Below are 225,231 nucleotides of genomic sequence, written 5' to 3'. Positions count from 1 at the left end.
GGGATGAAGTCAATCTTCTCTCTGGTGGCTTTTAGCGCAGAAAAAATAAAAATAAAAAAATCGGATTTCGATTCTCAGCCATGAAGGGTGCTTCTTGCAGCACCCACTTAACCTAGTGGCTTAGGGAAGAATGATTTAAAATGACGGATTTCCCCTCCAAGTGACTCTATCCTTTTTAATAAGAGTCTAAGATGCTTCACACAGGCAAAAAGATTGACAAATGAACAGCTGTACGGTGTTATTTGTGTTAAATCACAGACATGCTTTATTAAATAAGCCATTCACCATTAACTTGATGGAATAAAAATGACCGTTTCTGAAGTCTTTTTTTTTTTGCCAATTAGAAACATATGCCCGAATAATTTAGAATAATCAAGAGATATTTGAAACCCACTCCTACGTTGTCCCTTAAACGTAAAAATTGCCAGAACTGAGCTATTTTGATTTATAGACATAAAAAGTATTATTACCATGAGGCTTTTCAAAGACCTATTGTGCAAGCAAAATTGCCCTAATCAAGAAGTAAAACACACCAATGTATACAGATTTTCAGCGTCACACCCAGAACAATCTTTTCTCATTTAAACTCCAAGGAGAAAAAATGGACTGAACTTCCCTTTTGGGTTTCCACATAGGCTCACAGCCTCTGATGACAAGTCGACAGGAAGCCCACCCAGAGCTGGGCTTTCCACAGGACTCCCAAACTCCTGCGTTATGATCATCTGTCTCCTCCTCTAGTAACTAGGACAAGAAGTCCTTCAAACCAGTCAAGGTTTTTAAGCTATCCACTGGAAGGGTGCTACTGGAATTTTTGTCCTGGTCCTGAGAAAGAAATGCAAGTGACCCTGCTTCATGCTATCAGTTTTCATCAAATAAGCACATACTGGATGGAGTTAAGACTGGGCAAGATCTGATTAGGAACTGACAGGCAGAAGGAATTTGGGGGGAATGGATGCTACCAAATGGCAGAGAAGGCCAAGTGGCCATTAAACAGGCAATAGGTGTGGAGGAGGGGTGAGTGGCATTTCTGCCTAAATGTTGGAAAGAGTCAAACCCAGCACCGTAGTTCTCTGCCTTCGACCCAGTGAAGGTCACCACCTGTCAGTAGACAAGTCCACAAAGTCAATCTCGGAAAGGCCTAACAAACTTCTGTGACACTTCCAGGTGTCCAGATGGCGCTAAGCAAACAGCCAACTGGCTTCATTAGCAGAGGATTCCTCTGGAAAATAGACGTTACAGGAAACCTCTTGTGCAAGCACTGAGGTTGTGAGCTTTTATTGCCTCTAGTCCCCACCTGGTGAGTAGCTGCCAGGTCTTCTCACCAGCACTTTGTCCAAATATTTTGAAGACAGCGGTGCTCCTGGAGGAGCTCGCTGCAGTTTTGTCAGAAGCCCTGTTTAGATGCTACTTTTGCTATCAACCAACATCAACAAAACATTTGGATCACAGGTTAGATAGGAACAAAAAAGGGATGATTAATACCTTCTCTCATTTATATAGTTCATGACCTCACTCATTGCTTTATACATATATATTTTAAAGTATTTTTAATTTAAACCCCATGAAAAAACTAGAGGCAGATATAAAGTGCTTCATGATCTAAAGATGCTCAACTTCGTTCCATATTTAAATTGATATTATTTGTGGGCTTCCTGCCCCATAAATCGTGGTCATGTGGAAAACTGCAAGTGGATACGCTTTCTTTCCCCTTTTAATCAGATGTTTGTTCTCCACCCAACTCATTCCATCTACACCCCTACACCAAGTGACCCATTTCTCTTGCAGTAGCTCTCAAATCCCTCCACATCTATCAAGTTTTGGCCCCCTCATTTTGCCTCTCCAGGACACTACATCATCATCTCCTCCAAGGCAGGGAGCAGAATCTCCGGAACAAAATGTGCACTCAACTGCTGGCTCTTTTCTTAGTTTATATTACTGACCACTGAGAAGGTACTTTTGAGTTCTTTGGAGAAGATACTGAGAAGTACTTAACAGTTAGTTTTTAGCAGCTGTTTAAAACCTTTAGGAACTCTCCAAAGGTTTTGCCCAAGCTCCTCAGGGTGGCATACCAGGCCCTCCGTCCACTATCAGGCCTTCCTTTCCTGAGTCCAGCCTTGGCTCTTGCTACCTGTCTCTCCACTCTTGTTGCATTAAGCACCACGCAGTTATCCTAGTAAGGGCTTGCAGCTTCTCGTTTCCATGTCCGTGCTGGGGGCTTGATATCAACACAGCCCGCATCCTCACGCCAGCATCTATTATTTATAGCAGCTACCACACTTAAGACACTCACCTATTATGTCTGCCCTACCCTACTGGCACGTAACCTACAGCAGACTTTTCATGTATCACTGTCTGTACCCTTCACTCCCTTCAAGTCCAAGTCCCATCTTGGTGGCTTAGAATGAACCACTAAGAATAACCATAACATGGGCCCAGTAAAATGAATTACATCAACTTCTCCCTACAAGCATCTCCTCCATTTTTTTTTAGAAACTCCTATCACCTTAACAATTTAAACCTTTGAAAATAATTTTAAATATGTGTGTAGAATACATTACTATTGACACCACATATCCCGATGTAGACTTATTCCCCTTTCCTAATAAACTACAGATTAGCAGTTTAATACAAGTCCTCACATTGAAATCTAGGAGCTGGCTATACATTAACAGGTTCCCTTATTCCCTTAGTTTTCCAACCAGACAAAGACTGGTCACTAAAGAGATCAAAAGTAATCCAAATTTGTACCAACAAGCTAGCAACAGGAATTGTCAAGTACAGGTGTTGACTAGGGCAGCTGATAAAATCAGGGGGAGAAAAGAACCAAAGAGGTTGATGAAGATTTAAATAACTAGTTAAAACTGGAGATGGAAAAAGTACGAACAGCTCAGGAGAAATTAACCCCCGACTGTGATGTAGCACAATAAAAAGAATCCCTTCCGTCGGTGCGGAAGAGCCATTTCCAGTGTGACCCCTGTGTGTATTACCTGCTGCACAGGTTGGAGAGATGACATGCCCACTTTAGTTACAGCAACAGGACCCTAACCCCGACGGCTGCTGGGCTAAAAGTATGAAACACTTTCATGGCTTCTGTAAAATGTAAGTCTACCCTATCAGTTTCTCAGGACGGTTCTGAGAAAACACCTGAAACTCCTTTAAAAATTAAGTACTAGACAAGAGCAATCTATTTTCCATCAAGATAGTACCAGGCATGGGCTAGTGTGGGGTTTAAGTGTAGGATAAGAGCTTGTATGGGAAAAATGTCCAAAAATGATCATGAAAAATCATTAAAAAAAAAAAAAGACAACCCTTATTTGTTATAACATTCTTTCAACTTTCTATACACTTTTTTTTCCCCAAAATACAAAGTTGGGGGGGGGTAATAAAATCTTAAATTTTAAATCCTTCAATTCAGGCGCCAGCAAACCACGGCCCGCTGTGGTTGCTGTGATACTGGAACACGCCGTTCAGCCATCTCACCAGTTAGGTGCTGTGTCCTGAGTGCTGCAGCAGTCACACAGTCGCGGCAGAGGCCGTATGGTGTTCAAAGCCTCCGTATTTCCTACGTGGCCCTTTACAGAGAAAGCTTTGCTGACCCCTGCTCTATTAAAGTGTGGAGAGCTATCAGTAGTCTCTTCACACGCATGCCCGTAGTAATGGGTTATCCCTTACTCTTGGCTCACCTGTTTCGAAAAGGAAAGAAAGGAAGGATTCAAGGGGAGTACATTTAACTTTTTATTACTTTTTAGAAATCCACCTTCAGTTAAACAGACTAAATTAGAACCTCAAATGTATTTGATACATTATAAACTGGACTCTATTACTAAAAAGCCAGTTGGAATATGACCTACACAAACCAAGGGTGTGTACAAAATGGAAGTAATTACTGCCAGTAACTATTTCCTTCCAGCTCTGTCACTAATTACCTGTGCTCTGTGGGGATTTATAGATTCAACTTTGACAAGAGTTGAAAAGCCCAAGTGAAACTGCTTTTTCCGAGTATGCTCTGTTGGCAAACAGAATTCCATGTTACTTCCTCCTTGCCCTAAGCTCTAAGACTTCAAATGACTTAAACTGATAAATTGAGGTAAATGCACAGAATGCTGCTTTATCGGTAATTAGCAATCCTCGTTCACCAATACTTCGATATAAGCAGCTATCACAACAGTTCTTTATTCCACTTCCTAACACAGTGAAATAACTTAATTTTTACTTTTGTCTTTTCACCATTTCTGCCTACAGCTCCAATAAGAATGTCAATCAGGTAGCGTTTAGAAAATGCTCACAGGAGGGCCCAGGCATTCCTCACGTTCAATTTACATCTCACAAAATTCCTGAAGCTGTATGTTAACTTTCCGATCTACCCTACCTCTCAATCTAGTCTATTTCTGCATATACTTCCAAAGAATCTTAAAATTGCCACTGCTCTTATCTCTTTAACATCTTGATTGCTAAACTATAGCTTCACAGCTGAAATTTTATGAAGATATAAAACATTAATACTTGTGTTTTCATACATTATTCCTATTTATTATGTGTTCCAATAAATCAATAAATGAAGCACAAAGACACATGAAAATCTAAACTTAATACCCAGATGGAACCACAGTATACAGATGACAGAAGGCTTTTCTTTCCTGGACTTCATATACAGAAAGAAGCCCTTAAGTATATGGTTTTTCCTGAACCAATTACATTAATGCATCTTTCTTGTTTACATTTTGTAAAAATTCAGGAAACTTTAAAATAACATTTATTTGCAAGACATTTGGCATAAGGTAGATAGATAGTACACATTTAAGAAATAAAAGCTTTATCAAAATGAATACAGTTGGTGAATGAACCCTAAATAAAGTGGATTTTGGAAGAACTGGATTTTGTGGCAACCACCTTTACAAAAAGGCCCATCCACTCCCAATGGAAAACACCCAAACATACCATTCACTTGGAGAATATACCATTCACCATTCAGATATCACCACAGAATAATGAGTTCTAAGAGTATGGGGCCTGGTTTATGGGCAAATCCAGTACAATCTAGGAGCCCAACATGATCTACTAAAGGACACTTTACCATCCCTCCAGCCATTACATTTCCATATAATCTACTCTTGTACAAGGAGATGTGTGTGTGTGTGTGTACATATAAATATAACTCCACGTCAATTACTAATGTTGCTAAATTTTAGGAGAAATATGCTTATAGGTACAAGAGGAAAGTTTATCTTTAGTTTTTTACAGTGTTCACAAAGCATCAGTTGGGAAATTGCGCAAATAATGTTAACAAATGAAAGACAGGTACTCGCCATTAACGAAGTGGAAAAAACCCACCCTTTAATTAACTTTAAATAATATTTTATTTTACTAGTCTACAACTGAGAACTACGGAGCTAAACCATTTGGGAATTACATCTTCAAGACACACCACATCCAGCCACCCTACTAAGCCATAAATCAACAAATATCTTCTAAAGGACTTTTCAAGGTGACTTATATTCATTTTAATGGAGCTTTTTATGTGGAAATTAGAAAGTTATTTTTCACTGAAGATTCCGGGATTTCAAACAGAGCTCAATTTAACAGAAAAAAACGGTGTACCTGAAAGCAGCTAAACCGCTCCTTCTCTGAAAACCCTACATCTTACCTGCAAGACTCATGAAAACCAAATTTCATTTTATTACAACAGAAGTTTGCTGTCTAACTTACACTCCATCAGACAGACTATATACTGTTATGTATACTTTACATGTAGTTAGAAATGTAAGCCATTCAATACTGACTTTTAGTTTTCCTTGGAAGATCTTAAAGGCAGGTAAGAAGAAGAGAAAATGGAAGAACCAGTGTATTACATTTAATATAACATTTTGGCATGAAGATTTACCTACAGTTTCTGATCGAATTTGTCGGCCACACATAAGTGGTTAAGAAATCAAACTTTTCACTCGTCATAGTCCTCACATACCACATGATCGGATGCAGAGTCTACTAATTTATAAACACATTTTGTAATGAAAACATCTTATGTAACTATCAATGGCATGAGTTTCACAACAAGGTTTAAATATAGCTGTTTTGACTCTCTAAAAATACCAATATACAGTATTATTTTAGGTGGTCATTTGCATAGCAAACTATTAAACTAGAAACTCAATGGTTCTAGGAAAACTTCACATTATGAATAGTTCCAGAAAGATGCATTCAAAATTAAAATCACTTCTCTTAGAAAAACTGTGACCTTTATTTGCCCACCCAATAGTAAGCTAATCACTCTTACCCTTTCCCACAGTACACCAACCTGGACAGATCTGTGTGCCACAATTTCATTCAAAGGGTTTGTCATTCAGTTTGTGACGGTACTGGATAACCTATTAATAGGTGTAAGCAAGTTTGAGGATTTTAAAGTGTGGGTTCCCTGTATTAGAAAAGCATAATTTATAATATATTTTAAAAATGTATTCAGTAATATTGCCTTTTGAAAAGATAGCTTTAAATTGCAAACACATCTATTTTCACAAAACAATTTGGTCAGGAAATTTTATTTTAACACGCTAAAGCAGTAATGCTTTAGATGTTACTTAAGTGCCCCAGACAGGATTAACAAAATTAAATGTTTCTAAATTACAAATTTAGCTCCTGTAGGAGTCTCAGAAAAGAAACGGAAGAAAACAATCCCCCCTCCCAAAAGAAGTAAGACACACACACATTTTGAAGAAACCCCCATGTTTCATGCAGTGGTAGGCAAGATGTAAAAAGCCACCCAAATTCACAAATTTCTACACCAATCATCATCAGAAAAAAGTACTCCGAAGTCAATCTGTACATCCAAATGCTTTGGGAATCTACACCTACATTACATTATTTAATGTTATATACATTTGTTAAACAACCCCCTTGTTTTTATAATTTCTTATGTAAAACCTTCATTCAACCCCAAAAAAGATGTAAGACTAACTTGGGGGGCAGGGAGAAAAAAAATAATCATTTTAGACATTCAGTTAAAATGTAGTTTATCTAAATCTCAAAATGTTTAATAAAAACAAATATCTTCTCCATTTAACACTTTGCTTTCTAACTGTACAGTAAATTGCATCGTAGAGAGTACACCTCTATCTTCAGACTGTATCTTCTTTGGATGGAATTAAGATGTAACTGGTTAGTTTTAAGATAAATAAATGGGAAGTTGGTCCAACTATGATGACAGTAGATATATTACATGCAAAATTTAATATTTTTAATTCTCTCTTTTAAAAAAAGGATGCAGTTGAATAAAAAAAAAAAAACAGGTCAAAAGCAAACCCAGATTCAGTATATAAAAGTGTCCCACAATAGGTTGATGATAGGAGTAAAAATAAGAGACAAAAGTAATCTTTCTGGAACATCATTTTTCAATAACGTAGAAATACTAAGTGCCAGGAAGATTTCTATTTATGTAATTTTAGCATCCAAGTTTCCCTCTATTTAATTTTATTGGAACAAATGCTTTAAATAAACTATTTGTCCTCTTCACTGAAGAGAGCTGGTCTATCATCTTTAATGAGCTAGTTTTGGGGAAGATCAGCCATGTACTGTAGTAATGCCTACTGCATAAAATCCAAGCATTTGCTGTGAACAGTTGGAGAAAGCAGTCAGTAAGAACCTAGGATCAATGGAAACAGATGTTACTTTACGCCGTCCATGAAAGATAGACCCACAAAGTACCCAGTGTTAACGCCCAAATCTCTTCTTGCGCTTTTTTTGCTGTGCAAGTTCCACCCCTATTAAAGAGAAACTGATCCAAAGTTCCAGGTTTTCTTGTGTTGCTAGTCAATTTTCACATTAGTATAGATTTTTCGGACAAAGGCACTTGTTCCCATGTAACCAATTGCTCCTGTAAAGATAAAACGAGATGTTTTGAAATAAATACATGTAGTACAGTATCTATCATTTCTAAACACTAACTGCCCTCTGCTCTGGAAAGTGATTCATTTTTCAAGATAATGTCTTTAAGGTTAATATTCTCTCTGAACTTATTAAAATGGTATCATTTGTTTTGCAAATTGCCTGTTAACATCATATACCAAGTTTGACCTGATATATTTTTAGAGTTGAGTATCAATTATTACATATGTAATCAATAAGTATATAGATTGTTATATCTCTTATAAAACAAGAATACTTTGATATTGACAAAAACCTGTTACTAAAAATACACGTCTTTTTTTAAAGTTGGGCATATATTATTCTAGGTCATTAAACCAATACTAACATGTTCCCTAAACCATAGAAACCTTAGAGATAAGAAGTGACTGCAAATTCTCTTAGGAAGGACTGGAGACCATGGCTCAGTGGCATTTGCAGCTCTAGAGAACACATATATTCTTGACGGTTTCTTTTTTATGTTAAAATTGTAGACGCTGTGTAGTTTGTAGAATGGAAGACATATTTGAGCAAATGGGCAAGAGAGACATGTAAGTAGGTGGGAAGTTTTGAAATGTTTTTGAAAATTTAGCCTCAGATTGGGGCTCAAAACACCAGGAAGCAGGGGTACCATTTCTGTTTTGTTAAATGAAGTACATATTTCCAATGCTGCAGTGCTTGATACATAAGGTACCCGCAAAATATTTGTTGAATGAATAAGTGAACTGAATAGTTCTTTACTGCAAATACCAAGGGATCTTTATATTTATTTATTTATTTATTTTAACAATAGAGTCATTTTTTAAAGGATTTTATTTTATTTTTAGAGAGATGGGAAGGGAGGGAGAAAGAGAGGGAGAGAACCATCAGTGTGTGGTTGACTCTCAAGTAGCCCCCTCCGGGGACCTGGCCCACAACCCAAGCATGGGCCCTGACCGGGAATTGAACTGGTGACCCTTTGGTTCGCAGCCCACACTCAATCCACTGAGCCACACCAGCCAGGGCAGGATCTTTATCTTTAGTATAAGATAGCTGGTCATTTAAGTCATAGAGAAGATTCTCCTTGGATTTAGGAATTTAGCATCTAGTCCAATATTATTGAAAGTTTAAAAGTAAGTATTCCATGAGTTAATAATGATACACACACACACACACACACCCATATACCTAAATGGTTGCCTTTGAACTAACTTTTACACCAAATGTATACGCAAGGAAAGAAACAAGTCTATTCTGCTTTCCTATACATAACCGGACCTCAAGGTAACCAAACGGTTGATGGAAGAAGTTTCTCCTCACAGAATTATCCCAGATAATAAATACAAGAAGAACAACGAAATTAAAATATTATAACCACTAATGAGTTACTCGAGCTAGCAATAGTTACCAATGCTGCTAACACCTCACAAAGAGAGACAGCTAGACATTAAGTGCCTCGAAAGTTTAAAAACCACCTGTGCAATACTCTTAGGTAAGTATTCTTCAGTACGATCAAGCCAACAAATCTAACTACCACTTTAAAGGAAATATGAGGGGAATCACAGGGAGAAACATTAAATGACACCTCAGGGCTATCACCAGCAAAACCCAGAGTGTGGAAAACTCTATAGGAATTAAAGCAAACAAACCCAAAAAACCCAAGTTTCTTAAATAAATTGGAAGGGAAAAGAGAAGGAACATCAATAGATTAAAAGAGCCTTAAGACATGTTAACCAAGCACTGCGTGGGCCGTAACTTGATCTTGACCACAACAATCTGAATGAGAAGGAAAACGGGGACAGGTCAGGTAAATTCGAATACTGAGTATCTGAGCATATTAAGGAATTACATTTATATGTACATACTGAAATATTACTCTATATAATATATAAGTATACTTCAAGTATAGTTTATTTATGTATCAACATAATAGAATTATGTTCTAGAATTACACATAATATATTCTTATACAGAAATGTTTACAGTTGAAATGACATGACGTTCAGGATTCGTGTCAGAACAAAAGGGGGGTGGGTAGTGGGGAATATAAACACGACAGGATGGGCTGTGAGGTGTCACTGATACTAGGTGTGTTCGGCATATACGGACTCACTCTAGATATGCAGGTAACACAGACAGATAAATTGTCCCTCGTTTTGCATATATTTGAAAATTTCCCACAATTAAATATTAAAATTTCAAAAAGAAGCCCTCACCAAAACAAAGCAAACCTCCTTCTAGCTACTTCTGCAGCAGACGTTTATTTAATATGAATCAATTATATTACACTTCAAAATACTGATAATTCACTTTGAAATAGTTACTGGATATAAATTGTTACATGGTTAGGAAGATAATCTTCAAATTTTTAAAAAATGAACATGAATTCTTAGAGCATAAAAATATCTATAAAATTCTAACGAATCAAAAATCTAACTGGCATAATACTAGTCCAATAATCAAATCTAATTTCCCAGACTTATAAAACATTTTTCTCCTTTGAGAGGATATGCTTAAAAGCAAAACAGTATCAAATTAAGAGAATCATTTTGCCTAATCTTATGGGAGTACTTCAAGAATACGCTTATAAAAATATGACTTTATAAGAAAAAAATACTGAATATGCTCTGTAGAGAAGTAAATGTCTTGGGAATAATAGAGATACACTTTTAAAGTTGATTTTTTTTAACGCTAAAATGCTGTGCTCAAAATACAAAGACTGCAACAATCCATTTCCCACCTCGACATATCTATTTCCTTTTTCTACATTAAAAAAATCGACAAGTATTTTGCTTTCAATTACTTGTACATAACCTGACAAGTATGTATAATTCTGTATTGTGATGACATGTGAATCAGCCACAGCCTGAACTCTTCCTCCTCTGCCCTAAACTGATTAGCACCGAAGGCAAACACACTCATTAAAGAATAAAGACGGAGACACGGCCAGAACAACAGCGAGCTGTAAGTGTGCCGCGAGTTTCAGGCAGCCAAATGACATTTCAAAAGGAAAAGCAAGAAAACATTTTGGCTAAACTCATTCTATTTTCTTCATAAATGTCAAGATATTACCTCTGTAGTTCAAAGATCACATATCAAGAAAAAAATTCAACCCTCTAATCCCTTATTTCTATACCTCACTGAATGGTGGTGATAATCAAGAAACATCTACAATTGCACCAAGAGGCACTTAATGAGCAACTTCTGAAGGAAGGATGGCCGATAATACTAAAGGAACCTTCTGAGTGCCTAAAGATACACAAGGTGTTCCCCCACGACACAAATCTAGTTTCAACCTTCAAGTCCTACTCATCTTTCCCCCAAAGCTGGCTAGCTAATTAATTACCACAGAAAAAGGTTATCACAACAGCTATAAATAAAACATGTCATTGTAACACAGAGAGCTGTCTTCCCTTATAGCCTATGTATGGAATGAGTTTTACTACTTGACAGTAAAGCACATGTTTACTGATTTTAGAGAGAGGAAGGGAGAGAGAGAGAGAAACACCAATGTGACGGAGAAACAGCCACTGGTTTCCTCCCATATGCACCCTGACAGTAAGGGGATTGAACCTGTAACCTAGGCATGTGCCCTGACCGGGGATGGAATCCCCAACTTTTCGGTGTACAGGACGATGCTCCAACCAACTGAGCCACAGAGGCCAGGGCACAACAGATTCTTTTTGTTAACTGACACAAAACCTAATAGTTTCAGGTGTGCGACAGTTACATGATATATGTATATACTGTGAAATGATAACCACAATTCAAGTTACTATGCATCACCATACAGTTACAAATTTGGCTTTCTTATGAGAACTTTTAAGATCTAATCTCTTAGCAGCTTTCAAACACACAATACAGTATTACTAACTAGAGTCACCACACCGTACATTACATTCCCAGGACTTATTCATCATATTACTGCAAGTGTGTACCTTTTGACCACCTTCACCCACTTTGCCCACAGCCACACCTCAAATCTCTGAAAACCACCAATCTGCAGAAGAGATTCTTCTGACGAAGGAACAACAGCAATCCTGGTATACTAACAGGGTCCACAAATGTCATTACCAGGACCTAGCTTTTCACAAGATGATCACATCTGCCTTATTCTATTACCCACCCCGTAGCTAAAGGTGGAACTCTCAAACAAAACAAAACAAAACAAAAAAATGCCCTGACTGGTGTGGCTCAGTGGATTGAGTGCTGGCCTATGAACCAAAGGGTCACAGGTTCAATTCCCAGTCAGGGAACATAACTGGGTTGTGGGCCAGATCCCCAGTATGGGGCATGCAAGAGGCAACCAACACTGATGTTTCTCTCCCTCTCTCCCTCTAAAAATAAATAAATAAAATGTTTAAAAAAATGTCAATCATTTTTATTTTGACTCTGGAATTTATTTTGGTGTCCCTGATCAAACAACAGAGTGTCGTTTCTTAATTCCCCATTACTGTGTTTTTCTGATTCTGAAATACTCAAAGATTTACTCATGATATTCCAAGAATTTCAGAACTTACCACACATTATCCCCAAGGCTGTGCTAAATACCGCCATATATCCAAAGTAAAATGATGTTTGAAATAAGCCATACATCCTGAAATAAAACAAAATAACTACATATAGTATATTGATTTTTACTTTCAACCATAAAGCCTTAAATTCTAGTATTTAAATGACAAGTATAGTTTCCTAAATACAAAACAAGAAAATGTGTCAACTTACTTTGTTTTGAAAAAATAGTAGTAAAAGGAATACATGTAAACATAGATTGCAGTTGATGCAGCAGAGAGAAAACTTGTCCATTGCCTGGGGGGAAAAAATATCGCTCTTTTGAATGAATGGCACTGAAATGAGGGTTTTAAAATGCAAAGAATTTTATTTTAAACAATCCTTTAAAATTTTGTATCTTTAAAAACGAATGCATGTACTTTGCATTTAAATATGTCAATAAGGAGAGAGCCTAAGAACTGGAAGAAGAGATCCTGAATTTTGTCAGATTCCCTAGTATAAGTGACTTTAAATAACCACTTCCTTTTTCAGACCAGTCTCCTTGTGTTCAACATAGAGCAATGCTTCCTCATAAAGCTCTTTTCTTTCCACATCGAACACTTTGTAAAAATATTTCTAACATAGTAACCCTCATTAATACAAAAGAAATTGATACTATTTTTCATCATTTTATAACAGAAAATCATCATCTTTATCTTCATTTTCGTAACTGAAAAAATTCCCTATTCTATACCTTAAGTAACAAAGCGTTTATAGGTATCTTTTACTTCACTCGATATACTTCAAATGGAAACTTATTTTAAAATATTATGGTCCCGAGGTTCCTGCCGGAAACAAGCACTCACCACCTATAGTCCTCTGCATTTAGTAGGAAGTACGTGCACACGATGGTCACACAGACGGTCACGATGCACAGGATGACCAGCACCAGCATCATGAAGCCATAGACGTAATAGATCTTATATGCCCAGAAAGATGTGAAGATGAAATACCTAAATGAAATGCAAAAAAGACACAGTTTTCTCATCTTTACCGTGAAGCTCACCTTGCTCTTGCTAAGTTTCACATCTTAGTTCTCACTTAAATTTCAATATTTTTCTTTCGAGTAACTTCGAACAATTTCCCTTACCTTTTTTCATCCATTAAATACTCTAAAATGCTCTAAACATATTCTTGGATAATCTTTCAAGAACAATTTCTTTAGTGGGGTATGTATGTCTAAGGAAACTGAATAAATTAGAAGCTTGAAGTAAAATATGGAAAAACAAATGAAAATAGCAAGAAATTCGTATTTGTAAAATAAAGTCAATTCCCTCATTCTTTCATTTTTTCTCTAGATACAACACTACTCAAGCAATGTACTTTGTATTTTATACAATATCCTATTAAATAAAAAACGAGGTTTGATAGGGTAATGACGTACATACAGTTAGGGGGACCAAACCAAGACAAGAAAGTCTGAAGAAGCTTCACACCCACTTCAGAGGGCAGGAAGGGAAAGGGCGCTGGGGCTGCACACGGAGGTCCGGAGTGAGAAGAGAACACTGTCACCACCCAGCAACTCTGTAATGGCCGCGACCTTTACACGGAGTGGTCCATACTTTGCCCCCTAAGCCTACAGCCCTCAACACTATAGTTCTGCCTGTGTTTTGTATTTATATTAATTACACAACAGAAATGTTAAAAAAAGATTTTACACTAAGAAAAAGGCCCTTCATTCTAACGCTATTACCCAAATCATCATTCAATTAGAAAGGGTTTTCTAGCCTTTCTCTCGTTCTCTAGATGTTTGTTAGTTGATTTGTTCATCGTGCATTCTTTCAGGATACTTACAGAGTCCCTTCCACATATGAGGGAAGTGGTGAGAATACAATGGTGAAGGTGACATGGTCTCTACCCTCAAGGATATTACTGTTTAGCAGGGAACACCAGTAAAGGGGCCATCGCCATGCACCGTGACATGTGCTCTACCATTGCATCTAAGAGGGGCATCTTACCGCTCTGGCTGGGTGGGGCTTGGGGGGGAGGGTGAGAATAATCGAGTAAGGCATGTGGGGGACAGCCTGTGAGGGACAGGGGATAGAGGGAGCTAGAAGAATGCTCCAGGCATAGAAACAGCAAAGGCAAAGTCTCACAAATAAGAGAATTCACTGTATTTTGAAAAACTCAAAGGTCAGTATGGTTAGAACTTCAAATGAAGGGGTGAGTGCCAAGAGATGAGTTTGGAGAAGTGAACAGGACCATGTTACGGAGTGTGGACTTACCTCAATGAAAACGAGAAGTCTTTAGCAAAGAAGTGATATGATCAGATTGATACCTTAAAAAGATCACTTTGACTACCAAAAGGAGATTGGGTGTGAAGGAGGTCAGAACAGGGAAAGTTAAAGATAGCAGAACGGCTGCTAACGGGACCGGGACCGCGGAAGCAGGGAGAGTTGTGAATCGCAGGAAGGAAGAGATGTGAATCGGAAGGAACCGAGGACGGGAGAATGGAAGATAGTAGGGGGTCAAGTCAGGGCGAGGACACACAGCAGTACCAGGACGAAAGGACAGAAGCTGTTCCTGAACTGGCTTTCTTAAACCAGGAGCTGAAGTGACACACGCTCCAACCCAATCCCTCTGCAAGGTACTAACACCCACAGCTGGGAGGTGGCCACCAGCAGCTTGCCCAAACCTATGTCAGCTGTACTTGTTAGTGTAATTAGACAAGTTAATTACATTTCACGGAAACCAAGAAACAAACAGAAGAGTAAAAAGGATGTGTTATTTCTATAAAAATTATTGTGAATGCTTTGGAAAACTTCAATAAGGTGAATTACTAAAAAAATGAAAGTTCCAAAACTAGGTGTGGGTGAGATGGCTATAAAAGACTGAAGGGTAAGTGTTCAAATCTAGAAGGACTTCAGACAGGTCTTTATGTTCTTGCTCCACCTTAAAAAGACTAGAAAACACCGAAGATGTATTGTCAATGTCAAAGGAAAAATGATGGAAACAGCAACTAGACACAAATCAAAGACCTTGGCTTTAAATATTTTTAAAAATCAGTGAAGAATGTACCTTTAGTTGTTTTGTTAAAATAAAATGTTAAAAATAAAATGTTGTGTATGTATCTGTTTTAGTAATTGCCTTATACGAGCCAACTTTTTCAATTAACCAACTATCAGATCCAATCATGTCTGTTAAGGAGGCATCCACTGTACAGGGGAGAATCAGCAGTGGGGCACCTGGAAGGAAATGTGTTGAGGAATTCTGAGCAGTTACAATGACTGGCATTTCATGGGCAGGGGCCAGAGATGTATGACTGCAGTTCTTGACAAACTCCCACGCAAAGAACTGTCTTGCCTAAGACGTCAGAGAATTCCCATCAAGAAGCACTGGAACACAGGCTGAGAAAAGAAAGGCTGACATCTGCGGTGGTAACCAAGGATGCAGTTGTGAAGCACGGTAACTGGCACAGGGTGGCACACCTCCCTCCCCCAAACACATACACATTTCCCAGCACTCCTGCAGGTCTGTATGGAGGGAAACTAGGAATGGTTATGCATCCAAAGACATCAGGATAAAATGCATGCTTTGATTTCTACGAATTCCTGTAAAATGAGAGAGATCTAGAACATAATGCAAAAAAGTGTAAAATTCACCTGAATATTTAAGAACAGAGCAGCAAACTACTTTTAGAAAGACATACAGACCCCCTTTCTGGAAGCCATGGAACTAGCAGACTAACTGTTAGATGCTTTCCCATCCTACTCTAATTCCTAAATTCTCTAATTACAATTAAATCCCTCAAAGCATAAATACATTGCCAAAACTTACATTTCAATGAAGATTGAGCCAAAAGGTAAAATCCCTCCCAGGCAAACAATAACTGCTGGCTCCATAAACCTGGAAAACATTAAAATTAACAGTAAAGTTCTAGCATGATTTGATTTTGTTTTATCATATAAATCCTGACATAGAAAGCAGATGCTTGATACTTAAAAACAATTTAAAGGATAGAAACAAATCAGTAAAAGAAATTAAAATCCAAGGAGGCACAACACAGAGGTGGGACTTCAAATTAATCCTAGAATATAGTCAAAAATTCATTCCAGCATTAAAAGCTGAGGTAAGAATTTGGGGAATACAAATTCTTGCCAGTGGCAGAACTCAAAAAAGACTGAGTGTCTGCTTGTTTCTACATCTCTCCATAACTTCTAAGAACTTTACAGGCCTTTATACTTACAGAAAACAAGAGAGAAATAAAATGTCTTGAGACCCCTATCTGAATAATGTCTCCCAAACTGTGGCCTTGCCCTTTCTGTGCTCACTCTCTCATTGGTTCAGGAATTCCTTTTGCTATGGATTACACAGTTAGGATAGTATGAGTTCTGAGTTACAATGGAGCAAAAGAATGAAAAAAAAAAATAGATTTCAAACTTTATTCATTCAACAAACACGTACTAACTGCAACTGGTAATTCTCTACCTGGAATGCCTTACCTTGTCTCATACTTCTCTGCAAGTGCCGGCTCAAGTGTCTCCCTGTAAAGCCTTCTCTAAATCTCCCAGGAAGAGGTGGGTCGTTCCCCCATTCTTCCATTACCTCTGAACGTTACTCCATCACGACACTTACCACACTACACTGTCACTGTCTAATTACATACATATCACACTTCACTGGATCACAAACGCTGGCAGGCAGAGCTATTCATCTATCTCCATCCAGGGCCCAGCACTGTGTCCGGCACAGAGAAGGAAGGCACTAAACTACTATCTCTGGAATGAACAAACTGAAGAACCGAGAGAAAAAAATCAAAGAATTTAAGAGCTGGGGGAAAAAACCTTAAAAATCATTTTAGTCTTCTTTCCTCATTTTATAGAAAGTCAAGACCTACAGAGGTTAAAAATGCATGCCCAATGTGACACAGTGAGAGCCAGATCCAGGACTCAGACGCTGGCTCCCACGTGTCCCTATAAAGCAAATGAAGACACAAGCCTTCCTACACCTAACTGTGACACATGTTGTTGCGCCTCCCTCTCCCTCTCCGGCGCTGGTGACCTAGAGGGACTGTGGTTATTTCTGACTATGCTTTTCCCATCAACTTATTCTCCTCAGTAGTAGGTGAAGATGAGGATAGCAACAGGCCGTAACAATCACATTTGAAAAATATAGTTGAATTTAAAAAACAGACTACAAAATTCTCATAAGACCAATCTAAGAAAAGAATATGAACAATTTCTAAGACTAGGACAGATCGTTCTCCTTTCTATAGGGGCTATTTTATTCAGCCTCAATTTCTATACGTGTCTACATACCTCCAAGTCTACAAAAGACTATATAAGTATCTGAACATAAGTTACATTTATAATGTCGTTACATATCTGGGAACAGAGGCCTTGATATATATCCCTTATTATGAACATGTAGAATCTAATGGGTAGCTACTCTTATGAGATGAGGAATGTAAGAAATGTACAGCAAGACTGTTCTGTTTCTGTCTGCAGGTAAGGGCTAGGAAAAAATGCAGAAGAGAATGAATCAATTTAATAAATATTAAATTTAGTAGTTATTAAATATTCAACTTACTAATTTTAAGACAGTATATATATATATATACATACACATATATATACATACACACCTTGAGTTCCCATTCTGCTCAAATTTGAATTACAAGAATTAGAAATATAAACCTATTAATGACATCTCCTTTTATTTCCAAAATTTGAAAAAATACAAATCATCTCAAATTAAAAATCCATCAGGAATCAAAAATTAAAAGCTGAATGGCCAAATAAACTGTAAACTATATTTACATGGTGGCAATAAGAGTCTCTTCACCTGTTAAACAGAAATACTTGTCATCTTTTGTCAGGATTCATCTTGAGTTACAGCAGGTCCTCAAGAACGTATTTCGTGCACAAAATGTGACTATTTATTCTATACTATCCCGGAAGTGAAGATAAAGATGGCAAGTCAGTAAATAACAACTGGTCTCAACCCTAATTAATCTCTAAAATGGCAGGATGTATATGGCTATAAATGTGTGTCAGCATTGTTTAGACTAATAAAATTTCTGGAAAGGAAAATCAAATTATAAAAAATGAGGAACTGACAAACTTTTTTTGTAAAGGTTCAGTAGTAACTACTTGAGACTTTGCAGGCGATATGGTCTCAGACATAACTACTCAACTCTAATGCTGCATTGTAGAAGCAATCACAGAAAATATGTGAACAGGCATGTTCCCACAAAACCTCTTTAAATAAGAACAGCAGCAGGTCAAACTTGGCCTATACGCTGCAGTTAAAAATGGATGCGGCTTTAGTTCTCACCCACCTCTACATACAAGTGTACTTATCAAAGCATTTGACTTATCTGTAAATGGCACCAATATTCAGAAAGTGAAGTCAGGATAAAATTTATTACTACTTCTAACAATACAAGTTGAAAAAAACCACAAAGAAAAATTCTTACGTTAAAACTTAAGAGAGTCATTCTTATAAATGTATGACGATTCTAAAAGTTACGTATATATAACAGCCTTAAGAAAGTCTATGTTGTGAGAAACAGTCACGTGAGATTCGCGTTCTTTACCATTTTTTCTCCGGTATGGGACGAGGCACAGCATTGACACGACAAGGGAAGTTGGGCTGACCTGACAGATTTCGGCCAAGTATTGTACCAACGAGGTTTAGAGGAAGAATAACAAAAAAACAGATGCAACAAACGGCCACCTGTAAATTAAATTAAAATGTGTGTGATTACGCAGAACGATAACATTAATAAAAATAAATAAAAGGGACACTTAAAAATTTAAACACAATTGGATCACAAAAGAAAACGTTTAGGTTCAATATGGGTTAAAATTGTACAAGATATACACTAATAAAAATAGGAAAAGAATGTGCTTTAAAATATTAGTATTGAACTAAACATAAGTTGAAGTGTTCCTACTTCCTCGTTTTCCCTATTCTTCCATACTGGTTCTGCTACAGTCCTTCTCTCTCATCCTTCACTTTTCAGCTGTCATTCTTTTAACTTTAGCTTTCCTCATTATAATCAATTTATTTACTTAGCCACACTTTATTGAGCTCCTAGTATGCACAAAGAGCTTTATATATGTTATTTCACGATTTTACAAAGGAAGAAAATGAGACTTAGAGAGACTAAGTAACAGCCATGATCTCACAGGCTAGCAGGCAGCCAGACTAAAAAAATTTCAGTTCAGATCTGCCTGTCTCAAAGACCATGCTCATTTCTGTTCTGGACTGCCTTAGATTTTTAACAACAGAAGTGCAGCTCTATGTCTTACATATGTGTCATTACTAAAATAATGTGAATATTTTTCTATTAGTAATTCCAAGTCTAAAGTTATAAGGAAGGCCATGTCAAGATTCTAGAACCAAAGTAGTCAGTTGGGAAAATACTTATTTTTGTGGCATTTTTTTCTCTACATAAATCTGGGTACAGAAGGAATCAAACTCAAATGCTTTGCAAGCCAGCATCTGGTTAAGATCATTTCACTCTGAACTTCTGAAAAATGAAGTAGGATTCTATCACCTCTAAGATCTCTTTCAATTATACATTTTGGAGTTCTAATAAACAGAAAGTAAAAGTGAGAAAAAAAGGGTAATGAAAACTGATGAAATAAGAGAAATGAAGAACAGTTAATAAAGGAACCTATAAACAGCCTCTTCGAGACATTGTTAACTGCTTATCATTTGTTTTTTTCCTTTTCTTTGTCTGACTTTTTAAATATAAGATTAAAAAATGTGAGCAGTTTGTTAGAAACTATTAGTGACTACACTGTGAAAGCAATTTTCTATTCCTTTATGCTCAAGTTCTGGATGAGTTTTCTTGAAGAATACTCTGAAATTGCAAGGGAAGCTGTTTAAAAAAAAAGTCACAGGGAACTAAATCATCCGTGAAGTCAGAATTTTTCTCAATACTGATATTCAACCAAATAAACTGGTTACTGACGAAGATAGGACTGAACCATTATACCCCTTGATATTAGATTTGTATTCATCACAACTTTATTGCTCTCACAGATTTAAAATGTTAAAATATTGAATTTACAAAATTTATTTATACTAATAGAATCACGCTCGTATCTCTTTTCTGTATTTTGCTTCCATATCAAGATTTTATTTTAAAATTACATTTAGCAGCTAAGAGTTCAAAAACCATTAGTCCAATGCACTGGTGAAAACTCTGGAAAGCAAACCAATATGGGTCCTCCCCCAGCCTGCAGTTCATGGACCAATGGAGAGTGAAAACAGGCAGTGGGGAGAGGGAAGACTGACTCCCACATCTGCACAAGACCCACTTACAAACAAGCACTGCCCATCAGTACTTAAAAACCCACAGAGGTACCAACTGGTCAACTCGTCTCAGTCTCGGTCACAAACCAACAATGCGGCTATTACTCACTCTAGCTTTGCTTCCAGACTGGCCTTTTGGGAAATCTGTAGTGGGCATAGGGCAGAAAGGGGAAAAGCAGCCTGAAATAGACTATTTTTGAATGCTAAAGGATATAAATTTTATTTAGGGTTATAGGCAGTAACTGCTCATAGGTAAGGTGACTCTCAGGAAATACACCTTGTCAGCCATCATGCTTACACACTTCTTCAACACCTGCTCAGAGCAGACAATTTTATCATCCACTTCTAGCTCATACATTTTTATGACTTTATATAAAAATGATTTAGCTTCAACTTAACTGACAATAGTATCTAATAATCATGGCACCGCCAACTCAAGACACAAATACCTGTAAGAAGTGTACTTCATCAGATATTTTCCACATGTTAATAAATAACTCGAATTCTGTTTCTTGGATCATTTCAGTACTTTAATAGAAGAAACACTGGATCTGAAGTTAAAAACTTATTCTATGTTTTCATTTTCTTTGAATAGATACTCAGGAGAATTGCTGGATCATATGTTAGTGTTATTTTTAATTTCCTGAGGAACCTCCATACTGTTTTCCACAGTGGGTGAAGCTAGCATTATCCTGATATCAAAACCAACAATAAAGATACTACAAGAAAAATATAGTCTCTCATAAATATTGTCTCTCATAAATATAGATGCAACCCCCCCCACAAATTTTAACAAATAAAATCCAAAAATATATAAAATGGATAATACATCATAACAAAGTGAGGATTATCAAAGGAATGAATGCAAGATTGGGTTAAGATTCAAAAATCAATCAATGCAATTCACATTACCAGAACTCCCTGCCCCCAAATCATAGATCACCTCAAAGGATGCAGGAAAAGCCATTCACAATGTTAAAAACCTCAGCACACTAGGATTAGAAGGGAACTTTCATGAAGGGCATCTAAGAAACAAAACCACCTTTTACTTGAGGACACAAGCCTGAATACCGCTCTAAGTCAATATTAGCAGGGACTAAGTCAAGGATGTGTGCTCTCTCTGCTTCTATGCAACACTGTGTGGAAGGAGGTTCCAGCCAGCACAACTAAGTAAGAAAAAGAAGCAAAAGGCATACACAGGTGGGGAGAGGAGAGTGGGGGGTGGGGGGGGGGAGGTAAAAATGGAGAGAGTGTACTTGAACGACAATTGAAAAAATAATAATACAAAAAAAATTTTTACAAAAGGCTATTAATATTAAAAAAGATTAAAAGGCAGAAGAAGTAACTTTTTTATTCACAGGTAACAATTTATATTAAAAAATCTTTAGGAAATCTACAAAAAATTAGAACTAATAAGTGAGTTTAGTAAAGCTGTAGGATGCAAAGCCAATATACAAAAATCAATTGTTTTTCTATACACTAGCAACAATCAATTAGAATTTGAAATGAAAAAAATACCACTTACAAAAGCCATAAAAACATGAAATTCTTAAAGTTGACAGAAGATATATAAAACCTAAACACTAAAATCTATAAAATGTTGCAGAGAAGTTGTGTTCATTAATCAAAAGACTTTCAGTATTACTAAGATGTCAATTCTTCCCAAACTGACCTATAGACTCAATACAATCCCAATCAAAATCCCAGCAGGCTTTTTGTAGAAATTAACAATTTGATTCTAAACTCTATATGGACATGCAAAGAACCTAAAAAAAATCCAAACAACTCTGCAAAAGAAGAATGAGTTCAAGACTTACAACTGTAAACAGGACAGTGTGGTACCGGCATAAAAACAGAACAAATCATTCAACAAAACAGAACAGAATCCAGAAATAGATCCACACTTACGGTCAACTGATTATCAACAAAAGTGCTAAGGCAACTCAGTGGAGAAAAGGTAATCTTTTTAACAAATGGTGCTGGAACAGCTGAACAGCCATAAACAAAATAAAACCCTTGATCCTTCACTCACACTATATACAAAATTAACCAAAAATGGATCAGAGACCTATAACCATAAAATTTCTAACAGAAAACATACAAAGAAAGCTTACTGATCTTTGGTTTAGCAAAAGATTTCTTAAATAGCACAGAAAAGTATGAACTATAAGAGAATCAATAAATCAGACCTCAAAGTTAGTAATTTGGTCTTCAAAGGACAGTCAATAGAATAAAAGAACAAGCCACACAATGGGAGAATACACTTGCAAAGTATGTATAAGACAAAAGGACTTACAACTACAATATATTGAAAACTCTTATCACTCAATAAGATAATCTATTAAAATATTGGCAAAAGTTTTGAACATTCAGTAAATATATGGATGGCAAAAAAACACACAAAAATATGTTCAATATGATTAGTCATAAGAGGAATGCAAATTAAAACCACAATGAGACACCACTACATATCCACCAGAATGGCTCAAATTAAAAAGACTGACCATATCAAGTGCTAGAGAGAACATGGAGCAACTAGAACTCTTCCATAGTGCTAGTGGAAATGTAAAATAATAAAACCACTTCAGAAAAATATGGCAGTTTCTTGAAAAGTTAAACTATCATATGACCCAGCCATTCCACTGCAGTTATTTATCCAAAAGAACTCAAACATATGTCTACACAAAGACCTGTCCATGAGTACGCACAGCAGGATATAATAGCCCCAAAACTGGAAACCCCCCAAACGTGCATTATTGTGTTATATCCACACAACAGAATCCTAATGAGCAATACAAATTAACAAACTACTAATATACGCAATATCAGGACATCTTAAAATAATTATGAGTGAAAAAGACAAAAAAAAGAACTTATTGCGCGTTTCTATTTATATGAAATTCTAGGTAATGCCAACTAATCTATAGTGACAGAGAGCAGACTGGTGGTTACCAGAGAATGGGGAGGGGAAGGTCAGAGGAGGAAAAAAGGGACCATTTCATGGCAAAGGTACCCAATGAAACTGCTGGATTTGATAAATACCTTCTTTTTTATTGTGATGATGGTTTCCCATCTTAAAACTCATCAAATTGTATACTTTAAACAATTTGCCGTATGTTAATTATACCTCAAACTTTAATACATACAAACAAAACATATAGACCAAAAAAAAAAAGGGCACAAAACATTCTCCAAAGGCTGCGTGTCACTCTCAGAATAAAGCTAGAAGTACTTTTGGCACAAGGGAAAGAAAAAAGATTAAAAAACAAAGTCCATCATCACTACCACCAGCACCACAACAAAGAAAATGTGATTTTTCTCAATTACTACTGAGTCCTGGTTTTTTCCTCTATAAAACAGGGATGATGCATTTATCACTAACTCTGCCTATTGCTTTGGGTTTTGTAAACTACGAAGTGCTGTGCAAACATATCCGTCCTTCTAATTCACCTTGTTGGATCTGGCACATCACTTTGGTCAGCTAAGTCTGTTTTAGATGCTGTCTCCATCATCCCATATTACTAGCTTCCTCCCCAGTCCCCTGTCCTTTCAATTTAATCATCAGATCATTATGCCTTTACTCATTAACTATTATTTGAATAGGTCCAAGTCAAGAATATCTGTCTCATTCTACTAAAAAATAGTATGTGACATATTATGGGTAACATCATCCCAATATTTTAATTCTGTAATTATTTAGTTACAGTCCAACAAGATGTAATACTCTATCTATAACCCTTCATTCTTCCAGCCTACCAAAGCCTACCAAAAAGGAGAAATTAAGTTGTCCTAGCATTTTTACTTTACCAAATCTGTAATGCCTGTGTATAATGCACACATTTTTTTGCCTAAATTTTTGAGAGAAAAATAAGGGTGTGCTTTATACATGGGTAGTACCTGAAATAATTTGTGTCTGTTCCTGTGTTTTGTAATTATTTGTTACATAAAATTTCTCGTATCATAGTATGTGCAAAAATAAATGCTAAAATTCCTTTATAATACAAAAAACAAGTATCTAAATATACATGGATAAAAAAATTGAGTTAAAAAATTTAAACAAAATTTTTTCCTTCCTGAAAGTTTGGGCCAAAAATCTGGGTGTGCTTTATACACAGAAAATAGAGTAATTTTCAAAAACATTCCTTACTGAAAAGTTATTAAAGACTCAGTAAAAATGTATACGCAGGTGTCTACGGAAAACCTGGCCTAGACTATAAAACAACCAAAATCATCTGGAATTTCTGTGAACTATTCAGTAACTCCCACATAATATAGAAAGAAAACCAAAGCAAGATTAAAATTCAGAAAGAGATAGGGGTCCCAGCTGCAGTTCTGCTATTAACCATCTGGAAGACCCTGACCAAGTTCTTTAGCCTGTCTGAGCAGCAGTAACCACCCTGAGACCTGTATACGTATGGGGGTGCGTGTGCACATGTGTACAAGTGGACATTAAGGCTAACGTGTACACCAGGACTAAAATTCTGTTTCTTGTAAAAAGGTTAACAACCTTTATACAGAAGAATATGGAGACTGTGGATTAACTCCATAAAGCACCAGTACATCTGTGTTTTAGTTTTAATATATTTAAATAATTCAAAAAATTTCAGTCTGTGACTACAGATATGTGAAAAGATTTTAATATCTATAGCAACATATATTAGCAATATCAACATATAAACGCTTAATGAGGTTCTAAAAGTAATACACAGTTCCTGAAAAAAAAAGTGCTATGGAGAAACTTCACTTCCTACTTCCCTCACCTATCACTTTAAAACATCCATGTTTCTTAATATGTCATTATTCTTTCTCTAAAATATACTCATCAAGTTCATTCATCTCTTTAAAAAATTATAGTGTTCTCTTCTGTCATACTTAAAAGACGGACTTTTTTCACTTTCCTGGCTCACAGAATCAAGGAAAAAAAGGCGCAACTGTAGACTTGTGAAGACTAACAAGAACTTTGTCCTTCACCTGACTTTCTAGTACTGGGTGAGGACTGGCTGCAACTATCAAAACTCAGTAAGAAGTATACCCTGGATGGTGTGGCTCAGTGGACTGAGTGCTGGCCTGCAAACCAAAGGGTCACCAGTTTGATTCCCAATAAGGGCACATGCCTGGGTTGAGGGCCAGGTCCCCAGTTGGGGGCGTGCAAGAGGCAATCACACATTGATGTTTCTCCCCTTCTCTTTCTCCCTCCCTCCTCCTCTCTCTAAAATAAATAAAATCTTAAAAAAAAAAACCTCAGTAAGAAGTAGTTTGGAGAGACAGCAGGCCTTGTATTAGAATTCTTATACTTTTTCAGCTTAAAAGTATGACTCGAGCAACTTACCATTGTACCAAAAGGAATGGCTCTTGAAGCATGGTAATAAATGGCTATAAAATTGATGAAGAAGGCAGTGCCACACACCATAGCTGGGATAAGGAATGCCCCAATGAACATCTGCTTTATCCATCTCCTTCCTAGAAAAGAAGGAAAACAATGAAAATCAGAGAAATAGACAGACAGGCATATATTAATGTTTAAAGGCTAATTATTTTAGTGCCAAATTATTTATTTAAAATTTTAATGTAAAAAACTTGAAATCTGACCTCCTAATAACTATTACAAAATGACAGCTAGTCAAGACTAGTCCAGCTGGTAAAGCATGTCTAATGGGAACATAGTTTCTGAAGTGGGTGTACCGAAAAAGAGCAACGAACTGTAGTAAAATATTCTAATGATTTGTCCTGGTTCTGCCACCGAACTGCTGTGAACTTGGGTAAGCCTCTCAATCTTTCTGGGCTACAAGTTAATTGGAGTTCTGGATCTTCTTGGAGGTGCCCATGGAGTTACTGGTGAAGGAAGAGCCCAAGTCCCCAAGCAGAGTTTCAACTAGGACAAGCCCATTTTCAACAGTTTTACACATTGGGGTTTCAGGAAAGCTTCACTGGAAGAGAGGTTTCACCACTTAACAAAAAAAAAGTTTAAAACCCTCTGGGTAAAATGGTCCCTATATTTACTGTTTGCTCTCTGATTATGATTATAAATAAATGTTTAAATTTATTTCTATGTCTTAAAAGGAAAAGGCAATGACATGTGTTTCCTGAGCTCTCTCAGCAATAAGAACTACAGATTTGTAAGTTTCATTATTTCTTTATACCTCTTTGGAATGCCAAAATTCTATGTGGTGAGATGAGCACCTGTTATTTAAGTAATAAAGGGAAGGCATTTTTAAATTATGCAGTCAAAAATTTTCAGTCCTGTTCAGTGACTAAGGAAGCACCAAGGAGCTCTTTCTAGTGCGGCGGAGCACACAAGCAAGTGCTCTGTGCAGAAGCGCCTTCACACCGCTCAAGAGCACGCTGTGAAGACTGACCAGTGGGTCGCTATTCCAATTCAGCCCACAACCATAAGAAGCAGGGGCCCAAACAGACCATGCTATAGGAAAAACAAGTGATAAAACCTAACTTTTTTAATATAGAAAGCTCTTTTTAAATATGTCTCATAGAGTTACTGTTCCAAGTCTTGACATTTCTCCAGAAAAACTCCTTGATTCTGAACTTTTTCCTTTACTTAATTTCTTTCTCAGGTAAGTTTTAAGAACCCCTCTTTTCCAAACTAGTACCCAGAATTTGAATACCACCAAAAGGGTGGCAACTGATTAATGTTATGTATTATTTCTCCTATTTAATCCCAAGCCTTTCCTACCATTCTCTCCTCCTGTACTTTCTATTATTTTCTCAGATTCAAGCAAGTATAAATAATTTCCATATTCACCTCTATCTCTTTCCCTCCAATGGTCAAAGAGAATCCCACCTACGTTCCACTGGGTATAATCAGTGGCCCAGGAATCTGCACTGTAGTGCTTCCTACTACTCCCCACAACTTTGGAGACTCTGCTCAAGTAGCCTCTGCTCGAGGCTACCTGGGCTTCAACTTGGGTCTAGAGCATTACCCAGTGACTGAGGACGGTGTGAAGACCCTGGGCCTTGTTGTAGTTCAAATCCTGAGATAACTCTGAAAATTCTTGCTTCTCTGGGGTGACCTCCACAATAACCTGGTTTTTAGGGACAGTTCAGATCAAATATTAGGACATGATCAGACCTCCTCAGGGCACTGTCAATCAGACAGGGACCTTCAGATTATTCCTGGTAAGATGTGATTCCCCGAGGGGCTTTAGTCTGAACTCTGTCAGCTTTTAAACGTAAGTACAGCCAAGTTTGACTGTGTGCTCTTAATTTGTGATCAGATTAAAAGAAAATTTATGTCCAAGTAGGAATAAATTCCGTTTTAAATAAACCTGTTTCTGCTGTGGAGATTTTTCTGGGGCTCATAAACTGTAAACTTCTCAGCCTAACTAGTTTTCACGTCAAATTAAAAGTAGAAGCTGCCTTAGGCATCCTTATTTCCTTAGGATGGTAGTCCTGTAGGATAAGACTCTCGTTTCTCCCTATCTGAAATGCAGAATGTAGAGGCTGAACGCCTCACTAAAATACTCAGAATTCATAATGATACTGCCTCAGGCAAGCCGAAGAATTACCTATACTGAAGGTACGGACCACATTAAGTCTAGTAGGAGCAATAAAAAGAAAATGGTAAACCAGGATACCCTGGAGGAACTTTAAATGATCCTGTGCTCTGAGCTCCTGTAACCGGTAAGTCTGGTGTACTAAAAGAAGACAGGATGCCCCAATGCTGACATCGCTGAGGATGGGCTGGGAAAATCACATTAGGAAGTCACTTAGGAATGTGAATTTAAGGTCTTATAACAACCCTTCATTCCTAACCTGAAATATGCAAATCTACTACTTTCAGCATTTTTCTGATGCTGGAGAATTACAGGGAAAACAAAGAATTCAAGAATAACTTCAATGCCATCTATCACAGAAAAAAACAGCTCACAGAAAAAAATAGCAAGAAACGAGTACTCTGGAATCATCCATGTACCCTCCATCATTCCAGGTCCCATTAGTAGAGAAGGAAGGGAATATTTAAGATGAAGAGCTCTTAACAAAAGACTGTGACACAGAATAAAAGAAATCTTTCTGCAGAGTCCTTTGATAAATATTTAAGAGTTAACAGAAATAAAGAGCTCTCCTTCCTACTCTCCTTCCACTGTTCAGACATTTTACCCATAAACCATAAACATGCCTTTATATTCAACTCTAAAGCTACACACTCTATAAGGAGTTCTCCCATGGAGCACATGGGGGGAGCTAGGTACCTCAAAGCAAAATATTATCAACAACTTAAATACATTCTCTCCTACATGTTCCTCAGGCCTCAATGCACAGTGGACAATGGAGATAATCTATTAATTGTTTACAGTTTTAGGAAATAAAATGCAAAGGTTCCATAAAAGCAAGATAAAACACATAATAGGTTTGGTGGAGATTATGTGAAATGAGATGGCAAAGGATTTTACAATGCCTGTACCACCCATTTTAAATTCCAAATACCTCACCGCAAAATATTAGCATCTATAATTAAAAATACGAGTGATAACTCGTAAGTTACCTCCTTGTCTAGCATACAGACTTCCTCCGAAGTAACCATTCACTGGAGACGTGGCAGCATAGACAAATATGGCCGTACTGAGCATTGACCCCCTCCTGAAAAAGGCAAAAAGACGTGTAAGATAAATTAAAACCAACAACTTAAAAGAACATATATCATATAGTCTATCATATTAACATTAGTTCAACTTCAAAGATAAATTTAACAGGAACACACACATAAAAAATATTCTTTTAAAGACAAGTTACAAGAACAACACCCTAATGTGTGTGCACTGGGAGGATATACAATTTTCATAAACTAACCACCTTCTGGGTAATAACTATTATTATATTCCACTGTCCACCTATGGAGGATACAAAGACGTCATGTAGACTTGAAATATATAGCACTCCTCTGCCCAAACACCCATACTTAATTTCTTAAAAGTGGATGTGTAATAGCTGCATTGCAACATTTAATTTCCATCAATATATAGCTAAATATAAATGTGGTAGTAAGTAAGAATGTGCCACTCCCATGTTTAAAAGATCATGGGTGTCAGAGTCAGTTTAAAAACCAAATCCATTTTTTCAAGAACCCAGTGAAGCAATGCAAGTGTTCACTTATTCCTTCCAGACTATCATTAACAGTTTCAACCCATTTGCTATTTATAACTGGGAGTGTGAGGCTGACTTAGGGCCTACCCATGCTGAAAACTGAAAGGCTGCGTTAGTCTAAGGCCAGTCCCATACCAGCCAGAAGTCTTGGTTTTAGCAGAGGGTTCAGAAAGGCTGCTCATGTGACTGAGAGTCCAAAACGACCATCAGGAATTTAAGTCTACAGTCCCCAGAGACATTTCCACTAAAGGGGAGTTTATCAGTCACAGTCAGTGACAGTTTTAAAAAATCAGATATACTCTCAACCTCTTCATTCATAAACATTCTATGGGCACTTCCTACCCAAAACAGACCATTTTCTTCTACACTGAAAAACCTGCTGAGGTCTGTCCTGCTTGTTCATCTCTCCAAGACTAGAGGGAGAAGCATGTGAGGAGGTGCTTTACCCCCACTTGGCACCTCACCGCTCCACAGAAACTTTCCAAACAGTGGAGGTGGTGGAATTTTTCCGACTTCCCCACACCTTCCCACACACTATGCCTTCTTAAGAGTTAGTATAATACTAATCGGCCTCACACTGATTGCTGATCCTCTACCTAACTAAGTATTTTTTTGTTCTCTGATTGCTACGGTCATCACTGAGGCCAAGTAATTTTCACATGTTACATGATCTACTCTTAATCCTTCAGAATCAATCCTACATTTTATATGCAAGTGTTTCATGTTCTCACCACTTTGTATTCTCATGACTACCTCTATTTTCATTTCCATAGCATAGCGAACTCAGACAAATTCTAGAGTAAGAATACCTAGAGTCAAACACGCCTTACAAATAGCTGTGTAACCTCAGTCAAATTATTTAACCTTCATGGTATTTACTTTTCTCATCTGCAGAATAGAGACAACAGTCTCGTCACAGGGCTCAGGCGAAGACTAAAGGAACTTACGTGTATAAAGCACTTGACATGGAGCCCCAATAATGTTAGTTACTTTTATAGCACACTAATACTCACAGCTTTAGTACTTATCATGTAAGTAACCGAGTACGTTCACATCAAATAAGCACAATATAGAAGAGCCATCAATAGTAACAACAGGCTAAAATACCAATGCATGTCTTTTCTGCTAATTCCATCTATCAGAAGCAGTTTCTTATTTTTCTATAAGCAGAAGAGCTGCTGTATTAAAAAATGAATTGCCAAAATTGTAACACTAACATCTGAGAAGAAACAAAGCAAAACCTTGGTTTCTGGGAAAGGTTACCCACGAGTAGGTGCTAAGATTGTGACTGTACAGTCAATGGCAATTCGGCAGTGACGAATTCAACCCAGTGTTTAATGTAAAGCGTGACTTCTTGGTAGATCTGAAATGCCTTTCTTGTATTTGGGATTTAGTTCATCTGAAATATTATACTCTAAAATATGAACTAACTAGAACACTGAAGTTTAGGTTTTGGTCAATTATTTAAAATAAATATGCTTCTATGGTAAATAAACTACAAAGGTTAAAGAAATACAAGAGCAACTACTACAGAGGAATAGCTTTGTTAATTAATACATGTTCACTTTAGTTCAGTAAGCACTGATTGAGTATTTTCCACATGTGAAGTTCTTCAAGGAGGTACTTTGAGAATTCAATGATAAGTTAAAACCTAGTCATTGCTCCCAGAGAGCTTATTGTCTAGTGGGAAAAAAACGGCTATTTAGTTAAATAATTATTATAGAACCACAGAGCCATTCTTGGGACAACGATTTATTATTTGTCTACCAAATGCCAGGCATACGTAAGAAAGAACGCATTATGAACTGAAACAGAGGTATAAAATAGAACCGGAGGCGAGTGTCATCCTGACTGATGTCTTCCGGGGAAGCGCCCGCAGGCAACCTCTGCCGCCCAGGCTCAGGGAGCGTCTGCCTCAGGGGGGCCGTGGCGCTCTGAGCCCAGCGTTCCAGGACAACTCTACAGGGACCTGAGATCTTTGTAAATGTACTTTTTCTTATAATCCAAAAACCTCAGATCAAGAGTTTCTTGCAACTTGTTTTGTTCACAAATGAAAAATGTACCAGAAACCATGTAAAGGCAGGATAAGAAATTATCCAATTATTCTTCTAACCTCATGTGCCTTCTCCAACATTTTTTTAACTATTACTTATGATGCTTTCTTCTGTTCTATAGAGTCTCCAGTTTTGGAGGTAAACGTGAAGAACTCAGTTAACCGTGAAAGCCTTGTGCTTCTTATGAAGATCTAATTGGATCTTCAACTTTCAAAAAATACCTACTCACTCTGTCACACAGTTCTGGACTACAAGCAACTCTGCTCCTACCTCTAATGGGACATAACCTTTATAACTAACCAAAATGTTCACTAAGGCTACTAAGTTTTAGCATATTATAAAAATATACTTAAACCTGAAGATTATGGTTCATTATTTAATTTGTCTGCCATAATGACATTTATGCTCTTTAAATTCTAACAATTGAAATAAGCAAATATTCAATTATGACTGGCTTAAAAGGTTCAAATGATTGAAACTATTCAAAAACATAAAAATATAATAAAATACCAGGCACTTACTCTGTATATAAGTCTTCTATCATTGCAACAACAATAACAATGAGAGACACAGCAAATATCTGACATCCAGAACCAATGAGGGAGGAAAATATCAGGGGGTGACTTGACGGTCTAAACACATCTCCGTGCACCTGCTTCCATCCATATTCATCTCCTAGGTCTCTATCCTATATACATAAATACGTAATGAGATGAGAAAATCATTCAGAAAAAAAATTAAAGTACAGAAAATAGGTGAACAATTGTAATTACAATTTTACATTTCCTCTCTCCAAACTTATAGCTATTTCAAAGGCTTCAAAATGTCGAGAAAAGAAATTTAAAATTTAATATAATCACTGCCTTAGTAACTGTTACTGAGGCCCAGGAAGTGGTTCCCAGTTGTGGTCAGCCAATCTCAAAGAACGAAAAAAGAAAATGATCTACAAACGAAAGGAAATGGTCAAACTAGGAGAACAGAGCACTGACACTCTGAGCATCCTTTCAGACCCTGCTCTTGCCGTTTGACTACATCATGCCTGTGGCTCACACAGGACCAGGGGCCGGGTGGGCGAGAAAATGGGTATCAACAGCAGTCCCAGATGCCCTAACAATACAGAAATGTCCTTTAGAGCCTAAAACCTAAGAAAACATATGGGAAAAATACCAGGAAAATGATAGTATTTTTAAATAAATGGTATTTTTAAAAAAGGATGCAGTTTTTCCTTTCCTTTTTTAAAAAAGATTTTATTTATTTGTATTTTAGATTGGGGAAAGTAGGGAGAAAGAGGGAGAGAAACATCAATGTGTGGCTGTCTCTTACGTACCCCCCCCCCACACACACAACACTGGGGACCAGGCAGCAACCCAGGCATGTGCTCTAGACTAGGAATCAAACCCATGACCCTTTGCTTTGCAGGCCAGCGCTCAATCCACTGAGCCATACCAGTCAGGGCAAGTTTTTCCTTTTCAAACTGAGTAAGCAAGTACCTAAATCAGTGTTTTTAAAGAATTATCAGTCCCTCAGGATGATGTATTTTTGCGGGAGAGATCCTGGTCAGACATGTTTGAGAAGCACCAAACAGTTTATCTACCCTCTGATACTTCACAATGCACATCAGCATACTAAAATTCAAATCCGTTTAACTGGTTCCCAGCTTATCTAATGGCAGAGCATATGTACATGGAATAGCCATTAACAATCTACAAAGCACTTTTTCTCACTCACGCCATTGTTCTATAATTTTGTAAAAGAACTTAAAAAACAAGCCCCCATCTAAAACTATTAAACGAACTGTAAACTAACCCTTCTGCCCACTCCCTGAATTTTATGCAATATTTAACAATATTAGAAAGATGCCAACACAGGCCTACAACCTCCCAGCTGAAATTTGGAAATCAAAAGCTCTGAAACTGAAAGTCTGTTTCGTAAGTTTGACATATCCTTATTTTGTGGCAAACCTTGGACTGAACTAACAAAGCTTATTTATTATCTGTTTATCCCACTTGGGATGAACATTCTTATGTTTTCCTGAAAAAATTAAGATTTGATTAGAGACCCCTCCAAGAGTTTTATACCTTTTTAAAACCTGAAAATTCTGAAACTCATCTAACCTCAAGACTGTGGACCTGTTATTCCAACATTCAAAATAATGCTGACTTAAATTGTTTTTATAAATAAAATATAAATGTTTGCTCACCATGTCATCCATTTCTTCTTCTTTACTGTACCGGGCATAATCTTTTCTTAAAGTTCTCATTAAAATCATTGAAACTAAGCCCACCAAAAAGATAACCATCATGAAGGAGTTGAAAATTGAAAACCAATGAATCTAAAATAACAGAAAATAAAATATTACCTATATAAAATATCAGTCACAAAAACACAAGATGTTAACACACAAAAAAATCTTTTAAAATTCTGCCATAAAATCGAAACTTCAGACACACTGGGGATGAGTATTCACTATACAAAGGGATAGGCTTTCTTTACAGTAAGCTTCAGGTGCCTGAAAAACATGCTGTTTATAGATATTACAGGGAGAGAACATGGTGCTTTAAAGTCTTTAAAAGTCAAACAGGCCTGGGTAGCACAGGCTCTGCCAATTTCTAGCTACATAACCCGAACTTTCCTACATCAAAAAACAAAGGAAATAATACTATGTTGTGATATGTATGGTTTAATAACATAGATAAAAAGTATAGCACCATGCTTGGCACAGAGCAATAAATAATTAAGTGTTAGTTCCCTTCCCTCTAACTGAGCAACAACCTGAAAATCTCCCTAGACTAAACCATCACAGTTGGCTGCCATGACGTAGGCCACCTTCTGGAATGATCTGCCTCACTTCCAGTTTGTCCTTCTCCACTCTGTTGCCATCACTGTTCACTCCTTTCCAAACTAGCCACCCATGTGCAGGGAACACTGAGGTACCCCCCAGTTTCGTAATGTTCCCAAGGCTCCTCACTTTGATTTCACCCACACACGTCACAAAATTATGTCCAGATTCTGGCTGACATAATCACAAGGTACTACTGTATCCAAGGTGCATCTCAGAACTGAGTGCATCTGGCCTCAACTGAGTCTGCAACACTGGCTAGTAATTCCTTCACATGTTAATTCCCAAAAGTTCCTTAGGAATAGATCCAAACTTAATCTTCTCTCCTCGAGGCACCCCGTTCACTTAGTTTTCTGTATTTAAGAAAACTAAGTATTTAGTTTTCTAAAATACTTAGAAATATTTAGGAGGCTAGCCTTTTATTCCTCCTGTCTATCTCCTAGAAGTTGTTTTTCCTCTTAAATCAATCCTCCTACTAGCCTCTAATCTCTTCCACTCCTCGAGGCGTCTTCCCCCTCATTTTACACCCCTGAACTCATACCCTTCTCCAGCGTCAGCAACCTCCAAAGGTCCGTACCTAAACAGTACCTACTCCCTGGGGCTGTTAAATGGTTTAAGCAAGATAATGAATCTAAAGCATATAACATAGTGCCTGACATATAATAAAACACTAAAAAAAATGAAAACTTACTAGCTTTTAAAGTGTTTGCTTGATCTTTTGTCCAGTCACTCTTTCAATCTTCTTACCTCCCTCCTTTCAATGCCAACATTTTTCAAATGAGGAGACTACAGGTTCGACTTCCTTCACTTTCCCCTAAACACAATACCATCTCACCTGTCCCCCACAAAATTTCTCTCAAAGGCCTGCCATGCACTTCTAAATGGATTCCGAGGTCAACTGGCTGCCCTCACTCTCCGCTCTCCCTGTCACGTTTGACCTTTGCTGACACTACGCCATCCTACTTCACTGACTGCTGCTGCTCCTCTTTCATCCTGGCTGCTGCTCCTCCCCCCCTTTGTGACTTTCCCAAAAGCTTCAGTCTTGGTACTCTGCAGAGACTTCCTCTGGCTCTCAGAACTTTTAACTAGCATTCCAGTGATGATGGCAACACCCTCTGCCACCTATCCCCACCCTGCCCCAAATCTCTGTCCTTCTCTCTCACTCATGTGTCACCATGATCACTGCCACCTAAATGGCCTTCTGGAATTTCAGACTGCCCCAGAGTAAACTATTACTCTTCTGCCTCACATACAACAACTCGCTTCTAATTTCTAACTTCTGTTAATGGTTCTAAGTTTAGGCTTTGAAAATTTGAAATTACCTCTGGTTCTTTCTACTCCTTAATCCTACCTTGGTAATAATTATTAGGCTTTTATTTTCCCTTGAAATGTCTCCTATATTATCCCTTCCACTCCATTCCCTTGCCATCACCACACAGCCTGGTAATTCTAATGGCCTCCCAGTTGGCCTTTATTTGTGGTCTCTCCCCTTCCTTCAATCTGTCCCATAAAAGGTTAGCCAGCGAATCTTTCTGAAGCATCATGTTCATATGTCACTACTCTAAAACTAGTGACATTCCCCGTTTTCTCACATGTCAAATGTAAACGATCTTCCCTAATAGTCTGTACCCTTTGTAATACGGCCACCTCACTTCACCTAGCCAGCCTTTCTTTCCATTGCCCCCTACATTCCATTCCGGCCCATTCTTCCTCCGGGACCCACAAGTACAGCATACCCACTTCCACCTACGTGTCCTTCTCATGATTCTGTCTCACGTGGGACCTATTTCTTTCCGCCTTCGCCAATTCTATCTACTGTTAAAAACCCAACTCAAAAACCCTCTCTTCCATAACACCTCCCACTGACATATTCCAGTTATTCACAGACATAATCCTGCTCTACCTTTCTGTAAGCACACACAGAATTTTTAACATGAAGGACGTCTTGTACAATTAGGACAGGTTTTAACTTGGGCTAGCATGCCGAGTTGTGCACTAGGGTGAAGGACAGTCCTGGCTGTTACCCACTCTGAGGATTTGGGCAAGTGACAAAAGCTATGGCCCTTCCTGAGAAACAGGAGACAGTTGCCTCTGCCTCTTCATAAGATCATTTCTTTCTTCTGTCAACAATTTGCTGCTTACTGATATTACAAAGAAAATAATAAATGCATTCTGTTTCGAAAATTTTGCAAAAAAGCTATATAAATTTAAGTTTATCACTCAAGTATTATTCAAAATTCAAAATCATTCGAAAGCAGTCTATCATTGCATGTTTTTCCCAAGATTTGATTTTGTTCCCACCCTGGAACATTAATTGGACCATTAATTAAAAGGATGAGAGAAAAAATTATTTATGACTCATATCTGCTTTCAGTTAATTTATCAAATTTTTGAAGAGATAAAATGTTTTATATAGTTACTATTTATTAATAAGGAACATTTTATTATGTTAAAATTTTTAACAAAACTAGAGACTCTTTTCTAATCAAAGATATGAACTTTAAACCAATACCTATTATAATGTACTACTAAATAACCTGACATTTTATAATATCACTTTATTCAAAAAATTATAAACTGTGTGATTTTTGAAATTAAAGCAAGGAAAATATGTCTTTTTTTTTTTTTTAAGATGCTAACTCATTCTTTTTTCTTTTTTAAGGATTTTATTTACTTATTTTCAGAGAGAGGGGAACGAAGAGAGAGGGGGAGACAAACATCTATGCCTTAAAGATATATTGATCAGTTGTCTCCCGCAAGCCCCAACTGGGGACCTGGCCCACAATCCAGGCATGTGGCCTGACTGGGAATCAAACCAGCAACCCTTCAGTTCACAAGCCAGCACCCAATCCACTGAGCCACGCCAGCCAGGGCCAAAGAAAATATTTCTTAAAAATAATAAAGAAATCAGATGTCGCAACGGGTTTATTAACCCCGCAAACTGCTGACTCCAGCACCCCTCTAGTGTTACTAATCCTAAAGCAGTACCCTAGGTTTGTCATGAATTTTAGAACGCCGGAGGTAAACGGTGAACTACAGCACCAGTGCTGCCTCCCGCTGAGCACCTACTGTGTGTCAAACGCTGAACTAGGTGCTCTGAACACACTATCAAATGGAATTTCACAGCAGCTCTGCAAGGCATTATAATCCTTGCTTCACTACTAAGGAGACAGAAGCTAAAGAACTAGTAATTTGACGAAGGTTATAGTTAAATGGCAGAGACACAATGTATTCAGCTAGAGCTCCTAAACCTGTACTTGTAGTCATTGTATTAGAAATAATCGCTGCACTTGTGTAATAGATCCCACCCCCTCCTGCATACTTAAGGAAAATCTGTAGTAATTCTCCCCCTCTTCTCCTTCATTGTCCATTTTGGACTCTCTACTGAACCCCATGCAACATTTAAACATGTTTTTCTTACCTCTCAAAAAAAAAAAATCTCCTGACTCCATCTTTTCCACTAGCTACTTTGCTCCGTTAGTAGCTAAGCTTGCTGTCTCTAATTGCTCTCCTCCCATTCCCTTACACTGGCTCTGTTCAGATTCTGCCCCACCACCACACCAAAAGCACTTTGTCAAGTTCACCAATGACTCTAGACGAATTCAACAGTCACTTTCAGAGCACATCTTACTTGACCCATCAGCAACAATTCAGAACTAATCTCTCTCTCCCTCCTTCATTACACACTTTCTTCTCTTGACTTCCAGAACCATATAATCTTTCCCCCCTACTTTACTGGTATCTTCTCAGAGCCCTTAGCTGGTATCTCTTTCCTCCATTTCCCCCAAACTTTTATTACTGCCCCCATGGATCAGTCCTTGGTCCTCTTCTATTTCTACATACTCTTCCCTGGAAACCGCACCCAGTCTCGTAGCTCTCAATACCATCTGCATGCCAATGGCTGCAAAATTCGTATCTCTAGCCCAGATCTCTCTCCTGAACTCCAGATTGGTATGTCCAACTAGCTAGTTAGTAACACTATTTGGATTTCTTATACACACTGCAAAACTCACACACCCTCAGCTGTACTCTGACCTTCCCCTCCAAAGGTCCTCTCATCATCCTCATGGTACTGAGGTCATCAGTTACACCTCTGAAATCCACAGCCCTAACACAGTGCCCTACACATGGCAGATGCTCGTTAATGTTTGCTAAACTGATTGGAGCACATACTGAATATCTTAACATACACAATTTACCTACCCTATGTTGGAAAAAGGATGGATCAAGATATTTGTCGAATCGATCTTCAAATTTCACATCTGACTTTTTCCATTTTACCTGAAAAAAAGTTTTCACTTGAAAATCAAGGCCAGTAAGCATATTAATAATCTTCCAACAAAATCTGAGCAAAATTTGAAAAGACTGACACATAGAATAAGAAATTAGAGAAATGGTGGAAAATTACTATCAACTTCAGAAGTTGAAACACGTGTGATAAACTAACCAACTTTCCTCTCTGCAATAACAAAACTTACAACTTTACTAAGAGGGACCATTTCAGTTTGCAAGAATTATTAACTATTGCTGACTTATATACTCTATAAATGTGATAAGAACTCAATTAGACCAATTAAAATAAGAATCTATAGTCTTTATCTTTAGATTACAATAGTTTTATTACAATTATCAAATTTCTTCATTAATTCAGTTGTACAAATATTATTTGCACTGGGTACATATGTACAAAGCTTGAAAAACTTTCAAAATTGTCTATTAGCAACTGACTCATTCCAAGTACCGGGGAAAAAACTGGCAGAGAGAGAAGCTACCTACATTGGATTTCTCTTCTTTCCACTATTTTTAATCTTAATGGAACCGAATTAACTTGACAGTTGCAAAGGACTCTGACAAGCTCTTACTCTGCAGAAGTATCTTATTCCAACTGATAAAGCAAAATATGGTGAACTATACCCATCCAGTACTTTTCAATACAACATCAGCTCTATCTGCAACAGTAAAAAGGAAAGAGAACAACACGGAACGCTGCGATCTAAAAACGTAACCATGTTCAGGACCGGGGGTGGGGTGGAGGTGGGAGAGGGTGTAAGGGGGATAAAAGGTAATAGAAAGAATACAATAAAAATAAACTATTAAAAAAATATATTACCACCTGGTCTTCAACCCAGACTATTAGATCAGAAGCTACGGGGCTGGAGCCCACTAGGCACTGATAGTTTTTAAAAGCTCCCCAAGTGATTCTAATGTGTAGGCGGGACTGAAAACTAATGCCCATATCATAAAACTTATCAAGAGTGGTATCAGAACAAGCACGGTCTCCTGTGTCCCACAGAGAGATCACGCTGGCACATCAGGTTGATGCCCGGGAGATGGTGTCAGTGACAGCAAACAGTGACACCCAATGGGAGTAAGTATGAGGCCCAGCTGCTTGGGTAGGAAGTATGAGGCATCTTTGTCTAGTGCAGGCGTGTCAAACTCATTTTCACTGGGGGCCGCAATCAGCCTCGAGGTTGCCTTCAAAGGGCTGAAATAATTTTAGGACAATATAAATGTAACTACTCCTTAACTGTTAAGGAGTTGAAATCACATTTGGCCCTTTGGAGGCAACCACGAGGCTGATGCAGCCCCCGGTGAAAATGAGTTTGACACCCCTGGTCTAGTGGCTCTGTCATTCTGTCTTATGCAGAACACAACCTAGTTTTTTGGCATTTCTTGCCTGACAACCAACCACTCCTGGTCTCAGAGCCCCATTCTTAAAACTAGTCGAAATGTTCACGTTTACCGATGTAACAAAAGCTCCTTTCATCAAGAAGTGACTGTGAATTCAGGAGTCATTCCAAGACAAGAGGTAGAGACAGTTTCTGTGTTAAATTTTAAGAGGCTTTTAAATATTTTAATAAAGAAACTCACTGGGGTAGTTCCTTAAAAAAAAAAAAAAGTAACCATGTTAACTAGTTACAGTGGTACATGGTAGCGAATGGAAGGTCCTGCAAATGCATGACTTGTATCTAACACTACGGACCTGAAGCCAATCTTCTCCCTGCTTTTAAGAAGCTTACTTACATACATTGAGGAAATACAGTTTTAATAATATTACTTGTCATCCCATTTCAAACTATTTTCATTTACTAAAGCTATAAAACACAATTAATTTTTGATATTAGGTCACAAACACTTCTCCCAGTACACAGTTATTTTAATACTTACTGAATATGACATCTGGATTTTAGTATTGGGAACCAATTTCACCTTTCCTTCACTAGTTAGATTAACATCAACAATTCGATTTCCATTAAACCCTATTTCAAGTTTTTTGTAGGTCCAAAGATAGTAATCTTCTCCATTTTCATCTGCTTCACCAACAATACCTACAAAAGAAATAACACTTTATACAAGGTAATTTCATTTAATGTTTAAAATACATTAGAACCAAAACGTCATGAAGTGTTTTTATAAAGAAGTAAACTTATCATTACTCTGCATGGTCAGAAAACAGCAGAAGTGCAGGCTGGGCTTCTACTCTTTGTTAACTACTTGGCAAACATAAATCATGGTCACACCATGGTTAAAAAAAAAAGTGATGACATAATCTCATCCTCAAAGTTTATGCTTTATCATTAGTATCACCTTCACTGTAGTATTTATCACCTTATCTGTGTATACTCCCTAATAATTCAAAATTTCAGGCAAGTGCTATCTGACCATCTGGCAAGGCTATCCATCGATTCAGCGGTGGTAAACTAAAATTCAAACTAAGGTCTCCAGAGGCCCACTCCGGTACTTTCTCTAATTACCTACGATTTACCATTCCTAGTAAGCTGCACATGTGTGCGTGAGTACCAAAACCTAAAACGCCTCCTCCTCTACACCTGAAGTTCTGGGTCTATCCCTAGGAACTCATAAAATGAAAGGAGACCTGAAACCATAAAAATCCTAGAAGAAAACATAGACGGTAAGCTTTTTTGACATCACTGTTAGCAATATCTTTTTGGATATGTCTCCTCAGACAAGGGCAACAAAAGCAAAAATAAACGGGAATATACAAAATTAAAAAGCTTATGAAGAGCAAAGAAAACCATCAATAAAACGAAAAGGCGACCTGCTGACCTGGAGAAGATATGTATGTACAAATGATTTATCCAGTAAGGGGTTACTACCCAAAGTATATGAAGAACCCATACAACCAGATATCTCAAAACCCAAACAATCCAATTAAAAAACGGGCAGCGGACCTGAACAGACATTTTTCCAAAGACACACAGATAACCAACAGACACATGAAAAGATGCTCAACATCACTAAGCATCAGAGAAACGCAAACCAAAACCACGAGATACCACCTCACACCTGTCAGAATGACCACTATCAAAAAGATAGGAAATAGTAAGTGTTGATGAGGACTTAGACAAAAAGGAATCCTCATACACTGTTGGAGGGAATGTGAACTGGTGCAGCCACTATAAAAAACAGCACGAAGTTTCCTCAAAAAATTAAAAATAGAACTACCACAAAACCTAGCAATTCCACTTCTGGTATTTATTCAAAGAAAACAAAAACACTAATTGAAAGACATGCCCTCCTGTGTTCATCGCAGCATTATTTACAATGGCCAAGACATGGACACATCTGAAGTGTCCACTGATGAATGACTGGATAAAGAAGTGGTGGAAATCTACAATGGTATACTACTCAGCCATATAAAAGAATGAAATCTTACCATTTGCAATAATATAAATGGACCTGGAGAGTATTATGCTAAGTGAAATAAGTCAGACTGAGAAGATTTTACTTATATGTGGAATCTAAAAAACAAGATAAATGAACAAATAACACAGAAACAGACTCACAGATTCACAGAACAAACTGGCAGTTGCCAGAGGGACAAGGGGTGGGAACGTGGGCAAAATAGGGGCAGGAAATTAAGGAGTACAAACTTCGCCCAGTTATAAAATAGTAAGTCATGGGAAATACATAGCATAGAGATCCAGTCAATAATACTGTAATAACTCTGCATGGTGACAGAAGCTAACTGGACTTATTACGGTGATCACTGCATAATGTATGTAAATATTGAATCACTGCATTGTACACCGGAAATGAATATAACACTGTAAGTCAATTATACCTCAATGAAAAAAGTGTTGAAGACAAATGGTACTGAGGCAAAGCTTAAAATAGTCATTTTGATCATGACCTGCCATGATGGAAGGGGAAGACCCAAGCAGTGTGAGGGCAATAAGTGGTAGCTGAGGACCTATCTCTTATGCTCATATACTGTCAACTATTTATACCACGTTTCCTACCCACACCTGTATGTGTCCCAAAAGCCTTATGCTCTAAAAGTTCATCCTTAAGGCCTTCGCTCTATGATCAATGCATTTTGTTTAAGTATTACAGGAGAAAAAAAGATTATTTCTTATTAAGGATTGTTTATTAACTAAACTTGTTCTCTCTAATTGGTATAAGTTTAAGGAAAATTGTTTTGTTTGGGGTTGTAAAGATAATGAAAGAATCCTTCTATAAATTAATTTCATCAAGGTTTATTTAGCTACCTACCCTGAAAATTCTGGGGGTGGAGAGACAATTACAGCAAGTAAGAAGCTATTCTCAAAGGGGCTCTCAAGCCCTGGCCAGGTAGCTCAGTGGGTCAGAGCATCATCCTGCTATGCCAAGGTTGTGGGTTTGATCCCCAGTCAGGGCACAAACAGGAAGCAACCAATGAGTGCATTAGTGAGTGGAACAACAAATCAATGTTTCTCTCTCAAATAAATAAATCTTAAAAAAAATTAAAAGCACACTTTAAAAAATGATAAAAATATAAAGTAAAATAAGAGATTCTCAAACCTTACCCCAAGAAAAACCAAAGATTTTTTCTGACAAGGATTCCTATGGTTCAGACATTCTAGAACACCCACAAGAACCTTCCCTTAAGCACTGCAAACCCTGTAATCCCAGAGCTAAAAAAGATGTAAGACAAGAAAGGACAATTGCCACATTTAAGGAGACCCACAGAAATGACTGAAAGAAACCTAAGGTCCCAGACAAGAAACCCATAAGCAATTGAAAACACCAGAAGAGACTGTTCTCTCATCAAAAACAACAATAAAAATCCCCCCAAAACAGAAACCCAGACTGATGGGTTCTCCTCAGAAATCACCAGCAAATGTTGAGCATATGTTCCTGCTACCCTCAGAGCTGATCACAGAAATGTCTGTTAATGTAGTACTAATTATAGTCATTTATATGAAATGCTTACTATTTATACCTACTTAACATAAAACACAGTAACAACAATGCATACAATTATATCTTGAGATGAACTTTCTTGTAAATTTCATCTTCGCAGCGCACTGAACTCTGATCTCATGAGTTCAGTCTTTTAGTTTGCTGCTTATGAATATAGTAGTCTGCTAACAATTTTAAGAATCAGAGTGTTAATTTTACATAAGAACAGGTGCCCAACCCTCCCCCCCAACCAAAAAAAAAAAAAGGGCTAGTATAGAAACCACTAAGAAAAATGTGATCGAATATGCTGGGTATGATAGCTGGCTGTGCCTTGCACTTTGAATAACTTCAGTCTAACACAAATAATGTTTGGATTATGAATAAGGCTGTATTAACTATGCCATAGCTCTTCTCCATTAAAAGGGATAAACAAACTAAACATAAAAAGTTAAACATAAAGAACAGAAAATATTTTAAACATACAGGGTTCTGTAAAATAACACAGAAAGTAGCAAAACAAGTCATTTAAAACCTACCATATCAAAAACCCACCAACCACAGTTTCACATGAGAGAAAACCAGAATAAAACTTCAAAGTCCTATTTTGTTCCTTTGATTGCATTTGATAATACAAGTCAAAATAAGATGTGAGAAAAATGGGGGCAGGGGGAATACTTCAGATTGTTCAAAGCACCTTTTAATCCCTCAAATATAAAAATTTATACTACATAAAAGTTCTATTTTGAGGGAGTTTCATGTAAGGTTTGGCTACGTCAAAAACCTTTCAAGTAACAAGGGACCATAAAACTGGTATTAAAGTCATTCTATGGAAAGTAATGAAAATACATTTACTGATTCAGTGTAAGATCACCTTTAGAGTCACCTTTATGTAGAGTCATTACATAAATCCTGCTTATTATGCAAATATTCCCCACCTTGAAATACAACGTACAACACTTACCCCATATTGGTAAGTCATCTATGTACATCTGGTACCAGTAGTGGTTTTTGATAGCGTACACGAAAGCATCTCTCTTTTCTTTATCTAAGTCAACTTCACAGTAAGTGGCTGGCATCACATCATCTGCATAAAATAAAAATTGCAAATTAACACACTGGTTTACAAAATAGTTACAGGAAAAATAGTAAGAAAAAAAGTCAACATTTCCGAAGCTAACATTTCTGTGTATGGTAGTTGAATATGGTGATAAACAGTGGACGTTCAGTACACAGTTCTTTCTTTTAGGTGTGTATGTTTAAGACTGTCAGGAGGGGCAAAGGGGGGAAATTGGGACAACTGTAATAGCATTATCAATAAAATATTTTTAAAAAAGACTTTTTACAATAAAATACTTTTAGTCATTTTTATTTTCAAAGATTATCTTACTAAGTGAAATCATTCCTTACATAGAGAAAATTATATAACATTTACAAAGCAACTTTAAAATGAATAAGTTGGTTTAAAGAACAAAAATTTAAAAGCTTAAACACACAGGGAAATTTTCATTTACATATACAACAACCTAAGAACATGATCTTATAGAGCGCTAATGATTTCTAGCTATAAGAACTCTGACATAAATATTCATTTGAACATTCTTGGAAATGAAAGTCACTGGAAGCCACAAATTCTATGAGGAATCCCAGTGATTCTTCATAATTAGCAAGATTAAAAGGCAAACCTCTATGTAGCAGGCAGCACTGTTTATAAATTACCCGAAAGTTCCCTAGAGATGAGTCACTTCCACTCCCCAGTGCTTTAAAAAATACTACCATGATACTGCTCATATGGTCTCAAACATAAACCTTTCAAAAATGTTCTTATGATTGTTAGTTTCTAAACAAAACAAAACCTGAAAAAACCTCAAATACCCTGGATATCAAAAGGACTGAACTGGTTTTGTATATTACTTAAGCAATTAGGAAAAAAATAAATATTAACAACAACGAAAAAGCAGTTGTTTGTTGTTAAGTTTTCCTGTACTATAATATTGGTTACTCAGAACTTGAAATGCAATTTCCATAAGAAACTCTGCTAAATTTCCTTCTCTCTCTCTCTCTCTCTCTCTCTCTCTCTCTCTCTCTCTCTCTAATATCTTTTCAGAGACAAGGGAAAGGAGGGAGAAAGAGAGGGAGGAAAGAACCGATGTGCAAGAGAAACACCAATCAATCAGCCGCCTCTCACACACCCCAACTGGGGACCTGGCCTGCAACCCAGGCATGTGCCCTGACAGAGAGTTGAACCAGTGACCTTTCAGTTCACAGGCTGGTGCTCAATCCACTGAGCCACACCAGCTAGGGTGACAGTTAAATTTCTTAAATGTTGACTAAAACTTCTTAAACATAATGTGCAGCTGAACCATGATTAATAGCCATCTATAACAATATTTCTAAAAGAAATAGCAATCTGCATTGTAACTCCAGACACCAGCAACATGTCCCAGATCCTCAAGAGGATAGCTCCGCCTTATTACAGCGCAGCCCAGAGGGGCACGCCAAGACCGCAATACAGAAGACAGCAGGAAACACTGAAGTCCCACGAAAGACAAACATGAAGATACTCTCATTCTCAAAGTGGGGCAAGAAAACTGCTTTGTCTCCAACAAGAATGGGTCCCACGGATTTTCTTCCTACCCCGGCCCTCTTAGGCAGCAAGGAATTTAGGATTTTCATAACAGCAAAAACTGAGGGCAAGCAGAGAAGGAAGGGAGGGTGAGGACACAGACTGCTCCAGAGGGTTCCTACAGCAGGAGCTAGGAAAACTGGCAGCCGGAGGACCCCAAAGGGGATCTCCGTGGACTGTGAAAAGGTGCGAAGGGCAGCAGACGACAATGACTGCAGTGGGGAGAGTGCAAACCAAAGGAAGGTCCAAGTTTGAGCAGTAACAAATGCCCACAGTGGCCGCGGGAAACTTCATAGCCACCTCTCTGCAAAGCCACCGAATTCCTTGCAGTTACAACCAGACATTCGCTGATAATTGTCATTAACAATGACAATATGCAGTTTCACATGTGAAGTTCTGAGATCCACAATATGACATTTACCTATAAAGCCTTTAAAAGATTCCTCCCTCACAGTGTGAATTTAAGTTCAACTCTCTCTTTTCCCAAATTTCTATCATCCCCTCTCCCCATACACTGTAGCCAAACTCAACTGCCTCAAGTGCTCACACACCTTGTGCTCTCTTGGCCTCTCCACTTTTTTGCTTATGCTGTAAACTCCACCACAAATGTCCAATCTTAAGACCTTTCCCATTCCCCCTACTCTACCCTCCAGAGTAATCCCAGACTCCCCATCCCTCATACCTCCCCAACCCCACAGCCTGCCCCCTTCTCTGAAGTCCCATGGCTCTTTCTCCACACCTCCCCACAGCAACTAGGCCTGCAGCACTTAGCACCTCTTCCAGCATCTCTGCTCCTCAAAACCATCACCAGGTAGTGAGAGCTATGTTTACAGCTGATCATATCCTTTTTACCCCCAGCCACGCCTGTTTCAGTACCCTTCACAAAGCAGATACTAAAACAAAAAATTTAACAAATTTTAAGAGCATGACTTTCTATATATTTGGCAAAGGAAATCACTAAGTATATTAAAGTATGCACATCACATGCAACTGTGTGTGAATGGCGTCTGTGTGTATAAGGAGAAAATGAGCAGAGTTATCGCAACAGGACTGACAAAGACGTCTCGAAGAGTCTCTCTCACTGATGTAAAACCTAGAAATGTGGTGAAAGGAAAACCTATCATGAGGCCAGGCTGTACAAAGGGCCTTGGTCAGTCATGTTTTAATGAAATTCCTCTTGCAGGCATGTAGGCAAATACAAACACCAGAAATAATTGAAGAGGCTGGCTGCTCGAGGGCGACAGCACTTCCCTCAGGGGGGAGTCACTTACAGATAAGGAAGGTAGCGCACCATGTGCCAAATCATTATCCAGCATTCTACATAACCGAAAACAATCTGAAACACCTATCACCACAAATCAGTGCTTTAACATTGTAACAGGCTATACCTTTCTCAGATGAGATACACACCTATGAGCTTCGAAGAGATGCAATTAAGATTTTACCAAAGTAAATACTTTTTATGCGGAAAATAACAAAACCAAAGTTATAAAGTGGAAAATGTTACTACTGATTTTTCAAACAGAGAGGAAGGGTAGATTATGGAAGCCACATACCAGTAAGTCTACCACCAATTCCCAGCAACACTCCAGACTAACAGTTGAATAGACAGTGAAAACATTGAGAAAAGAATGTGATGATTATTTATGAGTTCTCTAAGAACACATCATGCCTTACTTTGCTTGCTCCTCTCGATGTCATTACTAAATTGGAAAGTCACAAATACTCTACCTCAAATTTAGCAAAGTTTCTGCAGAAGTCATTTTAGAGAAATTTACTAGTTATGTGATTAAAAACAAGTCATTTTAACCTCAAAACAGAGATAACGTCTATATCTCTCTCCCACAGCAGTACTAAGAATTAAAAGTACCAATGTATTCAGTGTTAAGTTTCTTAGGGCACACATTTCTTTAAGAATCCAATGAAAGCACTATCTCCCTTCCTCCCACCCCAAAATTCACACAAAACTATGTGTACAATTTCAGAGGGCCCATGGACCCCTGAAGCCAGAGCTTCTGATTCAACTTTATCTACCCAGAGCCTTCTTCCATGGTGCTGAAATGCAGTAAGCACTCAAAAACTGCTAAATGGATTTTTTTTTAAGGGAGGAGGGGCCTTGGCCAGGGGCTCAGTTGGTTGGAGCATAGTCCTGTACACCAAGAAGGTTATGAGTTCGATTCCTGGTCAGGGCACATACCTAAGTTTGCGGGTTCAATCCCTGGTTGGGGCATGTACTGAAAGCAACTGATAGATGTTTCTCTCTCACATGGATGTTTCTGTCTGTCTCTGTGTCTGTCTGTCTCTCTCCCCCGCTAAAATAATTAGTAACATATCCCCAAGTGAGGATTTAAAATAAAAAGGCGGGGAGGGACTAGAAAAACTGGCATATTCACAGTTAATTGACCAACCATATATAGACTATTAATTAGGTAACTGACCAACCTGACTGGCTGTACAATTTTTTCTAACTGGCTATTCGGCAACATGTATCAAGAACTGCCTTCCGGGGCTGTCCAACCCATGGCCCGTGGGCCGCATGTGGCCCAGGATGGCTATGAATGCGGACCAACACAAAATTGTAAATTTACTTAAAACATTATAAGATATTGTTTGTGATTACATGTTACAATATAGTTAGTGTGTGGCCCAGAGACACCAAAAGGTTGGACACTCCTGGTACCCTATGACTCACTAATTCCACACCTAAGAATTCATCCAGCAAAAGATTCGAGACGCATTAAAATACTTATGTGCTAGGACAGCCAAAAGGATTGTTATTTCTAATAGCAAAAAAGAAAAAAACAAGAAAAGCAAGGAAGGACATAAATAAATCAGAATATCTTATAATTAGAAAATGAGGGAAATTACAATACCCAAGTTATAGAATACTACATAAACACATTTTTAAAACAGTAATTAGCCCTGGCTGGTGTGGCTTAGCAGATTGAGTGCCAGCCTGCAAACCAAAGGGTCGCAGGTTCGCTTCGCAGTCAGGGGACATGCCTGGGTTGAAGACCAGTCAGGAGCGCACAAGAGGCAACCACACACTGATGTTTCTCTCCCTCTCTTTCACCCTCCCGCCTCTTCAAAAATAAAATAAATAAAATCTTAAAAAAAGAGTAATTAACAATATGAGGACAAGCGCATAAGATGTTGAGAAAAGAGTAGAAACTAATTTATATAGAACTTAAGTGAGTTAGTACAATGCTTAGATCAATATATAATCATATAATAAACACTACATAAGTGCTAAACAAATTTGTCAGAAACTATATATATAAAAAACGTAAACCCAATTTTTAAAGATTTTAAATAATGTGATGAATATAAAGAAAGATGGATGAAAGAAATGTTAATGGTAATTATATCCAGGTGACTTTTATTTTCTTCTTTGTATTTCTCAGTAATTTCTAAATTTTGTACACTGATCCCTACATCATTGTTAAACTAAGAAAACATATATACACATACATTCCTTTGAACACAAACAAAAAAGACTGACCTCAGTCTGGAACAGAATCATGTTTTCCATGGTTTAAATATGAACTTATACAAAGCCATGCTACATAAATTTGCAGTTAGCACAAAGTTTAAGGAACTGCTAACACCAAAAAATACCTAGACTCAAGATTCAATATAATATTCAAATTATATGGTGTGGCTAAAACACTTTGGTTGAAACCGACAGGACAAAATATTGCTTTAAGTTCCCAGACTTCCAATTAAACAAGGAAGATTAACCACAAATGTCTTTTCCATCCTGAAGCTCTATTAAAATGTCAATAAAGGAATAAAAAGAAGAGAGTGAGAAAAGAGTTCAACAAATTTTTGAAAAATGGAAAACAAACAGAGGATGGCAAATGACAAAGCAGAGGAAACCATACAGAAGGGAGGCAACTGTCACAGAACACAAGAGACATTCAGGACTTGGAGGCACCACAGATGTCAAAAGGTAGAGGACAGATGTAGGAATGAACACATGGGGGAATTGTATGAAAGTATGTTTATGGCAGGATTGGATGCCCGGGTCCCCTTCTCTGCCATCACACAGGTAAATGATCTGCCTGCAGTAGACCAGAGGCACTTTCTAGAGGAAAAATCTTTTGATACCAGAGTGGCTCCAGAATCAGGGAAAGAATCTAGGGACTGAAAACAGGGTGGGGGGATTACCTAAAGTAAAAATCTTCAGGCTGAATAAAAGGACCTGCCACCCTCCCAAGTCCTTTCCCCACCCTTCAGCAACTAGGCCTTTCCACCCAGGCAAAGAGCTGGAGGGAAATACCACACTGTGGTTAAAAGCTCAAACTCCAATGTTGAGCTGCCTGGGTTCAAATCCTCAGTCTGCCACTTTCCCCTTCTGAGAATCCTTGGATACCTTACTTCACCTCTGGGCCTCAACTTACTCATCTAAAAAATAGGGATAAAATACCTCATACACTTATTTTGAGAATGAAAACAGTCAAGATTGAGAATCACTGAACTAGAAACATATAAGACTCTAAGGAGCCCTTGGCATTTCTCTGTATCTGCAGTCCTCTCAACTTAGCCATTCCACTCTAGAGAAACAGAAGAAATACTTGTAAAATAATGTCATCCTTCTGTTAAGTTGGGTTATTCACAGAAAATTCAAGGGAAGGGCAATAAAAAAAAATGGAAGGAAGGAATCCTCTGGAAGTCATAATTTATTATACAGCAAGAATTCTCAAATGAGGGAGAAGGGAAGTGGGTAGTGATCTGCCTTTGTACAAACTGGTATTTCAGAAAACTAATAATCATAATGAACCACTTATCATAAAAAAAGGAAGTAGGCACAAACTGCCTAGGCGCTAGACAATTTATTGGGGGCTTACCATGCCTTAACAGCTAAGGACGCAACAGTGATCCCAAATGCCACTGCCCCGCCCTAGCAGAACTAACTGAAGCACCCAGAGAGCTGCTGCAGCAGCTCAGGGATACATCAAATCCTACAGCCAACGAACTAATTTAACATAATTGCTTATAGAATATCAAACTGGAACTACAGACCCACAGTACGCGCTGTTAGTATTCATATCAATTACCATTTTTTTAATGTAAACTATGTGCCAGGAACTTTCATAAATGTTCTACATACATTACCTCGTGTAAATCTGATGGTTCTATCAAGTGGTTCTATTTCCCTCATGTCACAGATGGGGAAAATGACACCAAAGAGTTGAATGCTTTGCTCAGGACTACACAAGGCAGAGGCAGAGCTTAGAGGCACCACGCCTCTCTGGCTCCAAAGCACATGTTCTTTCCACTCCACAACGGCAAGGTTCCAACAGGTGCCCTCGAAAAACAGGGTCATGAATTCAGGCCTGGTTCAAAGACACCAATTTAAGTCTACCCTTCTCTTTTTAATTATCTCTAAAGGTTCCGAATTTAACATTTTGTCTAATGACAGTATATAAGACTATTAGGAAGAAAAAAACAAAGTTGTGCATAAAATTTCAAGTGGGAGGCATCCTACATTACATTTAAAACTATCATTAAGTCCCTAAAATAGTCTATTTAGTGACTGTAATTTTATGAAATAATGCCAATCCACTTAGCCTGACAAAATCTACTAGGTTAAAGAAACTGTGGGTATATATGTGTGGGTGCACCCTGAAATGTGTATAGATGCTACATATGTGTATAGAGAGAGTTTTTTCTAGTTTCTCAATATTTCCAAAATTTTTTCTTACTTGAAAATACTTTAAGAACCTTTAAAAATCAAATACTTGAGGGATAAAGGATTAACAATAATGTAAATATTTCTACAGTTCATACAGGGAAAGTTCATGTTTCCATGACTTTATTAGTATGCTGTGATACACCCTGGACAAATCATTTCATCTCTGGGCCTCCCTAAGAGGAAATCGGATGACATAATCCCTAAGGTTCAGCCTTAAATAATCAGGAAATTTTATAAAACATTTTTCAAAGAAGGATCAACTTTATCTTTGAATGAGGCAAGCAAGGGGCTACAGTAGAAAGAGAAATCTAATCAACATTTACTACTTCAGCTGGACCACTTAACTGAGCAGCTCCCTCACTGCACATCCATGCTGGAGGCACAGTTGACAAGACTCCAAGGAACCGCCAACTCTCAGGCAACAACGCCTGGCCAATTCTTGTTCTTTTAATCTAAAGGTGCTTAGTCTGAAAGGAAAATAAATCCCACTTTGACAGCCCATGAAAACAGGTCCCATCTTTCTAAATAATCTTTCCATCTCAGTCTCAAGGAACTAATGAAAGAAAGGTTAAGACAGTTGAATGAGTACTCTTCTTTAGTAAATAAGGGTAAGGATATCAAAAAGTGATGAAATTTGTCCATCATAGCAAAGTAGGACTTGGGGTTTTTGCCTATTCTCTCTCTGGTTCCTCTTTAATAAACTATAAATATGTGCCAAAATGGAAAAGGAGAAAGTATGTGAATAAATGCAGAATTGAGTTTCTCAAAGATCACACATTCTAGTCTGTTTTCTCCTTATTTGTGATCAGATATTTAAGTTACTGATTAAATTAAAACACAAGCCTCAGGGGATGCTGTAATTCATGAAGTTTCAGGATAGGTGACTGTGGTTTCAATTTACAACTTAATTTTATAATTAAGCCCCAAGGAATACAATGGGGGAATGCAAATATGTATACCTGTTTTCAACAATAACAGTAAGTATTCTAAAAACAAAAATAAAATTTATCAAAGTTAAACATTATCTTCAAATAATTTCCTTAAAATATATCTCACTTCCTACCATCCTTCTAAAAGTGCTAAAAATACTAGAAGTCAGTTACTATTCATTTTACAAATTAGGCAATAAAGTCAAAATTGGAGTACAACTTTACTGAGATTAATACAGTAAAAGAAACAGGATTAAAATTCAGAGCTCCTGATTACAAGATCTATGCTCTATCCAAAAATCAAGACACCTGATCAAATATCCTGCGAAAATTCAATTATTCAAGCTTCTGCCCACTGGATTAAAAATGTCTGTGCTGAACATATATTCTCTGACAGACTTCATGGAGAAAAATAAAAAGTATAAACACACTCAAAGAACCTGACAAAATAAATACCTGCATAGTAAATAAGGAGGATCTTTTTCAATTTCTATGTACCTTTGACTTATTTAAAACCACACTATCCTAGGCCCCGGCCAGGTAGCTCAGTTGGTTAGAGCATCATTCTGCTATGCCAAAGTTTAGAGTTTAATCCTCGGTCAAGGCACACACAAGAAGCAACCAATGAATGCATAAATAAGGGCAACAACGAATCTATGTTTCCCTCTCCCTCTCTCTCTCAAATTAGTAAGTTTTTAAAAAGCACACTATCCTGTAAGTATTGAGAGTAAATTTATACAACACTTTTCAATACATTTTAAGCCAATGGTACAAGTTTGAAACTGAGGATTTACACAAATATTTACGTATCCGTACACCCCGTTACATCCCCATACCTCCAGAAATTACTCCATTATGAATCTGTGAAGGCCATCCCCAACCACCTATGTCCCATCACTAGAGAGGGTTTACTAGAAAACACTTTTGAGGCAGAAATATTCTAGGAAAATATAATTTTATTAACAATTACTTATTTTATTATTTTATAAATATTCAAAATAAATCTGTTAGTTACTAACATACTTTTCTAAATGCAATACACTTAAGTTATAGATTAAAACATTTCTTAGAACTAGAGCAATAGTACTCAATGAAGGGCGATGAGCAACACACGAAGACTTTCTGGTTGTCACACCTGGAGAGTGCTACTGGCATCTCGTGGGTACCAGCAGCCAGGGACTCTGGTGACATTCCACAACGTACAGGGCAGCCCCCACAAAAAGAACGATCCAGCCCCAATGTCAACAGTTCCAAAAGTTGAGAACCCTGGTCTGCTATCTAACTTGCATTAGAAGGACCACCAAGGTTTACTTACCTTTGAATTTAATATCCAGCCCACTAAATTCCAATTCCACTCCTTGAAGTGCTTCTCCCAGAGTTTCGTGGTAATGACTGATGCTTTTTTTTGACCCCACACAAAATGGAAGTGAAAAGTATTTATACGTCTCTTGGCGATTATGGTAGGGCCCAACAGTATTCATCCATAGAACAACTTCCTCTTTATCTTGATACTGAAACAAAAAAAAGCAAGGAAGAAAAAATTCTTTAAAATGTAATTCAAATTAAGGGAATATTTTTTATTTGTTCTAAACAAAAATGTACTGTCTCTGTTTAGGAAGCTTTAAAATAAAATACTGGAAGTTTATTTTAATCTGATGATTAATGACCATACCTTAAAAGTGAAACTTGGTGAATTTTAAAATTATATCCTTTGATTGTGGTCTCAGGCAGATCCACCTTTTCCAAACTTTGTTTTGCAGGTGGTATTGTTTAAACAGAGTCCACTAACGCATACAAATATGTTTATAATTATTACTTATACTTTCAAATAATGGTAAACCTATGACCAACATGATTCACCATGCTAACACTGACAAGGAAAGAGGAAACAAAATCAACAGCTTATCCAAACCTCATGTTAATCATTAGAAACTCCAAAAACTGTTACCAGCAAATAAAGTTTCATCTCCTTTCTAATCTTTTCTGTGCCACTGGTCAAAGTACTGGATGGGAGAGAAATGACTAAACAAGAGAAAGAGAGAACCATACTATGAAATCACCAGTCCATTCAAACCATCACTCTATCTTCCTCTTTATCAGCCTGGAAGACTTTGTATGATATTTATATTTCTTTGATTAAATAACTATGGCTCTACCCATCAGTGAGTGATGAAGCGTGGTCTAGTAACTCTGGGTAGATGACCTCGCCTTTCCCAGGTTCAACTGGGGGATTTGCCAAAGATTTTTAGGATCTCCCGTTTAAATGTCCAATGATTCTATGAAAAGCAATTAACCAAGTACTTGAAAAACTAGTAACCCTAATTAGCAATATAAAGACAACATAGGATATAATTTAAGTCAGCTAATAGCGCACAAATTAAATCACTGAACAATTACTCACCAAGTACCCACCATCGGTCAAACAGTAACTGTGTTTGTAATTGATACAGCTTTGAACAAGCAAGTTCCCTGCCCTATTGGAGCTTAGAGCCTAAAGGGAAAGATGGACATTGAACAAGCCATTATAATCAGGTAAGGTGCTATGAAGCATGTAACAGAGGAAGTTCTCCAACTAGTCCAACTACCAAATCCTTAGCTCTGATCCTCCATCTGAAACTAATAAACAAACTTTCAATCAAAACCCAACATCTCCAAAACTGAACTCACCCCACCCAAATCTACCCACCTTTGTTTTTCTAATGGTACCACCAATCTCTCGGACATGGAGCTCAAACACCAAGTCCCTCTGCTTTCCAAAAAACACTGACCTGTCTACTCTTAAGTCCAAATCATTTGCCTCTTCCTTTTAATTTACAGCATCATCATCCTAGAACTTAAATCTAATCCCTCATCTTCAAAAATAATAAATGTCTCATTGCTCATATAAGACATCATCCACATCATCAAGGAAATAACGAACCATCTCACTTTTTGGCTACACAAGACATGTACCAACACCGTGTTAGGTGTTAAGGATATACTGTCCCTACTGTCCTAAGATGAATTAAATAAGGATATAATCAAGTAAATGATTAACAATGAAAAAATAACTGCTATAATTAAGATAATAAAGGGCTGATGTAGCAATAATAAAGGAATGATTAACTCTTCTGTGACAGAGAAGGGTCAGGAAGAACAGTACGGAAAATCATCAACTGTTTCAAGTGAATTCAGAAAAACAGCTGATTGTCTTCATGTATGAAGAAAGGAATCCCCATTCAGCTGACAAATACATGTATGCCACCACTCTTCCATCGATGCTTATGGTCACACAGCACCAATCAATGAAGGTAATCCTTTCTGCTAAACATAGGCACAGGCACTGCATGGATACAGTGTCAAAATTCTCACAACAGGGCTCTAAACCAATCACTATCAACCCGCTCAGTTGGTATTAGAACTGAAACCTGTTCAGTAGGCAGGACGCTCTCTCCACAATACAATGTCTATACAAAAAGTATTTAATAAATGTGATGGAAAAATGCTGAAATGTGAAGTTCCTTAACAACTCAGTGAAGGAAGTTTGAAGAGTGTCCACTGACCGACATGTGCAATGGCTGCAACAGTACCTTACAGAGAAATAACAAAGGGGAGGCGACAAAATACACCCACTTAAGATTGGAATGCTGAACGAGGAACACCTATTAATGAGGACCTTGCCATTCATTAACCCTGCTGAGAGTCTGCAGAAAGGTTTAAATGTAACTCATAAGAATCAGCACAAAACATTTTCCATATAAATCCTAATAGTCATGTTCTTTAAAAAGACAAATATTTGAGTAAAGAAATGATTGCTAAAGCAGGGTGTCTAATTATGTTATTCAAACTGAAACACAGGACTGAAATAATTTAAGGGTTGCAGTGTGCGTTTACACTCTGAGATCACTCATTTTAAACATTCATAAAACCTGTTCAGAGAGGAGAGCTGTGATGACATGATGCAAACTGTAGGAGCATACATCCCACTTTGTCATCTAGGGTTCCATCTAGGAAGAGGACTGGAAATAGTTATTGAAAATATGCATGCAGCATATATAAAACAGCGGGCCCTAATAAAACAGGAGTTTATAAAAAACTGTGTATTTGTTCTTACATGTTTAAACTTCAGTCAACCTCAAAGCACTCTCCATTTCATGCAACACACCTAATGAAGATGTTTTTTCCACTGCTCACAACAGTTTTTGAACTCATAGACTTCGATGTAAAGTGTTTCTGCCGTTTTTTGTTTCACCTCTTCCACATCAGGAAAATGTTTCCCTTTGGGGACATTTTTCATCCAGGAAAACAAAAAAAAAGTCGCTTGGGTGCAAGAGCAGGTAATTAGGGAGACTGGGGCACGGGGGGAGGGGGTGGTCATGCCATTTTTTGGTCAAAAACCGCTGAATCCTCAGTGCTTATAAATCACCCATCATGAAATGGGCAAACTCTTTAAAAGTCTTCAAAAAAAAAAAATTCACTGAAGCCAAATGCAGTCTCTCACAACAATGCCAGCTGGTACACTGATAAAGTTGGGTTCCTAGAACACTCACCTAGTGGGGAAAGCCTGTACTACAATGGGTCCACCCTCCAGAAGATACTTCTGGTTTTTGGGGGGGTCCCTCCTCATATATGTAATATATTCACACATTCTCACACATATAATACACATGTACACACACACACACAGGTTAGGGTAGATATTAAAGCAAAAGTGTTTCTTTTACAACACTCCTTATGCAGACCATGATCAGATATGAACTTAAAATGTTTACTTTTCTTTGCAGTTCTTGATTGTCCCTAAGAATAATCTCTCTCAAGAAAAGGTCAAAACAAGAATTCTTTTTCAAGAGAAAAAATGTATCTTAAAGTATCCTGAAATCAGAAAATACCACCCTGACTGCTGAGGCTCAGTTGGTTGGACGTCATTCCGTAAGGCGAAAGATGCCCGGTTTGATTCCATCAAGGAACATGCCTGGTTGCAGGTTTGGTCCCTGGAGGCAACCAATAGGTGTTCTCTCTCACGTCAATGTTTTTCTCCCTCTCTAAAAATAAATAAATAAAATCTAAAAAAAAGAGAAAATACCAAAAAGAAGACTTCACACAAATGTTTAAGGAGGAAAAAACCTTTCCTTCCCCCAGAACTGCTGAGGAAGCCCCTGGGCCCTGCAATTCCATGGGAAGAAAGCCATAGGTAGGACTCTTCCCTCCACCCTGAGGGGTGTAACCAGAAGAAGGGGAGGAAAAAAGTCAAGGAAGCACAGCGATGGGATCACGGGGTCCCTAAGCACATCTGTAATTCCTTCCAGGAGGCCTCCCTGGGAGTAGCCATGAGAGGCCAGTTCAGACCACCTGCATTCTTCATCTCACTGTTCTATTCATTTTCATCCCTCAGAAGAGTTTCATTGTTACACCCCACTTTTGAGCTGTCCACTCCAACCACAAGGGTCTCTAATGCTGTCTCTCCTTCCTTTCCTGCTCTACCTACCTTTTTTCTCATATTGTTCCCCCAAATCTATTATAATGCTCTCCCCTTCTCTCCACCTAGCCAACTTCTACTTATCCTTCAGAATTGCTCAAATCCTTTCTCCAATCCTCCAAACCTCAAGCCAATCCCTAATTTGCATATATCATATTTTCATAATACTCATCATATTTTCTAATACTATCATTCATTAACACTTAATAAGCACATACCATGTGCTAGACATAGTTCTAAGGGTTTCACATGAACATGTAATCCTCTCAAAACTTTAAGATAGGTCCTATTATTTTTCCCATTTTACAGATGAAAATAAACCAAAGAACAGAGATGTTAAGTAATTTGTCCAAGATCATATAACTAGTACCCAGTTTATAACTTTAGGGCTATACTTTTGCTAACCCCCGGTCAGCTTCATTAACTGAAGAGCAAAACCTAAATGAAGGGAATATGAACAACGTACAGGTGTACAAAGCAACTGAAGACACACTAAATACTGAACAACTTTTTTATCTGAGCCTTTAATCTGCCCTAAAGAAAAAAAAATCTTCCTAAGAAGCTACTTGCGCTCTCATCTCCAAAGGAATGACTGTTCTCCAGGCGTCACCAATGTTGGGCCTTATTTAGATACTGTTTATGTGCTGGGAAAGGAGAGGTATTGGTTACCCTACTTGAAAGAGATCATGAATTAATTTTTCTCAAAAAGAACACTTTAAGAGATGTTACTGATGTACCTATGGAAAATCTGAACGATGATGTCAGAATGTAGACAGGCAGAGAACTGAGGGCTCCGAACAAGCACCCATCCGCCATCATTTTCATGGGGTGAGTGTTTGCTTTAAAATAGATTTCCGAGGAAGCAAAATCCAGTTCTGAAAATGTCCCTGAAATCATAATTTCAACGCTTTTTAATTATTTGTTTAAAACACATACATCGGAATTCAAATACAAATAAATCAGAGGGGTATTTTTAGATAGCCTTGAGATCAACTGCTCTCTCTCTCCCTCCCCAACAGCTTTGTACCTAAATAAACTTTTAGTCTCTCATAGACTACAGCTGAAAATAGGACAACGAATTATGGCATTCCCTAAAATTAGATCTATACTAGAGCACTCACAAATTCACTTGTAGTAAACAGTTTATTCTCTTTATAAAATCTTAACATAAGTTTTAAGAGATGTCATATTCCCAAAAGAGACAAAAACAAAAGGCTGCCATTTGCCAAAGTAAAGCAAACAAATCATTTCTGGAAACACTCAATAGTATAGTAAGCGTTTATGGCAGAGGCTAAGGACAGGCTATCCTAGACACAGATCAGGTCCTTCCAACCTCACCTACCAGGAGTATAATGAATGGGCCACAAAGAAATGGGATTTTAGGCTAGGTAAGGCCCCAAAGCACAACAGGCATCTTCGAGGCTACGCGTCTTAAGTGAACAACGGTCTGGGTTTGTTCACTGTGCTTTAAGCAACAGGATTCCATGCTTCCAACATTGCATATTCTTGTCCTTAGTAGCTCCCTAATTACTTGGGTCACTCAATAAGCACTAATTAAATACCATTTCTTTTGCCAAGCACAGAACCTCGATATGTAAGACAAAAATTTTAAAAATTAACTTTATGGTCATGAGAAACAGAACCCATAAAAACTCAAGACTACAGTACAAATCATAAAATGCTTTAATATTTCTATGCCCTTGATTTTTTTTGTGTGTGTGCTGACATTTTTACATAGCATTACTATAAAAATTACACACACCAGTAGAAAAAGCAAGGACAACAGAGATCAGGAGGCTCAGGTTCTTTCTGTGCCCTTGAGCCAGGTGCTGGGCCTCCATGCCATTAGGAAAATGAGTGTGTTGGATGCAGTGGTCTCAAGTCTTTCCAGTACTAAAATGCTGATTCTCGATTTGAAATATTTTTCATAGAGTACTCTGGAATCCTAGGAGACGTGATAATCTAACTACATGTTTCCAAGTGCCCCGAGTTTCATAAAACCAAATAAGCATAAACCACATCCTATATAGCTTTCCCTCATTCTAAAGAGCCCTTTTTATGACCCTTCAATCACGTATTAAGAACCTGTCTTTTTCATCAAAGTGTTCTTTAATTTTTATTTCAAAAAATGTCCTGTAATTCACGATTCAACTTTCAAAAGCTGAAGGGAACACATCTTTATATATTCTAGATGTATGCATACTCTAGAAGTCAACGCACATTTTCCTCTCATTACTCTTATGAAACTATTAAAAGGGCTTTGGATAAATAAGCACATAAAAATACCACATAAATCTCAATGGTCATATAAGTCAAATCCTAATTCAGTAGGTAAAGCAAGAGAAACGAGGGGCTTTGTGGAACTGAATACAATAGGTGTTCCTTCTGAGGACCAGCTTCGTAATTTGTAGAGGCCAATACAAACAAAAAGGCAGGACTCTGTGCTCAAATATTATCACGAATTCCAACACAGTGACAGCACAGCATTAAACCAAGCAGTCCTTATGTGCTTGCATGTATCTTATGACCGCCCGAATGACATGCCCATTAAGTTGGCACTATCCCTCTTCAAGGCTAACCCAAATATGGATCTAACATTATCCAAACATTTCTTTAAGCACTTAAAAATACTATCAATACAGAAAAGTACTCAATTTAACACCAAATGTTTTACTGTCCTGTTTTTAGCATAAAGGACTGTAGAAGCACATCCTTTGAGAGTGCAGAAGACTATTAATTCAAATTGCCTGAGTTCAAATCCAACCCTCTACCCCTACTGCCTGTCTGGCTTTGGGCAAGTAACAACCTCTCTGGCATCGGTTTCCTCGTCAATAAAAAGGGACTATCACCCTTTTTAAAATGTGTATTAATGTGTGTTTAAGGCTATTAATATATGTTTAAAATACGAGTTAGTATATATAAAGTACTTAGAACAATGCCTAGCACATACTGCTTACAAAAGCCCTTTTAGTTATTATTCTAACTGGAAACTGAACAGAAAGTTAATCTGAAGGGTAAACTTAAACTTTTGAAAACTGTTCTTTATTAATAATTCAATTCCACAAGAAATTTTAAACACCTACTCAGCAACCTTCCCTTGGCAATTTTTCTCCTCCTTCGGTATCATTCTTTCTTCAATGGCTACTTCTGCCTTCCTGACGGGAAAAAATTCACCGGACCACAGCCTTCCCAGCACTGTGACCCGGCAAGAATGAGCAACCCCGTTTCCAAAAACTATTTTCAAGAAGTTTGGAAGAAGTAAAATATTTTGACTGTTAGACAAAAAAAAAATATATATATATATACATGAATGACACTTAAATTTTATACTTACATCTTAATGCCATTCTTCCTATGACTGTTTTTGCTTTTTTTAAATAATAAGTAACAGGTAATCAAATGAGAGCAGTCCAATGGAGACATGAATGAAATGTATTCCAAATGTTTTGTCTAGCAATTACCTCATACATACATTCTCTCAAAAATCTTTCATCAGCCCTCACCGGTGTGGCTCAGTGGACTGAGTGCGGCCTGAGAGCCAAAGGGTCACGGGTTTGATTCCCAGTCAGGGCACATGTCTGGGTTTCAGGCCAGGTCCCCAGCTGGGAGCACAGGAAAAGCAAGCACACATTGATGTTTCTCCCCCTCTTTTTCCCTCCCTTCCCCTCTCTCTAAAAATAAATAAACAAAATCTTTGGGGGGGGTCTTTTATCAAGTATTTTATATTAAAAATTAAAAATGTTCCTGGCAATAAAATTTCAGTAAAATTAGCATTTATATTTTAATTATGTAAATTACAAAATAATCTAAGGCCATTTTTATACCTCCAATTTTTGAAATTTTACTGAACAGTTTTCCCTATTTACAGCAGTTCATTATAAGACACAAGATAAAAAAAGCATACTACTACTTTTAAGCTTATAAGCCTGTATGATGGAACTATAGTTAAGAGTTCTTAGTTTTACATGGTAGCTTTCCTTAAGTGTTCAAAAAATTAGAAAAATATTAGTAACCGGACCAATGACTAAAGGAATGACCATTGGAAAGGAACAATTCTTACACTTCGAAACAAGTTACCTGTCAGAACAACAGGAAATCGTTTTTCATTTAACTGTTGAACCTATGAACAAAGTTATCTTAAGGTAAAAAGTCACAAATATAGCACAAAACCACGTCACTGATATGATTTGTCTCTTAAAAAAACATAGAGATAAAAAGTTTCTGACTGTGATTCAAGGTAAAGTAGACAAAAGTTTAGAGCTTTTATTAGCTAAAATAAGAGTCCAGCTAACCCAGGGAGTGGAGAAACGAAATCTGGTTATTGTAAAGAAAACCTAAAGTAGGATGCATTGAATAAGTAAGGAGATTGCTTCATCCCCTCGCTTATCAGGACTGAAGACTCTGCCAAATCTTTCAGATTTCATACACAACGTTCATGCATAATCATACCAGTAATGAGTTAAGGTATAAAAAACAATTATTCGCCAAGCAACCTGTCCATTTATGACTTTCCTGCCTTGCTCACGTCTACCATCCTGAAAACCTCCGAGTTATAGCCCAAAGTGAGTCACCTGAAAGTTGTTAAGATCTATGACAACTAAACAGCCAATGAACTTTAGTATAAATGCAAAGGGTCTGCTCCCAACAGACACGGCTGGGAAACTCAAGATCCCTTAATCAAGACCGCTGGGATGGGGCTTCATCGTGGGGGCTGGCTGGAAAGAGTAGGGAGAAAGTTACCAAGAAAAGACTCGGAAGTGAGTGCGGGTAGGCTGACAGCATGTACACCTGTAAAGCGCTCTTCACCCCAGGCTCGCCAATGCTGTCGCCACGCCAGCGTTTTCCTCCGGTTTGGGGGAGGGGGAAAGTAGGAATATAGGCCGGTGCGGACCGTATAGTGGTGGATATTTCCTGGTTGGGTATGACGGGTAATCGTGCCGCATCCATCTTCCGCTGCGTCGTAGCCCCCAGGAGCCAGAGCGCAGCTCCCTTCCCACGGGCCACTAACCCCGAACTAGGCTTGCCTACAGCCCCCACCCCCTCGGCGAAGTGAGCCACGTCCCGGGCCACACTTCCCCGGCCCCGAGGGCCCCCAGACCCAGGGGTGGGGCGCCATTATGTCCGCCTCAGGGAAAGAGGCCCAGGCACTCGGGGCGCGCAGTCCTGTCCCAGGAGCGCAAGGAAATGCCTCCTCCCAGTTCCCGGGGTTCCTGCTCCGCCAGGCCCAACCGGAAGGCGCCTCCCGTGGCCGCGCGGCTCGACAGGGCCGCCGGGCTCTCCAGGCCGCGCCGGGCTTGCCAGAGCCGTGAGCCGGGGAGCGGGCCCGGGACAGCCGCGTCGGGCCGGAACGCCCCTCACCGTGTGCTCGTGCTCGTCCGCCCGGGCCCGAGGCAGCAGTAGCAGCAACAGCGCGGCGGCCGCCGCCACGCCGGGAACGCCCGGCAGCGGCCTCATCCTCCGCGCTCCCACCAACGCCTCCTCCGCCGCCGCAGCCGATTCGCATCCACCGGGCGCGGACAGACGCACGGAGCCCGGACCCAGCCGCTGGCTCCTCGGCGCCGCCGCCGACACCGCCCGCTCCGTAGCCTCCCCCGCCCCCCGGCGCCTCCTCGGCCTCTTCCTCTGACTCAGCCACGTCATCCGGCCACCCCGGCACACGCCGGAAGTGCCTCGCGACGCGGGCCCGCAACCGCCGCCGGGCGCCCCGCCCGGGACGCGCGAGTCTACGCCGCGGAGGGTCGGGCTCGGCAGGCTACGCTCCGCAGCTTCGCGGGCGAGTTCTGCCGGCAGCCCGTGGTCCCGGAGGCGCTGGCGCACAGACACGGCGCGACCACGGCGTGGGTGACTTAGCCTGATCCTCAAGGCCGACGCCGCCTCCCGGCGGAGCTCGGAGCTGTGTGACCTTGGCCAGAAAGCTTAACTTTTCCTGACCTCATTTTCGTAGGCTGTGAAATGGGGTCTGATCTGCCGCCTCTCGAGCTTGGGAGATCAGATCAAATAACCCTTTCCACGCATCTGTCGCTGTGAACGAATCACGAGATCGTATAATCATTATGGGAGATTGTTAAATTTGTGCAGGGTTGAATAAGTGTTTTAAAATAACCAACTAATTGGACCGCTAGTACTCAAGCTTGTTCAAATTCGTGTTCCTTTATTTGTTTATTATGTGCTGGTCTCCTGTCCACAGACATAAATACCTCCTGGAATCTAAGCTCCTCCCCTAAGCAGCAGTCCTGACTTCTGCCGTATTTCCTGTGCCTAGAGCAGGGCCAGTCTCAGAGTAGGAACTCAAAAAATTGTCAAGTAAATACATTAATATGGCACCTCCATCTACATCATCCTCTAAGCCAAAAATCTGGAACTTGTAGACGGATTGCCAGTACCTCTCAGGCATCAGCAGTCAACAGTTCCAGCACTAGGTCTCTTAGAAACATTTCAAGAGTTTAGTTCTCCTCTCTTTCTGCCAAGAACAGCCAGTCTCTACCTTCCTATATATTTGTAACGGTCTCCGGCAAGATCCCTGCCACCCTCTCCCTGATTATTCTCTCCAACATGTGCCAGAGTGATTTACTAAAAAGAAACCTGATGATAACACTCTTGCTTAAAACGCCCCATGAATATTGTTTGAGTGTCATAGAGTCACAACTAAGATTGTCATCTTCCAGGCACTGTTCTGAGCCCTTTACGTGTATTGACTCATTTAATCCTCACAAAAACCTCAGGGGATAGTACTATCAGTATGTTCGTTTTACAGCTATGATAACTGAATCACAGAGTGGGTAGGTGGCATGCTCATAGACAAAACCCAAGCTGTCAGTTTCCAGAATCCATCTTACTACTAATGGATTATCATCCATACAGCCGTTTTAAAAAATGAAATAGCCCTGTATGTCATGGCATGGAATGATACCTGATACTTTTAAATGGAAAAAGTTGAAAAAATAGAGCATAACTCCATTTTAGTCTACCCATAGAAAACAATCCGAAAAATTGACTCAACTCTCAACTTTGTATATGCTTATAAATATTTGGATGGTTTTTACAGTGAGCATGTGCTACATATGCAATGTGAAAAAAAATCCCTGCTAAAGGACAGTCCTGTTAGCATGCAGCTGCACAAGCAGATCCTGATTTAGCTCCGCAACTTTATGTCCCACTGGTCTCCATCCTATATTCTCCAAATACACCATATTCTTTTGTACCTCTGTGCCTTTGCGCTCAATGTTCCCTCTGCCTAGAATGCAAATAAATGGACAGCCATTAGATGGTCTCTTTCCAGGCCTAACTGAATTACCACCTCTCCGTGAAACCTTCCATGACATCCTCAGGAAGTTGAGCTTGGAATCTCTTCTTCAGGATTCTAATAACATTTGGCATGTTATGTTATAATTACCATCTAGTCCCATTTCCTCTTCTGTACTACATCCTGACCTTTTCTGAGGGCATGCATGTACCATCATTTGTTTATATCTGTCCCAGCTGCAGGGATAGTGCTTGTCACATCATAAACATTCCATAACGATTTGGAGAATGAATGAAAACAGTAAGTGAAAGTCAAATAGCATACAAGTATTTAATGCTTTCTAGCTAGTCTAAGAGATATTACAAGGCAGTACATGATCAAATGCTGAATGAATCATACACCAGTAATTGCTATAGAAATCAGAGGAGGCTTCTTATACATCTTTGTATATCCCCCTGAGCACCTCACGTGGTGACTTGCTCGTGGTGGAAGTTCAGTAAATGCTCTGTGAATGAATAATCACTGCTTTTGAATCGAGTGATGATGGGCATTTGGAGAACAAGCGATGTAAGTGTTGATTAAGATAGATGAGTTGTTTCTTGCTTAAAATCCATCACCAGCCCCACATATTCAAGTCAGTAAGCTTTGTTAGGTGTGGGAAGCACTGGATTGGTAATTGCTTGGGGACGGGGAGGACACAAGAAAAGCTATGTTCATTTAACTTAAAGCCAGGAAACGTTACATATACAACAGAAAATAGGCATAACAGTATACCAAATAAATAAATAAATAACCGAACTGTACAATATGTGACCTTCTGTGCAAACGTTCCACTGAGAAAAGAGCAATGGGCAAGAAGAGAAGAGGAAACCCTGTTTTGGTGGAATAGATGGGAAAGTTTAAAGGTAGGAAGAGCATGTAGGGCCATTAATTCAATGACTATTTAATAAGCATCTACTATATGCCAAGTATCTACTATATACTTGGAACTCTGGTAGGTACCAGGAAATGATCATGATAAATGGATTTAAGTGATAAAAGTCTGATAACGGTAGGTGTGAAAAAGGAGATAACATAATTGATTAGAGAAAAAGGAGTGTAGCTTCAAAGATCCTTGGTATTTGACGATCATATAGCTCAAAAAACAGGACTCAGGAGCACCTGAGCACAAAATCAGAGCTGTTCCTTTAAACTGAGGAGTGAAAAACATTGATATATCTTATTTCACCAGTTTCTTCATCTAACAAGGTCATTCCCTAATACCAAAAAGGGTGGGGGGAAATGCCAATGAAACCCACACCCCAGCTGTACAGCCTCTTTTTTATGGTAGTTATGAAATAGAGCCTATTACCAGCAAATGATCCAAAAACCCACAGTTTTAGTCTGTTCTTCTCATTCTTGATAAACATGATCATCAAAATCTTGGTCTGTAGATGACAATATAGCTTCTGATTTCCATCCTCCACTACATTTTCTTGGAAATTCTATTCCTTCTTCTTACTTTGTTATGTTCATCTTGCTGGTTACTTACCTCTGGGGTGAGCGGTCCTTCTATTGCTATTACCACCTTTCACCTCTACCTTTTCTGCTCTAGCTGAAATGTCGTAGGCACCAAAGAACGTTGTCATTGGTCTGAGCTCTTTTCTTTAGGAAGCAACCACTTAAAACATCAGATTCTTAGACTAAAGAGCAACTAAAGCTATGAATTTCTTTGTACAGTTCCCAGTTCACTGTTTCTCACACATTTTTAAAAACTGATCTTTTCTAACAATTATACAGGGCAAGGAACAGCAGCTGCCTCCCACATAATAAGATCCCTTGCCAATTAGGTGCTGACTCCATAAGGCTGCCTCCCCTGCTTCTTGCGGTTGAGGGATTCCCCACCCCTTGCCTTAGATTTCAACTTAACGAGTTGAAGGGACCTGGAATATTACCAAACACAAAACTCTTCATAGATGTTGAAGTGGACCAGGGTAGTCCATTTATGAGAACTCCACGTTTCCTGAATTCCAAGCCAAATGCTCTCTTGCTACACCATGCGAATTCTTACTGCATAGCTAGCTAAGACATTTTCTCCTACATTTTGTGTGTGTGTGCTTGTGTGTGTGTGGGGGGGGGTGTTAAATGGGCTTTGGCGGGCTAGCCTGGGAACCTACTATTTATTACAGTGTCTCTGAGAAAACAAATTCCGAGTTGTGCCTCAGAATTCAGAACACATCTTCCAACCTCCTACTCTTCTTTTCGCCACCCTGGTGAACACAGCGTCTGGCCGTTAGGGATACGTGAGGAAGGCCATGTTATATTCTTAACTCACTTGGAAATGAACAGAACCCAATTTAGTTATAAAACTGAAGAAAATATTTATACAGGCAGATTCCTCAACATTGAGGTTTGATTGATTGTTAGGACGAATCTTTTAGAGTTGTCCAAATTAGTCACTTGTCTTTCTCAGAGAGAAATCTGTTACTAATGCTTCCTCAGCCAACCAGCTGCAAAACCACACATTATTCTTTGAAAGAGAAGCACAGAGAACCAACTTCCCAGGGCCTATGGGAGAGGAATCGAAAAATCCCAGCTATTGCGGTGATACAGGACAGACCAGGACCTCTCAATATCAATAACAAAGCAAGATAAAGGGGTGGGGGCAAGGGTGGATAATTTAGATTGACTTGGGAACATACTCATTGATGTCATTTATACTTTGCCTAATTATGGCAAAGCTTTGAGGATTACTCACATCATTAAACATGTCAAGTGAAATTATTTGATTGCAACACCAACCTCCTGTTCATAGTCTCTCGGTCTTCACACTTTGTTGTTTGTATAGTTAGGTTATGTGCTCACAGGTTTTAATGTAAGATAAGGGAACAGTGCTCGCCAAGAAACTGGAGGACAATGGGCTTCGTTCGTGCAGTTAGAGGCAAAGGCGATGGCAGTGCACGTGACTAATAATTTACTTCCTATCAAGCGAGCTTGTGAAATCTTGGGGAAAGATGGTGATAGCAGAGCTGTCTCCCAAAGCATCATATAGAAAACTTTTTAGTGGCCTCTTTGGACACCTTGTTACAATTTAGTTTCTGAGCCTCACTGTATTAACAGCCATGGTTTTGTTCATAATGTATTCCTTAAAATGTATATAAAAGTTAGGTATGTGGAAGTTGAATAAATTTGTTATAATGGGGGGTTCTGTATCTGCAAAATGAATTTTTTTTTACCTCATCATTAGAGACATTTGATAACACAGTACCAGTGTTGCATCCAAACTTTTTCATTTTGTTCTTTTACTTTTACACATGACCAACCATTTGGGATGTTCAATGAGTACCTATTGAGGGTTTGAGACTTGTCACCTTTGACTTGACATTCTGGGTCGTCTCCATCCATGTCTCAAGTGTATCACACTAATGAGTCCCAGGTTTTTCACCACTTTCAACTTTATGTTTTCCACATATTTGCACACGTGAATAAAATGCAGTGAGATATTCCAATATGGCACAAACACTGACGTTCATGCAAAGACGCTGACACTATTGACTGGCAGTAGGTTTCAATCAGGGAATGGACAAAAATATAAATCTGGCATCCAAAATGGGGATAGAGGTACTGAATATTTTAAAAGTGTAGCTGTTATCAAAATCAAGTGTGCTGAATATGGGGACTGTCTATTAAGAACAGGAAGGACAGCCATATCAGCATTATAATTTCCTGTTCTCTTTCATCTCACATTGTTCCATGTCTTCCAAGTGAAGGACAAGGAGAATACGGGGGCCATTGCAGAATGGCTACTATGTGTCAGGCATTGTGGCAGGTAATTTGCATAAACACTCCCATGTCGGCCATGGCCAATAGTGTATTTTATGTCAAAAAAAGACCCAATATCTCAGAAGCTATTAACTTCAATAAGAGTCCTAGTTCACTGGACTAGGGAATGAGATTGCAAAAGCACTTTTAATCATTAGGAAAGGACCCAATAAAACTGTACTTACATGATCATTAGTAGCATGGCTTTTACATACCTGTGTGGGAGGGAGAGTGATTTCCTGGAAAACCGTAAGATTTCTGATGTTTTTTTTAAGAAATAGGTCCAATACTAATTTTATCATGTGTTTATTTTTTAAATTATTTATTTATTTAGAGAGAGGAGAAAGGAGGGAGAGAAACATCGATGTGAGAGAGAAACACAGATTCATTGCCTCTCGCACACACCCTAATGGGGGACCAGGCCCGCAACCCAGGCATGTACCCCAACCAGGAATCGAACCAGCGACCTTTAGCTTCACGGGACAAAGCCCAACCAACTGAGCCACGTGGGCCAGAGCTTAGTATACATTTAAATATCAAATTAAGGACTTACGTTTTGAAGGTAGATTTATATGCCAGGGAGTCAAAATTAATGGCATATGTTAGGCTCTATGTTCTCTGCACAAACAGATTTCCCAAGCTCAGTGGTAGTAATAGGTATATAAGGAAAGAGATAAATATTTCTATTCTAGTTTTTTTTCTTCCTTTCCTGAGCCCTTAACAGAGAAAATATCAAGGATTCTCCTCTCTTTCTATAGCTAGAACTAAAAATCTATGAACACTGCTGAGCAATAAATAGGGTCCCTGGCATCCCAAGCTTCCGGTTCCAACCATTTATAGATGTACCTTGGCAGCATCACTGTTTTGAGAGCAATCTAAAGTATTGATGCCCAGATTGAGAAAAAACCAACCAAACAAACAAACCCCAACATGGTACTGTAGTTCCATATCTGGGAGATAATGGAAGAAGGAAATTTCCAGAAGGCCAGTGGTTAGTCACTGACTGAATTTCTACACCTGGGCATTTCTTGAAGGGGAGAGCTTGGCTACTTGTAGTTGGAAAGTGTGGAATCAGCAGGCCCAGATTCTATACCCACCTCTTCCTCTAACCAACCAAATACTCTCAGTTCCAGACTTCCATGGAACCTCAGATATGACTTCCTTATAAGGGGAGTTAGAACTAATCCCTTTTAAAAGTCTTTTTCAGATTGTTGTCTGAGACCAGCCCTGGCATTTAAACAAGCCCCTGCATTTGATTGCAACACTAATGTCCTGTTCACAGTCTCTCAGTCTTCACACTTTGTTACTTACATACTTGTGTTGTCTGCTCACAGGTTTTAATATAAGATGGAGGAACAGTGCTGGCCCACTCAACAGAAAAGTTGAAGAATCATTTAAAAATTAGGATTTGTCTTCTTACTTGAATATTGTAAGTACTAAATCATAACCACTTGTAGAAATTAGTCTGGACGAACAAATAAGTAAGGCCTAGTACAAGTGCATTTTAGTAAAATCTCTTGTATAGTACATTTCTAATCAATCTTTCAGGCTTCTGACATGTCAAATTAGAGGTAAGTTATTTCAACTAAGTCTTCGCCTTTTTGGCAAAGACGGATAGGGATCAATATCCTCGGCGATGGGGAATAAAGTCCTTGGTGTTTCACTTCTTCATGCCTTAGTAATCTCTTCTTCAAGGAAAGCCCAGACCAGCAGGGCCACAACACCTGCAGTAAGAGTAGGTCTTAATGCAGCATCCTTGCCCTCACACGCTCCATGAAGACATCACCGACAGGCTGAAAGTCGCTAGTCTCTAAGTCCTGTAGTACGCAGCGTTTAGGAGGTGGCATCAACGACCCCTGCGTGGAACAGGTGGAGGAGGAGGGAAGGTCTCCCTGGTCGGAGGCCTGAAATGGAAGACAAAGCAAGAACATGACCTTACAGATCAACATGCCGACAGGCTTTCCTGTGTCAAACACTGTGAACGGGGAAGCACTTGTCTTTCCAATTTGAAAATGCTCTGCATTTCCTGGGATATTTATGGGAGTCATTCTTACAAGGTACTCTGTTATGTGAGTGATTATAACCACTATTTTTCTTTGAGATGGAAGAGTCTTTAATCTTTTTAGTTACTGCATAATAAATATTTTAAAAAGAAAGGTAAAGCAACTATTTTATAATGAAGCTGATTAACTAGTCCTCAGTCATCCGTGATTTGTAGCAAATGGTCTACTATACAAAGGATATGTCCCTCAGTTAATGAAACTGGCCACACATAGGGACGTCTGAGTGACAGCCATGCTAGCTGTGGCTCACAACCCTCCCTGAACATTAGAATCGCCAATCGAGCTTTGAAAAATACCAGTCCCGAGGCTCTATCCCAGACACATTCCATCATAACTTCTAGACGATGGGGCTCAAGCATCACAACTTTGTAACAGTATCCGTCCTCCAACCAGTTGTATTAACCAAGTCTTTTCTTTTCTGATGCTTTGACATCCGGAGCCTTGCTGATCTTGGCTGGAGAGGCTGCCCCTTCCAGGGTAAGCTAACTCCTAGGGATAGCAAACCACACGCCTGCGAGCGCACCTTCCATATGCAAACCAACCAACCCAGAGCCCACGTCCCAACCACCTCCTTTATGGGGCACACACACACACACACACACACACACACACACACACACAGAGGAATGTGGGGGAGGGGCATTATCCGTGGGCTCTAATTGCCTCAGGGCCACGTGCCAAACAAGTAGAGCCCGCCCCTTTGCTCCTGGCCTGCTGACATTATTCAAAACAGTCTCTTCTAAATCTGCTGCCCCTGCCTCACTTGTTCCTTCCTGTGGAAACCCCTGCAAAGGCTCTTCTTGCTCACATTTTCTCCTCCCCTTTCTCCTGACTACACCCGAGTGCCCCGTCCTCTTGGGATCTAAGAGTATATAACACACCGTCTTTGCAATGGCAGTCATCTCCTGTTCTGGGTACCTCGCTGTGCCTGAATAATGATGAAACCTGTATCTTAAAACAGCCAGGATTCAAACGTGCAGCCAGGCAGGAGACAGACGTACTGCAGCAGGAAGGCCCCTTGAGAGAAGAACTGCGACTCTCTGGTCTGCTTCTCACAACTGCTTCCTCATGGGGTCACCAAGTGCGCTATTCCCAACTCCACGTTTGCTTTCCTAAGAAGCCCCCCCTCCACGTTATCTGGACGGTTTTTGAATTGTCCTGAATGACATCCAGACAGACTTGGGTGAGTCTGTTTAAAGACAGGTTCAACGACTGCAGGTGGTAGTTCCACATGTGCGCTGTAAAACCAGTACTGATTCTCTCGGCAGCAGGTCAGTACGTCAAGAAAGGGAGCTTTGTCAGGTGCTGTAATCTAACTGTGTTATGCTGGCATTGCATGCTTGAGGATTAAATGAATCAGTGAACAAATATTTACCAAATGTCTCTTGAATACACGTTTTGTATAGGTCAAGGAAATGACAATGGTAAAGGAGGGGCTGTCTCAGGAACAAGAGAGGGAGGCAGAAGTAGGAAAGAATAACCACAGGAATCCTCAGGAGGCCCCGCTGTGGCCCCTGGAGGAGATGGTTTTATGTGGTTGTCTCTCTATCCAGAAAAACAAGTGGACAGTCTCCTTCACCTCCTCAGTCTGCCCTGTGAACTGTGGCCTTACAGGAGAAAGCCAGAGGTCAGTCAGATGATACCACTTCCTTCCTACCTCCCTCCCTCTGTCCCTCTATTCCTTCCTTCCTTCCTTCCTTCCTTCCTTCCTTCCTCCCTCCCTCCCTCCCTCCCTCCCTCTCTCCCTTCCTTCCTTCCTTCCTTCCATCCTCCTTCCTTGCCTCCCTCCCTCCCTCCCTCCCTTTCTTCCTTCCTTCCTCCCTTCCTCTGATAGATAAAACAAACACTTATCTATTATCCAGCTATTCCTGGATGTAGGATGAAATAACAGCAAGTAAAATGGGCAGAGACCACACCTCAAGATGCTGAGGATATAATGGATGAGACAGACAATAGGGAAAATCAGTCAACAGAACTGAGTGTTTTCACCAGAGAAGTCATAACCCATGGGGACATACAGTACAGACATTTATGCACATGTCTGAAGGACAAGTTCAACTTCTCTGAACCTACCGAACAGAGGTAATGATACCCACATTTTGTGAGGCTTGGAGATGACTGTTGGAGAGTGGCTAGCACAGTTTCTGACTTGGAGTAGGCACTCCAGAAGTAAAGGTAATAATTTCATCAATATAATTAAAGATCTATCCTTAGACCTTTTTCCTACGTATGCCCCATGAGCCTCCCATTTTATCGTCCACCACAAAGATCATCACGATTCCCCCCGGGCCCCTCTTCCTCCCTCTGCTGCCCCACACCACAGCTGGGGTGGGTCTACAAACAAACCATCTCTAATTTCATTCTGAGGAACAGCCCCAGCTAAGGATTGGAAGTCCCACCTCAGGAAATGGATTTGTGACTATAGACATCTCAGAGCCATGGGAGTAAAGGGTAATAAACCAGAGCCAAAGGGTGCCCTGTGGGAGACTGCCTCTGCTGGGCACTGGAGAGCAGGGGCTGGAGACACGATTGTCCAGAGACATCTGGACGCTGGCTGCTTTCTCCTCCCTGTTGAGGGTGAGGTCTTGCTGAGGATGAGTTTAGTTCAAGAACCTAGCAGTTGGATGTTGGTTAATGGTCTTTTAAAACAGGACTGTTGTTTGGCTGGTACGCTTTTGTATGGTCACAACACTGGTTAAAAAAATCTCATTAAGCTTCTCTGTTAGTTAGTAAATAGCCTCAGTCCCAAGTGCCCTCACTCCTGGCCACTCCAGCCCCTCCTAGAAATGCCACAGACTTCTTTACTAGTCAGAAGCTGAAGGGTTAACCCTGGTACTGCAGGAGGCTTCCGGAAGCCTGTTCGGATTAGGCCATGTCTAGGCTATGACTTCAAGGGGAGTGCATAGATTGTTAGTGATTGGCAGATCACTAGTAAGTGGCAAAATAAGTTCAAAAACAAAGGGGCGATGGCTCGGCAAGAATCGGCTTTTTTTCCCTCTCAACCCGCAGGACCTTACCTATGAAGAGGATGGCATTGCCAGGTGCCACCCTCTAGGGACTAAGGGACAAGAGAAATGCTGTGCAATGACAGAGTGCATCTGCTCCTGTTCTTGTCACCACCTGCCTTCCCTGGGAACCTACAACAGGAGGGAGGGTGAAGCCCCTTTCCTAATCTATAACCCACCTGCACTGCAGCAGATGACTCGATAGCTAACTGTTTAACAGGTAGGTAGTCCAAACCAAGCAGTAGCAATCCATCCATCCATCCATTTACATGGTATATATAAATATTTGCTAAATTGCTAATATGTTCCAGGTATAGTGCTAAGCACTGGGGATACGAACAAAAAATATTTTTTCTTAATTTCATTTATTTATTTTTAGAGAGGGGAAGGGAGAGAGAAAGAGAGGGAGAAAATCATCAATGTGTGGTTGCCTCTCACATGCCCCCTACTGGAGACCTGGCCCACAACCCAGGCATGTGCCCTGACTGGGAATCAAACCTGCGACCTTTTGGTTCACAGGCCAGCACTCAATCCACTGAGCCACAGCAGTCAGGGCAAATAAAATTTTTAAAATCAAAACCAGTTTCTATTCTCTTGAGGTTCACCATCCACTTGAGGAGATAGATATATAAACAAGAGCCACAATGTGAAATGGATTGTAATAGAGGTGTCTGGGAAATCAAAAGAAGATTCACCCAAGAACATCAGGGAAGGCTTCACAGAGGAAGTGATATTTGGACCGAGTCCTAAAGATTGTATAGGAGTTTTCTAAGCAGAGATTGAAAGGGAATAGGAAGACAGCATTTCATGCAAAAAGAACAGATTGAGCAAAGACACAGTACAAACTGGCACAGCTCCCTGGGAATTCTTAAGGGGTAGAGCATTGGTACATACAGGAGAAGGGTGGGACCTGAGGCTAGATGGGGCCAGAGCATGCTAAAAATACAGAATTAAATTTGAAGGCCTTTATTTCAGGAAGTGACATCATCAGATATTTCTGCACTCTGGTTGCAGCGTGGAGGAGGGACCGAGGGGAGGCAGGAAGTAAATATGGGCCTATGTGGATGAACTTGGGTACTGGCAGATGAAGGGGGGGTGCATTTGAGAGCTGAAAGGGCAGCAGGGTGGACAGGGCCTGGAGACACACTGGATGTGGGAGCTGTGAGGAAGGCAGGGGCGGAGTTAAACTCAGCTGAGGCATATGAATGTTAAATAATTCATCCGCGTTCACAAGTGACTGCCAGTGACTTGTCCCCAGGTAGTGTGGCCCAGAGCCATGGTCCTCACTCACCGCCATACCATGCTGCCTCTCACCTTAACTTTCATTCCCAATTCCTTCTTGTCTCCTGGTCCCCAAAGGCACTGTCCCCACAACACAGCCAGGGGAATTAGTTAGTAGGGAGCCAGGTTCTAACCAAATAGATAAAAATTATTCAAAAAGTTGATGTTTGCCAATGTATTTCACTGATGAAATATTTCGTTTTGCTATGAAGAGTGTATGCAACTGAATAAAATCACTTAAATGAATGAAGAGTCCCCACTGAAACATGCCAAAAGTAGGCATTTCAGTTAGCGCTGCACGCGTTCTTAGGTCATCTTAGATGTCCCCAAATGCCACTCCTCCTGAAATTTAGAGAGTGAGGAAAAACTTTCCAGTCAGCAGCGATGTTACCTCTGTGAGGCAGCTCGGGGAGGCACCCTGGGGGGCCTCTCGATGGGCAGCGGGGGTGCAGCCTCCACTTGTGGGGGGGCTGGACTCCGACTTCGGATAACCTCAGGGACTTCGTTATCCTACAGGAACACACACGAGAAAGACAGGTGAAAATTACATTGAGCAGCCAGCACAGATGGGCACCACCTTCCCCAAAGCCCCTCAGCCCTCCTCAGGCTTGGGCTGAGGATTTTATTCACAAACTGATCATCAACCAAGGAAAACCAGGGCAGCTCTCCATTGGCCCCCGGAGCCGCGAAGGAGACAATCAGGCCCACGTTATCTTTAATCGTCCTTGCTACTCAGAGCGAGGTCTGTGCGCGGTTGGGGTCAGCGTTACTTGGGAGCTTGTGAAAAACACAGGCTCAGGCTCTCAGGTTCCTCCTCAGACCTGCTTGATCAGAACCTGCATTTTAACAAGATCCTAGGTAATTCTGATGCATATTAAAGTTTGAGAAGTACTGCTCTATGTAACTAGATAGAGCTGGAGAAATTTTAGTTTTAAACAAAAGTCCCTTTTGGGGACATCAGAACTGTGAGTGGTCATCAGTCATAGGGCGATATAAAGTGTGCACTGCCAGGGCGGCCCACTCCTAGGACCCTGTCTCAGGGAGTCTCCTGGGTGATCCCCTCCCATGTGACCCCTCCCACTCCTCCCTGCCCCTGGTCTCTGGGTCAGGATAGAACCATAACCCAAATTGGGCCTCAGCCTAAGGCAGCAGCCACTCTCTACTGGGAGGCCTTGTGGCTCTCAGGGGACTGTTTGCCACAATACACGTGGAGAGGCAGAAAGGGCCGGGGTCGTTTGAGAACAGAGAGCAGATGTGCACGGAGAAGCTCAGACAAAAGAGCTTGTGGCCCCAAGACTGGAGCATCGGCTCTGGCATGCCTCCCCACTCCTGATCCAGGCCCCAAACTGTGATTGCTGTCCCTGGACTCCCTGAGACTCATCCAGCTCTTTTTCATAGATGCCCCTTTGGCTAAAACTAGCCTGAGTGGATTTCTATTCCCCCCTCCCCCTCCCCGTTCCTCCTTCCCTAACTCCCTCCCTCTTTTTATTGAGATAAAATTCATATGACATCAATTTAACCATTATAAAGCTGACAGCTCAGTGGCACTTAGTACATTCACAGTATTATACAACCACTAAGTACCTCTGTCTAGCCCCAAATCATCTTCATCACCCCAAAAAGAAACACTACCCGTTGAGGCATTTCTCCTCATTTCCTCCTCTCCCCACCCAGCCCCTGGCAACCACCAATTTCCTTTCTGTCTCCATGGATCTACGTATTCTGGACATTTCATATAAGTGGAATTCCACAGTGTGTGACCCTTTGTGTCTGGCTTCTTTCACCTGGATTTCTGTTTCTTGCAATGAAATGAGCTCTAGGACAAGACAGATGGGGGCAGGGGCCCGGCTCTCACCTCATTGTCCCCCTCCATCCCGCTGCTCACACTGAGGAGGCTCCGGGTGCTGGACCGGTTACTCGTGCTGCCTGAAGAGTACAAGCAAAATCAGAAAGACCGGAGATTCTCTCAGGCTAAAACACAGTGCACAACTCTAGCTCTTATTTTTACCAATAGAACCAACACATAAGCTGTGAGTCTGGGAGTCTTCAAAATGCTGCCGTCTTATACCATTTCATTAGAGGCCAGTTTTTCTTTTCATAAAACAAAGTGGTTCACCTTTTATTATATATTTTGCTGTATAGCTACTGTCTACTGAGGGCTTCCCACACACTATGTGCTTTAAAAACATGATCATCCAACCCCTTTGAAAACTCTGTCTGACACTAGTGCTCTGCCTTGACAGACAGGCAAGAAGGGACGCTTGTTTCTCACTTGTTCAGGGCTGATTCTAAGAGCTGCAAACAAGGTCCCTTGTTAGGGAGCCCACCAGTCTCAAAAAAGCTTCAAACAAATTTTGAGGCGGAAGTTGTTTACTTATTTAGAAATTATATCAATATGTGCATGTATCACACATGTATATACACCTTCTAATAAGGGGCCAGTTTGACACAAGACAAAATACAAAGCCCAAGTTCAAAAATATAATTGACGCTCATGGTAGAAACTGTGGCTGTGTGTTTAGGTGACGAAGGCTTTTGAGCTCGGGATTTATCACCTATATTGTCAGAGCAACACAATCCGATGGAACTTGCTGGAAATGTTCCATTGTATGCTGTCCAATACGGGAGCTAGTGTGAAGTATGGCTAGTGCAACCGAGGAACTAAATTTGACCTCTTCCTTCTTTTTAGTTAACGGAAATATAAATAACCACACATGGCCAGCGGCTACCATACTGGGCAGCACAGCACAGCACAAGCTTAAGCACATGGCGATCTAGCAGTGAAGAGGAAGGAATGGCAGCTAACCAAATAACGCAAGGACACTTTAACAGTAATTCACCAATATTGACATTAACATTCCTGCCAGGTCTCAGGTTTGCTAAATTTCCACTTAAACAGCTCCTCGTCAAATTGGTTTATAGGTAAATAGTCTTCATTTTGACTTCAATATGGTATCAACTTTGACATAATTAATTTAGATGTTCACTTAAATAGAGCACATTAAGATTATAATTTTGGATTATTTCTCAGGGGCAGACTTGACAAGTTAAAATAATATGTGAAAATATTTCTAGAAACCAGGGGATTCAGAGTTTGTCTATTAAGGAGCATGTGACCCTGTTCCTTCCTATTCAGTTACCCACATATAATACTGTCCACACTGCCAGAAGGTCCCCCAGCCCACCCCCATCCACAAGTCAAAAACCTCCTCAGTCTCCAGGACTCAGGACAGATGCTATTGAAACCTTTCCAGATTCCCCCAGACGGAGGTAACCCCGCCTGCCATGGGCTCCCATCCCTGCGTGGCCAAGCCTCCCATGTCATTCGTCATTGTTCATCCCACTGCCTCACCATGAGCCAGCCTTGTGCTGAAGGTTACCCACTAGGAAGAAGCAAAAAGCTGTCCAGGCACTGGCTCCAGACCCTGGAAATTCACACCCCCCAGCTCCCATCGTCCCTCCCCTTGGTGTTCTTAAATCTTTACCCCCCAGTGTTTGGTGTTGAACCTTGGTTCTCTGCATTGGCTGCCCTGGCCTCTCCCCTCTCCAGGCCGACCACTTGCACCCCCTCTGGACTGCACAGTTGGTAGAGGCCTCAGCCTCCTTCATCTTCAGTCTTGCCAGTGGGGAAAAGGGCAATATGCCCACCCTTACCAGGCTTCTGTCACCAGGGAAGAAGGATCAGATAAGCATCTAACTCGTGCTGTTCTTGTACTTTCTCTCCTCCATTACTATCGCCCTGAAGACAGGACCCATTTCTTCTTCATTGTTATGTCTCCAGTATACAGTATACAGCTCAGTACACACAGGGTGGTCCTCAATATTTAGTGGAGGAATGAATGACAGCAGAAAATGACCAAATATATGGTCCTTAAGAAGCTTGGGTAAGTCCCAGCTAGTGTAGCTCAGTGGATTGAGTGCCGGCCTGTGAACCAAAGGGTCACCAGCTCGATTCCCGGTCAGGGTACATGCCTGGGTTTCAGGCCAGGTCCCCTGAAGGGGATGTGTGAGAGACAACCACATATTGATGTTTCCCTCTCTCCTTCCCTTCTCCTCTCTCTAAAAATACATAAATAAAATGTGTTTTAAAAAAGAAACTCGGATCAAACAATCTAGGAAAAAGTCAACAGTCTTTCTGTAATGCAACTTTTGTTCTCTTAAACATAACGTTACTATTCTGGAGCTTAAAATTTTAGCTATCACCAGATTTAGCCTACAACTGTTTTTCTGTGGTTCCCAAGAGATGACAGCTGTATTATAGTAGAAATAGGGCTGTTTTCAGGGTGACTTTGAGGGTTAAAAGGCAGTTGGGTATCGGAGCTAGGCCATTCTCACTCTCCCTCCTTGCTCGATAAGCACTTGTACATTGGGGCTTGTCTTTCTGGAATGTTCCCTTTATGGATCTGGCTGCTATATAAGAAGTTTAGGCTACTGATAGAGGCCATATAGATAGAGAGAGAGGCTCTGAAGGGTGGCAGGCCATCTTGGATGTTCCAGCCCAAGCCAAGCTTATTGCTGAACGCAGTATCTTGAGTGACCCCGGCTAACCCGCGTGGAGTGGAGAAAAACCATCCCCAGTATGTTTACAGTCAGGCACAGATGATTGGTGGTTTCAAGCCTCTGCATTTGGGATGGTTTGTAGACAGCAACAGGTAACTGAAACTGTGTAACAGGGACCGGATGCAGTCTGCAGCCGCAGGGCAGGGTAAAACCCACCAGTCTGCCATTTAGTAACATTTTCTAACCAGATGAGCTGGGCATCCCTAGGCAATAAACCACTGCACAAGGTGAGAAGCACAGTTCATGCTTTCCATTCAGTCCCCACCCCAAGTAAAACATGTGCACAAAGCCTTTGAAATCAGTCCGCTCTGAAACGAGGACTCTGCATTTGCCTCGTTAAAACCCCCTCCTCCAAACCTGGAACGCACCGCCCCCACCCTCAGAGGGTGTGTGCCACTCCTGTCCTCCACACAACATCCGAGAGACCGCCCCGCGTCCCTTGCCTCCTCAGTCACTTGGGATCACTGGGAAAACCTCTCTCATTTTTGAACATGTCAGAATTCTCTAAACTGCCTCAAGGAGATTTTTAGATATACATTACCACCCCCATCATGTAAGGGGAAGTTTTCTCCTCTGTCCAGTCTAGACTTCCCACGTGGCCATGTGGCATGCTTTGGGCCTGTTTTGACAGGTAATAGTGGCTGGAATGTTATGACATGAGAGGCGCTGGATTCTACTCCCATTTTGCCACTCACTGGCTGTGTGACCTTGGGCAAAGCTCCTTCCCTTTCCGGGTTACAAATACTCTCTGTATAAAGTGAGGAGGAAGACTAGTTCAGAGGTTCTTGGCCTAAGTCCACGGATGAGCCAAAGTGTGTGTGTGCCTGTGTACACACACGTGCATTTGCATTTTTTCAGGAAAGTGCATGCAGCACACATGGCAGATTCTCAAAGGCTGGTCTGTGGTGCAGAAAAGACTAAGAATCCTTGGGTTGGATGCCCTCCCTGTTCCAACATCCAAAGCCTGACATTTAAGGAGACGAGTGCTGAAATTCAGCTTGTCTCTTGCTCTTTTCTGGCACTCCGAGCTGTTTCAATAACACTAAAATGTATGAAAGAGAGGAAGCTCAATCTGCGTGGGTGGTGCAGCCAGCTACCACCGCCTTGGATGCGGAAACAAAGTCCCCAGCTCCGGCCTGCACATCAGCGCGTATTGTCTGCTGCAATCAGACTCCCATTCAAGCTTTCCAGCCGAAAGGAAGACATTTCCCACTTAAATCCTCAACCTATATTGTTGGAATTCTCGAATTTGAGTCCATTGTTTTCTAAGGTTTCTGACTTTGTGCCCTTTCCCTCTCCTTAACACAGCTGAGGAAGCAAAAAGAATAATGGTCAAAGTCTTGGCCCTGGATCCAGTCTGCTTGAGTTCAAATCCCAGGCCTACCACTTACAAGCTATGTAATGAGGGCAAAGCACTTAGTCTCCAGTCTCCTCCTATAGGGTCACTGTGACAATTAAATCAGAGGGTCTATAGGAGAGACTTCACATGTAGTAAATGCTCAATAAATGTTAACCAGTATTATGACTAGGTTTTTCTACTTAAAAAAGGGATAGAGTAATAATTATCAAGCAATCTGCCTTCGAGGGATATTTGTGTAATGGAGCTTTGGTCCCTGAAAAAAGGCAAAACTCACAGGTTAAAGGTTCCCCATTTCCCCATCACCTCCCAAACCCAAATCAGGCTCCAACTGAGATGTGCTTGACTCATAACAGCATGTTTCCAAGGCCCAAAGGCTCAGCCAGCTGGAGTCCAGCTGGGATGGCGCCGCAGGCTCCGGCCTGTCAGCCTGCTCACTTGCTGTGCTGGAGGTGCTGTCTGTTTTCCAGTCTCCTCGTCTTAGCTCGGTCCTTGCGGGGAAGACGCTTTTCCTGGGGCCACTCTCATAGACTCCAAACTCCACTTTCCCGGGCAGGTGCTGTGAGTGCCGAATTGGCACGGTGATCTCCAAGGCTGGAATTAGATGAAAAAGAAATAAGCTTCAAGGCACTAGAGACTGCCATCTACCAAACTGCTTCGCTGCTCCCTCTCCACCTGCCTCCCTCACCAGAACCTGGAGGGCACCTGGAAGAAAGAGAAGAACAAGAGAGGGGAGAGGAGAGAGAACAGAGGAGGGAAAGCGGAGAGGGAAAGAGTGGGGGCCTGCCCAATTCAGCACTGGAACTCCCCAGGATCCTGTGAGACAAGTGCTGGGGGACAGAAGCGAGGGATGGGGGAGGTCAGAGAGAGCAGAGACATGTTTCCCTACCAGGTGGTGGAAAGAATGTTGGGCTAGGGAAAGGTGTGGGGCTCCAGCTGCCGCACACGAGGCATTCAGTCCACCTCTCTGAATTACTTCCCTTTCTGAGCAGGAGGTGTGAGCATCACTGATCCTAATAGGTTATCTGGTGAAGCAGGCAGAATTCTAAGAGCAGCCATATTTTCAGCTCCCTGAAAGCTCCCAACATCATGAAACAAATACTATTGTCATCATTCCCAACAGAAATTAAGGTGCAGAGTAGTGACGCAGCATGCCTTTATTATACGGCTGGTAAGCGGTACACCTGGGATTCGAACCAGGCCCCAACATCCAGGCTCTTCACCACCACTCACACTACCTCTCAGTCCCTTAATAGATGATGGATGGTGGGTGGGTGGTCCACAACTGATAACAAGGACCCAGAGAGTCATGAAAGGATGATGGGCCTGAGAAAGATTTTCTGACTTGCGAAACTGACGGGCGGCTTTAGACCCCACAGATTCAGAAAGACAGATTATTTCTTTGCCTTGCAAAGCACTGACCTGATCTCTTTGTTGACTTAGCCCTGCCCAGTGGTTGCTCTTTTCCCTCCCCAGATTTCCACCCTTGGGTTCTATGCCCAGAAAACTGCTGCTATAAGAACAGAATAACATATCTGTGGGGGGCACATAGCTTCCTCCCCAGGGAAGTGTGAAAGCCAGGTAAGCTCCCCTAGCTGCCCCGAGACAGAGCCTCTGGGAGGAAGTGTCAGCTCTGGTATATGTGGCCCTTATCTTCAAGGTACCACTTTCTCCTCCACCCCCCTCTTCCAAGGGATGGGCATAGCAGGAAGTTCGGGGAGCCCAGGGGTAGAGGTAGCTCTACTTATGGAAGCCAGGAGTCTGCCAATAGGGGTAACTGTAAAAGCTAGAAGGGTATGAAGGGGCAAGGCCGAGGACAGCATACACCAGGTGTATGGCAAACATCTGCGCAGAGAATGATAAAAGGGTGCATCTCTGGCTTGTGCAGGCACAAACTCTCCTCATTCTAGAGATTCCAGTTCCAAGTGCAGCATATGGTCCTAGTGCTAAACCAGCTTTCCAGGCCTCTTTGTAACACAGGTGTTTTTCCCGTCCTTGGCTCTCTCAGTTACAACTAAGCGGTGGGAGCACCTACTCGCTCTTGCAGCTACAAGGACAGAGACTAGCAAGTGTACCTGCACAGAGCCCCAAAAGCTGTCATACTTTTTTACTCCTCAGCTTTGACCTAGCATGTTTTTTAAACAACAACTTTTTAAAGAGAAGTTCCTGTCTGCTTCACTCCCTTCAGTGGGGCAATAGTCTACTCTCAACCAGTTCGAGGAGGAAGAAAGTGAAATACAAAGGGAAAAAAGGGAGTCAAAAGTTCAAGAAAGTCAAGTAGAGCCAGTCTAAATGTCTACAAATCCTGATAGTCTTTGAATAAAGGAACAATTCCAGGCATAATAGTTATAGTTGTTGGATTGCGTAGGACGGTTCCCAAAGTGTGTTCATATGCGTTGTTATATCTCCTTTGAACTTCACTACTTCTGCATTAAAAAGTCAGGTACAACCATGGGTGAGGAAACTGAGGCACAGAGTGGCTCAGGAATTGTCCCGCATTACAAAGTGATTCAAAGACAAAGCAGGAGATCGGAAATGAGGTTTCCTGGGACCCAGCCTGCTGCTCTTGATCCTGCCCTGAACTGGCCACGGACACACCCGGAACACAAATATTGGTCGTGTTCTCTGTGGGGCCGACATGGTCCACAAGGCAGGAGCCGCGCCAGCCCTCCTCTGACTTCCTCTGCCATCGACACTCTGCACCATCCCAGTAAGAGCAAAACAGCTCCCTGCGCCTGAAGACAGACTGGCAAGTTATGTGAATAGATTTTTATTTTTTAATTATCCTTAGCGTGCGAACCCAAATTAAAGAAAAAGAATCATTGTTTTTCTTTTCTAAAGCAAAGGAGGCTTCTAAACGAATAGAGGCAATCCTTGTGTTAGAGTGAGTTCCATTTCTCAAAAATGTCCTTTAAAGAGAAATGCCATTCATCAACTCTAATTTTCCCATAGATCGATATTATCCTATGCCAACAGCTTTCAAATGTTTTATTTTCTTGTGAAGCAGAAAACAGAAGCTCAGTGCACAAAACAGATTCTCTCAAAGGAGCTGTTTTGGCTGACACAGAGTAAACGGCCTCAAACCCTGTCCCAATCCTAATCCACTCCCCCGTGCCCCACCCATCCCCGTTCCAACCCCCTACCCCCACAAGCACGCTCACAGCAGTTCTGCTGCACCCCAGTGTGAAAATCCCCAGAATGGGCAATTACAAGTTACTATGTCACTAAGGATATATATAATTAAGTTTTGTAGAGTTAACTAATAGATCATATTTATTCATTGATACATAATGCCTTCTCCTTGGCAGGTGCTCTGAAGCCCTTGGGCCATGCCGTCTAGTGCAGGTCCAACGTCCAGCTGCTGAGGCTTTCTCCCAGAGCCAGATGACAAGCAGCCCTCCCCGGCAGGCTCAGCCAAAGACCTGGGAGTTGGGGTCTAAGTGCCCAGCTCTCTTATCCCTCCTGCATCACCACGTGCATCACCAAACTGCAGCTTTCTGGAAGCTGCCTATATTGAAAAGCTTGAATGCTCTATTTCATTAAGGTTTCTTTCTTTGGGTCCACGTGCTCTAGTGTTAAAAAGCACCTCCGTCCTTTCACTACCTACAGCCCTATTGTCTAATCCAAGGATGACTTGACGATCTTGAACCCGATTTTCCGCCTTCCTCCTCTCTCTTCCTCTCAACTAGGAGGGCAGACAAGTGTGAACTTGATTAAAAGCAGCACACATTTAAAATCTAGTCACTCATGCAAACATCTAAGGATGCCCTCTCTGACCTGCTGGCTCTTTACCCCTCTTCTCCCAAACAGTCAAAATCATTAATATTCACTAGGCTACTACTATATGCAAAACTTTGTGCTAGGCATTGTGGGATAAGCTCTAGTAGGGGAACACGGACCTTCACAAATAAAAGACTAACTCGTAAGCTACCAGATGGTGAAGATTGCATCTTAGTGATCTCTGTGTTTGGCAGGGTGCCTGGTGCTTAATACGTATTTGTGGAATGAATAAATGATGTTGCCAAACATTTCTCTGACATCATTCCCACAAAGATTTCTTGAAACAATGTCCTGTGCTTCACACATGGGATTCAGCTGCCTGCAGTCTGTGATGTGTGAAAAGAGGGGCAAGCAAGTGGCACAGGAGGCTACTCTGGAGGAGGCTTCTCTGAGGAGGAGGGAGAACTTACAGCAAGCACTGCAGGATGAAAGGAGCCAGCCAGTGAAGATGTGGGAAAAGATGCAGAGGGAGGACAGGGAGTGCAAAGGCCCTGGGGCTTTTTGGTAGAGCAACGAAAAAGAGTCCATTGCAACTAGAGAGCACAGGGTGGAGGGAAAAGTGGGGGAAAGCTCAGGGGTCAGACCATGTGGGACCTTGCAGGCCACAGTGAGGAGTATGATTTTCCTCTGGGTGGGACAAGAGCCCCTGGAGGGTTCGAGCAAGGGAGTGGCATGATCTGAAAGTTTATTTTTTAAAGGGCTTTGGCTATATTGTATAGAATTAACTGTAGAAGAGTATGAATGGACATGGGGAGGTGACTGAAGAGGGTCCTAATCCAGGGAAAGGTGATGTCAGGTTGGCTGCAGCTGCAGTGTGAGAAATGTTCAGAAATGAGCAGATTTAAATTGTATTTGGGAGCTGCTGATGGTTTGAATGAAGGAAAGAAGTAACAGCAATCAGAGGCAGCAAGAAAAAGAAGTATCAGATGAATGGAAAGACAGTAGTTCTTTAGATGCTCAAAGGAGGAACACAATGGCCTGGAGTGGTCCAGGAAGGCTCCACTGGGAAGGGGCTGCCAGGCTGGGTTTGCAGCCCAGTCGTTTTCATACAGGTGAGAAGGGAGAGGCATGAGCAAGATGTGTGGCAGGAAGATGTCCTGTTTGAAGACTGGGGTGTTACCAGCCTGACCAGGTTCACGGGAAGTTGGGCCGTTGATGGCAGTTGGAGACAGACTACAGAACTTACACACGAACTTAACTCTTTATGTAATGAGGCTCCATTCCAGATCTGAAAGCCTTTTTTTCCAGCTCCTCTTGGTATAAGGCTGGCCAGCACAAATCACAGACACCCACCGTGCCACAGCTTCTCACTGGGAATATGCAGGGAGAGCAAATGCCCCCTCCTCGCTTAGGGATGACAGTGCCACATGGGTAGCACCTGAGGGTGGATGGGTCAAGGGGGACGGAGGGGCACAACTGGAATTCACAGCCCTGCTACTGAACCCCCATGACACAAGGCAGGAGCCCTGCTAGGCCGAGGTCCCGGGCTTCTGAAGTAGTGTGTGGTGTGGATGCTGATGACACAACTCCCTGCTTGAATCAAAACAGATACTCTGCACATGGGATTTTCTCCTTTCTCTGCTCAGAAAACATATCTTCCTAAATGCCCCGGGAGAGCTGGTGCCTGGGGAGACAGCATCACCCGTGCTCTTCGAGTGGGAGGGGAGAGGGGTGCAGAGTTCAAGCCATTCATTCATTCACTTGCTGATATGTCTTATGTTCCAGGTACAAGACCTACAGAATTAACAAGACAAAGCCGTGGCCCAAAAGGACCTCAGAGTCTGGTGAGGGACCCGGGTATGTAAACAGGGTAACAGGTGCTGGACAAGCACTCTGCCCACTCAGGCCCCAGCAGCAAGGAGAGTCAAGCACAACAGATTATAGCACGGTCCCTCACAATGGGCCCCCCCTCCCCCCAGGAAGCCACATACCTGTCTGCTTTCCTGATTTTTGCTTCTCTCTCTGTCTTCGGGTAATGCTATCTCTTAGCCGCTTAAGATTTTCCTGGAAAAAAAATTAGTTTGTTTTTAAAGTATGCATCAGAATTATACCCTCTAGGCACTAGAGCTTCTTTCTGGTTTTATGCTGTTTGTAAGACACATCACAATGTAAACACCTCCAACATGCAAATGAGGCTGAGTACATTTGCATGCGACTCTCAGAGAAATCCAGATACTTTTAGAATTTGTGCCTGGAGAAAAGATAGAGACACCTTGTCCACAACAAAGTGCCTCTCCTCCCCGCTGTGTCCCAGCTCCTTCCCAGCCTTCTCCTCACTGCCTCCTCCTTGTATGCCCCTTAGCCAAGCTAGTCTGCTACCTGCTCACAAACACTCCTTGCCCATTCCTGCCTTTGAGATTGTGTTCTCACAAAATTTCCCTGACCTTGAAGGACATTGATTGCGCTTCATGAATCTGTTGCAGGCCTGGGTCAAGGTTGATCTTCTCCCTAAAGCCTCCCCACAATGCCCCAGTCCTTAGTGACTGCCCATGCCTTCTGGCGCTGGGCTATGCTGCCTCTCTCTCTCTCTCTCTCTCTCTCTTTCTGTGTGTTTGCGTGAGCGCTCTTCAGAGGTACCGTGAACCCTTGAAGGGCAAGAGACCAGGTGCTGCATCCGTCTGTAATCCTGCAGTCTCATCCATTATAGTCATTCGATAAATATTGAATAGACATGTGAGGGTTGAAATTTGTTGCATTTTAGCCCATAAACAACAACCACCTGCAAGTGAAGCGTCTGAGCATTCTAAGGAAAATGCCCCTGGAACTCACACCCAGACGTGCAGAGGGTTCGCCTGAGAGAGTCCAGACTGGGGAGGCTGATGGGGTTGGGACTGTAACCGAGAGACTGAGCTCAGGCCAGGAAGCAGTAGGGAAACACTGGAAGCACTGTATGTGTTTTTTAAGTTGGGTGGTTTTATATCTATGACTTGTTTTGTTCATTTAATCATATTTCTTGGGAGCTTTCCAAGTTCTCTTGGAGTTCTGAAGTATGATAGTTCTGTGGACGTCTTGCCACTAGGAGTACAGAGAGGGACTCTGAAAAGAAAAAAGCTAGAAAGCGAAAGTATACAGCCGCAGAATTTGGGTTTACAGTTGAGTCTTTGTTCCTGACCTCCAGCCCTGCAATACCCAGCAAAGCCGTCAGCTCTCAGCCTGAGAGCCATGGTGGTTACAGACTGCAGGTGACAGACACACATGGGCATTGCCTCACAATGACACTCAAATTAGCGTTCACAGTCCCAGTCACCGCCCAGGTACAGCCATACAGAAAACAGCTGTGGACCCAGCTCTCCACTCCTGTCTAGGAGAAACAGACGTGAAACAAATCCATCCCCAGCCAGTTACCTGCTGGAAGCGAAAGGATTCAGACCGCCTCTTCTGGTTGAGCTGCCACTCTTTGAAGTGGAGCACAGCTTCGTCCACGTTGACAATGCCCAGCTTCACCTGCTCCTGGAGAGTAATAAGCTGCCGCTGGCCTGGCGTTTTCATCCCAGCGAAAGGGTCGTATATACTTGACTGGGGCCTGTCTCTCCACGGTCTGACGGGAGGCTCTGGAAAAAATGACAAAATTCATCTTGACAGCGCTCCCCGGGGGACAACTGGATGAGTGCAGTTGACAGGGTGGCCGTGGGCTCAAGAGGACGTGTTCCAATTACATGGGAACCAAGAACAGGGGCAGATGACATGGAACCAGCTAATAGTTTAGGGAAGCAGCTAATAGTTTCAAGGCGTATTACACTAAAATAGACAAGGCCACAACACTTTAGGGAGGTCAGAAATCTGCTGATGAGTAAATGAAATCTGTGAAGCCTGAATCACAGAGAGGCCTTTAGACCAGCATCTCTCAGCCTAGGTCTACTGACATTTAGGACTGGATAATTCTTTGTCGCTGGGGGGCTGTCTTGTGCACTGCAAGACATTTAGCATCGTCCCCTGGCTCCTACCTACTAGATGCCAGTAACACCCCCTTCCTCAGCTGTGACAACCAGAAGTGTCCCAGATATTGCCCAATGTCCTGGGTGGGTCGGGGAGCAGAAGTCACCCCTAGCTGAGACCCACTGGTTTGGGCTGAAAGCCACTCCCAGGAGAAACTATACAGGAAAGTCTCCCCAGGATGCTTTTCCCACATGCCCAGCTCTCCCCACCCTTGCTGCCTCCGAGCAGCATGGAGCACCACGATGGTGGACCCGTGGGCATGAAATGACTGAGGACACTAGAATGCCAATGGAATTATGACCCAGGCCCAACATCACCAGGTGTAAATTAGGCACTGGGTCCCAACTGGCTCTCCTTGGATTGTGCCAAGCTCTCCTCCACATTACAAATTCATAGTTCTCTGCTTTGGAGGTTGGAGGGAAATAGGAAGCCCATCCCTCTCTCTCCCCAGGCTGTGACTCTACTAAATTCCATGGGGAACAAGCTACTTGCAGAGCTGATGGGCCCCTGGAACATGGGAAAGCAACTCGACATTTCACTGCTCAAAATCACGCAGGGCTATACTTTAGTCTTTATTTCTCCAGTAGGACCCAACTTGGGCATTATGATTCAGGGAGATGGCAAGAGGGAAAAATAGATGGCAAGGGTATTGAAAAAGACTCAGAGAAGCTTATCTATCCGTCTATCCACTTGGCTGTCTGCACTTACTCGCGTGCCTTTCCCCCAGGTTTGCCCTCTTGAAATGTATTGGGAGATGAAGTGTAGGGAGAAAATAAAATGTCCAAGCCAACCAATTCCTACCTACAACTAAAGTCTTTAGGGAAGCCTCCCAACACTTAGATGGTGGTATCATTCTCTTTGCAAAAGAATCATCAATGGCATGATACTGAATGCCACCGTTTAGCACAAGGCAATTAACCAAGAAGCCAAGAGCACTTCCCTAAAAAGCCTTTTGGAAATAAAAGAAAAATGTGACCCAATGGCAAGCAAAGTGTGTTTTAAAGAAGAGTTGAATTCATGTACAGTTTAACGAGAAAAGGGAGGGTAAGTAGGAAGCACGGAGGGACTGTGTCATTGGGTGAAGCCTGGGTGCTGGGCCGCCCACGTTCATCCTGCTCAGTGTTCAGACTGTCCTTCTGTCTGGGGTGACTGACATTTTCAGGTGTATTAATACCCTTGCTGTGATCAACTTGTACAGTAGTCGTGGGCACCCCGATCTCTTCTCCTCTTCCTTTCCCGTCAGCACAGGATTCTCAGACAGCTCCACCCAAGGCACCTCTCGGACCTCTCTGTTTCTCTGTGCCAACTAAGGAGTTGTTGGAACACCTGGAAATCACTGAAACGTGAGCACTGCCACCGCCCAAAAGTTCAGGTCCTACAAAGGGAAGCCGAGGACATCTGGCTTACCTTTCCTGATGCTCTCAGAGGAAACATAGAAATTCCCAGGTCGCTCTTGGCTTTTTTCTGCAAAAACTGTGAGATAAAGAGTATTTTAGGTAAAAGCCAAATCAGATGTCTTTCTAAAGGCTTTAAAATATCCTACACATTTACCCCAAATCATCAAAACCTTGCACAAAAATAATAATCATAATGAATGCACACCTTGGAGCACTGTATGCAAACTCTCATAGGGGCAACTAACGAGCAGAAGCTGCAGGCGTTATAAAATGAAGACAGGCCGAACAGACAAAGCCGGCCGGAGGACATGCCGGCACTTTTTAGACCATCATGGAGAAGGGTGATGTGAACAATGATGTATACTGGATCCCGAACGCCTGAAGCTAGTTAGCTGTGGAATACCTTAAAGCTTGAAAATAAAAGCAAGTGCCACTTAACATGTCAACAAGCACCATGAGACAGAACTCGGAGGGGTGGGACAGCTACAATGTGTGCACAGCTCTGAAGGAATTTAGAGAAAGTCGCTCATGAGTGGCAGGCCCATAAAGGCTAATAGGGAAAACTGAGAAGTGACCAGTGTCCAGTTAGTGGTAGGACGGAATAGAGGTTAAAGCTCCCTGGGCTCTGCACAAGACTCCCTGGACTCAAATTCCGGCTCTGCCACTTAGGAGCAAGAGGCTTGGCCTCTCCTGGACTCAGTTTTCCTAACTGTGCAGTGAGGATGACAATAGTAGCTTCCTCATCGAGTTGGTGTGGGGGTTGCCTGAGTTAATAAGTGGAAATTACTTAGAAAAGTGTCTGGCATGTGTGAGCTCGCAATTGTACATTTGATCATCACTATTGACACCTAAACCAATAGGACAATGGCATGCTAGTTACCACAAGCCTTGTCAGTGCAGTGCTTTATGAAGTAGCTCCCCACGTATTATTTCAGCTGGCTCTCACAGTGAGGCTATGGGAGAGCATTATTATGTATCATTCTGATGCAGGCGTCAATGCATACATATATTATTGTGATACCCATTTTATAGATGAGGAAGCCAAAGAGGAGGAGATGACTTACCCAATGTTCCGTGCTGTACAGCCGGAAAGCGCAAAAGCTAGGATGTGAACCCAGGTTTTTGGGCCTCCGAACCACTGCCCTTTTAGTCATCTCCTGCCTCTCTCCCTTCCTTTGCTTCCCATAGTTTCTTAGCAAGTCCCTCAGGCTCTTTAGCAGTCACGTGTCCCAAGTGCCTCCTCACAGTGAGCTGTGCCATCAACACCCCCTCCTTCACCTCTCTGCCATTTAGTCATATTTGCATGCCTCTTCACTGGGATTCCCTTAGAAGCATCCCAGGCACAAGGACCCAAGTGCAGGTAGTGTACGTGGGAGATGATGGAGGTGAGACAGGGAAGCAGATAAAGCAGTAAATGGTAAATCACCATGGTGGGCAAGATGGGGGGTTCTGGAAAGCAATGTTGAGGACGCACCTTGGAGTTCTCCCAGGACACGGGCAAGTAAGTTGGGGTACTCACCCATCAACCTGCATCAAGCATTGGTTGAGGGCTATGTCTAGGGCTGTTAAACCCCCCAACTCTTCCAGCCTGTTCTGCAAGGGGGCAGGAGATTGTGGCTGCCAAAGAAAGCCATCAAGCTAAGAGACACAGGTCTTGACAGGCAGGGTCCAGCCAGTGGGCACAGAAATGTAAAGAGCTCGGAGGATGTGGGAAGGACACCAACAGTGTCCGCTGTCCACGCCAAAGAAGGTGTGTCCCAAGGGGCTGGCAAACCAGGAGCACTGGCAGCGCTCGGCAATGCAGAGTATCTCTCAGCTGCGTTTCTACCCAGTTAGCATTGCCTGATGAATAAACCAAAACCAAAGCACAAAATGAGAGCAATATTTGGGACATCCTTACAGTGAAAATTATTTGCTGTTTGTCTAAAGTTTATACTTAACTGGGCATCCTGTACTTTATCCACCCTAGCCGATGACTTACGGTGGAGGGCTAGCTCCCCCAGTATGTGATCTCCTTCCGGCACACCTTCTACATCCTGCTTATACTATTAAAAATGGAATGAAGACCAGGGGCATAGATCCGGTCATTCTTGTATTCTTACGATACTTGTAACCATATTAATACTATCAAGCCCTGAAAGACAGTGAAACTGACAATGCTATCAGCATCTGATGTCACAGGGACCATTTTGAAGAAGTCAAAGCCCAACTCTCACCAATTTTTATTAATGTAGGTAGGTAGACAGCCTAGCATAATGGCTGAAAGTCTGTGAAGACAGCCTTCTTGTGTTCAAATCCTGGCTCTGCCAAATGGTAATCAAGTGACCTCTGTAAGCCTCTATTTTCCTCATCCATAAAATGGGGATGATAATGGTCCTTACCTAATAGGTTATTGTAAAGATTAAATGACATGTTCTGGATAGGGCACTCTTGGTGTATTGCAATAAGTGTTAGCTATTAAAAATTAAAAATAATACAAGAAGAAGAGTTTTAGGAGGTAAAAATTTAGCAGCATTCCTACAATGTGGATTAGAGGTAATCTTGTCTCCCCCTGTCTTCATAATCTGTATGAATGCCTCCAGAAAGGTGAGAACTGAATCTGATCATGGCCCCTAGCCTAGTGCTCGAATCTGCCCGAGCTCTGACCCTGTCTCCTGGGGCTGGCTGGAGACCACTCAGATCATTCTCAATGATGATGGTTCAGAAGCTGAAGGATCCAGGGAATTCCTGCTGAGAAGTTCTGAACACCCACTAGGCATCATTCGCTGCCACACTCGCCTTTAGAAATGTACGGTTCGTTGTCAGGCAGATGGTGAGCACCAGAAGCACTGGCCTCTGGCCTGGGCACTGGGACGGGGGGCCTATTGGCCGGGTCCATGGAAAAGGCCTCGTCATCATCCACTGTGTGATAAACATCTTCTGGACCATGATGGTACAGCTCCCTGTCCAAACTGGCCATTCCCACGTTGTTGCCTAGAAACACAGGAAAAGGTAACTGAAAGCAGTGGCTGAGAACCCCATGCAAAGCAACTGAGGAAACACGATGTCACCTTCATTTGTCCCCACCAGTGCAGCCAAAGGAAGTGTTAGGTTCTATCTTCTCAGTTTTACTGCTGAGATTCAGTTATTCATCCCTTTAGAACTAGGGGAAAGAGGGTACAGCCCCCAAAGCCCAGGGACACTTAGAACCTACCCCTGGGCCTGGGCAGCACCGTGAGGGTGGCCCAGAGTCCTTACCACCAATAGCTCCAGCACCCTCATCCTCAGCATCAAAAGAACTACAGCAAACCCTTCCTGAGGACTCCCTCTGTGCCCAGCGCTGTTCCAAGTGTTTTACCTGCAGTATTTCCTTTGATTGTGTAATGACACCATGGAGTGACTACAATCATTATTCTCATTATTCTCATTACAATCATTAATCTCAGCAGACCTATGCCATCCGCCTCTCACACATAAAAGCTGTGTGACCTTGAACATGCTATATAACCTCTCTGAGCCTAATTTCCCTCTGAGAACTCACAGGAACACTGTGAGGACAAAAATGAGATAACAAAGGGGAAGCACCCAGCCCAGTGTATACACATAGTAGGTGCTTTCCTCTACCTTCCCTCTTCTCCCTAGCACCATTCAGCCGACAAATCTTTATTAAATTCCTGCCTGAGATACAGGAAAGAGTAAAGCTTAGGCCTTCCTTCTATGGGATTTCTAATCCAGTACTTATTAGGAATTTTTCATTGCATCTTCTAAGCTGGGGGAGGACTGCTCTCGGTGCCCCTGTGATTTGTCTACTACTGCTTACAACTTTTCTTTGCTCTTTACCGTCAAAACTGCTTTTCCCATCCTGAGTCATATCCTCTTAGCACCCCTCTTTCTAACCTATTTGCTCAATAGACCCCACCATAAATTATAAATGATCAAACAGAGGTAAAAAACTACTCATATAATTTAACACCTTTTACCTTTGATACTTCCAATAATGACGAGAAGAAGAACAATAGCAATAATTATAAACCTCTATTGCTTGTTCTATGTCTGGCTCTGCTCTGAGGCCTAATGGACAATAACTCATTTAATTCTCATACCATTTATCTCACTTTGCAACTGGGGAAACTGAGACCCAGCAGAGCTGACTAACTTGCCCGAGGCTTTCCAGCCAACTGAAGGAGGAATTGAGCCTGCACCCTTAGCCACTACGCGTACAGCCTCGACTTAACAACAGCAGTGTGCACTCCCCTACGCTCTCCTCCTTCCCCAGAAAGTAGAGTCTCTTGAAGCACTAATCAGATCTCAGTTTTCTTTGTATCCCCCAGCCCAACATCCACAAGAGTGCTTTGCTCATCGCAGGCACTCAGTGAATCTTAGTTAAAAAAAAATAAACATGTGCATTTCAAAAAAAGGCCTTGCCGAAGGCAACTCATCCACCCAAATGAGTGGCTACAGTGTTGGGAACTTCTGGCCCCTCTGTCACATGCTGCTGGGGGAGCTCGTGGGGATGAGTGCCTCCAGTCACCCACACGTCATGTATGTGGCAGCCCACTCCCTGCATGGAGCAGCCTTCATGTGGACCCGGCAAAGTCTTACATTTGTTTCTCTTCCTCTCTTTTGCTTCCCTGCTCACAGCTGCAACTTACCTTCTAAAAACTTGCGGATCATAGAGTCCTTAGTGGCCTGGGCGAAACCCTGTCCAGAGATTGGGTTAGATGTGCTGGCCTGAAGCATTTCAACATCTAGAAGGAAAAGGAGACTGAGAGGTTAAAAGTTGTTCTTCCACACAAGCAAGGAGATTTTTCAGATGGCTATATAAGGCTTAGCAAATCAAGAGATCTTGAACCAAGCAATTCAAGAATTCATCCATCCATCCATCCATCCATCCATCCGTCCATCCATCCATCCGTCCATCTGTCCATCTATCCTTCTATCCATCCATCCATCCATTTGTTTATCCATCCACCCACTCAATAAGAACACAGAGTAAGTGTGGAGTATAAAGGAAACCACCATTCACAAGGCCCTTTCCTGGACCACAGGAATCAAAAGGTGTGAATGTAGTTTGAAGTTGAAGAGTATACAATCTGACGAATTTGTGTTCTTGGGAAATGTGATAGAAAAAGTTGCAAAGAATTCCTCTTACAAATTCACTAGATTGTATTTAACTGGTCCCCAAAGATCAAAACAGTAAGGAAATAGTATGCCTGTGTATAATAATTAAATTCAAACCATTTTTTCTCAAAGTATACTATTCAACTTCAAACTACGTATTTTGCTTAAGTGAGTCCCTGGTAATTGTGTGATATGACATAGTGAGTACAACCTCTTGATAATATCAAAGCTCTACTTTCAACACAAGGCTAAAATTCTGCTCCCAAAACACTCACTTCAGAGTCAAAAAACACACACACACTTGAGACTCCTAAGTAAGAGGGCACCGCTGGGTACTTGGGTCTCGGGTCTGAGCAGAATCCGCCGTGGTGCCTGAATGGTTTTTGTACACAGTTTTAACTTCCACTGGTTTATGCTTAACAGTAAAAGCCAGAGGTCAACGTGCTCCCTCCTAATAAATGACCAATTACATGGGTAACCTAAAAGTCAAGTTCTTGTTGCGTTTTTAAGGTGGCACTATGATTTTGAGGTGGTACTACTTTGGCAGAAGTGGCTCTAACACATTCTTTCTGACTGTTGCATAATGTTCTATTGTTTAAATAAACCACAATTTCTCTACTCTTTGTTGTTCCTGATTTGGGAACATTTTTTTACTGTTCCATGTTTTTACTGTTAAAACAATGCCATGGTTATATGTTTTAAAATAAGCCCATTGTTTCAAATGCAAATGCCTTTTGAGTCTTGTGGTCCAGGAAAGGGCCTGAGGGTTGTGAATGAGGCATGGACTTGGGTATCCTGGAGACTGCGGCTCAAGCCCTGGCTCTGACTCCTATTAGCTCTGCATCCTTGGTCAAGTTACTTGGTATCACTGAGCTTCTATATCTCCATCTGTAAAGTGGGGATAAATAACGGTACCTACCTCATAGGAAGACTATGTGTGCCAATTGAGACAATGCCTATAGATGCTTAGCAACAGTGCCAGGCACTAAATATGAGTGGTTACCATGATCATTATACTGAGATAACCTTGATAGTGTTTTGGTTTCTTGCTACTTTAACAAACTAGCCCAAACAGAGTGGCTTAAAACAACATTATAAGTATATTATTTTATAGTTCTGTAGTACAGAAGTCTGAAATGGGTCTCACTGGGCTAAAATCAAGGTCAGGCTACACTTCTTTGTAGGAAGGCTAGCATCTGTCTCCTTGACCTTCCCAGCTTCGAGAGGCTGCCTTCCTTCCTTGGCACCAGGCCCTCTTCCTCCATCTCTAAAGGCAGCAGTGTTGGGAGGAAAGCTCAGCTGAACCGAGTCCCTCTCGTGGTGCCATCTCTGACTTCTTCTACTTTTCAGGACCCTTGCAATTACATTGGGCCCACTCGATAATCCAGGATATTTCCTTTATCTTCAGGCCAGCTGATTAGCCAACTCAATTCCACCTGCAATTTCATGTTTTATTTTTATCCTCACCCAAGGACACTTTTTCATTGCTTTTAGAGGGAGACAAAGGGGGAAGGAGGGAGAGAGAGAGAGCAGGAGAGAGAGAGAGATCAGTGTGAGAGAGAAACATCTACTGGTTACCTCCCATATGCTCCCTGACCAGAGATTGAACCTGCAGCCTAGGTATTTGCCCTGACTGAGAATTGAACCAGCAACCTTTCAGTGTACAGGACGATGGTCCAAGCAAGCAAACCACACCAGCCAGGGCTCCACCTGCAACTTTAATTCCCTATTTGCCATGGAATCGAGCATGTTCACAGATTCAGGGACACTATTCTACTTGCCACACATGGGGCCAGTATCAGCAGAGTCAGCCTGGGAGCAGGGCACAGGCTGAGGGCACACTCAAGTCAAGCGAGACCCCTGTGTCCAAGCAGGACTCAGCCGCCCTGGCCGGCCATGGGCGCTGGCCTCTCCTGAGTCTCTGGATGCGCACTGCTTCAAATGGAGTTGCCTAAAAGTGATTTCATTTACATTTGTATTTTAAACAAAAATGATTCTTCTTATGCTGAACTGAACATCAATATCTTTGAAGTGGACCAAGAACAGCAAACACGTACATTGGCCTCCACCTCCCTATTCAATACTCAAGGCAAACATTACTAATCAATCAAAGCATTGTTCCTGGCCTTGGAATTCTCCTCAGCACAGCTCCCCAGGCACTGGATGCCAGCTGACATGACATTATTTAAAAAAAAATTTTTTTAGTCCTCAACCCAGGATAGGTTTATTAATTTTAGAGGGAGAGGATGGGAGGGAGGGATGGAGTGGGGAGAGAGACGGGGAGAGAGAGGGAGGGAGAGGTGGGGGGGGGAGAGAGAGAGAGACTAATATTGATGTGAAATAAAAACATCGATCAGTTGCTTCTTGTAAACACCCCAACTGGGGTTTGAACCTGCAACCTTTTGCTGTACGGGATGATGCTCCCAACAACTGAGCCACCCAGCCAGGGCTGAAATGATTTTTAAAACACCATTGCTATACTTGTCTCAGTCAGTAAGTCCTAATAGTGGCAGATCCTACCTTTGTACAAACGTGGCAGCCCCTCATGCACATGCGGCCGAGGCACACAGTGAGCAACACGAGTGACCAAAACACAGAAAATTCCAGAGGTGAAGGAACAAAGGATATTTTGTAAAGGAAAGCAGAATAACAAATCCCTGCGTTCCTGGATGCTCAGGGTTTGTACTTCAGGTTCCAAGCACTTAACCTTCACCACTAGTCAGTTAAAACTGAACTGAAATGCGCTGAAACCTGCTATCAGTCCAGGGAGAAAGTGCAAAGTCTTTTTACTTAGGCGGAGAGAAGAAAACCAGAGAGACTCTGGGAGCACAGTCTCCTCTGGGAAGAGGCAGCCGCAGAGTCATATTATACTTTTTTTTAGGGAGTCAATCAGAAATAACCCATTCCTGGGAAGAAAGAAGCTTGAACAGAGGAGAGGAGGCTGGGCAGGCACTTACTTAGGGAATCAGTCAAGAGCGATAATGAATTTGCAAAGAAGTCCATATGATACTCCTCATGGGACATAAATCTAGATTACTTAGGGGTGGTAGAAACTCCATCCAGATTACGTGTCGTTAATTTAATATAAAACCTAATCTGAGTACATAATACAGTAAAATGTCAGATACTGAGAAACTAGTCTTCTGGAAAGGCTCTCAAACCCTGGAAGCAGGCCAAAAGAATTTTTTTCCCCACTAAGTATTTTTGTGGCCCAAAAAAAGAGCCTCGGAGCTGGGAGCAGCATGCTCACGCCTTTGAAGGCAACCTGAAACCTGACGGGTTCCACTTGCATCCAGGTGGGATCGACGCTTTGACTGACCATGTCAATGAGAAAGTCCAACCTTCCCACACCCCAGTGGAGAAGTGATGAGAAGGAGACAGAGAGGGAGAGAGTCACGCACATTCAGAAGAGAGAAAGTGGCCGGGGGTGGGGGGGGTGGCGGAGGGGAGAGTTGGAGTAGGAAGACACAGAGGCAAAGACAGACAGACAGAAACAGAGACACAGAGAGAAAGGAGAATGGCAGTCTGAACTTAGAGGGGATAAGGAGTGAATGGCAATGAAAAAGAAGGGGCTAAGAATGAGAGGGCTAGGAGAAGCAACAAGTTAAGATCTCTTATGCAAACGAGTGCTTCAATACAACCCTCCTGGGAAGCACACAGACTCTCTGCCGTGCAGGGACCAGCCTAGGGAATGAGTTCATGGTGGGGTGCAGTGGGTACCCTGACTTATTAAATCACCGTCTCATTCTCCACCTCCAAAGCTGGCCTGTCGGGGTACTGTGTCACAGTTTGTAGTTACGCGTTCAGTTACGTGGTATTTTTGTTTAACATCCAGCCCTCCCACTGCAAGGGAAGCTGTGGAAGGCAGGGATCACTCGGCCTGTGCACTGCCTCATCACCTGGCCAGGGCTGAAACACAGGAAGGGTTCAATAAGTGCTGTTGAACGAATGGGTGTGTGAATGCACAAACTGATGAGTAAACAAACAAGTACATGCATAGGCAGGTGTTCGGGTTTTGTGAAGGAATCTGGGCACCTCCAAGCTGAGAAAAGAGAAGGGCAAGTTAGGCAGCAGGAACAGCACAAGCAAAAGTGCAGAGACATGAAAGAGAAGGCCGCCTGGAGCGGCCGAGGAGTTGCTGCCACCCTGAGACGTCCCACACTCAGGGATGTCTCACAGACGTCTCACTACCACCTTTTGGGAAAGTGAAGTCTTTGCACTGGAATGTCTACAAACTACTCCACACCACAAAGTCTAGGATTACTTCTCATTTGCTGGTACTCTCAAATTCAAGAAACAGCTGAGCACCTACTGTATGTGGCACTGTGGATAATACTCCACGTGCTCATGAGGTAGGAGCAGGTGACCAGAGAAGCGTGCACAGAAGCTGAGCGCATGGTGATTAGCATGCAGTGCCCCGAGGAAGCAAGACCCGCAGCTGTGCAGGTCCAGAGGGGAGCAAGTTCCCCTCTGGTGGTGGGGATTTTATCGTATTAACTTTAAAACGTGCACTCCAGTATGCTTTCATGTCCCTATGTCTCCAGCCCAATTCTTTGTACATTTGGAGGATCAAAAAGCAATAGAAGTCAGGAAGTGCCCTGAGCCTCCCTTTGCCCCGCTGGGTCAGTTTCTGCCCTGGACAGGGACAGGAACAGAATGAGTTCCTTGCTGGTAAAACCTCAAGCCTTTCACCCAATCCCACTGCCCATGAAGCATTTCTTGGCTCTACTAGCCAGAGTCTTCCCAAGATGGGAAGCAGGAGGATGACAGAGGCTCAGCGGCCGACGGAAGGAAGACTCCTGGGAGAAAAGGGTGCAGACAGGGAAGGCGGCAATTAGTTAACAATGTTGCTTATAAATGCTCCTTCAGCTGGGTTTAGCCCTGACATGGCTGGGCCGGGAAGCCCTTTCTGTGCTCAACTGTGCCCCCAGGTCCCAGGGGCCCCGGCTCGCAGAGAGGGGCTGTAATCAGAGAGCTCAGGTAAAGAAAACGCTGCTGGAGATGATCTATTACAAAGATGCCAGTTACCAAGGAGGTTGTTAAGGGCCAAGTCAGCTCTCTGCCACACACAAATTTGAGCCACAGAACTGGGCGGAGGGAGCAAGGATACAAAAATAAAAGTTCAAGGTGAGTGGAAGAAAGGAAGGAAGGAAGAAAGGAAGGAAAGAAGGAAGTTAGTTCAAGGCAGGAGTCACATGAAGCAGAACAGCCTTGGGGATGGGTTAGACTGGTTCCTGTGAGGTTACCGTTTCTAGTAGCGGATATTACAGGTTTCACCCTCTGCTCCTTTCTCCTTTGGGAGGAAGACAAGCCTCTGAGATATTTAAGCAAAGCTAAACCCACAAGCAGATTACCTTGGAAGCAGCTGGACAGGGCCTCCCAGAAATGCTTCCCAAGGCCTTAGTACCCAGAACCTCAGGGAAGGTACCATTGGGTGAGACTTTCCACACGAAATGTGCTACCTAAGTCACCAGGACCAGCGTGTTTTTCACTGAAGGCAAGGGCAGGGGCACAAGAACTAAACTGAGAAAAAAATCTAGAGATAGTGAAAACACCCAAAGAGATGTGTGCCTTGATTTTTATTAGTGTTTGCACAAGCCTAACCTTAATAAAGACATTTATTTCTTATATAGTAAAGTGAGGACATTGACAATTTAAATCTGTGGGAAAATTCTCAAGGGAATTGGGAGCAAAGATGAAGGTTTGATAACAGAGACCTGTAGTTGCCACCTGGTGGCAGCATGTCTAAACTAAAGACCCTGAGTGTGAAGGTGTGTGTGTGTGCGCTTGTGTGTGCATGTGTGTGTGTGTGTTTGCATGCACCCACACAAGTTCAGGGGGAAGGAAAGATTAGAGTGGAATCATAAAATCTCACGGTCAGAACCCAACCTTGCTCCCCAGCCCCCCTTCACTCAACAGGGTGAGTTTCCCTGACAACCTTCCTACTTAGTGGTTGTTTTGAATTCCCTTTGGAGAAGAGGGCCTCATTACTATCCCCTTTCTAAGCCAATACTACATTCCTTACTCTTACTTTCAGTCCCTGGGGGTTGAATGCTAACAAAGGTGGCACTGATAAACTCGGCTACTTAGACATTTAGAAATAGCTCCGGCCTAAGTGTTTACCCCAGAGCTGGCAAATGCAGACCCCAGAAGGACAGGCCAGGAGGGTCCTCTGTCCCCATAGGGGAACAGACAGATTTGTCCTCTGGGAGTCTGCAGACCCTGATTCCCAGCCCAGTTCTCCCGCAATGGGATGTAAGTGAGTTACTGAATCTGGGCCCCTTTGTTTTCTCCCTGGTAAAAATTAAGATGATTCTATCCGCCAAGCCCAAGGACAGTCAGGTGAGATAACAGAGATGAAAACTGTCTGTTGACTTGACAGCTGGCCGGTATTTCAAACTATTAATACGTTGGGTCGTGCTGAAAATATGGATCTTATGTTTATCAGTTTGTCCTCTTCACTTATGAACTGAACTACCTTCTCCCTTGGAGAGTCACTCGTAGTAAAATGAATGTTATCCCTCTCTGGGTTACAAGTTGCTGTTTCCTATGGGCCAGTGGATGAGTGGTCATTCTCAAGGTTAAACCACAGAGACAGAACACAAACCAAATCATGTCAAGAATCAGAAAATCCAGAGTTTATCTGATCAGGCAATGAGGGATGCAGCGTGTTTCCTGTCCCCATCCCCAAAGCCGCCAAATTCTACAGCCTGCCCATGAGTGGCCTCCTTCTAGTTCCATGGCAACCAGAATTGCCCTGACCCTAGGCAACTTTACAAACTGCCAACTGGGCACAAACCAGGCCAGCTCCGTGGCACTCTGCCACCTTGGGAAGCACAGGAGAGACTCACTGTTCCCGCGGCGAGGAGTAATGGAATGGCTGCCCTTAGCACTCCCCGCAGTTTCCACTCACGTGGTCAGGGAATTTCCCGTGGTGGCACACCCGGGGGATCACAGCTGTGAAGTCTCTCTGTCCACACTAAACTGCCGTAAAGTGGGGAATTCTTTCACTGTTCAAGTGCCTCCCAGTAAGGACACAGGGCAGAGTTATATCTGGGCATGGTCTCTGGCTTCCCAAGTGGGTAGCACTTGTTCTCCAAATGTTCTTTTGTGAAGGGGCCCCTGTCCCAGATTGGGAAAGACTTGGCCCCCTTGTCTCCAGTGCTTGCCGGGTAACGGAGCTGGGTGGACGTTCAAGGGCAGGGGCGCCAGAGGCTGTTATGTGAGCTCGGGTCTGGGCCGCAGAAAGAGTGAGCAGGGCTGCAGCGACGACATGGGTTTTCTAAGAGAAACCAGCACTAAAATTCGAGGTGTTAGATGGAAATTTCTGGCACAGAATAAAAAATATGGCCCTAGAGACAGAGAGACCTGGGTTCAAATCTGAGCTCTATCATCTATTAACCGTGAGACTTTGGGAAATTTGTGTAACCTCTCTGTGCACCAGTTTCCTCGTTTGTAAGCTACAGATTCACAAAAGCATCTTTGTACAGCTGCTTTAAAGATTTGGTGGGGTAGAGGATTTGGACAGCGGGGATGCCGCACCCTCTCCTCACCTCCCTGCCAGGTCACGGCTCTTTCGGAAACAGTGCCCACCAGACCTCCTAGTCAGGTGCTGGAAGGGAGCCCCTACCGGCCTTCCCCTCTTTCCCCTCACTCCCTCAGAGGAGCAGCCAATATCCAACTAGCAAGCCTCTAGCAACCAGCAGACCATACCTCGCAGGTGCGGGGCTGGCAAGGCTGAAGGGCTGCTAGTGTCAGGGTCTGCCTCTGGCCCCCTTACCGCCCACACCTCTGTTCCAAGGCACTCTCCTGGTGGCTGCCTTCCCATTCATGGATGGGAAACCAGGCCCACCGCCCTGCGGGCCCAGGGTCCTACTGTCTTCTCAGGCTGCAAGTTGGTAATACATGACCTAGCCCATTCAGAAAATTTCTCATCAATACAGCTGATGTGTTCACGGGTATTTTATCTTATCTTAGTTAAATCTATTAAGCAGACCAGAGGGAAGGAGAACAGTGGTAACACAATGAGAGGGCCCTTAGCCAGCGGGCAGCACGGCCCTGCTGCTTCAGCCCTGGCAGCACAAGATCTACCTGACTTAGCCCAGCGTGTCTCAAGGGGAGCAGCACTGCCCTCTAGAGGGGGTTTGGAAAAATCCGTAAGAGTGTTTGGGTTGTCATCAGGGTTGAGGGACACTACTGGCATCTTCTAGCAGCACAAGGGACAAAGATACCAGACACCTTGCGATGTGCGGGACAGCCCCGCACAAGGAAGTGTTTCACATCCCTCATGGCTTTTAAATATTTCCCCAGACATGCAGATAGGTTAAAAACTGCTTATGATATGTATTTATATACACGTATGTGTTTGTACATATCTCTGTGTATATATGTGTAACTTTGTATTTAATATTAGGAGGCATAAGGAAAAGCATGGAAAAATATGGACAAATATACACCAAATTATTACGAGCGTTGTACTGGTTGGGTGGGTGCAGTCACGTGGACTTTCAATAACAACTCGGTTATGTATTTCTATTTTGTTTCCAGTTTTTGCAAGGATGCATTACTTTTACTAGGGGAGGAAAACAAATAATACAACAAAAAATGGGCAAAATCTGTTAAGCAGTTTACCAAAAAAAAAGTCATGTCCTGGAGATGTGATATTTTGAAAATAAGTTTATTATATATTAAGCCAATAAAATCAGGTTACCATAAAAAACACCTGCTCATAATTTTCTGAGTCCTGAAACCAAACTACTTTGTATAAATATGACTTGCGTTTTTGCAGGATATTAACATGCACTGAATTTTCTAGGAGTTTAATTATATGACAATGGAGAGAAGAGAGTGAAGAATCATCACCATTTAGGAAAATTCAGGCTCTGAGGCCAACGTCACTGCTGGCACCTGAGTCCCCGATACAACAGACGTGTGTCGGTCAGCATTTGTGACCATGACATTGGCAGTGATTCTGAGCACAGGTGTCTAGGTCTAACAATTTCATTACATCCTCCTGTGCAGGCACGCCTGGAAATTTCCTCTTCTTTTTTATATTAGTTCTATCTTATATTCACAGTTCTCTCTTATTTTTCAATTAGGGTATATATTTGATTTCTACAAGTTTCATATGTACGTAGGCTACATTCTAGAGGAAGCTCACGTCAGAGCAGAACAGGGACACTCATTGCCAATTGTTTGCTATAAAAAGGGCCCGTGGGCACAGTCGGGGGTGAAAACCACTGATCTCGCTTCTTGAGTCACAAGGCAATGCCTGCCTCAGCTCCGACTTCCAGGCCCTTGCTTAAACTTTCCAGTCACACAGCAGTCACAGCAGAGGAAGTCTGGAGAAGGATCCTGCTTGTCTCAACACATGGTGACAGCTCTAACTCTGTGTAAAACAGGATCTTCATGTCTCTGGGGTAAGGTGGTGGTAAGCAGGGACTTCCCCCTCCACCCCCCACCGTCAGAATGAAGAAAGCCTCTGGTCAGCATAACGATGGAAGCAGAAGTGGGCTGTGCTACTTACAGAGATCTTCAGTGGCAGCTGGGACAAAGGCCGCCATGGACTCGTACAGATCCTCGTCGCAGCCGGGGTTGAGGGAGCACTTCATGAGCAGGTCTGTGGAAAGGTGGGCCATGGACTCATACACGGCGTCGGCCTCCTCCCCTTGCATCAGTTCCTCTTTAATGTGGCTCTTCAGCATGTCCACAGTTTCCTGAAAGAGAACATGGGACCCACAGGCACACTGAGACACCCTGAGTGGGCTTGTGCCCTGCAAAGGAAAGGTTCCCATGGGTAAGGTGGCCGCTGTGTGTGTGCCTCTCTACTTCCCATCAGACTCAAAGCTCCTTGACGCCAGGCTGCAAATCTATTTTTGTGTGTGTTTTGTTTTAATCTTTGTTTCTTCCCCCAGTACTAAGCACAGAGTCACACACACAGGAGACACTCATTAAATGTCCAATGACCAGACGATGCAAATTCACAACTTTCTCATGAGTACCTCCTATGTGTCAGGTATGACGCTAGGCATCTGACTGTACATTATATGTCATTTTTTTCACCACTGCTTGAGAAAGATGTACCATCCCCCTAGTTCACAGATGAGAAAACCAAAGCTCAGAAAAATCCAACACCTTACCTTATACAAGGGCCTGGAAACCTGGCTTCTGACCTTTCCCCTACACCCTAGTGGATCCTCAGAAGGGAACCAATGACACGCAAGGACGTAACCCTTACTGACCAGCCACAAGGCAGTTCAAATGAGATCAGCAGGGCTGTGGCTACGGTGTGCTTGCACCTGTGTGCAAGCAGAGGCCCCTCAGGAACCTCAGTCGCTAGCCCCCGTCCCTTCCAGCAGGCTGCTGCAGGGTCCTGACAGCACACTTCTCCACAGTGCGCCCCCCAGCTTCATATCCCCTGTGCCAAAGAGAAGAGACCGTCTTGGATGAAGTGCCCCGATGTCAGGCCGGCTGCCCTCCGTCATTCTGTCTGCAGGTGATTGTGAAGCCTGGGAGCTGGCTTCTCTGAAACCTCTGCACAACTTTCCTGGTAAGAAACTTTGGTGTTTCACAATCCTTATTTCATCATTAACCCACAAAAAATACTCATTTTCATCATCACTGCCCCAAGAGAGCTAATCTGCTATCGACGCTCCTGTTGGTTTCCTTATGAGACCCAAGGAGGAGACCAGGTGGCAGGTGAAGAGCTGGAGACTCAAGGTCTGGCATTTGGTTTTGAGGTGGTGGAAAGAGGAAATGGGACATTTCTTAGAGGTCCTCGACAACACAATAACATGTAGGGACGATGCACTGGTTGAAGGGGATTACTGTCAGAGAACAAAGATGGTATGAGAAATGTGAGCCAGGTTAACTTCAGGGCAAGCTGGCAACGCACCTTTAAACCTCCCTGTTACATACAGTGAGCAGGATAACAAGCCCCAGCTTTAGCAGCAAACTGGATTCAAATCCCATGTCCACCCTTACTAGTGTGTGACTCCAGGCACAGTTACTCCGCCTTTCTAAGCCTTTTTCCTCATCTGTTAAAGGGAGATAACAATACCATCAACTTGAAAGGATTATGGTCAGGATCAAATGAGATGATGCATTTGGCAATCAAACAAATTCAATAGATAGTAGTGATTGCTATGAACACAGTATTGTCCTTAGTAAAAACTCCTGGCATGGAAATGAAACACTGCGTAGTATACATTTGTGACTTCGAAGTAAAGCTGAGTAAATACTCCCAGACTAGAAGTACCTTGAGCCTCATTTATGTCAATGATGCCCAAAACAGGCACTCAAGCTATTCTATTTATTAAACATACTGAACCACCCCCCAAAACGTTGGGAAGGCCCCCTCTATATGCAACAGCGAGTCAAATACAGAACAGAGTTAAGTTGCTGGGCCAGTGTCAGGCTCACTCCTTTCTGGACATAAGAGAGCAAGACAGGATTGCATTTATTGTTCCTTTTGAGGTCAGTGCCCTGTTCCAGAGGCTGAGCTATTCCCACGTCCCCACTGTGAATCATGAAGATGGAGGAAAACCAGAAACAGGTAGGGCAGAGTCTGAAAGAGCTGCTGCCTCCAAGACAATGGAAGCAATACTAGGGCAAGTAATAAAGCCTGGCCAGGGGTCAGATCACACTCAAAGAAGAACCAGAAGTCATGATGCAATAGAGTGTGCAGTCCAGAACCAGATGAGCAGATAAACTCCTATCTACAGATGAGCAGATAAACTGTGGATATCTACTTTAAGACAGGCAAAGTCTCTGAAAGAGACAGGCTGTCAGCAGGTGGGACTTCACAGTCGGGCTTCCTGAAACCTCAGGTGCAGAGCTTTTTGGTGTTCTCTGCTAAGGGAGGAACCAGTCCTAACACAGTTCACCTGGGCCTGATGGTGGGTAAGGCAGCTGGGAGTACCCCACTGAGGTGCCTTGGAAGTGCGTGGGAAGGTGACTGGGGAAGAGGAATCAGCATCAAACCTGCAGCAGATTCATTCCATAAACACCTCTTTAAATTCTTTGCAGGTGGACCTCAGTGTTTTATCTACACTGTTTCCTTTCATCCTCAAAAGAGCATATGGGTAGAACTATTATCATCTGCCTTCTGCATATTAGGAAACAGAGAGTGGACACACCACTTGCCCAAAGTCATGTGGCTGGCAGGCATTGGTGCAGGGCCTTGGACCCAGGTCCCTGTGACTCCAGGGCTCATTCTTTAGCCCACACATCCAGGCGCCACTGGAAGAGGCAGACAAGGACATGCCAGAGATGAGATCCGCCCACATCTTTGGTGAAAAGTCCGCCCTAGGACCACACAACGCATTTCCAGCCCTGGGGCCTCTCCCGCCTTGGCCTTACCACGTATTCATCGATGAACTGCCGCAGGTCCCTGAAGCCATGCTTCTCAGCGATGGTGTTGGGGTAGTGGCCATGCTTGTTGGCCACACTGTATGCTTGTAGGGCTCCCGGGCAGGTGAGCAACAAGGCAGTGAGGTTCTTCAGTCCATACTTCGCAGCAAAATGCAACAAGGTGGGCAGCTCTTCATTCCTCTGATCTGAAAAATCATCAAGGAAGACTTAATGGACAGATAACAGTGAAGGCAGAGGGCAGTCTTGTCCCGGGAGACGAAGCTGGCAAGCCTCCCACAGCATCCAGCAGGCACTCAATCATCACCTCTTGGTCGATTGACCCAACATCTGACAGCTTCCTTCAGGGCATCACTGAAAATTATGCCCTCAGATGACAGAAGAAATGATATGTTAATTAATTAGCAAATCTAGTAATTAATATCCTACCTTCTTTCTCTAAAAGGATCGGAGATTCCTGAGAAATAATACTAATTCAAAATGTGCTGATTTTTCTAAAGACTTAAATAGCAGCCACGAAGTACAATGTGTTTTGACCTTCTCTGCAAATTTCAGTGCACTTCAAAGCAATTGCTTTGTGCTGATTAAAAGAAAGAAGTTCATCTTCATAGCTCTTATTCCCAATTTCATAAAGTATGTCAGGTAATCCTGAGTATGTTACTTAGCCTTTCCCCAGGTCTTAGTTTTGAACCAAAAAGTATTTCTAGACAATCTCAAAGGGACTTGGGGAGATTAACATGATGCTATACAGTAAGTGCCTTGTTTAAAACAGGCTTTAACGTTTGTGTTAGTGCATGGGAACCCTAGGAGGTACGTTAACCTCTGATTTGTGAAAGACAAAGTACTCTTGAGAATCACTGGTTCCCCATGACCTCCTCTACCCTCTAACATCTGAATGCAGCAAGTTAAATTTGACTGAGACAATAGATGTGTCTGGTGTACAGTGAAGGCAAATATTTTTTGTCTTGTTCTCATAAAAGTTGATTTCTCAACCCAAGAGTGATACATATATACATATAGAAAGATAAATACATATATGTATCTATATATACATGTATAAGTTTCTATACAAACATTTTATGTGTATGTGTGTGTGTGTGTAATGTTTTTTTTTTAAATAAGCCAAACCTAGCTCCTTGGGAAGAAGGGCCTGAAAATATCCCCAGGGCCCCACTTTGTGGGGCTATGACAGACTCTCTCCTGAATCCCAAGTTTAAGAACAGAGAATATTAACGCCTGCTGAAAGTGATGCAAGAACATTCCACAGCAGGAAAATGGGGAGAGGCAACAGGAGATTGGCCCCAGGAGAAGGATGTAAAGGTAGTATAACCTCACCCTATGGTTCTCTTAGCCTATGGAAGGATGGGAAACAGGCAAAGGGAGGCGGGAAGCGGTCCCACCATGCAGTGTAACTATGGCACAAGGGAAGAGTGGTGTCCACGGAAGCAAATAACAGGCATCCTGTCCAGCGTGCCAAGCACCATCCCCATGCAAATGGTTGGTTCTCCTAGTTCCAGCCATGTCGCATGCGCACACGAGTGTGCTCCTCCCTCATCAAGCAAATATTTGTTTCAAGCCTATAGTGAACCAACCACTCAGCTACAGTCTCAGCTCTCACTGCGCTATCAAAGAAGACAGACATGGCTGAGGAGCAGTAGGGCAGTGGATACCCAGCACGCTAGGGGAGCCTGCAGCACGCAGGCAGAACCGACTGAAGGTCTGAGATGGTCTTCCAGAGAAAGTGCAACCGAAGCCGCTGCAGGGGGTCCAAGAGAAGTTAGCCGGGTATATGGCAACCAAGAAGGGGAGGCAGAACTCTACTCCCAAGAGTCCGGGTAGCAAGAGGCAGGGCGGAATTTTCATTAGACGAAAGGAGTCCACACCTGCTATAGAGCAGAGCCCAGAAGCTTAGGGAGAGAGTGGGGAGAGATGAGAGCAGAGATGCAGCGGGAGCCCTTGGGAAGAACTCTGTAAACAGGTTAAGGAGTTTGGACTTCACAAAAGGTTTGTAAGTAAGGTGGTGAGATACTCAGATTTACGATTGAGAAAAATCTCTGGCTAGCCAGTGAAGAATGAACCCTTCTCGGAGCAAGGGCTATAGAGCAGGGACCAGGAGCAGGATGCACGGGCTGACTGGACGGTCTCCTGAGGTTGGGCTGCTGACTTACTTGTCATCATGTCTTCCTCTTCCAGCTGGTTGACTCCGAAGAGGTGCAGTCCGCTCGCAGGGATGTTGTTCTTCAGGGACTCAGTCAGCAGTTTATCAAGGGTTTCTGTGTTGTAGGGCACAATTTTAAAGGCCTGAACACAAAAGTGAAGACAGTCAGATTTTAAAACCAAGCCATCTCCCACCCAGCAGATCAACCACGAGCAGAAATTACATGCCCAGAACACCCAGGCTTCCTTTCCACACCCTCACCTGACACATGAACTCCACAGGATTCGCGGCACTGGACAATAGATTCCCGATTTCTTCCATGTCGGTGTAGTAGCTCACAGTGGTTTCACACACCACTAAATCCCCGGAATATATTTTCAGAAAGACATTCCCGGAGGAAAGGTCTGGAAAAACAAGTGTCCATGAAAAAGTGTTTATGGGCTCATCTTTTTTTTTTTAAGTTTATTTTTATTTATTTATGTATTTTAAAGAGTTTATTTATTTTTAGAGAGAGGGGAAGGGAGGGAGAAAGAGAGGGAGAGAAACATCAGTGTGGGGATGTCTCTCACATGTCCCCAACTGGGGACCCGGCCCGCAACCCAGGCGTGTGCCCTGACTGGGAACCGAACCAGCGACCCTTTGGTCTGCAGGCTGGAGCTCAATCCACTGAGCCACACCAGCCAGGGCTATGGGCTCATATTAATGGGGAAGAAATTAATTGAGGGCTGGAAGAAAGACCTTGAAGGTGAGCTGGGGATAGGGAAGTGAGAGAAAGGGCAGAAATAGAAGACGAGCAGACTGAGCAGCATGGGGCAGAGCTCTGAGTCAGAGGAATTGTTCTCATTGGGTCTAAAATTTAATTTTCGAATAATTTTCATGTTTTGTTTGGGACTATAGGCCCAGGGCTGCCATACATGGGAAGTAGAGTTGAATTTAAAGCACTTTATGCAGAGGCCAGTGGCTGCCAGAAGGTGGGCCCTGGCAGGCGCACCCCACAACTGGCTAGTAGAACTGATTCACTGCTCTGCTGTTACTACGACGCGCTCTCCCTGCATGCTCTCTTCTGCACCACAGGAAGGGGTTTTGAGGGGAAAAGAAAAAATTAAAAATATACCAACCACAAAGATTCGATTCACAAAAGAGGAAATGCAACAAGTAGAGAACATGGAAAAATATTCAACCTCACTAGTAATCAAAGAAATGCAAATTAAAACAATGGGTTACTTTTAAAAACATCAACTGAGCACAGATATTTAAAATGCTAACACCTAGTGTTGGCCTAGTGTTGGTTGACAGTAGCAATATTTCAGAAAGCAGTTAAGCACTATTTTCCAGGATCCTTAAAAATACCCCTTGTTTTAGGGATTCCATCTTGGGGAAATAATCCTAAATACAAAAGGGGAAAAAAAAAAAAACCCTGCTAGCATAAGGATGCTCAATATATCATGATTTAAAATTATAAGAAGACAATAAGAAATCAGAAATTACATAAATATACAACAATGAGAAAATTGAGAATTAAAAGATGAGACTTCTTTTCAACTGAGTATCATGCAGCTTTAAAGATTATAGTTATAAGACACAAGTCCAACACAAGGAACTGGTTTTATGAACTGCGGTACATCTATACAATGGATTACCTTGCAACCATTAAGCATCACGTTGTAAAAGAATATTTAGTAATGTGAGAAAACACTCCGAGGTATTTTCTAGGCAATGAAAGCGGGCTATGAGGCAGTACGAAGCCATGTACACAGATGTGGAAAAATACAGAAACCAGTGATTTCCCGTGGGGTGGGCATATGGGTAACTTTCATTTATGGTTATTCTATTCTTTAAATGTTCTGTACTGAACATACATTATTTTGTAACAGAAAAAAGTGTTATAAAAAAATGAAAAGAAAAAATGTGTTATAAAATGAAAAGCTACAAAGCCCATGTAATACCATGCGGGTAAAGGGGTGGAGAGAGAATAAATATAAGATTACATAAAGAGAAACAGACTATCAGGTCATAGATACTATTGAAAGAACTACGTTTTAAAAAATCGTGAGCAAAGGCCCAAAAGACTGAATGGTAGTCTGATGACTTTTTTCTGGCTTTCCTCTAATTTCCAAAATTTTTAAATATATGAACTTTATAATAATATAGCCATTTCCCCCATCACGCATAGATGCTTCTGCCATTCCTTTCCAAATCCAAATCGCAGCTGTCACTTTGCTCATTGCTGAGTGAAGGCAGGACAAGTAAAAGAAAGCAAGAGGGGCCCCCACCCTAACACGATGCCTAATTTCTGGAGGTACCTGGGGCTACTTACTGGGAGCCTTCATGGACACGGTGTACTCATTCTCCAGCTTGGCTTCCACCCTTATCGAGGGAGAATCCTCTGGAAAAAACTCTGCTTCCGTCGTCACTCTCTCATCCAGCTTACATCTTACAATGACGTAGACCGTGGTTTCTACCTGGAAGGGAGACCAGCCATCATCCCCGCCCCCTGCTGGGTCCCCTACTAGGCTGCTGAGCCAGAGAGTCTCCCTCGGCCCCAGCCTTATTTAGGGAGGCTGTTCTAGAATGGGACCCGGGACTGGGGGGGACAGGACTCTTCAGTCCAGGGCTGGGAAGCCACTGTTTGCTGCAGGTCCCAATGACACAAGTTACAAAAACCAAGAGTAAAACCTTTATAATAATTTGATGGAGTAATCTTATATATGTTGAACCTAATAGTAGTAATTTTTAAAACTAGGTCTTATATTTTACATGTCTTATTATTTCATTTTTATAGCATTTCTTTTTTATTGTATTTGATAAAAGTACCAATCCATCAGGCCCCACCTGGACCCACTGACCCAGAATCTGCATTTTACTGAGACCCCGGGTGACCCATGCACCTCACACCTCTGGTGTGAGAGGCACCAGCCTAGAGAAGCCCTCTCGTTATGTAGCTGAATGCTGTTCTCAGAAGGATGAAAATAACTTTCTGGAGGGTTAATTTTCCAAAGGCACTGAGCAACCTGCATAGCTCTTTTGCCTTGCTTTAAGATCTCTTGCCAAGCTGGCCAAATGGAATTATCTTGTTTTACTGTGCTGGGGAATGGTCCTCCAAGACAATGCACTGGTAAAGATGTAAGCCTCTTCAAAACACATGAAAAGGAGATGTTTCTGGCCAAAGCTAATCCCCATATGTTCATCCTAAGATTCTGCTATAAAGTCCTCATACTGCCCTTCACGACAAGGGCTGTGATTTCACAGCAGGTGAGGGAGGGGCGTGGTCCTGGTTCCTGGGGGCCTCTGAGGCTGGATGTGAATGTGTTTGTGGCTAACCTGACTCTTGCCTCAGGCCCAGCCCTGTCCCACCTGCTCCTTCTCACAGGGAGCTCGGGGAGCCAGACTGAATAAGTTTGTCTCCTCGATGGACAGTCAGGATCCAATCCCAGCCCCACTGCCCCAGGACCCGGAGACCTCAAGTAGACAACACAGAGTATCCTGGATGAGTAGAAGCAAGGATGGGAGAAGGAACGAAAGCCTCAAGAATCAGGGAGGCATGTGAAGGCATCGTTCTTTAGTCCAATCCCTCCTCCCCACCCCGACAGGCACCCACCAGCCCCATCTCAGGATGAGAGGCAGGAAGGAGTATGGAGCGGACTGGGAGATGCATGCTCTGTCTAAAGGGCTGCTCAGCCCAGCCAGCATCTCAGGCTAAGCCAGCATCTCAGGCTTGGCATTACCAGATTCTGATTCAAAGAAAGTTGGAAACACAGATTCTCAGGCCTAACTTTTAAAACACTGAGCAGTCCAAATCAAACATGTTTGGGTTCAATCCAGCCCAAAGCAGTGGTGTGTAGCCCTCACATAGGGAGTCCTTGCCTTGACTTCGGGCTGCACGGAAAGCCACTCAATAGGTCAGAGAAACTAGTCATTCCCATTGCCACAGCTCTCCTACCCTCTCGCCTCAAGGGGCCCGGAGTGGCAAACTTAGCAAAGGGCTTGTATCCGCAGGGAAGCATTTTGCTGCTCTGAACTAGTATCACACATTGCTCCTCAGGAAAGGAAAGATCATGAGAAACTACAGTAGAATTCAAATGACAGGGGCCCTCCACAGGCAAGTCTCCTGTTAACTTAAGTCTCACCACTGAAACTGATATTCATATTATGCTTAGGCATTAATCTTACTCCTTCAGCAAGCAATGTTTGCCAGCAAGTTGAAGCCATCAAGCTCCATAGCATCCTTTGGGCCATGCCAGTGGCCAGTTGGCAGAAAAGCAAGCTCTCAAAATGCCTCACGTTTCTTTCCTCCCAGCACTACACAGGAACAGAGCTGGGCCTCTAACCTCATGTCATGGGTGGCACGACCATTGAACAGCAATGCTCGTGTCTGCTGGTCCCCCACGTGTTCTAAGTTTTGGATCCATGACCTAACAGTCTTACATTGATGGCACATACATTCCTGGGCTCATCGCTCTTTGAGGAAAAAGAGTGAGGTGTACCCGAGACCCAGATACTGGGGTTCCCAGGGCAGCTGCCGTACAGGGGAAACCCGACAGGAAGGCTGGGATTACACTGAGGTGCCGCAGGAGAACCCAGCTCCTTTTACTCCGACAATTGCATCTGCCGAGAAGCCTGAAAGCCCTTGTTCTGGCATCAGCCCACCAGCCCCAGAAGTGCCTACCCCACAGCGAATGCGGTCTGGCTGCACCACCATCAGGTTCCCAGGTGAAGTCTCCAGTGGCAGGCTCTGCTGCTTCGAGTAGGGCAGGACCTTCTCGTCCTCAGTCTCAGTGTCGGTGACCGAGTCGCAGCCAGAATCTATGAAACAGAGAGCGCCGTTGAATGGGACAGAAGGAAGGAGAGCTGCTGGGTATGTTCCACACCATGAAAACCCCAAATATTACCAAATAGGAAATGGCTGTGAATGTTAAACAAATACAAACTGACGGGAGTGACTCAGGAAATCATGAAAGAGGACCTAATGGGGAAAAGCCAACCACCATGTAGGCCACAGGGTAGGGTGACAGTAAGAGGGTGATGTGGAGGAAAGTCTGAGGCAGGCTGCTGTCTGAGGCTGGCACATCTAGTCTCAGCCAATAGGCTTCTGGCAGCCTCACCTCTGCACTTCTTGCAGGGCTGGCTTTGGCAGTTGTGAGAAAAGGAGGTGCCTTCTTCCTAGGCAGGGCCAAGAACGGGCTGTCCACGTAAAGGTCATCTTTTGAACATCAAGTAAAACCTGTGCTGTCCTGGAAGCCATGATTCCTCAGGGTCATGGCTAGCCAATGTACCCCCTCCAGAGCAACAGTGAAAAGCAATCATTTTCAGCAAATCTGAGGTCACTGTAACCGAGTTCCAGATCAGTACCGTAGCCAACACCTCTATTGTGGAAAGGTTAGAGCGTGCAGAGATTCAGAACAGGTGAGCAGGGTGTGTAGCTGTGCGGGCCATGGCACACACGAGGTGATGCGGAGATGGAGTAAATGGAAACTGCCAGAACTGTAAGGCAGAGGCTCTTCGCCAGGATCCACCCATTGATAGGCTGCGTGTGTGCAAGACTCTGTGTGCATGTGTGTGTTTGCCTAGGCTTCTCTGCGGGTAGTTCAAAGATTTAATCAGCTCCTCAGAGAGAGACAAATGGTAAAGAATGGTTAAGAGGAGAGGGGAGGTTCATCACCCCTTTCTTGCGCTTGCTCTTCTGCATTCCTAAACCACTTAGAGAGCCAGCCAAGTGTGTTGGTCACCCAGAGGATACGAGGCTGAAGCAGATATCACTCCTGCCTTTATAGAGCCCGCAATCTTAAAGGGTGGCTGGGTGAGAGGTCAGGGTTGGCTTGGCTAATTCCTACAGGGTGGCCTCCCAGGGAAGGTGATGGCTTCCTGCAGAGCTCATGGGGATTAGTCCTGGTAGAAGGCTAGAACAGGTGGTGGATCAGGCCACCGAAATGTCCCCCCAGAAAGCTGTAACCACAGGCTGTGCTCCCAAAATCTAGAAGGCTGAGGTGGCGGAGAGCAGAGCTAGGGACAAGGTCCTAGGCAAGGACCCCCAAGACCTGCTCAGGCTGGGGGAGGGGTCGAGGCTTCCCATTCCTGTCCTACAGCCTGACATCTGTGCTGACAGATGTCTACTCAGACCCCAGAGCGTGATGGGCACTGAGACACACAGTCCTGCTGCTCCTCCCCCTCTGTGTCTTCTCCCAAGATGCATTATTCCAGAAGGCCAGGCTGAGTGAGTCCAGGTCTCTGATCTTATTTGTGCAACAAGAATCCAGGCAGAATTCAGGGCTAAGAGATGGGGCAAAGGACCCTGGGAGTTCCAAGGAGGGTGATACTGTTTTTTTGCTAGGCATCAGAGCCATCGTTCTCCTCTACCTCTCCTTTCCTTCCCATTCCTACTGACTCCCCTCCCGCAGTGCTAACAGCCCCCTGCAAAGGCTAAATGCAGTCTTCTCCCACCTCCCTGCTCTCCAAGTCAAGTTAACTGAAGGCTGCCATTCTCTCTGCTGGATCTGCCCTTTCCCACACCCTTCTCTCCTTGATTGGTTACTTTTAAAAAGTTTAGGGCCCATCCCCAGGGACTGAGCTACACACGCTACCCAAGAGACTCCCACCCACCATGGAGCCTGTGAATGAAAGAGCCAAAAGATCAGGGATAATGAATATCCTTCTTCGTAATAACTACATACTATCACATCAAGCTTCAATCTGTTATTATTAGATGCTTGAACATCCCATTTTTTCCTTTCTGAGGTTCTTCCTGAATGAGAAAACAACCCCACTGATTTAAAACATTCCACTAGTTACTTTAAAACTGCAAAAAACCTGCCCAAAATTATTTATTGGTCCAGAATTATTAACTCATCTCTTGCCAATTACCTACTCTAATTTATTATATAGGCATAATCTCCTTGGGATAGACCCACGGAACAATCTACCATTGCTTCAAAAAAGAAAAACCTCTTAATGTCTTCCAAAGTGCTGACCCATTCATCTGCTGGCCACAGAGTGAAAGCTCTAGGAAATATAATTAATAAAAGAATAGAGAAAACATAAGCCAAATGAGAAAAAGATGAAAACAACAGATATGGTGAATTTTTAGAAACACAGTGAGGTGAAACCTCTATGCTAAGAATTTTGAAAATTTCAATATAATTTTTATAGATAAATATAAATTACCAATATTATCTCAAAATACATAGAAAAACCTAACTAAATCAACACAATCATGGAAAAAACTTTCTCATTTTTCAAACAAAAGTGACACATCCCTCCTTGCATTGTTTTTTTTTTTAAATCGTCATTGCAAACACATTCTTCTTTATAATATTCAATTTTCCTATCTAAGGAAATTCTATTTATATAGATATTATGTCTCCAACTAAAGTTTAAAAGACAATCAAGGTAGTCCTATTTTATACTGAAGTCATAAAGACTTAAATAGAGCAGTTAAATACAATGGACAGCCCATAAACCAAGCTTCATTCTCATAAAAACATAGTATGTGATAAAGAAAGTGTTAAAAACCAGTACAGAGTAAAGAAGACGTTTGGTGAGAAGGACAACTCAGCCGACGGTGCTAGAGAAACTTAGCTACTTGGGTTGGGGGTGGAGGGGGTGGGGGGACTATTTAGATTCTTCCTAAATCTCATAAACCCCCAAATTAAATTGACATGAATTATAGATTAACATAAAAATAAAATAAAACAAATTTTAAAAATTAAAAAGATGAAAATATAGATGAAACTTTTATCATTGGTTTGGGAAAAGATTTGTTAATCTTAAACAAATGAAGAAATACAACCCAAACAGGCAATAGAGTTGATGACATGAATTTAAAACTTCAGTAAATAAAAACTTAAAAACATAAAAACTAAATGATAATGCTTATGGACAATCAAAGGTGGGAACAACCCAGATGTCCATTGACTGATGAAATATATTACTCAGCCATAAAAAGGAAGAAAATATTGAAACATGCTACAACATAGGTGAACACTGTGCTGAGTGAAAGAAGCCAATCACAAAAAAACACGTATGATATGATCCCAAATACATGAACTGTCTAGAACAGGAGAATCTATAGGGACAGAAAGCAGGCTCGCTGTTGCTGAGGCCTGGGGGACGTGGTGGGTGGGGTGAGGTCAGGAAGTGACAGCTGAAGGATATGGAGTTTCTCTTTGAGGTGATGAAAATATTTAGACTTAATTGTAGCAATAGTTGCACAAGCCTGTGACTATACAAAAAAAATCATTGAACTGTATACTTTAAATGGGTAAATTGTATGTTATGTAAATTATACCTCAATAAAGCTGTTACCAAAAAAAATCCAATGGCAAATCAGAAACTGGATAACATTTGAGATAAATATACCAAGGGGCTAATCTCCTTTATATATATTAAGGGGTCAGAGAAATCTCTTTAAAAACACCCAAAGCCCAATAAGTAGATAATTCACAAAGGAAGAAATACAATCACCTCCTCATCAAAGAAAATATACATAAATCATTCATTACCACCAACCACCATGTAATCACAAGAACATAAAAACGACATATTGTTATTTTACCTTTTCAAATAGGAAGTGTTCGAAGGTGAGGAGGGACACATACTCTCATTTGATTCTGACAAAGTACAAATTCGTACGACCTTTCCGGAAAGCCATGCGTCCGTGTACTGAGAGAGAGAAAGCCTTCAAAACGTTTACACCTTTGGCCACGTAATTCAACTTGTGAAAATCTCTCTTAAGGAGGAAAATAAATGTTCAAAATGTAGACAAATAAAATGAACCAGGATGTTTGCTAAATCATTTTTTGCATCAGTGAAAATCAGAAAATAACCTGATGAGAAAGTATTAAAAATATTATTTTCAAAGAGTTTTAGGTAAAAGCTTATGACACTAATGTACAGCAAAAAACTAGGATTTATATCCCACATCTTAGAGCATAGGATCTCGATTATGTAAAGAAAACTTGCATTTTAAAAGGCCAGAAGAAAACGTGCAGTGGGATTGTGCATGGCCCTTCCCTCCCTTCCTCTCTTCTCCCTTCCTTCCAATCTTTCATGTATTTTCATGTTTCCCCTAGTGAGAAAGCACTTTGATAATGAGGGTGGGGTGAGGAGAAAGAGAGTAGCTGACTGCTGGTTAATTATTTCACCAGCTTGGCGTAAATGAGATCGATCCTAATAGCACAGCCCATGAAGGATATTCCCCAGAGCTCGGATGGGCCGTATAAACACTGCCTTGTAGCAGGTCTATTCTTTCAGTCCCCTAGATGGCCACCAGCAGCTAATGCATTTCAGAAAGCGGGGCAGAATGCCACTCACTCTGCGGGGTGGCTCTGGCGGTGCTGATTGACAGCACCATCACTTCCTCCCAGCCACGTGGGCCTCTTCGACAGCACACCGCAGGCTGGGCTGGGGTCCAACCACTTCAGCAGATTCAGTTTCCTCTGAAGGAAACGCCAGCCCAGACACACATACGTGAAACCCACCTGACAGAGTGAGGTGGCCCCAAACTTTCTTCCTTAAACATGTAGGCCCCTCTTGACCCCTCGTCACCTTGAAGATAATACCCCCTTTGCTGTCCTGAGACTCAGAAAGTAAAAGTTTGAGTGAAGGTACTCTGAAAACCCCAGAGATTCTCCCTAAATATCAAGTATTATTAGGATACCAAGAGTGTCACTGCTTTAAAATTTATCAATTACACCCTTGGCCTTAATGAGATCTAGAGATACTGTGAAGAAATTATAGAAAAAGACTTTCTTTGTGCATTCAGCTCCCCAAAGTGTCATCTATAAAGGACCCCTAGAATTCAATGGCAGGAAAAGTTTGTTTCTTCAGAGAACTTGCCTGCTTTCTCTTGACAGTAAGTTAACATGGTGTTTCGCCTTTTGCCCCTGCTGCCAGGCAGCTCAGTGACAATTTCGGTTCTTAACTGCTATTACGCTCTCATCCAGGTCCTTGGTCTTGCTTATTTCTTTCTTTCTTTCTTTCTTTTTCACATTGTATTTAATATTGGAGCCTGGTGAAAATACTTTGGGGATCTACGCAGGATGTGATCAATGTTTCTCAAGCTGGCCAAAAGCCCTCAGAGATAGTCCTTATGAGAATCTGGGCTTGGGCTTTTCACTTAGATAATAACACCTTTAAAGTGGGATGCAAGGGCAAAGATAGTCCAGATTGTCTGGGTGACCACGTTACAACTGGGTCCTGCCCCAGGACTGCGGTGCCTGTGTGTGTGCGATCATTTTGCAGCTAAGGCCATGCTGCACTCGATGTCAGGGACTAATGAGGAAAGAAGAGGGGGCAGGACGATTTCTGGATGAGGCACTCGTGACAAGTGAATCCAAGGTTTCCCCACACACTACTTCACATAGGGAAATGCGGGGGGAGAGCCAAGCCCCAAAACTCAACCCCTGAACCCTCACCCGAAGGCGTGAGCACTGCAGCCTGTGCCACGTCCAGATGCTGCTTGGATAAGCCAGCATGGTCTACGACATGAATGTGATCAGTTTGCCTTTGATTTGATGCCTGTATTTGAATCTTGTCTGTTTTGCTTTCAGAGTTGGGAAAGAACAATAAGCATAAGGAGTTGAATGTGTTTATACATATTAAACGACATTAAAATAATCTGTCAACAACTAAAGGATATTTTGTTTTCCTTTACAAAGGAGTCTACGTTATTTGTATCTAAAAAAACTATGAATTTTAAATAAAATGAGTTGTGTATGCACTCTATTCACGACCAGCCACATGAAGCCAGCATACTAGGTAAGGGGGCTGGCAACAAACTCTTTATATTACTAATAATGATAACAATAAAAGTTACCACTTATTGAATATTGTGATGACTGCTTAATAGTCTTTATCTCATTTAATCCTCGAAACATCCCTGTGAGATAGAAATCAACGTCCTATTCCCATTTCATAGAAAGAAACACTGTGCCTGAAGGATCGAAGTAACCTGGCCAAGGTCACGTACCAAGTAAGCAAGGGGCAGAGCAGGAACTTGCCCCACGTGTCTGTGACCAGCCTCTTTGGTGGATGTGGTCCAGGGCAGGAAGCAGCGTCACTTGCTATTCCTGGTCTGGGGTTATGACTGCAGTTCATGAGACATGTATGTTTTCACTAACCAACGCCTGGTGCTGCTGCCTTGTTCTGAGCAAAGCCACCTTGGTTAGGAACACTGGGACCTGCCACCAGGGCCAACGGGCACATCCCAACAATGGGGTTTAAGTCAAGAGACACTAAATGCCAACTGGTCCAGCTAGGGTCCCACACCTGGAGGGGCCTCTGACCCAAGGCCACGCTCTCTTACTTTCTGGTTAACTTGGCAGACTACAGTGCTTCCTGTCTCTGTCCCAAAGTCCGAACTATGGTTTTTTGACAGCCTGTGGGAGGGGTAGGGCAAGAAGAACAACAGAATGGCGTGTGCCGATTTTGGACAGCTTTTTTCAGAGTACACAAACTAACTTCTCTTTTAAGGTAACGCTAAGCTTTGGAGGAAGTATAAACAAGGAACGTCCTTAAAAACAACCACAATTGACATTTGTTGAGCAAACACTAAATCCTTAACATATATGATTCCATGTTATCACAACTAAGAGACTAGTAATTCTGCCCATTTCGCAGATGAGAAAAGTATGGCACTGAGATTTAGGTAAGTTATCTAAATCATAGAGTACACACTGGATGGAAATTTCACCCCCAAATCCATGCTCTCGTGAACTCTGACAGTGTTTCCCACACTGTGGGCCAAGCACTGTCGTGGTACAGGAAGTGATTCGAAAGTGTGCTGCAAACATTCAGTGACACTGAGCCACACTGTGAAAAAGCAGTCCCCTTTCGTTTCTTTTGATCCCACTTATATTAAGAAAAAAGACTTCACTTGAGGAGGGTGCCTTTAACACCTCTTTACCGAGCACACCTCCCTTCGCAGCACAGAGAGAACAAGGGCAGCAAGCCCACAGGCTTCTGCAGGCATGAGTATCTAATGAAAATTAGAATAATACACTGTTTGGTTTCCACTGTTTGGTTTTTGTAGTTACCTTCTTTTTACATCAAGAGATGCTGGTGTTTCATTTATAGTGCCGAAGTTTCCTTTTACAATAAATTTACTTAAATAAAAAAACACAAGTTGACTTAATGGAAACATTGTAAATAGTGTAATGGAAAAATTATAGAAATAGAGAGTGGTGATGGTTGTACGACATTGTGAATGTAATTAATGTCACTGAGTAGTATAGTTAAATTGGTTACAATGGCAAATATTATATTCTGCCATAATTTTAAAAAATTGATAATGTAATACACTCCCCCCAAATCCATTGACCTATATACTTTAAATGGGTAAATTGCATGGCATATAAATTATATTTCAATAAAGCTGTTTAAAAATATAAGCCAAAACCCATGTTGGTGATTTTCACATGACTGAAGTTTGAGAAAGGCTGAACTATGCTATACTGCTTTGTTCTGATGAGCTAAATTTATTACTGATTTTTAAAAATAGGGTAAAGTAAAGGTGGAAAGGGGGAAGAAAGCCTGTATCATAAACTCGTTAATTTATTTTCTCTGAACTTTGAATGCCAAGGAAAAAGAAAGTGAACAGAGAAGAAAATTAAGGAGGTAAATGTCAACTGAGAATTAAGAATTTTTCAACAATTTAGCCCAAAATGGAATGAAACAAAAATGCTCATTGGGACCAGACAGGAAAACACGGTGTCTCTGGGCTGGAATGAAGTAGGAGGGGGTCACTATTTTGTGTCCAGAATTTCCAGGGGGGCCGATAAAAGAGAGAGTAAAGAAGAGTCAAGATCTCCTGGAAGAATGCAGAAATGAACTGACAAGCAACTTAGGTAGTGAGGTCCACAGGAAAAAGGGGCCGTGTTCCCTCCTCATTTGCATCCTGGGTCCAGGACCCAGACTTAACATTTAATAGCTGGGACAGGAATATAGAGAGTTCTGAGGTCTGAGAACCTTCCACAGGCTGATCCACTCAAGATAAAATTTCTCATCTACTGATTCTCACCATTTACCTAAGCCACAAGGATGAAATCATAAAACACTTTCTCAAAGCCCAACATATAATGTGCTGAAACCTGAGCTTCCTCATCGCCTAGCAAGTGTCTACTGAACAAGATGGATCCCACGAAGGATCCCAAGAGTGCGTCCGCTTTAGTCTTGGCCTTACGGAGGTTACAAATGAACCGGGAAGATGAGGCCCCACTTTAAAAACTGAGAACTATGGCACTGGCCTGAGTGGCTCAGTGGTTGGAGCATCGCCTAGTAACCAGAAGGTTGTGGGTCCTTTTCCTGGTCCCAGCGCAGATCCCTAGTCTAGGTGTGTGCGAAGGCAACCAGTTGATGCTTCTCTTGCATCATTGTTTCTCTCTCCCTCTTCCTCTCTCTCTCTAAAAAATCAAATGAAGATGTCCTCAGGTGAGTATAAGAAAAATAAAATAAAATAAAATTTAAAAACTGGGAACTATGTGGTACCTTCCCCACAAGCACTAACCTGTGTGATGAGACCATAAATATCACTATTGATGGAGTAAGTTGTGTTTTAAGTGTTTAGAAAGTGCTGGCATAGAAGTTTTGAGGAATTGAGAAAGACTTCCTGAAGGATAAAGAAGACAAGTTAACTTTAATTAAGTCAAACAGCATCTGGGTACTGAGGTTACCCTTTTGTGAAAAAGGTATCTTTTTTCATTTAAATTAATAAAACAACCCATAATTCATTTCTTTTGTTTTTTAAATTTTTTCCATCACCATTTACCCCCCCATACCCTCTTCTACCTCCATCCAATCTCCTCCCTCCTACACATTTCTTTATTCCTTCAACAAATATTTATTGCCTATCAATAAATAACAAATATCCTAGGGCCCCCCTCCCCCAAGAAATGTTAGGATAAGAAAATTTCTGGTCCCACTAATTTTGGGGGACTACACAAGAGAGAAATAGCTTCTTTCCAACTTCCAGAAGCAAATAAGGACAGAATTAAGTTTAAAACAAAACGTGATGGGAAATCAGCAGAGATTTATAAAACACAGTTTATGGCCACCAGAAAATCAAAGAAAGAAGGACATCCCACAGCAGCGACAAGCGGGATCTGGAACGGCACAGGCAACACTGACTTGGGATCAGGAAGGCTGTGCCAGCAGAGGCGATGGCATGATGAAGGGCACGGGGTACGAAGGCAAATGACACACTTGGGCTACTGGCAGCCGAGTGGGGGCACCTTCTGCACTGGGGTGGGAGGTGGGGGCAGGGGGGCAGGAGAGTCTCGGTGTCAGAGAGAACCCTGAATACCATTCAAGGAGTTCGGACTTTTTATTGAAGACCTGTCCACAAAGAGGATTCAGGAGAACAGGAAATTCTATAAAATATAAATTAAAATGTAGTTTTATTTTTTAAAGGTTGAAGAATTTTCTTCGCTTGTTTTTAAAATAATTCCGGACATACAACCAGAATACCTCAGCTCTTTTATAAAGCTGGGTCAGAATTGAGAAGGGGAACAGCGGACCACCCATCACACCCTGAGCACGCAGTGTCTTTGAATATCTAGAATAACATAAACTAGCGGCTAACAAAGTGTTACCAAGCCAACATCCTGCTCTATCGGCTTTCGTGAGTAAACAAGAAGCTATAATTAACTTGATGTCCGAAAGTGTACCACAAACATGGTCCACAAAATGCTTAGAAAAAATGTTCTTAAGATTAAACATTTCTCCTACTATCTTGTTTACACCAGCTAATAGTGAAGAAAATCAGTGTCATGGCTATTGCTGTGTCCTTAGAAGCATGAAGGGAGACCTCAGACCTGATCTTGTCCCCAGATTCCAAAAGTGCAGATCCAAATGAAGGAGCTTTTGCTCCTTCGCAGAAGCACAAAGGACTGAACGGGGAGGGGAGAGGCTTGCAATGGTGGGACTCAGATCTTGAGTTTCGGTAACCCCCACCTCCCGCCAGCTTCCTGGCAAACATCAAGACTGCTTTTTCATTTCAGTCATCACCCATAGGTCTTTCTTCTTCCTTGTTCACTCACCTTGGTTAATGGGTGTCGAATTTCCCGTCCAACTTACTCCTCTCATTTAACAAGTTCCCGACACAGTGACAAGTACACCCAACCTGCAAGCTACCGGCTACCCCCAAAGTCACAGACAGTCGTCAGTCAGAATGATGTTAACGGAGTCAGTAGAATGCCAGACTCTTACCCACCACATTCCCACAGGCGTTAAAGCCAAGGGAGGAAGGGGGTGGTGATTATTCAGCGGCATTAGTGGTGAGTTCATTAAAGTGACATCAGTCATTGTCCTTGTCACCTTTATCATTATCATCCTCATGATGCCAGAAAGGTAAGACAGAGAGTCCTGTGGACATATCCCCTTCAGGCTTTAGATAAACTCATGGCGGCTACTCTGCCTTCCTAGAAACAGGAAGAAAGGAACAGAAAGGAGGAGGAAAACTGAATCCTCTCCTCCCACGAGGCCACGCCGACTTCCTTTCCCAGCACCAGCTGGCTCACCTCTCACATCCAACCTGCTTTGCCATCCAGATGTTGCGCGCCAGCTGCAGATTCCTGAGGCTGCCCTGCTGCACTACACGTCAGTGGGTTTGCAGCTGTGGGTAGAGGATTCTGGATCCAGCATCTACCCTAGTCTTTTCCTGCTCACCTACACAAGGAGCTATTTGTCCTTTATTCACCAGGTAATTCCCATGACCTTCCTCAAGACACTTAAAAGTTCAGGAAAAGGGAGCAAGGCAGGAGGAGAGCAGACCTCAGGCCTCTAAGATCTTTATCCAGCCCCTACCTGGTTGCTGTAAATGAACTAGTCAAAGTGTTAGTTTTGTTTTGTTTTAAAGCAAAGGATGACTGTTCTTCCCTTCCCCTCCCCAACTCACCCTACTCGCTCTTCAGCTTGAATAAAAATAGTCCCACAGCTGAGGCTGCCATGACAACCAGTTTGTGGTTGTCCACCAGTGATAAAATCTGCTTGCAGCCCCATTACCCTCCCAGATGGGGCTGCAGCCCTCCAACCCTCTCCTGAGTACTGGAGCCACCTTCATTCAAGAGGCCAAGGGCTATGGGGAGTTCTCGCACCACCCAGTGTCTCAGCCCTTTTTAATTTGTTCTCATCTCTTCCTTTCAGTGTCCCCAAGCACATATGACAGATGTGACTATCTCCATTTTACAGGGGAAACTGGGAGCTCGGGACGTGAACTGATGAGCCCTATGTCATTACCTGCTGGTTTAATGATAGAGCCACATTTAGAACTCAAAGTTCCTATCCTCTAACCAGTTCCCAGACAGAAAGAAGAGCTGATCTCAGGAAACATGACCCCAGGGGAGAAATAATTCTCCTGGGTGGACAGCTTCCTGGCCACTGACGGAAGTTCCCTCAACCAGTTTCTGGGATAAATCTGGGAACGAGTGCGGAAAAATCTGCTGCCCCACCAAGGAAAATAGGTTCCACAGAAACCCAGCTCCCTCCTGGGCCCTGCATCTCTGCGACTGCCCTAACCAAGCACAGCTTCATTGGCCAAGGTTGTCAAGATCCTTCAGAAGCACTGTCCATACCTGCATTCCACTGGGGAGGAAGTGCTCCACTAGGACTCTCAGGGCTAGAGGCCCACTGGCCCCTGTGTCATCGATCAGGAAACCCCAGTGTTGCTAATAAAGCTGTAGATACCACAGCTCCGGTGAAGGCTTCCTCTTTCTTCATCTCTTTCCGACACTTATAAATGTGCTTCCTCTCTCTATGTAAATTTTGTTCAAATGGCATGGCACAGGCTTGTAATGAGGCCATTAATAACAAGTCTTTAAACAGCCTCTTCTTGGTTTCCTGGTTCAGGAATCAATTCTAATCTGAACAGACACTGGTGTCCGGGTTTACTGCTGTCAGGACAGACAAATGGGCTTTGTTTAGGGAAGGCCACGAAAACTCGATTCATTTCCACCCAATCAAGGACTGAGAGGTCAGAGGCAACTCTTGATAACAGAACTGAGCTTAGAAAATTGTGAAGACAACTCCCTTCTTTTTGTTTCCACCACTCAGCCCTGAAAATTGCAGGAAAGGCTGAGGGGGTGTTTTCTTGCCTGCCCTCCCCCTGCCCCCACCCCATGCTGACCGTTAGCATGAAATTATGAAACTATGAAATTGGACTGGTCAGTTTCACTTTCCATTTTTATTGTAGGAAAGGTAACTTTCTCTCACTCCTCACCCTGAAAGCTGTATCTCACTTCACAGTATGGTCAGGTTGGGGTGGGGGTGTGATCCTCCCCGGTGATGGGCTTAAAGCAATACAAAGCAAAAAGATGGCACTCCAAATTTTGCTTAAACAATTATGGACCAAAACAAAAACTCCTTTAACCCTGGGCTGCTGATTACCCCCCGTAATTAAAAACTGAGTTATCGATACGAAAGGCAAGGCTCTAAAGATATTGTAAAATATTTCCTAGCAACAGAAATGCAGCTACGGAGGGGTTCTAGAAGAGTGCAGTCAGCGAAGTCACGGAAGGCAGGGACTCAAGCCCCACATCTACCATTTAGTAGGTGACCATGACTTCTACGCTTCAGTTCTCTCTCCTTTAAAATGAGAATACTGCCCTGGCCAGTGTGGCTCAGTTCGTTGGGGTACCCTCCCATAAACTGAAAGGTCACGGGTGTGATTCCCAGTCAGGGCACATGCCTGGGCTGCGCATGTAGGAGGCGGCCGATTGGTGTTTCTCTCTCACATTGATGTTTCTCTCCCCCCCCTTCCCCCTCTCTAAAAATCAATAAGCATGTCCTCGGGTGAGGATAAAAAACACTTTTTTAATATATAAATAAAATGAGAATATTTATTCCTGCCTGGCCTGCTGCAAGCTTGTTGGGAGTAAGTGTTAAAGACACAGAGGCTCTTTGAAAACTGAAAAATATTAGACAAAGTGTTAAGTTACTTTTGCTATTATTCATTTACCAAACGGACATTTCCTTCAAAACGATTCTCCATGTAGAAAGGGGGAGGCGCATACCCCTGCATCTGGCCTTCCAGAGCCAGAAAATCAAATGTGGCCCAGGGAGGTTCCAGGTAGCCAAGGAGACAGGAAAGAGCCGAGATCCAGCCACTTCCATGTAGGAGCAGCAAGCTGTGATTCCCCAAACATAATAGGCGTTCTCTCCCCACCAGATGACCCAGCGAGATTGTTCTCACTATGGCAGTTAACGAGGGAACCGAGTGCTTTGGGCTCAGTGCCTCTGTTGCCGTGGAAGCCGGCACTGCCCAGGCATGGCCACATTCTCTCAGAACAGGCAGCACGGCTCGTGGCAGCGTAGCAGAGCAGTAAGCTCCTCTGCCTGTGTTCAAGCCCCAGCTCGGCCACTTTCTATCTGCCACTTACTAGTGTCTCAGTTTCCCCATGTGCAAATGGAGATAATAATACCACCTACCTCACACAATAGTTGTAAGTACAAAATGAGTTGATTCTTATAAAATGCTTAAAAGAGTACCGGGCAGAAAGGAAGCACTGAAGAGTCATTAGCAATTAGTGTTATTTATCTGTTGACCAAATTGTTCTTCCACCAGACCGTGATTTCCCTGAGGGCAGATTCCCTAACATTCATCTTTGGATCCCCAGAGCCTAGAACACAGTGCGAAGTCAATAAATGCTTCTTGCATGAATAGATGAATGATGGATGAGATAAGACCAACCACCTAACTGACTAACAGGAGAAAGTAGAACACAAGAGAGGGCCACGGCAGAGCTTCACGCCTGGAGGATTTTAGGGCGGAATCTGGAGAGAAACAGGAAAGTAACTTCCCAATTCACACCAGCAGGCTGAGCTCAGCTGCCCTGAAAATTCGCATGGTACACTGTGTTCATCCAGGCCTTCTGAGAAGCAAACGCTAAACCGGGATGAAACATGCAAGGATTTCACTGGGGAAAATCCGTGAGGCAGAAAATGGGGAGGGAGGCCGGAGACCCATCAAATGGTCTGGGCCCAAATGAAGGAGGGGGAAAGGAAGGAAGGGTGGAAGCGTCCTAGACCACTGAGCTGTCTATGGAAAGTTCTGCAAGTCTGTCAGGGAATCCTTGAGCTGAAGCTGACCCTTGGGAGACCAGTGCATCCAGGAGCCAGCCTGCTCCAGTGTCCCTGCTGTGCTCAGTCATTGGATGGGAGCGGCCCGTGAGAAGCATGCCTTGGTCTGTGATGGTTTCAGAGCACAGCCCTGGGGCCCTGGGTCAGTTCCACTCCCAGCAGCTAGAGGTCTGCCAGGGGCATTCTCGTCAAGGCCTCATACAGGGTAATCCTTAACAGCAAGGGATTTGGGGTACAGACAATGTAGATTAGATCTTGGCTCTTACTAGCCGCTTGCCTTAGGCAAGTTACTCAACTTCTCAGGGCCTCCTTTTCCTTTTTTGTGACATGGAAATTATAATTCCAACCTCTCAGAATTGTTGTTGTCAAACACTCTCCAACACATTATAAGGGCTCTGTAAAAGGCAGTTGCCAAATCCCTGACCATTATGATTAATAACGAAGTACTTCTGTTAGCAACCAGGACATGGGTGCCGCTCCGGCTGTTGTACTTATATGTTTGAGTTGTGTGAGTCTACCCCCAGGACATGGGTCATGAAGCTGGAACCACGGTTTGGCAGTATCACAATTCAAACAACCAAACCAGTTTGTCTACAAATACAAGGTCACAGGGGCTTTCCTAGTTGCCCGTTTCCTGGAGGGGAGGCCAAGGTGGGTTGTACTGTGTCAGAATCCGTCTACAGCCACAAACCCCTCTCCTTTCTTCTGTTTGCAGTGGTGTGTCTGCAGGGTCCTCAGTCTGTCCCCTGGAAGCGCTCTGCCTTCCAAGGAGAGTGGGGTCAGGAAACCCTCCCCCAGGAAGAGGCTCACCACTGGGCTCTTTGCTATGCTGCATGCTTTCTGAGCACCTGCTTTGGAATTCTGCTGCTTTTGTCTCTGTGGCCTTACTTTTTTTTTAAACCTTGGCCAATGCTCTGGTAGTGGCCACTGCCTGGCTATTGCTACCTTCTGACCAGTGTATCTGCCTGGAGTCACAGACTTGTCCCCTTGTTAGCCTGGCTGTGACCTCAGGAAATTAAAGTTTTCATGGCCTCAGGTCAGCTGGCTCAGGCCTCTCCCAACCTTGCTGACCCTTGAGCATTGGTGGCAGTAACAACTAAGAATCTACAAGGGAAGGAAAGGAGGCCCCAGACAAACCAAAAACCACACTGTTATCTCCTCCTCCATCACCTCAGGGGCCATTTCTATAGCCCCCACTTCCCAGAAAGCCACCAAAAATACACGTTAGGATTTCTGGTGGGGTTTTTTTTGTTGTTGCTGCCTTTGAAGAAATGACCTTCAGTTTTTCTAACTGAAAAGAGTAAAAATTAAACTAAAAAGTATTGATGTTGTTTAATAATTAACAGCTTAAGAATATTCTCCACTTTACAGGGACTTTTCCAGGGAATTTTAAGTTTCCATGTTGGCACCAGAATCCAACCCTTGAGCTGCTTCATTTCAGCCTGAGGTTGGAAAGCAGAAGGCAGAAAATACAGGAACTGATCAAATCATCCCAACCAAGCTGAACTGGGCTTTCCCATCTCAGGGGTGAGAACATCGCTCTCTGAAGTGGAAGTAAATCCACAAAGCAAAACAGGCTGGCCACTTGCTTATCAGCCTCCAACATGAACACTGAGGCCGTCTCTGAACACAGTTTGTTTTTCTCCATCCGTCCTCCCAGCCAGAGCCAGTGAAGCACTGGGCCAACCTGACGCCAGGTACGCACAGTGTCTGAGACAGAGAATCCCCATCACCAGAGACAAAGATCCCGTTTACACACAAAAAAACCATTTACAAGTAATCAGCCTCTCAAAGACACCGTCTTTGCCTCTTACTTGTATTCATCCTTCTTATTAATTAAAAAAAAAAATCAGTCAGATGTTGTTTCCTTGAAAATCCAAATCTTTACAAAAAATGATACTCTGAGACAAAACTGGGCCTTGATTGTCACACTCCTACCTGTGCAGGTCAGTGATCCATTAGCCACTGGAGCCCAGGTGAGTCACTTCTCAGTTCCCAGGTGTCCTCCTCTGTGTTAACAGAGTGGACAATACAATTTGATTTCCCAGGCCCTGTCCAGCCCGGCCACTCTGTGAGTGACACCCCTCCAAACACAAAAATGCAGTCCTTTGACCTTCTGCGAATGTTTCTCCCGGCAAGCCCAGTCTGGTTACGCCTAGCGTGAGACACACAGCGCGAGCGCACCTTCTGGGCCAGAGTCCCCAGCATCAGGGCAAAATGTCGTCTTCACTGTTATTTTACATTAATTACAGGAACCACTCGAAACCTAATCAACGTTGGGGTCGGAACCGAGAAAAATCTGTTCCGCTGATTCGCATCTTCTCAGAGAGGAGGTGGGAATGTTTGCAAAAGTCCTGCCAGAGTGACGAATTAGAGTGGAGAAACTGTGTAGCTTTCAAAGCTTAATCAATATTCTGATATAATTTTGCATTCTTTAATTTTTTTAAACTATGATTTTTGTAATATGAACTGTGGATGGGGACACGTGTCAAAAGGGAGCATGAGTTCAGACAGGCGGGAAACTCTTCCCTGTCATCCTTGCAACCTTTTGTCTACCTGTCCACCGCTCCCACTAACTCGCACAGTCCACAGGACCCTGCTCTATTGCACTTTTCCTCCCCGTGATACTGCAGTCCCTTTGTTGTGTCCAGCAGTCACAACATGGTTGATTTCCCCTTTGCTCAGGGTTCAGCAACCCTCCAGACGCGGGAGCGCCGGGCACTGACCCCTGTGTGGGGAGAGGAGTGCAGCTCACTGGTATGAAGTGGGCAAAGAGCACCTGGGAGGCTCTCAGGCTCAGAAACCTCCCCCACCTCCACATTCTACTAATAAAAGCTTCAGCTGAGTTATCACACGGGGGATAATGCAAATGTCCTGGGGAAAGGTTCAGCTTCATGGTCACTTACACCTTAGAAGAAATTATTTTTGAATGTTAGGTCGTCAAGGCTTGAAAGACACTTAAGAACCATTTAGAGCAAAATTCCACTCAATACAGGATTTTCAAAAATCATAGTCAACCTCTATTTGAACACTTAGAGTACCAAAATCTCCCTTCTTCAAAGGGTCTATGCCACTGATGGGCATTTGGAATTCTCTGTGAAAACTCATCTTTATCTTCAGCCCAATCCTGTAGAATCTATTCAAATGGTTCTTCCACAAGTAAAGGAAGTCTAAACTTAACATTAAGGACACTTATCTCTCAGAATAGAAAATATGGCAGTTGGGTAAGTTTTGGGGTGGCCTAATACGAGTTCAATGATGTCATCAAGGCCCCAGGTTCTTTCCATTTCTCTATTCCAGATTTTCAACCTGTGTGCTGCAAGAATTTTTAAAACATGCAGTGCCTGACTCTATAGCCAGGGAGACTGACCTCTTTTCCCTTAGATTGTCAAATAACAAAATGACAACAGCCAACACAACAGCCGTCCAGTGTGAATGCCCTGTCTTGAACCCTAAATATATAGGTCATGTAATAGAAGTGCATCTTACTGGTCACATCACATAATAAGGTTGTGTCTGATTGGTTAATTCTTGTATCAGAAATCCTTATGCACAAGTATAGACCCCTGATTTTTTAAAAAGTCACTTTGGAGCGAAAAGGATAGGTAATTACCATTATTATTATTTTTTTGGTAAATCAATCAAAATTATACCTATTTTTTGTTAGATCAGCAAAAAATAGAGGTTTTAGTGTGTTGCAGAATTTGAGTAATTATTTATGGGTGCCACGAGATGAACAGGTTGAAAACTGCTGCTCTATCCCATCCTCTTCAGCATGACTTTCATTCTCAGATTGGTAGTAGCAATCTGCAGGTTCACTCTGGACAAGGCCTAGAGAAAGTGTGCAAAATATCCCCCAAGCACGGAATATAAACTCTTCCCTTCACCCTGACTGTCCCAACTTCTGTCCCGTGTCCAATGACTATCACCAGGGGCTCATGCATTCACTGACTCCGCCAATCATCCAGGCTGGAAAGCATGTTGGAACTTCCACCACAATGTCCGGCAGCCCTGCCGCCCAGGAAGCTCCGCCTCAAACACAGTTCTCCCTCACCCCAGAACTCAGAGCACAGCCACAGCCCTTTCCACAGAACAGCTCACACAACATGTTTCCCAGCACCCTGGCGGTCCTTCTGTGGGCATGTACTAGGTGGTCAGTTTTCTCCTGAACAGGTGGTACCCAAAATGAAACACCATACTTGGTAGAATGCAGTGAAATTACAATATCCCAAGACTGGGGAGTTATATTTTCATTAATGTAGCTTAATATTGCAATGCTTTCCGTGGCAACATCATCCTGTTGGTTCCTTATCAATCACGTAGTCGTCTATAACCTGCAGTCCCTTTTCACAAGTTAACGCCCCCGGGGATTTCTGTCATGCCGTTCCAGTTGAATGGCTTTTATGAACCTAGAAGCAGAACCTGGGATCATCCAAATTGAACTAGATCAAGATAATTCTAAATAATGCTTCTGTCACTCAGTGTAGTAACTACCCAGCCACCTACAAATGTTATCCACTTATAAATCTGTGTTAGTTTGCCAAAACTAAGTAACACAGACTCGATGGCCTAAACAACAGAAATCTATTTTATCATAGTTCTGGAGGCTAGAAGTCCAAGTTCAACGAGTTGGCAGGTTTGGTTTCTTCTGAGGCCTCGTTCCTTGGCTTGCAGGTGGCTGGCTGCCTTCTTGCTGTGTCTTCAAATGGTCTTTCCTCTGTGCACACACGTGTCTAGGTCCTAATCTCTTCTAATAAGGACACCAGTCATATTGCATTAGGGCTTGTCCTAATGACCTTAGTTACCTTAAAAGACCTTATCTCCAAATACAGTCATATTTTGGGGTCCTAGGGATTAGGATTTCAACATAATTCAGCCCAAATAAATTTGAAATCTGACTTCCGTATTTGCCTCAAACTCAGAGAAAAACTGGACAGGAAATCTGAGACCAGAGTCTCTTGTTCTCCACTAAGCAATCCTTCCTGGACAACCATTAAAGGATAATGATTAATCCAATTACCTTCTTGTGTTAGGCTGAGATTAGCCTCTCTGGAGAGGGGATTTTGACTGAGTTTGGAAGAGTGTTGAAGAGAAAGATCATCCTGGGAACTGGGGCATTTCTAGCTAAGCAAAAAGACGGTTGTGTCAGGGTGTTTCCACAGTCAGGGTGGCTGACTTTGGACATGACGGCTAAGCAGTGAATAGTAATGAAATAAGTTGAAGGAAAAAGAGCTAGAAGGTTACCAAATTCAGTTACTTCCCAATTTCACTTAGGACATGGGCAGTAGCAACTGCAATTGAGACACTGATAAATAGTGTGAATGTTCATAGCATTGACTGACTGTGCCCGTCTTAATTACTGTGGTCTGCAGTTAGCCAGGTGGGAACAGATGACTGGGCATTTTGCCAAGTCGTCATACATATACTTGAAGATTTATGTTTCTATAGACATGATGATGGAAAGCAATTGGTATGCTGTCTCAATCTCATCCTCTTTAGGGTGGAAGGGCAGATAAAGTCCTTTCCAGATAAGGTCAAGTTAAAGGAGTTCATCCTCACCAAGCCTTTATATGACATGTTAAAGGAACTTATCTAAGAAACAGAAGATGATCGAAAATATGAACAGTAAAATGACAACAAACTCACAACTATCAATAACTGAACCTAAAAAAAAAAAAAAAAAACCTAAGCAAACAACTAAAACAGAAAGAGAATCACAGAAATGGAAATCTCATGGAGGGTTGTCAGCAGGGAGGGGGAGGGGAGAGAGGGAAAAGGTACAGGGAATAAAAAGCACCAATAGTAGGTACAAAACAGACAGGGGGAGGTTAAGAATAGTTTAGGAAATGGAGAAGCCAAAGAACTTATATGTACGACCCACAGACATGAACTAAGGCGGGTGGGGGAATGCTGGTGGAAGGGGGGTACAGGGTGGAGGGGAATAAATGGGAGAAAAAAATGGGAAAACTGTAATAGCATAATCCATAAAATATATTTTTAAAAAGAGAAAAAATATACACACAAATATAAATAATAAATACATATATGGGGGAGTACTATTAGAGCAACTACACAGAAATACTAAAAATTAAGTGGGAAGCACTAAAGAGTAGGATGTAGATAAACACCTGTTCTTTCATAGTTAGCTCAGTTACTCACTGATCCTTCACCGTTCCTTCTTAGACAAAACTGATTAATTTAAAAGGCAAAAAGCCTGCTCTCCGGGTGGATTTACAATTCTAACGCCTGAAGCTTTGGGGTAACATGATGTTATTAACCCCTCTGCCAGGGTCTGTTTGTTTGTTTCCTTTTGCTGGTTTGAGAAAGAATTCAAAAGATGATAAACCCAGGTTGGAGGGCCTTTAAAGGTCACTCAGCCCAGCTCCTGCACCAGATACTTGAAATCTCTCCCACTCCTAATGAACGCCTACTTAAAGCCAATGGTACCACGCTTGGGAGCTCACCTGAGCAAGACCTGCCTCCTCTGGAGGAAGCTCGGTCATCTTCAATTTCCTCAAACACAAGATTGTCAAGGGAGAAGAGAAGAACCATTTTTCATTCCCTGCTCTAATTTGTGTTGCCTTGGTCACCATTATGAAATTAGTCTGTGATAACATGGTACCTGGGTGGAGAGAGAGCTATGTAACCCCATCCTTTTTTGGGAGGTGTGGGGTGCTCATTAACAGATGCTTTTTAGCCACCTTACCAGCCGACACCAAGCCTTGTCTCTGGTCTCTAATCAAACCCTTAACAGGGTTATATATAAACTAAAATTTACATTCAATCATTGCCATAGCAACCATCACACAGAATTAGATACAACTTCTTCTCCTCTGACATAATCTGCTTTTTTAAAAAGAGCTGCTTTTCTCTTCAGTTGAAAATCCAAACAATTTAGAAGATAACCATTAAAAATCTATTTTGAAAAACTACATTTAAACAGCATGTAACAAGGTTCTAAAAACAGACATTTGAAGTGGTTTCTAGACACTTAGTACAATACACCTTCTCCCTCCACTGGTTGGCCATAAATTGCTGAAGTCTCATGGATTGGGTCTTGTGCTAGAAATTGTTAAAATCAAAACAAGGCTTTGCTCCAAAGTCTGACAACCATCTCTTGAAAGATGCCCCAAAATAATGACCCCGAGCTGGGGCATAAAATTCTAATTTCATAAAGGCCATTCACACCCCTCTCATCACTCCTATCCACCTTGTGCCCTTGCTACGTACAGTCCCAGAAACTGGGCAATTCACTTGTACTGAAAATTGAGACAATGAAATGAAGTCATTTTTCATAAGCCAGATAATTTGATCTTGTTAATTTAAAGACAAATAATAACATAATAATGCTCTAATCACCCATTTATTCATTTGTGAAATGTTTACTGAGCACTAGATGCTACCATATGCTGACAGCGGCATCTCATAAAGATAAGGAAGACTTTGTCCAAAACCTCAAGATCTTTACCTTTCCAATTCTATAGTAAGCCAGATGTTTTACACCAAAATGTCAGAGAAATCATAACACACGTCCTCTGAACGAACACCAGCGGTTGCGTCTACATATATGGGAGATGAAGGCCACCTCGATCTGAACATCACAAACTAGACCGACGGCTCATCATTCACTTGTATCACTAAGACCCTGTAGACCTCACCAGAGGACACTTGCTTTGAGATTTCTGAAAACGTCCTGATTTGCTCCCAGTGCAACTCTGCCACTTAGGACTTTGGGCTAAATTTCACCCCAAATGATAAAGAATTCTCCCCCAAATGCTCCTAACAATCAGGTGTTGTGAAAGGCAATGAAAGACAGCTTTGTAAGGTTCTCAGTCATTCTTTTCCATTCAAGACCATCGACATAGCTAGTAGGCAAGGTGGGGTGGGGAGAGCCAGTGGAAAGAGGGGTATTTCCAAATAGTTGCCAAAATATCTCATATGCCTAGAGATGAGAAATCTTATATATCAAGTGAAATAACATATGTGGGCAAAGTGCTAGACCAGAAAGAGAAAACTGGCTTTATGTCAAGTGCCAACACCAGTGGAGTAGGGGGGATGCCTAGCACCCTAAGTGAGACCATTGCTGAGGTCCAATCCCAGCTCAGTGAGAACAGATGCCTTGATCCATCAACGAAGTTTGATCTGGGAGCAGGCGAGCTGCACTCTACAACATGACCCACTATTCCAGACCATGGGAGGAGGAACCCAGGCCGTGCTGGAGGCGGAGTGGGGAAATACAAGCCACTGAGTTACTTGGGAAAGTGTGTAGCAATAATCAAAAAGAAAATCCCAATGCATGCAAAGGCCAATGAACCTGTGTCGGCAATCTTAAGAAAAACTTTTGAAAGGCACAACTGGCAGAATTTAAGGCAGAATGGGTAACTTCCAAATGCCTGAAAAAGAGCCAACCAAACACATTCCATATTAGAAAAAAAAATGCATCGAGAAGCACAACAAAAGAGAAAACCTACATGTGATCACAGAAATCAGAGATTGGCACATTTGAGGTGACACCCCCTAACAAACATGTCTTGTTGCCAATGAAGAAGACAAGCTGAGGATAAGATTCAAGTCCTCTTATGAGAGATAAAGAGTCTCACTAATAAATGCATGCAACTAATAGCAGTTCTTGGCTTTTTGTTGGGTTTTGCTTTTTTAAAGATTAGTAGGAAGGCTGCAACCTCCTGAACACAGCCTCCTGGTTAATGACGCAGATGTGTGGCTTTGTAGTCAAAGGGAGCGAAGAATGCCATTTTTAGTATCTCAGGCCTGTAGGCTTACTGCTCTTGAAAAATATAAATAAATATACCCACAGAAGCCACAAAATTCAGCCCGTGAGTTATTTATGTCTTAATTTTTTTCAGAGTTTCTTAAATGACCAATGTACAATTTAAAATGACCCCCACGTGGTTTCTGGGTGGTCATTCCAGTGGTCATCAAGCTCCAGATGCACGAACCTGTTACTGGTGTGAATTAAGCAAAGAGAGAGCACCCCCTCCCACGTCTTCCCAATTCTGTTCAGGCCCATGAAGGTCAGAGTGGAGGCAGCCAGGTTGTAGTTCAGCAAGAAAGGATGCTGCCTCTGGTCCCTAGTGCCCCTTCCAAAGCTAGATTTGGAATGAATGATGGGCTTCATATCTCCTGGAATGGGAATAACTGCATCTCCTCACCTTCACTGCAAAGGAAAGTGTCACAATGACACACGTTACGGAATGAGAACTTTATTGAGCATTTACTATGTGCCAGGCAGTGAGCTAGATACATGGACGATCCAGCTGCATGTGTTTCGTTTTACATCTTGTTTTCTACCTTAGCTCTCATGGACAGCCGTCCTCTCATTGGTCTTCTTGCTTCAGTTCTCAAGGACCTCACTGCCTCTGGGTCATGAGATCTGAACGTAAAAACTCCAGAGCAAAGAGAAAGGGCCAACAATAGGAGAACACTTAATACGTTCACCCTGAGACAAGACAGAGAAGTAACAAGAATGAGCTCTCCAAATCTCCACATCTGAGAGGGGACATCTTAGAATCATTCACATATGTGAACAAAAACTTCTGAAGTTCATTTTCCTCCAGGAAAGAAGGCTAACAAAAAGTTTCTAATGGCTTTTTTCTTCCTTTTTTTTTTAAGTACTGGGTTGCAGGCCCATAATGAATAAAGAGAAATTGAGAAGGTTTGTTATATCTTTGACTTTTTGAGGCTGATCTCAAAAAGGACCAATATGCCCTAAGACAGAAAAATGCTACGAGATAAAGAATTGGGCTTGGGTGACAGGGGAGGGTGCCCGAGCTGGCTGAGGTCTACAAGCCCCACATATGTACACACAAACCCCAGGAGCTCCATGTTTACCTGCTTAACACATTGGGGGTATACACAGGTTTTGTGCAGAAGATGAAAAGCTTCTGCTGCTAAATATACATGTATATTTATAAAAAGAACTATTCCAATAAAATTGCAGAGGTCAGCAGGGCCCAGATGGTAGAGAGCTTTGACCTATCCTATGGTCAATGGTTCTCCATTTGGGTTTTTGGAAAACCAATCTGGCAGTTTGGGCTGGAGAGGTGTGAGATGAGAAGACCAGTTAGAAGGCAGGTGTCGATGAGCTAAGATAAAAAGCAAGGTACATAATAAAAGGTATGTAATAATCTATAAAAAATTCCCATATGTGTATATGTTATAAATTCACAGAAAAAGATCAATTAATTGAAAAATGAAGTTGCAGAATCATATGCACAGAATGACTCTGTTTACAGTGAAAAATGCCTATGTGCATGTTTTTATAAATTCATTAAAATGGTCTGGCAAGACACACACCAAACTGTTCATGGTAATTAGCCATTACAGAAGAGAATGAAGATTTGGGGAAGTGGACAAATATTTTTACTCTTTCCTCTATAGACTTCTGATGGTTAGAAAAAAATTTATAATGAGTATGTATTGCTTTTATAATTTTAAGAGATTTTTAAAACCTAAAAAATAAAAGATTACCATAAAATAAAAGATAGAGTTTCTGTGACAAGAAATGATCAGGGCTTAAAACCAAGCCAGTAGCCCTGAGAGAGGGGAGAATAAACCCAGCAGGCAGATGCTGACAAAGAGCAGAGATGAGCCTGGGGGAGGCTGGAGTCCCGTTTCACTTCCTGACAGCCCCACGGGGTGGGCATTTGCACCTCATTGTACAGATAATGAAATGGAGTCTTGGAGAGTCGTGCCCCCAAGGCCAGAACTGGTTACCAAAGCCAGACTAGAACCTTGGCCCACCTGACTCCAAATCTTAGACTTCCTGCCTTGGACAGCTGATTTCCTTCGTATCCGGGGCCCTTTTAACTTCCTTTCCGTGCTCAAGTACCAATCCCATGCAGCAGTAGGAAGCTAGGAAGCTAGTGCTGACAACACAGGGTAGGCCCTGGGGAAAATGGTAGGGCTGAAACCTGCTCCCATCTCCCCGGGGGGCAGTAAGTCCCAGATGCTAAAACCGGCCATTAACAGACAAATACCCACATGCCGTCTTAGCTCATGAGGATTCCTAATGCCTATTTCTGCAGAATCTGAAATGCCTCTGCAGCATCTACTATAGCACCAAGTCCTCAGTAAATTCACTGAGTGGGTGTTTAATAAATATATATTAACGGGAGGGCAGCAGGATCACCTGAAGCAAATATGAAATTGCATTTGATTCCTTATTTAGATCATGAGTGCTCTGAGTGCATTTTTTTCTCAACAATTCAGGAGGTAGGCAGTCAGCGCACAACTGTGACAGTGGCTGCAATCCTGCCGAGAGAGTAATTTAACCACTCCGTTATAAAGCTGCTTCGGTAGAAAAGTAGCAATAATATCTGTGCTCCAAGACTTCAATCCAACAGCCCACTGAGCAGACAGCATTTACTAACATCTCTGTGTGCCCACACTCTTCCTAGGCTCAACGGAGAACCCTGCAGAATGATAATACACGGGCCCTCCCCCTACAGAATCTCCACTCCAGGGGGAACCAATGCCAAATTCAGAAAATGATCGGGTAAATGCCTGTCACCCCTGGATGTCCAGCAAGTGAGTTCCCTAGGACTCCATGGGAGGAGGAACCATGGGAGAGGAGAAACCATGGATTCTAGACTCTAAAGAAGAGGGACTTGGGTGGTGGGGTTAAGAATGAAGACAAAAAAGACAGGGCTTCTCCCCAGCTTCTTAGGACCGGAATGGCGTGTCACAGGATCCAGAAGAGCACCCATAGCTTTCAGGTTATTCCCCCCACCCATAGCTTTCAGACTACTCCCCCTTCACCCCCCAGCATGGCATGGCTGCTTGGCCAGAACCGTTCGGTGCCCTGACCACCACTCTATATGTTTATGTGCCGACTGGCTATTGCAGGTATAGGAACAAACAGCCCCACGCCACGCAACACCCCTTGGGATTTCCACTGTTTATTCCATGGGCAACACTGGACGTCAGAGTTCTGTCATTCCAGCCAACCATCGTTCTCCACCCACACCACAGAGCAGAGGAAACCTTGCGCAAACACACCGCCGAAGATCTCGAGGGTAAATAACTACTGATAATAAGGGGGGTTGGAGATAAGAATCAAAGGGCAAGGATATGTCAGAGGAACTTCGCAACTGATGCTATCTCCACAAAGCACACTAGCCTATGGAAACTTGCTATGACATTTGATCAGAAAATCTGTGTGCAGGATGAGTTCCATTTCTCATTGCAGCAGGATCTATGTATGCACTTCGCTCCATGTCCAACTGACGTTAGGGAAAGGGCTGCCTCAAAACCTAGGGTCAGCCTGTGGCTGGGCTAAAGCCACCTGTCCAGAAATCTCTTCAGTCCTATCACTGCACCAGCCAACAAAAAGTCCCCTGAGGAAAGAGGGCCACAGCACGTTTAAATTTTTTTAATTTTTCAATTACACTTGACATGCAGTATTATATTTGTTTCAGGTATACAATGGAGTGTTTAGGCATTTATGTAACTTATGAAGTGATCATTCTGCCAAGTCTAGTACTCACTGGGGAAAAGCTCTTTATCCTGATAAAGGTCCTTATCCCACTAACTCGAGTTGAGCTTTATAATTTTTTTCCTCACTGTCCCTCACCAACCACTTCTTAGCCCCAATTTAAATGCATTCTGTGCTTTCCTAGCCCTCTGCCCAGTCTATGGAGTCTCCTCATCCCAGGATGTCATTCCCTTCCATTCTCACCAATGCCTCTTAAATCCAGCCCTCTACTTCAGTGCTGTCTCCTCCATGAAGTTTCCAACTGACCACCTTGTTGAAAGTGCCTTCTTGTTCTCTGAGTCCTACATGCATGCCAGTCCCATGGGAGGCATCTCTCACTCCCATGGTCTGAACTCACCCACTAGGCTAAGTTCTCTTTCTCCACCCTACAATCTAGCACCAAGTCCTGCTGGTTCTGCTTGCAAGTGTCTCCTCCTCTCCACTTTCACTGCCTCTGTTGAGTTCAGGCCCACCTCACCTCTGCCCTGAAAGATGCAATAGCCTCTACCCAACCTCCGATCTCCAGCCCTGCCCACAGAGCCACCGGACTGAACTTACTGAAAATCAGCTCTGATGATGTCAACCCTGACTCTCGGTCCTTCAGTGTCTCCCCATGGCCTTCAGAGCAGTATAAGCTGCTTAGATAAATAAGAGGCTTTTTAGGATCTGATCTTCCCTCTAAACTTCCCCTGAAAGCATTAGACCAGTTCTAACACTTTAGTGCCCAGCAGAATCACCCAGGATAATTGTTGAAAAATACACGTCCCCAGTCTGCTCCACACAGACAGTCCGGTTCATTAAATAACTGGGAGAGTCCAGGAACATGAATATTGGAGGAAAAAAAAAAAAACGTGGGTTCATATATTCATAGGGAACATGAATATTTACAAAAATATAAGGTTCACATATTGGTTCCTCATCAAAACCAGAAATACATGGTTTCGATGGCGGTATTATGAGGGCCACACTTTGAGAACACCTGATAGAGACGTCGTACAAATGGGACTGGAAATAATTTTTGAGAAGCCAGTGAAGGCGGTGGTTAAGGTTAGAGGCTTAGGGGCAAACCTGAAGTTCCCATGAGCCACAGGGAAGGTAACTTACTGATTCTGTGTCTCATCTGCAAAATAGAGATGATAACAATATTTATCTTACAGGTTAAAATTAAATGAAACCCTCATTGCAAAATGGCTAGCACAGCGTTTAGCACCATAAATATCCTACAACGGGTGGAAGCTGAAGGAAACCAGCAAAAAGCGACAATGTCCAGGTTTTTATTTTGCAGTGCCTCTGGGTTGGAGGAGACTTTAGGGATTCCTTCTTCAGTATGGCTGGCAGATGTCTATCCAGCTTTAGCGTGAAGACTTCCAGTGACCCAGCCTCTGGCCACTACCCCCTGGGGCAGCCTCTCCATTGTTAAGCTATTCCAGATGTTATGTCAACTTCTTCCTTAAATCTACTCGAATTATGTTTGTCAGTTACCACTGTCCATGAATCCGAATCTGCCCTCTGGCGCATCATCAAAGGCTATCCTCATTTCCATAAGGGTCCTTCAAACGTTTGAAGGTAATTATCATGGCTTTCCTCGGTATGTTCTTCTTCAGGAAGACCAAAGGACAGGGGGTGAAACTGAGTTCAGAGTTAGAGTCCTGGGCTTTTGTCTCCAGCCGGCTGGGTGTCATTGGGCAAGTCACTTAATGCTGAGTGTCAGTTTCACCCTAGCCCAAAATTCTAGGATTCTACAATTTCTTCTATTTTTTTCTCTTCCTCGGGCACAGACATGTTTCCAGAGCCTTTACTGTAGCAGTTGCCTTTGCACTGTTTGACAAGATCAGAACAGCAGCCCCGCTTTGGGAAAATTCTTAATCTCTCACTCTTACAAGTGGTTTGAATGGGAGATGCCCAGTTTTTAGAAATCTCTCACCCCAGGCTATCACCATGGGCCATTCATGGGGCTCCCATGCCCTGGCCACAGTCAGTTAGCCTAGAGTTAGGCAACTTACCCAAGTCTAACTAATTAGACCAGAGAGAACAAGTATTAATTCATCTCTGGAGTTGGACTTGGAAGGAGGCAAAAGCTCCTAGGGGCTGCAATTCTCCTTCTTGGAGATGACTTCCCAGAGAACGACACCCACATGCAGAGAAACACAAAGAGAGAGGTGGAGAAGTAACCTTGTGAAGCTGAAGTCCTTGGTTCCAGATTACCTCTGAGGACCAGCTGCACCCCTGCCCTCCCCATAGTTTGCTTACTCCCCCTTTTGCCCATGCTGGGGTTCTCTCCTTACAAACAAACAAGTCCAGAGTAATACACTCACCTTTCTAAGCAGGCCTCAAAAAGAGATAGCTCTGATTTATCCATCCCCACTCCCAAACCCTCCACCTAATTCTCCACTCCCCCGATCTTCTGCCAACAGCGATCCCAGATGGCTAACTAGAGTCCACGTATAACCCAAAAAGGGCTGTCACTTCCTCCAGCCTGGCCGCGGTTCAGAAGGGCGTTTCAAGGCTTCATCTGAGAGCAGTCGTGCCACTTTGCTGATTCATATCGAGCATGTGGTCACCTCACACTCCCAGCTCTTTTTTACATAAACCATGGAAGCCAGGACTTTGCCTTTGCTATGCCACAATCGTATAGTTCAGTTTGTTTTGTTTTGAAGTAGGGGGTGGGGGAGGGATGAGGTTTGGGTCTTAACTGCAAATAGACACTTAGCCTCGTTAAATGTTATATGCTGGGTTGGGGTCAGTGTTCCAGTCTGTTGAGATGGTTTTGACTCAAGATTTCATCATGAGTGACAAAGCTACCCGACTGGTCTACCAAATGCACTGGGTCACAGACGTGCCAGGGTAGTCACTCCCTCAGTTCTCTGCTTCACGGAATGAAGTGTGGGGCTCGGAACCCACGTTAGCCGCTTCCGACTCTGGCAGCCTTATCGTTTTCTGAGTATTCCTATTTCAGGTCTCCATAGTTATGGTAACGTAAGGAAGTTGAGTTCTGTATAATGCAAAAGTATCTGTGTGACTCACAAGTAAAGCCACTGTCTATTGGAAAGGCAACCAACGGACCAGGAGAAAGTTCACAGAGACACTGACCCAAAATCAAAAGCCAATGACAGGAATACATAATGATGGAGAGTTGGCCTTGAAGACTGTAAAAGTCAAATGTGTTGTAAAATATATTTCAATACAGCCATTTTTTAAAGTTTCATTTATTTATTTTGAGAGAGATTGGAAGGGAGTGAGAAAGAGAGGGGGAGAAACATTGATGTGCAAGAGAAACATGGATTGGTTGCCTCTCGCATGCCACCAGCTGGGGGCCTGGCCAGCAACCCAGGCATGTGCCCTGACAGCCATTTTTAAAAAGTCCAATGTGATCTAAGGAATGTTACCTTGTGGAAGCATAAAATTGTGTTAAAAAATGGGGCTCAACCCTTTTTGCATAAAATCCAACAATAGTTGATTCAGTCCCTGGGTGGCTTACTTAAAATAGTGTACAGCCCTGACCAGTGTGGCTCAGTTGGTTGGGCATTGTTCCGCAAAGTGAAAGGTCACCCGTGTGATTCCCAGTCAGGGCACATGCCTGGGTTGTGGGTTCGGTCCCTCGTCAGGGTGCGTGTGAGAGGGTGTTTCTCTCTCACATCGATGTTTCTCTCGCTCTCTTTCTCCCTCCCTTCCCCCCGTCTAAAAATAAATAAATAAAATCTGTTTTTAAAAAAGAAATAACATACAGCTGAAATTGTGATCAAAACTGTTAATATGATCAAATAAATTTACTTTCTTAATTTTTAGTTTTACTTTTCAAAATAAAGCCCCAATACATTGTTTCCCAGGATCGGTATGTCCTTGGATTATGAGGGCATCCTGGACTTGAGTTGTTGCCATTGTTGCAACTTTTGTGCATTGTCCTTTGTCCTCAGAAAAGCCCTGCCCCTCTGCTTTGCCACGTGACAAGTCTTTGACACTCAGAAGACAGTTGCCATGATTCCAGAGGAACTTCTTTTCTCCACAAGGCTTATTTCTTTCAAATATTTATAATCTGACAGAATTTAAAATCTCCCCATTCATTCCAGTCATTCAATAATTTACTGAAGGCTAATTATGTGTGAAGCTCTGTCCTAGGCACTGGGGACACAGCAGTGAAAAAAATCACCACTCTCCTGAGGCTTACATTCTATTGAAGGGACAATGAATAAAAGTGATTGAATGGATGAATAGATGAATGAATGAGTGGATGGATGGATGGATGGATGGATGGATGGATGGATGGATGAATGAATAAGTGGATGGATGGATGGATGGATGGATGGATGGATGGATGGAAGGATGGATGGATGGATGGATGGATGGATGGATGGCAGGATGGAAGGATGGATGGATATCTGTATGTGCCTCCCACTGAAAGAGTGGACACTTCATGTAAGCTGACCAATGCAGGGTAGAGGAGGAGCCTCTTCTCTGACACCAGTACTTCTGTTCATAAAACCTCGATGTGGCATTTACTTTTTTTGGAGGTGACTTTGCTCTGCTGACCACATGTAACTTATCTTCAACAAAACCCACCGGACCTTCTTACAAATGCTGCCCTTACACTACACATCCCTTCATCCTGCTCTTGTACAACAACAGTTTCATAATTTTTTGGATCCTGAGCAGGATTTTTATTGATCCTCATTAATTTTAACTTATCTTTAGCCCATCCTTAAACCACACACACTTGATGAACTAGAAAGTGAAACTTTCAAATTGTAGGACTGTATTAATATACACACCTCTACCTCATTGCTGTCTACAAACTTAAAGAAGAAAAGTGTTCATTTTAAAATTGGATGCTTGAATACAACTATACTCTAACATTTTAGACAGCCCAAGTTACTACTCTGGAAAATGGCTGCCCTGCCTGAAAGCCATGGTTAACTTGGGCTCCATGTTACCATGAGATGATCGTGTGCGTAACATTTGCCGTAACTCCTAGCCCTGCCTTTTCTTCTCCTTCCCAGGATGGGTGCCCAGGAAACTCATTCCTTCCTTAGTGGATGCTGTAAGGACCTATTGGAGGGGTGCTCAGGGTATCTCAAGTCCCTTTTATTATTCAAAGAAAGGTTCCTAACTTCTGTTTCTGAGCCCTGCTCACACCTGGCATCAAGTATTTAATGGGACAACTGCTATTTATTGGCCCCTCCCCCTAGGACACTTAAACCCTGCAAGAGCAGGAACTAAGTGTGGCTTTTTCATGAAGTCTTCCCAGGACCTCGTAGAGTGCCATCCCCGTGGTGGGCACATCGTAAGCTCAATAAATATTTGTTGACTATAAATATAAATTAACAGTCTCATCTCTGCCACTAACCGTATCACTTTGGGCAAATCCTCTAACCCCTCTGGGTCCTACTTTGTTCATTGTAAACTAAAGGGGTTGGGCCAGATGGTCCTGAGGTTTCCTTTTCAAATGTTAATATTCTGTATTTCCACCTCCTTGACTAATGGCTCCTGTCTCCGTTTTTCTGATCAGAGACTCTAGAGCTAGACAGTTTCCAGAGCACTGGCAAGTCTTCATCACATGAACATCCTGGACCAGGGAAGGAGGGATGCTGAAGGGTTTCTGTGACCTACGGAACTCTGAATTCTATACAAAATAAAAGTAAACGTCTAGGCGGCCAAATCACCATACAATTATCTTGGCATTACACTCTCTTGAAAAGCATTTAACAGACAAATCTATAATCACAGTCAGAGACCTCCTCTGGCACCAAAGAAAGCCTTTGAGAAATGGTATTCATAAAGTTGTGTAAAATGAAAGGGGGAATCTGTTTCAGAATGAGTAACAGGTTGACTCCGTTTGGAATGCTAAATGCCACATCCTGCCACAGAAATGGTCTCCCACATTTTACATGCTCAAAAAAAAAAATGAGTCAACAGCTAACTCTAATATTCTACTTGCAAGCTTTAACTATAGCCACAGCCTCAAACATTATCTGTATATGTAAAAGGAAACTTATTTTAGTCCAATTTAGAAGTAGAGCATTTTCATTTCATCATCAGCCTCCCCTCTATTTCCTGTGTTATCAGATGTTAGAGAGAGAGCCAGCGGTCTGTTTGTGAAACTGGCAACTTCGTAGACAAAACATGCGCGTTCGACCAGCATTCTTTTCCACAAGAACATAGTATAGATCTAACCTTGGAAGAGTCATAAGGAAGATGCACATATGCAGAAGCCGTAAACCCAGAACGAAGAACAAAAAGGTGCCAAGGAATTCCTGGACCGACTAAGCCAATTCTAGAGGTCTCCTCTGAACTCTACAGATTTCCTCAGTTCAATGCTCTCCTTCAAATAGGACACACCCAGTCTAACCTTGGCTCCTAGCAGACCCACACGCCCCGCATGGAGCTAACAAGTCCAGCTGTTAACGAGCTTCCATGATGGCACACCTGACTCTTCTGCGGGACCGGCTGTCCTGTCTGGTACATTTCAAGTATGGAGACAGTAAAAAGGATGCACTCTATGCACCCGGTGTTGCTCAAATTAACTTGAAGAGTTTCTGTTTAGTCACATCCTGACTATGTGGCCACCAGACAAACCTGCCATGGAAACAGCTGACGATCCCAGTGGCACCTGCAGCGCTGGCCGCTAAGAAGGACGCTCGTGGGCGAACCTTCTCTTTCTCCACCCGGGACATTCCAAGTGCGCTCAAGGGCAAGGAAATTGGACAACAGTCCACGGGTGCACCTACCCACAGGGTCATCCACCCATCCGCCGTTTACTAGGCTCCTACCACATATGAACACTGTCAGTAGGGACCAGCATTTTCTTTAGAAACATAAACATGGTGAAGATGAAATAGTCTCCAAATGTTTTTCCCCACAGAAAAGACAATTTTTTCGATTACTGATGTCGTCCAGTTCTCTGTCTTAGAAAACCAACTGACCACTGTCTGTGTTTCCATTTTACCAAATTTCATCTAAATTAGGAAGTTTTCTGCTCATAAATCCACATGACAAGTCTTCTGTGGTTTTAATAATTTCTCCAATGGGCAGATAAAAAGTCATTTATAGCATAAATCATGCTATTTCCTTGGCCATCTGACACACTCTCTGTCATGTGAATGGCACTGGAAACAAACTGAAAAGCTGTCACAACATCCTGTAATATGGGGAAATTAACAGGCCCATTCTGTCATGCATATTTGCCCCCATTTCCCCTGTCCCCGTTACCTTCCTATGAACCCATAAATCTACACGTAGACTGTAACAAACAGTATAGGGAAAAAGTTAAATACATGCATGCTTTCATTCTCACACCGGCAGCATCATCATGTTTTATTCTCCTAAGACTGAATTTGGGCTCATGTACATAAACAGAAAACTATTATTACGCCATTTAAGGTCCTATTTAAAAATTCTGCTGTGAAAGATAACTTGTTAGCTGAAATAACACACTCTATCTTGATGGGATTTTGAAAACTATCAGATTGAGACCCAGCAGTGCAAAGTAAGGTATGTAAAAATCACACATAGTTAAAATGAAATGTCATGGCTGTAAAGGTTTGAGATGTTCACTTGTGCTCTCCCAGCATTTTAACAAGGAGAAGTACAGGTCCAGGGTGGCCACAGGACTCAACCAAGGTGGCAAAACCAGTCAACACCAGAGTCCATGAAATATACACCCCTATTCTCTTACTTTTTATCGTAAGGACTGTAGCAACCCAAGAGACATCAATCCAGATTTGATTGGACAAGAGTAAAAACCTGACTCATAAGCAGCTATCCGTTCCTTGGAGTCATTAGCCCACATCAGTCAGTGACGGTACAACCGTGCAGCAACCACACACACCAGTATCACGCCACTTCCCCTTACCCAGAAGAGCAGCCTAATGAAGCTGCGGAAGAGGCTAAGGGGTTTAGACAGAGGAGCTTCACCTGAAGCTTGACCTTTTTGGATTGGCTGGGTGCAAGTCCAACTCCTTCCTCTAGATCCACAAAATCCCCACGACTCCATCATCTCTCTCTGTTAAAATTCCTGACTGAAAGTCAAGCATGAACACAGTAGAAAAATTAAAACAATGGAGAAATGTCCAAAACAAAAAGTTCAAAATGTCCTTCATTTATCCAAAAGCAACCACTACCAACAATTTCTTGTGTATCCTTTCAGGTAAAAAAGTCACACACACACATGGTTTTAAAAAGCTGTGTGTGTGTGTGTGTGTGTGTGGTGAGTATCCTGACTTGACTCTGTCTTCACATAGGTTGCCAAAAGTTCAGTCCCACTACTTCAGATGATAAACTGGTCATTTCAAGGACAGAAAGAAACCCTGTTGTTAATCAAAGCTGATTTTGTCTTAACTTCCACTGTATTTGTAGACCTTGGGAAGATTGTTAAACAGCTGACAAAATATTGAAAGGGACAAAGAAAGGGGAAGAATAAAGAGGAAGCACGGGAACGAGATTAGTGAGAAAAGGAAAGAAAAAGATAAGGAAGTATTACATACGGACCAGCACCTGGCAGATGCTCATTCAGTACTTTCTGAATGACTGACTTACCATATAAATGAATGAACGAAGAAACCAGGACAGGCATATTTTGACACATGATATTTAACATATTAACCGATATGCCCAATTCCCTGAAAAGTAAGCATCCTTCTTGCTCTACGCTGTCTATCATGGCAGCCACTGGCCGCACGTGGCTATGGAACACCTGATGCGTGTTTTCTAAGTGTACAACATGCACCAGATTTCAAAGACTTAGTACTTTTAAAGGATATAAAATATCTCATTAATAATTGTATATTGATTAGATGTTGAAACGAGAATATATTATTTTTTGAGAATATTTTAGATATATTGGGTCACATAAGCCATATTTTTAAAATCAATACACCTGTCCCCGCCCCCCCCCCCTTTACTGCAGCTACCGTACACTTTAAATTTCCTGTGTAACTCCCCTTATACGTTTTTTTGGATAGCAGTGGTCTGGACTGTAGATATCATTACAGCAGTGACTATGTCTGTCTGTCCCTGATCTATCCCAGCCCCTAGTCCAGGGCCTTGAGAATAGTCAATGCCCAATAATCATGTACCAGATTAAAGGCTGTCTGTGGTACCTAGATAAGGCAATAACTAAGCTTCAGACTGCAAGGCAGGAGGCCCTGACCCTGATCCTAGCTCTAATGTAAAAGCAGCCATGTGACCTTGGACAAGTCATTGAACCTGGCTAAGCCTTGTTTTCCTAATCTTTGAGTTGGAGATAATTTCTGCCTTTTAGAAAAATTGCATGGACCAAATGACATAGTGTCCATATAAGGGCTTTGAAATGGGAAAACAGATGTCCAGTTCCTTCAAAGTTCTAGTATTCTCTTTGAGCAAGTCCCAGGAGAAGCGAGATGCAGAAAATACTGAAACAACAGAGTAAGAAGCTAACCAATTACATTCCTATAGTTCATGTTTCCATTCTGGCACGTGTTAGAAAGTTTAGATCAGGACAGGTGCAAACCTGAGAATTCTCACGCCAGTGGAAACTTCAGCATTCATCACTCCCTTTTCACTGCATCTCACCAGCCACACGTGGCAAAGGGACTTGCAAATACTTTCCTTGAGGGGCCACAGAAAACCTAATAAACTGGAAGGAGAAGGCTGTCGCTGGGTGGCTCACGAAGCAGCATGGTGACCAATTTCACTACACCATCTGGGGCTCACAGTCTTGTGGGAAATCAATGATCCCAGAAGACTCTCAGGCCTCAGTGGAAAAGTTTCAAAGGCACAGAAATCTACCACGGGCATTTGTCCTTAACTGTTCCAGGCACAGCTAGGAGAGTGGAGGCATCTTATTCTACAAGGCAATCAGGGTACCTGGCAAGGGAAATCCAAGGGACACTTGGACAGACTTGGACAGGCTGTAGCTTTTTAGTGCCACCCAGAGAGATTTCACCATCTCAGTTGAGCATCTTCCCCATCATCAAAGATCACTTCAGAAGACAAGACTGTAAAAAAAGCATCCTTCATCAGGAAGCACTTAAGGAGGAGCCTTGGGGAGCTGACTGCAGACTAACCCACAGCAGAGAAAAAGCTGACCCAACCACCCACAGCCACGAGGCAAGGGGACAGCAGAACAAAAATAGTCCATTTCAAGCAGCCCATGGTCAGATTCTTTTGCTATTCTCTGCAAGGCCCCACAGAAGCCCTAGAAGTCAATGGCTTACCATCGGCGAGGCCACCACACCAAGGACAGCAAGGAGGATGCAGTGACTTCCCCTTTGCTGTGAAGTTCTGACTCTCTTCCCCTCTCTAAAGGCTCCTGCCTGTGACGTGGAAGCCAGTTGTGCCATGGCCAAGCTCTGAACCCATGGGACCAGTGCCCCGTGACCCGCATCGTAACAGCCCATAGGGCCCGAGCTGCTACCGGCTCGTCCAACCAGAACACAAAGGACAGGAAAGCAGGCGTGGAGCAAAGCCTGGAACAGTGCTGTGCAGCACAACCAGCTGCAGAGCCATTTTGCAATTCATATTCCCAGGACCAACGCCCCGAGATCCTGGTTCAGTAGGTCTGAGGTGGGGCCCAGGCACCTGCATTTTAAGCAAAGTACAAGGCAGTGCCAATGCCCAGACAGACTTGGGAACCTGAGGTCTAAAGAAACTTTCTTGTCCCTAATCCTTTCTCTTCCATGAAGTTTTTTCGTCCTTCTCATCCCCACGAGGAAGAGGTGAGTGGGGGGAGGAGACTCAGAGGAAAGCAAGGCCAGGTGGAGAGCATTCTAGAGTCTGAGGGCCCTAGGTTCCAAAGTGAGCTGCTCCTGGTCCTTATGCAAGTCATTTAACATCTCTGAGCCTCAGTTTCCTCAACTAAGGAATGGTGGTAAAACCACCTGCCCACTCAGGATTGTGGGGGGAGTAAATGCACGTGAAATGCCCAATGCATTACTCATAGTAACTGTCACAAAAACACTTCTCTGAGTATTAGCTCTGTCCATGAAGGGACGGATGGGTGCGGGGCTGTTCTCCATAGGAGGATCTTTGCAAGAGGTGCTGCAAATGTGAGTAACTGACATAGGCATGAAGGGAAAGAAAAATGAAATGAACTGCAACAAAAAGGAACTGGGGGGGGGGCATGGATTCAGGTTATTCAGGGAGGGTGAGGAGATGCACCGGGCAGAGCAGTCCTGTCTCTGGGAGGCTGCAAAGACATGGTTGGGAGGCAATCGACAGAGACTCACAAAGATTTAGGCACAAAGCGACATGAAGATTTACCGCAACATTATTTATTTTTTAAAAAATGGAAATAATCTAAAGGTATTTTTCCTTTCTTAAAACATTACGAAGAACATATATTACTTTATTTCGGAAACAAAATATTCCTTTTTAAATTTAGGGAAAGATTTTAGAATCCATGGGTTAGCAGAAAGCATTTTTAAACATCCCAATTGTTTTTCTTTTAAACTCCAGTTTAACATTCAGGTTAGAACATTAATATTAACAAAGGAAGGTCAGATGAGGGCATATCCCTTTACATTTTTCCCACAGGAACATAACGCAAAATACATTATGATTTGGGGTACCATCTGAACTTCTCAAGCACAAAGGTCATGAGGAAGGATGAGGGAGGCGAAGAGAAAATGATCCATGTAAAGAAGCCGACAAGATCTCTAGTGTCTCTAGTGAAATCTCGTGTCTCCTAATTCTGTAGGAGAATTAGGTGTAGGGCTTCCCTTCCCCTCACGCATACAACACAGAGACGCATGCACACACACAGACAATGATGAGAACTTTTGAAATAAAACTCAGTATCACCCACCAAGTCCTTTCCCACACAGGCTAAACAGAATCTATTTTTGTTTCAAATGAGATTTGCAGCAAAGAATAGTGCTCCAGTAAAGAGGAAATAATTTCTGTGCTGTAACACGGTTTTTTTCACTTCCTTCTTTTAAAGTAAATCCAAAAAAATTCAGAACAATAGTACAGTCTTCTACACACTGCATACATATCCCTGCAGACATCTTGGGACGAAACTGCATCAGTTAAAAGGTTCTGGGTAAGTTGCTGGCTCCTTAGCAAACTTATAATGACATATTACAGCTGGAAGCAACCTTCCAAATCGTCTGGCCCAACCCATCTTTTTACAAATGAGAATCTTGAGAAATAAAACGGCTGCTCCAACACACTGAAGGCTCTAATTAAACCATCTGCCCGATTCTAAGGTGGCTGATAAATTTGGAGAGAGGGGGTGGAAAAGAAAACCTCTAAAACATTTTTTGAGTGGAGTAGTGATTATGATTAACAGGCCTACTAAATGAAGAAGCCATAAGGATTGTGATGAAAGTATACTCCCGCTCCAATGTCAGGACCACTGACTTACATCTGGAAAACTAAGAGATTAAAAGTTGCCAGAGCTAACTCGTGGAATCTCGAGTAGTGGCACAGGAAGAGAACCAGAAGCGAGCTCTACCCTGAAATCTGTCCGCCTAAGCACCGACACTGGCCTAACTACGTACCTAAGCCAAGGGGTGTGCAGGAGTCGCCCTGACGTGATGATGCCCCCATTTCCAGAAAAGCAGGAAAATGTTCTGTGCGCCTCAGAGGTACTTGACCACTAACCTGACAAAGGGAGGGTAACGTAGACCCTCGCTTGATGTGCACCCCCGACCGGCAGCATCAGCATCAGAATCCCCTGGTTGCTTGTTAGAAACGCAGCATCTTGGGCCCCACCCACACCTACAGTCAGGATACGCACAGTTGAAGATCCCCAGGGACTCCTGAACACAGTCAGCTTTGGGAAGCCCCTGTTTAGGTAACACAGCAGCAAGAGAAAGTATAACTGACCACCTGGAACTACATTTACCCTAAATATCTGGAATAATTACCTCCCATTACCAGTTCTACTCTCTAAAGCTTTTGATCTTTAAGCCTTATTTTAAATTTTAAGTGGTCTAAACTTTAGTCTAAATTTTAAATGGCCTCAGTGAAGATCTTATTAAGTATTCATGTTTTTTTCACAAACTATCTCAAAGTTAAGAAAAAAATAGATATAAATACCCTAGGAGCTTTACCATTTTCAAGGGTTACACAGGTTAAAAATCGAGGTCTTTTGTTTCTGCTAATTTCCACTGGGGTCATAGTAGGGACACGATCAATACATCTTCGGTTTTGAGCTAGAAACCTCAGGGAGCCCTGGTGAGGAAGGAAGACCTAACTCAGAACAGAAATGCGCTCCTGGTGAAAAGAGAAACTTCACATATGGGAATTTTCTAATCAAAAGGCTGTGAAGGTCCCATGGGCCAACGATGGTTCCAAAGGTGAGTCACTTTAGACCAGTCTCCACTCACACACTCCCAGGGATGTGGAACTCACCACCTCCACAGGCCACCCATTCCATCTCTGCATGCTCTCACGGTTCCTAAGCTTTCTTGAAATTTGTCTCCCTGTAGCTTTCAACAGCCGTATAATCAGTAACCCCACGATTACTGCCCCTACCAGTAGTTTATCCTCATCTTAAATGCAGAAAGTCAAAGAAGCAAGTTTTGTGTATTTTTTTTTTCCTCATAGGTCTGGGGCAGCTTATAGAGGTAGAATGTATGAAATTTTTATTTTTTCCTTTTATTTTGAGGTCCCCTAGGAAAACTTCATGTGTACAAGAGGAATAGTCAAATAAACCATCACAAGCTATAGAGAATGTAACCAGGGACAATTCTACCAGACGCCTAGAGTTGGGATAGTACTGTCCTTAAACACTGTCCGCCTGAAGCTTCCCAGGAGTCACAACAGGTATGAAACAGGGCAGGAAGATGGTGCTTCAAACATGTCTGAGACTCTTTGGCCTGGGAGAGTTGTAGGCTATTAGCCCTGGAAAGTGTCTGAGATCAAGTCTAATTCTACCTTTTAATTTACAGAGAAGACTGAAAGCCAAAGAAGCTAAGTGACGTGCCCAAAATTGGGCATCTAGTTGGCAGCAGAGACAGGCAACTGAGTTTCTCTACCACTGTTCAGAGATCTTTTTGCTACACTGCCTGACTCTGAGTCTTGTTTGTTTTTTTAAAGTAATTAATTAATTAATTTCAAAGAGAGGGGAAGGGAGGGAGAAAGAGAGAGAAGGAAACATCATTTGGCTGCCTCTTGCATTTCCCCAATTAGGGACCTGGTCTGTAAACCAGGCATGTGCCCTGACAGGTAATCGAACCAGCAACCTTTCGGTTGTTCACAGGTCCGCGCTCAATCCACTGAGCCACATCAGCCAGGGCTGAGTCTTAAGTTTGTTAAGAAAGCTTATCTAGGATAAAAAATCAGCACATAAGTGGGCTGACCAAGAGTGATGGGTATGGACACCCCAAAAGCAAATCCAAGCCACCCTGTTACACACAGAGAGCTTAAACCCCCAAACTCACAAGCCTAATGCCAGGTAAGACTGAACGTGAGCCACCTTTCCTCCTCCTCTTTCCTAGAATTCCATTTGTTCCCACGTAGCCATTGATTTCGGACTGCAGAGATTTCCATTAAGCAGCTCGTTTTAATCCCCCACTAAAATAATCTTTCTGATGGGAAGCTATTTGCTCTCAGAACATAAACAGCGTGGTGAAACACTTCATTCTTTCTGAAACACTCGAAACCAAAGGCCCACAGCATACTGAGCCAGAGTAGTTAGTGAAAAGTGAACTATTATAGGCTGTCCATTTATCCCGGCATCTAAACACTGGATGTATCCAAACAATGTTTTAAAAATCCTTTTTAGCATCTATTTTTTTTTAAATAACACCAGTGTAATGTTATAAAGAAAAGCTGTTAGAGCATACAGCATTAGGTGCCAGCACAGGGCCAGTCCATCCACGGAGCCCTGCGGGACTGGTTGGTGGGTCCAGTGGCCAGCCCACAAGACCCTAATGAACCTTTGCCGCGACATAAGCTAATCCACAGAAACAACGCTGTGTCTCAGGTCTTTGTAAATTTAGGCAGATCACAGCTACCTCAAAGCAATGAAGTACAACCAAGCAAGTATAGAGTGTGTGCTTTTTCTATCCTTCTGAAGTAAAAAGAAGCAAACCCAGAAAAAATTACTAATTCAGGTCCCAAGCATTTCAGGTGAGGTCCTTTAGGCTGACACGAATCATTTATATTTCTAAATGAGCTGGGAACCCACTGCGTTATATGACCTATTTGTATTTCTTGGTTTAAAGCAGACTATTTCTAACATAAAAGCATCTAGAAAGCTATATTAGCTTCTTAAGGTCACTAAAAATTTGTGAATTCTTGATTCAGTTCATTAAACGAGATGGGTGGATGAACCAAATTAATACTCAAGTCACACCAGGGAAAACTGAACATAATTACATCACTCCACAGTTCTCCAGGTTTCTTTGTTGGCATCGGGTATATAAGATTTCAAGTGGCAGGAGAACAGAGGAAAACACACAGCCTGCTCATGCCCACGGCGAGGCGAAAATAGAAAACAAAAAGAGGAAGAAACGCTGTGACATGTGTCCATCCAAGGGCACATCTTCCGTTACTGTTAATCAGAGTGTATGTCACACTTCCTGGGGCCACTGAAGTCATCAACCCTGGCAGAGAGGGGTGGAATTTTCCCACTTTAAAAGAAGAAAATGGGCAAAAAAACGGAAGCTAGGCTGATGGGAAATAGAGGGGTGTTTCTCTATAAATATCCAAAGGCGATCCCTTTTCAACAAAACCCTTATGGTCCCACGATGGTAAAATGGAAAGGGCTTGTAGGCAGGAGGGCAGGCAGTCCTATTCCTCACACGCCCACCAAACTAAGTCCCAGCCTTCCACCCCCACTGCCCTCTGCTGGGCTGGAACCTGTGTCCTGCACCTTCCAAGGCACAGAAAATTCTGGAAAGGCTTTTGTCCTGGCACAGAACCCATGGGAAAGTGTCATCTTCCTCTCCTGCGGTGCAGACCTGTCTTCTCGTTACCCCATCCCAGGAATAGGCTGCTCTACACCCATCGATATGACTGGGGCTCTTAGCATAGTGAGGTCGATGGCCATTTTATAATATAAATGACTGGTGTTAAAGTGACAATGTCTCACCTGGAATGCCTAGGCCTTCATTAGTCATTTTTCTAGGGCTTGTTCATCTTTACTTCAGAAGAGATCCTTACCTTCAGAAATGGCCTTCTTCACAACTGCCACATAAGTCTCAGGCTCGTCGTCACAGGTGAACTCCTGCCAGTGTGCCCAGTCTGGAAAGAAGTCCAGGAACTCCTTGCTGTCCCGCACCCCGCAGAGCAGCCGGACCATGCGGTGCGGAGGGTGGAAGGCTCTCTGCAGCAGGGGCAGCAGGGCCGGCTGGCCTAAGCACTGCACTAGCTCTGCGGACAGCAGCACCACGATGCAGCGCGGGCTGAGAAAGAAGGTCAAGTCCTCGGCTGAGAAGGAGGTCTCAGGACCCAGCCTGTAAGTCAGCGTCTTCTGGCTGCGGACCTGCCGACTGGACAGGAAAAGGTCCTGGAGATACTGGCACCATTCCTCAGCATCCGAGCTATAGAAGAGGAGGATGTCACACCCTCGGAACACCCCTGAGCGAGAAACAAGGCACAGAAGTGTGTTAACACGCCTGCTCCTTTGAAGCCATGGACTGCAAGATATACCATCCAGATGAGGAGCCGGGCACCCACAATCTTTCGAGGTCTGCCTCCAGCATACCCGTCTTCCCCCACTTTCAATTGGTTTTACAACCTTACCAGACTCGCAGTCTTTGCCTAAACATACAATGCCATTCCAGATGTTTACATTAGCTATTGCTTCTGTGGGCATACTCTTCCCCCCGCAGCTGGTACAATACGGGACAGAGATGATGCCGATGATGATGGTGACCCTCATCATCATAACAGCAAGCATTTCTGTAGAGCTCACTGTGCCCCAGACGCTCTTCCACGCCCGTCGCCTAGTAAACTCACATAATCATCATAGTGACCTTCTAAGGTAAGCACTACCATTAGCCCCATTTTAAAGATGATAAAACAGAGTTGGCAGGTTAAGCAACTTACCCAAGATCCACAGCGGCAGAGTCAGTACTTGAACTCAGACAGCCTGGCCTCAGAACCCAGCTCTTCCCCAGATACGGTGGTGACAAGCACAGGTCTGAAGCCAGGCAGCCGGAGTTAGTATCTTGGCTCTGTGAAGTATTAGCTGTGCAACCTTGGGCAAGTTACTCAAATATTCTAAACCTCAGTTTACTCGTCTGCAAATGAAAATATAACAGCAATATTTATCAGGGAGAATTAAATTAGAATTTTACGTAAAGTGCTAAGTAAAGTGTTTGTAACCCCTCAGCGACTGGTAGCTGCTATCATTATCCTCACATTGTTACAAACAGTGCATTAATGTAAACAGTAACCGTGGTTGAATTGATGCCTACACAGTGCCACCCGTCAGGTGTCCCTCACCACACGTGGTCTGTGACGTAGGCTTTCTTCTTCTAGTAAAGCATGCATGCCAGAAACAGTCAAAAGCCTCAGAGAAATATTGAGTTAAAAAGGGCTTTGGGGGATCATTTGGCTCCATACCTCCTTCAAAGATTTAAAAAAACAAAACAAAACCCACTTCAGCTGTGAAGATAAATTCACACTCAGTAATTAGTCACAAAGCTAGGACTAAATGGGTTAGAAGGAGAATAAGATCTCAGAAAGGGTGTGGTCCAGTACATTAGCGATGAAGAAGCCATCGACAATGTCTTCAATGGGTTGACAAGCGGTGGTGAGGAAGGAAAGAAGAGATTTCCTAGAGCATAAGAAACGCCCTTCAGAAGGCAGTGTGGGTCCTGGAGCACTGACTGACTTAGCAGGAAACCAGCGACTTTACAGGGCCCTGAGCACAAGGCCACGAGCGATGTATGCCACGTTTATGAGGAGACAGTCACGGAAAAGCAAAACAGCATTTTGAAGATTGACAGGTTCTGAGCCATTGAGGGAGTAAGCATTCGGTTCACCGTGGACCCTGCCTCGCACTCCCTGCTTCTCTGTTAACAGACGTCACAAAACCTGTTGTTCACTAAAGACCTCTAGTCATCAAGGGAAGTTTAAATGTTAATAACAGAGGAAATGGAGTGTGGAGTATGTGGAATTCTGTACTGTCTTCACAGTTTTTCTATAAATCTAAAACTTCTAAAATAAAAGGTTAAATATAAAATTGAAATAAAAAGCTCTTACGGGAATAGCCTCTTCTATGTGAAAAAATGTATTTAAAATGTCCCATTCCAGGGGTTCTAATGTTAAATCCAGCCACTCTTCGAGCAGAAGTACTTGGGAAGGAAGTGGTTAGTGCCTCGGACCAGCTGGCATCACAGCCCACTTGGTCACCACCAATCCGTAGTGTGACTTCAGACCAATATACTAGATCTCAGCAAGCTTTGCCTCAACACAAGTGAGGACAACGAAACCTATCGACCTCCTGAACGGTGCCCTGAAGCTGAAACCGAAAGCTGGGGAAGTTGTAAGAAAGTCCCAAGTGGAAGTTAAAAGCCCTCCATAACATGCAGGACTAAATGCTTTGTCAGCAACTCTCTCTTATGCAGGAAACACCCCTTTCTTCAAAAATAATTCTCTTCCTCTAGCCATAAGTCATTTTTTTTCACATGTGCCAAATAAATTCTCTCATTTTTGGATGTTTGTTTATTAAAAGAAATGAAATACATGAACCTACAAGGAGTCCATCAATCCCAGGCAGCAATAAGGAAGGGTCTCTGTAGAGCTTAAAGGTGGATCTAGGAGAAAGGAATGGGTTTGGAGGGTTTGGCTTTAGAAGGAGAAAGGAATGGATATAGAGGGTTTGGCTCTAGAAGGGGAAAGGAATGGGTATAGAGGGTTTGGCTCCAGAAGGGAAAGGAATGGGTTTGGAGGGTTTGGCTCTAGAAGGGGAAAGGAATGGGTATAGAGGGTTTGGCTCCAGAAGGGGAAAGGAATGGGTATAGAGGGTTTGGCTCTAGAAGGGGAAAGGAATGGGTATAGAGGGTTTGGCTCCAGAAGGGGAAAGGAATGGGTATAGAGGATTTGGCTCTAGAAGGGGAAAGGAATGGGTATAGAGGGTTTGGCTCCAGAAGGGGAAAGGAATGGGTAACAGTAGAGCAGGGGCTGGCTGGTGGCAATAGAAAGTGATGGTAGTGGTAAGAAACACAGTGACTGAGAGAGAGGTTCCTTTGAAAGATTCAGAATCCTCCTGAGAAGAGAACAAAGAGGAAGTGCTTCTCAAGCTACCCAGCCCAGACCATTTCTTTAATCTGTAGGCGACGCTGGCACACAGTTCATCTGTCCAGGAGCCCTGTGTTTGAATCTGCACCATACTGAAAAGGGATGTGACAAAGGGAAAGTGACCAGGATAGGAAGAGATTTGGAAACAGCTCATGTGAGGAGTTTCCAGAGATTGCAAGTTTCGAGACTTGTTAGGAATATTGAGGAACCTCAAGGATCAGATGAAAGTTAAGATCATGAACAAGTAAAGGTCCTTTCAAACCCTATTTTCCTGAAAGTACAAGGATAGTAGAAGGATCTGGAGATAAGAGATACTTATGAGAACTTTCTTCGAGGGTATGAGGCTGACATACGGAGAAAGTCATTCTAGCCTTCGCCAACCAGACTTGCCACTTGGGAAAGTCACGAATGGCCTCCTCCTCTCTCTCATGTGTAAATACAAGAGATGCCATCCGAGGCCTAGAGAATATTCCAGGGTAGGCTAATTCCACTCCATTTTATTTTGCTTCTCGTGTTCTCTCAAGGACAGGGAGCCAAGATTCTCCTTGATTTCAACAGGCAAATATGCCTTTCAAAAACAAAAGACAAATGATTACCCTTCAGTAGAAGGGAATTTAAGGAGACCACATGATTCAGCCATAAAAAGAATTAGCTGATGATGGCTGTTAAACTTGGATGAACCTTATTGTTGAAATTATTATGCTACATGAAAACAGTCAGTCGCAAAAGACTACATACTACATGATCCCATTTATTTGAAAGTCCAGAGTAGGGAAATCTATGGAGACAGAGAGTAGAACTTAGGGGTGGGGAGGAAAAGGGAATAAGGGAGTGATAGCTGAAGCAGACAAAGTTTCTTTTTGAGGTGATGAAAACGTTATGAAATTGACTGTAGTGATAATTGTACACATGTGAAGATACTAAAAACCATTGAACTGTACACTTGAAATGGGTGAATTGTATTGTATGTGAATTACATCTCAATTAAGCTATTTAACAGAAGGTGGAGGAAGGGAAGAAGGAGGAGGAGGGGAAGTATGAGGAGGAGAAGACCACATAGAAGAGTGGCCTGGATGACTCCAGAGCCTACAACACCTTGGCAAGAGATACTGTCACCACTGTGATATGCCACCATGGGTTGTTGTATCTCCAGATCTCAGGGAGCCCCAGGGACCCCAGAGACGCAACTCCCACTTGCAGCACCTTGAATGGCAGCTCACCGCAGAGGATGCTGACCGCTCTCACCATTGGAGATGTCTACGGAAGCCACCGCAGAGCCCATATGCCCCAGGTTTGGCCACTGGGTTGGAGTCCCCATCTGAATGGGAGCACACCAACTAGCTCTCTAGCCCCTTTGGCTACACCCACTTAAAGATATACTCAGGGCACTAAAGGAGGGCTTCCTCTGCCTCCTCTGACCACCCCCCCTTCTGTTTCCTAGACATAACTGCCCAGGACACGTTCCCAGCCACAGAAGGAAGTGGAAGCTTCACTCACCTCATCTCCTACTTCTCCCCAATCACCCACCTATTCTGGACACCTCCTTAAATACACCACATATACCCATTTACTCTTCTACCTGGAGCACTCCTCTCCTAAATGTTGCCCCCCCCCAACTTCAGGTTTTTGCTCGTATGTCCCTTTCTCCATGAGGCCGAGCCTAGCTGCCTCATTTAAAATTACAACCCTAACTCCCTTTACCCTTCTTTGTTTTTCTTTTTCTAAATTCTTTTTATTTTTCTTTCTTTAAGTTTTTTATTATATTTTATTGATTACCTTATTACAGTTGTTCCAATTTTCCACCTTGGTTCCCCACCACCCAGAACCCCCACTCCCTCCGTCTACTGTTTTTCCATGCACTTCTCATATCTGTGTTCCTTGTTTAGTGTGTTGCCTGCCTTCCCCCACTACCCCAGATGCTCCATGGGGACATCACTTATGTCTGTTTTGTTTACTGAATATATACTTGACACCTAGAACAGGGTCTAGACACAACAGTCATGCAATAAGTATTTGTTGTGTGAGTGAATTCCCTCTAGATAACCGCTTCAGCTTTCAGATGGAAGGTGTGAACTGTGAGCCTATTGTTACTGGGGGTTCCTCACTCACAATGCAGCCTCTTCTAGCCTCCAGAGCCCGACCAGGGCACCATCAGGCTAAGTTTAAGTACCTTTCCACTCTCCTTAAGGAGGAAGCCTGTATCCCCAAATCTAATAGAACTGTCACCATTGGCCTTTTCTATCCCTGCTTCCAAAGCACCATTAGAAGGCTAGACCTCAGGGGATATAGCATCTGCCTGCATCCGCCAAGAACAGTACCTTCTCCCGGTCAACTAGAATTTATTCTTCAAGAGGCTTTTACATCCTGTTTTCATGTGTTATCTCTACTACAACGTCGTAAGATAGGAAGGGAAAACACAGGTAAAAACACTCGCAAACGTGGCAACTGTAATATTTTCACTGAGTAATCCTCTGTTTATGTATGCTTTCCTCCACAAGACTATAGACTCCTGAAGAGCAGAGACCAGGCGTGCCCTGGCCACCACTGAGACCGTATTTAAGGTGCACATTATCCCTCAATGCGCACATAAGTGTTCATCGGTTTTTGCTATTATCATCATTGTGAGATTCGTCCTGGATCTCAGTGAGGGAGTGACTTGCTGAGTGTACACACCCCATGAACCAAGAAGGGAACCCAAAGACCAATCAGAAAAGCTTGGGCACCTTTTGGTAGGTAGACACCCAGTGGCCTCCATCTCTCCCGCATTCCCTGAAGTGGTGCAAAGGACATAGGAAAAGTAAAGCTAAAGGAATGAAGTTCCTACATTCCTATCGAAATGCCAGACGAAAAACAAAGCCAGGATGGGCAGAGGAAGAGGGGTTGGGAAGGTGGCCCAAGGGTGGCTCCCAGTGCCAACCTAGGGCTCTCTGAGCGCCCCCTATCGGTTTGAGAAGCGTTTCGCCGGCGCAGACAAGTCGGCTCTGACTCCTTTCAACTTGGACTCTGGCTTCACAGAGTTGGAAGAGCTGGAGAAACGACCCTCAGGGGCTCCGAGGGCTAGTAATAGAAGGGGAAAAGAAGATTAGAAAGTGAGGACAGAGGAGGGTCAGGCAGGGGCTGCAGAGAACCGCGCAACAGGCTGGGAAGGAGAACGTGGGGAAGTCGAAGTGGGGGAGCTTTGCCACCGAGAACTGGGGGAAAGAACAGAAAGTGAACAGATCCCTCAGGGAAGAAGCCCGACAGAGCTGTGAGGAGGGGGGCGCTCGGAGGGCTGCGGGGGTCCAGAGAGCGCCCAGAGAGAGGAAGGGGCGCGCCGGCGGAGAGGCTCCCAGATGCGCCGGGCGCCCTGCCTACGCACCTGAGGCTGCCATTGCCGCGGGGTGCAACTCTCACAGCCGGCTCACACCCGGCTCGCTGCACACGTGGGGCCTGGTGCACGGAGCGGGGGCCCGCGGCGTCCCTGGGCGCCCTGCCGGAGGGGACGCCGGCTCCGCGCAGGACTATCCGCGGCTCTGACGCTTCCTCCCTGCAGGCTGCGAGGACTCGCCTCGAGGGCGTGTCCACAGGGCCTGCCCCGCCTGCGCCTGCGGGGCTCAGCCCCGCGGCACCTGCACCCCCAGCCGTTGCGGAGGGGAAGTGAGAACCCCCGTCCCGCCTGCCCGCCAGCTCCCCGCACACCTCCGTCCACCCCACCCCCTTCCACCGTCGCTCGGGGTACGGAAGAGGCTGGGGGCTTCGTAGCACGTGTGCCCACTCCCCACGAAACTAGCCCGGTCTTGTCGTCACGAAAGGACAGCCCGAAGTGGAAAGGGTGTTGAGAGGGGAGGGAGGAAGAAGGTTGAGCCGCCTGTCCGACCCCTGTGACCTGGAGCTAGGTGGGGGTTTATGACCCCAGCTGGCCCAGCCATCTCCCCATCCCCTGGGGCTCTCTCCCTGAGCCACTGCCCCGGCAGGAAAGGGGTGGGGGCAGGAAGGGGAAGAGGCACCTTCCCTGGCACCTGGCCCTGGGTGCCAGACGTTGCCCTTGATTACCCTTCAGTAACTCCTTGGACTTGGTCTCCTGGTGGCACACGAACACTAACGATCATCTCACATGATGAGTGCATAATATAGTTATCATTTTATGTCTGATGCAGTTGAGGTAGCTCTCATCAAGACCTTCGTGTTAGAGCTAAAGAAACAAGTGAAATACTCCAAATACTGTATCTTGCTCAGACTCCCGCAGGGAGAAAATGCTCCCGAGGTTCCATAAGGGGCCTGTCTGAGTCCAGAGATAGAGCTCTCACTTAACTCTTGCCCTCACCCACCAGCTTCTGGTCCTCCTTCCTTTGCCTGCTCCTGTAACTGATGTGAGTAGCACTGTCCCTTGGGATCCTCAGCAATGCAGGGTCCGAGAAAATGGATCAGGAGAGCAGAGATGAGGGAAGGATAGGGTTAGGCAAAGGTGGAAATAAATGGATTTAAGCATGGAAATGCCAGGGTTGAGGCTGAGAATTCGTTTTCTTCTGCTGCCATAACAAAATGGCTTAAAAGAACAGATTTATTATCTTATTGTTCTGCATTTCAGAAGTTCCCACATGAGTGGCCCTGGACTGAAATCAAGGGTCAGCAAGGTTGGGTTCCTTTCTGGAGGCTCTAGAAGAGGACCCATTTCCTTGTCTTTTTCAACTTCTAGAGACAACACACAGTGGCTCATGGCCTCCGTCATCTTCAAAGCCAGCAACGTAACATCTCTCTGACCCTGCTTCCAGGTCATCGTATCTCTCTCTGACTCTCATCTGCCTGCCTCTCCCACTTTTAAGGATTCTAGCAATTACACTGATCCCTCCCAGAGAGTTCAGGAAAATCTCCCTGTTTAAGGTCAGCTGACTAGGAACTTTAGTATCCTCTACAACCGTAATTCTCTTTTGCCATGTAACATAACATATGCACAGGTTCTAAGAGTTAGGACGTGGACATCTTTGGGGTGGGGGAGGGTGTTACTCTGCCTACCACAGTCCTGAATTCCAAAAGAGGAGATGAGCTTGCCACCTGCTATACCTTACACCCGGGGTGTCAAACTCATTTTCACAGGGGGGTGGGGCGCCTCAGCCTCGAAGTTGTCTTTAAAGGGCCGGCTGTAATTTTAGGACTGTATAAATGTAAGTACTCCTTAACAGTTAAGTGAGAGCTTGGCGCTGCTGCTGGGTAGAAACAAGGTGCTGGGCCAGATAAAACAAGGCGGAGGGCCGGATTTGTCCCAAGGGCCTTGTGTTTGCCACCTGTGCCTTATACCTACTCCCCACATTCAGGACTTCTCTGCCCTCCAGACCAGGTTAGACACACACACACACACACACACACACACACACACACACTCATCATGTACTTTCACAGCCCTATATGGTTCTTTAGTAAGAATTGAAAAGATATTTGGGGGCACTTATTTAAGTTTATGTCTCCTCCATTCAACCCTAAGACCCTCAGAGGCAGGATCCAAGCCTGCCTTTTTCCCCGTAGAACCTCCAGCACTTGGAGCCAACTGTGACATGGGGAATATGCTCAGAAAATATTTGAATAAGTGAATGAATGAATATGGCCAGGAAATCCTTAAATTCTAGATAGCTTGAAATTTTCATACACTGAATATCTTGGAACTCTAACCTTGGAGGAGGGGAATATAATATGTCAAAAATAGGTTGTACATAATAAAAGCCATCCAAGTAAGGAAAATGGTGAGCTAAAGTTTGGAAATGTTGAGTGTGAGGTGCCCAGGGGATATCCTGGGCCCTATGTCATTGTGGAAGAGAGAAACAGGACTTAATGACCTGGCTGGGATGTCACCCTTGGAATTAAAGCTGCGTGAGTGAATGAGGAAGAGGGAATAGAGGGTAAGAACCTGGCCTCAAAGGCAGAACCATGGGGAAAGGCCATGCTCAGGAGCCACGGAAAGGAGAATCTACAAAGGACTGCGGAGTAACTAGAGAGGTGGGATAAGAGGCAGGCCAAAAATACAAGGAAGCCAAGAAAGGACGGTTTTGAGGAGAAGGTTATTAGCAGGGCAGATCACAGCAGGGTGGTGAGGAAGAATAGGGTTTGATATAAAAGCAAGAGGTCACCAGTAACATCCAGGACTCCAACGTGGCCCGGGCCCGCTCCACCTGGCGCGGAACCGTGGCTGGCCCCCCTTGCAGGCCCCAGGTCCCTAGTTCTTCCCTGGGCAGTGTGCCTTTGCGGGGGTGGGAGACCTGCCTGGAAGCGTGGTTCACGGGAAAACGCGCGGGCCTCCGGGTGGCAGGGAGAGGGTGCAGTTCCACGGACACGACCCCAGGGACCCTGTGAACCTGGCTTGATATCTCAAGGGTGGGGCATGTAGCCCCAAGGGAGGCTTCTGGTGGGGGTCTGCCCTGGGCCTGCCGGGCGGCATCCTGTCCCGAAACCAGCCAGCCGCGGCTCGGATAAAAGGCATCTCCTGGGGGCCTCCCCCCTGTTCTTCCATCCGTAAGGGGTGTCTCCCTTACGGATGGAAGAACAGGGGGATCTTCGCAGTGGGGAGGACGGGACAGAGGAGTCTGTGGGTTTCCCGCAAGTTAGGCCAGTGACTAGCACCCCGGCCCCAGGGCTCTGAGCCCTATGGAGGCCGAGGGCCGCTTATCTCGGGATGCAGGTGTCCTTTGGGGTCAAGGGACGCGGTGGGAACTCTCTAGGTGAGACAGGGCGCCTGGGCCCTGAGAGAGCCCCCCGGGAAAGCCCGGGGCCTGGCCACAGGAGCTGCTGTAGCCTCCCCCGGCTCCTGCCATGGGGCCTGGTCCTGCTCGCCAGGCCAGGTTCACCGCAGGTGAATGCCTTTTGCGGACACCAAGGACAGGAGGTCTCTGATTCCTTCACGGAGAACGGGGTTTGAGCTCTGGGGGACTGAGGTCGAAGCGGTCACACTCCCTTCTTGGGTGGTTTAGCATAGACTTTACAGAGTTGAAGCCCCCTGGTCCAAGTCTGCCGCCTCGGGGCAGGGTGGGGGAATTTCCGCCAAAGGCAGACTTCGCCGCCCAGGCAGAGCGCAGGCCTGACTGCTCATGGGAGAACCCGTCCATGGGCGTGGAACAGCCGAACCTGCGCTGCTGGAAGATGAAGAGATGGAGTGGGTGGTGAGCAATTCAGTTGGGACAGGGACACTGATCTGAACAGAAAGACAGGGGCCCCAAATTCTTACATCAGCCCTCTAAAGTCTCTCCAAAACCACTTTGGGACCTTGAGCAAGCTATAAACTCCAAAATCTTGCTTCCTCACATGTACAGAGGGCATTCCAGGTCAGAAAACACTAGGGCTGTGTGCAATACCGCATTTGGAGAACTGGGCTCGAACACTGGTCTTCCAGACTCTATCCTCTCCCGTACCCTCTCTCACTCTCTTCGCCAGCCCGTGGACCTGGCTGGTTTGTATTCCTTGTCAGAATATAGGTGAATATACAGAGGGTATATTCATATATTTGAGGTCATCTCCCCTGATCACACACACCCCACCCCACTGTCCAAATGCATGGTCCTCCTTCTAGCTCGAGATGTTAGGGAGTGAAGGCCCTTTTCTGCTTCCTACCCAGGAGAGTCTGGACAACTTTGAACCAAAAGCATACTTCTGTTCATTCCATGCAAATACTTGTTAGGACTGTTAGAGGGTGTCTGCTAGTAGTGGGTAAGGTCCTGGGGCTGGACCACCTGTTGAAACCCTGAACTCTCCCACTGCTGTACCACTCTGACCTCTGGAATTTGTCCCAGAAGGGGATTCAGAGGCCAACATTCCCTTAAGGAAATGGCATGACTTGTCCTTGACACTGGCAATTCCACCCGGTTTCTTTGCAGAGTAGGTGGGGTTGGGGGAAGTGGTGCCTGTCTGTCTCTGCATGTCCATTTGATGGTTTTTGCAGAATGTGGAGGGAAGGGTAGCTGTCCCTCTGAAGGGCCCTGCTCTGCCCCTGTGTCTGGCTCTTGGGGCGGGGTCTGCACTCAATCCCTCCAGCACCAGATGGCCCAAGGATGGCTTCTAGGCAGGATGGAAAACCCAGACCAGGCTGCTGCCCAACAGTCTTGTTGGCTTGGTGAATAAGAAAGGCCAGAGAGATGAACACATGTCATCTAAGGAACAGAGGGGTAAGGAAGGAGGAGAAATCCCTGCTTTTTACATCTGCAAGATGTTATTTCATAATCTCTCAGGCCTGGGGACCAGACCCTTCTTCCTAGTTACAAAGACCTCAGTTGCTAGGATAAAAGGGAGAGATGGAGGATCTTGCCATAGTGGATGTTCTTAAGTCATGTTAATTTTCTTGACTATCCTATGAGGAAGGTACTAATAGCATACACATTTTACAGGCACCAAAGTTAATTAACTTGCCCAAGGGCACACAGCTAGTGAATTGCAGAGCTGAGCTGTAAACCCACATGGTCTGTCTCCAGAGTCCACGCTTCTGCCCGCTACAGTAGGTGCTAAGTGCTTGAAGCAGACCCTGCTGTGATCTGAAGGGCCACACAAATCATCACGGGCCTGTGCTGGCCTCACCTCCCATTGCAGGTAAGCAGGACAATAGCTCTCTGTCACCTGCGAGTTCCCCCTGCTCTGCCAGGAGTACCTCCCCCTCATGAAACATGAATGACAGGAGAGAGCCCGCCCTCAGAGTTCCCCCCGCACCCCCACCTCTGCCCACCTCCCTGTCAGTGTCCCATAAGACAATCAGCATCTTTCACCAGCGCATCTCTGGTGCCTAGCACAGGCGCCAGCACACAGTAGATGTTCAACAAGCATTAGCTGTTTGTTTTTCAATCATCAAGTTCAACCTGCTCATTTTTACATATAGACACTGGTATGCAGGTGACACTTAATCTGGCCAAAGTCCCACAACCTTCACCTGAGGGCCCTCTTCTTTGCTTTGATCAGGAGATCAAGGGGAATCCATGTGTTCACATAGACAGGATGGAGTGTGTGAAGACTGGACCAGAGGGGACGGGCTGGTGGGCCATCACAGGTGGCAGAGGGAAAGGAGTTCCAGGGTTCTAGGTATCTGGTTTTGCCTTGGAAACACCCTGGATTTATAGACTGCTGCCCTTTCTATCTGCTCAGAACCGTTTCAGCCCAACCCAGTGGAGAATCATATTAAAACCCAGAGCAGGCTATTTGGGGACATGTAGCTTTTCAGGAACAGGTAGCTTTGCAGATGAAGTCCAGTTGTCTTGCCAGAGTGAGGCCTCCTTCCCTACCAACCAGAATGACCAGTCCGCAGGACGGTTCTACCACAGCCCAAGGGCCCCTCCTCAGACCATGTGCAGCAATGGCAGTGCCCGTCTGCAGGCCCTGGATCAAGTTCAGAGGCACAAACGTTGGGCATCAACTGTGTGGCCAACTCTGCTCAGAGTGCTGTCACTTAGGTTTCTTGAATCTTTACATCAAACTTGTGAGGTAGGCATTTTATCACCCCATTTTACAGATAAACTGAGGCTTCAGTGAGGTAATCCACTGAACCCAAGGTCACTTGATTTTGAAGTCAAAGCTAAATTTTGAGTTTAAATCCATTTGTTACACAAGAGCTGCCTCTTGTCATGCATCGTGATTCAGAGGCCACACCAGCTATTCTGTTCTAGTTCCATGACTCCCCAACCCGCATGTAACCTGAGTAACCAGAAAATGGACTGCTGCAGAGATTACTGGTCGCACATCTAATAACTACTGTCCCCGTGGTTCCGAGTACCAAAATTCCAACTTATTGGGGGCAGCAATAAACTCAGCCAAAACACTCCATTCCCCAGCATCTCTTGCAACTTAGAGGAAGCTGATAAGATGTAAATGGAAGTCATTGGCTGGGGCATCAAGAAAGGTTCTTTATAGAATGCTTAACTCTGCTGGAATATACCCTTCTCTCTCTCTCCCTCCCTGCACCACCCGCCTCTGTTCCTGACTGGAACGTGAATGAAATGGCTGGAGATTCAACAGCCTTCTTAGATTATGAGGGGACTGTGTGAACAAAAGCCACACACTAAAGATTGTAGAGCAGGAAGATGGGCAGTCTGATTCCATACTGACCATGGAGCCCCAAGATAAGCTTCAGGTTTCCACCTCTGAATTCTTTTGCATGAAAGAGAAATAAATACATCTCTTTCTTTGTTTGAGCCATAATTATGTGTGTTCCGCTATATGTAGCCAAGCCTAATTATTTCCTGATACGACAATGGAAGCTAACATTCATGGAGCACTGACTGCTATCTGTGAACTTTCGTATGCTATCTCAGTTAGTCTTCACAATAATTCTGAATCGTAGGTATCATCTCAGTTTTTATCATAAGTATCATCACCACCTCCTGGGTAAAAAAACTGAGACTCAGAGATGTTAGATAAATTTTCCGTGGTCATTCAGCCAACAGCAAACTGGGATTCAAACCCAGCTCAGTCTGAGCCCAGTGTCCAGGGTCTTGCCATTGTAGAGTGGCATATCGGGTGACTTCAAGGAGTTAATTCAAAGTACTTCCGAGGACACCTGGGTGCTCACAAGTGGAGGGCCACCACTGAGTCCTCGGCACCTCCAGTTGCATGCAGATGGTGCCTTCATTCGTGCATGAAAGCGTATCTTGCACATTTTCTACTTCTGCCTTCTGAGGTGCTGAAGCAGAAAGTCTAGTCAGCTGTGATAGAAATTTTAGGACTTAGTCTCATAGACTCTCAGAATGTTAAAGTTGGAAAAGACCCGAAGAGGTCATTACTGGACACATGTAGAAACTAAGGCCAAGAGAGGCAAAATGACCTTTCTGACATCATACATGGAGTTAGGGACAGAACCAGGATTAGAAATCATGGCCTTGACTCCTAGTCTGGGTTTTTTTAGCTATGTCTGATCACCTAGTTTCTTGCCCACCAGTGAAAAACAGCAACTGCAGAAAATTCTTTCCTTGATATGTTGCTTTAACTTTGTAGTTCTTTCCCATAAATCTACCACAAGCTCCCAGAAGGTTAAAACGAACTTGAAAATGTGTAGGATAAGCCCCACTTTTATATATTGCCAACTTACTAATATTTTGTTAAGGATTTTTGCATCTGTGTTTGTGGGGAATAGTGGTCTGTAATTGTCTTGTTTGTAATGCCTTTATTAGTTTTTGGTATCAAGTTTAATCTGGCCTCGTAAAACAGCTTAAAAGTATTTCCTTCTCCATTTTCTATTAGAGAAACACTGGTCTTATTTCTCTCTTAAATGTTTGTTAGAATTAACCATTAAACCAATCTAGGCCTAAACTGTTCTTTGTGTAAGTTTTGCTAACAATTTTAATTTTATCAATATTCAGGCTATTCAAATTTTGTATTTCATCTTATGCTAGTATTGGTCAATTGTATTCTTCACAGAACTTGTCCACTTTATCTAAGTTTTTAAAATTTATTAATATGAAGTTATTCATAATGTTTCCTATTATACTTGTAATGTCTGTAATGATAGCCTCTCTTTTATTTCTGTTATTGGTAATTTGTGTCTCCCCACCCCCCTCTCGGTCTAGGTAGATGTCAATTTTATTGAACTCTCCAAAGAAGCTGCTTTTGGTTTTGTTAATTTTTCTATTGTTTGTTTTCTATTTTGTTGGTTTGAGCTCTTTATTATTTCCTTCCTTCTCCTTACTTTGGGTTCATTTTGTCTAGCTCCCTAAGGTTTAAACTTTGGTGATTGATTTTATTCATTTCATCTTTTCTAATACAAACATTGAAAGCTCTAACTTCCCCCTAATTGGATGCTTTAGCTGCATCTCCCAAATTCAGTATGTTGTGTTTTCATTATAATTTAGTTCATAATATTTTCTAATGTACTCTGATTTCATCTTGGAGCCATGGCTTATTTAAAAGTGAGTTAATCTTCAAATACTGTGGGGTGTTTTTTGGGGGTTTTTTTTGCTTTTTTTTTTTTTTAGAGATACCTTGTTACTGATTTCCACTATGGTCAGAATGTAGATTTGGTATGATTTTAAATATTTTAATCTATGGAGGTTTGTTTTATGGTCCAGTTATGATCTATCTGGACAATAAAATAATATGTATTGTATAGTTGTTGGGTATACTGCTGATTAGCTCACGAGGACTACCAGTGCTGTTCTGACCTTTACTAATTTTTGTCCAGTCCCATCAACTGCTAAGAGATGCGTGTACAAATCTCCAACTGTGACTGTAGAATTATCTAACTCTCCCTTCAATTCTGACAGTTTTTCTATCATGGTTTTGAACCTCTGTTACTAGGCATTGCTAGGCATATACACATTTAGATTGCTATGACTTTCTGATGAGCCTTTTACCTCTAGTAAATACTCTGTAAATACTGTTATTGTTTTATTTGTAGTATTTTTTTTTATTTTTAGAGAGGGGGGAGGGAGGAAGAGGGAGAGGGAGAGAAACATCAATGTGAGAGAGAAACATCAATCAGTTGCCTCTCATTCATGCCCAGGCTCAGGACCGAACCCAAAAGTTAGGTATGTGCCCTGACCTGGAATCAAACTGGCAAACTTTTCCTTTGCGAGACAATGCCCAACCAATAGAGCCATACCAGCCGGGGGTCTTTGTCTTGACATTTACTTGATCTGATCAGCCATTCATTATTCTTATGCTTACTGTTTACATGGCATAATTTTCCATTCACTTACTTTCAAACTATCTGCATCTTAATACTTCATCTATATCTCCATGGTAGATGGCACAGAGTAAGATCTTTCTCCATCAATTTTGACCATCTCTCCCTTTCAAATCAGGGCATTTAGTCTATTTCACAGGTGGCAAACACAAGGCCCGCGGGTCAAATCCGGCCCTCCCACACCTTTTTTTATCCGGCCAGCACCTTGTTTCTACTCAGCAGCAGTGCCGAGCTCCTTGCCCCTAGTTAAGGAGTGGTTACATTTACACAGTCCTAAAATTACATTCGACCCTTTGAAGACAACCGTGAGGCTGATGTGGCCCTGGGTAAAAATGAGTTTGCCACCCATTATAGGGGTTTAAAATGCTCCAAACTGCCCCTTGGGCAGTAAATAGACTATTTACATTTAATGTGATTATTAATATGCTCGGATTTAGGTCTACCATCTCACCATTTATTTGCTGTTTGTCCCCTCTGTATTTTCTCCTCTATTCATCCTTCCCTGACCACTTGCTTTTAATGTAGGAATCCCATTTTAATTTATTTATTGGCTATTTAGCCATATCTTTTTTGAGTTAATTTTTAGTGGTTTTTCTAGGAATTAATATATACATTCTTAATTTGTTAGAGTCTAGAGTTAATGTTTTACTGCTCCTCATAAAAAATATAAGAAATTTTCCACCATTTAGAGCCACTTACTCTTTCCCCATCTCCTTACTTTGAGTTACAGTTATACATATATTATGTATTTGTTCATGATATAAACATCCATAAACAATGTTATAATTTTATATCAAATTATCATAGTACATGTCATTTTAAATGAATTAAAAGGGAAAATAGTCACTTCCATTTTCATATATATTCCATTTCTGGTGCATGTCCACGTTCTGTCTAAAATCATCTCTTAAACCAACTAATATCATTTTGGTAACTGTTCCATGGAATCGGAGGTGTCCTCACATAGTAATTAGGACCATTGGCTACATTTAAAACAGAAAGAGAAAGCAGTTTGGGCACAGTTTGCTCTCTTGCTCTCTCCTTTCTGGGATGACTTTCCTCCCTTTCCAGCTGCTGTATCCGCTGATCCTTCCAGACAGTTGGACCCTGTATGATCTGTCTGAATTTCAGCGACCTCACAAGGCACGACCTGGGGCCTGCTGTCTGGCAAAAAGCTATAAAATGAAGAAACCCAGCGCTATTCACCCCCCTCCAGTGCCTGCCTCCCCTCCAATGCCTGCTTTTTGTTACCCTCTAGTGCTCTAGGCACTTGTTGTTTGTTTTGTCCAGAGTTCACGGTGCCAGCTATGAAAGGGTTGGTCCAATAGAAGCCACTCCTCTATTGTTAGAATCTAAAACCACTAGCATCTTGTCCTGGCTGGTGTGGCTCAGTGGATTGAGCACCAGCCTGTGAACCAAAATGTTGCTGGTTCAATTCCTGGTCAGAGCACATGCCAGGGTTGCAGGCCAGGTCCCCAGTCAGGGGCAAAGGAGAGGCAACTGATCAATGTTTCTCTCACATAGATGTTTATCTCTCTTCCTCCATTCCACTCTCTCTAAAAATAAGTAAAATCTTTAAACAATAAAAATAAAATAAATAAAACTGCTAACATCTTGAGCCCAGTGAAGAGATGGATCAGCTGGAAGGTTGCTTGAGGGGCCGCCCTGTAAGGAATGCAGACTCACCACAGGGATAAATCAGAAAGATGGTGCCAATGAACTCAGATTTGCACAGGCCGCTCCTTGTGCAATAGATGAAACGCGACTCTGGAAGTCACTGTTGATATGCTTTTTGTCAAATTCTAATTGGATTGTCTTTTGTAAAATTGGTTTATAGGAGCTATGGTACATTAGCAACATTTGTCCTTTTCATCTATATTTTAAGTATCTAGTCTACCATTTATCTTTTGACTTTGTTTATAGTATCTCTTGCTATTCCAAAATATACTCATTCTTAAGAGGTGATGTATGACTATTATGTTTAGGTGGTAACCCTTAAGGTACCTGGGTTTTATCTTTTGCTTCAGAAGGTCTTCTTTACTTTATGATTTTATAAATGATCCCTTATATTTGTTTCTAATATCTTTATATTTCATATTTAGACTTTTAATCCATCTGGCATTTATTTTTGCATATTATGTAGGGTAGAATGTAACCATGTTTTTTTCCAGATGGATAGTCTGTTCTGCCAGCACTATATATTAAGTAGTTCATCTTTCCCCTCTAAATAAAATGTTATTTTTATTTATATTAGGCCCTCATTTGAATTTGTTTCCGGACTCTTCATGAGGTTCCACTTGCATTACAATGGCAAAGATACGTCCTTAGGTGAGCAATTTTATCGAGTGCACTTACAAAAACCTAGATGGTGTAGCCCACTACAAACCTGGGATCTAAGGTAGAGCCCATCGCTCCCAGGCCACAAACCTGGACAGCGTGGCACTGCACAAAACAGCACGAGATCAAATCAAGCACGAGAGAAAACGATGCCACCAAGAGATGTGGTCAACACAGATGTGTGAGACTGCTGCTGGCTCAACATGGCATACTGTTGTGTAGCGATTTTTATAAGTAGAAAAAATAACAGTAAAAAGTATAATAAATACATAAACCAGTTACATAGTGGTATATCATCATTGTCAAGAAGCATGTACTATATATAATTATATGTGCTATACAGTTTGGTTTTCCTCCCATAAGTTCCCAGTACATATCTCCAGCTACTGGCTACATATTTAAAACTCAACATTTCCAAAACTAAAATCTACAAACTAGTTTTGATCATCTTCATCTTGGTGTAAGGTACCACCACCCACCATCCTCCCAATGGCCTAAGCCAAAAGCCAGGGTCATCCTCTCTTCCTCCCTCTCCATCACCCAGATCCAGTCCCCATGTACAACACATCTGATTTTTGCTGCTTTGATTGCATTCTCTTCTCTCCATCCCCACTCACCCATGTCCTAATACAAGCCCCATCATTTCTTCTCTGGATTCCTGGATCAGCCTCCTAAATGATCTTCCTGCCTGGAGACTTTATCCCTCCGATCTATTCTCCACCAGAATAATCTTTCCAAAGCACAAATCAGCATGTCCTTTGCCTGTTTAAACCCCTTCAATGAATCTTTATAGTAGGTTTTAATCCCTAAGTACCCTTGTGCTATTTTCCTACCCTTCTTCACCATCTTCTCTCTCTGCTCCTCCCATCCCACCAACCGCTCTGTGCCTGAAACATACAAGGTCTGTCCAGAAAGCATTTAGCCATGTACTATGAAAAATAGAGACATTTATTGAAGAAGACACAAGAAACATTGTACATAGGAAAATGACACCTGACTCCCCTTTAAAGACCTGTATGTGACTTCACACAATTCTCACAGCGTCTCTTCCACCGTTCAAAACACTTTGCAAAATCCTTTGTTGGAATCGCCATCAGCTGCCCCGTCGTATTATCCTGAATCTCATTGACAGTCTGAAATCTCTTGATTTTAGTTTTGGAAAAAGCCAGAAGTCACAGGATGCCAAATCTGGGCTGTAGGGGGGCTGAATAGCCTGGGTGATTCGATGTTTCACCAAAAACCTCTACATGAGACGTGATGCATGATCAGGCATGTTGTTGTGATGAAGCTGCCAGTCACCAGTTGTCCATAGCTGCAGCCATTTCCGATGTATTGCATCTCTTAATTGATGAAGAAGATTGAGGTAGTACTCCTTACTAATTGTTTGGCCTGGTGGGGCGTACTCACAATGGACAACAGCTTCCCAGTCAAAAACCACAGTTAACATGGTCTTGATCTTGCTGCAACTTTGCCCACCTTCTTCAGGCCTGGAGATCCAGGCAACTTCCATTGGGATGACTGGGCCTTCATTTCTGGATCATAGCCGCAGACCCACGATTCATCTCTGGTGATGACCTTCTTGAGGAAATCTCGTTCACTGGTAGCGGTTTGAATCAAGTCATTAGCAACTGCAGCACAGTGTTCCTTCTGCTGCCACAACACATTTCATGCCAAGATCTGGTGTCAAAACCTCAGACACAGTAGTTTTTGGTATCCCCAGATCAGCTTCTAGTTCCTGCACTGTCCGTCACTGATCTTGGTTGATGGCAGCCCATACAATTTCAACATTCTCAGATGTTCTTCTTGTTGCAGGCCTTCCAGAGCGTGGATCACTTTCAACAGATTCTCAACCATCTTTGAAGTGTTTGTGCCACACTTCTATTTGCGCTGCACTCATTGCATCGTCCCCTAAAGCCTTCTGAATCGCCAAAGAGTTTCCACAGAGGAATGTCCAAGCTTAACACAATATTTGATGCAGATTTGTTGCTCTACTCACACGGTCATTTTGAATGTGACAGCCACACAGTACACATCTCATTCAATGGCGTCTACCGCCCCCACTGACTAGTACAGTGAGGTCATCATTGTTCACATTTGTGCATTCCAGTCCACTCTCCTTGGCGGCCAGGTTACATCAATGTCGTACAAACTGTTCTCATTATATTAACAATGGCTCGACTTTCTGAGCACAGACCTTGCATTTATAGTCCCATTAATGGGCCTTGCTGTTCCACGTTCACAACTCCACACCTCTGCACACTCTGCCCCCTATGCTGGGACTGCCCTCCCTCACTCCCTCAGGACTCAGGTCAGAGAGTCTCTCTCCGGGCAGCTTTCCCAGCTTATCTCCTCTCCCTCTCATTTCCCCTCCTCCACTCCTTGCTGCTCCCACTTGCATCACTCTGTAGGGCATTCTGTTGTCTCTCTCCACTATGACACAGAGAGCTCTCAGGGGCCCCATTGGACCCCCATTATCTGGCACATTATAGGTACTCAGAAAATGTCAGCCAAATAAATGAATAGATACCTGAAGGTTGGGAACAGAAGGGCAGAGAGGCAGAATTGGAGAAAATGACGGTGTTTGTTTGCTGTTAGTCATGGGTGCAGCTCCAGGGCAACAGAGTTGTTTTTAACACTCTGAAATACTGATGTATTAAATAAGTATACAGTTTATATACAGACATGGAAATAACCTGTAACTATTGTTAACTATTATTATTGCTATATTATTAAATTATTATTGATAATTAGCTATTATTAATAAATGTATCTCATTATATTTATAAATGTATTGATCAATCTATTTGCTGAAAAAGAGTCTAGAAGGAATTATATCTAAATATATGGAGGTGAGGTTATGGATGACTTAATTTTTCTGATAAAAATATATAAATTTTATCATGAGAAATAAATGGCTTATTTTGTTTTTTAAATTATATATATTTTTTTATTTTTATTATTTTTAGACAGAGGGTAGAGGAGGGAGAAAGAAAGGGAGAGAAACATCAACGTGTGGTTGCCTCTCGCACACCCCCTACTGGGGGACCTGGCCAGCAACCCAGGCATGTGCCCTGACTGGGAATTGAACCGGTGACCCTTTGGTTCACAGGCTGGCACTCAATCCACTGAGCTACACCAACTGGGGCTAGAAATAAATGACTTTTAAGAAAAGGAGCTCATTCTATCTACATATGCAGAAGAGACTTCTCTAGCTGTAGATCACCTAGGACCAGCGGCCCTCAGGCCTAGTTTAAGAACCACTGCCCTGTCTTGCATCTCAGAAACATGCTCAGCAGCCCTTTTATTGGGGTTGCTCTGACCTTCTTCACTCAGGCTTGCCCCTCCAGCGGTCCTGGGCCCCAACAGCTGGCCCTCTGTGAGCCAAGCTGTTCTTGGTAACCAGTTAAGAAATCTGAGCTTCCACTCCTGGTCGGTCTGCAGACTTTGCTTGGGAGGGTGGAAGTTGCATATCCTCTGTGAGCAACGAAGGGGTTTTTGCCTCCTGGAGTTTTCTCTGGATGGAGCGTCATCTTCCTCTGGGACTCTTGCTTTTTCACCTCCCTCCACAGGTTGTCAGATGTGGGTCCTGAGACCAGGGTCTAGGTCAACTGGCTTGAGGTTGTTGTTTTTGTGTGAACACAATGGCCTCCTCATCTGGCACCTTCTACCTTTCAATCTCCTTAAGTCCACACCATGACTTGCCGATTAAAAGTTTTGTTTCTCTTTAGATTTTCTGCAAGTTCTTCCCACTCCTCTTCTGATTTCCATTGACTTAGGGCCGCCTTCCTTTCCAAGTCTGGCCAACCTTCTGGTAGAAGTCCTTCAATAATTGGCCAATCCAATATTATAACATAATATTATATAAATATAAAAATAATATATATTTAAAAACCATACATACATGTATCCTTTATAATATGACAAGTTTTCATTCTAAGAACCTCAGCCCCTAGAAAATTATACATACATATGTCAAAATTTCCTCCTGAATTTGTAATTTCCCTCCTCAAATTGTTCAAGCACCCATGGAGCTGAGCAGAAGCAGACCCCTAGTCTCACTGCACGGGGAACTCAGCAGGGTGGCTGCAGACCTCTCGACATGGACACTTCCCCTCTGGGGCCCTGCACCTCAGCCTGAACTGCAAAGTCAGGCTCTAGCAGCCGCATCTTGACCACAGCTTCGCTCTAGGACAGCTTCCTGGCTCTTGAAACAGTCGGCTCTTCTCGGCCTCTGAGACACTGCCCCACTATCTGCTTCTTTTCTCCCCTGAACGCCCTCTCACTTCCTTCCTCACCAGACAGGCGAGGCTGGGGGGTGGGGAGATGGGGGCACCAGCAAACTCTGCCTCATCTGTTCCTTTCTCCTTTATTCCACTGATACCATCCACAAGGGCTTCCCTCCCTTTCCCCCACATTCTCACTATTTCTTTTCTGGTTTGTTGATATTGTTGCTTTACTGTTGAATATAAAACTAATACATACTTATCAGGAAACAATAGGTAGGGTAACCCCTCATTAAGTTTCTAGGGAGCTTGATATTCCCGTACATTGACTGTTGCTGTAACTGGCTTAAAGAGACAAGAAAAGGACTTGAAAAATCCATCCCATCTTCTTAATCGTTTCCCTCTTCCCCCAAAATGTTTTCTTAAGGGTGAAAATGAGAAGCGTGACCATGGTGCCAAGATCCTTTTGAGGTCCGTGGAGCAATATTCCCCCTGTTCGATTTACCCGAATGAATTAAAATTCAGGAAGATATAGACAGAAAAAATTAATGAGTACTCATAGCAGAAATAGTAAAATATAACCAAGTCAAAAAGCAAAAGTAAAAGCGAGCTGCAGCCTCTTCAGTCTGCGTTCACTCTGCAGCAGCACCCCGCCCTCGGGCTCTCCTGGTGCCCACGCAGGACACCCGGCCTCAGGCCCCCTCTACAAGCCCGGAAAAGAAACCCGCTGGAAGCCCAAAGTTCTCGTGTTTTTGCTTTTGTTTTCAAGTTTGCCAAATTTTTCTGGCTGCACAACTCAAGCAAAACTGATATGCCTTTAGTTATACCACTTAAAGTAAATATTCATGTTTCACCACAGAAACTGTAATAGGTTTGATTGTGAATTCCTGCCTCAGACACTGAGAGTTCTCCGTACTCATACACCTTTGTAAAATCCGAAAGATTCAGGATTCCAAATTACCTGTGACCTCTAGGGGTCAAAACTGTGGACCTGAATATTTAGAAGAAGGGATAATAATGATGATCCTGTGTGGCAGCTCCATGCTCTAGGAGCTGCTAAGCACTTTGCATATATTAATTAATTAATCCTTGTAACACCCCCACGAGGTAGTAACTATTATCTTCGCCTCCATTTTAGACACGAGGATAGATATTATATTGCACATACTGTTCATCACTTGCTTTCTGCACTTACTAATGTGTCTTGAACACTTCCAAGTGAGTATTTCAGTGAATGTTAATCACAGCTTTATTTTTAGTAGCTGCATTACGTCCTATTATGTGACTGTGCTGTCATTTAGCCAGTCCTCTGGTGCTGGACATTTTGGTTGTTTTCACACTCTTTCTTCTTGATGCATTTCCCTTCTCCACGATATTCTCCAGTAGAGGCCTGTCACTTGTCCCTCTCAAACCTTCGGGTAGGACAGCACATCCCAGTATTCGTTGGCTCCTTGAAAGGAAGACCTTTCTGCCTCTTGACCACCTCCTTTTATACTTTTTGTTTTTTGTTACTCTAGCAGAAACATGTTCATCCCCCCTATGTCCCTGCCCAATTTCCCAGCATTTGAAAACCCACTTCGCCACTGTCAGGGCAGGACCTGAAATGGCGAGTGCCTCTCACTTCGCGCAACATGTTCTCTTTTGTCTCCTACCCTTCGGTCCCGCCGGTTCTGCTGGCCTACTTACGCCTTTGTGTGACTGTGTTTCCGAAGGTTAGCATGTCTTCTGCGTGAGGTGTGTACTCCTACTGCCCGATGCTAAATATTTCATCGGATGCGTCCTTTTATGATGTCTTTTCATTTTGATACTTTTCCCAGAGTTACCAGTAAAATTGGCTCATGGCACTTGTATTAGTTCCCTGTGCCTGCTGTGACAAATTATCACATCATCACAAATGTGGTGGTTGAAAACAACAGAAATGTATTCCTTCACAGTTCCGAAGCCCCCAAGTTTGAGATCAAGATGGGGGAGGGTCTGAATCAAGGTGCTGGCGGAGCCGCGCTCCCTCTGAAGGCCTGCGGGAGAATCCTGCCCTGCCCTCCCCAGTTTCTGGTGGTTCCAGGCATGGCTTGTCGGCTGTGTAAACCGAATCTCTGTCCCTGTCTGTGTAGGGCCTGTCCTCTTCTCCCCATCTCGCTCTTCTGTGTCTTTTATGAAGATAATCCAGGATAATCTCATTTTGACATTGCATCTACAAAGACCCTTTTTCCAAATGAGGCCACATTCATAGGTTCCAGGGGTCAAGACTTAGACATACCTTTTGGGGGCCACCATTGAATCCACTATGGCACCACTCTTCCCAAGTCTAGGAACTGATACGTTTTTTGCCTTTCACAGGTAGAATCACTTGCTTGCTCTTTCACTTTCATCCAGGATAGCCCAACCCCCCAGGAACTTTCAGTCACAATCCAGTGCCTGGAGTTAAACAGTGGTCATGAAAAAAAGCATTTTTCTTCTCCCACCCCACAAAAGAATCCCAAACCAGTCCTTTCACATACATTAAATATATTTTTACAACAAATTGAGTGCTGTTACTTATGCTAAAACTATGGACAGTTTTTCTGTACCTCAAGAACCAAAGGTTACATCCCAAGGAAGATGACATTATTTCTTGAATTTCTAGACATATTATATTATATCATTTAACTCTTATAACAACTCTGAGTCTTATAGTCCATTTTTTCTACTTCATTGAAAAAAAAACCCTGAGGTTTAGAGAAATTATCTTGTTAAAAGTCACATAGTAGGTCCTTGTTTTTCATGACTTGGAATACTTCTTGCCAGCCCCTTCTTGCCTGTAAGGTTTCTTTTGAGAAATCAGCTGACAGTTTTATGGGAACTTCTTTGTAGGTAACTGTCTTCTTTTCTTTGCTGCTTCTAAGATTCTCTCCTTTTCTTTAATCTTGGGTAATTTAATTATGATGTGTCTTGGTGTGTTTCTCCTTGGATCCAACTTCTTTGGGACTCTCTGAGTTTCCTGGACTTGCATATCTAGTTCCTTCACCAGACTGGGAAGTTTTCCTTTATTTATTTTTTCAAATAAGTTTTCAATTTCTTGCTCTTCCTCTTCTCCTTCTGGCACCCCTATAATTTGGATGTTAGAACATTTAAAGTTGTCCTAGAGGTTCCTAAATCTCTCCTTATTTTTTTGAATTTTTATTTCTTCATTCTGTTCTGGATGAATGTTTATCTCTTCCTTCTGTTCCAAATCTTTAATTAGAGTCCTGGTTTCCTTCCCTTCACTGTGTTCCTTGCAGATTTTTCTTTATTTCATTTTGTGTAGCTAAAGGGACTTATCTAAGAAAAGGAAGATCAAAAGTATGAACAGTAAAATGACAACAAACTCACAAATATCAACAATCGAACCTAAAAAAGCTAACTAAACAAACAACTAGAACAGGAACAGAATCACAGGAATGGAGATCACATGGAGGGTTATCAACAGGGAGGGTATAGGGGGAGAATAGGGGAAAAATGTACAGGGAATAAGAAGCATAATTGGTAGGCACAAAACAGACAGGGGAAAGTTAAGAATAGTATAGGAAATGAAGAAGCCAAAGAATATGTGTGTACGATCCATGGACATGAACTAAGGGGGAGGGAATTCTGTAGGGAGGGGGGTGCAGAGTGGAGGGGGAGAAAGGGGAGAAAAAATGGGACAGCTGTAATAGCATAATCAATAAAATATACATTAAAAAGTCACACAGTAACTAGCGGATCCAGCTCTGTCAAACCCCACAGCCCTTTAATCTTGCCTTTACATCAAACTGCCTTTTAGATTTTTGTAGATAAGGTAAGTGAAGCACAGAGATAATAAATGACTCAAAGGTCACTCATGATAGAAATAGGACCAGAAGCTTAGTCTCAACTGCCAGTTCATTGTCCTTCCTACCATACCACACTTTCCACTCGGACCAGAGGGCATCCTTTGAGCTGATAGAAAAACCCTCACCCTGACTGAGCTTGGAAAGAGCTTCCAATAGACTGGAGCCAGAGCCTGAATCTCTTCCAGCTCCACTGCGTGGTGACAGATACTACTGGACCAGTCATTCGGCACCTCTGAAGCTCAGCTTTCTCATCTGTGAAATGGGACGACTATGACACCTGTCTCTCTCCATTGCTGCGAGGATTAGAGAACGCCTGCCAAAGTGCTGGTGTGACTTGTCCCACGTATTGTAGCTATGACAACCATTTGTATTGTGATCTGATCTCTCCTTAAAATTAGACATTTTTTAAATTATAGCCCTGGCCAGTGTGGCTTCATTGGTTAGGTGTTGTCCCTCAAAGCCAAAGGTTGCAGTTCGGTTCCCGGTCAGGGCACATGCCTGGGTTTTGGGTCAGTCCCCTGTAGGGGCATGTACAAGAGGTAGTCAATGGATGTTTCTCTCTCACACTGATGTTCCTCTCCTTCTCCCTCTCCCTTCCCCTCTTTCCTCTCCCTATCCCCCAAAAAGAGCGAGAGAGAGAGATTTTTTCAATTGTGAAAGGAAAAAATAGCCCTGACTGGTGTGGCTCAGTTGGTTGGGCGTTGTCCTGCAAACCAAAGGTTTGCCAGTTTGATTTCCAGTTGGGGCACATGCCTCGGTTGTGGGTTCAGCCCCTGGTGGGTGCATGTGCAGGAGGCGACTGATTGGTGTTTCTCCCTCATGTTTCTCTTCCTCTCTCTCTCCCTCTATTCCCCTCTGGAATCAGTAAAATAAAAGAAAAAGTAACTTATACTTATGGTAAAGAATATAAAGCAACACCTCCTGCCTCCTAAAAGATCCCAGTCCTAGTCCCTGGAGGTAGCTATTGTTAACAGTATCTTCTGTATTGTTCCACAAATTTTCTATGCATTTGGAAGTATAGATTCATTTGTTACACAAATAATCTCATACAAGTCCTCAGCCTGTATTCCCCCAGAAGCAGGCTCCAAGACAGACTTCATGCAGGATGCTTACTATGACGTGCTCTTGGGAGTAACATCTGTGGAAGGGAGGGCAGGAGCAGGAGTGGGCAAAGGGAGAAGCCAAGATGCTTGCACAGCCTTGGCCAACCCTATCAGAGCGCCAGAATCCATGGACCCCAGGACTCTTCTGACCACGTTGGTACCAAAGGCCTGGACCTTCACCCCCTCACTGCTCTAAGTGGCGGGCTGGGGCAGGACATGCCCCTGGACAAGGAAGTGTCTGCAGCTGAGGCCATCTCTGAAGGAGATGACAGCTGAAAGCGGTCTGCACTCTCTGACACCATTCCCTGCAGCTGGACCAGTCCTTCCACAGGGGCTCCGGCAGCACAGCCGGCATCCTGTCCACCTCAAGAACATCAGGGTGGCAGTAAGACAGAGCCCGGAGCTGCCCACAATGCCACGTGAGAACTTTGATGAAATAATGGTACCCACTGCCACAGCCTACTTACCTAACCGCAGGAAGACCCAAGTCCTGTAGACCGAGTGAGTCTTGCTCTATGGGGTTATGTTAACTTTAAATTGGTTTCATGTGGATTTTTACTATGTGAGGACAGTCACCATAATCTTGTCTTCCCCTTTTGACAGGAGAACTCTTGGTTCCTCTTTGGCTAGGATGTATGGTGAAGGGCTGGGGGTGGGGCACAATGAAGTCCCAAGGCACATTTTCCTGACAAAATGAAAACAGAAAGTGGCTGAGGACTCCCATCCTATAAAAGACCAGCACAAAGTTCATGACAATGGGCCCTTTCTAACACTTCCCCTTTCCATGGTCTTTCAGTATTTGTCTCTGTTCAACACTTGCTGAATCAAACCCCAAAGTGAGGTTTTGGGGCATTGCCTCATTGTCTGAAGAGACACATGCCACTGCCCTGCCCAGGTGATGTCCCACTGGGGCTACTGTGTAACTTGGCATACTCAGGTGGTGGCCTCACAGCTTCCTTGCCCTTCCCTCCTTGATCCTCCCTCAAACCTAGGCATCCACTCATCCATCGGGAGGAGGGAGACCAGGCTCCATCCTGGGAATGGAGACCAACTAAAAGCAAATATTAGGCTTTCATCAATATTATCAGTGGGAATGTACCATGTCAAACCATTTTGAAAAAGCGGTTGGTTGGTTTCTTATAAAGTTAAATAAAACCATGTGAACCAGCCATTCTACAACTAGATAAATGAAAACCCATATTCATGCCTGACTGGGAGTCGAACCAGAAACCTTTCACTTTGCGGGATGATGCCCACCCAACTGAGCTACACCAGGCAGGACATGGATAATTACTCGTACAAATGGGTAGGTGATCTAAAAAAAGCAGGAGGGAACGAAAAAAAAACAAGAAGAAGAAAAGGAAAAGCAATGTACAACAGTGAACAAAATGGAGGATCCAGAAATAGACTCAGCTAAATATAAACTCATTATATGATACTGTAAGCTTTTTAAAACTCTGGGGTGAGGATACTTTCTTTGTTTGAATAATTAGACAGTAATTTGGGGAGGAAATTAAATCAGATCCATATCTTACAACATATTGCAAAAAGATACTCCAGACTGATCAAAGTGTTCAATATACAAATCATATTAAATATAATACCAAGGAAAGGAGAATATTTACCATATCTGAAGAGGATCGGTAACTTTCTCAACTCTTAATGCCATAGAAAAGTATCACTAAAGCCAGACATTCAAAAACATAATTTTTTTCATTTGCATACCTTGACAAGTAAAATTCAAATCAAATGCCTCCAGAATAAAATATTTATTTTAAAAAGTCAAAGGATTAATAGAAAGGTCTCATTCTAGCTAAGAAAAGAAAATACGGTTGGTAAATAGATAAAGAAAATGACCAGATAATTTGCATTAGGGAATGAATAGTAAACAGACATATATAAAAAGGCTCATAATTGCTAGTAATCAAAGAAATGCAAATTAATGCAACTGCATTCTGAATGCTGGCACTACTCTACTAACCTACACGGTTGCCTTGGATTCTGGACCTTTACTTGCTTCTGCAAATAGACCTGGTTTCCCCTTCTCTCACTTGTGCAGAGCTAAATTAATGCTCAAGTCTGTAAGACTACGCGGGGTTAAAATGATCTTCCGTTTATTCTCCTTTTTTCCTCTACCTTCACGCCTCATACATTTTCTGGGAAAAGAAGTATTCTTTTCCCAGAATACGTATAACAGCACACTGCCTTCAATTCTTCTTCTTTTTTTTTAAGTAAGCAAGTTACAAATCTATAAAGCCTACTTAAATGGATTTTTTAGCCTATGAGCTACCAGGTGTCTCATGATTCCTTTGGACATTGTTTCGCAGGCTTTTTAAGCGGCTCTGATGGGAGAGGCATCTGTCAACACTTAAGTTTTCCCTGACTCCCAGCCCTCCCCTCGTGTTCCTCACCAAGACCCCTGCCATTGTCCCTGCCCACCATCACTCCGTGAACCCCTCTCGTTCCTTTAGTTATGTGCTTCCCACAAATTCGCCTCTCATGACATGGGCGGTGGCTCTCTGAAACTGACCTTTCAGCCTGTGGTTTGACTCTTGCACATGTTCTCCCTCCTTCTTATAAGAAAGGATCTCCATTATTTTATTTTTAAAGTGACGCTGTTAAATCAGCCAAAAAGCAAAAATAATTTAATTATAATTGTTGATGCCAGTGCACTGGTACAATCTCATACCACTAATAGCAGTGGGAAATGATAGAGAGCCATTAAATTGTGCATTCTTTTAGATTCTGTGAGTGTGTGTGTGCCTATTCATTACAGTAACATTTATAATGGCAAAAGAAAAATATAGTGCTATTTACATGTACAGCAACAGGGAAAGAATTAAATTGTGAGCCTGTCCCTTTGCAAAAACTGATTGGAATAAGGTTGGACACCTTACCCAATCCATCAGTCTCCCAGGGCATTTGTGTAACTTGGCTTTAAAAAAAGATAAACTGAGCCTATTAGAATCTTTCTCAAAAATGTTTTGGTTTTTTTTTTATTTTCAGAGAGCAGAAAAGGGAGGGCAAAAGAGAGGGAGAGAAACATCAGTTGGTTGCCTCCTGTTTGCCTCCAAATGGGGACCCAGCCCACAACCCAGGCCTGTGCCCTGACTGGGAACCAAACCCACAACCTTCTGGCTTGCAGGCCAGTGCTCAGTCCACTGAGCCATACCAGCCAGGGCTGAATCTTTCTCTCTGTTAAACTAAGCAATATATATTGCCAATTGAGTGTAGGTATTAGAGCTGGAATACCATCTAGACCAGTGCATGAGAATCTCCTAAAATATACGTTGTTAAAAATACAGCTTTCTAGGCCCCACCAGAGTTTCTGATTCGGTAGGTGTTAGGTGGGACCCAAGCGTTTGCATTTCTAGCAAGCTCCCAGACCATTTTGATGCTACTCTTCCAGGGATCACCCTTTGAGAACCACTAATCGAAGCATTGTCAGGGAGGTACAACTCTTTGTAGACTGTGAGCGAACAGCACGTGTGAAGGGAAAAGGATGGCGATGACCACAGAGGGAAGCAGACACCAGCTGTGGTTCCTGGCTGCTTTCCAGTCCAAATACTGCTGAGCCCAGCTGTATCTGGGTTCCTGATTTTAGATTCTCTTATCTATCTCCCTCTTCCTTCCCCCACTCTCTCTCTCTTTAAAAGAGAAAAAAAAGAAAAAAAGAATATTACGTCCTCCAATGAAGACAAAGTTCATTAGTCCCAACTCCATTCCAACCCACCCACTGGGTAACCAAGGTTAAGATTGGTCTTTATCTTTCCTCATCTTTCTCTATGCTCCACAAGCTCCATACACACAAACATGCAATGGTTTTACTATTTCTTTTACAAAAATTAAATTGTTCTGAGTTAGGATTCATATTTTATTCCTGTAATAGGCCTAAACAAGCTGGAAGTTTACTTCTCTCTTGCATAGCCGCCCCGAGGCAGGTGGTCCCAAACTGGTGAGGTGCTTCTGTTCTCTGAGGTCACCTTGCAGTCCCACCACCCTTGGGGTTGCCTCGGCAGCATCTTCCACAGTGGTCCATACCGTGTTTCTACTCCAGTCAACAGGAACAGGAAAGGGCAGGGGCGTGGAGGGCCTTCCTTTTCTTTAAGAACAGAATCTCAAAGATGCATAAATCACTTCTAATCATTTCCCCCTTGGCCATAATATAGAACCATGCACACAACTAATTGCAAAGCAGGCTTGGAAATGGAGTCTTTAGCTAGCCAGTCATGTGGCTGGTTACACATTAGAGTTTCTTGGGGGGGGAAATAAAGGAAAAGTGGGGAACATTTAGCAATCTCTGCCACACCAACTATACACCATGCTTGGTAATTTGCTTATTTCATAATGTCCTTCTAAGTCAATAAGTATAGAGCCAGCATGGTTTAATAGCTGCCCACTATTTCATTGTATAATGTATTCAACTATTGACATATTGGTGGATATTCAGATTAAGTCTGTCTTTCTATACTCATAAAGTTTCTCCAATAAACATGCTTGTTCATAGAATCTTTCTTCCTAGAGCTTTTGTTTTTTTGTTTTTTGTTTTTTGCTTTTGTTTTTGTAAGATGCATTGCCTAAAATGAGTCAAATGATATGTGCATTTTTAATATTTTTAAAAAGATTGTATTTATTTATTTTTAGAGAGAAGGGAAAGGAGGGAGAGGAACATGTGTGAGAAAAACAGCAATCAGTTGCCTCTTTCACGCTCCCAGCTGGGGACCTGGCCTGCAAACCGGGCACGTGCCCTGACTGGGAATCGAACTGGCAACCTTTCTGTCTGCAGGCCGGCACTCAAACCACTAAGCCACACCAGCTAGGGCTTTAATTTTTTATCTATATTGCCAAATTATTTTTCTAAAAGGCTAAATACTGTTCTACATTCACTAGCAATGAATTAGAGACCCCATTTATGCATCTTATCATTAATGTTCTTATTTTTTATCCATAGGAATGGGTGAGAATTTCTACCTCATGTTACTTATATTTGAATTTCTCTGGGTACAAGTGAGGTTGAGGGTATTGTTATCTTTATTGATGCTTTGCATTTCCTTTTCTGTGTATTGCTGGTTCATATCTGTATCCATTGGATTCCCAGCAGGAAACAGAATTCATCCTAGATGGTTCAAATGAAGGGACTGTAATTAAGGCACTACTTACAGAGCTGGGGCAGCATTAAGGGAGTAAATTAAAAAAAGATGAGAAGCTGGTGAGGCAGCCAGATGAAACAGCAGGATGCTCTTTCTGCCTCCCAGGGATGAAGGGACAAGATAGGGAACTAGTACCCAGTGAATACTAAATCATGGAGAAAAGCTGTCCTGTGGGAGCTGTTGAGATGGAAACATCCCAGCCTTTCTCTCCTTCAGCCTTCCAATGTCCTGCTCGATCTTCCTATTTGTCAAACCCCATGGGCAAGCCCACTAGCAAGAATTCCAGGCGATGCAATCCATAGGCCAGCTTCCCAAGGCACAGATGCAGACAGAGGGCCGAGAATAGGCCTGGGAAACAAACAGGAAAACCCGCTCAGTATCCCTTACCCCTTTTTCCATTGGGTGTGTGTATCAATTGCCAAGAACTTGTCAAACACTGGGGATATTAATCCTTTGTCTCTAAGATGTATGCAAACGATTTCCTCAGTCCATCACTGTCTATTGACTCTTGTCTAAAGTCTATTTTTTCATGTTTATGGTTTTAGATTCTACTTTGCTGAAGACAATCTCCACCTTTACCTCCAAGGTTTGATAAATGGTCTCCTATACTATCTTCAGAAGTTTTCTTTACTTTTTCTTTTTTTTTAACTTTTGTATCTTTGAGTCCCTTTTTAGCTTATTTTTGTATAAAGCACACAGCAGAGAGTCTCGCTTTTTTTCCTTCCAGATAAAGAGCCAATTATGCTAGCCATGTAAATCATACTTCCTCCACTGAAATAAAATAACGTTGTCATATAAGCTCGGAATGCTTGTATATGCTTAGATTTATTTCTGAGCTTGCTATACCACCCCTTCACTTTCTTGAGTGGATGGTGGGCTGAGCAATACGAAATAAAAGCATTTAAAATCGGAAAGGAAGAATCAGAGTCTGAAAAGTGAGAGACAGACTGGCTAAGAAATTCATGAAAAAAAAATTGAGTAGCAACAAGACATACAAGGTGCTAAAAATGTCTGTAACATTGTTCTCATCAAAAGAGTATGGTATTGTCCCAGGGAAAAATGAATAAATAAATGCAAATTAAATTGTAAAACTTTCAGTTATATTCTCCTAGTCTAATATGGTAGCAATTTTTAGTTATTTATCTTATCTTCCACCTTTATTGGTCTAACCCAAAGTTAACCTCCTGATTATCCCAAATTCATCAGCTTTCTAGAGACATATTTTGTTGGTTTTGTTTGTTTGGTTGGTTGGTTGGTTTTGTTTTCTTGCCTTTCCCTAGCTTTCTTTTGCACTTCTGCCTCATAGTTGTTTCTGGAACATTCTCATGGGTCATTTCTTCTCCTGAAGTCGCCAGGATCCCATCCTCTTGCTAACCTTTCTTTCTCTGATACCACTTTTCTCCTCTACCAGCTCCTCCCACACCTGCCCCTTTGATTGCTCCAAGAAATTAAAAATTTGTGTTTCTTTATCAAAAACTTGTCTCGCTCTAACCCATTCCAGCCCTAAGCTCTAAGTTGCTGCAATCATGAGGGTCTATAAAGTGTTTGGCAAAACAAAGGTAGCTGACTCTGAGGATTTCTGCCTCAAGCTTGTTAAAAGAACAACTTTTTCTCCCTGTTGTATATGCATAGTTCTCACAGAATTGCAATCATAGTTTATATACATACAAATTCATGCTCTGCTTTCATTTGATGTTGTTTCATCAAATGTACAAACACACAGCCCTGGCTGGTGTGGCTCAGTGGATTGAGTGCCAACGTGCAAACCAAAAAGTCACTGGTTCGATTCCCAATCTAGGGCACATGCCTGGGTTGCAGGCCACATCCCCAGGGCACGAGATGCAACCACACACTGATATTTCTCTCCCTCTCTTTCTCCCTCCCTTCCCCTCTCTCTAAAAATAAATAAATAAAATCTTGAAAAAAAATAAAAATGTACAACCACATAAATTTCTGTTCTACTTGTTCATTTGATGTTGTTTCATAAGTGGATTTTTCATCACGAGTCTTGTCTTTAAAAACTGTATAATTCCATCACATAGAAATGACATAACTGACGATCATTTCTCTAGTGTTGAACATCTAAGACATTCCCAGGATAAGCCCTGTCCCCTCGTGGGCACCAGCATTGTCCAGGATGGTGGGAGCCCCTGAGGATGACTCAGAGCTGCAGGGAAAGTCCTCAAGGAACATAATGCCCAGTGAGGACACTCCCAGCATTGCTCCCACCATGAGACTAAATGAGCAAGAAGAAACTTGGAGAATTATTGAAATGCACTGTCTAGAAATCCAGCACCTCAGAGACCATATCCAAGAACAAGATCAGGTCGCAGGGTTCCACCCCGTTGCATGAATTCAGTTTCCTTCCCTCCTCGGGTCAGAAGTGGACTTTGGGGTGCAAATGAAATGACCCCATCTGGTGAGCCATCTCCAGCTACCCCAGAAGAAGCACTGTGTATCTCTCTCCAGGCCGACTCTGGGCTGCAGTTTCTGCATCATTGACCATCCCAGCCTCTTTCTCTTGCCCTGTAGAGTTTGGGATGTGGTCAGAAACACACACACAAAAGACGTTTCCACCTTTTTGTTATAAATATGTTATAAAATATTTTTAAACGAGTTAAGATCCCTTTCTATCAAATTATTTTCTGAAAGTAAAGTCCTGGGAATACGCAGAATGGGGAAAGAGTAGGATATATTTATATTATCCCTGATACAAGCACGTTGTTAAATTTTATGCAATACAATGCTACCAGTTTACAATGCCAACAGTAATATTTCTGCAGAGTGTCACTTGTATTGGATTTTGTGTTTTCAAAAAAAGTGTTCCAAATTTATAGATTTAAATTGCACTTTGTTATTATTTCCATTTTCAAATCTTTGACTATAAGGATGGTTGAAAAGTTTGTCACATTTAAAATTTGTATTTTCTGCCCTGGATGGTGTGGCTCAGTGGATTGAGTGCCGACCTGTGAACGAAAGGGTTGCAGGTTTGCTGCCTATTCAGGGCACATGCCTGGGTTGTGGGCTGGGTCCTCGGTGGGGGGCACATGAGAGGCACCCACACATTGATATTTCTCTCCCTTTCTCCTTCCCCTCCCCGCTCTTTAAAAATAAATAAATAAATATTTTTTTAAAAATAAAATAAAATTTGCATTTTCTTTTCTGTATATTGTCTTTGTCCTTGTCTATTTGTAATTGACTTCTTGATGCTCTTCACACACTTCATAGAGGGCAGATGTTAATCAACTGTCATATCTGCTGTTACTATTTCCTCCAATCTTTTCTTTCCTTCTGTACAAATTTTGTATGTAGGTATTCTTTATTTTTACTATGTCCTAGAAGTTCCTCTTTTCCCTTTTATTTATTGATTTATGTTAGCAGTTAGTAGAAGAAAGTTACAAGTGTATGAATTCAAATCCCACCATTCCCATTCTTGCTCTGCCACTCTGGTGACCGAGCAGATTACATAGCCCACAACCCCCAAAGCCTTTTTCCCACCTGTAAGGGCCTGATAGCACTGGCAATGACACTGAAGTCACAGGGTATTATGAGGATTAAATGAGATTATGCATGAAGTTCACCTGGTACATAGCAACTGATAAAGGTAGCTCATTATTGTTATTATCATCCTTTATTCCTTCAACAATTAGAAAAACAATTGTTTCACCATAGCTGTGAAAAATGACTATTATTTTCATTAGCAGTTTTGCTTTAAATCTCAATGATTTTGATAAATGTACAATGGGTGAGCATGAAGTAAGAGAGGGAGATGGAGTCCAAGCACCAGGCCGCCTCCATTAGGGATTCTCATGGGGGCAGTCATGAAGGGGCTGGGGAGCATTCTCACGGCAGAAGAAGGGCTTATATGTTAAGCCAGAGAGGTTAGTTAATAACTAGTTTGTCCAAATTAGCATCTGCCAATAAACAGGAATCAAAATGGCAGGTGGGGAGCCACAGAGGGTAATGCATTTGCAAACCTAAACAGACAACAACAGCTCACAGTCTGAGGGACAAAACGAGGAAGTGCAGCATCAACACGGAACGAGCTGAAACCCACAGGCCCAGTGGAATGGGCCAATATGCACCGCAGGGCCAAGCAGTGAGTCACTGAAACACGTTTCTTCTGCTGGAATGTGCACTTCTGTAAAAGAATCAGCTCACTGCAGGAGGAATATTATAATCGTCATCACGAGAGCAAGAAGCGCTCAGCTCAACTGCTGCACTGACCGCCTGACAATGAGTATTCGCACCAAGCCCTTTTCTCCGGTTTCAGGATGGGGCGTCCTGCCTCCTGGACCCACCTGGAACAGCACTAAGAGCTCACTGCCATCTGCACTGGTTTGGCACCCACCAGGCCAGTTCTAATTAAAGCATTGCTAGCATTTTCTCACTCTGTCATATGGTGGATTTTAACTACCCATTGTGACAGGCTCTAGCCACACTGAGATGCTTGTCTGGGCAGTCCAAGTTACTTCCTTATGTGCAAACTACTATTTTTATTAGCATTCCACTTACAGATTTGCATAGATTTGCAATGATCTGCCTCTAACCTTATTTTCCCCATAAGTCCTATAATTTGTACTGCTTGATTTTGCAGAATACAAAGTTTTTCAGGAATACCTAAGTATTGGGCCTCACATCCCCTTGGTCATAACTTTGATCTTGGCCATTACTTGGGAACACAATTCCACACAGGCTTCACCTGCTTCCTGTGACCATGACTCACACCTTGAACCCTGCAGGGCTTCTCTGATGTGGTATGGGATGCCACACCACAAAAGCACACTCGGGCAACCCAGAGGTGCAAGGGCCTTACAACCCTCTGCCAATGCTAGATGGGCATTGATGGATTAAGACTTAGAAACACTTCTTCCTTTCATCCCTTGGGTGGTCAGTTTGAGGCATATTCTGTATAGCTCCTCAGAAGTTCTGTTGGCATTGAAGCCCTTTTGCTCACAACAGTGACTGATGTGTCTGGCTTGGTTCTCCTTCCTTCCCTGGCCAGCCCCTCTAGTCCTTACCTCTTGCTGTCTTGGATTACCTTTCATGTAAGCTACCTACACTCACATCCTTGTCTCTGGCTTTTCATTCTGGGGGAACTAAGACAGCATGAGCTGCATTGAAGTCAAAACATCTTTACTTACTATTGGTTAATAATCGCTGCCCAATCCTTCCAAGAGCCTTCGTCGCCCCTTCCTCAGGCCCCCCAGATTTCTCTGTTATGTCCCACCCAAAAGAGTAATGTCTGGCAGAGTAGGGGGCTGCCAGCTCTCAATTCCAGCACTAGATCAGCATCTGTTCTCACCAATTGGTACATCTGTCTAACCAGCATTAAAGATTTTAGATAACACCTTGGCAATGAGCTATGGTATAGGTGAGTGGCTTCTATGGCACACCCTCCCATCCAAGTACTAACCAGGCCTGACCCTGCTTAGCTTTGGAGATCAGATGAGATTGGGCATGTGTAGGGTGGTATGGCCATAGACTTCTATGGTATACTCTCAGTGAACTGGGGACTATTGATAAAGGCAAGGTTAGAGTACTAGGTAGTATGGACTACACAACCACTAAGGATAACCAAAAAATAGTTGGGTAAAATACTAAAACTAATAAGAAACCAGCAAGGAAGTAAAGACTTGTAAGACTAAGATCTGAGAGAAAATGGAAATTCAGAGAAGAAAGCCCAGAGTATGGGCCACTTTTCTCCTGGGGGAAACTGTCAATTAAGAGAGAAAGGTCTTCACCCTGACTGATGTGGCTCAGTGGATTGAGCATCAGCCTGTGAACCAAAAGGTCACTGATTCGATTACAGGTCAGGGCATATGCCTCAGTTACAGGCCAGATCCCCAGTTGGGAGCATGTGAGAGGCAACCGATCGATGTACCTCTTGCACATCGATGTTTCTCTCCCTCTCTTTCTCCCTCCCTTCCTTTCTCTCTAACAATAAATATAAAATCTTTTTTAAAAAGAGAGAGAGAGGTCTTAATATGCTGAGAAATGGAACTGTGCTTCTCAACAGTCTTTGGAGTTTAGGGGATGAAAACTAACATTAATGGCATGCAACAGGTTGAGGTATCCTGATAACTACTTCCCCATTTGTTGTGGGGTCAGGATTCCAAAATGTTACCTACAAGAAAAGAGGAATCAGAAATAGGAGAGCCCTTGAAGGAGCAAAGCCCAGCTTGGAATCATCTCAGTCACTGAAATTGGATTAAAGCAATTCTGGACTGGTGGTGCCCCTAGCTCTGCCTCTCTGGAGGTAGATAACGTCATCCTAAGCCTGAAAATATTTCTATATTATTTCAGGTACGTACAAGATCTGATATTCCATTTTTTAAAAAAATCTGAGCTGACAAGACAATGTGAATAAAAACTAAAAGAAAACACAGACATCGGAACAGACCCACAGGGAATCTAGATAATGAAATCATCAGATTCATTTATTCATGAATATTGTTGATATAATTAAATATGCTTAACATGGTTAATATGCTTAATATGGTTAAATATAATACTCACAATATTGGATGAACACTGTGAACTAGAAAAAAGAACCAATGGAAAATCTATATAATGAAACTTCCGGTCAAGATGGTGGCATAGGCAGACATGGTTCATCTCTTCACACAGCCACAATAAAATTAAAACTAAAATACAGAACCACCACCACTCAGAACCATCAGAAATTGAGTTGAATGGAAGTCTGACAACTACGGAATTAAAGAAACCACATCCATCTGTACTTGTAGGAGGGACACAGTTGAGGAATGGGCTGGTCCTACACCCACATGTGGTGGATAAAAATTCAGAAGGGATATCTTTGGTGAAAGGAGTCCCTGCACCACAGCAGCCCCGCCAGTCCAGGTACCAGTGCCAAGAAGATAAGTTCCCACAACTTCTGGCTGTGAAGAGCAGCAGGGATTGAGTTGGTGGGAGAAACTGCTGGAGCCCCAAGCAGTTCCTCTTAAAGAACCTGCACATTGATTCACCTACTCAGATTCACTCCCTTTAAGCTCCAGCACCAGGGCGGCAGCTTAAAGGGCACCAGTGACATAATGGGAGAGGCTGAAGTGCCTGGCATCAGGGCAAGCAAAAATCACTGTCCCTTTTCTGAGCCCTCCTGCCCAAAAGCCATGGAGCTGGCAGCAGGCTGTTGCCATATCTGAAACTCCATCAACCTGGCTAACACTGTTTGACTTGCCTTGGAGCTCCCCAGAGACTCCACCCCACCAAACTTAACAGGGCCACCCAAGCTGCTTTTCCACATGAATGGCTTGTCTCAGTTCATACTGCACAAATTCTTAAATCCTCTCAAACAAGGAACAGCTGGCCTCAGAGCCCCAAACCCAGCACTAATAGCAGCCAGCCTAGATTCACAGCTTGGTTTTGCTGGTAATCTCTAAGCCCATCACAAGTAGCAGGCTTTTTATATTGCTTTATAGCTCAGGCAGGTTGGCCCTGGGCAAAACACAGGTGGGGGCTGACCTTGGCCTGTACCACCCCAAAAGCCCCAGGGCCAGCACACCCAATAGACAGTTATTTGGAGCACCACCACCCTGCCTCTGCACAGCTGAACCTCCAGAGGGCTGAGGTTGCCAGTAAGTGGTCACAGCCAATCCTTGCAGTGACTAGCCTAAGTAAATTCCTCCCATTGATCTGCCAACAGCAACCAAGGCTCAACTATAAGAGAAGGGTATACTCAGCCCATATGAAGGGCTCACCTTGAGTACCCAGCTTGGATGATAAGGGGAGGCTGTGATATTAGACCCTATAGGACACCTACTACATTAGGCCATACTACCAAGACATGTAGTCAAAGCAGCTCTACCTAATATCATATTTTGCTGCACATAATGCATACTTTTTTGTCCAAATTTCTGAGGGAAAAATAAGGATGTGCATAATACATGCCTAGGGCTAAGACGTGGTTGTGCATTATAAGTGGCAAATATGGTACATAAAAACAAACACAGAGAGGCTGCCAAAATGAGGAGACAAGGAAACATGGCCAACATGAAAAAACAGATCAAAACTCCAGAAAAGAGCTAAATGAAATGGACATAAGCAATCTATCAGATGCAGAGTTCAATACACTGGCTATAAGGATGCTCAAGGAACTCAGTGAGGACCTCAGCGAGGACCTCAGTATCATAAAAAGATCCAGTCAGAAACAAAGGATACACTAACTGAAATAAAGAACAATTTATGGGGAAACAATAGTAGAGTAGATGAAGCCAAGAATCAAATCAGTGATTTGGAACATGCGGAAGCAAAAAACAATCAATCAGAACAATAAGAAAAAAGAATTTAAAAAATGAGGATACTACAAGCAGCCTCTGGGACAAATTCAAAAGGTCCAACATTTTCATCAGAAGAAGAGAAAGAGCAAGAAATTGGAAATCTATTTGAAAAAATAATGAAAGAAAACTCTCCTAATTTAGTAAAGGAGATAGACATCCAAGTCCAGGAAGCACAGACAGTCCCAAACAAGATGGATGCAAAGAAGCCCACTCCAAGACACATCATGATTAAAATGCCAAAGGTTAAAGATAAAGAGAGAATCTTAAAAGCAGCAAGAGAAAAGCAGGTAGTTACCTACAGGGAGTTCCCATAAGACTGTCAGCTGATTTCTCAAAAGAAACTTTGCAGGCTCAAAGGGATTGGCTAGAATTATTGAAAGTGATGAAAAGCAAGGACCTACAACCAATATTACTCTATCCAGCAAAGCTGTCATTTAGAATGGAAGGGCAGATAAAGTGCTTCTCAGACAAGGTAAAGCTAAAGGAATTCATCATCACCAAGTCATCATTACATAAAATGTTAAAGGGACTTACTTAAGGAAAACAATAAGATCCAAAGCATGAACAATAAAATGGCAAAAATGCTTATCTACGAACAATTGAATCTAAAAAACAAACTAAGCAAACAAGAAGAACAGAGACAGAATCATGGATTTGGAGAGCATTTTGATGGTTGTCAGATGGGAGGGGACTTTGAGGGAATGGGTGTAGAGGTGAGGGGATTAAATAAGTAGTTACAGAATAGCCATGTGGATGTAAAGTACAGTATAAGAAATGGAGTAGCCAAAGAGCTTATACGCCTGACCCATGGACTTGAACAATGATGAGGGGATTGCCTGAGGGAATGGGGGTGCTGGATGGAGGGGGCAAAGGGGAAAAATCAGGACAACTGTAATAGAATAATCAATAAAATATAACTTTAAAAAGAAAATCTGTATTGCAAAAGTATAACCACCATCAGAATGAGATACCACTTTACATCCATTAGAATGGCTATTACCAAAAAAACAGAAAAGAAATGTTGGCAAAGGTGCAGAGAAATTAGAACCCTTGTGCATTGCTAATGGGAATATAAATGGTGTGGCCACTGTGGAATACATTATGGTGATTTCCCAAAAAACTAAACAGAACTGTCATATGATTCAGCAATTCTACTTAATGGTTATATACACAAAAGAATCAAAAGCAAGGATCCAAGCAGATATGTTTATACCACTGCTCATAATAGCATTATTCACAATAGCTAGAGAGAACTCAAGTGTCCAGTGACAGATGAGCAGATAAACAAAAAGTTATACATAGCTACAGTGGTATATTATTCAACTTTAAGTAGGATATTCTGATACACATTGCAACATGGATGAAACTTGAAGACATTATACTAAGTGAAATCAACCAGATAAAAAAGGTTTGTGGTTCCACTTTGTGGTTCCACTTATATGAGGGACCTAGAGTAGTCAACTTCATAGAGACAGAAAGTAAAACATGGTCATGTTTGGAGGCTGGGAGAGCAGACTTGGTGTTTAACGGGCAAGGAGTTTCAGTTGGGGAAGACGAAACACTCTGGAGATAGATGGTGGGGATGTTTGCACAATAATGTGAATACGCTTAAATGTCCTTGTGAACTGTACACTTAAAATGGTAAATTTTATCCCAATAATAAAGTATAATGACAAAACCTTTAAACTCAATGGATAGGTTTGACACAGCTGAACTAACCAGTGAATGGAAGATGAGTCTGAAGAAAATGAAGCACAAAGAAGCAGAGGTTATTCCTGTTGTATCATTCTAGCATGACAAAGAATTTATGTTCTAGTCCCTAGCACTGATTTTTACTAGGCCTCTTCTGGGGCTTCCTCTTTCATAGAAGTTAGGTATAGCATGAGCTAGATTAAGGACTCACCCAGAGGAAAAAGGATGCCAGCTTTGAGACAGGCACTTTTATACATTGTTTCATTTAATTCCCTCAACAATTCTAAGAGGTGGGAACTGTAAAAGTCCTCCATTTTACAGGATAGATACTCAAGACAAGTGACTTTCCCAAGGCCACACACCAAAAAGCCGAGGTTCAACACAGGTAATCCAGCTCTGAGCCTGTATTCTCTCTAGTACACCAGACCACTCCTCAAATGTTTATTCACTCATTCAGTCAATAAGTGATTCTTGTGTACCCATTATAAGTCAAGACTCTTCTAGGAGTTATTAGTCCAGTGGTGAACAAAGCAGAGATGGTATCTGTCCCCAGGGAGCTTGTGTTCTAGGGGTGGAAGACATACAATGAATAAAATAATAAAAATGTAAGGTGAAAGAGATTGATTAGGGGAGGGGTGAGCTATTTCATACAAAGTGGTTAGGAACTACAGCTCTGGTAAGATGACATTTGAGCAGAACACCTGAGGGAAATGAGGGTGTGAACCCTGTGCATTTTGGAGGGAAAGCTTTTGGAAGCAGAGGAATAGCAAATGCAAAGACTCTAGGAACATAGCTTACCTGAAATGTTTGAGAAATTGGTGAGGGGAAGTATGGGTAGTGGTGGTAGAGGGAGTAGAAATGGATGGAAATAAAGTCAAGGATGTAGTGGACAGGACAGGGAAACAGATTCCATAAGGTCTTGTAGACCATATGTATGGTATCCTGTTGCTGCTGTAACAAAGAACCACAAACTTCGTGGCTTGAGACAATATAAAGATATTATCTTACAGTTCTGGAGGTCAGAAGTCTGACATGGATTTTACTAGGCTAAAACTAAGGTGTCAGGAGGGCTATATTCCTTCTGGAGGCTGTAGGGGAGAATTTATTTCATTTTTCAGCTTCTAGAGGCTGTTTGCATTCCTTGACCCAAGGCTCCTTCCTCTATCTTCAAAGCCAGCATCATGGTATCTTCAAACTTCTCTCAATCTCTTTCTGCTCTCTCTCTCTCACACACACACACAAATATACATATGTCTATTGACATGTCTTCCCCTGACTCTCTTCTCTTGCCTTCTTCTACCTCTTGTAAGGAGCCTATAGTTACATTAGGCCTACCGGACAATCCAGGGTCATCTGCCCATCTCAAGATCCCTAACGTAATCACATCTCCAAAGTCTTTTTTCCCTGTAAATAACATATTCACAGGTTCTAAGGACTAGGGTATGAACATCTTTGGAAGGCTATTATTCTGCCTACCACACCATGGAAAGAACTTTGCAGGGGAGTGGGATATAAGGGGACTAAATGGTAATGGAAAAAAATACAATAAACTTTAAATTAAAAAAAAGAACTTAGGACTTTACTCTGAATAGCAAGTTATTAGGAAGATCTGAACAGAGAAGTACTGCTTATGATTTCATTTACACTGAAATTTTTCAAAGGAACTAGGCATTATAAGCACCAGATGTACTGTTAGAATACTGAGTGAATCTGGAAGACTCTGATAATGATAAATTTATCGTGAGTTACCACTTAATCACCAGCCCACTCTCCATGCTTCAGTGTGCGGAGTTCAGAAGCATAATGAACAGGGGTTGGGAAAGGAAAACAACTCTACAATTCTCTCCAGTGCTTCCTCTTCTCCCCTGACCTCGTCTGCTGTGAAGAATTTTCAATTTCAATATACATCTCACTGTACACACACACACAAAACAAAACCTTCATAAAACAAAGAAAGATGAAGAAACTGAACTGTGAAACTTCTGCTGCAAAAGTAGAGACTAAATAGGTTTCTTTTGTTTGCAAGCTAGTGCTGCTTAAAAAATACTTCCCCAAGATTTATAGCAAAATGAAAAAATTACAGAGAATGTTCAATGTAAACATGGTGTGTATAAACAGGTTCACATAAGAGTGTTTGGATTTGCTTCATAACACTTGGATGCAAGAAACATCACATTTCTTTATTTTTAAAATCAAATTAAACAAACTCAATTATTGGGAATCATCCTGCCTGGTTTCAGAGACTGCAACCCCCCATGGCTAAGGCTGAGTGAGAGACCTGGAGACCATAAGCCACTAAGGAGACAAAGCTTATCTCCCTGGCAGAAGCACCACCTCTGCCCACTTTACTTCACCCTGCTTGGCCCTGAGCCTGGCCAGTTAGCCAATGATGGGTAAGATTCCTCAAGGGAGGGATGACCTAAGACAGGCATGGTCATGAGGGGCCTTCAGGGAAGGACTTGGGGGACTATGGAGAAAGGGGGTGATGGACCCTCACCCCTTGGCTTTGACAAGGCCTGAGTCCTCATTCTGTCTGCAAGAAGTCTCCTAATCTCTTGGCTACCTTACTTCCCCTGCTCCACCTAAGCCTGAAACTATGCCCAAGGTGGGTGTGGCCCTCTGCTGGAAAGGGCAGGTTCCCCAGGCGATCAAGTCTGAGAAAGAATGCATAAAATCCTGTGAAACCTGCTTTGCTAATACCCTCAATTTAAATGATAAAGGTCCAAGCATGAAATGAGTTCGTTTCCCCAAAGTTTTATGGTCCTTTAGCTATCTGACCCTGACTCAAAATAAGCCCTCAGACTTCTTTGAATGTCATCTATTTGATTATTACTGCCTGACAATGATTGATGATCTTTCCATATGTGCCCTGTATTCCTATGCAAATTAAGCCAATAAAAGCCTGTCAAGGCAAGGGCCAAGGTGCTCTCCCCTTGAGAGAGTGGTCATGCCATCCCTTTTCCTCCTCAGGACTCTGTAATCTGTGTGAATTTGTCTAGTCTCAGCCACAATACCGCGGACACTGATTGCTTGTGACCGCGGCACTCAATCCCTCAATTTCTCCTATGGTTGAAAGAAATTCACCCTCAATTATTTCTGGAGGCCTCTATACCCCCAAGAACCCAGGAGGCTTATATGCACCAGCAAAGGCATTCCCCTGCTTGCATCACAGCCCCTAGCCCAGACAGCCGTGGTCTGTGGGAGAATGGGCCACCTCAGTGGTGATGTCCATTCCCTCCTAGCTTACCTTACTGCAGTTCCCTAAGCTGGAATGCCCAAGCATCCACGTGGCTACCATATCAGTTATCTCTTGCTGCAGAACAAACCACCCCAGCAGGTAAGGGCTTAAAACAACCATTGTATTGCTCATGCTCCTGTGGGCCAGGAATTTTGGCAGAGTTAAGTGAGGCAAAGTCTCTCTGTTCCTCATGGTGAACTCTGGGCTCACCCTTGTGGCTAGAGTTAACTGTGGCTGGGCTGAGTGTGAAGATCCATAAAGGCCCATGTCAGTTGAGACATCTTGATTCTCCCTCTCCAGAAGGATGGCCTAGACCTCTTTACAAGGCAACTGGGATATCTAAGCAAAAGCAGAAGCTACAAGACTTCACAAGGCCTGGGCTCAGAAGTTCCAGCAAAGAGAGATTCTGGTCAAGATGGCGGCATAGGCGCACATGGCTCACCTCTTCGCACAGCCACATCAAAACTACAACTAAAATATAAACAACCATCACTCAGAACCATCAGAAATTGAATTGAATGGAAGTCTGACAACTACAGAATTTTAAAAACTAACACATCCTTCCAGACTGGTAGGAGGGGTGCCAACGCAGAATGGGCTGGACACACATCCACATGTAGTGGATACAAATTTGGCAGGGATACCTCAGGAGTGAGCAGGCCCAGCCCCATTCCATGCCCTCCAGCCCAGGGTTCCAGTGCCAGGAAGATAAATCCCCATAACTTTGGCTGCAAAAACCAGCAGGGAATGAGTCTGTGAAAGAAACTGCTGGAGCCCCAAGCAGTTCCTCTTAAAGAACCTGCACATGGACTCACTACTCAGACTCACTCCCTCTGAGCTCCAGCCCCAGGGTGGCAGCTTGAAGGGCACCAGTGGCATAATGGGAGAGACTAAAGTGTCTGACACCAGGGCAAGCAGAAGCCATTTTCCCTTTTCTGGGCCCTTCCCCCATCACCCCCCCACCCCCAGCACTGCAGAGCCATGGGTGCCTGCAGGCTGGTGCCATATATGAGACTCCATCAACCTAGCTAACACTGTTTGACTCGCCTTGGTGATCCCCAGAGACACTGCCCCACCCAACTTAGGGGCCACCCAAGCTACTTTACAACTTCCTAAATCCTATCAAACAAGCAACAGTTGGCCTCAGTGAACTCCAAGCCTGGCACTAGCAGCAGCCAGATTAGTTTCACAGCTTGGTTTTGCTGGGAATCTCCAAGCCCAGCACAAGTAGCAGCCATCTCAGATTGCTTTACAGCTCAGGCAGGGTGCCCCAGGCAAAACACTTGTGGGAGCTGACCTCGGCCTGCCCACCCAGGAAACCCCAGGTCCAGGGAACCCAGTGGACAGCTACAGACTATGTCAGAGCACCACCACCCTGCCCCTGCACAGCTGACACTCCACGGAGCATGGAGGCTAGTGGTAAGTGGTCACAGCCAATCCCTGCAGCTGACTGGCTTAGGTAAATCTCTCCCATTGTTCTGCTAACAGCAACCAAGGCATAAGTGCAAGAGGAGAGTGTACTCAGCCCACACAAAGGGCACACCTCGAGTACCCAGCTTGGGTGACAGGAGAGGCTGTGCCCTACAGGACACCTTCTACATTAAGCCACACTACAAAGACATGGAGTCAAAGCAGCTCTACCTAATACATAGAAACAAACACAGGGAGGCTGCCAAAATGAGGAGACAAAAACACATGGCCCAAATGAAAGAACAGATCAAAACTCCAGAAAAAGAGCTAAACAAAATGGACATAAGCAATCTATCAGATGCAGAGTTCAAAACACTGTTTATAAGGATGCTCAAGAAACTCAGTCAGGACCTCAGCAGCATAAAAAAGACCCAATCAGAAACAAAGGATACACTAATTGAAATAAAGAACAATTTACAGGGAAACAACAGTAGAGTAGATGAAGGCAAGAATCAAATCAATGATTTCAAACATAAGGTAAAAAAACACAACTAATCAGAACAACAAGAAGAAAAGAGAATCTAAAAAATGAGGGTAGTATAAGCAGTCTTTGGGACAACTTCAAGAGGCCGAACATTTTCATCATAGGAGTGCCAGAAGGAGAAGAGGAAGAGCAAGAAATTGGAAGTCTATTTGAAAACACAATGAGAGGAAACTTCCCTAATCTGGTGAAGGAAATGGACATGCAAATCCAGGAAACACAGAGTTCCAATCAAGTTGGATCCAAAGAGGACCACACCAAGACATATTGTAATTAAAATGCCAAAGGTTAAAGATAAAGAGAGAATCTTAAAAGCAGCAAGAGAAAAGCAGAGAGTTACCTACAAAGGAGTGCCCATAAGACTGTCAGCTGATTTCTCAAAAGAAACTTTGCAGGCAAGAAGGGGCTGGCCAGGAGAATTAAAAGTGCTGAGAGGCAAGGACCTACAACCAAGATTACTCTATCCAGCAAAGCTATCATTTAGAATGGAAAGGCAGATAAAGGGCTTCCCAGACAAGGTAAAGCTAAAGGAGTTCATCATCACTAAGCCCTTATTATATTAAATGTTAAAGGGACTTAGTCAAGAAAAAGAACTATCAACATTGTTCTATGAACATTAAAATGACAACATTAATAATGATACTAATAATCATCAATAGCTAAAACTAAAAAACCAAAATGAAAACAAATGAAGCAAACAACCAGAACAGAAACAGAATCATAGGTATGGGGAGGGTTATCAGCTGGGAGGGGGAAGGGAGGGAAGGGGAGAAAATGGGGGAAATGGTGCAGGGATCAAGTAGCAAACTGGTAGGGACAAAATAGATAAGGGGATGTTAAAAATAGTATAGGAAAGGGAGAAGCCAAAGAACTTACACGCACAACCCATGGACATGAACTAAGGTGGGGGCGATTGCTGGAGGGAAGGGCAGTACTGGGCAGAGGGGGACAAAGGGGAAATAAATTGGGACAAGTGTAACAGCATAATCAATAAAATATACTTTAAAAAAGTAAGTGGGTGCTTTACACACAGGAGTCGTTTATACTCTTCTTTCTTGTAATGTTCAATAAACTACATTCTTTTGTTTAAAAAAATGTTCTGGCACATTACTTCCACTGCATTCTATTGGTCAAAGCAAGTCATAAGCCCAGACTAGATTCACAGGCCAGGGAAATAGACTCTACTTGAAAGGAGGAGTGGCAAAGTTGCAGCCAAACAGAGTGACATATTGGAGACCGTTTCTAACATACCTCCTCCCAAGATTCAGTCACCCCCTCTAAGCCACCAGTGTCTGGAAATCCCGTTAAAGATGGGCTTTATGTCCTCCACCCTCTGGGGTGATCCAGCTTACCTCTGTGGACCTGCCATGCCTAGCTGCAGTGGAGTCCTTCCCCTAAAACACACACACACACACACATACACACACACACAGCCTCTTAACTGCCTCTCCAACCTTGAAAAGGGCTCAGAATAGAAGAATGAAGTCTCCTTTGCCCAAAGGAGAGGGGGGAAGAGGAAGGCTAATAAAACCATTGTGCCCTGGCTGGTGTGGCTCAGTGGACTGAGAACCAAAGGGTTGCGGATTCAATTCCCAGTCAGGGCACATGCCTGGGTTGCTGGTCAGGTCCCTGGGTGACGGCATGCAAGAGGCAACCGGTTGATGTATCTCTCATACCTCGATGTTTCTCTGTCTCTCTTTCTACCTCCCTTCCCAGCTCTCTAAAATTAAATAAATAAATATATTCTTAAAAAAATAACATAATCATGAGAGGCTGCATTGCTTGCCAGGCCCAGCATGGGGTTGGTCTCTGGGCTCACCGCACCTGTGTCTGGGTGCCCAGAGTACACAGCAGTAATGCTGATGCTGACCAGCGACTTGAAGTGGGATGACTGTCTTGAATCGTCCAGACTTTAGTGTGACTCACCTCAGATGGTTTCTGTGACAGACAAGCTGCTTATTACAGAAGTTGCAGTTAATTTACCTTATACATGTGAAGTGCATTTTCTTGATCCAAACAAGCTTCATTGCTTTCAGCCAACTGTAACTCCAGATGAGGGTTACTACCAAGGTGAAAATTTTCAGTTTGAACTTGCATTTCCCACTGTGTACAACATGGCACCTCCCGAAGCGAATGCTTGACCAGGATCTGGTACCCCAACTTCACCAGGACAGGTGAGATAGGCCTAAGATTACCAGGAGAAAATTTGATTGATGGCCCTGGCTGGACTCCCACCAGAGAACACTGAAGGAATTTGTTCAAAAATTAAACTCTTTATTTACTGATCTTTTGAATTGTGATGATCCATTGAATACTGAAGCTATATAGAGAACACACTTGCAGGACAAGGAGGACTTCCAGAATAAAGCTGGAGCCTTCCTTAAAGTGGCGTGCCAGATGACAGAAAGAAAAGATAGAGAGAGAAGATGGCAGGACCATGGATGGTGTGTTACAAATTTGTCTTTCTAAAGTGAAACAACAAAACAACACAAGCCTCTTGTCTCCCCAGTCCTCACACTCACTCTCATTCCCACTGGATTGTCCCAGTCCCGGGACCATTTGTCCTGAAGAAGGACAGCTTCATGACTGCCCATGTTGACCCTTTGAAACCATACTGCATAAGATGTTGATGAAATTCTCAATAAGTTTTAATGAACGCAAAATTGAAGCTAGAGCCTGCCTCTTCTCTTCTTAAACAAATCAGTTCCCTGCGCAAGTGACTGTAATGATGTGTTCAGTGCAACTCGCAGATCGGCAGTAAAAAAACCTGCCACACGCTGTGATTGGATGCAAATTCTCTTAGCTTCTTCCTCAAATGTTGGCTCTGCCTAAATGTTGCAACGTTTCCCAGAATGCATGGAATCATTTACTGTACATCTCTTGATGAAAAGCTGGTTTTATTTAATGTGAGTCTATTTTGAAACAGATATGTAATTTGTACAATTGAATGTTTCAATTACTTTTTCTATTCTCATTTATTTTATATTTTCATTGCATAAAGCAGACAGAAGGATGTTGGGTAAGACCATTTGAGATCTTGCTCTCCAGCACCTGTCATCAGTTTGGCTCAAATTAACTACAAAATTTTTTTCAAAAACAAAAAAAAGATGCTGAGTCAAGCAACTATTAAAGTGAACTTCAAAGGAAATATGAAAGACACACTGTTCAAATGCAACAAGAATCTGACTTTTAAAAATCAGCTCTTATTTTCAGGACCAGATGTGGAAAGGCAGTTTTGGAACCCTTTGAAGCTACACCTGGATAATTAAAATAAAAACAAAAGCAGGAGTCATTTCTCACAGGCTGACCTGGCTGGAGCCAGGGTGGGGAGTTCGGTGTTCCTTGCTGGTTGGGAAGATCATAACCCAGCAGGGAATGCCTGTGTAGCTACTGTGTGATCGGAAAGCCAGGCCCACGCTTGCCCCAGAAAGAGAAGAGATACCTTGGGAATAGCACAAACAACGTCTGATGCCACTGAGACAGTACCTGTGCCCTTCTTCTGCGTTTGCTATGTGATTCCATGCACTGTGTGGGGGGTTAGCATCCCAGACATTGGAGGACCAGGAACCAGCACGGGAATACAGCCACACTCAGCTGGGTTAACAGAATTCAGGGGAACACTGAAGAGAGGCAAAGGGATTTATCCCAGCATTTAGACATTTGAATCAGTGAAACCTAATACAAAAATAACTTTCAATTAGCAGTGGTTGGAGAAAGAGGTGACAGAACTTACTTTTCACCATTATTTATCATGATAACTAACATATTTTAAAACTATGTGCCAGAAATGTGCTAAAAGCATAAAAACCATCTTTGTGGGTCATTAACAAAATCCTTACAAAACTACGGATTTAAAAAACAAACTATGTGAGGTGATGGATGTGTTAACTAACCTTCTTGTGATAATCACTTTGCAATATATACATCAATAAAATCACCATGCTGTACACCTTAAGCTTACACAATGTTTTATGTCAGTTATTTCCCTATAATGCTGGGAAAAAGAAGGAAGTACTTCTGGCTATTACAGTTTATATCAGACTGCTAAACAATGAAAGTTCAATCGAGTAAATTTGAAGATCTAATTGGCTTTATGAAATGATTCATGAATTGGAAGCATCCCATCTAGCAACTAGAAGAACCTCTGAGGGACGGTGAGGGACAAATACCATGTGATCTCACCTTTAACTGGAACATAATAAATAGAAAAAAAAAAGGAAACAAAATATAACCAGAGACACTGAAGTTAAGAACAATCTAACAATGGACGGGGGGAGTGGGGAGTGGACAGTGAGGAGAGGGGATTACAGGAACTACTATAAAGGACACGTGGACAAAATCAAGGGGGAGGGGGGAGGGGGGGAGGGAGGGGGTTTGGATGTGGTGGGGTGGAGGGATGGGGAGAAAAGGCACACAACTGTAATTGAATAACAATAAAAAATTTAAAAAAAAAAAGAACCTCTGAGGGGTTGTTCAAAATGGAAGGTTTCACAGGCAGAATGGTATGGCGAGGAAATTAACAGCAAAAGAAAAGGAAGAATTATTGTTAGGCCAGGTCATCTTCTTTGCGGAGGAAGGGAATGGCAGGGTCTTCTTCATACAGATTACCTCGCTGATAGAGATCAGGAAATTCCAGACCGGTTAGTTTAAAATTCCACGCCTGGGCGAGCTGAAATTGCTATTACGTTAGTTATTAAGTTCTGGTTTGGTGATGTGGCTTAGCAAAAGTGACTCGTTTTAGCCTGTTGGTGGTAGTGTTGGTGGTGTTGTTTTAACAAGACCAAATGTCACACCGAGAATAACAATAAGCATTGAATTAACCAAAACAAACAAACAAGGAAACTATGAACTGCGCACACTTGTTAAGTCCATTTTATAGTTGGGGAAATTAAGATTCAGAGAAAGTGATTTGCCCAAGATCACAGCTGGCAGATTAAAGGACAAGGGTTCCAACCCAGGTATCACTGAGCCTAGAACCTGCTTGCTGGTTTATCTGCTGTGCTCCAGCCGACTCTTAAAAAGGTATTATTGGTGTTAGGCTACCCATGGTCTTTCCTTAAAGGTCAGTCCTTCACTCTAAGATTATATCCATTATACTTTTTCTCCAAAGATTTTTACTTATTTATTTTTAGAGAGAGGGGAAGGAAAGGAGAAAGAGAGGGAGAGAAACATCAATGTGTGGGTGCCTCTCATGCGCCCCCTACTGGGGACCTGGCCCACAACCCAGGCATGTGACCTCACTGGAAATCGAACCAGCAACCATTTGATTCACAGGCCCACGCTCAATCCACTGAGCTACACCAGCCAGAGCCCCTTTGTACTTTTTAAATTGTTGTTAAAGGTCCTCTTTAAAAGTAAAGTGATCATGATATTAAAGGTTATTTTCTTATTAACCCCTACTCAGCAAACTTGAAATGACTGAATTTATGACAGTTTTTCAATTGTAAAAATGTGTTTCTTTTAATTTACTGCTCTGTGGAAGCCCAGAGTGTGAAAATTAGTGACCTAGATTTTAGGACACAAAGAATGAAGAGAACATGAAAACTAAATCAGGCCAGCACTCGTGTGTACACACACACACACACACACACACACACCCAAGTGTCAGTGTGTAAGAAGGGAGTGCTGCAATGGAAAGTGCAGGTCTCGGTAATAGTCTAAATTCCGCCCGTCTGAGCTCATCTTGAATGTGACAAGGGAAAGGCAGAGACTCATAAACCCAGTGTTTACCCCACAGACAGTTTTACAGAATCATGGGATATAACTGAGAGTTAAAGGTGTGGGAGTCCATACCTGTTTGTGGGTTCACACCAGCCCTTGCTGAAAATGTGGTTCCTTCTAGCCAAACCAAACAGAAGATTCTAGATAGAATTCTGTTCTTCATCCTGGTTTATTCTAGTTGATAAATGAACAAATGATGCCCTTGGTGATGGAAAACAAGCGAAAATGGCACCATTGAACTTGAAAATTTGTCCTTAAGCTTTAATTCACACAGAAATGATATTTGTTTTAACGTGATGGCCACAGAATACTAGAAGTTTATTGTGCAAATTTACAAAAAGTAAACCACAGCCTTTTGAGGGTAAGGGCTCTGGAGGTTTTTTAAAATTGTCCAAGCTCCTAAGAATAGGATACTATTTTGTAAATTACCACTTTGACTGCCCAAATTGTACTGTACTAAACTAAAGTCAAAGTAATTCCTCAAATGCCTGCATAATTTGATGGCGAAATTCTATGCCAGGTATGTCCAATAACTCATAACCCACTCCATAGTTGGAATTCAAAAGTAATTTGATCTTGCAAACTAGAAAATATTTCTTCAAATGTTTCCAGGAAAGGCCATCAGTTAAGAGTTATTTATAAAAATAGCCACAGGGATGTAAAGTACAGCATAGGGAATACAGTCAAACACTTTATAACAAACGTGTAAGGTGTCAGAAGGGTGTTAGACTTACCTGGGGTGATCAGTTGGTAAGGTAAATAAATGTTTAATCACTAGTTTAATCACCAAAACTAATATAATATTGCATGCCAACTGTAATTGGAAAATAAATTAATTTAAAAAAAATAAAAAAAAACTAAGGAAAGCTATTAATTTTCCACTAACTAATAAATTGAGAGTCAGTGTATACAATTTAACAGAATAAATATATTATAGCAGTGGTTCTCAAACTTTGGCCTGATCAGAATCACTTGGGAAGATCATTAAATGACAAACCAATGGCCCCTATCCTCAGACTTTGGGATTTAGTAGGTCTAGAATGGGCTATGAGAATCTGCATACCTAACAAGCTCTCAGCTGATGCTGAGACAAACTGACCATATTACAGAGATGTGGAAATACTGGCAATTAGGCTAACTATGAAAGGGACTTAAGTTCTTTTTCATCCAGGGACAAAAGGGGCTCAAAATGCAGCTCTGGCCTAGAAAACAAACCAAGCTTATCTATGGGTTTTTTTCTTTGGGGTTTGTGCTTGTCAACAGTGCTGGGGTGGGGGTAGATTCCAGCAGATTAAGAGGATGTTGATGTCATATTTAAATATGTGAAACTAGGTTGCTGGAATTACCAGTTTATGAGTGTGGTGGGTATCACAGGCATTAAAATGTCACCTCATTCTAGCGTCTGTGCCCTGGCTTCCCTGCAACCTTAAAAACGTAAAAAATATATATATCTTCACTCTGATCTATTCCCTCAAGGCCCAAGGTGTGAACTAGGTCATCTGGTGATGAAACTTACAAACATTTTACATGTAATAAAAACCAGAAAAAAAACCCAACACAACTTTACATGTTATTTGCCATCAACAGGATGTAAAACATAGGAGTGTATTAATAGTCTTGGATCTTCGCTTCTGGTCAAGATGATGGTGTAGGCAGACACGGCTTGCCTCTTCACAAAACCACATCAAATTACAACTAAAATACAGAACAACCATCGCTCAGAACCAACAAAAATCGAGTTGAATGGAAGTCTGACAACTACAGAATTAAAGAAACCACATTCATCCAGACTGGTAGGAGGGGCTGGCCACACATCCTGTGGATAAAAATTAGGGAGGGATATCTCACGAGCAAGGAGACCCATTCCCACACCAGGCTCCCTAGCCCAAGGTTCCAGAGCCAGGAAGATAAGTCCCCACAACTTCTAGCTGCAAAAAACAGTGGGGATAGAATGGGTGAAAGAAATTACTGGAGCCCCAAGCAGTTCCTCTTAAAAGAACCCACACGCAGACTCAGCTACACAGACTCACTCCCTCTGAGCTCCAGGCCCAGGGCGGCAGTATGAAGGGCACCAGTAATATACAAGGAGAGGCTGAAGTGTTCAACATCGGGGCAAGCAGAGGCCATTGCCCCTTTTCTGGGCTCTCCCTCTATAGAGCCCGCAGACTGGTGAAGTATCTAAGATTCTACCAACCTGGCTAACACCATTTGACCTGCTTTGGAGATCCCCAGAGACTCCACCCCACCCAACTTATGGCCCCACCCAAGCTGCCTTTCCATATGAATGGCAGGTCTTGGCTCACTCTTCACCACTTTCTAAATCCTCTCAAACAAGCAGCAGCTGGCCTCAGTGAGCCCAAGGCCTGGAACTAGCAGTCTAGATTCACAGCTTGGCTTTGCCAGGGAATCTCCAAGCCCAGCACAAGTAGCAGCCATCTCAGATTGCTTTACAGCTCAGGCAGGGTGCCCCGGGCAAAACACTTGTGGGGCCTGACCTTGGCCTGTACCACCTGGGAAACCCCAGGGCCACCAAACCCAGTGGACAGCTACAGAGGAGAACCACCACCCTGCCACTGCCCAGCGGATCCTCCACAGAGGGTGGAAGCTGGTGGTCAGTGGTCACAGCCAGTCCATGCAGTTGACAGGCCTAGGTAAATCCCTCCCATTGATCTGCCAACAGCATCCAAGGCACATCTACAAAAGGAGGGAGCATTCAACCCACAGGAAGGGAGCACCTTGAGTACCCAGCCTCGGTGATAAGGGGAGGCTGTACCACTGCACCCTACAGCACACCTACTACATTAGGCCACACTACGAAGACACGGAGTCAGAGCAGCTCTACCTAATACATAGAAACAAACACAGGGAGGCTGCCAAAATGAGGAGACAAAGACACATGGCCCAAATGAAAGAACAGATCAAAACTCCAGAAAAAGAGCTAAACGAAATGGACATAAGCAATCTATCAGATGCAAGGCTCAAAACACCACTTATAAGGATGCTCAAGGAACTCAGTGAGGATCTCAGCAGCATAAAAAAGACCCAGTCAGAAACGAAAGATACACTAATTAAAATAAAGAACAATTTACAGGGAAACAGCAGTAGAGTGGATGAAGCCAAGAATCAAATCAATGATTTGGAACATAAGGAAGCAAAACACAAACTATCAGAACAAGAAGAGAAGAGAATCCAAAAACATTAGAATAGTGTGAGCAGCCTGTGGGACAACTTTAAGCAGTCCAAAATTCACTTCATAGCAGTGCCAGAAGGAGAAGAGAAAGAGCAAGAAATTGGAAATCTACTTGAAAAAATCATGCAAGAGTACTTTCAGCCAAGATAGAAGCATAGGTAGGTACACTTTGCCTCCTCGCACAACCAAAAGAAGGAAAACAACAAATTTGAAAACAAAAAATAACCAGAACTGCCAGAAAGTTGAACTGTATGGGAGTCTGACAACCAAAGAATTAAAGAAAAAAACATCCATCCAAACTGGTAAGAGGGGTGGAGATGGGCAGCCAGGGCAGAGAGGACTGGGGCTGGTGAGGTGGCAGCTGGCAGACTGGATGGGGCAGTGGCTGGCTGACCAGGGTCCCACATTTGCATACAGATAAACTGGGAGAAACAACTGGGGAGCAAGACAGACCATGCAACCAGGGTTCCAGTGTGGGGAAATAAGGCCTCAAAACCTCTGACTGAAAAAACCTGTGGGGGTTGTGGCAGAGGGAGAAGCTTCCAGGCTCACATGAACGTTGGAGAGACCCAAAGAGTCCTAGAACATACACAAACCCACCCACCCAAGAAATCAGCACCAGAAGGACTCAATTTGCTTGTTGGTAGGGAGGGAAGTGACTGAAAGCCCACTGAGAGCCCACCAATCTGCATTATCCCCTCTCGGACCCCTCCCCCTCATACAGCGCCACAATGTGGATACATGGGTTGCCCCATCCTGGTGAATATCTAAGGCTTTTCCCCTTACTACATAACAAGTGCATGGAGACAAAAATTTATGGTCCAAGTGAAAGAACAGGTCAAAGCTTCAGAAAAAATACAACTAAGCAATGAAGAGATAGCCAACCTATGAGATGCACAGTTCAAAACACTGGTAATCTGGATGCTACAGAAATGGTTGAGTATAGTTGCAAAATAGAGGAAGAAGTGAAAGCTATGCAAAGTGAAATAAAGGAAAATATGCAGGGGACCAATAGTGATGGGAAGGAAACCAGGACTCAAATCCACAGTTTGGAGCAGAAGGAAGAAATAAACAGTCAACCAGAACAGAATGAAGAAACAATAATTCAAAAAAAAAAAATGAGGAGAGGCTTAGGAACCCCTGAGACAACTTTAAATGGTCCAACATCCTAATCACAGGGGTGCCAGAAGGAGAAGAGGAAAAGCAAGAAATTGAAAACTTATTTGAACAAATAATGAAAGAGAACTTCTCCAATCTGGCAAAGGAAATAGACTTCCAGGAAGTCCAGGAAGCTCAGAGAGTCCCAAAGAAGTTGGACCCAAGGAAGCCCACACCAAGGCACATCATAGTTACATTACTGAGATTAAAGATAAAGAGAGAATCTTAAAAGCAGCAAGAGAAAAGGACACAGTTACCTACAAAGGAGTTCCCATAAGACTGTCAGCTGATTTCTCCAAAGAAACCTTGCAGGAAGAATCTGGAAAGAAGTATTCCAAGTCATGAAAGGCAAGGACCTACCTCCAAGATTACTCTACCCAGCAAAGCTGTCATTTAGAATGGCAGGGCAGATAAAGTGCTTTCCAGATAAGGTCAAGTTAAATGAGTTCATCATCACCAAGCCCTTATATGAAATGTTAAAGGGACTTATCTAAGGAAAAGAAGTTCAAAAATGTGAACAATAAAATAACAACAAATTCACAACTGTCAACAACCAAACCTAAAAAAACAAAAATGAACTAAGCAAACAACTAGAACAGGAACAGATCCACAGAAATGGAGATCACATGGAGGGTTATCAACAGGGAAGTGGGAGGGTGAGAGAGCGGGGAAAGGTACAGAGAATAAGTAGCATAAATGGTAGGTAGAAAATAGACAGGGGGAGGGTAAGAATAGTATAGGAAATGTAGAAGCCAAATAATTTATATGTATGACCCACGGACATGAACTATAGGGGGGGAATGTGGGAGGGAGGGGATGTGTAGGATGGAGTGGAGTGAAGGGGGAGAAATGGGACAAATGTAACAGCATAATCAATAAAATACATTAAAAAAACCAAAACAAAAAAGAAGTATAAATGGTAAATACAAAATAGACAGGGGGAGGTTAAGAATAGTATGGGAAATGGAGAAGCCAAATAACTTATATGTACAACCCATGGACATGAACTAAGGGGGGGAGGGGTATGTGGGTGGGAGGGAGTAGTGGAGGGGAATAAAGGAGAGAAAAAATGGGACAACTGTAACGGCATAATCAATAAAATATATTGAAAAAATAATAATGAAAGAAAACTTTCCTAATTTGGTGAAGGAAATAGACATGCACAGAGAGTCCGAAACAAGATGGATGCAAAGAGGCCCACTCCAAGACATATCATAAATAAAATGGGAAAGGTTAAAGACAAAGAGAGAATCTTGAAAGCAGCAAGACAAAAGCAATTAGTTACCTGCAAGGGATCTCTCATAAGACTTTCAGTTTATTTCTCAATGGAAACTCTGCCAGCAAGGATTAACATGAAATATTCCAAGTGATGAAAAGCAAGGACTTACAACCACGATTACTCTATCCAAAAAACTATCATTTAGAAATGAAGGATAGATGAAGAGCTTCCCGACAAACCAGTATTACAAGAAATGTTAAAGGGTCAAGAAGAAGAAGACCAAACATATGAATAATAAAATGGCAATAAATACATATCTATCAACAATTACTTTATATGCAAATGGAGCAAATGCTCTAATCAAAAGTCATAAGATGGTTGAATGCATAGGAAAATAAGACCATTATATATGCTGTCTACCAGACACTCACTTCAGATTGAAAAACACACACAGACTAACAGTGAAGGGATAAAATAAGATATTTCAGGAAAATGGAAACAAACAAACAGAAAAAAACTGGAGTAGCAATACTTATACCAGACGAAATAGAGTTTAAAATAAAGCCTGTAACAAGAGAGAAAGAAGGACCTAGCAATTCCATTTCTGGGTATTTATCTGAAGAAACTCAAAACACTAAATCAAAAAGATCTATGCATCATATGTTCATTGCAGCATTATTTACAATAGCCAAAGTATGGCAGCAGGTTGTGTCCATCAATAGATGAATAGATTAAAAAGAAGTGGTGCTTATATACAATGGAGTATAACTCAGCCATAAAAAGAAGTGAAATCATGCCATCTGCAACAATAAGGATGGACCTACAGGTATTGTGCTGAGTGAAATAAGTCAGACAGAGAAAGAAAAATGCCATATGATTTCACTTATATGTGGACCTAAAAAACAAAATAAATGAAGGAGCAGAACAGAAACAGTCTCACAGATACTGAGAATATTTTGACTGTTGCCAGATGTGAGGGGAATTGAGGCAGAATACGTGAAAAAGGTGAAGGGATAAGAAGTACAAATTGGTAGTTACAGAATAGCCATGGGGATGTAAAGCACAGCCTAGGAAATATAGTCAATAATATCATAATAATTATGTATGGTGTCAGATGGGTACTAGCTTTATCAGAGTGATCACTTTTTAAGTTATATAAATGTATACCTGAAACTAGTATAATATTGTACATCAACTGTAATTAAAATTTTTTAATTATTTTTTTATAAAACACCTAATACTGTGAAGATGCAACAATCTCTAATTCACCTGCAGAACCAGCAGAATCCCTATCCAAGTTCCAAAGGGATTCTTTGCAGAAATTGATAAGCTGATCCTAAAATCCATATGAAATTTCCAGTATTGAAATAAAAAAGACTCATACTTCCTGAAATAAAAAGGACTCATACTTCCTGATTCCAAACCTTAACTTCAAATGTTTCAAAATTCACATGGCACATTAATGCTTCGGTAATTGAAAGGGGGCTTTTATGTATGGCCTTTGTTGTGTTGAACTATTTGACTTCTTTTCCTACTTTGTTGAGAGTCTTTATCATGAAATAATGTTGAATTTTGTCAAGATGCCTTTTCTGCATCTATTGATATGAACGTGTGATTTTTATCTTTTATTCTATTAATTATGCTGTATCACACTTAACTGATTTTCATATGTTAAATCATCCCTGCATCTCAGGGATAAATCTCACTCGGTCATGGTGTAAGATCCTTTCAATGTGCTGTTGGATTCAGGTTGCTAGTGTTCGGTTGAGGATTTTTACGTCTATATTCCTCAGGATATTGTCCTATCCTTTTCTTTTCCTGCAGTGTCTTTGTCTGGCTTTGGCCTCAGGGTAATGCTGGCTTCATAAAATGAGTTTAGAAGTGTTCCTTCCTCTTCTATTTTTTGGAAGAGTTTGCGAAGGATTTACATTAATTTTTCTTAAATCTTTGGTACAATTCACCAATGAAGTCATCTGATACTAGCCTTTTCTTTGTTGGGAGGATTTTGATTACTGATTCAATAACCATACTAGTTATAGACCTCTTGCCTCACACTATAAACAACAATAAATTTCACAAGGATTAAAAACAGGAACATAAAAATAAAGAACTATTAAAATAGGAGAAAATAAAAGACAACGTGTTTAACCTCAGGATGAGGTTGGCCCTTTGAAGAAAGACTGGAAACTTAGAATCCATAAAGAGAAAACTGATGGATTTTCAACTACATAAACATTTAAAGTACCATAAACCTAAAAAAATAAATGAATATACTCAGAGGCAAATTGGCAAGCTATGACAAAGTGTAATATTACTAACATGTAAATAACTCCTTCAAACTAATACAAAAGAAACATATGAACATCTAATAGAAAAATGGACAAAGGACAGGGACAAAAACTCACAGAGAACCACAGTATAAAGAGCCAATAAGCATATGCAATGGTCATCCTCAGAGGTAGTACAAGAAATGCACATTCAAACAACTAGCTATCATTACTGCCCATGAAATGCGCAGGAATGTAAAATATTGGTAATATCTAAGGCTCTCGAGTAATGGGCACTCTCAGTCACTCTAACAAAGGAAACATTTTAAGTAATCAATTAGTCAATTGTACTTCCATAGCTTACTTCTTTTGCTTGATTGACTGTATGTCCAAGCAAATCGTATTTCATCACCAGCTGCAGAAGAGAACACCTGAATGAGGTGTGAAACAACCCAAACCAGGAGCTGTAGCACATGGAAGTCCGCTCACAGTGCTGGATGACAGAGTGATGCTCCTCCTCCCACTTTCCCAATGTGCCGTAATGTGGTTTTCACAATTCAGGTAGGAAAGCAGGAAAACAATAAATATTCCCATACTGTTTCCTAAGCATACTGCTCGTTTTAGAGCCTCATTATGCAGACCCTATGCAACTTGCTGTTTTGCCAAATGAACTAAGAGCATGAGTTATCTAAGAACAAAATTTTCATTTTCAAATAAAGCTTTTTGTTTTATTTTCTTCTTTACTTGCTGTTACATAAAGAGGAAGTGTCAGCAAAGCTTTAGGAGGGGATTTTGGTGCATCTAAAGAAACACAATCCAGAAAGGGAACCTCAGGTTCATTTGGCGGCCCTTATTGTTCAGAAGAGGAAACTGTAAGCAAAGAGAGGCAAGATCTCAAAAAACAGAGAGGATGTAAATGTGTAGCAGCTGCCACTGGCCTTTATTACAGATCAGCAATTTTTAACTGGTGCGCCTCAGGAATTTTTAAAGCATACAATAGCTGACTGTTTAGTCAGGGGCACTGACTTCTCCCTTAGATTGTCAGATAGAAACCTGACAACAGCCAATGGAACAATAGCCTTCCGGTGTGAACACCCTGTCTTGAACCCTAAATATATAGGTCATGTAATGGAGTTGCATCTTATTGGTCACGTCACATAATAAAGTTGTGTCTGGTTGGTTATTTCTTGGTACCAGAAATCCTTAAATACAAGTATAGGCACCTGATTTTTTAAAAAGTCACTTGGGAGCAAAAAAGGTAGGTAATTACTATTATTATTTTTTGTAAATCAATAAAAATTATATCTATTTTTTGTCAGATCAGCAAAAACATATCATATTTTTCTGTGTATAACGCGCACTTTTTGGCCCAGATTTTTGAGAGGAAAATAAGAATGCGCATTATACATGGGTAGTACTAATTCTGTATCTATATAAATGTTTTTAATTCTTTCTTAATTATATTTTATTGATTATGCTGTTACAGTTGTCCTGATTTTTCTCCCTTTGTGCCCCTCCACCCAGCACCCCCTGTTCCCTCAGTCAATCCCCCCACTATTGTTCATGTCCATGGGTGTCGCCTATAAGTTCTTTGGCTACTCCTGTTCCCATACTGTGCTTTACAACCCATGGCTATTCTGTAACTACTTAACTGTACTTCTTAATCCCCTTACCTCTTCACCCATTCTCCCCTTCCCCCCTCCCTTCTAGCAACCTTCCTATAACTAAATTCATTTCTCTTGCTCTTAAGAGTCTCTATCTTTAACCTTTGGCATTTTAATTATGATGTGTCTTGGTATGGTCCTCTTTGGGTCCATCATAATTCAGACTCTGTGCTTCTTGGACTTGCATGTCTATTTCCTTCACCAAATTAGGGAATTCACTATTTTTTCAGATAGATTTCCAATTTCTTGCTCTTTCTCTTCTCCTTCTGGCAACCCTATGAAGCAAATGTTGGACCTCTTAAGTTTGTCCCAGAGGCTGTTTATACTATCCTCTTTTTTGGATTCTTTTTTCTTCTTCTTGTTCTGTTTGGTTGTTTTTTGCTTCTTTATGTTCCAAATCATTGATTTGACTCTTGGCTTCATCCACTCTACTGCTGTTTCCCTGTAAATTGTTCTTTATTTCAATTAATATATCCTTCATTTCTGACTGGGTTTTTTATGCTGCTGAGGTCCTCACTGAGTTCCTTGAGCATCCTTATAAGTGGTGTTTTGAGCCTTGCATCTGATAGATTGCTTATGTCCATTTCATTTAGCTCTTTTTCTGGAGTTTTGATCTGTTCTTTCATTTGGGCCATGTGTCTTTGTCTCCTCATTTTGGCAGCCTCCCTGTGTTTGTTTCTATGTATTAGGTAGAGCTGCTCTGACTCCGTGTCTTCGTAGTGTGGCCTAATGTAGTAGGTGTGCTGTAGGGTGCAGTGGTACAGCCTCCCCTTATCACCGAGGCTGGGTACTGAAGGTGCTCCCTTCCTGTGGGTTGAATGCTCCCTCCTTTTGTAGATGTGCCTTGGATGCTGTTGGCAGATCAATGGGAGGGATTTACCTAGGCCTGTCAACTGCATGGACTGGCTGTGACCACTGACCACCAGCTTCCACCATCTGTGGAAGATCAGCTGTGCAGGGGCAGGGTGGTAGTGCTCCATCGTGGTCTGTAGTTGTCCACTGGGTGCGCAGGCTGTGGGATTTCCATGGTGGTGCAGGCCAAGGTCAGCCCCAACCTCTGTTCTGCCTGGGGCCACCCGGCCTGAGCTGTAAAGCAATCTGAGATAGCTGCTACTTGTGCTGGGCTTGGAGATTCGCAGGTGAAGCCAAGCTGTGACTAATCTGGCTGCTGCCTGGGCTCACTGAAGCCAGCTGTTGCTTGTTTGATAGGATTTAGGACCCAAGACCAGCCATTCTTATGGAAAACAGCTTGGGTGGATCTGTATGTTGGATGGGGTAGAGCCTCTGTGGATCTGCAAGGTTGGTCACACAGTGTTAGCCAGGTTGATGGAGTCTCAGATATGGCACCAGCCTGCTGGCTCTGTAGGGGGAGAGCTCAGCAAAGGGACAATGGCCTCTGTTTGCCTTGATGCCAGACACTTCAGTCTTCCCCTGTATACCACTGGTGCCCTTCAAGCTGCCACCATGGTGCTGAAGCTCAGAGGGAGACAGTCTGAGTAGGTCAATCTGTGTGTGGCTTCCCTGAGAGGAACTGCTTAGGGCCCCAGCAGCCTGCTCACCTACTCAATCCCCTCTGGTTTTTGCAGCCGGAAGTGGGGACTTATCTTCCTGGCACTGGAACCATGGGCTGGGGGGCCTGGTGTGGGTCTGGGACTCCTAGCTCCCAAGATATCACTCCCAAATTTTTATCCACGTGAGTGTGGGGCCATCCTGTTCCACCTCTGTGCCCCTACTACTGGTTTGAGTGGATGTGGTTTCTTCAATTCTGTAGTTGTCAGACTTCCATTCAACTCGATTTCTGATGTTCCTGAGTGATGGTCGTTCTATATTTTAGTTGTAATTCGATGTGGTTGTGTGAAGAGGCAAGCCATGTCTGCCTATGTCACCATCTTCTTAATTCTTTCATTTATGCTTATGCGTTAAAAATGTAACTCTGGAAAGCAATGATGATATACGTATGTTCAAAAATAAATGCTAAAATTCCTTTATAATACAAAAGACAAGTATCTGAATATACTAAATAAATAATTGAATTAAAAAATGAAAATGAAAGGTTTTTTTCCTGAAAGTTTGGGCCAAAAACATGGCACTCTTTACACACGGCAGCGCATTATACATGACGAAATACAGTAACATACTTCTTGTTGTGCTTCAGAATCTTGGTCCTTAGTTTATGTGTGCCATGAGATGGAAAGTGTTGAAAATGGCTGTTACAGATCAGCCTGCACGCTTTTATGTGCCTGCTTGCCGTCTAGCCCCTCTCAGCTGTCACACACTTTTCAGAGCAAAGACCTTCCTGCTGCAAGCTAACCACTGGGTGGCACTGTGCACTGCTGGGCTGGTTCAAGCATAAGGGCCCCGCTGAAGGGCCTGACTCCGTCTGTGTGGACAGATCCCCTTCAGGCCTGCAAAATCGTCATTCTCCAAAACCCAGGCACTCAGTCAATTTTAATAGCCACCTAATTTCTTTAATTGAATTTATTGAAGAGCCATCTCATTTTTATCAAAAATGAAAGAATCTTGGTGTGTGGATTGGAAGGGCCTCCCACTTCAATTATTATCTGGAATTAGGACTAATTAGGAAAGGACTATTCCAGATAATATTTCCCCAGCTCTATAGGCTTCTTCAATGTGCCCAGCAATAGATTAGCTCTGTAGCTGAAGGACAAGTGTGCAGAGTGTAGAGTGTATGGAGATTTTTCATGTGACCCAAGGAAAAATGAAACCCCCCCAAACAGACCATGTCAAACATCTCAGCCCTTGCTAAACCCGTTGCTCATGAGCAACTTGGCAACAGAACAAGGAACCGCATTTGAGTAGAATCTGCAGACACAACCCACCAGAGACACCTCTTCGAGACTGCAAGGAATATCAACTATATCATCAAGAGGCAGGTGCTGTCCCCTTTGTCCCGAGCCTCCCAGGCTCCACTCAGCCTTCATCTGGGAATCCCTCCATGTCCAGTGCAGCAGCAGCATCACCTCCCATCCAGCTTCCACGGGAGCGGCATTGACAGTGTCGTCTGTTGTTGACAACAGTAGCATCCTAAAAACAAGTCTTCCCATCTGGTTAATGAACACCAAAAAACAAAGCAGAAATACTTTTTTAAAAATTATTTTTTAAGATTTTATTTATTTATTTTTAGAGAGAGGGGAAGAGAGGGAGAGACACATGAATGTGCACACGACCTGACTGGGGACTGAACCTGAAACCCAGGCATATGCCCTGACTGGGAATGGAACCGGCGACCTTTTGCCTTGTGGGGTGATGCCCAACCTACTGAGCCACACCAATCAGGATGAAGCAGAGAATCTAATACAAACAGAAAGAGGGGGTGTGGGGGGAGGGGGAAAGAAGCAGAGAATCCCAGGCACACCTAGATCCCAAGACCTGGAAACCACCCTGAGAAGGCTGACTTTTCACCTGGGGAATCAACTCTTGGACAGGAGGGTCTTTGGGCAGGAGCAGGAAAGGTAGATGGCAAACCTGGGGGAGAATGGCGAACTGGACTGCTCTGCCACAGAGAGCCTCATGCCACTGGGCACACACTCCCAGGTCTCTGAAGTAACTGCATTTTCTGGTATGTCCTTCAACAGCCTGTTGTCCCATCTGTCTGATAAATTCCAGAACATACAGCCACTGGAAGGTTCTGTTGCCCTCTACCCCTAACAGCAATAATTCACCCTCACCTCAGGGCATCCTGGATGTCCAGCTAGGTGTGGTCACCAAGGACTTCTTGAGCTAGGTGTTGACCTGGACCAAATGTCTGTCCTTAACAATGTTGACGATGGCTATGTGGTTGACAACATGAAGGAGCAGCATAAGTGACTGCACTGCTCTCCTGAGCCTAGCTTCCTCCATGCCAGTTCAGCACCCAGAGACATCCGATGGGAGATCTTGAACACAGGTGCCTGGCACAAGCAGAAGTGACCCAAACTGGCCTCAGGCTTTCCCAGAGGAGATGCGGGAGCTGTGGGCTGCCACTGATGAGGGTGATAGTAGGGGTCTGTGAGAGAACCGCATCAAGTTCTGTAAACCTGGCACCTTGAAACAGTGGTTTTCCAGTTGTGGTCCCTAAAACTTCAGCATCAGCATCCCCTGGGAACTTGTTCGAAATGCAAGACCTAAGACCTCCTGAATGAGAGACTTTTGGGACTGGGTCCCCCTCCCACAAGCTGTGTTTTATTAAGTCTTTCAGGTGATTCTGATGCAAAAGTTTT

General features: G+C 42.7%; 2 protein-coding genes and 1 pseudogene across 6 annotated transcripts; 1 reads left to right on the top strand and 2 right to left on the bottom strand.

The window, feature by feature from the left end:
* Nucleotides 1–6,520: 6,520 nt before the first annotated feature.
* Nucleotides 6,521–64,215, bottom strand: TM9SF3 (transmembrane 9 superfamily member 3). Of its 2 annotated transcripts, XM_045197474.3 has the most exons (16): nt 63,315–63,685; nt 55,521–55,610; nt 54,435–54,630; nt 44,831–44,953; nt 40,852–41,012; nt 38,887–38,964; nt 34,045–34,176; nt 32,366–32,532; nt 29,192–29,286; nt 26,024–26,154; nt 18,965–19,104; nt 16,204–16,272; nt 13,233–13,379; nt 12,601–12,684; nt 12,396–12,472; nt 6,521–7,867 (listed from the first exon to the last, which is right to left on the bottom strand). In XM_045197474.3, the coding sequence occupies exons 1-16, from the start codon at nt 63,519–63,521 to the stop codon at nt 7,800–7,802; spliced, it is 1,965 nt and encodes a 654-aa protein (XP_045053409.2). In that variant the 5' UTR covers nt 63,522–63,685; the 3' UTR covers nt 6,521–7,799. The 2 variants fall into 2 exon arrangements, with proteins under 2 accessions (XP_045053409.2, XP_024419000.4); XM_024563232.4 differs by lacking the exons at nt 55,521–55,610; nt 63,315–63,685 and adding an exon at nt 63,933–64,215.
* A 6,885-nt stretch (nt 64,216–71,100) lies between these two features.
* Nucleotides 71,101–164,875, bottom strand: PIK3AP1 (phosphoinositide-3-kinase adaptor protein 1). 4 transcript variants are annotated; one of them, XM_024563200.3, is made up of 17 exons: nt 164,714–164,875; nt 158,269–158,685; nt 115,291–115,427; nt 112,942–113,086; nt 110,886–111,028; nt 110,635–110,767; nt 108,458–108,654; nt 105,624–105,813; nt 95,629–95,724; nt 93,776–93,970; nt 91,008–91,073; nt 89,010–89,215; nt 87,596–87,668; nt 82,323–82,478; nt 77,823–77,893; nt 76,359–76,477; nt 71,101–71,522 (listed from the first exon to the last, which is right to left on the bottom strand). In XM_024563200.3, exons 1-17 carry the CDS (start codon nt 164,724–164,726, stop codon nt 71,465–71,467), a joined length of 2,415 nt encoding a protein of 804 aa, XP_024418968.2. In that variant the 5' UTR covers nt 164,727–164,875; the 3' UTR covers nt 71,101–71,464. The 4 variants fall into 4 exon arrangements, with proteins under 4 accessions (XP_024418968.2, XP_045053446.2, XP_045053445.2 ...); XM_045197511.2 differs by lacking the exons at nt 158,269–158,685; nt 164,714–164,875 and adding an exon at nt 154,759–154,858; XM_045197510.3 differs by lacking the exons at nt 158,269–158,685; nt 164,714–164,875 and adding an exon at nt 152,020–152,124.
* A 42,773-nt stretch (nt 164,876–207,648) lies between these two features.
* LOC128780687 (NEDD8-conjugating enzyme UBE2F-like) lies at nt 207,649–208,261 on the top strand (annotated as a pseudogene).
* The last annotated feature ends 16,970 nt before the right edge of the window (nt 208,262–225,231 follow it).

The sequence above is a fragment of the Desmodus rotundus genome, chromosome 4 (assembly GCF_022682495.2).
Source record: "Desmodus rotundus isolate HL8 chromosome 4, HLdesRot8A.1, whole genome shotgun sequence".
NCBI classification, from domain to species: domain Eukaryota; kingdom Metazoa; phylum Chordata; class Mammalia; order Chiroptera; family Phyllostomidae; genus Desmodus; species Desmodus rotundus.
The sequence above is the reverse complement of the archived record's forward strand: the minus strand, read 5'-3'. Positions and strand labels throughout refer to the sequence as shown.

What these genes read in the sequence shown, in the direction of transcription:
- TM9SF3 (XM_045197474.3), bottom strand. Translation starts at nt 63,521, where the DNA reads ATGGATGCGGCACGATTACCCGTCATACCCAACCAGGAAATATCCACC. An exon ending in TCTGTATGCTAGACAAGGAG is followed by an intron (nt 26,155 to 29,191) that starts GTAACTTACGAG and finishes CTTCTTTTCTAG; the next exon opens with GAAGGAGATGGATAAAGCAG. An exon ending in TACTATTTTTTCAAAACAAA is followed by an intron (nt 12,473 to 12,600) that starts GTAAGTTGACAC and finishes GTTTTATTTCAG; the next exon opens with GATGTATGGCTTATTTCAAA.
- PIK3AP1 (XM_024563200.3), bottom strand. An exon ending in GATCCGCAAGTTTTTAGAAG is followed by an intron (nt 93,971 to 95,628) that starts GTAAGTTGCAGC and finishes CTGTGTTTCTAG; the next exon opens with GCAACAACGTGGGAATGGCC. An exon ending in CCCCGAGCTGCCTCACAGAG is followed by an intron (nt 71,523 to 76,358) that starts GTAACATCGCTG and finishes CTTCCATTTCAG; the next exon opens with GCCTCCGACCAGGGAGACCT.